The 278,339-nt window shown below is 40.7% G+C and overlaps 2 protein-coding genes, 2 non-coding genes and 1 pseudogene across 8 annotated transcripts; 1 reads left to right on the top strand and 4 right to left on the bottom strand.

Moving 5' to 3' along the window:
- Positions 1 to 5,152: 5,152 nt before the first annotated feature.
- On the bottom strand, positions 5,153 to 11,843 carry GPHB5 (glycoprotein hormone subunit beta 5). Its single transcript, XM_066277582.1, has 3 exons — positions 11,786 to 11,843; positions 9,787 to 9,991; positions 5,153 to 5,341 (listed from the first exon to the last, which is right to left on the bottom strand). The coding sequence occupies exons 2-3, from the start codon at positions 9,988 to 9,990 to the stop codon at positions 5,153 to 5,155; spliced, it is 393 nt and encodes a 130-aa protein (XP_066133679.1). The 5' UTR covers position 9,991; positions 11,786 to 11,843.
- A 68,251-nt stretch (positions 11,844 to 80,094) lies between these two features.
- PPP2R5E (protein phosphatase 2 regulatory subunit B'epsilon) lies at positions 80,095 to 248,120 on the bottom strand. 5 transcript variants are annotated; one of them, XM_066277869.1, is made up of 14 exons: positions 247,548 to 248,120; positions 244,867 to 245,030; positions 159,820 to 160,016; positions 133,932 to 134,033; positions 125,550 to 125,642; positions 101,463 to 101,593; positions 101,281 to 101,340; positions 100,176 to 100,284; positions 97,907 to 97,960; positions 97,760 to 97,810; positions 95,698 to 95,817; positions 91,145 to 91,272; positions 89,125 to 89,211; positions 80,095 to 83,224 (listed from the first exon to the last, which is right to left on the bottom strand). In XM_066277869.1, exons 2-14 carry the CDS (start codon positions 245,021 to 245,023, stop codon positions 83,125 to 83,127), a joined length of 1,389 nt encoding a protein of 462 aa, XP_066133966.1. In that variant the 5' UTR covers positions 245,024 to 245,030; positions 247,548 to 248,120; the 3' UTR covers positions 80,095 to 83,124. The 5 variants fall into 5 exon arrangements, with proteins under 5 accessions (XP_066133966.1, XP_066133965.1, XP_066133964.1 ...); XM_066277868.1 differs by having other exon boundaries at positions 89,110 to 89,211; positions 244,867 to 245,027; positions 247,548 to 248,119; XM_066277867.1 differs by having other exon boundaries at positions 89,110 to 89,211; positions 247,548 to 248,118.
- On the bottom strand, positions 198,242 to 198,366 carry LOC136337050 (small nucleolar RNA SNORA63). Its single transcript, XR_010731766.1, has one exon. It is a non-coding gene; the product is annotated as a small nucleolar RNA SNORA63 (small nucleolar RNA).
- On the top strand, positions 244,305 to 244,380 carry TRNAI-GAU (transfer RNA isoleucine (anticodon GAU)). The gene has a single exon. It is a non-coding gene; the product is annotated as a tRNA-Ile (tRNA).
- Positions 248,121 to 266,767: 18,647 nt separating the features above from the next.
- On the bottom strand, positions 266,768 to 267,819 carry LOC136334977 (transcriptional repressor protein YY1 pseudogene; annotated as a pseudogene).
- Positions 267,820 to 278,339: the final 10,520 nt, after the last annotated feature.

Raw genomic sequence — 278,339 nt, 5'->3', positions numbered from 1 at the left:
GCTGTGGAGAAAAAGGAACCCTCATTCACTGTTGGTGGGACTGTAAAGTAGTACAACCATTATGGAGGAAAGTATGGTGGTTCCTCAAAAAACTGCAAATAGAACTACCTTATGACCCAGCAATCCCTCTACTGGGTATATACCCCAAAACCTCAGAAACATTGATACGTGAAGACACATGTAGCCCCATGTTCATTGCAGCACTGTTCACAGTGGCCAAGACATGGAAACAACCAAAAAACCCTTCAATAGAAGACTGGATAAAGAAGATGTGGCACATATACACTATGGAATACTACTCAGCCATAAGAAATGATGACATCAGATCATTTACAGCAAAATGGTGGGATCTTGATAACATTATAAGGAGTGAAATAAGTAAATCAGAAAAAAACAAGAACTACATGATTCCATACATTGGTGGAACATAAAAATGAGACTAAGAGACATGGACAAGAGTGTGGTGGTTACCAAGGGTGGGGGGGGAGGGAGGACATGGGAGGGAGGGAGGGAGAGAGTTAGGGGGAGGGGGAGGGGCACAGAGAACTAGATAGAGGGTGACGGAGGACAATCTGACTTTGGGCGAGGGGTTTGCAACATAATTTGATGACAAAATAACCTAGACATGTTTTCTTTGAATATATGTACCCTGATTTATTAATGTCATCCCATTACCATTAATAAAAATTTATTTAAAAAAAAAAAAAAGATTTGTCTGCGAGCCAGATGCAGCCATCAAAAGAGCCACATCTAGCTCGCGAGCCATAGGTTCCTGACCCCTGTCCTAGAGGTTGTACAAGAAACTAGAAAAGAATTGTAATCTCCATCAAGTGACTCAGGTCTTCACTGAGAGACCTCCAGAAGAAACTGCAAGCACGCTAATCAATGGTGAGAGAGAGTCTGGCATCAATAAATGTAAAGACTTCTCCAGGCAGGGATGACTTGGAAGGAGCACTCCAAAAAGGCATCGTGCTCCCATGGAAAGTTTGGTTCCGGGTCAGAGAAACCTGGCGCGTGTTGTCCATCAGCTGTCTATACTGGGGCAAGTTACCTGGCCTTTCTGAGCTTCGGTTTCATCATCTGAAGAATGGTAATAGCAATGCCTGTGAGTGTGATTGACACAAGAATTACAAAAAATTAATGCAAAAGGTCTTGCTTATAGTCAGAAATCCATAAAAGGTTGCAATGTTTATATCTTTGTTTCCCAAAGACAGTGCCTTGCACAATTAGAGTTAGTAAATATTGTGGAAGTGAGGGGAAGAGAGAAATGTGAGAAGATCCAAGTTTAGCACTGGCAGGGATAGTCTCCTCCTTTTAATGAGTAACTTTTCTGACTATAATTTGTATTTATTGTAGAAGTGTTTTTAATACCATGGACTAGGAACAGCCCCACAGACCCTGCAGATCAGAGTGGTCTGGTTGCCAAGCGAGTTCTCTGGTCTCGTGCAATAAGTCCACTCTAGAAGACCCACTTTTCTGAGCCTTTTGCCCTCAAATACTCTGCCAAGACAGTTCTTGCATCTTCTCTTCATTACCATAAGCTACTGTTTTCTCTGAGCTTTAAGGAGTTATCCAACAGCACCTAGGGACAAGATCCTTGTAAGGCTGTTAGGTCCTGAGTCATGGAAGAATGTCCCCATGTGAATAAAGTCTTATATTCTGTCACCTGCCCCTCTCTCGCCTGGTCTGACACCTGCAGACCCTTTCCCAAGCTCATTCTACTGATCCCTGTCTACACTCGTCAAGTTGTGAGGCAGCTTCAATGGAGAATCTCTTTCCTCCCACCGCAGAAAAAGCCAGGCCCCACCCCGGTCATCCTGAGACTTGACCCTAATTGTTGGCAGTGTTTGAGGAGGCAAGTGGTCCATTGGCTGGGGCCTCTCCTGGGACGGGGCCTCAGCCTGGTCTCCAAGCAACGGATGTTGATCTTCTCCCATGAGGAGGAGCGGCCCCTTCTGTGAGGGAACCTCAACCTCATCCACTCGTTGTCCCCTTTCCAGGTCTATGTGTCCCACTCCCGCCCCATGAAGCCCTTAACTTACAGACATGAGATGGCTAGCGTGGTGGGTCCAGCTTTCTCAACAATGCAGCGGCTCTCCCGGCCAGGCCCGAGTCCCAGCACCACCGGCCCTCCAGCATCAGGAGCAGAGAACCTCTCCAGTTCAGCTCTCACAACGCGTACCAGGCCCACAGTGCTCTGGGTGCTCCTAACCAACTAACCCCACAGTTGGTGATCACCGTAATTCCCACACCTGTCAAATGCTGTCGATATTGTATTAGCCAGTACTTGAGTTTCCATGTGTATCCCATCCTAATTCATCGCAGGGAAGTCTTTAGTCATTGTGATGCTACTGCGTGCCTTATTGCTCCCACAGTACCACCTGGGGCAGGCCAGCCAAGCTTGCCGAAAGAGGACTACCCTGGATTTCAACCATTTGTCCCTCAGATCCACTCTCTACCCTCTGCACTCTGCTTCCCAGGAGGCCAACATGTATGGACTGAATCAACGGGCTCCCTCACTCTCTGCCTTCCCATTTGATTCGGCAGAAGATGCAGGCACAGGAGCAGAGTGAGGTGGGGGGTATTTGCCAACCTCCATCCCCACCAGGGCTCAGCTGGTGATGGCTACATCTTCCTATGTATCCCTCTCCTACCGTTCTCTGTGGGACCTGATGATCACTTCCTCTTCTCCATCCTTCAGCCTACGGTTGCCCGTTGCTTCTAAACAAGAGTTTAGAAGTGTTTCATAGCCTTGTTGGTTGCCCTAACTCTGCTCAAACTCTCCTCAGTAGCCACTGCATGTATCATTTGTTTCTGGTCAGGACCCTTACTGATGCTGCAGTCTTTTCTCACATTCTAGCAAGCCCTGACTACCTCTTGCTTTTCTCCCTAAATTTCCTTAAGAAGCAGCTCTTTCAAAAAAAATCCTGAGGGATCCTGACCAGGCAGTAGTGCATGAATAGAGTGTCGGACTGGAACACAGAGGACCCAGGTTCAAAACCCCGAGGTAGCTGGCTTGAGTGTGGGCTCATCTGGTTTGAGCAAAGCTCACCAGCTTGAGCCCAAGGTCGCTGGCTTGAGCAAGGAGTCACTCGGTCTGCTGTGGCCCCCCAGTCAAGGCACATATGAGAAATCAATCAATGAGCAACTAAGGTGCAGCAACAAAGAATTGATGCTTCTCATCTCTCTCTCTTCCTGTCTGTCCCTATCTGTCCCTCTGTCTCTAACACACACACAAAAAAAAAATCCTGAGGGAAGTTCTTAGGAATGGGTTGAAAACACTAGAATGGTGCCACCCAGTATTATTCTCAATCATCGCTCACTGTCCCAACACAAGCCCCAAGCACTTAACTATGGTAGAGGTGACTTTCTCGCCTACCAAAACAGACTGCACTGAACAGGAGGGTGGGTTTTATTCATGTTTTCTGTTTCCAGATGTCCACCTCAGCATCCCCAGTCCTTGCCTCACTGATCCCTCTCTCCTCTCTCTCTCTCTCTCTCTTTTTTTAATTTCAGAGAGAGAGTCAGAGGGAGGGATAGATAGGGACAGACAGACAGGAAGGGAGAGAGATGAGAAGCATCAATCATCAGTTTTTCGTTGCAACACCTTAGTTGTTCATTGATTGCTTTCTCACATGTGACTTGACTGTGGGCTTTCAGCAGAGCAAGTAACCCCTTGCTCGAGCCAGCGACCTTGGGTCCAAGCTGGTGAGCTTTGCTCAAACGAGGTGAGCCCGCGCTCAAGCTGGCGACCTCGGGGTCTCAAACCTGGGTCTTCCACATCCCAGTCTGACACTCTATCCACTGCGCCACCACCTGGTCAGGCCCTCTCTCCTCTCTTAAGGAGGACTCCTGGCTCCCAGATGTGATACATCAGGGGTAGGAACGCAGATGGAGCCACTTTGGGGGTCTCATGATGCCCAGCCAGCTCTGCATGTCCCTTACTGAACATGACACCCTAAATTAACGTGTACATAAAAATAACCTCATGCTTCATTTTAAAGAGGGTTTGTAACTGTTATTCCAAGGGCATTAAAGACTATTTTTTCAAAAGACCAAAGACATGCTTTATTGGCATTAATAAGATTCTCCCAGCGTATTGTGGAAAAGGAACATGGTTAATATCAACCCTCAAATGTCAGAATTAAAGACACTTGCACAGCATTAGAGTTTTTGTGTGAGTCACAGAGAATCAGCAGCTATAAGGTTTCAGGGAGGGCAAAAGCGAGACAATCACAGACCTTCCTCTGAGCCAGCAATGCAGCCTTCCCCCTGACAAACATGTAAAATTTCTGAGTTTAAAAAATTCCAATTTCAACTTAAAATAGTCTGAATGGGAAAGCCTATTTGAGATTCATCATTTTGGGTGTAGCTTCAGGTAAGCGTCACATGAGTCTAAACACATGAGTTTAATTTTGTTAGCTAAGTATAGATGTAAGTTAAGTGCTGTAGTTACATATGTTTTTGAAATTTTTATTGAGAAGGGACCTCTTTATTAAGAATCAGATGGGAATACAGCTTGGGAAAAGAATCACCCAGATCCAGACTCCTTTCAATTTGAGCTACCATTTCCTTACTTTTCTGTCATCTGAGCAGTCTCTATTTCCTGTGCACATAATCGCTCAGGTAAAAGAAGGGAGCACTTTCTCTAAGGAAGCCTGCAGCTGGATTTGAGGTGGGAGTGTGAGGACTAAAGCATTGGTTTTATTGATTTCTGCCCCACCAAATCTAGTTGGTGACCAGTGGTTAAGGAGGACATGAGAATTTCATGTCCTCATAGCCTCATTCCTTAATAACACCCAATGCATTTAAACCATCGGCGTATTAGAAATCCCAACTGGAGGACAATGGTACTTGCACAAATTATGTTCTGAGCTTCAAGGTAAAGAAGAATTAATTTTCAAATGTGTGAGCCAGAGAAATTGTTTTTAGCAAAGGCACAAGTATCAATTTTGCATTATTAACATAAGAACGTTGCCTCGGGGCCTTATGCCAGGGCTGGACCTAAGAGGGACAGGTATACCTCTTCTACACGTGTGGTCCGAATTAAACAGTCCTTGAATGCAGGGGGTAATAGCTGCTTGTGCTGCCCGTGCCGGTGGGTCTGTGAGGCTCATGGGCTGCCATCTGCGTTCCGCAGGCCACGCCGGCTTCAGATGGTCTCGCACTCGGTGGTGGCGGTGGAGCAGGCCCCGCAGTCGCAGCGGACAGCCACGGGGTAGGTGTAGAAAGGGTCGACTCCGGGGGCACAGCTGGGCAGCTTGATGGTCACCTGTTTGGTCTCGTTGTAGGTACAGACTCGATGGTGGGCTTCGATGTAGGGGGGCTCCAGAATGGGCTTCTGTCCCCACAGGTAGAAAACAGGAAACCCGTTAGAACAGCAATTTTCAACCAGAGTGCCACAGCACGCTGGTGTGCTGCAAGAATGTTTAAAACATGCAGTACCTGACTATTTCGTCGGGGGCACTGACCTCTTCTCCCTTAGATTGTCAAATTAAAAAAAAAATGACAACAGCCAACACAATAGCCTTTTGGTGTGAATGAATCAAAATTATATCTTTTTCTGACAGATGGGCAAAAAACATATTTTTTTGGTATGCCACAGAATTTTAGCAATCAGTTTATGTGTGCCATGAGATGGAAAAGGTTGAAAATCGCGGCATTAGAACATAAGTGTCCTGCTTCATTTTCTTGCTATCGTTTATTGCTATCAGAAATCAATTTGTTATTCATTTGTTTACTTGTTCATCTGTCCCCCCTCTAATAAAAAGCAAATTCCTGAAAGCAGGAAGCTGATTTTGTTTACCATATTCCAAGCTCTTAGAAGAGCCCATGGCACACAGTAAGAGCTCAATAAATACTTAGCAGACGAGGCCCTGGCCGGTTGGCTCAGCAGTAGAGCGTCGGCCTGGCGTGCCGGGGACCCGGGTTCAATTCCTGGCCAGGGCACATAGGAGAAGCACCCATTTGCTTCTCCACCCCCCCCCCTTCCTCTCTGTCTCTCTCTTCCCCTCCCGCAACCAAGGCTCCATTGGAGCAAAGATGGCCCGGGCACTGGGGATGGCTCCTTGGCCTCTGCCCCAGGCGCTAGAGTGGCTCTGGTCGCGGCAGAGCGACGCCCCGGAGGGGCAGAGCATCGCCCCCTGGTGGGCAGAGCGTCGCCCCTGGTGGGCGTGCCGGGTGGATCCCGGTCGGGCGCATGCGGGAGTCTGTCTGACTGTCTCTCCCCGTTTCCAGCTTCAGAAAAATACCAAAAAAAAAAAACTTAGCAGATGAATAATCTGGATCATTGCAAAGCTTTCTAACTGGTCTCCTCTCCTCTACCATTACCCCTACAGTCCATTTACCACAGGGCAGCCCCCGACCCCGTGAATCTCATAAACGAAGTCAGATCGCATCCCCCTCTGCTCAAAGTCCCCGTGATTTCCCAAGCCACTCAGTGAAAGCGAAAGCCCTTACGACCACCTAAAAACCCTGCACCATCTTCGCTGCAGCGTCACCCTCTTATCCGTCTCCCGCGACCCCATCTTGCTGGCTCCCCGACTCTGCTCCAGCCACAGCAGTCTCCAGACTGTCCTCAGTCCCACCAGGACTCGTGCACCCCAGGCCTTCGCCCTTGCTGTTCATGCTGGCCAACTGCTCTTCTCCCTTGCGATTCACTCCTACACCAGCCAGAGGTTTTGACAAGGACAGTACAGAAAAGCTGAATTTATTTTTTTTATTTTTTTATTTTTTATTTTATTTTTTTTCTGAAGCCGGAAACGGGGAGAGACAGACAGACTCCCGCATGCGCCCGACCGGGATCCACCCGGCACGCCCACCAGAGGCGATGCTCTGCCCCTCCGGGGCGTCGCTCTGTTGCGACCAGAGCCACTCTAGCACCTGGGGCAGAAGACGAGGAGCCATCCCCAGCGCCGGGCCATCTTTTGCTCCAATGGAGCCTTGGCTGCGGGAGGGGAAGAGAGAGACAGAGAGGAAGGAGAGGGGGAGGGGTGGAGAAGCAGATGGGCGCTTCTCCTGTGTGCCCTGGCCGGAAATCGAACCTGGGACTTCTGCACGCCAGGCCGACGCTCTACCACTGAGCCAACCGGCCAGGGCCAGAAAAGCTGAATTTGACATCAACTGCTTCTCCTACTTCTCCGGTAGCACTTTACCCTTCCCCAGTTTTCTTCACGTCCTCCTTCCCTCAGTCATCTGTAATTCATATTTGACTTTCAAATAAACAACAAATTATTTTAGTATAAGTTTGTCCTGGCTCTGGCTGGTTGGCTCAGTGGTAGAGTGTCAGCCCAGCTTGTGGATGTCCCAGGTTTGATTCTGGGTCAGGGTGCACAGGAGAGGTAACCATCTGCTTCTTCACCCCTCCCCCTCTGCTTTCTCTCTCTTTCTATCTTCCCCTCCTGCAGTCATGGCTCAATTGGTTCAAGCACATCGGCCTGGGCTCTGAGGATGGCTTCATGGAGCCTCTTTGCCTCAGGCTCTAAAAATAGCTCAGTTGTGAGCATGGCCCTAGACTGGCAAATCATCAACCCCAGACAGGGTTGCTGAATTGATCCCGGTCCAGGCACATGCAAGAGTCTGTCTATCTCCCTTCCTCTCACTTAGAAAAGAAGAAACAAAACTTTTTTATTAAAAAAGAAAAATGTTGACATTTATGTTCAGTGCATCATGGTTTTGTTCTGTTTTGTTTTATTCTGTTTCAGGGTTTTTTGTTTTGTTTTGCTAAATCTGAGAACCCTAAATGTAGCCATGAGCAAAGGCTGTTTTCAGCAACAGTTCGACCTTCAACGTAAATGCAACCACATTCTCATCATGAGCATCCTATTTTCAGATGTCCTCCCCAGTTAAGTTACCAAAAATAAGTGCTTTATATCTCAGAGACTTTCAGATTGCTGGGAAAATAAATATCATTCCTTTATTTATTTTCTATAAGTAACCTCCTTTTCACAGCACAATAAAGGCATAAATAAAAGCTAGCTAACAACAAGGAGAATCTTGTTCTCTGATGGTCTTGCTGCTTCCTTTTCTCCAGTGAGAACACAGTCCCCGACCTCCTACCAGTGACCATGATCCAATTAAAGATATTCATCGGTTAATAAGGAGAAGAGAAGATAGACTTAAAGGATATGGTGGTTTGAGACTTGAGCCCAGAAAGAGGTCCAAACAGCCCCAAAATGCACTTCAAGCAGGAGAAGGCACCACCAGGCCAAGCCCTGAATATGAGAAGGTGACAAAATTCCCTCTGAGTATGACCGATGTCAAGTCACAGCCACAGAATCTTTAGCAACTAAATTTTTATTTGGCTACTAGGTCTCAAGCCCCCTACATGATGCAAAAATAAAGTTAATTTAGTGGATGGTTTCTTTTAATTTGGAGGTTTCATCAGCATAACCCAGTTTTATTCATGGGGTCATAATTGTATCTAAGTGACAGCAGATTGCTCTCTATGTCCCTAAATCTACAGAAGGATATTTATTTTTCCTAACGGCAGTGTCCTTGCACGGTGCTCAAGGGCTTCTAAGTTGCTGCCAATTAAGCTAGAGGATAAACATCACAAGTCCAGGTAGAGGTCAGCCCCATAAAACTCAATAGGCATTTACAAATGCCAGATTCATGCATGATTTTGACAAGCGCTGGAAAAGGTGCAAGAATTTATCTTTGCCCTGCAAAAAAACTCCAAATCCAGAGTAGCATGGTGGGCGAGGAAGGAAGACACAAGGGAGAGCAGAGTTTCGGGCTGACCAGGAGGTCAGAAAACCCTTGGGAATGGAGTCAACTCTGGAGACAGGGCTCAAAGAATAAATTTGATCGTGACAGGTGGATATGAGAAAGGATACGGAAAGAAGCAAAAGTGAGATTTCATGAAGGGCGTTTAATAAAAGCTTTAGAATCCATCTGACAAGGCCAGAGCTCGGAATATGTAGAGTCGCTGAGAAAACAGGCAGACGTCATACCGCCGAGGACCTTGAGAGCTGGTTATTGAATCTGCAGAAGTGGGTGCTCAGAAAAGATTTTTGAGCCGGGAACAAGATCAGGGCTGGCACTTCATTAGTAACCAGTTCAGACCTCAGTGGGTAGAGTCAGCAGTCACTTGTGTTGTGATCTGATGGGGTGTTGAAGGGCCCTCTTTCTTCTCGCCCAGGAAACACATCCTTAGCACAGCCCGATAAGGGTTCTAATTTTGAGATTTTTATTCCCATTTTATATGCAATATCTCTGAAAAGGCTGGCTATAATTCAATGTAAAGGGAATTGATCGGTCAGTTATCATCGCTGAGGCCCCCAGGAATTGGGGGTTGGCGCAGGGCTGTGGGAGAGGCACTGAAGGAGGGGCTGAGACGTCACCCTCATCTGTGACACAGCTCAGGGCCTCTCTCTTGGCTGGCTTTGTCACAGGTGAAAGGACACAGGGAAGAACTTTGGTTACATGCTTGAACCAAGAATATATTCCCACCTTTCCACTGTGAGAATAAATATGACTCTGCTATCACTTATCCCTTGAATTCCTCCACATCATCTGTAAAATGGGTAGAATAATAGCACAACCTAAGAGATGAATCCCAAACACACAGCTACTGTGCAGGTAAAATTTTATCAATGCATCAACAGAGGGGCAAGATTATGTTTCTTTCAGATGTTTTTTGGAGTCTGCCAAATAATTGTTTGTTTTCATCTGCAGGAAAAGGCAGATGCCCTGGCTTTACCTCATTTCATCAAAAAATTTTAGGAATCAGGCCAAGTGGATGGCCCCGAAGGCATCGCCACCAGGGCCTGTGTTGGGACTCACCTCCCAGGTTTCACAGCGGCCCCAGCAGGCATCAGTGGTGATCCGAAGGCCTCTGCAGCCCGGCTTCTTGGCCAGGAAGGTAAACTCCCTCACGGCACAGCCCACAAAGGTGCGCAGGTTCCCGCTGGAGGCGCTCAGAACGCAGCCACAGCCGGCCAGGAGCAGGAGAGCCATGGGGCCAAGCAGGAGGTGTGCCAGCTTCATGCTGCTCTTCCAGAGAGGGAAGGAAAGAGCGTTTACTCCCAGATCCAGCTGCCCTCCCGCGGAGCCACCAACAAGGCTGCTGTCAAAGGGACCTTGCTCTTAGTATGATATTTCAGAAGAAATAAGCCAAGAAATTGCAGATGCCCACAAACTCCAACTCAGGTGCCCAACGTTTCCTCTAACTGACCCCAGTATGGATCCCATGGACCCACTGTGCTCACTGGACCCCCAACCCTCCAACAGCATCCTCAGGCTTTTCCTGATCGTGACCCAACTGCCAGACTAGACTCGGGTGTTATAAAAGCCACTTGGCTTTTTCCAGTGGTCTCTTCAAGATAAACACAAAATAAGAGTCACACCAAAAGTAATGCATAGCCTAGTATAATACATGAATGCACACAAGTTATTTTTATTCAGATCCACTGTATTTGGTACCATGTTACATGTTTGCTCAAAATTATATTTTCAGTGTTGTGAATGGGGAGTCAATATGGGGAGATAGACAAATAATCATTGCGCTTGACTGGTGGTGGTGCAGTGTATAGAGTGTTGACCTGGGACACTGAGGTCTCAGGTTCGAAATCCCGAGGTTGCCAGCTTGAGCATGAGCTCATCAGGTTGAGCACACAATCACCAGCTTGAGCGTGGGATCATAGACATGACCCCATGGTCGCTGGCTTGAAGCCCAAGGTTGCTGGCTTAAACCAAGGTCTCTGGCTTGAGCAAGGGGTCCCTGGCTCAACTTGAGCTCCCTCCCCCATCAAGGCATATATGAGAAGCATTCAAAAACAACTAAAGTGCTGCAAGAGTTGATGCTTCTCATCTTTCTCCCTCCCCCCTCTCTCTTTCTCTCTCTCTCTCTCATAAAATAAATAAATAATAATAATAATAATAACTGTATGCCTGTCTGAATTGTTACTAACCCAACCCTCTACAAAGCATGGATATGCTCAAGATATTATGAAACCTGGCACCTGACTTGTTGGCCATTCATAAAAATGTATCCTACTCACTACAAAATGCCTGTGCTCTGTGACTCTGCTGTAATGGCACCTAGCTGTGACTCGATTTAAATCCAAATAATAAAAAACACCGGCAGTGTTTAAAATATAATTCTAATCTATTGTTTTTTTGGGGAGGGGGGGTATTTTTGTTTGTTTGTGTGTGTATGTTTGCTTTTAGTGAGAGTAGGGGAGATAGAGAGACAGACATAGTCCCAACCAGGATCCACCTGGCAGCCCCCTGCTGGGGCTGATGCTCTGCCCATCTGGGGTCATGCTCGCAACTGAGCTATTTTTAGCACCTGAGGAGGTGACTCCATGTAGCCATCCTCAGTGCCCAGGGCCAATGCACTTGAGCCCATTGAGCCATGGCTGCAGTGGGGGGGGGGGGGGTGAGAATGGGAAAGGGGAGGTGGGGAGAAGCAAATGGTCACTTCTCTTGTGTGCCCTGACCTGGAATCGAAACTGGGACTTCCATACACCAGGCCAACGCTCTGCTGCTGAGCCAACTGGCCAGGGCCAATCCCAATCTATGTTAACGTCTATACTCTCTGGGTCTGAGTCATTTCCTCCTCTTTTTTAGGAGCCAGAATCACTCCCTTCATGCTCAACCCACCAGACAGGACATACCTGGATGTTAAAGTGAGGGTGGACATCGCATTTAGGGGACACATCAATCATTAGCGCTTCAAACAGACTGAATCCCAGCTCCTACTTCTGATCTGTCACCTTCCCAGAAGTCTTAGGACTTCCCCTCAGGAGCAATAAGGTTACAAATATGGAGACACACCTACCTGATCTTGTCAGAAAGAACTCTTCTTGTAGAGCTCACACTTGCACCCAAGGTCTCAGCAAGCCACGAGGAGTGGTAGACGTTCGTGCTGGTAAATGTCTCTACCCTCTGTTTCTGGGCTGCTTGACTGCTCAAATATATAAGAAAGGTCTTGTCAATCAACACAAAAGAGACAGATCCTTACAGGAACTACTGAACACTTCAAAGGCCTGGGATATAAAGCAGGTCTCTATTTTCCAAAACTGATTAACTTAAAGGGTGTTGTTTTGTTTCTTAACATCACCTACTGAAACAAAAAGTTACCTTGGTAGGTGACATAATCTTAGGGAAACAGTCAAAGGCAGTTCACCTGGGTCTCGGGAGAACAAATGCATTGGGGCAGGATGGATTAAACTTTCCTTCGTGGTAACCACAACTTTCCTTCGAAACAGGAGTCAGTCACTAGAAGCTCATGGCAAACTCCCTTAACTCACAACACGTCTCAATACCTTGAAAGTAACAAAACAGTAATGCTTCCTGGAAAGAACATGGGATCACTAAATGAAAGGATGAAAATCACTGTGAGAAGAACCATTTTGAAAGTCTTAAAATTAGTTAAGGATTAGATAATATTCATGGCACTTGAAAATGAATCAGATAGGAAAAAAATACCAAGATGTTCAAAGTGATTTGTCTCCAGCATGGGAATTAATGATGACATTTCATGTCTTCTATGTAGTTTTCAACATTTTTCACATTTTCTATATTGAGCAGGCTTTTGTAATAAGAAGTCAATTTATATTGATACTTTAAAAAATAGAATAAAGCAAGAAATATGTTTGTGCTATGTGTAATGATATGATTTCTGATTCTTCAAAGTCTAAACTAAGAGTTAAATAGTATTCTTTATGAGTGTGGGACAGAGCTTGAATTCTAATCTGCAATAGCATCATACAAATGGATTGAAAACCTCATGTTCACAGCATTATTCTGGGTGCTCCACAAAATCAATGGAGCAGATATCAGCCTTGCCCTTTAGAGTTTGCATATCATTACAAATAATGACATAGCCAGAGACATTTAAGATGCACATTAAATGGATAAATTATAATGAATACAGAACTTTAAATATTCTCATTTTCTGCAAAAAAAAAAAATAGGTGTTCTTAAAATAAACATGCTACTTATTAAAGGTTTGATCTTTTTTCAAAACATATAACAACCCTCAGTGAATCCATCACTATATCATCAATACACCTGTTTCTAGAGTCAGCTTATTATAGGGTTTTATAGAAAATTGAACGAGGCTTGGAATGAAAGACTTTCTCCAGCCCTTCGGCCTGTGAGTAGCGTGGCCAGCACTGGGGGCCGATGGGGACAGACTGCTTACCTGGTGTGATCTCCCCAACTTGCTGGGTCTAGAGCCAGCCAATCGGCAGTGAGCTGCCATCCTCAGGTGGGTTTCTGAAGAAAAGTGTTTATGCCTCTTAGATGAGACCTGAAATGTGTAGATCTGTGTCTGCATTGTCACAAGGCAAAGAAAGATAGCCAAGAGTACCATTCTTCTACAATCCCTAAACTTCTTGTAATGCTGTATGCATCGTACCTACCCCCCCCCATCAGCATTAACCTGATAACAATGACAATTTATAGTCACACCTATGTCCAGGCTCCATGGACTCTAATGTGCTTTTACATGTATTATCTCTAAATCTTACAACAATCCTATAAATCAATGATGATTTTCTTTTCTTTCCACTGAGAGAAATGGAGATTTCCAGTTTTTGTTTTGTGATCCGCGTTTGGTGACACTGGGAATGGCAGATAGTTTTGTTTCATCCCTAAAACCAACTGCAGTTGATTGGAGGTGCTGTCAGGAGCACTGTGTCAAAGAGGCGTCTGAATCCACTCCCAGTGCGGAGGACAGTGGCCCGCCAGCTTCGTCGGGGGTGTGGGAAAGGGGAGCAGTGCGTGGGTGCCAGTCCTTCCACCAGGCCACGCCACTTGCCTCTCTACAGGCAGAGTGAGACGTTGCTGTGTGAGTCAAAGGTTACCTGAGGCCCCGATGCCTGTAGAATCCCTTGTCACCATAGTCCGGACATCCGCCACTTTCCCTTCCATCTCCACTGACATTCCTACCACTCAAGTCACTCTCTTCATGAAATGAAGATGTGGGCAATGTCTCCAAGCACAGGCCCTGGGGAATCTCCTCTCACCTTGTTCCATTATCATCTTCACATAGATCCATTGTCACTTTGGAGGATGAGTCACAAGATACAGGTGCACTCGGCATAAGGAGAGGAAAGAAGGGGCATGGTTGAGCAATCGTCTTGAGGTCTGAAGGAGCAAATGAGCTCAGAGCCAGAGCCTCAGTGAGAGGATAGGCCCCCGAGGCCTGGTCAGGGAGGGCAGCCCAGAGGGAGGGCTGGGCCATGCATGCTGCGTGCTGGAGATGGGACACAGCGAGAGCCTGGAACTCTTCCCCCCTCCCCCCACCCCCGCCACTCGGCTGTGCTGATTCTCCTGCCACAACTTCCTCTGCGACTCCCGTGAGAAAGTCACTTCTCTCGGCCTCAGTTTCCTCATCAGTGACATGATGGATTGGACCATGTGGTCACAAGGTCTTTCCTAGCACCAGAATCTAAAGGTTTGCAAACTATTTAATGAACATAACAAGCTAAGGGATAGTCAGATGGACAGTCCGAAGGTTCATATTACCATCAAGCCAGCCTGATTTGTGTTCCAATCTCAACTCTGACCCTTGCCAACTTGTGATCTTGGATGAGTCTCATAACCTCCTGAGTCTCAGCTTCCCACAAAACTGAAAATGCCTCCTTCACAGTGTTCATGAAAGGATTCTATGAAATAACGTCCATAAATTGCTCATCTTGTTGTAAGGTACCAAAAAGCTGAAAATTGATATTGATATTCTGGGACGAAAGGTCAGGCTTTCCTATCAGGCTTTCCTGTCCCGTCCCTCCTTTAGGGAGGGGAGGGAGAAGAATGTAGAAGTTTCCAGCTTGCAAGAACAACGAGTCATTCAGTTTTAAATCTAAAATAAAGGTTAACCAAGAGACTTCTTCTCTTTCAATAGGAGGCAGCATTTACATACCACCTTGCATTGATTGTAGTTCCTCCCCTTCCTGGAATCTTGAGGGTAAAACACCTCTAGGCTAGTGAGGGAAGATGAACCCTGAAAGATTTATAAACATCTTTAATTGTGTTACCTTAAAAGTCTTAATGTTTCTGTGTATCCCCTAAACAAATGTTGCCAGCTTGTACCGTGAAGTCATGCTCTCCCCGGGCCCATGTGTAATCAAGGGTATATAGCAGCCCCTGAACTATTTTTGGGACTACGATTTGGGCCTGATGCCCCGTGTCAGCCATATGCAGCTGGCATACTTAATAAATCTCCTCCTCTAATAAAACTCTTCAAAATTCATCTGGACTGGGTGTCTCCATGTGAACTCGATGAAATGAGGTACAGTGCCTTTCAGAATCTGGGGTGCAGTACTTTATAACAATCTCAGTGCTTGATACATGATAAACAGTCAACAAAGGCAGTTTCTCTTTTTCCTTCCTTCATCACTGTGTGTACCTTCAAGAAATAAAAAAGCTGCCAATAAAAAATTATGTCACACTACTAAATATTAGGCATATCCTGACTTCAAAGGTATTAAACGTGGAGTGTCTCAGAATAGAGGAAGCAAAGTCACTGGGGGCAATGAGAGCTTTCCAACATTCTGAGACCAGAGGACATAGGTGGGCCTCCATCGAAGCCAACCTGTGGGGCTTTGATCTGCCACTGCAATGTTTTGCAGTAGGAAAAACAGTCTGAGGTGTTTGATTTAATTTTTAGGTTCCAAATCACATTTTAGAGATAATAAGGTTTACCATAGTTCCAAAATTCAACATATATATTACTAGAACTTTATGACTACTTCGAAACCATTTCAGTTCTGACCAATAACAGAGTCAAACTAACGGAGCCAGCCAGCACATCCTGAGTGCCCTCTCTGGTCCACAGGCACCAAGTCAGGACCCATAGCACTAAGCTATCTGCTGCCCCCCTTACTGTGATCTCCTGAGAGCTGAGAAAAGATGTGTGTCCTTTTGAATGCTTTCCCCATTGTGCTCTCAGAATATACATGGCTCTGATTACAGGTCAAAGTTATCAGCATTATGCTTCTTGTGGATGAGTAAAAAAGCCACAAATGAAGCTATGTGTCTCAAGGAAGTAATAAAATTAATGATTTTCTGCAAATAGATACAAGAAAGGTCAGCCTCGGATTTTACAAAGTTGTATGTTGCTTGTAGTATCCCTTATTGATGGGGGTGGGGGGAATCAGGGATTACAAATGAAAATGAATAGTGAAGTCTTGGAAGAAGTTAATTTTACTGAAAAGTCATTTCTTCCTTTCAAAGCACTGGGTATTTGTGGGACATCTCCTCTTTCTTGACTTAAAGGGATAACATTTGCCCTAGATGATAGTACAGTTGCTATGGTGACTTTTTTTTTTTAACGAGACTAAAAATAATGAAGCCTGTGTCTGATTTACTAGGACAACTCAAGCCTTTCTCCACAACTATCTGAAAGAAGTATCTGTCAATTGTCACAGATTTATTTCAGATTAAGGGCACAGGGTTTAGGCACTGAAGTGGAATGTTTTTATTTCCGCCTGACTCTTCCACTTTTGAATGTTATAACTTTGCAGGGCATGGCAGACACATGCCTAATAGAGAGGAACAGAGAGGAGCTTAATGAGTCACAAAGAAGCATTCTTTATTTCAAGTGCATCCTGTATTCACATTGGAATGAGTCCACAAAGCCGCTGGATCCCCAAATCCTTCATTTGTAATTCCCCCAGCAGTGGGATAGACAAGGCCAAGGTTGTTGTTAGCTAAGCTCTGAAGCAACAGCACTTCATTTGTTAGTTAATGGCTTTGTTCTAGAAAAACATTCCTAGGATCATGGCCCCAGCGTGCGTGCGTCTGCGTGTGCTCTCGCTTGTGCTTGAATGAAAGAGCAAGATGATGGGAGGGGGAGAGTAGGAAAGTAAAGCTGTTCTACTCTCCAGTGTACTTATTACATAATTTAACACATACTTATTCAGCAACCGTTGTGTACCAAGGCACCATCTAGCACTGGAGTCACTAGATTTATTTTAAAAAATTAAAAGATGTTATAGGGAGGAATGGGTGTAGGGTAGCTAACAACTGATGGCAATAATAGATATCTTTCGTTTTCGTTCTTCCCTTTCTTTTCTTTGTCTCTTCTTTCTTCTTTTTGTCCTTCCATGTTTTATTGAGTGTTGCCATATGTCAGATACATGCTAAGAACACGTGATGCCAATGTGAATAGAGGCAAGAACCTACCCTCAAAGAGTCAAGTCTAGGCCCTGGCCGGTTGGCTCAGCGGTAGAGCGTTGGCCTGGCATGCTGGGGACCCGGGTTCGATTCCTGGCCAGGGCACATAGGAGAAGCGCCCATTTGCATCCCCACCCACCCCCCTCCTTCCTCTCTGTCTCTCTCTTCCCCTCCCGCAGCCAAGGCTCCATTGGAGCAAAGATGGCCCGGGCACTGGGGATGGCTCCTTGGCCTCTGCCCCAGGCGCTAGAGTGGCTCTGGTCGCGGCAGAGCGACGCCCCGGAGGGGCAGAGCATCGCCCCCTGGTGGGCAGAGTGTCTCCCCTGGTGGGTGTGCCGTGTGGATCCCGGTCGGGCGCATGCGGGAATCTGTCTGACTATCTCTCCCCGTTTCCAGCTTCAGAAAAATACAAAAAAAAAAAAAAAAAAAGAGTCAAGTCTATTGAGGAAGATTAATAAACCAGCATGCGTATGACCCAGAAATTGTACTATTAGGCATTTATCCCAGGGAAATGGAAAGGTGTGTTCACACAAGAACCTGTACACAAATGCTCATGGCAGCCTTATTCATAATAGCTCCAAACTGGAAGCAACTCACCCATCCTTCAACAGGTGGATGATTCAAAGAACAGTGCACATCCATGACGCGGAATACTACTCAGCAGTAGAAAGCAGCCAACACACACTGACGTGGATGAATCTCCAGAGAATCACGCCGAGTGAGAAAGGCCAGTCTCAAAAGTTACATTCTGTATTATCCCATGTATGTAAATTTTTGAAATGACATAGTTATAGAAATGGAGAACAGACTAGCAGTTGCCTGGGGTTGAGGAGCATCGGGGGTAGAAGGAAGCGGGTGAGGTTATAAAAGGGCAACATAAAGGATTTTTGTGATGATGGAACTGTTCTGTCTCTTGACTGTGGTGATAGATACATGAACAAAACATCATAAAATGGCATGGAAGCAAAATACACACACAAATATAAGTAAAACTGGATAAATCTAAATAAGATGGGTGATTATATCAACATCAATACCCCGGTTGTGATAGTGCACTATAGTTATAAGTATAAAACAATCATTGAGGGAAACTGGATAAAGGTACATGGATGTCTCTATATTATATCTTACAACTGTATACAAATCTACAATTATCTCAAAATGAAAAGTTTGATTAAAAAATAAATCAAGGAGGATGACGTCAGAGTAATGGTGGGGTAGGAAGCGATACCGATAAATCTCCCCCAAAACTCAACAAGATATTCAACCAGAAACAGAAAAACCTATACTTGGAGCTTCCAGATGCTTCGCAATACACCCAAAGGTATGATTGAGTGAAAAATTGGCTAAATATATAACCAAATCCCGAAGGAAATAGGGAGTAAGAAATGCTCCGCCTTCCTCACTAACCTAAACAGGGCGGCTTTCTCTGGTAACTGTGAATATAGAAACTGAGGCGGGCAAAGGGGGTGAATAGATCCAGGCCGCCGCGGCACAAACGGCCGAACCAGGCTGTGGCACACAGATCCAAGCCGAGGAAAATCTGATCCTGTGGCAACCCCGGCAATACAAGCTAACACTCGCGCCAAACCCAAACAAAGAAAGACAAGCGGAGCGGCCATTTTACCCGGTCTCCTGGTCGGTGCGCAGTTAGTGGGCGAGAATTTCTTCCTAGGCCCCGAGAGTGGGTGCCCGTGTTGCCCCACGGAGAGGCAGGGTCAGAGGCCTTTCTGTGGGCCGAGGACAGAGTCTCTGGGCAGCCCCAGCGCCCTGGGAAAGCCACGCACGGGAGGGAGTGAGAACTAATTCCAAAGGTGGAGATTTTCCGTGCTGGTGAGGGTTTCACTCAGGGAACCGCGGCCGGCCTCATATCCTGGTGTGCGCGCGCAGATAAGGAGTGAGTGATTCCTCCGAGTGCCTCGGCAGTGCGCGCCGTGTTATCGCAGAGAGGGGCAGAGTCAGGGGCCTTTGTGTGGGCCAAAGCGGAATCTCGAGCCGCCCCAGCGCCTTGCAAAAGCCGCACACGGGGACGGAGCGAGACTCAATTCCAACACTGCAACTTTTCCCTGCGGTTGGGGGCTTCACTCAGAGCGTGAGACTGCTGGCTGGATATCCTGGTCGCAGACAGTAAGTGAGAGTTTCCTCCAAGCGCCCCCCAGAAGTGGGCGCCCGCTTGTGTTACCGGACAGAGTGGCAGAGCCAGTGGTCTTTGAGTGGGCGGAAAGCCCGCCTGATTATGCTAGCAGCTCTGACTGACTGAGCCTTACCCAGAGCCCTGTGCTGAGTGGAAATAGAGTGGGGAGTTGCCAGCTCTTTGAGCCTCTTACTATCCAGGCAGAGGCAGCAGCAACCACATAGCTGGATTATCAGGCTACTAATTGAGGAAGGAAAGACTAGGAGAAAGGCTCCAGGAACACGGACTCTCTCACTGTCGGAGCCTATAAATGCTAATGAGCCTCGACTGCCAACGAGACTGAAGCACAATACATGACATTGTCATAGAGACTTATCAACTGCAAGCCTCTACCTGAGCGTGCCAAAGGGGCAGAACCCGGGGTACAGAGTCACCGACCAGGAAGAGGGAGAGAAAAGAAAAAGCAAGAAGATAACCTCTCAAAAATCAAGAATAATCTGCAGACTTTATAACCTATTACATTTTATTATATTTGTTCGTTTGTTTCTCTTATCTTCATTCTTGATACTTTTTTTTCCTCCTCCAATTTGGCCGATTAACTTTCTACTGGTCTTACTCTCTCCTCTCCTTGAACTACACTACCCATAAGTGTTACATCTCCCATTATCTTTTCTCTTCTCTTCCTTTCTCTCTATGAGGGTTGCACTCCAAAACCCTTAACTCTCTCTCTCTCCTTTTTCTTTTTTCTTCTTTTAGTGGTTCCCTCTTTTTTTTCTCTCTCTCTCTTTCTTTTCTCCCTCTATATTAGTTTCTTCCTTTCTCCTTTACATCTCCTCTCATTCAAACCTCAATAACAAACAAATTATCTTATCTGGGACTCAAACCTATGTTTGTGGCATTTTGGGGGGTTTTTACTTCACCTTTTTAACTCACTAGCAGTGCTCCCATCCCTGGCTCTCCATATTATCTAGTTCTTGTTCCACTAAATACAATAGTAAGTTTTTCATTTGTCCCCCCATTTTTCCGTTTTCCTCTTATTCCTCTCATCATAACTCTTAGACAACCAACACCTAAAAGCAAATCATTTTATTCTTGACCCAAATTTTTTCCTTATTTGCTTTTTGTGGGTCCATACGCTCTTTTTTTTTTTTTTCTTTTTTGCCCCTTTATTACTTTTCCCCAATTCAGGCCCTCCATCACAGGCATTGTTTGTTATAACTCACAGTCCACCACAAGATTTTCTCAACAAAGAGGGGAGAGGAGAGGAGAGGAAAAAAGGAGGGGGGGAATAATTTCCTTTTTTAAAAAATTTTTATTTTATTTTATTTTTCTTTATTTCATTATTAATTTTTTTAAAAAAAACAACTCTTTTCGATTTTTTATTTTTTTTTATTTTTTTTAACTTTTTATTCTTTATTAAATCTCATTAATACTATCAACAAAACCACCCTCAGATGCCATTAAGGAAGAGAAAATCAAATATCATGGATACAAAAGAAAGAGAGGTAACACAGCTAGATGAGGAAAAATCTATGGAGAAAAAATTTAATATATTGGAAACCTTGGAGCTAAATGACAGAGAATTCAAGATAGAAATACTAAAAATCCTCCGAGATATACAAGAAAACACAGAAAGGCAATATAGGGAGATCAGAAAACAACTCAATGAACACAAAGAATATATGTCCAAGGAAATTGAAACTATAAAAACAAATCAAACAGAGATGAAAAACTCAATTCACGAGCTGAAAAACGAAGTAACAAGCTTAGCTAATAGAACAGGTCAGATAGAAGAGAGGATTAGTGAAATAGAAGACAAGCAACTTGAGGAACAACAGAGAGAAGAAGAAAGAGACTCAAAAATTTAAAAAAATGAGATAGCCCTACAAGAATTATCTGACTCCATCAAAAAGAATAACATAAGAATAATAGGTATATCAGAGGGAGAAGAGAGAGAAAATGGAATGGAGAACATACTCAAACAAATAATAGATGAGAACTTCCCAAGCCTGTGGAAAGAACTAAAGCCTCAAGTTCAAGAAGCAAACAGAACTCCAAGTTTTCTTAACCCCAACAAACCTACTCCAAGGCATATCATAATGAAATTGACACAAACCAACAGCAAAGAAAAAATTCTCAAGGCAGCCAGGGAAAAGAAGAATACAACATATAAAGGAAGGCCCATTAGATTATCATCAGATTTCTCAGCAGAAACTCTACAAGCTAGAAGAGAGTGGACCCCAATATTTAAAGTCCTGAAAGAGAGGAACTCTCAGCCACGAATACTATACCCATCAAAGCTATCCTTCAAATACGAAGGAGAAATAAAAACATTCACAGATACAGAAAAGATGAGGGAATTTATCATCAGAAAACCCCCACTCCAGGAATTACTAAAGGGGGTTCTCCAATCAGATACAAAGAACAAAAAAAAACAGAGCCACAAGTAAAAGCTCCAAGAAGAACACAATAAAACCAAATTTAAACTGTGACAACAACAAAAAGAAAGAGGGGGAGAAGATGGAGATTAACAGTAGCAAAGGACGATGGAGTGCAAAAGTACTCACAAAATAGTTCGCTACAATGAACAGGGTAGGGACCCTTTTCATTACTCAAAGGTAACCACCATTGAAAAAACCACCACAGAAGCACATGAGATAAAAAAGATAGCAACAGAGGAAAGCTGTATGGAATACAACCAAATAAAAACAAAAGATAGAAAAACGAAAGAGAAGGATCAAACAAGACACAAAACTAACAGAAAGCAAGATATAAAATGGCAATAGGGAACTCACAAGTATCAATAATTACACTAAATGTAAACGGATTAAACTCACCAATAAAAAGGCACAGAGTAGCAGAATGGATTAAAAAAGAAAATCCAACTGTATGCTGCCTACAGGAAACTCATCTAAGTAACAAGGATAAAAACAAATTCAAAGTGAAAGGCTGGAAAACAATACTCCAAGCAAATAACATCCAAAAAAAAGCAGGTGTAGCAATACTCATATCGGATAATGCTGACTACAAGACAGGAAAAGTACTCAGAGACAAAAATGGCCATTTCATAATGGCTAAGGGGACACTGAATCAAGAAGACATAACAATTCTTAATATATATGCACCAAACCAAGGAGCACCAAAATATATAAGACAGCTACTTATTGACCTTAAAACAAAAACTGACAAAAATACAATCATACTTGGAGACCTCAATACACCGCTGACGGCTCTAGATCGGTCATCCAAACAGAGAATCAACAAAGACATAGTGGCCTTAAACAAAACACTAGAGCACCTGGGTATGATAGACATCTACAGGACACTTCATCCCAAAGTGACTGAGTATACATTTTTCTCCAGTGTACATGGATCATTCTCAAGAATTGACCATATGTTGGGCCACAAAAACAACATCAGCAAATTCAGAAAAATTGAAGTTGTACCAAGCATATTTTCTGATCATAAAGCCTTGAAACTGGAATTCAAAAGAGGAAAAAAATCCCACAAAAATGTGGAAACTAAACAACATACTTTTAAAAAATGAATGGGTCAAAGAAGAAATAAGTGCAGAGATCAAAAGATATATACAGACTAATGAAAATGACAATACGACATATCAGAATCTATGGGATGGAGCAAAAGCAGTGATAAGAGGGAAGTTCATATCGCTTCAGGCATATATGAACAAACAAGAGAGAGCCCAAGTGAACCACTTAACTTCCCACCTTAAGGAACTAGAAAAAGAAGAACAAAGACAACCCAAAACCAGCCGAAGAAAGGAAATAATAAAAATCAGAGCAGAAATAAATGAATTAGAGAACAGAAAAACTATAGAAAAAATTAATAGAACAAGGAGCTGGTTCTTTGAAAAGATCAACAAAATTGACAAACCCTTGGCAAGACTTACCAAGGAAAAAAGAGAAAGAACTCATATAAACAAAATCCAAAATGAAAGAGGAGAAATCACCACGGACACTGTAGATATACAAAGAATTATTGTAGAATACTATGAAAAACTTTATGCCACTAAATTCAACAACCTAGAAGAAATGGATAAATTCCTAGAAAAATACAACCTTCCTAGACTGAGTCAAGAAGAAGCAGAAAGCCTAAACAGACCTATCAGTAGAGAAGAAATAGAAAAAACCATTAAAAACCTCCCCAAAAATAAAAGTCCTGGCCCTGACGGCTATACCAGCGAATTTTATCAAACATTCAAAGAAGACTTGGTTCCTATTCTACTCAAAGTCTTCCAAAAAATTGAAGAAGAAGCAATACTTCCAAACACATTTTATGAGGCCAACATAACCCTCATACCAAAACCAGGCAAGGATGGCACAAAAAAAGAAAACTACAGACCAATATATCTAATGAATACAGATGCTAAAATACTAAACAAAATACTAGCAAATCGAATACAACAACATATTAAAAAAATAATACATCATGATCAAGTGGGATTCATCCCAGAATCTCAAGGATGGTTCAACATACGTAAAACGGTTAATGTAATACACCATATCAACAAAACAAAGAACAAAAACCACATGATCTTATCAATAGACGCAGAAAAGGCTTTTGATAAAATACAACACAATTTTATGTTTAAGACTCTCAACAAAATGGGTATAGAAGGAAAATATCTCAACATGATAAAGGCCATATATGATAAACCATCAGCTAACATCATATTAAATGGCACTAAACTGAAGGCTTTCCCCCTTAAATCAGGAACAAGACAGGGTTGTCCACTGTCTCCACTCTTATTTAATGTGGTACTAGAGGTTCTAGCCAGAGCAATCAGACAAGACAAAGAAATAAAAGGCATCCATATCAGAAAAGAAGAAGTAAAGGTATCACTTTTTGCAGATGATATGATCCTATACATCGAAAACCCCAAAGAATCCACAAAAAGACTGCTAGAAACAATAAGCCAATACAGTAAAGTCGCAGGATACAAAATTAACATACAGAAGTCAATAGCCTTTCTATATGCAAACAATGAAACAACTGAGAAGGAACTCAAAAGAATAATCCCCTTCACGATTGCAACAAAAAAAATAAAATACTTAGGAATAAACATAACAAAGAATGTAAAGGACTTATATAATGAAAACTATAAACCATTGTTAAGGGAAATCGAAAAAGATATAATGAGATGGAAGAATATACCTTGTTCTTGGCTAGGAAGAATAAATATAATCAAGATGGCTATATTACCCAAAGCAATATACAAATTTAATGCAATTCCCATCAAACTCCCAATGACGTTTTTTAAAGAAATAGAGCAAAAAATCATCAGATTTATATGGAACTATAAAAAACCCCGAATAGCCAAAGCAATCCTAAAGAAAAAGAATGAAGCTGGGAGCATAACAATACCTGACTTCAAACTCTATTATAGGGCCACGACAATCAAAACAGCATGGTATTGGCAGAAAAATAGACACTCAGACCAATGGAACAGAATAGAAAGTCCAGAAATAAAACCACATATATATAGTCAAATAATTTTTGATAAAGGGGCCAAGAACACACAATGGAGAAAAGAAAGCCTCTTCAATAAATGGTGCTGGGAAAACTGGAAAGCCACATGCAAAAGAATGAAACTGGACTACAGTCTCTCTCCCTGTACAAAAATTAACTCAAAATGGATCAAAGATCTAAACATAAGACCTGAAACAATTAAGTACATAGAAGAAGACATAGGTACTCAACTCATGGACCTGGGTTTTAAAGAGCATTTTATGAATTTGACTCCAATGGCAAGAGAAGTGAAGGCAAAAATTAATGAATGGGACTACATCAGACTAAGAAGTTTTTGCTCAGCAAGAGAAACTGATAACAAAATAAACAGAAAGCCAACTAAATGGGAAATGATATTTTCAAACAACAGCTCAGATAAGGGCCTAATATCCAAAATATACAAAGAACTCATAAAACTCAACAACAAACAAACAAACAATCCAATACAAAAATGGGAAGAGGATATGAATAGACACTTCTCCCAGGAAGAAATACAAATGGCCAACAGATATATGAAAAGATGCTCATCTTCTTTAGCTATTAGAGAAATGCAAATCAAAACAGCAATGAGATACCACCTCACACCTGTTCGATTAGCTGTTATTAGCAAGTCAGGTAATAGCAAATGTTGGAGAGGCTGTGGAGAAAAAGGAACCCTCATACACTGTTGGTGGGAATGTAAAGTAGTACAACCATTATGGAAGAAAGTATGGTGGTTCCTCAAAAAACTGCAAATAGAACTACCTTATGACCCAGCAATCCCTCTACTGGGTATATATCCCCAAAACTCAGAAACATTGATACGTAAAGACACATGCAGCCCCATGTTCATTGCAGCATTGTTCACAGTGGCCAGGACATGGAAACAACCAAAAAGCCCATCAATAGATGACTGGATAAAGAAGATGTGGCACATATACACTATGGAATACTACTCAGCCATAAGAAATGATGACATCGGAACATTTACAGCAAAATGGTGGGATCTTGATAACATGATACGAAGCGAAATAAGTAAATCAGAAAAAAACAGGAACTGTATTATTCCATACGTAGGTGGGACATAATACTGAAACTAAGAGACATTGACAAGAGTGTGGTGGTTACGAGGGGGAGGGGGGAATGGGAGAGGGATAGGGGGTGGGGAGGGGCACAAAGAAAACAAGATAGAAGGTGACAGAGGACAATCTGACTTTGGGTGGTGGGTATGCAACATAATTGAACGACAAGATAACCTGGACTTGTTATCTTTGAATATATGTATCCTGATTTATTGATGTCACCCCATTAAAAAAATAAAATTATAAAAAAAAAAAAAAGAAAAAAGAATTTCATGATGAATAAAACTTGAGTTCAATAAAAAAAAAAAAAATAAATAAATATGGTTATAAAAAAGAAAAAAATAAATAAAAATAAATCAAAAAGGGGCCAACAACACACAATGAAGAAAAGAAAGCCTCTCAATAAATGATGCTGGGAAAACTGGAAAGCCACATGCAAAAGAATAAAATTCAAGTACAGTTTGTCTCCTTGTACTAAAATTAATTCAAAATGGATCAAAGACCTAAATATAAGACCTGAAACAATAAGTTACATAGAAGAAAATATAGGTACTGAACTCATGGACCTTGGTTACAAAGAGCACTTTATGAATTTGACTCCAAAGGCAAGGGAAGTGAAGGCAAAGATGAATGGGACTACATCAGACTAAGAAGTTTTTGCTCAGCAAGAGAAACTGATAACAAAACAAACCAGACAGCCAACTAAATGGGAGATGATATTTTCAAACAACAGCACAGAAAAGGGCCTAATATCCAAAATATACAAAGAACTCATAAAACTCAACAACAAACAAACAATCCAATAAAAAAAAATGGGAAGAGGATATGAACAGACACTTCTCCCAGGAAGAAATACAAATGGCCAACAGATATATGGAAGATGCTCATCTTCATTAGCTATTAGAGAAATGCAAATCAAAATGGCAATGAGATACCATCTCACACCTGTTAGATTAGCTATTATCAACAAGACAGGTAATAACAAGTGTTGGAGAGGCTATGCAGAAAAAGGAACCCTCATACACTGTTGGTGGGAATGTAGAGTAGTACAACCATTATGGAAGAAAGTATGGTGGTTCCTCAAAAAACTGAAAATAGAAATACCATATGACCTGGCTATCCCTCTATTGGGAATATACCCCTATAACTCAAAAACACTGGTACGTAAAGACACATGCAGCCCCATGTTCAATGCAGCATTGTTCACAGTGGCCAATGGAAACAACTAAAAAGCCCTTCAATAGATGATTAAATAAAGAAGATGTGGTATATATATATACTATGGATACTATTCAGCCATAAGAAATGATGACAGAATCATTTACGACAACATGGATGGACCTTGATAACATTATATGGAGTGAAATAAGTAAATCAGAAAAAACTAAGAACTGTATGATTTCATACATAGGTAGGATACAAAAAAGAGACTCATGGACATGGACAAGAGTGTGGTGGTTACCAGGAGGAGGGGAAGAGAAGAGAAGGAGGGGGTGGGAGGAGGGGAGGGGCACAAAGAAAACCAAATAGAAGGTGACAGAAGACAATTTGACTTTGAGTGATGGGTATACAACATAATCAAATGTCAAAATGACCTGGAGCTGTTTTCTCTGAATCTATATATGTACCCTAATTAATCAATGTCACCCCGTTAAAATTAATTATCTAAATAAAATATTTTTTAATTTTTTTTAAATCAACATTTTATTTAGGGGGTGAGTAACATGGATAAAGGTGGTCCAAAGGTTCAGACTTACAGTTATAAGATAAATAAGTCCAGGGGATATCATCTGTAGCATGTTGACTATGTTAATACTGTATAGTATATCTCTGAAAGTTGCTAATAGAGTAGATCTTAAAAGTTTTCAACACACACACGCAAAATCTTGTAACTATGTGTGGTGAAGGATAGTAACTAAACTTAATTTGGTAATTATTTTACAGCATATACATATAACAAATCATTATGTATTATAACTAAAACTAGTACAATATAATATGTCAATTATATCTCAATTTTCTAATATTGTTTTATTGATTTGAGAGAGAAAGAGAAACATCGATTTGTTGTTCCACTTATATTTGCACTCATTGGTTGATTCCTGTATGTGCTTTGACTGGGGATTCCATCTGATTGAACTATAGTACCTGGCCAGGACGTATATCTCAATTTTTAAATGATAAAAAAAATAATTATTATGTATTAAGAAAACCAAGATACATTTATTTTTAAGCATTACTGTTGAGAAACTAAATTTAAACAACTAGAAGCTTAAAAATAAATAAATCAACATAACATTAAATGGATAAACACTATGATGAAATGAAGGTAGGATGCTATGAGAGTTTAGACAATGGGAGATTGTCAGGAGGGACTTCCTAGAGAGGTAACTTCCATGGGTTGGGAGAGAATTCATTCCAGGCAGAAGAATCCACACTCTACCACTGGAATTCAGAGCAGAACATTTGTCTTGTTCACCCCAACTTCCTCAATGCTTAGAACACTGCCGGGACCACAGATAATTATCAGAAACTGTTGAATGAGTGACTAAAGACATGGAAGAGGATGTGGTGAGTTTGGGAAGCTCAAGGAGTCATGGTGGTTGAGCACAGAGTGTGTTCAAGAAGAGAGACTGGGATGAGGATGGTAACGGCAGATGGCTGTGGGATGGGTACGCAGAAGTTCTGGCAATCTTTATTCTAACGTAAAGTAGGAGTCAAGTTTGTTTAGAAAGACCCTGTGGGCAGCGTGAGGAGATAGAATGGAGCAAAGACACAGCTAGGGAGGTTGCTATGGCAGTGGCACTTTGCTTACAACCTCAGGTCTTGGAAGCCCTTCAGGATAAGCCCTACGTCCAAAACACAGGTGTCCAGTAAAAATGAAATTCAAGTCACATACGCAATTTTCAATTTTCTAGTAGCCACATTAAGAAAGCAGAAGGAAACATGTGAGATTAATTTTAATCATTAATCCTAGTGTAATAAATGCTAGAAATAAAACAGATTATATTTAACCCAATATTATCTAAACTGTTTGTATTTCAACAGGTAATCAATTTAAAAGATTATTAATAAAATATTTTATATCCTTTTTACATTCTCTTATTACACTAAGTCTTTGGGTCTGACCTGTATTGGTAACAGATATAATTGACAACCCATCTCAATTCAAACCAGCCACACTCCGAATGTTCAAGAGCGACAGGCGGTGGTGGCCATGTCTGACGGTGCAGGTCTAATGCATGGATGGTCCTGACCAGTGGAAAGGAGGAATTATTTAAACTCCTTTTAGCCCTTTTTCATGTGGCATGCCAATTAATTCTTTCAACAACATCCTATGAAGTATTATTTCCTACCTTTTATGATGAGGAAACTGAGACCCAAAAAGTTAAAAAATGGACTAATCAGGATGAAGGTAGGATTCCAAAAGACTGATTTCTTACTGTGTTCGCCTGCTATAGCCATTTGTACGCTCTTGCAGTGAGAAACCTTGGTTTAAAAGGAAGGAATCATTAGATTAAACTCATAGACTCCCTCTTGCCAGCTGAGCCCATGCAGCTGCTGCATTTGAAGTTTCAAAGCAAGAGCATACAAATGCTTATTTATCCTGAACCTGATTTCTGGTCTGCTGAGCCTAATTATGTTATCTGAGGGTCTCAATCTTTAGAAATATGCGGTTTGCCTGACTGAATCACAGCCTCTTACTTAATGTCACTGAAGGGCCTGCATCAAAATAAAGCCCAGGAAGAAATTTCTCCAAAGGAGAGATAGCCTTGACCTTTAGTGAACAATGAAGCTAGGGCAGTAATCAGGTCCAGAGAAGAGAAACTAATATAATCAAGGGGAAGGCAAATGTCATCATAAAGGATAGGCTGACCTAAGTCCTACTTCTCTCTGTAGTTGTGGCCCCTGGGGCCTGGGTATCTCTTGGGTCCCAGTGCCTCTTGGAATCACTGACCCACTTTCGCAAAATGCTGGTCAAGAATTAAAGATGTAGTTTGAGACTTCAGAGCTGAGAAAAGTAAAAGTCTGAAAACCATGATTCTGAGTCAACAAGCCATGCGTAGAAAGTAAATTAAGCCAAGAGCATAGAGCTGAAATAGTCTGAATATTACCATAACATCTAGTGGATTCCTCCCTGTCTACAAGACGTCCTCACTTGGATGTCACAGAAACACCCCAATTTTATATCTCAAACAAAATTCATTATCCTTCTCTCCAGGCTCCTCCCCACCCCCTTCACCTAGCATGCCCACCTCTGAATGAAACCTGTGGGACTCATTCAAGGCACCTCCCTGTCTACCTCCACCTCCCCCCTACAATTCTGTCACTTCTATCTCCCAAATACATCATGATTCAGTCTCCTCATTCAGGAAGATCCTTCTTACGTACGCCTCAGACTCCTCCTCCTCTGTTCACGGTAGCTGGAACGGTCCTTTGTGAATGCTAGTCTAACCCTGATTTGTATGTTCTAGTTGAAACTGGGCACTGCTCCTCAAGGCACCCGCGATAAAATATAAACTCCTGGCCCTGGCCAGTTGGCTCAGTGGTAGAGCGTCGGCCTGGCGTGCAGAAGTCCCAGGTTCGATTCCCGGCCAGGGTACGCAGGAGAGGCGCCCACCTGCTTCTCCACCCCTCCCCCTCTCCTTCCTCTCTGTCTCTCTCTTCCCCTCCCGCAGCAAGTCTCCATTGGAGCAAAGATGGCCTGGGCACTGGGAATGGCTCCTTGGCCTCTGCCCCAGGCGCTAGAGTGGTTCTGGTCGTGACAGAGCGATGCCCCGGAGGGCAGAACGTCGCCCCCTGGTAGCTGGTTGGTTCAATGGTAGAGTGTCAGCCTGGCATATGAATGTTCGAGGCTCAATTCCTGGTCAGGGCACACAGGAGAAGCAACCATCTGCTTCTCCACCCTCCCGGATCTCCCTCTTCTCTCTCTCTTCCCCTCCCACAGCCAGTGGAACGATTGTTTCAAATGCATAGGCCTGAGCACTGAGGATGGCTCCATGGAGCCTCTGCCTCAGGTGTTAAAAATAGCTTGGTGAGTGACGTCACAGAAATGGCACCGTGAGCAGCGCGTCCGACAGCTCTCCCCTAAATCACAACAAATTTATCAACTAGAAACAGAAAAATTTATCCTCGGAGCATTCCGGAGTTCCACACAAACTGATAGCGAAAGGACTGTTATCACTTGAATCTGAGAGACGAGGGTGTGGAGGAATCTACCGCAGCGACGTTCATTCAAGCCGCGAGGAAGTGCGCCTGTGGTGAGTCAGCCCACATTTGGGAGCCGTGAGCCGCCGCTGCGAGCCGCCGCGAGCCGCCGCGCGCGCGCCCGGTCCAGTTGGGCACCGCTAACGTTCCCAGCGGCCCGCACACAGCGAGTGAGAGTCGCCAGCCACCGGTGCCCGGAGCACCCCATTCGCGCGCGTGCCCTGGGCATTCCACGCGCCCAGAGCGCCCTACTGGCCCGCACACCCAGGTGCTCCATTATCCTGCGCCTGGTGCGATCCAGCCGCCAGCGGCAGGGCGAGCGGGAGAGGCACCAGGGTGGTCTTCCCTACTTGGGAGATTCTCTCCATGGGCGGGGCACCTCACCCAGCCATTCAAGCTAACCATCAAGCGTTGGGGGAGGGGCGCGCGCAGGCAGCCTAAAATACCTTCGGAAGCACAGCTGCGACCCAATCACTGCAATTAGCTTAACCCATGAAATCTGCGCACCCTCGGTTCTAATTGATAAGATCTCTCTCAGTTCAGCGATCCAAGACAAGAGGCGTGATATTTTTTAGTGCCTCTCGCTAAAGGGGCAGGGGCAACTTCTGATTGATAGAGCCTCCATATTCAGGGATAAATGCTAACAAGAAGGACTTGGCAGATAATAAGATCTATACTACACTAGTTGCAAGCAGAGACTAGTGCCTCTTCTTCCCTGCAAAAACAGGCTACAAAGTGTGGAAAGCCTGGGTTGAAAGGTCCAACTAAATGATAGGCGCTGAACAGTCACCTTGACAACAATTGACTCCCACCCCCGCCTGATTAAACTGGAGGCCCTGACTGTCAGAGCCTTTCCCAAAGCCTTGCACTGAGTGGGGATAGAGTGGGGATTTCCCAGCTCTTTGAGCCTCTTACTCCCCAGGCAGAAGCAGTTGCAGCCTTATAGCTGGATCACCAGGCTGCTAATTCAGAAAGGGGGGACTAGGAGAGAGAATCCAGGAAAGCAAACTCTCTCATCGTTGGACCCTGCAAACGCCAACAAGCCGTGACTACCAGCAAGACTAAAGCCAATTATATGACATTGCCCTAGAATCCCATCAACTGCAATCCCTACCTAAGTGTGACACAGGGGCAGAGCCTGGGGTACAGAGTCACCGACCAGGAAGAGGGAGAGAAAAGAAAAAGGAAGAAGTTAACCTCTCAAAATCAAGAAAAATCCACAGACTTTACAACTTGATCCACTAATTTTTTTGTTGTTGTTGTTTGTTTCTTCTGTCTTATTGCCTTTATTTCCTCCACATCGGTCCTTCTATTCTCATCTCAAGGGGCCCATCTTATGCTTCCCCTTTCTTGAACTACACTACCCATGAGTGTTGCATTTTATTTCTCTTCTTCATCCTCACCCTCCTTTAAGGTTATACTCCAAAACACTTAACTCTCACTCTCTCCTCTTTTGTTTTTTGTTTTTTGTTTTTGTCTTGCTTTATTTTGTTTTTTTCTCTTCCTATTTTATTTCTTCCTTCATTTTTCTCTTTTTCTTATTTTTTCCTTTCTATTTGTTTTTTCTTTTCTCATTTTACTTTCCTCCCATATAATCCTCAATCACGAACAAATTAGTTAATTTGGGACTCAAGGCTTTTTTTTGGCTTTATTTCTCTTTTTTGCTTTTGTTTTTATTTTTTTTCTTGTTTGTTTATTTTTGTGGCATTTTGGGTCCTCCCAACCCAAGGTCTCCATTGTATTTAATCTTCGTTCCACTTAATACAACAGATTTTTACTTATTATTTTTATTTTTTTTCTTCTTTATTGTTCTTTTTTGTTCCTTTTTTCTGGTTCCCTCTTATCCCTCTCATTATTTCTCTTAGTTGACCATCACTTACAAGCAAATTATCTTATGCTTGTCTAAGATTTTCTTCCTTTTTTTTTTTTTTTCCTTTTTTTTTTTGCATTTAGTAGGTCCCTACTCCCTTTTTTTGCCCCTTGAACTCTTCACCCCAAATCAGGCCCTCCATTATAGGCACGATATTTCCCTGAGGAGGGAAGAGGAGGGAAAGAGAAGAAAGAAAAAAGGGGGAAATAATAAATTATTACTGTTTTTTTTGGGGGGGGGGGTTACCTTTTTTTTTTATTTTTTTTAATTTTTTTTATTTTTTATTTTTTTTACTTTTTACTCATTATTAATTCTAATTAGTGCTATCAACAAGACCACCCTCAGATGCCGATAAGAAAGAGGAAATCGAATATTATGGATACAAAAGAAAGAGAGGTAACACAAATAGATGTGGAAAAATCTATGGAGAAAAGACTTAACATATTGGAAGCCTTGGAGCTAAATGACAGAGAATTTAAAATAGAAATCTTAAAAATACTCAGAGATATAAAAGAAAACACAGAAAGGCAATATAGGGAGATCAGAAAACAACTCAATGAACACAAAGAATATATTACCAAGGAAATTGAAACTATAAAAACAAATCAAACAGAAATGAAAAACTCAATTCACGAGCTGAAAAACAAGGTAACAAGCTTAGCTAACAGAACAGCCCAGATTGAAGATAGGATTAGTGAAATAGAAGACAAACAACTTGAGGCACAACAGAGAGAAGAAGAAAGAGACTCAAAAATAATAAAAAACGAGAAAGCCCTACAGGAATTGTCTGACTCCATCAGAAAGAATAACATAAGAATAATAGGTATATCAGAGGGAGAAGAGAAAGAAAATGGAATGGAGAATATACTCAAACAAATAATAGACTAGAACTTCCCAAGCCTGTGGAAAGAACTAAAGCCTCAAATTCAAGAAGCAAACAGAACACCGAGTTTTCTTAACCCCAACAAACCCACTCCAAGGCACATCATAATAAAGATGACACAAACCAATGACAAAGAAAAAATTCTCAAGGCAGCCAGGGAAAAGAAGAATACAACATATAAAGGAAGGCCTATTAGATTATCATTAGATTTCTCAGCAGAAACTCTGCAAGCTAGAAGAGAGTGGACCCCAATATTTAAAGCCCTGAAAGAGAGGAACTTTCAGCCAAGAATACTATACCCATCAAAGCTATCCTTCAAGTATGAAGGAGATATAAAAACATTCACAAATACAGAAAAGATGAGAGAATTTATCAACAGAAAGCCCCCACTCCAGGAAATACTAAAGGGGGTTTTCCAACCAGATTCAAAGAACAAAAGAAAACAACACCACAAGTAACAGCTCCACCAAGAACACAATAAAACCAAACTTAAACTGTGACAACAAAGGAAAAAAAGGGGGGAGAGGATGGAGATTAACAGTAGCAAAGGACAATGAAGTGCAGAAATACTTATAAGATAGGGTACTACAATGAATATGGTAGGTACCCTTTTCATTACTTAATGGTAACCACCCTTGAAAAAACCACCACAAAAACACTTGACTTAAAAAAGGTAGCAACAGAGGAAAGAAGTATGGAACACGAACAAACAAAAACAAATGATAGAAAAACAAAAGAGAAGAATCAAACTAGATACAAAACTAACAGAAAGCAATTTATAAAATGGCAGTAGGGAACCCACAAGTGTCAATAATTACACTAAATGTAAATGGATTAAACTTACCAATAAAAAGACACAGAGTAGCAGAATGGATTAAAAAAGAAAATCCAACTATATGCTGCCTACAAGAAACACATCTAAGCAACAAGGATAAAAACAAATTCAAAGTGAAAGGCTGGAAAACAATACTCCAAGCAAACAACACCCAAAAAAAAGCAGGCGTAGCAATACTCATATCTAATAATGCTGACTACAAGACAGAAAAAGTACTCAGAGACAAAAATGGTCATTTCATAATGATTAAGGGGAAGTTGAATCAAGAAGACATAACAATCCTTAATATATATGCACCAAACCAAGGAGCACCAAAATATATAAGACAGCTACTTATTGACCTTAAAACAAAAACTAACAAAAATACAATCATACTTGGAGACCTCAATACACCGCTGACGGCTCTAGATCGGTCATCCAAACAGAGAATCAACAAAGACATAGTGGCCTTAAACAAAATACTAGAACACCTTTATGATCAGATATTTTCTGATCATAAAGCCTTGAAACTAGAATTCAACTGCAAAAAAGAGGGGGAAAAACCCACAAAAATGTGGAAACTAAACAACATACTTCTAAAAAATGAATGGGTCAAAGAAGAAATAAGCACAGAGATCAAAAGATATATACAGACAAATGAAAATGAAAATACGACATATCAGAATCTCTGGGATGCAGCAAAAGCAGTAATAAGAGGAAAGCTCATATCACTTCAGGCCTATATGAACAAACAAGAGAGAGCCGAAGTAAACCACTTAACTTCACACCTTAAGGAACTAGAAAAAGAAGAACAAAGACAACCCAAAACCAGCCGAAGAAAGGAGATAATAAAAATCAGAGCAGAAATAAATGAAATAGAGAACAGAAAAACTATAGAAAAAATCAATAAAACAAGGAGCTGGTTCTTTGAAAAGATCAACAAAATTGACAAACCCTTGGCAAGACTTACCAAGGAAAAAAGGCACAGGACTCAAATAAATAAAATCCAAAATGAAAGAGGAGAGATCACCACAGACATCATAGATATACAAAGAATTATTGTAGAATACTATGAAAAATTATATGCCACCAAATACAATAATCTAGAAGAAATGGATAAATTCCTAGAACAATACAACCTTCCTAGACTGAGTCATGAAGAGGCAGAAAGCCTAAACAGACCAATCAGCAGGGAGGAAATAGAAAAAACTATTAAAAACCTCCCCAAAAATAAAAGTCCAGGCCCAGACAGTTATACTAATGAATTCTATCAAACATTCAAAGAAGACTTGGTTCCTATTCTACTCAAAGTCTTCCAAAAAATTGAAGAAGAAGCAATACTTCCAAACACATTTTATGAGGCCAACATAACCCTCATACCAAAACCTGGCAAGGATGGCACAAAGAAAGAAAACAACAGACCAATATCTCTAATGAATACAGATGCTAAAATACTAAACAAAATACTGGCAAACCGAATACAACAACATATTAAAAAAATAATACATCATGATCAAGTGGGATTCATCCCAGAATCTCAAGGATGGTTCAACATACGCAAAACGGTTAACGTAATACACCATATCAACAAAACAAAGAACAAAAACCACATGATCTTATCAATAGATGCAGAAAAGGCTTTTGATAAAATACAACACAATTTTATGTTTAAGACTCTCAACAAAATGGGTATAGAAGGAAAATATCTCAACATGATAAAGGCCATATATGATAAACCATCAGCCAACATCCTATTAAATGGCATAAAACTGAGGACTTTCTACCTTAAATCAGGAACAAGACAGGGTTGTCCACTCTCTCCACTCTTATTTAACGTGGTGCTAGAAGTTCTGGCCAGAGCAATCAGACAAGACAAAGAAATAAAAGGCATCCATATCGGAAAAGAAGAAGTAAAGGTATCACTTTTTGCTGATGATATGATCCTATACATCGAAAACCCGAAGGACTCCACAAAAAGATTATTAGAAACAATAAACCAATACAGTAAGGTCGCAGGATACAAAATTAACATACAAAAGTCCATAGCCTTTCTATATGCCAACAATGAAATATTAGAAAACGAACTCAAAAAAATAATCCCCTTCACGATTGCAACAAAAAAAATAAAATACCTAGGAATAAACATAACAAAGAACGTAAAGGACCTATATAATGAAAATTACAAAGCATTGTTAAGGGAAATCGAAAAAGATACAATGAGATGGAAAAATATTCCTTGTTCTTGGATAGGAAGAATAAATATAATCAAAATGGCCATATTACCCAAAGCAATATACAAATTTAATGCAATTCCCATCAAAATCCCTATGAGATTTTTTAAAGAAATGGAACAAAAAATCATCAGATTTATATGGAACTATAAAAAACCACGAATAGCCAAAACAATCCTAAGGAAAAAGAATGAAGCTGGGGGCATTACAATACCTGACTTTAAACTATATTATAGGGCCACGATAATCAAAACAGTATGGTATTGGCAGAAAAATAGACACTCAGACCAATGGAACAGAATAGAAAGCCCAGAAATAAAACCACATATATATGGTCAAATAATCTTTGATAAAGGGGCCAACAACACACAATGGAGAAAAGAAAGCCTCTTCAACAAATGGTGCTGGGAAAACTGGAAAGCCACATGCAAAAGAATGAAACTCGACTACAGCCTGTCCCCGTGTACTAAAATTAATTCAAAATGGATCAAAGATCTAAATATAAGACCTGAAACAATAAAGTACATAGAAGAAGACATAGGTACTAAAATCATGGACCTGGGTTTTAAAGAACATTTTATGAACTTGACTCCAATGGCAAGAGAAGTGAAGGCAAAGATAAATGAATGGGACTACATCAGAATAAAAAGTTTTTGCTCAGCAAGAGAAACTGATATAAAAATAGACAGCCAACTAAATGGGAAATGATATTTTCAAACAACAGCTCTGATAAGGGCCTAATATCCAAAATTTACAAAGAACTCATAAAACTCAACAACAAACAAACAAACAATCCAATTAAAAAATGGAAAGAGGACATGAACAGACACTTCTCCCAGGTAGAGATACAAATGGCCAACAGATATATGAAAAGATGTTCAGCTTCATTAGTTATTAGAGAAATGCAAATCAAAACTACAATGAGATACCACCTCACTCCTGTTAGATTAGCTATTATCAACAAGACGGGTAATAGCAAATGTTGGAGAGGCTGTGGAGAAAAAGGAACCCTCATTCACTGTTGGTGGGACTGTAAAGTAGTACAACCATTATGGAGGAAAGTATGGTGGTTCCTCAAAAAACTGAAAATAGAACTACCTTATGACCCAGCAATCCCTCTACTGGGTATATACCCCAAAACCTCAGAAACATTGATACGTGAAGACACATGTAGCCCCATGTTCATTGCAGCACTGTTCACAGTGGCCAAGACATGGAAACAACCAAAAAGCCCTTCAATAGAAGACTGGATAAAGAAGATGTGGCACATATACACTATGGAATACTACTCAGCCATAAGAAATGATGACATCAGATCATTTACAGCAAAATGGTGGGATCTTGATAACATTATAAGGAGTGAAATAAGTAAATCAGAAAAAAACAAGAACTACATGATTCCATACATTGGTGGAACATAAAAATGAGACTAAGAGATATGGACAAGATTGTGGTGGTTACCAAGGGTGGGGGGAGGGAGGACATGGGAGGGAGGGAGGGAGAGAGTTAGGGGGAGGGGGAGGGGCACAGAGAACTAGATAGAGGGTGGCGGAGGACAATCTGACTTTGGGCGAGGGGTTTGCAACATAATTTGATGACAAAATAACCTAGACATGTTTTCTTTGAATATATGTACCCTGATTTATTAATGTCATCCCATTACCATTAATAAAAATTTATTATTAAAAAAAAAAATAGCTTGGTTACGAGCATGACCTCAGATAGACAAAGCATGAGCCCCAGATGGGGGTTGCCAGTTGGATCCCAGTTGGGGTGCATGTGGGAGTCTGTCTCTCTATCTCCCCTCCTCTCACTTGGAAAAAAAAGGGAAAAAAAATAAAAATAAACTTTGGCAAAAGTATCCAGAAGAGCAAATAGTCAATTCAGTAAGACTTGCCTTCCCAAATCTAGGTGAAAACCCAGTGAGTCTGTGCAGGCATCGTCATGAAATGCCTCAAGCTTCATGTTAGTGCAGCGTGGGGCCCATACATGGGGGCGTGGACTAACCCAGGCAGGAAGCAGTCCCGGAAACACTAGGCCCAAGGAGCAGGGTCATTCCCCGTTTCTTCTTTCCCATCACAGGACACTAAGCCTAATGGCTTCCGCCCGCCACCGATTTGAACAGACTCCTCCGTGTAAGTGGTGAGGCAGGGCACATCTGCTTCTTGGCACTGCCTTGGCACACTGGTCTGGTCGGGTTTTATGACTAACTTCAATTACGTGGATGGAGGAAAAACATTTTCCCTCTTTGCAGCTCAAAATATCTCATCAAAGAAATGTGGAGAGTATGGAAATCAGATTTGATTGGCAGACAGCTATTCACTTTGATCACTTCTGTTATTCTGTAGCTCTCTTTGGAAAAAGAAATTTGGGCTTTTCTGGCAACCGGGTGGGTAATGACATAAGTTTTGTTTTTATTTTTTTTTTGTTTTGAGAGAGAGAGAGAGCAGCATCAACTCGTTGTTCTAATTAGTTGTTTCATTTAGTTGCGCACTCATTGATTGCTTCTTGAAGTACATTGCCCTGACCTAGAATTAAACCAGCAACTTCAGCATGCAGGGATGATGCTCTATCCACTGAGCAACCCAGCCATGGTCATGACATAATTTTAATAATCCTTTCCCCTTGGGGTCAAAAGTGAAGAAGAAAAATTCATAATGAAATTGCTGTGCCTCAGAGATGTATCACTAGATTCATATTTTTGTATTGTTCACATTCAGAAATCTGGAAACAAGATGCACGATGCATATTTCAGGCCTACCAAACTCTGTTTGACGCTCTGCTTTCTAAAGTGCCTTGTAGATCCACGAGGCCTACAGCAGACTGAGCCAAAGGAGTGATGCTTTACAAGTGCTATCAGAATACACACACACACACACACACACACACTCGATCCAACTGTTTTGCACATAACACTATGGGCTCAATTTTTCAATTTAAACAATTACAAGATGCAAGAGCCTTTCATTTTTAGATATCAGTCTAATCCTCTCCTCCCCATGTTATGACCAGGGTTGGTCATAACTTCACTATAGCGAGCAAGAGAAAAAAGTCTGGACGGGACACTCAGGCCTCTGTCTCTCTACTCCACACTCTTGCCCTCTTAGCTGATTGATTGATGAAATTGATAAATAAACATGGTGACTCAACATCTCAGAAGGTCAGAATTCAGGTAGATTAAATCAGTTAGGATGGACTGGACTGCAAATAACAAGTGTGACCCATTGTAGGTGGCATGAATGTGCTTACGCTTAAGTGACAGGAAGCCCTGAGCCAGGGAGATCCAGCATTGGCATGGCTCTGCCAGTGTCACCAAGGACCCAGGTGCTTCCTATTTTTCTGAACCGCCATCCTCAGCATGTCGGCATATGTCCCTTCATGACCTTCCCAGCTCCAAGCTTAGTGCCCTTCAGCAACAGTGCCCAAAGTAAAAGAGAGAAAGATGAGAAAAGTATCTTGCCACAAGCATTATCACTTAAGAGAGATAAAAGGTCTTCCAGAAGTTTCCTGCCCATTTCCTCTTTCATCACAATGGCCAGAACCCTAGCTGTAAGGAAGGCTTGAAATGTGAGCCCCAAGCATTTGCAGCATACAATGGAAGACCAGCTCTGCTGGCAAGGGAGAAAGGCAAGGACTAGCCATAGAGTCAAACGTGTTGGTTCAATGCAAACCAAAAAGCCATTTGACTCTAGAGCAAGTAGAGCTCTCTAATTTAACTTCAGTAAGAAAGCCAATATTTTTACCTCCTGCTGTCAGATTTCCGTGTGTTATTTTTCTGCTAGTTCCCAGCTCAGAGCAAGAAAAAGGTCATGATTACTTATCACCCCCAAACATTAACAACTACCTCCTGGAGCATTGTTGGCTATAGGAAAATCTATCACTGTCACCCTTTGGACCTCAGTGCCTTTATCTGGAAAGCTAGAAGGTTGGCTGAGAGCATTTTCAAAGCCTCCTTCCAGCCCTGACAGTCTGTGGTTCTATGACATTCAAATGCCTCGAAGCGGTGAATCAAATCACAGCAGCCTAAGCAATGTTATGAAGAAAGAAATTTGACTCACATTGACTCACGCTGGCCTTAGGAAATCAAAACTGGTATATGACCACCTAGCATATGATGAAATAATGATGAACTTTGAAGCTAGTGTCAGATTAATAAAAATAGGAACTTGTGAACATGTGAACACGCCCCAGGCATGTCATTGAGGGTAGCCATGTAATAATAGGCTTACGAAAGTTTAGGAAAATTGCTGTTTCCTTGAAATTGAATTCTGTAAAACAAGGAGAATGACAAGACACTAATAATTCCTAATGTCTACAAGGTACAGCTCAAACATGTATAAGCTTGATATAGCTTATAAATATCCTCCCCAGTCAAGCATCAGTGCACACCTACACATACTGAATAATAATAGTAATAATAATAATAACAGCTAATATTTTTGTCTTTCTCTGTGACTAATTCATACCAAGCACTTTACATTTCATTGTCTATTTTCACCCTCAGAACAAGAATATTGTTATGATTATCTTCATTTTACCTATGGAGAAACTGAGGTTAAGAGATTTACCCAAGGTCTTACATCGAAAGCTGGTGGAGCCAGCATTTGACTTAGGCGGTCTGTATCCAGAGCCCATGCCTTTAGTCACTATGTTACATTTCTCTGACAGTATTTAAAAAATATTTTTATATTTTTATATTTCTATTTCTATATTTTTTATTCTATTTCTATCCACAGGGCCATTTTTTCTTCTATGTCCTAGTATTGTATCTGACAAGTAATAGACACTGAATAAATACTAAATGGATGGATGGATGGGTGGACGGATGAATGAATGAATGAATGAATGAGTGACTTCCTGTACAGATTTCTCACTGGCCTGCATGCTCTATTATACCACCGTCCCCTAGATTATACTACTCCTGCTCCTCCATCAGAGATGTGCTCAGATGCCAGACCCTTGCTGTGTTCTTCCCATTCATCTTCCAAAGAGAAAAACAGGTCACGTGGAAAACAAGCCATGTAAAAAGGAACTAGAATCGGAATGACATAGGATTGGTTTATTAGTCCAGGTCAAATAACAACAGCTCCCAATCTCAGTGACTACACACAATAAAATCTCACAGAAGAAGCAGAGAGACAGGCTCTACAATCAGTAAGGGACGGAGCATCCATCTTGTGGTGCTGCCATCCTCAAGGTGTGGGTTTAAAACAGCCATGGAAGGTAAGAGAGAGCCCGGAGGACTGAGGAAGTCTGAAGGGGTTGCATCATTTCCACCCCCATCCACTGGCCACACCTTGGTCTGACAACCCTGACCTCACTGCAAATGAGGCTGAGGTTCGAGGTTGCCCTGCATACCTAAGCAGGTGAAATAAGCTGGTGAACATAGACCGTTGTTTCCATCACAGCTTCTTCACAGGAATATGGAACAATGCCTTCAAAACTCTAATTAAAATTACTTTCATCTTGGGAAATTCTATACTCAGACAACTTTTCAATCAAGCATGAGAGCAGAATAAAGAAATATTTAGACATGCATGATCTCAGGAGGCTATCAAGGAATGTTAACAAGGAAGAAAAGGAAAAAGAAAACATTAAATCCAGGAATCAGGGCCTGACCTGTGGTGGCACAGTGGATAAAGCGTCGACCTGGAAATGCTGAGGTCGCCGGTTCAAAACCCTGGGCATGCCTGGTCAAGGCACATATGGGACTTGATGCTTCCAGCTCCTCCCCCCTACTCTCTCTCTCTGTCTCTCTATCCCTCTCTGTCTCTCTCTCTCTCTTTTCTCTAAAAATGAATAAATAATAAATAAATAAATATATATCCAGGAATCAGGAATCCAACCCAAGAGAGTGTGGAAGAGAAGTCCAGAAAAAATAGCAGCATAGGCCCTGGCCGGTTGGCTCAGCGGTGGAGCGTCGGCCTGGAGTGCAGGGGACTCGGGTTTGATTCCTGGCCAGGGCACATGGGAGAGGCACTTGTTTGCTTCTCCACCCTCCCCCCTTCCTCTCTGTCTCTCTCTTCCCCTCCCGCAGCCAGGGCTCCGTTGGGGCAGGGATGGCCCGGGCACTGGGGATGGCTCCTTGGCCTCTGCCCCGGGTGCTGGAGTGGCTCTGGTCACCGCGGAGTAACGCCCCGGAGGGGCGGGGCGTCGCCCCTGGTGGGCGTGCTGGTGGATCCTGGTGGGGCGTATGCGGGAGTCTGTCTGACTGTCTCTCCCCGTTTCCAGCTTCAGAAAAATACAAAAAAAAAAAAAAAAAAAAAGAAAAAAATAGCAATATAGAAGGCCCAGACTGGAGCAGAAGAGACAGGAAACTGTATGTGATAGACGTGGAGGAGGGAGGGGGCTGGAGATATGTGTGCTCTATCACAGTGGTCCCCAACCTTTTTTGGGCCACAGACCAGTTTAATGTCAGAAAATATTTTCATGGATTGGCCTTTAGGGTGGGACGGATAAATGTATCACATGACCGAGACAAGTATCAAGAGTGAGTCTTAGATGGATGTAACAGAGGAAATCTGGTCATTTTTAAAAAATAAAACATCGTTCAGACTTAAATATAAATAAAACGGAAATAATGTAAGTTATTTATTCTTTTTCTGCGAACCGGTACCAAATGGCCCACAGACCGGTACCGGTCCACGACCCGAGGGTTGGGGACCACTGCTCTATCATACCACAATGCCAGCTTATACAGCCCCTCCTCTGCCTTAATTCAAAGTCAGTAAAGATAGTCTGAAATGTATAAATCTAGAAATAGCAGTATAGGCATATGAATTGGAAATGGAGACATAAATTACAGAAGAAACTGCTATAAAAAAGTTGAAAATGGTTGTCGCAGGAGAGCTGAGCTTGCAGTGGAGTGGAAAACACCATTTTTTTCTTACAGCCCTCAGTGTACTATTTGACTTTTTAACCATGAACTGCATTTTGCTAAAAATTTTACTATTTGTTTGTTTTTTTCAATAAAGAGGAGAGAGGGAGAAAGAAATTTTCATCAACTTTTCTTTCATCCTGCACGAAGTTCCCCGCTAGGATCTTATGATGGCCTCAGAGTATCAAGGAGGGAAGACTGGACAGGGCAAATGTGCACAGATGTAGCACATCCTTTGAATCCAAAGCAGAGTATCTTCTCTTTCATTTCTCTTGCAATCAATTCTTATTAAAAATACTGGTCATTGGCTTCACATTCCTGAATAGTTTCAAGGGAAAAAGAGGAGGGGGCTAAGAACGACAGATGGGACCATAAACAGAGCCCCTGAAATATCACCGGTGACGACCACGACGTTCAGTCTCTCCTCCATCTTGCCAGAAAGAAAGGTGAAATAAGACATTTTAGACACTTATGAAATCAGTACGCTCTGTATCCTCCTTATCTACTGGCTTCATAAACCTCTCAAAAAATTTTTTTTTAGTTTGGCCTGATATTTTTGTGAGCTTGTGCTGATCACCTGGAAGTAAAATGCTTGTACACCTATCAAGCTTACCTAATTTCAATAACTCACTCTTTTTCTTAATTTAAGCAATATTTGCTGATCTCTTCACCCTTTTGTTGTCTTCCTTGTTTCCAAAAGATCACTAGCAATGGTTCTGCTCTCAGTTCTCTAAGATCTATTAGAATGTCATTTACTTGGCCCTAAATACTTGACCACATGTTTCTTAATTTTGTAATGTCAGTTGCCTCTTCAACAACATTTATCCTGCATTTACCAACTGAGCACTATTTTAGGCATTGGGGATCGAGATGAAAAACATATTAACAGTTCTTGCCATTAGTCTAGAGCAGTGGTCGGCAAACTCATTAGTCAACAGAGTCAAATATCAACAGTACAATGATTGAAATTTCTTTTGAGAACCAAATTTTTTTAAACTTAAACTATATAGGTAAGGTACATTCCTTATCGAGGTAGCGCCCGCACGTGGTATTTTGTGGAAGAGCCACACTCAAGGGGCCAAAGAGCCACATGTGGCTCGCGAGTTGCAGTTTGCTGACCAGGGGTCCAGAGGAATGGACTGAAAACTAAGTCAATAATTTCAACAGTGGTAAGGGCTATGGATAGAAATGCACAGGGACTCCAGAATAGGAGAGAACCTTAACCCAACCTGAAGGAGAAAGGGAAGGCTTCCTGGGACGGTCGTCTGAGCATGTGAAGGACTTAGGACCAAACATGTAAAGAGAAAGGTAAAAAAAAGGGCGCTCTTGGTAGAGGAAAGAGCATGAAAACGCTCAGAAGTGAAAAAGAACTCAGAAGGATCAGGAAATAGAAAGTCGTTTGGGCATAGGGACAAGTGACAAGGAGATGGAGGGCATGTCCAGAGGGGAGCAAGGGCCAAGTTTTGCTAGGGAGACACCAGAGGATATTTTCAGAGAGATATGATCAGACAGGAGTGGGAAATACATCCTTCTGACTCAGATAACTGAAGTGTATGTTGTAGGGGAGGGAGGGTGAGACTGGAGAAAGGAGACTCCTACCACATATGAGACCATTGAGATAAAGAGGGGAGAAATCCTGAGAGTGGGGACTAAGATAATGGAGGTGTGGATAAAAGAGAAGAGAGAGCAATTAAGTTCTATTTTGGAGGTTACCACACAGGACCCAGTTATAAAGAATGGAGGGGAGGCATCTCAGATAGCCCAAGTGTCCAGCTTTGTTGACTCAGTAGATCGTGCTACCATTGGCCAGCAGGGGAATCTGTGGCCATAGGTTTGCAGGCAAGTGAGTTCACTTTGTGTTGACTTTAAACTATCTGCCAGATATTTGAGTAGAAACATCTGCTCACAAGTGAACACATGTGTCTGCAGTCCAGACAATGATCAGGGCAACGAAGAAGGCAATTGAGTCATCTGCACACAAGGGTAGTGGAACCCTTGCAGATGAACAAGATCTCCCAGGAAACATGTGTATAGAGAAAAGGGGCAAGAAGGCAAATAAGAAGCCTTAGCTCATTTGAACCAAAGTATTTATCTCCTCAGGGTTCCCACAGCAACTCGACCTAACAGCCATCATTTTTATGTCCATGTGCTTTTCCCCTCCTCTTTATTAGATACAACTAAGTGGAAGATAAAGGCAAAATCTTATTTGAATCAGTATCCCCAGGATCAAAAACACAACTAAGAATATTCTACATGTTTATTAAATAATGATTGATACTCATTTGCAAAAAAAGGCAAAAAACATAGCAAGTCTGATGGGCTTCAGATTCAGGAAAGCATCAGGCTTTAACATATCACCTTGAGATGAATTTTTTTTTTTTTTTTGTATTTTTCCAAAGCTGGAAATGGGAAGGCAGTCAGACGGACTCCCGCATGCGCCTGACCGGGATCCACTTGGCATGCCCACCAGGGGGTGATGCTCTGCCCATCTGGGGCATTGCTCTGCTGGAACCAGAGTCATTCTAGTGCCTGAGGCAGAGGCCATGGAGCCATCTTCAGCGCCTGGGCAAACTTTGCTCCAATGGAGCCTCGGCTGTGGGAGGGGAAGAGAGAGACAGAGAGAAAAGAGAGGGGGAGGGGTGGAGAAGCAGATGGGCGCTTCTGTGTGCCCTGGCCGGGAATCAAAACCGGGACTCCTGCACGCCAGGCCGACGCTCTACCACTGAGCCAACCAGCCAGGGCCCTTGAGATGAATTTTAATCTAAGAATACATCCCTTCTCTCTGCCCCTCACTCTCTTTACTCACTTAAGAGCAGGAGTCCAGTTTCTAGACTTTATCATTTGTTTCCTTTTATCACCATGAAAACAAGAGTACGTTATTTTTCTGAATTGCCTGGGGCTCATTAGTTAAACTAAATTCAAAAGCCGTAGAAATTGTGTCAGTTGGCATCTAATGTCCAGTTAATCCTGCCCTGTGCCTCTGATAAGGGGGTGAGATCAGGCTCCTTCCTGGAGACGCCACCCCTGTGGCAATCCCAGCTCGAGGAAAAGTGGGCATGGTTATCCTACGTGAGGCTTTGTACTCAGAACCTCTCCCTGGGGACAGTTTACTGACATTGGAAATTCGTCATGGTTACAAAGTACTTTGATTTCACAAAAAGAAGAGGTCTTCTCTGCTGAGGTGGCAAATGGTGTTTTGTTTTTTCTAAATTTAACTAGGTAAGAACCACACGTTCAGTGACAAAGAGCCAAGATTTTTTTTCTCCCCTCCCTACGCCAGCACCAGCTTACTCCAGAGATAGTGATGGGCGTTTATATTCACCGAACTTGAGCATTTGAGAGGAAGTGACATGGAAGGTGTTCTGTCTTTGAAAGGAGGCCCCCAGATGCAGGCTCTTACTCCATCTGCCTGGAGAAGTCCTCATGTTCCCAACCATTGTATCTTACTTGGTAACTAACTAAGCAAATACAGTTGAGACTCTGGGTTTGGCATATTGTAAGAGCTCAATCAATGTTAATTAAAAAGCAAATCAAATAAAGACAAAAAGTTGACAAAGCCTAAGTTCTGAGTTTTGACTTCAGTTAGTACAATGTATCCAAGAGCTGGGGCCAGGGTCCCAGACAGACCTCAGGACCAACGCTTCCTGCACTCAAGAAACAACAACTGAGTCAGCTCCAGGGTCATGGGCAGCACGTAGTGGGAAGTTCTCTCCTCGTTGCCCCACCCTGAGATGCTAGACTGGGTGTTTGTGGTGCCATTTCATACCTAATGACAGAAAAAATATATAAATAACACACAAAACTGACAAAAATGCGCAAATAATGTACCCATGTTCTGAAGACCTGCTATCTGGTACAAACCTTTTGTAAAATAATTTGCCCACATGTCTCAAAAGTCATAGAAAGGTTTCTATCCTTCTATGCCTGGGAATTTATGCTAAAGCAAAAATATCTAAAATGAGAATACAACTTAGGCAAAATGCCTTTTGAAGCATTATTTTACAGAAATCGCAACAAGGAAACACCTTAATTATGCAAGGATAGGAAATTATTAAATTATGCTTCATCCACACAATGAAATAGTATATATTTATCAATTGAAATTATTATAAAAACTATAGCTTGTGGAAAAGCATTTGAAATAACTTTAAAGGAAAAATCAGGATGTAAATTACACATAATAAATGATATAACTACATGTATTTAACAATTATGCAAGCATATGGACTAAAACTAGAAAGTCACATGAAAAATAATTTTTTAAAAATATTTATTTATTTATTTATTTATTGTGGCAGAAACAGAGAGAGTCAGATAGGGACAGACAGACAAGAAGGAAGAGAGATGAGAAGCATCAATTCTTCGTTGTGGCTCCTTAGTCGTTCATTGATTGATTTCTCATATGTGCCTTGACCCAGGGGGCTACAGCAGACGGAGTGCCCCCTTGCTCGAGCCAGCGACCTTGTGCTCAAGCTGGTGAACTTTTGCTCAAACCAGATGAGCTCGCACTCAAACTGGTGACCTCGGGGTTTCAAACCTGGGTCCTCCACATCCCAGTCTGACACTTTATCCACTGCGCCACCGCTTGGTCAGGCTGAAAAATAATTTTTAAGGTGAATATATTGTGTTAACCATAAAAAACTGAATTGTTTTAAATCTCCGAGGAAAGAAATTCTGACATTATTTAAACTCAGAGAGAGAAGAAAAATGCCCCAATTCTTTTTATAAAGACACGAATACTAAAGCCAGAACAAGAGAGCACCAGAAGAGAAAGATAGCATCTTATTTCCCTTATGAATACTGACATAAAAATGATAAACAAAATATTAGCAAATTGAATCCAGCACTATATGAAACAAATTATATACTGTGGCCAAGTTGGGTTTATTCCAGAAATGCAAGGATGATTCAGTAACAGGAAATCTGTTCACATAATTCTCTGTATTACTAGATCAAAGGAAGAAAAATACATGATGTCATCTCAACAGAGGCTACAAAAGCTTGTGACAAAATAAATACTATAGTTATTTCTGATTTACAATAACATTTAAATTATTAGTGAAATAGGAAAAATAAGTACTTTCTCAATATTATATTCTATCCATGAGTATGTATGTATAGTTATCTGGATTTTTGTTACTCAAAACTATAAAAATGCAGCAACAGTTAATTGACCTGATGAATTCCTTGGAGATTAAGTGGGTGTAATAACATTCAAAGGTTTATAGGCAGACTAGCCACCAGAGAGTACTATGGTTCTTGTAGACTGTATCTTCAGGCTCAAGGTACCTTACCTCTGTACCCATTAGGTTGCTCTGAGCTGCAAAGAACTCCCATTCTCAGTATTCTCCAATAGTTTCCCATCACATAGACAGGCGATTCCACTTCTTATTGTAGCCTCTAGGAACCCACTGGTCTCACCACTGCCTCACTCTTACCACAATCTCCATTTCACTCAGCTGTGCCAGCCTCCTGTTTTTCTCTAAAAACACACCAAGCATATTTCTGCCTCAGGACCTTTGAACTTGCTTTTCCCTCTGCCTGGAAAGTTTTTCCCTCAAATATTTTAATGTCTCACTCCCTCACTTTATTCATTTCCCTGACCACATTGCTTCAAATAGCACTCCTCTCAGGCATACAACCCCCCATCAACACCCTCTCCCTCCTTACCCTACTTGATTACCTGACATCATTTTATGTATTCATGTAGGTATTGTCTTCTCTGCTTCTCGACAGTATGTTTTATGAGGGTAGCCACTTGGTATTGTTCACTGATGTATAGCCAGTACCTAGGACAGCGCCTGGCACGTAACAGTTGGTGAGTAGTTATTTGTTAAATATGTTGTTGAAACCAGAGAAAACCTGCCTAACATAGATTTAAACAATTAAGAGATTTATTATCTCACATACCTAAATCCCCAAGGTGGGACAGGTTCCAGGAAAAAGTAAGGCTTCTTTCTCTGCAATTCTCTCTGTTCTTCCCTCTTTAGCATGCCAGCATTGTCCTCATGAGAAGGCTGTTCTCATGGTCACAAGGTGGCTGCAGCAGTAACCGCAACAATGCACTTTCTCATTTCTGTACATTGGAGTGAGCAAGATTCTCCCCTCATGTTAGTCATAATTCTCTGAGGTTGACATATAAAATTAATCATCACACTCTCTATCGTGGAATAAAAGTCATTCCCTTCAGCCTGATTGAGCCCCATTTGTTCATGTGCCTACCCTGTAGCAGTCATTGGAAAGGACAATTGAATTCCATGGTTGGGCTCCATGAGTCAGGACCCACCATCAGAAAGGTTGGAGTCAGCCTCTGTGGCGTCTCATGGGTTCACGAGGAAGAGCAAGAGGATGCATGTTCTGGATAGACACCAACCATGATCACTATAATCTCTGATTCAGAAGAACTCGTGAAGCCCAGGGAACTCTTTCTGGTAGAGTAACCAATTTCTTGGGATCCTGAAGCAAAATTATTTCCTTGAGATGTTTCTTGAGTTAAATATAATTCTTATATCCTAGAGCTGCCTCAAAACTCTTCCTCCTAGAGCACCTGAGCCCCAGGAGAAAGGAAATGAAAATAGCCCTGCAAAGTACATTTCACCAGAGAGCATTTTTTTCAAATCAGTATCAAAACACGAAGCATCTACAGTATTCCGCAACAGAAACTAAAGGTCATTAAATTCATATTTAAGCAACATGAACAGAGGCAGCAATTCGGCACAGGAGAAAAGATTTTGGGCTTTCCGGTCAAGGTGATAGCATAGGTTAATGCATCCTACCACAACCACATCAAAATTGCAACTAAACTAGAGAAGAACCATCATTCAGCACTGCCTGAAATCTAGCTACACAGAAGTCCTACAACTAGGGATTTAAAGAAGCCACATTGAGACTGGTAGGAGGGGCAGAGAGGTAGACAGGGCTGGCCTGGACCTCTGGCTAAGTGGCCCAAGGTTAAACACTAGCAGCAGTCAGCCTTGGTTCACAGCTTGGCCTCTCCTGGGTACCTCCAAGTCCACCACAAGTAGCAGCCATCTGCAGAGCACTTTGTAGCTCATGCCAGGTAACCCTGGGCAGAACGCCAGTGGTGGTTGACCTTGGCTTGCACTCCCTGAGAGACCCCAGAGCCCCGCTGAAGTAAGTTCTGCTCCATGTCCTGCACAGCTGATTCTTCATGGATGTCACACTCGGCCCGTGCAGCCAATGGTCCTTGGGTAAATCCCTTCTATTGACATGCTAACAGCAATCAAGGCCCAACTATAATAGGAGGTATGCACAGCCTACATGGGGGGAGGAGGTGCACAGCTGGAGTGCCCAGCTCAAATGCACAGGGAGGCTGTGCCACTGGGCCCTGCAGGACACCCCCCACACTGGGCCACTCTACCGAGCCCAGGAGACGCAGCAGCTCTACCTAATACATAAGAACAAACACAGGGAGGCTGTGCCACTGGGCCCTGCAGGACATCCCCCACACTGGGCCACTTCACCAAGCCCAGGAGATGCAGCAGCTCTACCTAATACATAAGAACAAACACAGGGAGGCTGTGCCACTGGGCCCTGCAGGACATCCCCCACACTGGGCCACTCTACCGAGCCCAGGAGACGCAGCAGCTCTACCGAATACATAAGAACAAACACAGGGAGGCTGTGCCACTGGGCCCTGCAGGACATCCCCCACACTGGGCCACTCTCCCGAGCCCAGGAGACGCAGCAGCTCTACCTAGTACATAAGAACAAACACAGGGAGGCTGTGCCAGCCACTGGGCCCTGCAGGACACCCCCCACACTGGGCCACTCTACCGAGCCCAGGAGACGCAGCAGCTCTACCTAATACATAAGAACAAACACAGGGAGACTGTGCCTCTGGGCCCTGCAGGACATCCCCCACACTGGGCCACTCCACCAAGCCCAGGAGACGCAGCAGCTCTACCGAATACATAAGAACAAACACAGGGAGGCTGTGCCACTGGGCCCTGCAGGACATCCCCCACACTGGGCCACTCCACCAAGCCCAGGAGACGCAGCAGCTCTACCGAATACATAAGAACAAACACAGGGAGGCTGTGCCACTGGGCCCTGCAGGACATCCCCCACACTGGGCCACTTCACCAAGCCCAGGAGATGCAGCAGCTCTACCGAATACATAAGAACAAATGCAGGGAGGCTGTGCCACTGGGCCCTGCAGGACATCCCCTACACTGGGCCACTCTCCCGAGCCCAGGAGACGCCGCAGCTCTACCTAGTACATAAGGACAAACACAAGGAGGCTGCCAAAATGAGGAAACAAAGAAACATGTCCCAAATGAAAGAAAAGAACAAAACTCCAGAAAAAGAACTAAACGAAATGGAGATAAGTAATCTACTAGATACAGAGTTCAAAACAATGGTTATAAGGACACTCAATGAATTTAGGGGGAGAGTAGAGGAACTTAGAGCTCCAACAGCATAAAAAGGGACATGGGAACCATAAACAAAGAACCAGTCAGAAATGAAGGATACACTAACTGAAACGAAGAATAATCTACAGGAAATCAGTAGTAGAGTAGATGAAGCTGAGAATCAAATCAGCGATTTGGAAAATAAGGAAGCAAAGCACCCAACCAGAACAGCAAAGAGGAAAAAGAATCCAAAAAAATGAGGATAATGTAAGGAGCCTTTGGGACAGCTTCAAGCATATCAACATTTGTATTATGGGGATGTAGGAAAGAGAAGAGAGAGCAAGAAATTGAAAACCTATTTGAAGAAATAATGATAGAAAGATTCCCTAACCTGGTGAAGGAAATAGACATACAAATCCAGGAAGTGCAGAGTTTCAAACAAGATGAGTCCAAAGAGACCCTCACAAAGATGCATTATGGTTAAAATACAAAAGGTTAAAGACGAAGAGAGAATCTTAAAAAGAACAAGAGAAAAGTAGTTAGTTTCCTACAAGGGAGCTCTCATAAGACTGTCAGCTGATTTCTCAACAGAAACATTTCAGGCCAGAAGGGATTTGCAAGAAATATTCAAAATGATGAAAAGCAAGGACCTCCAACCTAGATTACTCTACCCAGCAATGCTATCATTTAGAATTGAAGGACAGATAAAGAGCTTCCTTGACAAGAAAAAGCTAAAGGAGTTCATCACCACCAAACCACTATTACATGAAATGTTAAAGGGTATTGAAAAATAAGGAGGAGGAAGAGGAGGGGGAAGAGATAAAAAACATAAATAATAAAATGGCAGTAAATACAATGAAAAAAAGAAAGAAAATATTTTGTTAGCAAAATAAACTAGACTGTAACTTACTGAGAACATATTATCAGCCAGACAACCTAAACTGTTAAACAAATAGTTTGACTAAAAATTTGCTCAAGCTTGCATTAAAGCGATTTGCTAGGAAATAAGGCCACAAGGAGGCTTAGAAAACAACCTGAAGTATTGTCTGCCCTTTGAACAATGCTACAATAACCTATTTCATCTGCTGCAAAAGAACAAACTGACTTCTAATATATCATCCCTGAAAGATACTTGATTTATTTATTTTTTTACATTGTGACTCCTTTACTGAGATATTTTAAATCCCATAATTAACTTTTAAAATTAGCTGTTCAGGTGTCAGGTACTATGCTAAGACATTTTGGATTCTTTCACATGCCTTTAAAAAGCTGCTTTTCTCAACATTAGCTACATCACCTCTGTGAGAAGTTGGCCCTTCCCCACCCCCAATACTGGAAGCTGCCCACAATGCACAGAAAAGACAAGCCTTTTGTTTCTGTCATCAAAAGATACAGCTTTGAGGAGAACTTTCTTGCATCTTTCTAATTGTCCTGCAAGGGTGACTTTCTAAAGGGCTTCTGGTGCTCACATGACACAGCCCCAACATTATCCAGCATTTATAAACCCATTCATGAGAAACATCTCCTGATTCTGCAATGAATGAGTGGGAATGGTAAAAGATTTGAAGATGCAAAATATTGCATTACTAACCAGGAAAGCAGCTACAAGTGGCCCCAGAACACACAACCAGCAAGAGACAGATTTCGACACCAACTCCAGGATGCCAGCTTCAGCCCAGGGTTCCTGCCACGACAGCAGTGCTCTGGTGGGAGGTTCCCCATCACCAGGTGGCCAAGCCCCTTTCTGGCATGTCCTTCTGCACACACAGTGGGCTCCTGCTTGTGTGCTATAGGAAAGCACACATTCGCCTCTGAGTTCTCCTTCTTCCAAAGTGAAGGCTAGTGGAGGGTCATATATCCATAAGGATATATAGATAGCTGAAACAAAGTTGCTTAAAAGAATCACAGCCATTCCCAGTTCCGAACCTGAGAGAACTTTCTCCAAGCATGTGATATAATGAACAGTGGACTCACACCATATTCATAGAAAGTACAAAAGTGAGTATTTAGGCTGTGTCTCATGTTGTTTCTTTCCTTTTATTGTGGTAAGAACTCCTAACATGAGATCTACCTTCTCAACAAACTCTTAAGTGTACAATACAGTATTAGCTATAGGCATGTTTCACAGCAGGCCTCTAGAACTTACGCATCTTGCATAACTGAAAATTTATACCATTGAACGATGACTCCCCTTTTCCCTCCGCCTCTATCCCCTGGCAACTTTTGCTTCTGTGAATTTGACTATTTTAGATATATCACATAAATGGAATATCATGTAGTGTTTGTCCTTCTGTGTTTGGCTTCTTTCACGTAGTATAATGTCCTCTGGGTTCATCCATATTGTTGCATATAGCAGAATTTCCTTCTTTTTCAAGACTGAATAATATTCCATTATATGAGTATATTGTGTATACCATACTCCCTGTCTATGTATTTGTTGATGGACATTTAAGTTGTTTCTATGTCTTAGGTGTTGTGAATGTTGCAATAAATGTGGGATCTTGATCTCAGTTATTTTGAATATAGACCCAGAAGTGGAATTGCTGGATCATATGACAATTCTATTTTTAATTTGGGGGGGAAATCCATACTGTTTTTCACAGTAGCTGCACCATTTTACCTTCTCACCAACAGTGTGCCAGAGTTCTAATTTCTCCACATCCTTGCCAACATTTATCTTTTATTTCTTTGATAACAGTCATCCTAACAGGTGTCAGATGATATCTCATGGTGGTTTTCCCTTGCATTTCTCTGATGATTAGTGATGTTGAGCACCTTTTTATGGGCTTGTTGGCCATTTGTATGTCTTCTTTGGAGAAAAATCTCTAGTCAAGTTCTTTGCCTATTTTTTAATTGAGTTATTGGGGTTTTTTGCTGTTGAGTTATAGGCATTTCCTATATTTTTTAAATATTAACCTTTAATAGAAATAGAGTTTGCAAATATTTTTCTCTCATCCTGTAGGTTGCCTTTTCATTTATTGATGGTTATTTTGCTGTGCTGTGCAGAAGTTTTTTAGTTTGATGTGGTCCTACCTGTTAATTTTTGGTTTTGTTCCCTGAGCTTTGGTATCATACCCAAGAAATCATTGCCAAGATCAGCATCAAAAAGCTTTTCTCCTATGTTTTCTTCTAGGAGCTATATAGTTTCAGGTTTTACATTTAAAACTTTAAGCCATTTTGAGTTGACTTTTGTATGTGACATAAAATAAGGATCCGATTTCATTTTTTAGCATGTGGATATCTAATTTTCCCAACGCCATTTGTTGACAAAAACATTCTTTCCCCATGGTGTAGTCTCGACTCCATTATCAAAGGTCAGTTGACTACACATGTGCATGTTTATTTCTGGTCTCTTTACTCTGTTCTGTTGGTCTATGTTTCTATTTTTATACCAGTGTCATACTGTTTTGATTACAGTAGCTTTAGAATATATCAAGTTATTTCTTACTGAAGTGACATGGTACCAAAGCAGGGCTCAGTAAAAGAGTGGATGAGTTGACCGGAGGGGAACTAACAAGAAGTTCTGAAGAAATATGTTTACAGATGGTTTTCTCTCAAAATAGAAACCAAGCCAGAAAGAAGAAAGAAGTGGTCCCGGGGCCCATAGAAGATGAGCAAGGGTTTAAAACAGTCACTAAGGAGAATGGAGCCAGAGAGATTTAATCTAAGTAAACAGACAGCCAGGCTGCAGAAAGGACTAAGATGCATCTGGAACTCCACAATTTGCAAAGGAACCAGCCTCAAGGTCAGCATGACCTTATTCAGCAGCGATCAGCAACCCAGGTCAGCTAAACTGCAGAGAGTTGAATTGAGGTAAGTTTAGGAGGTTTCCAGGACAGCTGAAAGGGAAGGGTTTTGAGAGTGTTGTCAATAAAGTGTGTGAGGAAATAAAGCAGAATTCTGAACTAGATGGATAAAGGAGTAAGGACAAGGGAAAGATGACAGGCCATGGGGTCCTTGCAGCAAGAGCCATCTCACACTTGTCTTTGAATCCCAGCATCACCGACATAGCAGATGCTTAGAACATATTGCAGCTAAGATGAATGAATGAAACAGATGAATGGATTCATATATAACCAGGAGTGTACTCACTGAAAAAGAATGAGAAAGAGAGAAACTTACACATATAAGCTAGGAAACCAGGGTCATCATTAGACAAAATTCACTGTTATAATTAATCCTTGTTACCTCAGTCAAATTCTTCTTTGCTTCCCTTGCAGTAACCTTTAAGATCTAAGAACTTGCACTCTCAAGTTCCTGGGAGAATTCTGGGAAAGAATTTCCTCTGTGATGGAAAAAGACCTAAAAGAGAAACTTTTCTTCCTTCTGGATGCAGTAGCATGAGGACGTGATGCCTGGAGCTGCGGCAGCCATCTTGCAAGAAGGAGGAAGCAAGCCTGCAAACGAAAGCCAGTGCAATGAGGGCAACACTGATGAGATGGAAGTCCTTGGGCTTCATTTTTCCACTAAATTAAGCAACCTTCAGACTTCTTATTATCTGAATTTACAAATATTTTCATTATTACAGCCACTGTTAGTTTGATTTTCTGCTAGTTGTAACCCCATCCCATCTGATGATACCATAAGAACAACAGAGTGGAATCCCTCACTGGCATACTGTAATTCATACCAGGCTGCTATAAAGGGGAGGTAGAATTGGACTCATTTAAACTGAAATACTCATGTATTTAGGTCAGGAAGTTCAGAAGCATGATTACTTGGGTTGGTTCATGAGTATATTGTTTACAATATTTCTGGCCAGCTAATATAGGAGAGACTGATAGAAACATAGATAAAATCTATACCTCATTTTAGCCTATAATTTGAGCCCCACTTCCTCTCAATTAATGAAACTAATCCACATACAATGTTTTACAATTTATGTTTGTTGATCTTATTTTGTACCAAGCACTATGTTGAGCACTTTGTACATATCATCCCTTTTAATTCTCAGAACAATCCTATGAAATAGAAAATGTTATTATTCTTATTTTACAACTGAGGAAAGTCAAGCTGAAAGTAACCATCAGAATTTGAACTTGCTGTAAATTTCTTCTCTGTTATCATTTTCATTTTTTAGTGTAAATGTTAATGAGTGAGGAAATGCACAAATGTCAGTAAGAAAAAGTGGCAGAATAGCAAGAGACTCCAATAATCCACTGTTAGAATAAACCTAGTCAGGGGTTAGGAAAAAAATATATAACTTGTTTAGAACTTAACAATAAAATAATATGGAAAAAGATCAACTTCTACATAAGTTTCTTAAATTCTATTATTCAGTTTCTCACTAGGAGGCTATAACTGGGGTTCCATCTCACCTTTCCTGTGGCTAAATACTGTTTAAAAAAGATACCTACATTAATGAACCATTCTCCATCCATTCCCCAAGTTAAAGAATTGATCTTCTTCCAAGTCATGTTTATAAACTGTCAATCAGGAGTCATCAGTGGTAATAAAATCATCACCACTAAAATATAAAACTTTTAAAATGCATCTGTAAAAAGAAACCACAGGTGATGGCGTCAGAGTAATGGCGGGGTAGGAAGCGATACTGATAAATCTCCCCCAAAACTCAACAAGATCTTCAACCAGAAACAGAAAAACCTATCCTTGGAGCCTCCAGATGTTTCGCAATACACCTGAAGGTATGATCAAGCAAAAAATTGGCTAAATATATAACCAAACCCCGAAGGAAATAGGGAGTAAGAAATGCTCCGCCTTCCTCACTAACCTAACCAGGGCGGCTTTCACTGGAAACTGAGAATATAGAAACTAAGGCGGGCAAAGGGGTGAATAGATCCAGGCCGCGGCACAAACGGCTGAACCAGGCTGTGGCACGGAGATCCAAGCCAAGGAAAAACTGTTCCTGTGACAACCCGGGCAATACAGCTAACACTCGCGCCAAACCCAGACAAAGAAAGACAAGCGGGGCAGCCATTTTACCTAATCTCCTGATCGGCGCACAGATAGTGGGAGAGAGATTTCTTCCAAAGCCCCGGGAGTGTGCGCCCGTGTTGTCCCACAGAGAGGCAGTCAGAGGCATTTGTGTGGGCCGAAAGCGGAATCTCGGGCCGCCCCAGCGCCCTGGGGGAGCCGCGCACAGGAAGGGAGCGAGAACTAATTCCAACGCTGGAACTTTCCGTGCGGAGGGGTTTCACTCAGAGGGTGAGGCGGCTGGTCTGATATCCAGGTCGGCGCGCCCAGATAGTGGGAGAGAGATTCCTTCCAAAGCCCCGGGAGTGTGTGCCCGTGTTGTCCCACAGAGAGGCAGTCAGAGGCATTTGTGTGGGCCGAAAGCGGAATCTCGGGCCACCCCAGCACCCTGGGGGAGCCGCACACAGGAAGGGAGCGAGAACTAATTCCAACGCTGGAACTTTTCCATGTGGAAGGGGTTTCACTCAGAGGGTGAGGCGGCTGGTCTGATATCCTGGTTGGCGTGCACGGAGAGTGGTCAAGAAACTCCTCCCAGTACCTCAGGAGTGGGAGCCCATGTTATCCCACAGAGGGGCAGAGTCAGGGGCCTTTGTGTGGGCCGAAAGCGGAATCTCAGGCCACCCAAGCACCTTGAAAAAGCCGCACACGGGGACGGAGCGAGAGCCAATTCCAACGCTGGAACTTTTCAGTGCGGGCGGGGGGTTTCACTCAGTGGGCGAGAATTCCTGCCTGACATTCCTGGTCTGTGCGCGCAGATACTGAGCAAGAGTTTACTCCAAGCACCCCGGGAGTGGGTGCCCGCCCGTGTTACCGGAAAGAGTGGCAGAGCCAGAGGTCTTTCAGTGGGCGGAAGCCCCGCCTGATTATGCTAGCAGCTCTGACTGACTGAGCCTTACCCAGAGCCCTGTGCTGAGTGGGAATAGAGTGGGGAGTTGCCAGCTCTTTGAGCCTCTTACTATCCAGGCAGAGGCAGCAGCAACCCCATAGCTGGATTATCAGGCTACTAATTGAGGAAGGAAAGACTAGGAGAGAGGCTCCAGGAATACAGACTCTCTCACTGTCGGAGCCTATAAATGCTAATGAGCCTCAACTGCCAACGAGACTGAAGCACAATACATGATATCGCCATAGAGACTTATCAACTGCAAACCTCTACCTGAGCCAAAGGGGCAGAACCCGGGGTACAGAGTCACCGACCAGGAAGAGGGAGAGAAAAGAAAAAGCAAGAAGATAACCTCTCAAAATCAAGAATAATCCGCAGACTTTATAACCTATCCCATTTTATTATATTTGTCCATTTGTTTCTCTTATCTTCATCCTTGATTTTTTTTTCCTCCTCCAATTTGGTCGTTTAACTCTCTACCAGTCTTACTCTCTCCTCTCCTTGAACTACACTACCCATAAGTGTTACATCTCCCATTATCTTTTTTTTCCTCTTCCTTTCTCTCTATGAGGGTTGCACTCCAAAACCCTTAACTCTCTCTCTCTCCTTTTTCTTTTTTCTTCTTTTAGTGGTTCCCTCTTTTTCTCTCTCTCTCTCTCTCTCTTTCTTTTCTCCCTCTATATTAGTTTCTTCCTTTCTCCTTTACATCTCCTCTCATTCAAACCTCAATAACGAACAAATTATCTTATCTGGGACTCAAACTTATGTTTGTGGCATTTTGGGGGGATTTTAACCTCACCTTTTTAACTCACTAGCTGTGCTCCCATCCCTGGCTCTCCATTTTATCAAGCTCTTGTTCCACTAAATACAATAGTAATTTTTTTATTTGTCCCCCCATTTTCCTGTTTCCCTCTTATTCCTCTCATCATAACTCTTAGTCAACCAACACCTAAACGCAAATCATTTTATTCTTGATCCAAATTTTTTCATTATTTGCTTTTTGTGGGTCCATACCCCCCCTTTTTTATTTTTATTTTTTATTTATTTTTTTTTCTTGCCCCTTTCTTACTTTTCCCCAATTCAGGCCCTCCATTACAGGCATTGTTTGTTCTATTAAATACAATATAATTCACAGTTCACCACAAAATTTTCTCAAGAAAGAGGGGAGAGAAGAGGAGAGGAAAAAAGGAGGAGGGGAATAATTTCCTTTTTTTTAATTTTTATTTTATTTTTCTTTATTTCATTATTAATTTAAAAAAAACAACTTTTTTCGATTTTTTATTTTTTTAACTTTTTATTCTTTATTAAATCTCATTAATACTATCAACAAAACAACCCTCAGATGCCATTAAGAAAGAGAAAATTGAATATCATGGATACAAAAGAAAGAGAGGTAACACAGATAGATGAGGAAAAATCTATGGAGAAAAAATTTAATATATTGGAAAACTTGGAGCTAAATGACAGAGAATTCAAGATAGAAATCCTAAAAATACTCAGAGATATACAAGAAAACACAGAAAGGCAATTTAGGGAGCTCAGAAAACAACTCAATGAACACAAAGAATATATGTCCAAGGAAATTGAAACTATAAAAACAAATCAAACAGAGATGAAAAACTCAATTCACGAGCTGAAAAACGAGGTAACAAGCTTAGCTAATAGAACAGGCCAGATAGAAGAGAGGATTAGTGAAATAGAAGACAAGCAACTTGAGGAACAACAGAGAGAAGAAGAAAGAGACTCAAAAATTTAAAAAAATGAGATAGCCCTACAAGAATTATCTGACTCCATCAGAAAGAATAACATAAGAATAATAGGTATATCAGAGGGAGAAGAGAGAGAAAATGGAATGGAGAACATACTCAAACAAATAATAGATGAGAACTTCCCAAGCCTGTGGAAAGAACTAAAGCCTCAAATTCATGAAGCAAACAGAACTCCGAGTTTTCTTAACCCCAACAAACCTACTCCAAGGCACATCATAATGAAATTGGCACAAACCAACGGCAAAGAAAAAATTCTCAAGGCAGCCAGGGAAAAGAAGAATACAACATATAAAGGAAGGCCCATTAGATTATCATCAGATTTCTCAGCAGAAACTCTACAAGCTAGAAGAGAGTGGACCCCAATATTTAAAGTCCTGAAAGAGAGGAACTTTCAGCCACGAATACTATACCCATCAAAGCTATCCTTCAAATATGAAGGAGAGGCCTGACCTGTGGTGGAGCAGTGGATAAAGCGTCGACCTGGAAATGCTGAGGTCGCCAGTTTGAAACCCTGGGCTTGCCTGGTCAAGGCACATATGGGAGTTGATGCTTCCAGCTCCTCCCCCCTTCTCTCTCTCTGTCTCTCCTCTCTCTCTCTCTCTCTCTCTCTCTCTGTCTCTGTCTCTCCCTCTCCTCTCTAAAATGAATAAATAAAAAAAATTTAAAAAATTAAAATTATTAAAAAAAATATGAAGGAGAAATAAAAACATTCACAGATACAGAAAAGATGAGGAAATTTATCATCAGAAAACCCCCACTCCAGGAATTACTAAAGGGGGTTCTCCAATCAGATACAAAGAACAAAAAAAAAATAAAGCCACAAGTAAAAGCTCCAAGAAGAACACAATAAAACCAAATTTAAACTGTGACAACAACAAAAAGAAAGGGGGGAGAGGATGGAGATTAACAGTAGCAAAGGATGATGGAATGCAAAAGTACTCACAAAATAGTGCGCTACAATGAACAGGGTAGGAACCCTTTTCATTTCTTAAAGGTAACCACCATTGAAAAAACCACCACAGAAGCACATGAGACAAAAAAGATAGCAACAGAGGAAAGATGTATGGAATACAACCAAATAAAAACAAAAGATAGAAAAACGAAAGAGAAGGATCAAACAAGACACAAAACTAACAGAAAGCAATCTATAAAATGGCAATAGGGAACTCACAAGTGTCAATAATTACACTAAATGTAAACATTAAACTCACCAATAAAAAGATACTGAGTAGCAGAATGGATTAAAAAAGAAAATCCAACTGTATGCTGCCTACAGGAAACTCATCTAAGTAACAAGGATAAAAACAAATTCAAAGTGAAAGGCTGGAAAACAATACTCCAAGCAAATAACATCCAAAAAAAAAGCAGGCGTAGCAATACTCATATCTGATAACGCTGACTACAAGACAACAAAAGTACTCAGAGACAAAAATGGCCATTTCATAATGGCTAAGGGGACACTGAATCAAGAAGACATAACAATTCTTGATATATATGCACCAAACCAAGGAGCACCAATTGACCATAAAACAAAAACTGACAAAAATACAATCATACTTGAAGACCTCAATACACCACTGACGGCTCTAGATCGGTCATCCAAACAGAGAATCAACAAAGATATAGTGACCTTAAACAAAACACTAGAGCACTTGGATATGATAGACATCTACAGGACATTTCATCCCAAAGTGATTGAGTATACATTTTTCTCCAGTGTACATGGATCATTCTCAAGAATTGACCATATGTTGGGCCACAAAAACAACATCAGCAAATTCAGAAAAATCGAAGTCGTACCAAGCATATTTTCTGATCATAAAGCCTTGAAACTAGAATTCAACTGCAAAAAAGAGAAAAAAAATCTCACAAAAATGTGGAAACTAAACAACATACTTTTAAAAAATGAATGGGTCAAAGAAGAAATAAGTGAAGAGATCAAAAGATATATACAGACTAATGAAAATGACAATACAACATATCAGAATCTATGAGATGCAGCAAAAGCAGTGATAAGAGGGAAGTTCATATCACTTCAGGCATATATGAACAAACAAGAGAGAGCCCAAGTGAACCACTTAACTTCACACCTTAAGGAACTAGAAAAAGAAGAACAAAGACAACCCAAAACCAGCCTAAGAAAGGAGATAATAAAAATCAGAGCAGAAATAAATGAAATAGAGAACAGTAAAACTATAGAAAAAATTAATAGAACAAAGAGCTGGTTCTTTGAAAAGATCAACAAAATTGACAAACCCTTGGCAAGAATTACCAAGGAAAAAAGAGAAAGAACTCATATAAACAAAATCCAAAATGAAAGAGGAGAAATCACCACAGACACCGTAGATATACAAAGAATTATTGTAGAATACTATGAAAAACTTTATGCCACTAAATTCAACAATCTAGAAGAAAAGGATAAATTCCTAGAACAATACAACCTTCCTAGACTGAGTCAAGAAGAAGCAGAAAGCTTAAACAGACCTATTAGTAGAGAAGAAATAGAAAAAAACATTAAAAACCTCCCCAAAAATAAAAGTCCAGGCCCTGACGGCTATACCAGTGAATTTTATCAAACATTCAAAGAAGACTTGGTTCCTATTCTACTCAAAGTCTTCCAAAAAATTGAAGAAAAAGCAATACTTCCAAACATATTTTATGAGGCCAACATAACCCTCATACCAAAACCAGGCAAGGATGGCACAAAAAAAGAAAACTACAGACCAATATCTCTAATGAATACAGATGCTAAAATACTAAACAAAATACTAGCAAATCGAATACAACAACATATTAAAAAAATAATACATCATGATCAAGTGGGATTCATCCCAGAATCTCAAGGATGGTTCAACATACGTAAAACGGTTAAAGTAATAAACCATATCAACAAAACAAAGAACAAAAACCACATGATCTTATCAAGACGCAGAAAAGGCTTTTGATAAAATACAACACAATTTTATGTTTAAGACTCTCAACAAAATGGGTATAGAAGGAAAATATCTCAACATGATAAAGGCCATATATGATAAGCCATCAGCTAACATCATATTAAATGGCACTAAACTGAAGAATTTCCCCCTTAAATCAGGAACAAGACAGGGTTGTCCACTCTTCCACTCTTATTTAATGTGGTACTAGAGGTTCTAGCCAGAGCAATCAGACAAGACAAAGAAATAAAAGGCATCCATATCAGAAAAGAAGAAGTAAAGGTATCACTTTTTGCAGATGATATGATCCTATACATCGAAAACCCCAAAGAATCCACAAAAAGACTACTAGATAATCCACAATAAGCCAATACAGTAAGGTCGCAGGATACAAAATTAACATACAGAAGTCAATAGCCTTTCTATATGCCAACAATGAAACAACTGAGAACGAACTCAAAAGAATAATCCCCTTCACAATTGCAACAAAAAAATAAAATACTTAGGAATAACATAACAAAGAATGTAAAGGACTTATATAATGAAAACTATAAACCATTGTTTAGAGAAATCGAAAAAGATATAATGAGATGGAAGAATATTCCTCGTTCTTGGTTAGGAAGAATAAATATAATCAAGATGGCCATATTACCCAAAGCAATATACAAATTTAATACAATTCCCATCAAAATTCCAATGACATTTTTTAAAGAAATAGAGCAAAAAATCATCAGATTTATATGGAACTATAAAAAACCCCGAATAGCCAAAGCAATCCTAAAGAAAAAGAATGAAGCTGGGGGCATTACAATACCTGACTTCAAACTATATTATAGGGCCATGACAATCAAAACAGCATGGTATTGGCAGAAAAGTAGACACTCAGACCAATGGAACAGAATAGAAAGTCCAGAAATAAAACCACATATATATAGTCAAATAATTTTTGATAAAGGAGCCAAGAACACACAATGGAGAAAAGAAAGCCTCTTCAATAAATGGTGCTGGGAACACTGGAAGGCCACATGCAGAAGAATGAAACTGGATTACAGTTTGTCCCCCTGTACTAAAATTAACTCAAAATGGATCAAAGATCTAAACATAAGACCTGAAACAATTAAGTGCATAGAAGAAGACATAGGTACTAAACTCATGGACCTGGGTTTTAAAGAGCATTTTATGAATTTGACTCCAATGGCAAGAGAAGTGAAGGCAAAAATTAATGAATGGGACTACATCAAACTAAGAAGTTTTTGCTCAGCAAGAGAAACTGATAACAAAATAATCAGAAAGCCAACTAAATGGGAAATGATATTTTCAAACAACAGCTCAGATAAGGGCCTAATATCCAAAATATACAAAGAACTCATAAAACTCAACGACAAACAAACAAACAATTCAATAAAAAAATGGGAAGAGGACATGAACAGACACTTCTCCCAGGAGGAAGTACAAATGGCCAACAGATATATGAAAAGATGCTCATTTTCTTTAATTATTAGAGAAATGCAAATCAAAACTGCAATGAGATACCACCTCACACCTGTTAGATTAGCTATTATTAACAAGACAGGTAATAGCAAATGTTGGAGAGGCTGTGGAGAAAAAGGAACCCTCATACACTGTTGGTGGGAATGTAAAGTAGTACAACCATTATGGAAGAAAGTATGGTGGTTCCTCAAAAAACTGAAAATAGAACTACCTTATGACCCAGCAATCCCTCTACTAGGTATATACCCCAAAAATTCAGAAACATTGATACATAAAGACACATGCAGCCCCATGTTCATTGCAGCATTGTTCACAGTGGCCAGGACATGGAAACAACCAAAAAGCCCATCAATAGATGACTGGATAAAGAAGATGTGGCACATATACACTATGGAATACTACTCAGCCATAAGAAATGATGACATCGGATCATTTACAGCAAAATAGTGGGATCTGGATAACATTATACGGAGTGAAATAAGTAAATCAGAAAAAAACAGGAACTGCATTATTCCATACGTAGATGGGACATAAAAGTGAGACTAAGAGACATTGATAAGAGTGTGGTGGTTACGGGGGGAGGGAGAAAAGGGAGAGGGAAAGGGGGAGGGGGAGGGGCACAAAGAAAACTAGATAGAAGGTGACAGAGGACAATCTGACTTTGGGTGATGGGTATGCAACATAATTGAAAGACAAGATAACCTGGACTTGTTGATCTTTGAATATATGTATCCTGATTTATTGATGTCACCCCATTAAAAAAATAAAATTATTAAAAAAAAAAAAGAAACCACAAAGACAACAAAGAGACACGTTTGTTTACTTCAGAACGACATAGTAACTCTGCTATTTAATCAACTTTCCAACTAAACCAGGATTTCTATTCTCCATAACCATGACATTTGATCAAAGGAAAATACTAGAAAGCCTTTGTGTGGCTTATTTCTCCACCCCCTTTTCCCTGGTAATTAAGCCAAACACAAATTTCATTATCTGGTTTCTAGTCACATTAATGAGCCATTCTTTTCCAAAATCTCAGACATCAGAGTCAAGGATTGTTCAGAGGGGTTGTAGGTAAATAAGAAAGAAAAAGAAAGAAAGAAAATGGTAGTTAATGGCAACGGTTTTTAGGGAGGAAAAAAAGAAAAGCGTGCAAGTAAGGATTTTTCAATGCACTAAGTGAATTCTGTAATCTCTCCTCTTAGAAACTTGTCACTCAAATTCACTAAGGTTCCAAGACAGCCTTAGGATAGGATAACATGGTGTCACAGCAAGTTTCCCAGCTCTCCACACAGAAAATGCTGTAGCAGGTTTCATCACTTTTTCTGTTTATAAATGCAACAACAACCATTACTTAGGGGTTACCACTTGGATTTGTTCTCTTTATGGGGCATGAAGAATGATATTTAAAATACTCTTTATATGACATTTTCATTTGATGATGAGAAACAATGCTATAGGACTGCACACATCACACAGGAATGTGTTCACAAATGTGTTCTCCAGAGAGAAATAGAACACCCGGATAAAGTCAACATATTTAAGTCTATTTATACATTTACTTGAAAAGTAATAAAGACCACTGAGAGATAAGTGGAATCATGCCATGCATTTTACATACATCTTTTTATATACATATTTTACAGGAGAAAAGAATAATACAGTACCAAGTGATTTAAAAATTTTTAATATCTCAATCATTATATATATTACTTACATATTAGTTTGTGCTTCAGTTCAACTGAGAATTTTGAAATTGAAGTCTTTGTCACATGAAATCATTGAGCATAAGAATAATGTTGGATGTGCACATGATTAAACATATTGGTCTCAGGATCCCTTTATTCTCTTAAAAATTGCTGAGTACTCACAAGAGCTTTTTTAAAAATATTTTAAATTGGTTTCTAGAGACACTGAGAGAGAAGAGGAGAGAAAGAGAGAGAGAGGCATCCCATCCATTTGTTGTTTCAGTTAGTTGTACATGCATTGGTTGATTCTTGTATATGCCTTGACCGGGCTCAAACCCACAACCTTGGTGTACTGGGACAATATTCTAACCAACTGAGCTAACCAACCAGGGACTCCAAGAGCTTTTGTTTTTAATGTAGGTTTTACCCATAGATATTTACCATAGTTGAAATTAAAACAAAAAACATTTTAATATTACCTATTAATTTTAAAATAACAATAACAAACCCATTACATATTAACATAACACATTTTTGTAAAAAATTATGTTTTCAAAAAAAAAAAAATGTAAAAGAAAGTGTTCTGTTTTACACATTTACAAATTCCTTACTATCGGCATATAGAAACATCTGGGTTCTCACAGGTTTCTTCATAGTCATTCTGTCATGATATGTAATGTGAGTGATACATATAAAGAACATCTTGCCTCATAGTGATACATAGTGGGAAACAAGAGGAATATATTACTACTTTTAAAAAAATTTTATTTAGAAAATTAAATTTAACAGGATGACATTGATCAATAAGAGTACATAGGTTTCAGGTAAACATATCTATAGCATTTGAATGGTTGATTACCTTGTATACCCATCACCCAAAGTCTAATTATCCTCTGTCACCATATATCTGTCCCTTTTAGACCCTTCCTTCTACTCCCTTTACCCCCACACCCCACTCCCTCTGGTAACCACTTCACTTTTATCTATGAGTCTGTTTTATATCCCACCCATGTGTGAAATCATATAGTTCTTAGCTTTTTCTGATTCAGATAATGTATATTCTTTGATACTAAACCAAAATTCAGCAGTTTCTAAAAGATTGATTGTAATGTGGAATTTAAAATCATATCATTGAACTTTTTACGAGCAGCATTAAAAGCCATTGGTCTATCTCGAATTTGGAATGTATTGTTTACCCGTACATAATATTTGTAATGTCCTACGTTGATCATTTAGAAAACTTTATGTACTGGGCAAATCATCTAAGTGGTCACACATTTCATCATACAATATCAAACAGTCACATCCATTAGTATCATCAGCACGCTTTTCAGAAAAGACTACCTTTTTGGAAGCCTGCAGGCTCATGGAAGTGGATACAAGTTTTTCAGAAATTTTAATTTCCAACTTTATCTTAGCAACAAATACCATCAGTTACTGTCCTTGAACTGACAGGTTCCTTTGGTTCACCTTCTAGAAAATACCTGCCAAACATCCAATTCTAAGTCACCACAGTCTGTCCGTCAATCAGTGCTTTCGAGTAAGAACAATGTCCCTTGGAAAACGATCAGCAACAGCTCAGTGCACTCACACCAGTGCTCCATGCATACTTCCCATATCATCCTCACACCAGCACTAAAATGTTTCGATCTTAGTGAAATTAATCACATATACTGCTTAAACCAGGGCATTCTTGCTTGAAACGAGCTTTTTGTTTTTCACTGAGAATGTGTGGTGGTGAAAATTTTGGTTCGGTGCCACTGTCTTTAACTCACACACCTTCCTCTTCCATTGAGCTTACACCGCCGGGGGAGACACCAACGTGGCAAAGAGCCAAGGCGCCTTCATATTTCCCTGTAAATAGTATCTACCTTGCACACGCCTAAAAAAGTCTCAGTGTTCAAAGATCACACTTTGAGAGGCACTGCGCTCCAAAAAAGATAGACTAAACTTTAACTAGAAGGGCTGGGGAAGAAAAACAGCAGAGAGAAAATTTGATTTTTGGTTCATTCATTTCTAGAATTCACTATCATTTTCTTTAAAACTTAAATTTATGCATGGTAGAACTAAACCACATAAATCTCAATACATTTTCAATAAGGTAATCAGCAACTTTATTAATGGTCATGAGGTCAGTAACATATTAACTGGCACCAGTGACCAAGATTTCTTCCTGAATCTCAAAATCAAATTCCTATTGTTTTTAGGAAAATCTGTTTTAACTGAAAGGGTGGTTTTGTATTAGACCATAAATCTGTTAACAATGTTAGTGGGTTTTTTTTTTTTTAAGTTTCCAAGTGTTATTGCCTTGCAATATAATCAATTCATGATGATCTGTGATATGGTATTGGGCATTTCAAACAATTTTATTTTACTCTATCAGTACAATGGCAAAAAAAAAATTAGCAGTAAGAAGTTAATAGATAACAATTGTATTCAGTCCTCCCTTTTAAAAAAAAATTTTTTTTATTGCTTTTCAGAGAGAGGAAGGGAGAACGAATTGGCATTTTCTACTTAGAAGAAAATTCTAAGACTGCCTGTTTCTCACATCAACTGAAATTTATTTATTTATTTATTTTTTGTATTTTTCTGAAGTTGGAAATGGGGAGGCAGTCAGACTCCCGCATGCGCCCGACCCAGCATGCCCACCAGGGGGCGATGCTCTGCCCATCTGGGGCGTCTCTCTGTTGCGACCAGAGCCATTCTAGTGCCTGAGGCAGAGGCCATGGAGCCATCCTCAGTGCCTGGGCCAACTCTGCTCCAATGGAGCCTTGGCTGTGGGAGGGGAAGAGAAAGACAGAAAGGAAGGAGAAAGGGAGGGGTGGAGAAGCAGATGGGCGCTTCTCCTGTGTGTCCTGGCCGGGAATCGAACCTGGGACTCCTGCACGCCAGGCCGACGTTCTACCACTGAGCCAATCAGCCAGGGCCTCAACTGAAATTATTGTTACCCATGCAACCCCGCCCCTGGGAATTGTATCCACCCAACAAAGAAAAACAGATAATGAGTTTTAATTAAAGTTGATCAGAAAATTGGCAAAGGTTTTTTGGGTAATTACAAGGCAAAGCCACCCCTGATTGAGGGGACTTTCCTAATAGACAAGTAAAAATGAATTTTTCAAAAAGTAACATTTACATGACAGTGAAGAAGAGGATCCTGGCTAGAACTGAGGAATATACTGACCTAGATGAAATGGAAACACCTCTAAGAACGGATGTTACTCATGCAGTAGCAATTTCCTAGGCAGAAGAATGGTTCAGTTGGTCAACTGAGATGTAAAGATGCTAAGATATAAGGACATGTCCATGGCATTGCTGAGATCATGCTGAATAAAGCTCATGTGATAGATACCAAGTTAGACAGGCATGATCCTTAAGGCACTCAAATGACTATAGACTTTTCATTCTGATATTTGCTACAGAGAAACATTCCAGATTAGCAGAAACCAAGCATGAATGCAAGCAGCACTCTTGAGCTATGGGAGGCCCTTTGCTGTGATCCCAAGACTCACCTTCAGGGTACATCTCCAGAATTGGACACAGGTCAAGGAATCTCATTGCCAACTGGGCTTGTTAGAGCAGACACAGTTGCTAGGAGGACTTTGTAGCCTGAAGGCTCTTTCTCATGTGTCAGAACACTTGGGTACCCTGGCTGCCACCGCAGGGGACAGCCATCATAGGATTTGCTCATCCTGCTCAAAGGTCAGACTGCTGGAGGAAACATGTGGGCAGTGGGCCAATGGCTTGCTGGAGAATCCACATTTTCAGATGGGTTGGAGATCACAAAGCACAACCCATTACCAAATGTTTCATTCCTAACACCCTTCTAAGCCACTCTCACCCAGTTGTGTCTTTCTTGACATTCCTATCTCCCAGAAACCTCAAGCCCAGAATCTACACTCAGTGGCTTGACTTCAAGGGAATTTGCTCTACTCACTCATCAGGAAGACTTTGTACAGCATGTGCAAAGGTCCTGAGGCAGGCCAAGGAATAGGATGGTAGCCAGTAGAGTTAGGATCAATGATTAAAGGAGGGGAATAAGGAGGGGAATAGAAGGAGAGAAGGTTAGAGAATTGGGTAGTGCCAGATAACTTATAGACCATGGTTGGGAGTCTAGTTTTTATTCCTAGTGTATCAAGTTGTCACAAAAACATTTAGAAAGGCGAATAACATGACCTTACATTCAGAGCAATCTACAGTCTTTCCTTTAGTTTTTCTTCCACTTGTCTGAGTCAGTGATGAGTCATTGGATGGGAACAAAACCTGAATTTCCTGGAAAAATCATAGCAGCATCTTCACATTTATTCCCTTACTTGCTCCTAGTCCTGTTTCTTCTAGATCCGGAACCTGAAGTCTTTTACTGCCTTCCCAGGTGTTACTGGGTGCAACCATGTAGTTGGCAGGATGTAGGTCACTGTGGCATCCTCACAGGGGGTCATGCTCAGGCAATCCTGATTGATCCTGCAAGGAGCAAAGACAATTACGGGGAGATGCAGCTAACTCTGGCCGTCAGGTGCATACAGGAGCATCTAACCGCTTGTCACTAGGTGGTGACAGAGCAGAACACTGTCTCTCCCAAACTGTCTTCTACTTCTAACTTTGGTTTCTTCCTTTCATCTTTAAAAAGCAGTCAGTAAAAATGCAGTGAACTATTCGTATACAACGTGGGCACTTTTCTGCAAGGATATTGTACTTCAATAAACAGTGACAGTGAAAGGATACATGCAATTTCATGATGAACATAAAGTCTCCAAAACTTATGTGTTTTTTACTGATGAGCTGTTAAAAGGATTCTCTCCAGGACTTCCCCTCTCTCTTCCACTGCTGTAACTGAGCTAACTGTTCACACAGTGCTTTATAGACCTTCCGAGTTCTGATAACTCATCAAATTACTAAGAAGAGTACAGGACTACACCCCCTCACGGGTGCCTTTGGCCTCAGAAGCTCTTCCCCCTTCCTGACTGCCTCCCGCTCCCTAGCTCCTGGCTCGCTGGACCTCCCCTCACTGGCAGTGGGCTTTCTAAAGAGAGTGCTGTCCCAGGGTTCTAACAAAGAAATCGGCCTGCCTTTGAGATCCTACAAGCTCAATTTGTTCAATCATAACCACTTGGCACTTCAGACTGCACATTCTGTGAACTTGCTATTGTCTGAGACACTCCAGGTGCTGAAGTGCAGTGGGGAGCAGCGATAATATCCTTTTTGTGTCAGTGAAATCGCCTGTCAACACTTAGCTAGTTAAAGCCATCTGACGTTCACATTTCCTCATTCAAACAAACTGGAAGTGATCTGTGCCAGCTTCCTCTCTCATTGGGACATAGCATGCGTGGTACTGGTCAACTTCTGGCCCCCTACACTCTCAAAAGCTCAAGAAAATAGTTATGTATTTGGGGGCCTATGAGCTCAACATGTTACCTCCTAAGGCTTGACCCGAATCTGCTTTGTCCTGATATTGCAATCACTCTGGCCTCAAAGAAAGCCCCTTTTATACCTACAGGCAAGTCTCAATCTGCTGCTGAGGTTGTCTAAGGTCTATTACACTTGAAAAGAGAATGCACACTATTTATTTGACCTATTTTTCAGACACTGAGACTTTGGTAAATGATAGCTATGCTTTCTTTGCGTATCACTCTTCCCTTCAGCTAATTTTAACTCCGTGATCTGTTAGTAGTTGCTTCCTCATTTCCAACTGTTTATATTGCTATTCCTCTGCTGCTATGCGAAACAACTTGGCAGTTTCTCAAGATGTCCTATTGCCATAGGACCCAACGATTCTATCTACTGTATATACCAAAAGAGCTGAAAACAGGTACTTAAACAAAAACTCACAATGAATGTTCATAGCAGCACTATTCACAATAGCCATAAGGTGGGTTTAACAAACTAAATATACATCAACTGATGAATGGATAAACAAAATGTAGCATATCATACAATGGAATATTATGCAGCCACAAGAGTGAAGAAGGCACTCTCCCTCTCAGAAGCACACCCATGCCTTTCCCTTCCCCTCTTCTTCCCCTCAGGTATGTTACCTTTGTCCTTCTCTCTCCTAGGCCCTAAGGGCCCTTTTTTCCTTTCATTCTTCTTTTTCCAAATGAGAGGAGGGTAGAGAGAGAGACATGCACCCTGACCAGGATCCACTGGCAACCCCCATCTGAGGCCCATGCTCTGCCCATCTGGGGCTATGCTTGCAACCGAGTGAAGGCTCCGTGGAGCCTTCCTCAGCACTTGGGACCGATGTGCTTGAACCAATTGAACCATGGCTGTGGGAGAAGAAGAGAGAGGGGGAGGGGGAAGGGTGGTGAAGCAGACAGTTGCTTCTCCTGTGTGCCTTGACTGGGGTATCAAACCTGGGACATCCACATGCCAGGCCAATTCTCTACCACTGAGCCAACTGGCCAGGGCCCCAAGGGCCCATCTTTTGCCTCTGTAACTTGTTTCCTGAGCTCACACACTTTACCCAACTCACTTCTACTATCTCTGTGACTTTCAAAATAAACTTACTCTTATAATTTGAAAAAGAAAAAGTGAAATAGTAATAATACATGCTACAACATGAACTTCAAAAACTTAATGCTAAGTAAAAGAAGCCAGAACCAAAAGATTATGTATTGTTTGATTCCATTCATATAAATATCCAGAATAGGTAAACCCATAAAGACATAAAGCTGATTAGTTGTTGCCAGGGGTTGGGGAAGGAGGATTGGGGAATAACTCAGTGGGTCTGGGGTTTCCTTCTGGGGTGATGAAAGTATTTTGGAACAAGATAGAAATGAAGGCGCATTTAATGTCACTGAATTATATACTTTAGAATGGTTGATTGCATGAGAATTATATCTCAATACAAAGACAATTTTGTTAAAATTGAACTGTTCCTTGAGAGTAATCATGCAAAGTAAGCATAACTGTCATTTACAAAAGTCTTGCCTGACCAGGTGGTGGTGCAGTGAATAGAGTATCGGACTGGGATGCGGAAGGATCCAGGTTCGAGACCCCGAGGTCGCCAGCTAGAGTACGGGCTCATCTGGTTTGAGCAAAAGCTCACCAGCTTGAACTCAAGGTCGCTGGCTCAAGCAAGGGGTTACTCGGTCTGCTGAAGACCCGCAGTCAAGGCATATATGAGAAAGCAATCAATGAACAACTAAGGTGTCACAATGAAAAACTGATGATTGATGCTTCTCATCTCTCTCCATTCCTGTCTGTCCTTACCTATCCTTCTCTCTGACTCTGTCTCTGTTAAAAATAAAAAATATTTAAAAAGTCTCAAAATAAGACAGTAATTCAAAGATCAATAATAAAAAAGCAAAACTGTTTTTACTTGTAGATGATTATTCACATAGAAAATTCTAAACAATTTATAAAACAACTAATTGAACTATTAAGTGCTTTTAGCAAGGTTTAAGGATGCCAGTTAATGTACAAAAACCAATTGCTTTTCTATACCAACAGCAAACAATTGAAAAATGACATTAAAAAACAATTTTATTTATAACTTCAAAAATCATAAAATTTTAGTAATAAATTTAACAAAATATGAGTAAGACCTCTATGTGAAATATATTACTGAAATTCAATACTACATAAGTCCATAACTATACCATGTTCATGGATTATAAGACCCAATATTATAAAGATGTCAATTTTTCTCAAAAAAATTCAGATTCAATGTTAACTCCAATCATAATTCCACGAGTTTTTTCTTAGAAACTGATGTGCTTCTAAGTTTTTCATATATTATTTGAAAATACAAAGGACCTATAATATGCAATCTTGAAAAATAAATTAGAAAAAAGGACTCAGACAACTTGATTAAAGACTATTTTAAAGCCACAGTAATCGTGACAGCATGGTTCTTGCATAAAGATCAAGTCAATCATTGAAGCAGAATAGAGAAGCCAGGTATAGAACCAAACTTTAGTGGTAGCTTTATTTTTGACAAAGATACCAAAGCAATTCTTTGGAGAAACTTTTCAAAAATTGCTGCTGCAATAACTTGACATCCATATAGGGGAAAAAATAAATGTAGATTCCTATCTTAGAGCTTATGCAAGAGAAAATAATGCAAGGTGAATAATGGACCTAAACATAAAAGCAAAAACTATAAAGCTCATAGAGAGAAAACATAGAGTATAATTTGGCTGGAGGGGTGGGGTGGGTGGAAGGGGAGGAAGCAGAGAGAAATAAATGTTTAATCAGATTTTATCAAAATTTAAAACTTCTGCTCATCAGACAAGAAGAAAATATTACAAAACATATATCACTGGCCCTGGCTGGTTGGCTCAGTGGTAGAGCGTCGGCCTGGCGTGCAGAGGTCCCGGGTTCGATTCCCAGCCAGGACACACAGGAGAAGCACCCATCTGCTTCTCCACCCCTCCCCCTCTCCTTCCTCTCTGTCTCTCTCTTCCCCTCCCGCAGCCGAGGCTCCATTGGAGCAAAGATGGCCCGGGCGCTGGGGATGGCTCCTTGGCCACTGCCCCAGGCACTGGAGTGACTCTGGTCGCAACAGAGCGACACCCTGGAGGGGCAGAGCATCGCCCCCTGGTGGGTAGAGTGTTGCCCCCTGGTGGGCGTGCCAGGTGGATCCTGGTCGGGCACATGCGGGAGTCTGTTTTTGTATTTTGAAAAATACAAAAACAAAAACAAAAACAAAACACCATATCAAACAAAGAATTATTATTCAGGATATATAAAGAGCTCCTACAATTCAATAATAAAAAGTCAAGAACACAATAAAGTAAAATGGGCAAATGATCTGAACAGACATTTCATAAAAGGTATATAAATCTCCAAAAACTTGTTCAATTAGTCTTCAAGAGGATACATATTAAAGCCACATATATGATACCACTATAAACACTCACCAGAACAACTAAAATGATAAAGGATATCATTTTTGACAAGAATGTGAAGCAACTGGAATTTTCATACATTGCTGGTTAGTGTGAAATGTTATATCCACTGTAGAAAATAATTTAGTAGGCATTTTTCTTACTCGTGTGGTAAAACACGTGTTATTGAATTTATCACTCAACCATTTTCAAGTGTCCAAGTCAGTGGTATTAAATACATTCACACTGCTGTGCAACTATGCAACCATCCATACTCATCACTCTTGTACCTTATAACATGGAAATGCTGTACCTATTAAATAGTAACTCCCCATCCTCTCCTCCCAGCTCCTGGCAAACACCATTACACATTCTGTCTTTATGATTTTGACTACCCTTAGATACCTCATATAAGTGGAGTTATATAGTATTTGTCCTTTTGTGACTGGCTTATTTTACTTAGCGTAATGTCCTCAAGGTTCATCCATGGTGGAACATATTTCAGCTTCATTCTTTTTTGAGGCTGAATAATATTCCATTGCACATTTGTTTATCCATTCATTGAATGCACTTGTGCATTGCTCCCATGTTTTAGCATAATGATGCTATGAACATGGGTGTCCAAAATACCCCTTGGGGACCTTGCTTTCACTTCTTTGGGGTATATACCCAGAAGTAAAATTGCTGGATATGATGGTTTTATTTTCAATTTTTTGAGGAACTGCCATACAGTTCTCCAGTGGTGGTACCATTTTACATTCCTACCAACAGTGCACAGGGGTTTCAGTTTATCCACATAATCACCAGCACTTGTTGTTTTCTGTATTTTTAAGTGGGATGAGTTGGGATAGAGGACTTGAAGGATGATACACAAGCTTGGGGAGCTCCAGAAGAATGGATAGTGAGTGGAAATGCAAGGATGAATGAAATAAGGTTCTTTCTTGCAAAAAGAGTAAATTTCGGTCTTTCAAGTTATGGGGAATAAAATTTGACGTTATGTTCTCAGAAGCAGCCATCCTACTGCACAGTGATCACTGTTCATAGAAAACTGGAGTCAGAATCTTGGTTCATTATTTGGTAAAACCTCAGTTGTCTTATTCTCACCCATAAAATGGGGATGATAACTTTTATCCCAGGATTGTTGTGAAAACTTAATGGATAAAAAATTCTTAGCACAATACAATGCATATTTGATAAGAGATAGCTTTTATAATTATTCATTTATATTTAAGTCACCACTGTAAATAATAGCTAATAAAATAAGCACTTATTTCATGTAATAATATTAATTGCAGGATACTGTGTGCCAGGCTTTGTTGTTTTACATACATTATCTAATGGAACATAACACTATAACTACCATTTTACCTGCATTTTACAAATTAAACTAAGGCTTAGGTCAAGAACCTTTCCCAAAGTCACATAGCTGATAAATAGCAGGTCCCAAGTGACCCCAAGGGTCTCTGCTTTCCAAGCCGATGGCCTTCACCTTGGGTGACTCTGGCTAAAGACACCTTACCTGAAGAGCTTTAGCAAGGATGAATGGGGATGTGGCTGATGTCCATTGTGGTTCTAGGCCTCGAATCATCTCTGGTATCCACCAAGTTTGACTCCAAACTATATAATTCAGACTATGATTTTAAAAAGGGTGAACTAAGTAAAATGAGTAGAAAGAAAATCTGAAAATCAGAGAATGGGAAGAATATGGACAGAGCCAATCAATAAACACTGGTCTGATCAAACAATGAAAACACGTCTTGTGGTGGACTTTTAGGTATGGGGAGCAGCATGCAGCTATCCAACTTTCTAAAAATCTGCCTTTTCAAGAATTATACAATGCACATGTATCATTAAAAAACCAAATTTTAATTCCCCTTGCTATTCCATAGTTTAGTCTGTTTTAAAAACTCTAATGTGAACTTGATCTGGGAAATGGGAATTGGGCTGTGCATTTACTTTGCCTCTATTATCATAAATATGTACAGGCAAGAGGCAACATTAGGATTCACTATTCCATTGAAATAAACTCCAATTTCTCTGAACCCTAAAATTCTTTGTTACAAGTTTCTTCTCCCATAATTTACCAAGAGGGTGATTCTCAGATGTTACCAACGGTTAAGCTTTGAAATACAAAACTGCTGAGTTTACAAATATTTTTCCCTCCCAACTCAGTTTAACATGAAACATTAGTTAACTCTACACAGTTCAAAGTCTAATGTGATTTAATTACCTACCTATATTGAATGTGTTTGCCAAGAAAGTATCCTATAGTTGATGAAAAACAACATTGTTCTCGTCACATTTTACAGTGAGATCTGTGCCCCCTCCACTTGAATCTCAGAAGGCCTTGTGACTACCTGACCAATGAAATATGACAGAAGTGATGGCATGACAGTTTCTGGGCCCAGGCCTCAAAGAATTAGCAGCTTCCACTTCCTGTCTCTCAGCAATCATTCTGAGAACCCAGCTGTCATGCTGTGAGGAAGCCCGAGGAAGCCCCATGAGGATGTCGTGAACCAAGGCTGAACCCCAGGCCACCAGCCAGCACCAATCTTCTAGCCACGTGAGTGGGCCATGCTGGAGGTGAGTTCTCCTGCCCTATTCAACCCAAGATGACACTGGCGAAGCAGAGATAAGACGATCTTACCAACTCCTGCCCAAACTGCATACTGGTGAACAAAAAAATAACATGGGTTATGGCACTAAGGTTTGGAGTAGTTCGTTACACAGAATTAGACACTGGACCACTCCTGATTTTCTGTATGTGAAAGCGTGAACATACCAACCCCATGTACTCGCTTCAGCAGCACATACACTAAACATACAAACCCCACTGTCTCACAGGTAAGTTGATCAAATTGATTATTTGTATGGTTCAAAAGGCCACAGAGGTCAGAAACAAACACAGTCAGGCGCCTTGAAACTCTTCACTGCTGCTTTATTAGGATGCACCCACAGTACAGAACCTCTCACGTCTGTGAAAGGGGAGGGTTACATTTCTCTTTGGGAGCACCTTCACTTTTATTTCCATTACCCCTCTGACGAAAGTAAATCATTTTCAAAGAAAGGCGTTTAAAATTCCAAGCGTTTAAGACTCAGCTTGCATTTTGTTCTGTTTGAAAGGGAAGTAGCATATTTGAGCCAGAGCTGGAAGGTTGTTTTGTGGCATTTTAACTTTGATGTGGATAAGAAGTCTTCACCGTCTGATTGAACCAGTCCATAATTTTCATATGCAACTTTTCATATCAAAAATGTTTCATCTACTCACAAACAGACGCTGTTTAAAAACACACATGCACACGCACACACACACGCACACACACAACTCAATTTAAAACCAGCCATGAACCACAGCATTTCTAACAGGGAAATTAAACTTTTGCTGCCCTCTCCTGCTAAAACAATGAAATACTAAAATATCAAAAGGTTTATGAAGCTGACGCGAAATCCTCAAACCAAAAGCAATGGACATGTCTTTCTGATATACCTCAATCAAAAATCAGACAACAAGCAGAAAATGTATTGGTAATATTTATATTTGAAAGTTCCCCACTGATACATGAGGTTTGGATTACAACTTATTTACAATAAGTGATGTCTAAAAAAGTAAAGAAAGAGAAGGGAAGGAAGCAAAAGAAGGGAGAAAAGGAGTGAGGGAGGGAGGGCGGGGAGAAAAGGAAACCTATATTCACAGACATAACGTGGGATGTTGGTTCCGAGACACACTACTGCCACCACCGTGCACAAGGCGCAGCGCAAATGAACATTCCACTAGTTTGAAATTTCTCAACTTTCTCTCAAGATGCACAACTCTTGTAGATTTTCAAAATTAAATACTGAGAAATATAAAATGCATTGTCAATATGCCTACTATAAAAATCCTTTGTGGCTCATTCCGTAACTCCGCTCAGACAAAGCAGCAGAGCCAGCATATAAAAATAAAAATATTGATGTGCAAATAAAACACCACGATCGTGTCTGCTGCCACCTTTTTGTTGTAGGTGACCATCACTTTGTGATAACATTGGTAATAGCATCAAAAGAGAGAATCTTTTCATTTCCTGGGCCAGGTCAGTGCATCCAATTACAGGGGGGGAAAAAAACAGAACAGAGGGAGGGAAAACAAAAACAAAATTCCGAACACTTAAAAATGCCAACATCATCCATACATTTCCCCTTTCCCACCCCCCAACCCCCACAAAAAAATAAAAAAGCTTTTAAAGCTCTAAATATACTTTTTTTTTTCTTTCCATAGTGTGATTGAGCCTAGGTCTATACGTTTAAGTATAGCAGGTGCAATTACAAGCAATTCCTGGCTCTGCACCCTGGACCGTCCCACGCATAGGAGGAGGTACAAAATAAATTAAACCCTTCCATTTAGGCAAGCAAGCCCAAGATGAAGGAGCATGACCCTGCTTGTGAGTATCCAGCGGCATCAAGGGTATTATTTATGTCTTACTTTTTTTATTATTTTATTTTATTTTATTAAAAAAACAATCAGATGTTAGGGAGAGCAAAATATAATAAAATTTAAATGGACAAAAACTAAACATTGAAGGAAAACCGGGGACACCTGCACAATGAGAAAAGGAATGCATGCTTGATTCAAAGGATGAGATGGGTCAATTCACTCACATGGTTTTTCTAGGCCCACAGCCTAAGGCCTCAGCATCACTCTAAACCACAGGGTTTTTGTTTTTTCTTCCAAAGACACTCTTAATCCTACCCCTGAAACCAATATGGTAGGGATAAGTTTGGAGTGATCATCACTCACTAACTACAATATTTGCTATTTAAAAAATAGATTTATATATAGTTCTGGAAATTATGAAGCCAACAAAGTATAAACACAAAGATGCACTTGTCACAATGAGCTCAAGTCGCAGCAACAGGAGAAATGTGGGAAAGGACAGAGAGGGAGGGCTGCTGCAAATGCAGCAAGTACGTCCTTAAATATGTCACATAGTGCAACAGTCAGGTTACCTCAGCCATTCTGTGTCACCAGACATGTGACAAATGTCACGTTGTCACTCCCAATGAAAAAAGAAAAGGACAGCATTTCTTCTCAGAAGTTGCCCTATGAATTTCAGACATATAATTGCTCCTTTAAAATAGGTCTGAAATTTGGCTTTATTCTCCTCAGTTTGGAATGATCAACATGTAAATTGACATCAAAGATATCAGTGGAGTTCTCACCTTAACACTGAAGACAGTAAGGTGCAAATAAGGAACTGGTCTTTTTCATTTCAAATGACTGCATTTCATTCTAATGGGCAGGGATATTATCATAAACCCGTGATTTTAATGTCTACTATCTAAAAAAGTTGACTTAATGGCAAAGTAAAGTTTATACGGTCAAAACTAAATGTAATTCAGGGTCAAACTAATGGGCTAAAATTGGAGATGATTTGTTACGTACTATTTTGTCTTTAGTACCTGAACTTGCACCTTTGCTCCAGCACTTTGAAAGGAAGCTGTTTCCTCCTTAGCAGCCTCTGCTGATTTTACATCGACTCCCCATGAATGTTCTTTAAAAAAAAAAAAACCTATGAATTCCATTAAACCATGTGTTTGGTGTTGCATGTGACTCCTTTACTGCTGTTTCTCTTTCAGAATTAACACGCCAAGTTTTGTTTCTGTTTTACAAAGTGGTTGAGATGACAATATCCATCTTTAGCTGACTTTTATGCACAAACTCTGACCTGATAATCCTGGAACACTTAAATAGGGGAGCAAAGTCAGTGGCCTTTTTTTTTCCTTTTTCTTGGAAACAATACAACTGCATTTTCTACTTTGTACTTAAATGGAAGAAAATATACAAGCCCAAATTCATATTATATTTCTACTAAGAGCAACAACAGTTCATATGTTCATGTTTGCTGCTATCACAATTCAACACATGAACACGAAGCCAGCTGTACATGTGAATACTGCTGGAAGTGATGGTTTAGGATTATCAACTCACTGCTACCATATCCACAAGCAAAAGCATCCTGGAATAAGCCCCCACAAGTCTTTCAGTACAGAATGATGCAACCACAATCGGTAAGCACACACTCTATACAAGTTTTGTCAGTACTTTTATCTCCCCAAGATGTTGAGTCCTCTTTTAAATACAAAGCAGAGAGCCAATATGATATATCTATAATACAGCCCTAGATTTTGTTTTGTTTTTTTGTTTTGTTTTTCTTAAACAATTTGGTCACAATGCACCTTTGATATAAAAGCATTTTTAAACTTTATTATTAATACTCAGGACATTAGGAATTTCCAGATTTTTTTCAGTAGCATTTGTAGAACCACTTTTGGTAACAAATACAGTAGTTAGGAATATGCATCCAATTCAGAATGCATAATAATGTTTATCCTGAATCCTTTCCGGCTAAAAACAGGGCTGGCGCTGTGATGAGATATAGAAGGAGAATCTACAAAAAACACTGTAACATGTTTGTTTTTCCCAGAGGCTACATCCTCTTTTGCTGGAATACTTTATAAATACATATTAAAAAGTAAGGCAACAACTCCAAACAGTCCAAGCTGTTTGCTCAACTCTATTCCCAATTAGATTCGCAATCCTGGCGATCAATTTCATGGTTGTACTGTTTAGTGTCTGTCTTTCTGATTTCAAAATGGTCCAAAAGGATGTTTTCTGACGTTTCTAAAACATCTCTGGTATGTGTGTTCAATGATGTATGCAACTAATACTGATCAGGTACTGAAGCCTATGATGTCCCAGTGCCTGTTTTCAAAGGATTCAAGACATTGATTTGGATTCATCATAAACTCCTGTATGAATCCAAAATTCCCTTCCCTACTATGTTTATCACCTCTTCTCTTTTACTCCTAATTTTAAAACTAAAGGAGTACCAGGCCTACCTGGATACTGGAAAGATTTCACTCCAGTAAACAAACCTTTTATCAGGGACCTTTATAATTCATGGCCCCATTCCGTGTGGACATTCAACTCATGAAGATGTGCAAAAGGAAAAGATGTCAAATTACAGTCAAGTTATCCAGAAGAGGATGTTATACAAACTTATACGGAAATGACAGTCTTTCTTCCCCTTCCTTTACTATAAATACATTTAACAGCTTAGCAGAAAGACAAGCTAAATTTAAGATTGTTCACATTTGAAAATTGTTTCATACTCTCTGCTAATGATAAATAAGGAACTCCTGACAATGGAATTTTAACAGCAATTTCATTAACAGATCTCTGACGACTGCTCTTTTTTTGTTTTGTTTTTTTTAGGGTTAGAACAATGATTATGTTTGCAAAGTTCTGAAAGTCCATCTACTGTCCAAACTTTGGATTGAAGTCCTTATTTTTTTTTCCTTTACTTAGAGACAGGTATATACAGTGCTGTTGTAATAATGAAACGAATGTGAAATCTACTGTAAAGTTGCACAATACAGAAAACTGTTGCTCCATCTCCTACTACATAAATGTGTGACTCCACAGGTTAGTGATGCGTTGTCATGGTTTCTGTTAGGTTGGAATTATCCCATCACGTCTGAGACCTCTCTTCAACTCCAGATCCTCCAGTTTTTTCCAAAGTTCTTCCCGCTCTTTTTCTTTCTTTTTCTCGCTGGGGAGGAAACAGACACAAGGTAAACACCTGGGAAGGCCTGGAGAGGTTATTCATCAGAACTGCCCCGTGACACACTTTCCCCAGGTATGTTTTAAAAGGTCTTTGAAAAGTTTGGCATTAAGCTTGTGGATGTTTTTTCTTTTTGATTTTTCTCACTCTTGTTCTTTTTTTTTTTTTGGCACTTACATAGACATAAAGTTGTATTAACGAACAGAGCAGGAGATTTTACATTAATATTCCTTTATATTTAACACAGAATATTAACTTCAAAATTACTGAGAAACAAAAATAGGGATCATTTATATGTAACTGTTATTGTAAAACCGAGGGCAGGCACATTAGTGACTTTCACTTGGGGTCTAGTTAAAATCTGATTATTTTCTTTGTCTCCAAATAGTTTCTCGAAGGGGATGCTCAAGATGACACTAATGCAGAGAAGTTGCAGGTCAAAAAACTATACTTCCTCTTTGTGAATATCTATTTTTCCTACACTATGTATATTTAAGCTCTTTAGCAGCATCTTGTTTGTACACGTATTAATAAATCACAAAATCTGAATTTTACTAATTAAAATTATTAATTATTAGCTTATTTTATATTTATATATATATATAATAACATGAAATATTCTTTCTTCTGTGATTTCAATTTTAATGATCTGGATGGAACTTTGTTGATATCATTATATATTAAAAATTTAAAGTTCCAAGCTTTCAAATTTGGTTTGATAGCAATTTGACTAGTGCCCTCCAGACTTCTGGGGAAATTGGTAAAATCTACCAAAACTCTGGATGTCTAAAATAGGGTTAAAAACTTTAATTTTGCCAAACATATTTTTAGATTACCATGTTTTTATAAAAAAAAAAAAATGTTAATTCTAATATCTCCAAAGTCAGAAATACATAATCCAGAAATACATGACTATACTGTAAATTAAATAAATTCACACATATTAAAAATAATTCACTGCACTGTCCCTAGCTTTCCATGTTGTGATGAACCAATAAACAAAACCACACCCAAATGACTTCTGTATATCCACATTCAGATAATTCCTGAAAAAACGGCTCTGTCATCTCAGGCATGGGTGATATGGTCCTCGTACTGCTTTACCTAGCAAGGATTTAATATCAGTTACGGTACATTTACTCAGGGAAATCCACATAAGTTAAGTGAAATTTGTATATAATTCCAATACCTCATAATGTTTTTTTCTTCTTAAGAGAGAGAGAAAGAGACAGAGAGAGAGAGAGACAGAGAGACAGAGACAGACAGGAAGGGAGAAAGATGAGAAGCATCAACTTATAGTTGTGTCACTTTAGTTGTTCATTGATTACTTCTCATACATGACGGCAGTGGGGAAGAGGAGGGTGGCCTCTAGCCAAGCCAGTGATCCCTTGTTCAAGCCAGTGACCCCTTGTTCAAGCCAGCGATCATGGGATCATTCATATCTATGATCGCATGCTCAAACCAGTGACCCCGCGATCAAGCTGGTGAGCCTGTGCTCTAAAGCTGGCAACTTCGTTTTTAAACCTGAAACTTCAGAGTCCCAAGTCAATGCTCTATCCACTGTGCCACCACTGGTCAGGCCAATGCCTCAAATATATATGTATTAATTTTGAAATTTCATTTATTAAATTTAGAGAGAGGAAAGGGAGAGAGAGAAAGGATGGGGGTGGGTGGGAAACATCCCCTTGCTTCTCATATGTGCCTTGACCAGACAAACCCGGGTCTTAAACTGGCGACCTCAGCATTCCAGGTTGACACTTTATCCACCACACCACCACAGGTCACCTCATATTTTTTATATCATCACCAATTTTTTAAAGTTATATTGATATCTATAGCAACAGAAATTAATGTTCATTTCCCCAAAAAATTCTCTAGAAATAGTTAACTTTATATTCTCATCTCGCCAGTCTTAAGAGAATACTTAATTATATAATTGATGTTATCACTCATAATACTGTTATTTTAAGGCTTGTTTACTATAATTAGTTTCAGCTATCTCAAATATAATCCATACAATTTCTTTTTTTTAATTCAGGGAGAAGAGAGGAGGCAGAGACAGACTACCACATACACCCTGACCAGGTCCACTAGGCAAGCCCACTAGGAAGCAATGCTCTGCCCATCTGGGGCCTTGCTCTGTTGCTTAGCAACTGAGCTCTTCTCAGTGCCTGAGGCAGAGGCCATGGAGCCATCCTCAGCATCCTCAGTGCCTGGGGGGAGGGGGGGAGAGAGACGAGATAGGGAGGGGTGGAGAAGCAGATGGGTGCTTCTCCTGTGTGCCATGACCAGGAATCCAACCTGGGACATCTACACTGGGCCAATGCTCTACCACTGAGGCAACCAGCCAGGGCCTGCACAGTATGAATTTCAATGGACATATAGTTTTTCAAACAATTACCAACTGGGTAACTTTGACCCTGAAAAAGTATATTTATAGGGCAATAGGGGCAAGATGAGATAATCTACCAATCATTAAGCATTCTAGATTCTTATAAAAGCAAGCTTTTTGGTAAATTATCACTTCTGGTTTCTCAGTACAGTTTAAGGATAATAATAAATCTAAATAAATATTATAACACTGATTTAAATACATTTAAGTCAATTCTGTAGATCCTACTGAGTTTCAGAGTATATGATCTTTTTATCTGGAGGAAGAGGGAGAAGAAACAAGGCAAGCACTTAGTGAATTTATTCAACTAAAAAACTGTTCAAACATACATTAGGTTCATACAGCCCCAATTCACAGTTTAAATTAAGGTCCGACATCATTAAAATACTCATTATCTTATTATTGAAGTGTTTCACTCATGTCTTGGATCATAAGTTTTATGACATTTAATGCAATCTGTCCTGTGGGACTTCTTCTCCAGATGAACTCTATGCTGTGTTATCATACATATTTTATGCTGACTTCATCTTCAAAAATTCTAAATATTTCTGATACAGTTAGTGTCACCCCAATTCTTTCCCACTTATTTTCATCTGTCTGTAGCTGGGAATTTAAAAACTTAACTATGTTATCAAGCTAGGGATACTGTCAAATTCTCTCCCAATTTCAATTTTACTTAGCATTAATGTTGGCATGTGTATCTAACAGTGTTACTTATTTCACCCACCATTTCAGATTCATAATACTTAAAGTTTTATCTGAACTGAAACAATTGCTAATGTCTTGTCATTCGGAAGTAAAATCCTTCATTTAGTTCCTCTCAGATAGTATCAAACAGTCTCTTTATTCTCCTTTCCTATGTCTGCATCTACAGAGAAACCCACATTCCCATCTCTTCTGGATAACCTTCCATTGCTCATTGGACAATACATTACCCTTGCTTTAAAAAAAAAATCTGTCTCTCATTAATAAAGTTCACTCAGTATAAGTCACTTTAATATATCAGATCATCAAAATCAACTTCACTGTGTCTATTCCTGGTTCCCTTGGTTAATTCTTATTCTTATCTTTTTCAAGAGTTTGGTCTAGTTCCTCCGTCGGCAAACTGTGGCTCACAAACCACAGGTGGTTCTTTGGCCCCTTGACTGTTTAGTTTAGCAAAAGCAAGCTTAAGAGTATCCTATTAATAACAATGTGCCTACCTAAATATTTTAACTTTAAAAAATTTGGCTCTCAAAAGAAATTTCTATCATTGTACTGTTGATATTTGGCTCTGTTGACTAATGAGTTTGCCAGCCAGTGGTAGTTTACGTAATAATGATCAGAAAACAGTTTTATTATTGAAGTTCAATATATATGAATTAATTTACTTCAATCAAAGTCAATATTTTAGAAATAAGGTCTTTAATACTATTAATGGGATTCTACAGATTCCATTAATTATTCAACTAGGATAGTGGTCAGCAAACTCATTAGTCAACAGAGCCAAATATCAACAGTACAATGATTGAAATTTCTTTTGAGAGCCAAAATTTAAATTTAAACTATATAGGTAGGTACACTGTTATCAACTTAATTAGGATACTCCTAAGCTGGCCTTTGCACCCGTACTCTAACTTTAGTTTCTACAAAGGAACATTATGGATATATAACACATTTTAATGGTACATCACAGTATGAAAATGTATCCTTTATCTCCTTTAACTAATATTCTAAAAATATTTTAAGTTTGGAATAAGTTATTATAAATTCAATGATTTGCAAAAACTGTAACTATGACAAATTAAAAGTTCTACAAATTACAAATATGACACAACATATCCATAATTGCTATTTATTTTACTAGTATAAAAAAAATTAAAAAACTCAGCCTCTTCTATCTATAGTTAAATACTTGCCAAATTCCATAATTAAGCTGCTTTTCAATATATCACATCCCAGTCATTATTTTATTTTAGATTTTATTTTTATTTATTGATTTTAGTGAGAGAGGAAGGGGGAGAGAGAGAGAGAGAGAGAAAGAGAGAGAGGGAGACAGGAACACTGATCTGCTCCTGTATGTGCCCTGACTGGGGATTGAACTGGCAACCTCTGCACTTCAGGACAATGCTCCAAACAATCAAGTTATCTGGCCAAGGCCATACTGGTAAATTTTTTTTAAATGACTGTAATGGTCTTTTGTCTCCTGCTACCAAACCTTTCCCCTCATTGCTCTTTCTTTATCAGTAAAATACAAGTAACACACTCAAAATCAGGCAAAGTAAAGAAGCAAGGGAATCACAGATAGCTTTGCTCAAGAGATTCTGCAAGGTCTTGGGTCTGAACACTCACACACACCTTGGGGTCCTCTAAGGTCCACGGTTTTATAGTATACAAAGTGGAGTTTGTTTCTGTATGACCAATACCAAAAACCAAAGGTCCTACTACTAACAAACTCTCCAGACTTCCCTCAGTCTCTCCAAGTACATCAATGCCATAGTCTGAATCTTTGTGTTCTCTCCCCCAAATTCTTATGCCGAAACCCTAACCTCCAACAGTGATGATAAAGGAGGTAAAGCCCTTTGGGAGGTGATTATGTCTTGAGAATGGGCCCCTCGTGAATGGGATTAGAGCTCTTATAAAGGATCCCACAGAAATCCCTTGACCTTTCTACCAAGTGAGGACAAGTGAGAAGGTATCAGCTGTGAACCAGAGGGCTGTCGTTCAACCATGCTAGCACCATGTTCTTGGACTTCTAACCTCCAGAACTATGAGCAATAAATTTCTGTTGTTTATAAGCCACTCATGAAGTATTTTGTTATTGCAGCCTGAGTGGACAAAGACATCTTTTATAAAGTTGGACATACTGAACAAGAAATAACAAAAATTGAAGAATAACATAAATAATATCAAGAAAGGGTTTACTCGGCCACAAGTATTTATTACAAAGAATATAACTGGTTTAGCTCCCTTTTGGTCTTAAACACTTCAAGATTTGTATAATACCAAACTCTCCATGTTCTTTTCACAGCTCTTTAAATTATAATGCATTTTCTGGGTCTGAGAAGAGTCAGTAAGTTCTGGGCCAAAGAGCTAAACAAAATGGTGCCTCATCCCCCCTGCCTCCAGAGTGTAGTGAAGTACACGATCAGCCCAATTATAGTTCAAGTAAGTTCAGAATGGGAATGAACCCAGGTGGCAACCTACCTGATGGTCTCCTTAAGTGGGCCTGAAATACCACCTTTGTGCCAAGCTCCTAACCCCGAGGCAGAAGAGAAACATTATAGAAGGGAAGCAGGAAAGCAGTCTTTTTCCAAATGACACCTTGGTACCCAGTGGTACACTACTAAAGACACAGCTAACAGGCATGCAAAAATGAACAAGTTAAATAAATAAAACTGTGCTGCTTAGGACTTCGGTGCAATTAGGTAACTTCTGCAAGGAGCAAGAGAAGAACTCAAAAGTTTTATGCACAGCTGACAAAAAAGCTTTAAAAAGTTACCGCTGACGATCTGACTTGTATGTGGCTGTCAGCTCATCAAACATGGTGCTGTTCATTTCCATAAATGCCTTCAACACGTTGTAGACTAGCGCAACGATAGCCCTGGGAAACAGAGAGCAGAGAACCTGTTGGTTATCGTACTGATGGGATGAATAGAAAGCACAAGCTTGGAGGGAGCTCCCCGTATTGCACACGACCTCCTCCCTTCTTTATTTAGGTGGAACAACTAGGAATGACCAATGGCTCATTTCCACAAGAGTTACACTCTTTATGGTTCAAGGCAAGACATCTTTCTTAAGGGAATGCAGGATTAAAAACAAAAACCTCTATTTTGCCCTTCTAACCAATGGTACCCAGACAGACAGACTTGCCAGTTTGGGTACTTGCTAACTTCATTTAATAAAAAGGCGAGCATAAAAATAAAGCAACTTCACCCTAAAAAGGAGCACCTGTGGTAGAACTAACCTTAGAGACCTGAATTTGCATAGACAATTTTATTTTTAAAGTGATAATATACATAGTTCATCTAAATCAAAAGCTGTTCTCATGGAAACAATATACATTACTCATATTCAAAGATACAATGCTCAACCCTTGTCAATTTGGCAGTTTAATAAGAGCTATGTTTCTAGTTGTGCTTTACATCTGTCCATGCATGCCCGCTCAGTTCCCTCACTGATGCGATGCAGTGCCCGTGAGGGGACTGGCAGGCTGGTGACGGCTCTATTGGCTGGAGAAACTACAGCTAAGCAGCCAGAACAGTGGGCTGGCTAATCGAGGGGAAGAATAAGCTCTTGGGCAATGTGAAGACTGTCCCATAATGGGCTTTACAGCTTCACACTAGAGTCTGCACTGCCCTCTGCAAAAATACACAACAGTACTTTCATTTGCAACAACATTCTACCAATACCTCTACAAAAGACACCAGTAAAAGGCCATATGTTCAATAAACCATGTGTTTAATGTTTCTAAAACATTTATAAGAAAGTGTACTTGCTGTGCTGTTTCTTCCCTGTGCCTGTTATTAAAAGGAAAACTCACGCTCCCTTCTGTTTCGGGGAATGACCCCCCCACACACACAAACGACAGGCAATAACAGAGAAGGGCCATGTGCAGCACACTGAGCGGTTACCACACTTGCCAAACACACTCTCAGGTGCTCAAGAGATTATCTGAGTAAAGAGACTTAATTGTTTACCACCTCTTTCTTTTTATAAGTTTTGTTAATAAAATTGGCCAATTTAAAAAAAGAAAAATGTTAAAACTTCTCTTAGAAGGTTGTAAACTTTTCTTTCCTAGACAACATATATAATGCCTGAGTTGGTGTGTCAGAAATGGATCTTGCTAAAATGCAGATCAATTCCGCCACACCACTCCTTACACTCTAGGATTTTCATACCATCCTCTTGGTGAAGCCCCGCCCCTTTTCTAACCTCTTCTTCCAGCAAGCTCCCCAAATGCCTTACCCCTAGCAAATTCACAGGTCTCAGAACCTGACAGGCACTTTTTACATTCTTGTTCCTTTTCATGTGACAGACAGACCTAGCTCTGAAAGGGCTTCCCCCATCCTAACCAGCTGCTAAATTCCCTAAAGATTCAACTGTCACATCTCCACCCCACTGTGTCCACTGATGCGCTGTGTCCACAAACCTCTCCTCTCGCGCCAGGGCATCCCAAGTCATTCACAGACAGGTCAGGAGCCCTCAAGTAAACTGGTAGTTAACAGAACACACTTGAAACACTACTTTATAAAGTACCCATTTACTTGTGGGTCTTGCCAACCAGTCAGTGAATTTGTAAATGTAGGGATTTTATCTTTCTTTATCTATCTTAGCAACAAGCACAGCAACTGGTACATAGCAAGCACTTGAGATATTTTATAAAGCAAAAGAGAAGGAGGGAGGGAGGGAGGGAGGAAGGGAGGAGAGGAGAGGGAGGGATGAAGGGAAGGGGAGGGAGGGGAGGGGAGAAAAAGGAGGGGAAGAAGAGGAATGGAGGAAGAGGAGGGGAGAGAGGAAGGAAACTGAACACCTACGGATTCCAATGTTCTTTTGAAATCCTATAAAGACTGGAAAACATGATGGGAAGGATGACATTAGAGTTTTCTTCTATCAAACTCATGATGTATTCATTATTCCAATAGTACAGTGCCCTTTCTGCCACCTTTGAGAAAAGAAAAATAAAACGTTAAGAGAAAAAAGACAAAGATGAAACAAAATCATAAATCTCCACACAAGATATTTTAAGACTATGTCTATATCACTCAATCAAATGGAAAATTAAATATTAATCGCACTCTACATTTTTGTGGATTTAAAGTCTTTCAGAAAGTTCCAAAGTGGTTCATCGATTTGGGGAAGGAGAAGAAGTTCTGCTTCCTATTTCTATCCTTTCAGAAGGCCCGCCCCATCTGCCCCCACACCCTTTCTGCACAGCTTCCAAGCTCCAGGCACCTCCACTCCCCACGCCCTGCTGCTTCCCCGCCGCTCAACCCTCCCGCTCACCTGTCACCCACTCAGCCCAGGGCTGGTGTTCAGTCAGCAGCTGCTGAGACGAACCCAGCTGCCACCCCTGCAGAGCAGCCACCTTTCTAAGCACCTCCTACGGCAGGCGCTGTGGCAGTGTGGCAGGTGGAACGTGCCATCCTTACCACGCCTGAGGAGCAAGTACTGCTGTACTTGTACAGAGAAGGACACTGAGGCTCAGAGATATTGGCAACCCAGCCAAGGTCACATCCCTAGGAAATGGTAAGAGCTAGGACTTGAGTGTAGCACCCGGCTTCTTCCCAGAGTTCATTTTGGGCTCCCTTCCTTTGGACTAAATGAGCCAGGAGAAAGTCACTCTGCTTCTGGACTCAGGGACACGGCTGTATGTGCACCTGCTGCTGTCTCAGGTCCCTTTTCTCTGACTACCACACTGACAACTGGCTCTCTAAATTCAATACAACACCTCAAAAAATCATCTTAAATCTCTAAAAAGTAACTTAAAACAATAAAAATCAAAATAAGCCAAAATCTCCCCAAAATATTTTTTTAATCTCTAAAAAAGGTAGTTGTATGGGGAAAGGGAAAAGACTGGCTTCTTTCATTTAATTATATTAAGAAGTTATGTTTTAGTTTAATAAAATTTAATCTTAAATTAATTTGAATTTGATTTAATAAAAACATACAAGATACACCCACCAATAGACTAAAAAATCAGAACCTTTCCATTTACATTACTCAATTTATTTCAAAAAAATCCTGGGACTTGAGAGGCACTAGACCCCGAGAGTGCAAAGAGAACAATGATAAATGCTACATCTATTTCTTTATTTCTCTAGTGTTGGAGGAAGAGGCAGAAAGAACCAGCCCTACTCCCCAGGAAGAGCGCCGGGATGATAACACGGGAGGCAGTATCTGAGCTGTGTTCTGAAGGATGAAAGAAGGCTGGGCATCCCAGGCTGGGGGAACTGCGGGAAGGGGGACGGACGCACCAGGGACAGTGTGTCTGAAACCTGTGAGGCATGCGGTGAGTCTCAGACAAGAACACTAGGCAAGAAAAGGGAGGGGAGAAGGGGAGGAACTGGGAGAGGCGGCTCTGAAAGTTATAACTAAAAGGAGGACCTTTCAAAGAGACCACAGGAGGACATCATAACAAAGGAGGGATCTCGGCTTTCCTCCATCCAGTAAATGAGTCTAAAATGTACCTGCCACTTAATGCTAACAAGTGTCCTCATCTCCATCTATCTACATGTCAATATGTAAATCACTTAACAGAAAAAAAGTATCCAGTAAAGTTTCTTAAAGAGAAAGGTGTTATTTACACAAAGTTAAATTAACATGTCTGACACTAGAACAGAGTTACTACCTTCCTAGAACCCACTGTCCTACACACACACACACACACACACACACACACACGATGGCAGTGTCTCTAGCTGGGAGCCTTCTGACCCCAGTGCCACACCTGCAGCAAGAAGTAATCAGCATCTGGCTACGCAGGGTCGTACTGGCTTAACGAGGAAATAAAGGACCCCTTTTCTTTCCTTTCTTCTCAGTTTTACCCCTGTCAAATAATGTGAAATTCTTTCTGTTTCTGCTATGGACTGAACTGTGTCATTTCCCCAGTCCCCACCAATTCCTATGTTGAAGCCCTAACCCCTGCTGTGAGTGTATTTGAAGAGAGAAAGTATTAAGGTTAAGCGAGGTCATAGGGTAAGGTCCTAATTTGACAGGCTTGGCAGCCTTATAGGAAAAGAGGGGTCACCTCTCTTTCCACATGCACACAGCAAGGAAAGGCATGTGGGACAAAGCAGAAGGCGGCCATCTGCAAGACAGAAAAAAAGCCCCACCAGCAGGCCATGCTGACCTCAGACTTCCAGCCCACAGAACAGTGAGAAATGAACTTTTCTGTTGTTTAAGCTACACAATCTGTGGTACTGTATTATGAAATCTGCTATGGTCTAATATCTGTGCTTCCTAAATCTCATATGTTGATATTCTAACCCCCAAAGATGATGGTACTAGTAGGTGGGACCTTTGGAAGGGATGTACTACTAAAATCATAAGAGTGCCTTTTCAAGAAGTTCCAGAGAGATTCCCAGCCCCTCTTGCCATGTAAGGATACAAGAAGTCTGTGATCCAGAAGACAGCCCTTACCTGACCATGCTGGCACCTTGCGCTCAGACTTATAGCCTCCAGAACTATAATAAATTTCTGTTGCTCATAAGCCACCCAATCTGTGGTGTTTTGTTAAGAGTCGTCCAACTAAGCCACCACAGCTAACACACTGTGTCCTCCGGGGTGCTGAGTATCATTTCAGCCTCTCTGTGACACTCATTTTAAAAGATCCCTGCTCCTTAGCCCCCACTACTCCAAACAGCCTCATGAAAACTGAAAAATAAGGTAAACAACCCAGATGTGTGAGCACCACAGGTCACATGTAATATGCAAAACATTTACACAGTATCCTGAGGTGTTTAATCTACATTCATAGGTTATATCATCTCAATGTTAATGGTTCATGTAATAGTTTCTACTCATTTGGGGGTGGGGGGAGCTTTGTGTACAATCACAAGATTGTCATAAGATCACTGACGTGACATACTAAGATATCTTTAGACAGCAGCCTGTGTCTCTAACTATGCAGCATAATGACAGAGTGGAAAAAGTCCATCATGCCCACTAGAGCACTGCAGTTCCGTGCTGCCAACAACCTGAGCAATCTCTTCAACTCGGCAGGAAGCAATTCCCCAGATCACCCTCTGCTCTCCTGCCTGGGTTCCTCATCACCGCAGCAAGGGCCCCACTGAGAAAGGGTTGCCAGGTTCACCTGCCCTGTGTTCTCCCCAAGTGGCCACAAGGAGGCAGAGCAGTGCCACAGGAAGGACAAGAAGCTATATCCATGACTTGACTCCCTATGAACTTGGGACCTTGAGCAAATCATTCTCTGAGCCTCATTTTTTAATCTAACAAATGGGGGTGGGGGAGTTCATAGAATAAATTGAAATTTAGAAATAATGATGTAAAGTATCTAGCACAGTATAGAATATTAGTGTTCTTTTTCTTTCTATTTTTTACAGGGACAGAGAGAGAGTCAGAGAGAGGGATAGATAGGGACAGACAGACAGGAACGGAGAGAGATGAGAAGCATCAATCATCAGGTTTTTGTTGCAACACCTTAGTTGTTCATTGATTGCTTTCTCATATGTGCTTTGACTGCGGGTCTTCAGCAGACTGAGTAACCCCTTACTCGAGCTAGTGACCTCGGGTTCAAGCTGGTGAGCTTTTTGCCCAAGCCAGGTGAGCCTACGCTCAAGCTGGCAACCTTGGGGTCTCAAACCTGGGTCTTCTGCATCCCAGTCTGACACTCTATCCACTGCGCCACCGCCTGGTCAGGCCATGTTCTTATCTCATAAGCTTTATTTAGCATTCCCTCTCTCACACACACTACAGAACCCTACCAGTCCACCTCTTATGTAGCTACTTCATTTGAGACAAATTATTTTACCACTTTGAGCTTCAGTGTTCACATCTGTAAAAATCACAAGCCCCTCTAGAAAGTAGTCAAGAGAACTAAAGTTACTGAGCAGAAAGCACCATTGCAGTGGCTGGCATATAGCAGGTGCTTGTTAAAATCATTATGTGAAAAAATAGCAAATATGTAACAACAGGTAAATAGTGTCTGTAATATATGTTTCAATACAAATAAAATTTTACCACCTGACCAGGTGGTGGCGCAGTGGATAGAGCGTCGGACTGGGATGCGGAGGACCCAGGTTCGAGACCCCGAGGTCACCAGCTTGAACACAGGCTCATCTGGTTTGAGCAAAGCTCACCAGCTTGGACCCAAGGTCACTGGCTCAAGCAAGGGGTCACTCCGTCTGCTGTAGCCCCCTGGTCAAGGCACATATGAGAAAGCAATCAATGAACAACTAAGGTGTCGTAACGAAAAACTGATGATTGATGCTTCTCAACTCTGTCCGTTCCTGTCTGTCTGTCCCTATCTATCCCTCTCTTTGACTCTGTCTCTGTAAAAAAAAAAAAAATTACCAAAATGATATGTGCTGCATAGTTCACACTGACACATGCCCTCCTTACTACTAACCTGAAAATGGGGGCTGGATACACACTTGGCAATTTGTTTAAACAAAGGTTCTTGAATTTTAACAAATTGTGAAGGTTCAATCACATCCAGGATTTCTTCCAGTTCCCCAAGGAACATAACCTGTAAACACATGCAAAGCAGAAAACATCAGGCCCTTCATTGAAAATCCACAGAATGATGAGGCTCAATGAGCGCTCCCACTGTTTTCAGAAAACTTTACACACAAAATAAAACATGAACCAATCAGGTATTAACTCATGTGAGACTTTCATTTCAGAAGGAATTCACCAGAGGATACTTGTCAAGTTCCTATGCTCTCTGGAAAATCTTTTGGAAAACTATTTTTGGAAGAGTTACAAAGTGTTACATCTATCACACAGAACCATGGCACTTAACTAATGCAGCAGGGCCCCAGAAACAGGACTGTCCACAGGGGGCTATCCTCTCCACTGCTACCCACCCCGCTGTCTCCTCCTCTCACCCCCAGTTTTCACACAATAGGGAGGCGGCATCCTGCATGCATAGACACAGGTCCACAGTGGCACAGGACAGATAGGTACCAGGTGACATTGAGAGACACAAATCAGATTCACCCACACAGGTTATGTTTTCAACCCTCCAGAACTGTGGTTTTCAACCTTTTTACACTTGGGAACCAGTGAAAATAGGAGAATTATTTTGGGGATTGCTAAGGCAGAAATCACTCTGAGCATAAGTGAATTGTACTAAGATCATTGGGTTGATAATCTTCATACATTGAATGATGGTTAACTCTTTTGCCACTGGCACAAAATTTCTGGCAGACCGCTACCAGTCTGTGGACCAGCAGTTGAAAAATGCTGCTTTAGAACACACTGACCCAATTTCCACACTTACATACATACACACACACACATGCACACAATAACTTCACTATCAAACAGTGAATCTCGGACATCAGTACCATGTGCCTTGATAAACTGCTTTTAGATCACAAAATCATCTCAGCCCCGTGTGCCTCAATAAACTGCTTTTAAATCACAAAATGGAGTCAAACTAATAGTATAGTCAACTGTTTTAAATATAATGGAAAACTGACAGAAATAAAAACCAGTCACCTATTTAGGCATGACAAACTAAATACCTTAGCAAAATTAAGTATACAATTAAAATATGAAAAATGAGTTTTCATATCTTAAGCTACAACAGGGTAGCAATATATAACTTTTAATTTTACCTAACAGGTATTAAGAAATTAGATGATTCTGAAATTGTATCAAGCAGGGTTTTGGAGAATTAAAACTGATTTGGAAAAGCAGAGTGTTTCTGTTTAAAGCAAGATTTAGTATACACTTGCCATTTGTCAAGATATATAAATTCTCCCCAAAATTTTCCAAAAAGTAAAACTAACAGCTGACCTTTTTCCTGGGCTATTTTTACATGGTTTCTAACCTTTCAGAAGAGTGGGGGCAGATCTGGTACCCAACTAGGCTCACCTCCAAACCAAGAGACTCACTGCCCCACAACCTCACATGGCACGTGCCCAATTAGGTCTTGGCAAAAGTTCAAATCACTGTAGGTCAGAAGTTTTCAGGGCCACTTGTAAACAGTTGAAACTAAAAGTTTGTAATATATTTTACAATTCTATATAGTAAGATCTTATCTACACTGTGATTTTAAAGTGAGTGTTTGGGCAGATTACTCTAGCATCTATCTGTAGTGAGAGCAAAACCTCCACACTATGAAGGTGGTCACGAGGAAGGTGACATTGAGAGAGCTAGACATTTAGACACATGACTTGGGCTTCCGTGGGGTTGAGCAGCACTGCGGTAAAAGTTCAGGGTTCACGTATCAGGGAGGCGGGTTCCTGCCTGACCAGCTAGATACTCAGTGAACTCAGGAGAATACTTAACTTCTCTAGGCATCAATTTCATAACCAGTAAAATGAGAATATTTACAGTCTTGCCTTACAGAGCTCAATGAGGATTTAATGAAAGAATGCATTTTATACATGATTAGCTTGGTGCCTGGCACACACCCAAGTATTTAGAAAGCTATTAACACACTGACATTAAGCACTTACCTCTTTCTGACTACATGTTTTGGGCCAAAACTTCATTAATCCCCTAATAACCTAAAATGAAAAGGAGGAAAAAAAAATGGCACTTAATTTTCATGTATGCTCCATGAAAAGTGGCCCATAATTTGAAATGATGGAGAACTGACTTACTGGCTCTGTGAGTGAAGGGTCCTTCTCCAGAAACTGGACTATGCAGTATGCCAGCTGGAGGACAGAAACGTGGGAGACTGGGTTGGAAAGCCTATCTACTAAAGAGTCCTAAGGTGCATTATTAAAACTTCCTACAAAGTTTACAGACTCTAGTTTTAGTAACTTCATGGCCAATCCATTTTAAAAATAAAAAATACATAAAGCAAATAAAAAGCAACATTTCCAAAGTCAAAGACTAACACTTTAATAAAGCTCCAGCAGAGTTTTTCTTAAAAAGAATATTGGGACATGAAGTAGCCAGCTAATGGAAAGCAGAGGTGAAATAATACGTTGGATATATACTGAAAGTATCTCATCTACATCACGTTTGAGCTACATCTATCTCATGGGCTTCCTGTCCCTCTTTGCTAACCTCAATGGTACTGGTTTTCCTGTGGGTCAGAAAAGTCCTCTATGACAAGCAGATCTTTCTAAAAACATTACTGACTGCCAGAAATGGCATGTGCAAACTAAAGCAGTTTCAGGAAGACAGAAAAGGTTCTACCTGTCCATTAGAACCTGGAGAAATGTGAGAATGACATCTGATGCTAACTCATCTGGGTAAAAATTCTTTTAAATGATCACGAAATATGATATCCTGTTTCAAAAACTAGAGGCAAGATTTCTAAAAGGCTCGTAAAGATTCTTGGACAAGAAATCCACTCTTGTGAAACCATATTTCGAGGTTGTTCTAAATTAGAAGCATATGGACTAATTTTTCCTTGAAATACAGAATTTTACATTTAAAGAGGAACACCACTCAGAAAAAAATGTGTTACTTTTTTTTTTTTTTTGTATTTTTCTGAAGCTGGAAACGGGGAGAGACAGTCAGACAGACTCCCACATGCGCCCGACCGGGATCCACCTGGCACGCCCACCAGGGGCAACACTCTGCCCACCAGGGGGCGATGCTCTGCCTCTCTGGGGCGTCGCTATGCCGCAACCAGAGCCACTCTAGCGCCTGGGGCAGAGGCCAAGGAGCCATCCCCAGCGCCCGGGCCATCTTTGCTCCAATGGAGCCTCAGCTGCGGGAGGGGAAGAGAGAGACAGAGAGGAAGGAGGGGGAGGGGTGGAGAAGCAAATGGGTGCTTCTCCTATGTGCCCTGGCCGGGAATCGAACCCGGGTCCCCCGCACGCCAGGCCGACGCTCTACCGCTGAGCCAACCGGCCAGGGCCTGTGTTACATTTTTAAACAAACTCAAAACATTCCCATCAGGAGAGGGGAGAGTCGGAGGTTTGAATACTAGATTTAAAGTGCCGCTCGGTCATGTGCCTACACCCTAGTGACAACGTTTACCATCCAAGGCTGTGGCACCTGGGAATCAGAGTGGAAACAAAACGGTATGTTTTTTAAAGTAAGGAGGCTAAAAATAAAAAGATGAAAAAATACTGATTTGTATACTTGTGTGAGCATTTATTTGTGTGTAGAATATGAGAAAGAAATGGTGAATGAACTAGAAGAGGGAGCAGAGGGCAACTGATAGACTATTACAAAATAAGACTGAGCCTGACCAGGTGGTGGCGCAGTGGATAGAGCGTCGGACTGGGATGCGGAAGGGCCCAGGTTTGAGACCCCGAGGTCGCCAGCTTGAGCGCGGGCTCATCTGGCTTGAGCAAAAAAGCTCACCAGCTTGGACTCAAGGTTGCTGGTTCCAGCAAGGGGTTACTCGGTCTGCTGAAGGCCCGCGGTCAAGGCACATATGAGAAAGCAGTCAATGAACAACTAAGAAGTCGCAACGCGCAACGAAAAACGAATGATTGATGCTTCTCATCTCTCTCCGTTCCTGTCTGTCTGTCCCTGTCTATCTCTGCCTCTGTAAAATAAATAAATAAATAAATAAATAAATAAACAAAATAAGACTGAGACAAAATACTCAAGAACATTCAAAAATGATTACACGTGTCCAAAGATCTAAATCTAAAAGCTCATGTATGTATTTGTATTATTTATCATATGCAGCATGTTCAATATATAATTTTGTGAACTGGGCAAGTCATCTAAATTCTCTGAAAAGTGAGACTAAATACATGCTGCTTCCACTTGAAAAATATTCCCATGAGAATCCTATGCATTGAAAAAAATATATATATATATGTGAAAAAAATACATACACATTTCAATCTTTAACAAGTCTTTAAAAAAAATAAAATTAAGTAAATATCAAAATCAAAGAAACATTGGGTTTGCAAACTTTACTTTGCTTCCAAAAGTACTTGTACAAAATTCTACCTGGGCATGGAAGAGTGATAAGCTCCTGACAGTGTGTAAAGGGATCAACACTTTCACCAGAAACTGTTTGTGTTCTGCCTTAAGTGGTAAAGCAAAGCCATTGATAATACTAGGAAAAAGAAAAGAGACATGAATTAGCAACATTACCACAACAAGCTAAACTAAGGCAAACTGTTCTTGTGAGGTCAAGTTAAGTCTTAATCAGTTTGATTGGTCCTCAGCAACCCAAAACCCATCCCAGTGATGTTCAAGATTTCTTAGTTATTTCAAAGAATATATTTAAGTAGAAAGGAAATTTAAGAGAAGAAAATCTGCTACTGATCTCCCAGCACAGGCTCCTGTGCTCTTGAACCTAGCTGGGTGGTCCCAAAATCCTTTATATCAACAACTCTTTATTCTTTCTCCCTCTTTTCCTTTCCTAAGTAATTGCCTGCCTTGCTCACTCATGACCCTTTTCCATTTCCAGACATCATTCCTTCCTGTCTCTGACCTCTCTGCTCAGACCAAGAATACCCTAGAGCCCAGCCTCCGGAAGTAGCAGAGAAAGAACCATGTGGCTCCACCTTCCCTTTCTCCTCATATTAGGAGGAGAGACTAAGTCATCATATCATCCAGTTACATTAGTCTCTCTTGAGTGTAGAAATCTATAAAGCAGCTGTCTCTTTCCAATTCACTTCACTAGGCCAAGAACAGCTGTTCAAGAACTACACCTGGGTACTCACTTCCTTTAAAAATGGCAATCTTCCCAATTTATCAAAAACTTGCTTTTAAAAGACCTGGCAAAGGACAGGTAACCTAGAAACTAACAAGAATAAGACGTTTTGGAGTAACCGGCCTGACTGCAATTAGATGTGCTGTCTCTGTAATGAAGAATAAACTGTTGGCTCTTTCAGTCATCCCGGTAGAATTAACAACGCATAACTGTGGAACAATGGGAACAAGAAATCTTGTTTCGGAGACTCGGTTAGGAAACATGCTATCGCACAAATGAGAGTATCCGATGTACACACACAAGAGACCTAGGTCAACATTTCCCAGTGCCACCTGAACCTATTTACAGAACGATAGCCACCAGAGATTCGCAATGCCATCGAAATGCGCTTACCTTCCTAATATTTCCAGCAGTTCAGCTACACCATTGAAGTGTTCTGTTTCATAAACAAACCTTTAGGTGAGAAAGAGCAAGAGAATAAGCTCAGTACACTATGTTCAAATATTTGCGGTTTACTAAATGCTTCTATAAAACCACCAACTTTGCTTCTCCTTCTTCCCCCTCCCTCCACTTACCTTAGAAAAATATTGTTAATCTGTTTTCGGATAAATGCTCTAAGACCAAGAAACTTGCCATAAATTCTGTGTAAGACTGTTTTTAAGTAGTCCCGCTCCCGAGGGTCTTCGCTGTCAAATAGCTCCAAAAGCTGTTGTGAATGAAAGAGTGCAGTTGTTAAAAGCGGTTTCAGGAAAGAATTTAGGAACTCTGCCACTCATTATTTAAAAAACCCTTCCTTCCTCAAAAATGTATTGAATATCTATTATGTGCCAGGCACAGTGCTAGCCTTTGGGGACACAGTAATAAATAAGTCAGATAAGCGGCTTATATTCTAGTGAAGAGATACGCAATAATTATCATAACAATAATAATACATAACATATATACAGCACTTAGTATGATCATCAGGCGTTTTCTTTTTTTTTTTTTCTGAAGCTGGAAACAGGGAGAGACAGTCAGACAGACTCCCGCATGCGCCCGACCGGGATCCACCCGGCACACCCACCAGGGGCGCCGCTCTGCCCACCAGGGGGCGATGCTCTGCCCATCCTGGGCGTCGCCATGTTGCGACCAGAGCCACTCTAGCGCCTGGGGCAGAGGCCACAGAGCCATCCCCAGTGCCCGGGCCATCTTTGCTCCAATGGAGCCTTGGCTGCGGGAGGGGAAGAGAGAGACAGAGAGGAAAAGCGCGGCGGAGGGGTGGAGAAGCAAATGGGCGCTTCTCCTGTGTGCCCTGGCCGGGAATCGAACCCGGGTCCTCCGCACGCTAGGCCGACGCTCTACCGCTGAGCCAACCGGCCAGGGCTCATCAGGCGTTTTCTAAGCAATCTACTTATATGTATTATTACTGCTTATGAGGTAGTTTCAACCCATTTTACAGATGCAGAAATTGGGGCACAGAAATGGTAAGTAAACTTGACCACGATCTCAAAACTAGTAAGTGGTAGGGCTGAGATTTGAAGCCCTACAGCTCATTATCTCAATCACTTTGATACTATAACATACGCTACCTACTGAGCTTATGTTCCAGATCTACAGTTAGGATAAGTCTGCAGTCTACCAGAGCATACAAGTAAATGAAACAACCTAAACCAAAGCAAACATCAACAAGTCCCCAAAGACACAGGTAATGTTTCTTTCTAGATCTTCATTCTTGTTACATGGGTAAATAAATAAATTTTGTTCTTTATGAACATTAATGTTAATAGCAGCATTATTCATAATAGCTAAAAAGTGGGAAGAGCCCAAATGTCAATCATCTGATGCACGAATAAGCAAAATGTGCTACAGTGAAATATTATTTGGCCATAAAAAGGAATGAAGTATGATATATGTTACCATGTGGATAAATCTTTCAAACATCATACAAAGTCAAAAAAGCCAGTCACTAAAGTCCACATACGAGTATGAAATTAATAAACTGTATGAAATATATAAAGATTCCATTTATATGAAATACATAGAATAAGCACATATCAGAAAGAGTTAAAGCAGAATGAGGAGAGAGGGCTAATGAGTATAGTGTTTCTCTGGAGGACAATAAAAATGTTCTGCAATTATGGAGTAGTGATGGTTACACAACTCTGTTGATACACTAAAAAACAATGAATTGTAAATTTTAAAAGGGTAAATTTCCTGGTATGTAAATTATATCTCAATAAAGCTGCTATTTTTCCCCCTTAAACGACAGTGGGCAGGTTCCTCCAGCTGAGGAATAAACTTAGAGACTAGTTTAAATTTTACTGAGTTCTTCATATATTCATTATCATGGCAATAAAACAAAACTCACAGTTCTAATGTTAACTTTACAGCAAAACATTTCAAGAGTATACAGCCAGCATACAAATAAATGCAGACTACCCTAATTACCAAAAAGCTATCTACATACTAAAGCATGATTTCAGGTGACTAAAACATGAGACTAAAATTAACAGCAGAATATTATACTCTGTGAGCTATATTCAAATAAATTATCTAATTTTGTTTGGTGCTCTTCTTTGAATAAAAGGTAGAGTTCTAGACTAAAAAAAAAAAAAAAATAGCCCTACAAATAATGAGAGGAAGCACAAACTGAACAGTAGTCTTCAAAAGTGGGCAATGAGACAATTCAAATTTTTTGCTACAAAATGTCATCACCTATCCATCCATCCATTCATTCAAAAAATGAGTATTTCAAATAAATGTGGCTGAAGACACAATCTACTTTCCGAAAGCCTAGTCTAATGAGGGATGGTGGTAAATAAACAGCAAGGTAGGTGGCTCAGAACGCTATATAAATACATAAAGATCTATCTACTCTATTTGGGAGAAGGGGAAAGCTTCTAGAGGAAGTGACACGCAGGCTGACCTATGAAGAAATTAGGAGTTAGGGATGGTAGAAGTGTTCATGGCAGATTCAGTACCACATACCTTCACCAGCAGCTTATGTGAAAAAAATATGCTGTTAAAATACCTGCCATATCTCTATCCACCCGGCCATGCAGTCAATCAATCAATCAATCTGTCTATCTATCTATCTATCAATCAATGAGAGGGACTGTCCTCATTGCTAGGCACACATATACTAGTGAAAAAATTGGAGCCCACAGGAAAAGCAATGAGCAGGTCAACAATACATTTCCACAGGAAACAGTCTAAAAAAGAAAGAAGTGACTCTATAGGTAAAAAAGACCAAATGACTCATTATCTCTTATCTACTGCATGCACAAAATGACAAAATATTTCTAACCTACCCATCCTATTCCTTGATAATGAAATAATTACCCTTTTGAGTTCTATTTTTTCCTTGGTTTCTATTTTTAAGTGCGATAAAGGGCTTAATGAGTAATTTACAGCACAGGGTTAGAGAGAGTGCATTGTTAGCAAAACCTCAATCAACTATGCTTATATAGTGTTAATCTTAAGAGTTTAATGAAAACATAATTAAACAAAAATTACTGAACTTATGTCTTCATTAGGCTCTTTAAAAAAATACATTACCAGGCACCTAACTTGAGTCATTTACAAAGCCACAAACATTATGTATATCATGTTCAGTAGGAATATAAGTTACTTTTCTGTTGTTCTATGATGATTTCATGACGCATGAGACAAAGGAAACTGTGTAATAGTGCACAGGACAAAAGGGGGGGGAGGATGAGCTGCTTTTCAAAATGAAATAACACGTGTGTGCAGTTAGTCGCAGATATACCCCAAACACCTCCCACAAAAAAGGCAATAAAAAACATAATCTAACCCTGGCCAGTAGGCTCAGCAGTAGAGTGTCAGCCCAGTGCATGCATGTCCTGGGTTCAATTCCCAGTCAGGGCACACAGGAAAAGCAACCATCTACTTCTCCACTCCTCCCACCGCCCTCTTCCCTGCCTGCCTGCAGCCATGGCTCAACTGGTTCAAACGCATCAGCCCCAGGCACCGAGAATGGCTCAGTGGAGCCTCTACCTCAGGCACTAAAAATCACTTGGTTGCAAGCATGGCCCCAGATGGGAAGAGCATCAGTCCCAGACTGGGACTGCCAGGTGGATTCTGGATGGAGCATATACGGGAGTCTGTCTACCTCCCCTCCTCTCACTTGGAAAAGAGAAAGAAGAAGAAAAGAACCCATAATCCAGTGTCTGCATATACCTCGGTGAAATGTGTCCCCTACACTATAACATGCAGCCTGACTCCAATGAATCAGAACAACTCAATATGAAATAGCCAACCAATGAGAAAGCACAGTGGAGACAAGGGGTCAAAATGCTGCACACTATAAGATTCTAGCAATCAAGATCCCTGTGGAAATTCAGTATAAACTTTTAAAGGGGTCATACAAATATGAACAACTCGACCAAGTCACAAGCTTTTATTTTCTTCCTAATTTCAGTTATTCTTCTCACAAACTAGAAGTCCATTCTTTTCTCCCTCAAGCATGCACTTTATCTGATTTAAGAAAACCTGTGATTTAAATCTTTAAGACAACCAATTTGGTCAGCATTTCAAGAAAGAGCTGCTGTGCTACATAACTTACATCTACTTAGTGGATGCAGGATACATGACTATGACCAGCTACAGAATCTACAGGCCCCAATGAAAAATGAAAATGTAGTGCTTCTTGTTCAAAAACTATTAAGAATTTCAAGTCGGCAACAGCAAAGTGTTAAACCCAGTGCAAGACCTCCCTAGGCCCAGGCCTGTGCCACTCCCCCGCTGCACACCCATGCCGCTGAACGTGGCTCTCAGAGCAGTGAGCCAGCGGTGGGACTCAGCCGGTTTGCACCGGTTCGGCAGAACTGATTACTCATTTTTGGTTGAGTTTGGTGAACCAGTTGTTAAAATGGCACTTGTAATCAGGGTCTTTCTAAGGTGGGTACTTGGGCAGCCGTCCAATGTGGAAATCACAAATTCACATTCCTTACTTGTGTGTGTGTGTGTGTGTGTGTCTGTGTGATACAGGGACAGAGAGAAGGGAGAGAGTTGAGAATCATCAATTCTTTATTGCGGCACCTTAGCTGTTCATTGAGTGCTTTCTCATATGTGCCTTGACTGGGGGGCTACAGCAGACCAAGTGACCCCTTGCTCAAGCCAGCAACCTTGGGCTCAAGCTGGTGAGCCTTGATCAAACCAGATGAGCCTGAGCTCAAGCTGGCGAACTCAAGTTTTCGAATCTGGGTCCTCCGTATCCCAGTCCAATGCTCTATCCACCGCACCACCACCTGGTCAGGCTCCTTACTCTTTTTTAACATTCATCTGAGCAAAACCATATTCTAAGCACCCATCCCATAGTAATGTTCAGTCCATCCACTCGTGAAAAAATTACAAGTAAGGAATCAAATCAAGAAGCAAATGGAGCCTGACCAGGTGGTGGGGCAGTGGATAGAGCATTGGACTGGGATGTGGAAGGACCCAGGTTCGAGACCCCAAGGTCGCCACCTTGAGCGTGAGCTTATCTGGTTTGAGCAAAAGCTCACTAGCTTGGGCTCAAGGTCACTGGCTCGAGCAAGGGGTTACTCCATCTGCTGAAGGTCCGCAGTCAAGGCACATATGAGAAAGCAATCAATGAACAACTAAGGTGTCGCAATGCGCAACGTAAAACTAATGATTGATGCTTCTCATCCCTCCATTCCTGTCTATCCCTCTCTCTGACTCTCTCTCTGTCTCTATTTAAAAAAAAAAAGGCAAATGGATATATCTTAAATAACAGTGTTATTTTTTTTGTAAGGTATTTAATATTTTTTCATTAATATTTTAAAACTCTTTCTTATAACAATCTAGATTTGTGTACCTCTTTTATTATTCTTATTTAAGCATTAAATGCATGAAATAATAAACTACCTTTCAGTATATCATTTTTTTATACTTAAAATGGTCATTAGGGCAGAGAACCAGTTATTAAATTATTTAAATCCCACCAATGAATAAAGCCCTTTTTCAAGGTCTAAGTTACAGGTAGAGAGGGTGGAATGAGGTGATTTATTGTTAATTGGTAATGGCTATCTGATGAAATTCCTAGTATTTGTACTAGAAATTTATTTGCAGAAATAAATTCTCTCAAGTTTTATCATTTTTGCTACAGACTGAGAGAGAAATGTAAACATTTTAACATACTCAAGAAACTTCTTCAGAAAATTGTTCTCTGTATTAGAGTTGAGATTCAAGGCCTCACGGAATTTATTCCAGTTTAGAACTTAAATTTTTTAACTAGCTGTCATGTCCAATTTGTCTTGAGACTTTAAAAACACAACAAAAGGTCACTTTTAAGGACAGACTGAATGATTTGCATAATTTGCATAATAAATAAGGCACCTTTCTGCTAAGATAACTGCAAATGTGATGTACAAATTTCTAAATAGCATTCTCCAGCAGTACATATGTTTATAGGGATACTTGAATAGTATGTCTCTTAGCAACCACCAACTGCTTTTCAGATTTGCAAAGCGGTTAAAGCAGTCTTTAGAAATATGCTGCTACACTGTTGCCACAATAATCCACCCAATGAAATAATTTAAGGTTTGGCAATTCATTTTTGTCTAAAGGGGAAATAATCAAGATATCGTTTTCCCAACCATTCTAACTCAGATGGAAATTACTTTTATTAGGAATAGACAAAGTTGTTCCATAAGCCCAGGAAAGCCTACAAACTTATAGCTATAGAAGGCAGTTACCAAGTTAGCTAAAATCAACATTACCATAGATACAAGTACACTACGTAATCAACTGACTATCTTTGATAAATCTGACAGCTTTCTTGTGTAAAGGATTATATTAAGTATATAAGAAATGCTAAAGGTTATGTAAATCTAGATTTAATAAAAATTACAACAAAATTTAAGCAAGGCAATCATTCCTTTCTTTTTTTTAATTGGCTTTTTTTGTGTGTGTGTGACAGAGACAGAGAGGGACAGAGAGAGGGACAGAGAGAGATAGACAGACAGGAAGGAAGAGACATGAGAAACATCTATTCTTTGTTGTGGCTCCTTGGTTGTTCATTGATTGCTTTCTCATATGTGCCTTGACCAGGGGGCTACAGCAGACCGAGTAACCTCTTGCTAAAGCCAGTGACCTTGGGCCCATGCTGGTGAGCCTTGCTCAAACCAGAGACCTCAGGGTCTCGAAGCTGGGTCCTCTGTGTCCCAATCTGATGCTCTATCCACTGCGCCACCGCCTAGTCAGGCAAGGCAGTCATTCTTAAATTTAAAAAAAACATGCCTGACCTATAGTGGCGCAGTGGATAAAGCGTCGACCTGGAAATGCTGAGGTCGCCGGTTCAAAACCCTGGGCTTGCCTGGTCAAGGCACATATGGGAGTTGATGTTTCCAGCTCCTCCCCCCTTCTCTCTCTCTGTCTCTCTTTCCTCTCTAAATGAATAAATAAAATAATAATAAAAAATTTAAAAAAAATTTAAAAACAGCAAACTGTTCAAAGTTATAAGTCACAGCTTTGTTGGACCCATACAAAAATCTGGATTTTCAGCTTATCTTGAAAAATTAGACGATCTAGCACTACTTGGCCCATTACCTACCAGCCAACACTTAGCAGCCGCAGGTCGGCAGTAGAGTCTAAGTCCCCGAAGTCACCACTGTTTCCATGACTCCTTTCTGTCATACTCAGACTACTTCATTATGTACCCCTTGTCTGGCCTCTGTAAAGATTTGAATGTGCTATCCCTGGTTCTCCCATATTAAAAGGTACATGCTCCTGACAGTAATCAACATTCACTTTCAACACTGATTGGAAGAAATCAGTGCCTAACTGGAAATGATGAGAATCCAAGGACAGAAGAGACCATACTTAACATCTTTTAAAAGTCCCAACAGCCTGACCGCCAGGCAGTGGTGCAGTGGATAGAGCGTCGGACTGGGATGCGGAGGACCCAGGTTCGAGACCCCGAGGTTGCCAGCTTGCGCACGGACTCATCTGGTTTGAGCAAAGCTCACCAGCGTGGACCCAAGGTCGCTGGCTCAAGCAAGAAGTTACTTGGTCTGCTGTAGCCCCATGGTCAAGGCACATATGAGAAAGCAATCAATGAACAACTTAAGTGCCACAATGAAAAACTGATGATTGATGCTTCTCATCTTTTCCCGTTCCTGTCTGTTTGTCCCTATCTATCCCTCTCTCTGACTCTCTCTCTCTCTCTCTGTAAAAAATAAATTTAAAAAAAAAGAAAGAAAAAAAAAAGTTCCAACAGCCTGGGAAAAACCATCAAAATAAAGTCCAAAGAGATTTTTTATTTTTAGAATGGTAAAAGTCGGATTTCAAAAAACCCATAACACACTTGGTAAGGCATGGTACATTAACACCATATGACTTCATGGAGTGAGGCTATTCAAGAAAATATGATGAAAGATGGTCCTCAAAACAAGAACTGATGATTCCAATAAAAACAGTAGTGACAGCAGCAGCATAACATTTACTGAACACTTAGTATGCACCAGGAATTGTTCTATGTGCTTATGTATTCACTTAGGAAATTTCCACAACATCCTTTCCACATAATTACTATTACACTGTGAATATTCTGCATCTGCTTTCCAGAGTAGATGAAGCATAGAGTAGTTATATAACTTGCCCAAGTTCACACACTAAAAAATGGCAGAGCCTGAATTCAAACCAGTTCGTACACTTAACCACTAACCTATACTGCTTCCTGATAAGGAATAAAAATGGAAGGTATTGAAAAAGGTTCTTGTAGCAACAAGGAAGTTTTCTATCAAGCTTCAGATTTTCAAAAGGTACATACAGATGATAGGAAGGGAAACGCAACAAACGTTAAGTGTAAAAGAATGGCGCAGTCTTATAAAAATAGTCTTAGGAAAGCTAATACACAAAATCAGCTAAGGTTTGGTCATGGCCGAGTAGCTCAGTGGATAAAATGTCGAACTGGCACACAAGAGGTCACAGGTTCAAACCTGGTCAGGGCACATAGGAGAAGCAATCCTTAAATATATAACTAAATGGACCAATTAAGAAGAATGAGTTAATGGTTCTCTTTTTCCATCACCCCACTCCCTTTCTCTCTCTTTTTCTCTTGAATCAATGGAAATTTTTTTTTTAATCAGCTGAGGTTTATGAAAATGCAAGGCAACAAAATGAGAATGTACTTATAACTGAAATATTTTTACTATTCTTACTGATTATAACATATATGTTCATTATTTTTAATGCAAAAAAAACAGAAATACAAAAATTAGGAAGTTAAGATCATTACACACAATCACATCCTATCAGACAATTAACAATTTCAAATATCTCCTTTAAAAATATTTAGTGCATATACAAATAATCTTGTCCCATAAAATAACAGACTCAGGCTCAAAAAACCATACTGTTCCATAATGTACATGTTTCACTTAAAAACAGATCAAGCATAGTTCTGCACATTCTTTTTTACAAACTCATGATTATTTCACTATATAAATGTCCACAGTTTATTCAACCAAGTCCCAACTACAGAACTTCTAAATTGTTTCCAATTTTCTAAGTATTATTAACAATGATGGATTCGATATTCTTGTACATATATCTGTGTGTATGTATCTGATTATTTCTCATGAACTTAGTCAAAATTTAAGTTGATAGAAAACTATCAGATTTCCTCTTTTGAGGATTATGCCAATTTAATGTATGTATGTATATGTATATCCATCCACCAATCTACCCATTTTCTTATGAGGTTTATGGCATATTAAGAAGGGTTTTTTTGGCCTGACCTGTGGTGGCGCAGTGGATAAAACGTCGACCTAGAAATGCTGAGGTCGCCGGTCCAAAACCCTGGGCTTGCCTGGTCAAGGCACATATGGAAGTTGATGCTTCCAGCTCCTCCCCCCCTTCTCTCTCACTGTCTCTCCTCTCTCTCTCTCTGTCTCTCCCTCTCCTCTCTAAAATGAATTTTAAAAAAACTAAGCTTTAAAAAAAAAAAAAAAAAAAAAAGGTTTTTTTACCCAAGCCTCTAGTCTATTTCATTCTCCCCTATACCACACTTTAAAATGAGTGTACTTAAAAAAAAAAAGACTTTATTCATTGATTTTAGAGAGAGGAGAGAGCGAGAGAAAGGTGAAGGGGAGGAGCGGGAAGTATCAACTCATAGTTGCTTCTCATCTGTGCCTTGACTGGGCAAGCCAGGGTTTCGAACCCACAACTTCAGCATTCCAGGTCGACATTCTATCCACTACACCACCACAGGTAATGCATAAATGTACTTTTACAGTATGTTTTAATAGCTAACATCATTAGTTTTCTTTTTCAAAAATTTCCTTTATTTCACAAAATTTTCATTTGAAATTTTCAAATAAACCACTGAAAATTCAATTGGAATTGTGCTAAATGTATAAATTACTTGGAGGCTCTATAAATATCTTTATGATGGCAAGTCTTCTCATCTAGGAATATGTGACATTTCTATATTTATTCATGTCTTCTTTGCAAAATTTTATTATGTTTCACATAAACTTTTAAATTTGTTTCAAAGGATAGATATTTTTTAAAATATCAAGCCTGACCAGGCAGTGGCACAGTGGATAGAACATCAGCCTGGGATACTGAAGACCCAGGTTCGAAACTTCAAGGTTGCTGGCTTGAGCGCAGGCTCATCCGGCTTGAGCACAGGCTCACCAGCTTGAGTAAGGGGATGCTGGCTTGAGCATGAGATCATGACTCTATGGCTGCTGGCTTGAGCCCAAACGTTGTTGGCTTGAAGCCTAAGGTCACTGGCTTGAGCAAGGGGTCACTGGCTTGGCTGAAGCCCTCCAGTCAAGGCACATGTGAGAAAGCAATCAATGAACAACTAAGGTGCCACAACTATGAGTTGATGCTTCTCATCTCTCTCCCTGTCTTAACAAAACAAACAAAAACAAAACAACAAAAAAAAAGGTCTGACCTGCAGTAGCATAGTATAGAGCGTCAACCTGGAATGCTGAGGTCGTTGGTTTGAGACACCAGGCTTGGTAGGTCATGGCACATATGAGAAGCAACTCTAAGTTGATGCTTCCCATCCCTCCCTTCCTCCTGCCTTTCTCTCTCTCTCCTCTCTCTAAAATCAATAAATAAAACCTTTAAAAATATACATATCAGAGTAAAAAAAAATATATTCTATTCTTATGGGAAGATAATGAGGATTATATACTATGCCAATGCAAAATACCAGAATTTTTATAAATCATATCCTTTTATCATCATACCAAGCCTACTTATAACTAGTAAGAGAGGTGACTGTTATTGCCATTTTATAAAAGAAAACACTGAGGTTCAGAATAGTCAATAATCCACTCATGTTTTCAGTACCTGTTTAAAATTTAAGATATGGATCTTGTCTCCATCCAAAATGCCAACTGAATTCACAGCTGTCCATTTTGGGGTCTTTCCCTATTTTACTTAACAATGACTCATTTATCCTGTTATCCCCATGTCACAAATGAGAAATCTCAAGATTGGACATTAAGTAGATAAACTTATTTAAAATTCACATTGCAAATAGGTAGAAAAGCCAGGGTTTGAAAAGAGTTTCTTCTTACTCCTTAGCTCATATTCTCAGCTCCTACAATATACCTAGAGTCCATAGGGAAATCAGAATTCAAATCCACAGCTTCCAAACTTTCTACAATGTCATGTTAAAATAGCTTAATTCTTATTTTGCTTTTGTCTTTACTGACAGGGGAATGAGAGTCAGAATGGGAAATAAAGAAAAGCTAGTGGCTATAGAAAATAAGTTTAAATCTGTGGGTAGAATAAATTAAGTCTAACATTTTAAAAGTGTTGAGACTGAGCATCAATCTCAACACAGTGGACAGAGCATCGACCAGGAACGTTGAGGTCACAAGTTTGAAACCCCAATGTCATGGGCTTGAGTGCAGGATCGATAACACGATCCTAAGGTCACCAGCTTGAGCCCAAAGGTATCTATCTGACTTGAAGCCCAAGGTCACCAGCTTGGGCCCTAAGTCCAATCCCTAGTCAAGGCACATATGAGAAGCAATCAATGCACAACTAAAGTGAAGCAACTATGAGCTGATGCTTCTCACTCTCTCCCTCCCTCTCTTTCCCCCCTCTTGTCTCACTGTTCTAACAAACAAACAAACAAACAAAGTGATACACTGAGATCAACAAAACTCTTTTTGAGATCTTTGAGATTTCACAAAGGGTAAGAAATCTGTCCATAGAAAAGGAATGAAGTAAATGTCATCACAGGGTGGAACCTCACTGACAGTAATGCCTCAAGCTCCTAAAGGCCCATCTATTTCCAGCAGGTCCTAAATCAGGACCAAGCCTCCGAAGAAGGGGGCTCAGAAGAAGAAGGCAGAGAATTAAAGCCCCATTTCTAAAAGGTGCTGGGGTCCCAGGTGATTCATCAGTGTAAGAAAAGAGACAAGAGGCCAACTATACAGGTTACAACATAAATGAATAGGATATTCTAGAAAATGGCTTATCCCCAACATGAGAGTTAATACACTGGTTAGTCATACATATTCAAGTACCAGTCAGTGGTGCCATTGAATCTGCCAACAACCTGTTTATCCCTTTTATGACTGATTTAGGAACTGGGGTGAGCCCTGGTCTACAGATCCAGAAAAGGGAATGTAAAGAAACAAAAGTAGTAAAAATGAGGCAGGGGCTGAAAACGTCTAGTATAAATGAATGGACTTCACTAATTTTACTTTGTGTCTTGTCTCTGGCAAAACTTGGGGACAAACGATCATCCCATGGTTTGCAAGTCCTTAAAGCAATTTCACCAGTACATAGCAGAAGGCCCCGGAAGTTCATTGATGCCCCAAGGCAGATGAACAGCATTCATCATGATGGAGTCCCGAGGCCTATAGACGAGAATGCTCTAAACACACAGCATCTGACAAAGTCTTCACACTCTCCTCATGAACAAAATTTAAACTGAAGGAAGGCTGTGACATTAGGGTAAATTCCTAACTGGTTTAAGTAAGGATGAAATTTAAAGACTGTTGATTAATGAATCTGTACTATAATAAAGGGAAGGTGGTAAAGGCATGACACAGATCCCTATCCTCAATCCTAGCTAGTTTAGTAATTTTAATGAATGAATTCAATGAGGCCAATAGCCAGCATATTTAACATCATAGATGTGATTAAGATGGAGATGTGCCTGACCGGTGGTGGTGCAGTGGACAGAGCGACAACCTGGGACACTGAGGTTCCACATTTGAAACCCCAAAGTCACAGGCTTGAGCGTGAGCTCATTCATCTTGAGTGCAGAATCATTAACATAATCCTATGGTCGTTGGCTTGAGCCCAAAGGTTATGAGCTTAAAGCCCAAGGTCACACAGACCTGAAGATGGCAGCGAAGTAGGCAGATGCACAGATTCCCAGCTCACACCACCAAACTGGATTACAAATTAATTTAGGAACAATCAGCGTGAAAAACCAACTCTGGACTGCAAGACCAGCTCTCAAAAACCAAGGAACAAAGAAGAAGCCACACTGAGCCTGGTAGGGAGCGCCGAGGAGTGGTGAGTCTCCCCTGCTTACAGGAACAAAGGGAGTGTGAGGCTGAGAGCCCAGAAGGGCTCTCATTCCAAGAAAAAGAGTAGTAAATATTGCTCACAGCCACTTGCCTGGGGACCTGGGAATGAGGTGTGTTGAAAGGGCTGGCTTATCTTCCAAAAAGAAAGGGGAAAGAGAGTGACAGACAGTGAGGGGCAGAAGAATGCATGGGAGAACCTGAGAAGCTGACTCATCCAGTGCTAGAGGCGGCCATAGCTGGGGGAGGAGTTGATCCTTCCACATAACACAAGACTAAAGTGCTTCTGGATCATACATCTTCATACATCTCTCCAGCTCCAATCAGCACAACAAGACATAGCTGAAAACAAGAAGTGGGGAGGAGGGGCAATAACTCAGGTCTCCATGGAGATCTGAGATACACCTCCCCCTACTGAAGCAGAGAAAGTACCCACCCCCAGAGAGAGTAACTGGCAGATCAGGCCTTCAGAGCCTCAGGTTACAACCACCACATTCCTGGATAAAGTTTCAAATGAGCCCCCTGCTGAGATCAGTAAACAAGACTACAACTGAGAAGAAAACAAACAAATCAAGAATTCAAAGCAGCCCAAATCTGAAAGTGGATTACAAATAACAGCTGATGCCAACCCAAGAAGACCTAGAAATAACACAACTGAAAATTAGAGGCAGACAACATGAAACCTAGACTCAACCAGCCCTACAAACAACACATCCAAACACAGAGACATAATGAGAAGACAGAGAAGTGTAATCCAAATGAAACCATAAGAGAAATCTCCAGAAAAAGAACTGAGTGATATGGAAATAACCAAACTGCCAGATGCAGAGTTTAGAATAATGATTGTTAAAATGCTTAGGGATCTTAGAACAACAATGGATGGTCATTATGAACACCTAAATAAAGAGATAGCAAGTATGAAAAAGGACATTGAAATATTAAAAAAGAATCAGTCAGAGGTGACAAATACAGTATCAGAAATGAAGACCACCATGGAAGGAATTAAAAGCAGGATGGATGAAGGTGAGGATCAAATCAGCAAGTTGGAGGACAAGATGAACAAAGGCATGAAAGCAGAGCATAAAAAAAAAGAGACTCAAAAAGTCTGAAGAAACTCTGAGAAAGCTCTGTGACAACATGAAGAGAAATAACATCTGCATCATAGGGGTTCCTAAATAAAGAACAAGGGATAGAAACTTTATTCCAGGGGTCCCCAAACTACAGCCCGCAGGCCGCATGTGGCCTCCTGAGACCATTTATCTGGCCCCCGCTGCACTTCCGGAAAGGGCACCTTTTTCACTGGTGGTCAGTGAGCAGAATATAGTTCCCATTGAAGTACTGGTCAGTTTGTTGATTTAAATTTGTTCTTTATTTTAAATATTATATTTGTTCCCGTTTTGTTTTTTTACTTTAAAATAAGACATGTGCAGTGTGCATAGGGATTTGTTCATAGTTGTTTCGTTTTTTTTGGTCTGGCCTTCCAACGGTCTGAGGGACAGTGAACTGGCCCCCTGTGTAAAAAGTTTGAGGACCCCGGCTTTCTTCAATCAAATCATAACTGAAAAACTTCCCCAAAATGATGCAAGGAAGGGTCTCACAAGTTCAAGAAGCATAGAGAACTCCATTAAAGAGAAACCCCAAAAGACCTACACCAAGACACATCATAATTAAAATACCAAAGTTAAGCGATAAAGAGAAAATATTAAAAGCTGCTAAAGAAAGGAAGGCTATCACCTACAAAGGAGCCCCCATAAGGATGACATCCGACTTCTCAACAGAAACACTTGAGGCCAGAAGGAAATGGCAAGAAATATTCAAAGTAATGCAGAACAAGAGCCTACAACCAAGTACTTTTTCCAGCAAGGCTATCATTTAAAATTGAAGGAGAAATAAAAAGCTTCCCAGGCAAAAAAAAACCTCAAGGAATTCATTACAACCACACCAATGCTGCAGGAAATGTTAAGGGGTCTGTTGTAAACAGATCAAAGTGGGAAAAGAATATAGCGAAACAGGAATACAGCTTTAAAGAATAAAATGGCAATAAACAACTACATATTAACAATAACTTTAAATGTAAATGGATTAAATGATCCAATCAAAAGACATAAGGTAGCTGCTTGGATAAGAAAACAGGGCCCGTACATATGCTGTCTACAAAAGACACATCTTAAAACAAAAGATGCACATACACTGAAGGTACAAGGATGGAAAAAAAATATTTCATGCAAATGGAAATGAAAAAAAAGCTGGGGTAGCAATACTTGTATCAGTATTGCTGATATAAGTACAAAATGGACTTTAAAACAAAGACTATAATAAGAGATAAAGAAGGTCACTACATAATGATAAAAGAGAGCAATCCAACAGGAAGATATAACCATCATAAATATCTATGCACCTAATATAGGAGCACCTAAATATATAAAGCAGACTTTGATGGATTTAAAAGGCGGTATCGGCCCTGGCCAGTTGGCTCAGTGGTAGAGCGTCAGCCTGGCGTGTAGAAGTCCCGGATTCGATTCCCGGCCAGGGCACACAGAAGAAGCGCCCATTTGCTTCTCCACCACCCCCCTCTCCTTCATCTCTGTCTCTCTCTTCCCCTCCCGCAGCCGAGGCTCCATTATATATAAAAGGTGGTATCAACAGCAATACTATAATAGGAGATTTCAATACCCCACTAACATCACTAGATAGATCCTCAAGAAAGAAAATTAACAAAGAATCAGCAGACTTAAAGGACTAGATCAACTTGACTTAATAGATATCTTTAGAACCTTTCACCCTAGGACAGCAGAATATACATTCTTTTCAAGTATATTCATGAATATTCTTTTCATGTACATTCTCTAAGATAGACCACATGTTAGGTCACAAAAGCAGTCTCAACAAATTTAAGAAGATTGAAATCATATCAAGCATTTTCTCTGATCACAATGGCATGAAACTAGAAATCAACCACAACAGAAAAACTCAAAAATACTCAAACACATGGAAACTAAATAGCATGTTATTAAATAACAAATGGGTTAACAATGAAATCAAAGAAGAAATTAAAAAATTCCTAGAAACAATTGATAATGAGCAAACAACAACTCAAAATTTATGGGACACAGCAAAAGCAGTCCTGAGAAGGAAGTTCATAGCACTATAGGCATTCCTTAAGAAGCTTGAAAAAGCGCAAATAAACATCCTAACCCTTCATTTAAAAGAACTAGAAAAAGAACAGCAAGTAAGGCCCAGAGGTAGTAGAAGGAAGGAAATAATAAAGATCAGAGTGGAAATAAATGACATAGAAGCTAAAGAAATACAGAGGATCAATAAAACCAAAGATTTTATTATTCTTTGAAAGGGTAAACAAGATCGATGAACCTTTAACAAGACTCACCAAGAAAAGAAGAGAGAGGACTCAAATAAATAAAATTAGAAATGAGAGTGGAGAAATAACAACTACACAACAGAAATACAAAATAATGTAAGAAAATACTATGAAGAACTGTATGCCAAAAAATTAAACAACCTAGGTGAAATGGACAAATTCCTTGAAACATATAATCTTCCAAAAATCAATCTGGAAGAATCAGAAAACCTAAACAGACCGATTACAACAAAAGAGATCAAAACAGTTATCAAAAAGCTCCAAAAAAACAAAACTCCTGGGCCCGATGGCTTCACTGGTGAATTCTACCAAATATTCAAAGAACTAACTCCTATCCTTCTCAAGCTATTTCAAAAAATTCAGGAGGAAGGAACATTTCCAAGTTCCTTTTATGAGGTGAGCATAATTCTGATTCCAAAACCAGGCAAAGACAACACAAAGAAAGAAAATTATAGGCCAATATCCCTAATGAATTTAGATGCTAAAATCCTCAACAAAATATTAGCGAACCATGAATCCAGCAATACATGAAAAAAATCATACATCATGATCAAGTGGAATTTATTTTGGGGAGGCAAGGATGGTACAACATTTGTAAATCAATTTATGTGATTTACCACATAAACAAATAAACAAAAGGAAGGAGAAAAACCACATAATTTCAATAGATGCAGAAAAAGCATTTGATAAAATCCAGCACCCATTTATGATCAAAACTCTTAACAAAGTGGGAATACAGGGAACATACCTCAACATGATAAAGGCCATCTATGACAAACCCACAGCCAACATTATAATTAATGGACAAAAATTAAAAGCAATTCCCCTAAAACGGGTTGGGAACCTATGGCTCGCGAGCCAGATGTGGCTCTTTTGGTGGCTGCATCTGGCTCGCAGACAAATCTTTAATAAAAATAATAATAACGTTAAAAATATAAAACATTATCATGTATTACAATCCATTCATTTCTTACAGCTCATATTCATGGTTGCAGGTGGCTGGAGCCAATAACAGCTGTCCTCTGGGACAACACCAAATTTTTACTGGATAATGCATAACGTACATGGGTCGTTGTACGGCTCTCATGAAATTACATTTTAAAATATGTGGTATTCATGGCTCTCTCAGCCAAAAAGGTTCCCGACCCCTGCCCTAAAATCAGGAACAAGGCAAGGGTGCACCCTTTCACCACTCTTATTCAACATAGTACTGGAAGTTCTAGTTATAGCAATCAGACAAGAAGAAATAATAGGCATCCAAATTGGCAAAGAAGAAGTAAAACTATCATTATTTGCAGATGATATGATACTGTATATAGAAAACCCTAAAGTCTCAGTCAAAAAACTACTGAACCTAATAAACGAATTCAGCAAGCTGGCAGGATATAAAATTAATACACAGAAATCAGAGGCATTTTTATACACGAATAATGAACTCTCAGAAAGAGAAATTAAGGAAACAATCCCCTTCACTACTGCAACAAAAAAAAATAAAGTACTTAGGAGTAAATTTAACCAAGGAAGTTAAAGACTTGTACTCAGAAAATTATAAAACATTGGTAAAAGAAATCAAGGAAGACACAAACAAGTGGAAGCATATACCATGCTCATGGTTAGGAAGAATAAACATAATTAAAATGTCTATATTACCCAAAGCAATTTATAAATTCAATGCAATACCGATTAAAATACTAATGACATACTTCAAAGATATAGTACACATATTCCAAAAATTTATATGGAACCAAAACAGACCACGAATAGCATCAGCAATCTTGAAAAAGAAGAATAAAGTGGGAGGTATCACACTTCCTGATATCAAGTTATACTACAAGGCCACTGTACTCAAAACAGCTTGGTACTGGCATAAGAACAGGCATATAGATCGATGGAACAGAACAGAGAACCCAGAAATAAACCCACATCTTTATGGACAACTGATATTTGACAAAGGAAGTAAAGACAGTGGAGTACAAACAGTCTCTTTAACAAATGGTGTTAGAAAAATTGGACAGCTACCTGCAAAAAATGAAACTAGACCACCAACTTACACCATGCACAAAAATAAACTCAAAATGGATAAAGGACTTAAATGTAAGTCGTGAAACCATAAGTATCCTAGAAGAAAACTTAAGCAGTAAGCTCACTGACATCTATTGCAGCAATATCTTTGCTGAATTATCTCCACAGGCAAATGAAATAAAAGGATAAACAAATGGGACTATATCAAACTAAAAAGCTTTTGCACAGCTAAAGACAATATGTTAATCGTTTGTTACAGCTTGTATATGAATTTTTCATATGATTTTTGGAAAGCTAAAGACAGTATGAACAGAATAAAAAGACAAACCACACAATGGGAGAACATATTCGACAATATATCTGATAAGGGATTAATAACCAAAATTTATAAAGAACTTGTAAAACTCAATACCAGGAAGACAAACAATCCAATCAAAAAATGGGCACAAGAAATGAATAGACACTTCTCCGAAGAGGACATACAGAGATGGCCAATAGGCATATGAAAAAATGCTCAACATCACTAATCATTAGAGAAATGCAAATTAAAACCACAATGAGATACCACCTCACACCAGTCAGAATGGTGCTCATTGACAAAACAACACACAATGGGTGCTGGCGAGGATGTGGAGAAAGGGAAACCCTCCTGCACTGCTGGTGGGAATGCAGACTGGTGCAGCCACTGTGGAAAACAGTATGGAGATTCCTCAAAAAATGGAACTGCCCTTTGACTCAGCCATCCCACTTACAGAAATATATCCGAAGGACACATCACCAACTGAAAAAAAAAAAAAAAGCGCCCCCATGTTTATGGCAGCATTGCTTACAATAGCAAAGATCTGGAAACAGCCCAAGTGTCCATCAGTGGACGAGTGGATTAAAAAGCTGTGGCTCAGTGGTAGAGCATCGGCCTGGCGTGCAAGAGTCCTGGGTTCGATTCCTGGCCAGGGCACACAGGAGAAGCGCCCATCTGCTTCTCTACCCCTCCGCCGCTCCTTCCTTTCTGTCTCTCTCTTCCCCTCCCGCAGCCGAGGCTCCACTGGAGCAAAGTTTGCCCGGGTGCTGAGGATGGCTCCATGGCCTCTGTCCCAGGTGCTAGAATGGCTCTGGTTGCAACAGAGCAATGCCCCAAATGGGCAGAGCATCGCCCCTGGTAGGCATGCCGGGTGGATCCTGGTCGGGTGCATGCGGGAGTCTGTCTGACTGCCTCCGGTTTCCAACTTCAGGAAAAAAAAAAAAAAAAAAAAAAGCTGTGGTACATATATACTATGGAATACTATGGAGCTATAAAAAAGAAGGGAATATTACCTTTTGCAACAATGTGGAGGGACCTGGAAACTATTATGTTGAGTGAAATAAGCCAGGCAGAGAAAGAAAAATATCATATGACCTCACTCATTTGAGGAATCCAAGGAATAATGAGAACTGAGGAACGGAATTGAGATAGAGGGGAGATCAAAGGGACCAGAGGAAAAGAGGACAGAGGGAAAGGGGAAGATAGAATGGGATAAACCTGAAGGGAAGGGGGGAAGGCGCTGTATGGAGGGGGGCAAGGGAGATGTTGGGAATAGGAGGGAGGGGGATGCATTCGGGGTGACCCTAGAATCTATATAAACACAATTAATAAAATAAAATAAATAAATAAACAAAAATTTTTTTAAAAAAGCCCAAGGTCACTGACTTGAGCAGGGGTCACTGGCTTGGCTGGAGCCCCCTCCCCCCCATGAAGGCACATATGAGAACGTGCTCAATGAACAACTAAGGTGCCACAACTACAAGTTGATGCTTGTCATCTGTCTCCCTTTCTGTCTTCCTGTCTGTGCATCTCTCTCTTGTTTAACTCTGAGTAGTGAGTTTTTTTCATGCTTGCTGATCCCTGGGAGTGAGTTCTTTTTCAAAAAGTGAATTTAGTTCCAGTTCCAGTTTAATTAACTTAAAACCATGTTTGTTTGATAAACAATTTATTGAAACAAGAACATACAATTGCCTTTTTTTGGGGGGGGGTTCTGAAACTGGAAACGGGGAGGCAGTCAGACAGACCCCCGCATGTGCCCGACCGGGATCCACCCGGCATGACCACCAGGGGGCGATGCTCTGCCTATCCGGGGCGTCGCTCTGTCGCAACCAGAGCCACTCTAGCGCCTGGGGCAGAGGCCAAGGAGCCATCTCCAGCGCCTGGGCCATCTTTTGCTCCAATGGAGCCTCGGCTGCGGGAGGGGAAGAGAGAGACAGAGAGGAAGGAGAGGGGGAGGGGAGGAGAAGCAGATGGGCGCCTCTCCTGTGTGCCCTGGCCGGGAATCGAACCCGGGACTTCCGCACGCCAGGCCGATGCTCTACCACTGAGCCAACCGGCCAGGGCCTTACAATTGTCTTTTTTTAATGTTGCCTTACACATTTTTAAAATAAAAATTTTTGTATGACATTCTCTGGATGGTCAGGAGGCACTATGTATGACATACATGAATGTTTGTACTACTCAAAGAGTTAAAAAAATAAGAGGGAGACACAGTCAATAAGGTAGATGACAGATTCAAGATCCAGAAAGACTTCAAAAAGCTGAGGAAAAATAATATTCTACAGGAATATATATCAGATCCTACACCTAGACCAAAAAAAATGAATGAGAAAACAAGGGAAACCATGGCTTCACAACAGCATGCATAAAGCTAAATTAGAAGGCAGCTAAAACCACAAGCATAATGTAAGTTAGTGGTGTGGAACAGTAAGAAGAGCTAGTAAGACTTCTTCCTTAAGAACCCAACTTGAAGCTGTGCTGGACTGAGCAAGTTCGGAAACAGATGTCTCCCTGAAGACAAACGGACACATGTTGAAAACTTCAAAAATTGACAAATGAAACAGTGTTGACAGAACTAAGGACTCAGGCTACAGCAGAGAATGCATATTGACAGCTGGTAGGCAGTATCTAGAGAGCAGATGGGCTTAGTTCATCCTGATCAGGGTATTAGAACTACCAAAAATTTCCCATGAAAATCTGGATTTGTTTTTCTTGGGGGAAAGAAAGTCTGGCTGTACCTGAAGGAAGGTTGGTAGTCAAGCTCCCTCAGTGATGGCTGGTCTACCTCCTACTGTCTGACACCTGGATACCAGGCCTACCATAAATGAGCCTGCAAGCATTCGAGTTGCCGCTGCTACTCCAGAGAAAAAGAGCCAACGGGTAAACACAAAGCTGTGCCCCAATACCTGAAAGGTTATATATGGGCTAGTGACACAATGAAGGACTATTCCAGGGAAATACGACCAGGGGCACAAGGTATAGGAAGGCTCAACATAGAAAATCTTCTTCTCCTACAAATGGAACAGGCTGCCTGTGTATGTGGCCTCTCCTTGCTGAAAAAGGGTAAATTGAGGTCACCCCTGATCAGGGTTTCAAAGAAGGCTGGTTAAAGAACTAGAATGGACCACTTAAAACATCCCTTTCAAGCCTGGGTTTCTCTAAGCTTTATGACTGTCAGAGCCCATCTACCATGGAGAGCACACTGCACTGGGCCAGCAATCTTTTCATGTAAGGAAAGCACTGGCTTCACAGTACGATTGTAGAATTTACTGTTTCCATGTCAACTAAACACAGGCTTTGCTGAAAAATCATTAGCTGGTCCTCTCAGGAAGTTTAATTTAGAGTAAATATAAGAAAACCTGATTATTTCATTACTATTGAGAAGTAAGGGCTACTCCTGCCTTTAAGTCATTCCAAGTTATCATGTTTGGAATTACAAGGAGGTATCATGGCATACTGAGCAGAAAACCAGAAGAGAAGGTGTGCTTGGGAAAACTCCATCTTCCCAGTTACAACTGAATTTCAGATAAACAACAAAATTTTCTACTGTAAGTCTGTCCAAAATATTACACAGGATATACTTATATTAAAAATAATTCATTGGGGCCTGATCAGGTGGTGGCACAGTGGAGAGAGCATTGGACTGGGTTGCAGAGGACCTAGGTTTGAAACCTCGAGGTCACTGGCTTTCTGAAGCCCAAGGTCACTGGTTTGAGTCCAAGGTCACGGGCCTGAGCAAAGGGTCACTCGCTCTGCTGTAGCCCCCCCCCGTCAAGGTATTGAACAACTGAAGTGCCACAATGAAGAATTAATGCTATCTGTCCTTATCTGTCCCTCTCTCTGACTCTCTCTGTCAATAATAATTATTATTATTATAAATGCATTGGTGAAAACTTTATCTTTCTAGACTTCAGTTCACTCATCTTTGAAATGGGCATAAAACTTAGCCACATCAACTCTAGATTGCCGTACAAATCAAAAGAAATAATGTATGTAAAGGTGCTCTGACAACTATACAGGTTTATATAAATGCATGGACTTTACAATACAAACACAGACCTGGAATGTGTTGCATTCATTTTATCTGATATGCATTTTGCCTTCTTGGTATAAGAATCTGAATCAGTCTATCCATTTACACAGTGACCCATGTATTCATCTATTTACCTGCTTCTCTACGTACTTCTCAAATCTCAGTTTTCCAAAGCCTCCCATGTTAGGGAGTGAGGCATGATTTCCCAGTGTGGTATCAATGTATGCTAAATGTGCGCTATAGCTCAGTGATCTACCCACGTAACCAGAGGGAAAGGGGTATATAGGTGCAAATGAGCCCCCGGGGGAACTCCTTTCCACCTCTTAGCTGACAACTGCATTAGGGTTTAATTCCCCTCAGCCACATTACTGGGGAGCTAATGGACCCTCCATGACCCTCAGCTCCTTGGAACAAGCCTGCTTCTGACATTCTACTTCACGGAACCATATGAAATTGCTGTGTTTTGAATGTCAAAACCAATCAAAATATCAGCTACAGCCCAACCTTATATATCCAGAATTCTATATGTATTCATTTAATTAGGGAGGCAGAAAGAAGTCCTCACGAAGGTTATCAAACTTTATCCAGGTAAGGCACAGGGAAGATCAATTTTCTGCCAAATTAACGGTTTAAATCTGACATTCTCACTGGAACACTTGGCTCACTTAAATAGATATTTGTTCTTTTCTATTCCAGATGCCCCATGTCTTACTTAGAAAGGAGCTGCCACAGTCCACACACCAATTGGCTCAAGTACCCATTTTTATACATGAATGTCAATAAGAGAAGGAGCTGTTACCTAAAAAATCAGTGCCATGAAAGTACCCAAGAGCCAGGTACAAAGGAAGATGTGATCTATAGTTTTAAAATGTAAAATGAAAAGTCAAGGAAAATACGTATGCTGATAAATTCCAAACAGATAGGTGAGACTCAATCCCTTCAGGGAAATTTTAAAGTGTTGAGTTGTGCTGCTCCTAGCTATGAAAGTTCACTAGTATTCTGACTTTGATTATTTATTAAAGGTTACTCTGAACCATGCCTACTCAGTTTTAACAGATCTATCTGCACAATAGTTCCTTAAGACTCCTTATGCAAATACTAGTTTACAAACTAGGTAAAGATTCATGCAAACTAGGGTTATATAAATAAAATTCCTTTATAATTAAATTTTAGGAAGACTGCAGGGATTTAGTATTAACATTCCTTGTTATTTAAAATGTAATTAATTTTCAGCACAATAAATTAAAGAGGTAGCCATTACTTTTAGTGGGAATTATGGAAACTTACTTGTATATTCATATATTTGTTTATAAAGTAATATAACTATCATTGCTAGATTTTGCAAACATCAAGAAAAATGAGGTAAAATGTTATCAATTGAATAACAAATACGTGCAATCACAAGAATGAGCTTACCTGTAATACAAATTTCTGATCTATGTATTTTTTGGCAATGCTGGGTTGGAATTCTTGGCTTTCCAAAAATCGTATGAAAAATTCATATACAAGCTGTAACAAACAATTAAATTCAAATTATTATTCACTGAGCACAGTATCAAAAACCATGAAAAGCCTGTGATGCTAAAACTGACAGGTCTTAAATGCTAACTGAAACTAGTATAATATAATACATCAACTATACTTTAATATTTTTACAAGTCTATAAAAGAAAATATGACATGTCTTAGAAAACTGGGTTTTAACATAAATCAATTAGCTACACTAGCCTTTCACTGTGGCTCACAGTTGCTGTTTTTTTTTTAACTTTTTAAATTAAATATTGGAAAATACAGCCAAACACTGTATTTTCAAACAAATAAAGACTCCTGTAATCTTGCCATTCCGAGACAACCATTAAGATTTTAATGTATAAACCTCCCAAATTTTCTTTATAGTTCTACAACACACCAATGTATTGTAAACATATTTTATATAGTTCTGTAAACTACTTTTACTATCTAAACCAGTATTTTTCAACAGTTTTGTTGCAGCACACTGGTATGTTGCAAGAATTTTTAAAACATGCAATACCTATTTAGTCAGGGGCACTGACCTCTTTTTCCTTAGATTGTCAAATAAAAATAAATAAATAAATAAATAAATAAGCCAGCACAACAATAGCTATTTGGTATGAATGCCTTGTCTTGAACCATAAAAATATAGGTCTTAAAAATAGAGTTGGATCTTATTAGTCATGTTGCATAATAAGGTTGCATCTGATTGGTTAATTCTTGGTACCAGAAATCCTTATATACAAGTATAGGTTCCTGATTTTTTTCAAAGTCACTTCGGAACAAAAAAGGGGAGGTGATTACTATTTTTTTCCTGTAAATCAATCAAAATTATACATTTTATCAGACTTGCAGAAATATATATTTTCTTGTGCCACGGAATATTAGTAATTATTTTATGTGTGCCATGAGATGAAAAAGGTTGAAAATTGCTGATCTAAACAATATATTATGAACAATTTATGTTAACAATATCTAAGCCATTTTTCTTAGTAGCTACAAGTAGTCCATTATAATCTATGCTCGGACATTTAAACAGTTTTAAATTACTTCTCTATCAAATTATGCCACAAGTACATCATATAGTATACATCAGTATGCACTTGCTCAACTATTTTATGAGGAAATACTTCTAGAAGTGGAATTGCTAGAGGAAAAGATATTCAAACATTCCAGAATTCTGAATAATCATTGACAAATTTCCTTTCAGAAAGTTTACAGCAATTTATACTCCTCTAAGCAACATGCGATGGCGGAATATTCTCACCTGCAAAGAGTAAGAATATTCTCAACTGAAGTGTCAACCTTGAATAACTGTTCTGATAAACAGTAGGGGATCACTGTTTATGTTCTTCGCATAATAAATCTATGTTAAAGTATACACAAGATCCTAGTATAATACACAACTGTATATTAACCCAGAACTTGTAAGAGACAGACACTTAGGTTAGAAGTCTAGGCTCTTTCCCTTACTAACTGTGTAACCCTAGGTAAATAAATTTCTCTAAATTCTTTCTTCAACTGTAAAGTGAGGTTGACAATCCCTAAGATTAAATGTGAAATACATACAAAGCCCTCTGCACAGAGACTCACATCACCATTGTTACTATTGCCTAAAACAGCATTCTCAAAATTTTTAGACTCACTTAACATTTAAAAATGATTCAAGACTCAAAAAAGCTTTTGTTTATATATAATATAGTATATTTAGATGATTATAGTATATATATTTAAAAATAAAAACAGAACTTTACATATGTATTTATTATTTCATTTTAAAACAATAAAACACATTACATGTTAACATAAATCATATTTTTATAAAAATAACTTTATTTGTCCAAAATATCATTGAGAAGGGAGGCACTGCTTTTTCTTTTTGCAAATCTCTTTATTCAATCTGTATTCAATCTGTTTAGGTTGAAGCATACAAAGAAAGTCAATCCTCATACCAATCTAGCCATATGAAAAAAGGAACATATTTTCTGTCTTTTCACATAATTGAGGATAGTCTTCTTTGATACCACACTACAACTCCACAAACAGTTCTTTCTTAAAGATGAGCTGCAATGCAGATTGTGAAACCACATCAATGAATTTTTCATACTCTGTCACACTCAATTCTAATAGTCTATCTTGCATTTTCAATGAATCCTTACTCGTGTGGTTTCCTACTATCATTTATTGGCCAACTGGAAAATATTGGTTCACTGTATTATATAGGATCTTTAAATGTTGACACAATTCATTAGTCACATTCCTTAGTATGTCCAATTTTATCAAAAAAATCTAAGCTTTTGGAATCTGTAAAGATCAAGGTGACAGATACAAAATAGATAAGTTTCTCACATTTTAATTCTAAATTTTGCTTGAATGTACTGATTTTATTAGTGGTAATAATTGTTTTCTTTGTCCATTTCAGAAAAAATAAACCCCAAATACCCAAGTTGGAATAATCCTGCTTTGTCAGGCACTCCTTTAGGTAAAAATGATATTTCATGAGAAAACAGTTTAGTCTGCAGCTCAAAGCACTCACAAGTGCTTCTGCACAGATATCCTCATATTTCTGTGATCAGCAGCTGGGCTTTATACTTCCCATTTCTTCATAAAGAATATTTTTAAAATGTGTATTCAGCCTGACCAGGCGGTGGCGCAGTGGATAGAGAGAGCATCGAACTGGGATGCAGAGGACCCAGGTTCAAGACTCCAAGGTCTCCGGCTTGAGCGCGGGCTCATTTGGTTTGAGCAAAAGCCCGCCAGCTTGAACCCAAGGTCGCTGGCTCCAGCAAGGGGTTACTCGGTCTGCTGGAGGCCCACAGTCAAGGCACATATGAGAAAGCAATCAATGAACAACTAAGTGTTGCAGCACGCAATGAAAAACTAATGATTGATGCTTCTCATCTCTCTCCGTTCCTGTCTGTCTGTCCCTGTCTATCCCTCTCTCTGACTCACTGTCTCTGTTAAAAAAAAAAAAAAAAAAGGTATTCAATGATCAAAATTCAATAAAATTAATAATTTTTGCTGCTTCTTCAAGGACATTCCTAACTAAAACTGCTCTTCTTTAAAATTGCAAGTATGTGGCAGAGAAGAGTAAGTCTGCTAGGCCAATTTGACACAACCTCCTTGATTTGTGCTAAGGCAACAGCAATTGCAACCACTGTCACTTTTACAACTATTAGTGAAAATGTCAACAGTGAAAAGAACAAGTAAATGGAGTATTATTATAAAACTAGTTTTGACATTGCAGGTCACTGAAAATCAGGTCTCAGGTCCTCCCAGGGGTCTGCAGATACCACTAACCCAAATGTATCATATGGCCTTCTAACTTCAGACACAAATTTAACACTTAAATTAAGGATTCACATTAGCATTTTACTTCTTTATAAAACTCTGTGTGTGTGTGTGTGTGTGTATGTGTATCACATAGACACAGACAAGATAGCAATAGACAGAGGGAAAGGGGGGTGGAAGACAGAAAGAGACTTGGCTTGGGGTGGAGGGTGCATGATGTGGTGTGCAGGTGGTGTTATATTGAATTGTACACTTGAAACCTGTATGGTTTTGCAAACCAATGTCATCCCAATACATTCCACTAAAATAAGTAAGTAAACAAATAGAATTATGTTTTTTCTCTTTATACTTGCTGAATTCAGAAAAGCTCCTCTCCCAATAACCTGAAGAATGCTGTCAAGTTGTACACATTGTTCTCTTAGTCATAATAACACCCGAGTCCCAACACTACCTAGAAGAATTGTTCTTTTTTCAATACACTAACCTTTCAAATCTTAGTTTTACAAACAGAACATAAGCCTTATTCAAGTAGTCCATAAAAGGGGGTTCCATCTCTCTTCTGACCCCCCAGAGTGGAGAGATTCTCACCTTCCAGACCTGACTTGTAGGCTGGCTGGTCTCGCCAGTGGGGCTAGCAACGTGCTCTCTCCCCTCTAGTCCCTTGAAAGCAGTTATGGTTTTAAATGGTTTGGTGAGAACACTTCATACACACTTATTAATAAGCATAAATGGTTTCTATACTTAAGAGACAGATAGATTTTACCTCAGAATCAAAAATCTCCCAGGAGTTTCTAAAGGGAAAGGCTGGCGACTTGGGGAGGATCAATTACTTTTTAAGGTCACATAAAAGAATTCTCTAAGGAACATGAATAAAGAGACTGGAGCATTCTGCTTTTGGTCTCAAGTATAAAGCACTAAAAACAATCCCTTAATTGTAAATTTTTAAATCATATTCTACTGGAAATATAGACCCAAGTTCAGAAAATACACAAAGAATATCCATGGTAACCATGTGTCACCAGGTTAAAAGATACCAATACAGATGATAGAAAAGATCAAATAACACATACAGTAGACCCCCTGACATATTTGAACGAATATTTGTGGATTGTATGTATTTCTTTTTCTATTTTTAAATATCCCCAAAGATCCATGATTTGTTATAATGAGTAGTTTTGTCTTTTGCCACAAATCTAAATGAAAGAAGAGGAAGGCAGGAGCAGGCAATTAGCTGGGCAGTGAGGCTGGCCATTCACCCAACAACCACATCTCAAAAAGCAGCAGAAGTGCATTGAGATGTGCTGGCTGGGTGATCATTTTAACGCTTGCCTCCTTGTGAATGTGGTCCAAACAAGGCAGTGCAAGCTAATGCTGAAGCTAAGAAAAAGTGAAAAGGTCAAAGAAAGTGCTATGTTTTGGCATAAAAAATGAGTTGTTTGATCAATTAAAAAGTAAAATGTTGAATATGGTGATGAACCACTGTGACATGAATGACCTACCCATCATGAACAGAAAAGGAAGTTTCTTAATTGTTCAATGAGTGCTCCTGTCAGTACTAAAACCATCTCTTAGTGAAAATGGAGAGGTGGACTAATTGTAGAGTCAGAACATACAGAGGAAACACAGGACTCTTGACCCAAAAGGAGTGTGTACAAAGACCTGCACAGAGCAATAAATGGTGAGGGCAACAGTGTGCCTACTGAATTAGTCTTTACTATAAATGAAGATTGGTTTACAGATTTTAAGAATAGGTTTCCTTTACCTCAGTGGTCCCCAACCCTGGAGTACCAGTCCGCAGAGAAAGAATAACTTACATTATTTCCGTTTTATTTATGTTTAAGTGTGAACAATGTTTTATTTTTAAAAAATGACCAGATTCCCTCTGTTACATCCATCTAAGACTCACTTTTGACACTTGTCTCGGTCATGTGATACATTTATCTGTCCCACCCTAAAGGCCGGTCCGTGAAAATATTTGCTGACATTAAACCGGTCCGTGGCCCGAAAAAGGTTGGGGACCACTGCTTTACCTGACCCAGCATTAGTCGAATTTCCCCAAGCTAAAGAAGGGATTAGAGGAGTATAGGCTTAAACAGAATGTCAACACAGATAAAACCAGCCTTTCTGAATATAATTTGTGACTTTATTTCCAAAAGTCTCATCATCACACCTCACTATTGCTTTAGTTTTAGAGTTTAAGGTGAATTAATAGTTAATGTTCCTGTAGTAATGATATAGTATAAGCTAGAGATATTTGGTGACAGAATTTAGTTTAGTATCTTTAAAAATTAAAGTTGGTCCTGTATTTTACAGAGTCATTAAGCTTAGGAAAGATTAACTGAAATATTGAGGTAAATTTTACTGTACTTTAGGGGAAACATATCTACGATGATCGTAATTTTTAGAGTATTCAAAAAGCTCTTGCTACTGGCAACAGTGGTCTACTGTCTCAGCCTTAAAGACACCTCTTTCCCTGTCTTTTCTACCATAAGATATGGAACTTTCCTGAAAAGATTATCTTTTGTTTGTTCTGTTTTTAATTTTCTTTCCAGACTACAATGCTATTCTGTAAACTGCTGCCAAGAATTAAGAATAAGACATACCCTGGCTAAGTAGTTCAATGGATAAAGCATCATCCTGGTGCATCGAGGTAGTGAGTTCTATCTCTGATCAGGGCATGTATAAGAAGCAATTAGTGTACAACTAAATGGAACAACTGGATGCTTTTTTTCTCTCTCACCCCACCCCCATCCTTTCCCCTCTTTCTCTATTAATGGAAATAAAATAAAAAGAATAAGACATAAGGCCCTGGCCAGGAAGCTCAGCTCATTAAAGCATCGTCCCAACACAGCAAGGTTGCAGTTTCTTCTCCGGGTCAGAGCACATATAAGAATCAACCAATGAATGCATAAATAAGTAGAAAAACAAATAGAAGTTTCACTTTCTCTCTCTAAAATCAATAAATAAATTAAAAAAATTTAAAAAGAAGATAGGAGCCTGACCAGATGGCGGCATAGTGGATAGAGTATCGGACTAGGATACGGACCACCCAGGTTCGAGACCCCAAGGTCGCCAGTTTGAGCGCAGGCTCATCTGGTCTGAGCAAAGCTCACCAGCTTGGACTCAAGGTCACTGGCTCAAGCAAGGGGTTACTTGGTCTGCTGAAGGCCTGCGGCCAGGGCACATATGAGAAAGCAATCAGTGAACTACGGGGTTGCAACAAAAAACTAATGATTATAAAGCGTCGACCTGGAAATGCTGAGGTTGCCGGTTCAAAACCCTGGGCTTGCCTGGTCAAGGCACATATGGGAGTTGATACTTCCAGCTCCTCCCCCCTTCTCTCTCTGTTTCTCTCTCCTCTCTCTCCCTCTCTGTCTCTCTCCTCTTTAAAAATGAATTAAAAAAAAAATTGAAATTATAAAAAAAAAAAAAAACTAATGATTGATGCTTCTCATCTCTCTCCGTTCCTGTCTATCTGTCCCTATCTATCCCTCTCTCTGACTCTTTAAAAAAAAAAAAAAAAAGGAAGATAGGAGCCTGACCAGGCCGTGGTGCAGTGGATAGAGCATTGGACTGGGGCATGGAGGACCCAGGTTCGAAACCCCAAGGAGAAGAAGGAAGAAGGATAAAGAAGAAGGAGAAGGAGGAGGAGGAGGAGGAGGAGGGGGAGGGGGAGGGGGAGGAGAAGAAGGAGGAGGAGGAGGAGGAAGAAGGAAGAAGAAGAAGAGTAATTCTTTGGGGTTTTTTTTTGTCATAATCTCGGATATACCATGAAAAGCACAAATAGTTTGCATATTTCTTAGATTATAAATAATATGTCTGGTACCTTAAAAAAAGATCAAGCATCTAAGATAGTAAATGAAGTGTGGTGTGTTAATTAATTAACTCGATCTCCGCGTTAGTCGTAGAAACAGATATGTATAACATGCCTGGGAAGAGTTGAGAACAAAGCCCTGGAAAACCCTGTACATAACCAGAAAATGTCTATCTGTAGTAACCTGGAGTTAGCAGAGCAGGACAGGAAATGCTGCAAGTTTATGTCAAAAATTCTGAAGTGGAGAAAAAAATAAAACCCTTAGAATGTTTCTAGGTCTTATCTCCCTGCTGCACAGTTTTCGGCGCTTCAGAAAGTCAACTAGTAACCACGAGCACAGCTGCAAAGATGCAGTGGCTTCCGCCTCGGGTGAAGATGTGCAAGGTCATATTCCTGTTCTTCCATCCTTTCCCTCCCGGCTAGTTCTCGGAGGACTAGACTCCGAGGACAGTCCGACTCAGTGAAGATGACTTCGGGGTTTGTTACATAAAATTTCCTTTGTTCTATTCTTTTGAGAAATGTTGGCCTAGAGAAGACAGCCAGGAGAGAAGATGGAAAATGGCCAGTGTGAATAAGTAAATGCACCACAGATGAGCCTGGTGCTGGGAAAGGAGGCGAAGGGGTGGTCCTGATCTGTCCCGGCTCGTGAGCACAACTGGAAAACATGGCCTTCTCGGGCTGTCACACAAGCTCTCCCTCAGCTGTTGCTCTTCTTTACAACACTCTGAAATAGCTACTGCACTTTGTGTTTGCCTTCCAGGCTAAAGAAACACATTTGTGGTTATCATGAAGACAGGCATACAAGTCCCCAGGCTACCAACTGCTGAAAATGAGATATGTACTCTGTGACCTAATCACATCTAACTAATATTAATGTGAAAATACTCTGTTCTTGTTTGAGGTTCCAGCGGGCAGGCTCACAGAAGAACTCTAAGTAAGAACTGCCGCTGGACTTGTGGCATGGGAGGGGCTACACTCAAGCATTACATGGACGTTATTATTTTATTCTTTTGGCATCCTAATTATCAAGAAGCAGAAGAAACATAAAGGGCATTCTCTAGCTTCCCATTAATGTACTGTAATTTGATTTCTTAGTGAACAAAGGCCTTTAAGAAATTCCCATGCTAATCAGCTAATAAGTTAATGGATCTTTCCTTTATAACAAATGGTAGTTCAAAGTACCTGTAAGTGCGGCCACGATGCCTCAAGGGTAGGTTCATCTTCTTCTGGATCAAATTCATTGCTGTCACTAGGAGGGAGCGTTCTGAATATATTGCAGGAAACCTAAAAATAAAATAAACAAGCATCAGGGTTAGGTGGAAGCACCTCTGGGCAGCCTCACACAAGGTCTTTCCAGCCAGCCAAAGGGAACCCAGATGACAGACGACAGGAGCGCCACTGACCTGGACCAGGGACCTCTTTCTATAGGCTTTCAGGTCGGGACCACCTCTAGGCAAAGCTGGAGAGCTGCAAGCAGCACCTCTACCCTGGTGAACAGTACTCCTTAACCTTATATGGCCGTTCCCACCCCAAGTCCCCATGGCTGCGCACCTTCCATCAAAGCCTGCTTTGGTTATTCACGAGTCAAGCAGGGTGCTAAATAACCAACTTTCACTAAGTCATAAATAACTGCTAACGGGCTTCTTGTATTTCTCTTCTCAGGCTTATTCACCATTTGCAAATTTATAGTCAAATGGTGAAATTTCAGGCATTCACAAAAAGTCCAGCACAGAAGATATTTTTGAACTTTCTAACATGCTTAAAATCATAGCCAATCTGTTCTCAGTTGGTTTACAAAATAATAACAATGCCCGGGGTAAGATACAAACCTCTATAAGCCAAGGCATTCCTTCACCCTAGTTGCTCAAAGAATGGCCATGAGTTTGTAACCACTGAAACTGGGTGATAATGGTCCATTATACGATTTCTGTACATATTCCAAGACTGCTATAGTAAAATGCTTATTTGGAAGTGCTGCTGCTACTATTCTCAGGGTTTCTTTTCTGTTTCTATTCTGCTTGTCCTACTCACTCAACTATCTTTTCCTAAGTATCCTAAGTTATCTCCAAGCATATCCTCAGCTCTGAAGAACAGAATAGGGGAAGAAAACTGAGGTGGGGTGGGGGTGCTAGTATATGTGTAGAAAGCAAAAAGGAAAAGCAAGGAGATACTGTACCAGACACCTCTGCTGAACTTTCTATATAATGCAGAAAATATAAAATATTATGCTTTAAAATTCTGATCTGAATGAAAGAGGGAAGAAGAAAGGCTTTAGGGGGTACATATAATCTAAATGTGCTTATTCATTCAAAGAGTATTTATTAAGTGCCCATTATGTATGTGCACCCATTGTTCCAGACACTAGGGAAATGGCAGTGAGCAAAGCGGATAACAATCTGTGGCCTCATGGAGCTTAGATTCTAATTAAAGTCAGATTATCTAATTTCCTAGCTATGGAAACTGAGCCCAGATGTGTAAGCATTGAAAAGATCTGACTTTATTTTAAGTACATAGGAAGCCACTAGTGGATCTTAAACAGTTGCATGTTTTGATTTTTGCTTTATAAAAAAAAAATGACTCTGGTCACTATGTATAGAACAGACAGGAAGGGGACAAGTCAGAAGCCTGTGAAAGTAGTAAGAGATGATGGTTTGAACTAGGACAGTGACAGAGAAGATGGACAAAAATAGAGCAATTTAATATATATACTACTGACTTGCATATATGGGGTGAGGGAAAGGAAAGAATCAAGAATGACTCAGGTTTAATGCTGTTTACCCAAGATGGAGATAGTTCAGAAAGAAAAAAGGTTTTGGTGGGGAGACCAGAGATCCAGTGAAGAGTATATTAAAGGAGCAATATCTAGGAGGCAATCAGACATACAAATCTGGGCCTCAAAGCTGAGCAGGTCAAGACGGGAGACATAAGGCCTGGTCGGCATATACACAACGGTGACAAACAAGACTAATGGGACACCTTGGAATGGAGCAGAGAGGGAAAGGATTTTTAGACATCCAACATTTAGAAATCAGACAGAAAAAGAACAGCCACAGAAGACGTAGGAGGCAGATGAAAAGAAGTAAAGTTGGGGGTCTCAGCAGCTAAGAAAAAATGTCTTAAGAAAGAAGTTAACAGCAGCAAACGCTATTCTGAGATCAAGATGAGCACAGAGCAGGATCTATTGGATTTGGCAGCCCTAAAGACTGGGTACTACTATTATCCCCAGTTTACCATTGAGAAAACAAGCACAGGTGTTAAGATCTAAGGTTACAGTTAGGAACCAGCAGTTACAACTGAACCAGGCTGTCATGCTCCACCGTGTATTCTACTTTAGTTTAGATGACCGGAAAAAATTATATTAGAACGTTGACTAATGACAGTATGTACAGTTCTACTATTTTATTTCTGTGCCTTCCAATGATTATTAGAAATTATATATACAAAGAAACTAGTGACTTTTCAGATAACCAACAACCTGACTTCTCTTCAGTCAGTCATACTACAATCGCAGGGCAATGTTCTTTTAATTTCTTGTTTTTGAATCTTCCTTAAACTATATATGTATTTCAAAAACTGAATAGGGTTTTCATTCTAACTGAGTCATTTATATTTACTGTACCCTATAACAAGTTTTCTTCCTCTCCTGAAATGTGAAAGTAAACCATAAAAAGAAAAAGAAAATGGCTTCCATATGGTAAAATCTGGATAAAAAGAAACTTCTACTCCTCTGTACTCTTGGACATATAAACTCTTACAGTCCCCACCATACGGTACAGCAATTGCTTATTCACACATTTGTTTCCATCTCCCAACTAATTAAGATATTCATGTCATATTCACATTTATTTCCTCTAGCAAAATCGAAGCATCCCATAAATAGTCACAAAATAAGTGCTTTATTGAGTTTACTGCTAAACATTCACCAGACGAGTAATAAGGAAGCAAAGATCTGTTGAGCTGGACACAATCAAGAGCTGACTCAGCTGGATAAGTAGTTCTCTAGAACATTTGCAAAGAATGTCAAAGCGTATCATCAGGTGGCATGGAAATGGCTAAGTCTTTGACCCAGTTTTTCACATAATAGGTGCTTAATAAAAATGTCATGAATGAATGATCATTGCTCACATCCTAGAGAATCTATCCTAAGAAAATAATTCAAGAAGAGATTGAAAAATAAACTATTTAAAATGCTCATCTACAACATTCTTCAAAAAGTATATTGGGCCCTGGTCAGGCAGCTCAGAGTATTGCAGCGATATGCCAAGGTTGTGGGTTCAATCCCTAGTCAGGACATATACAAAAATCAACCAATGAATGCATAAGTTAGTGAAACAACAAATCAATGTTTTGCTGTTTTGCTCTTTTCCTCTCTCCCCCTTCCTCTTTCTCTAAAATCAATCAATAAAAAAATTTTTCAAGCATAAAATTGGTAATAAGTTTTATGTCCATCATCAAAGAGATACATCACCTTAGTGGAATATTGTGCAACATTAAAGATGATGGCTATATGAAAGCACAGAGAAATATTTATATAGATTTAGGTAAAAAGACAATTGAAAATGGTGTGGCTATAACTATAGAGATAAGAATGGATATGAGTAACTTAAGGGAAATTTTTAAAAAGCTGTATTAAAGCAAGAAGAATACGGATGATAGTTGCTATTTTCCTCTTGGGATACACCAATAAGTCCTAAATCTATAAAAAGCATAAGTGAAAGACATATAATATGTAAGTTATGTCTTTAATTTTAAGATGAAAATGAGCTCTTGAATTTGTTTGAACAAGATTATTACTGTCAGGAGAGAGTTAAAAATCAGAGCCTCCCATAATACCTTAAGAGTCTAGCTCAAACTTGAATCACTGAAGGACTGAATGAATGAATCAGTTTAACTGCACAGTTTAGTTCCAAAACCATGAGTTTAAAACTGGGTTATCCATGGATGGGCTTGGAGGGGTTCTCTAAATCCCCTAATTTTCCTGCAACATTTTGTATGTGTGAGTCCAATTTGGGAAAAGCTCCAGCTGCTTTCATTAGATTTTCAAGACCTCCTAGCTCTACAAATGGTTAAAAACCACTGTTCAAAATGATAAATTTGCTTCCATTAAATCTGTTATCACTAGCAGCCATTTCTGATTTATAGCCAGGGCTAGAGACTTAAATAGATAGTATCATTAAATAGGTAATGGCAGTTGTATGCTTATGAAAATACATTATGACCACAGGAGCCACCCACATCACTCCCTACCATGAAGCAGTTTTGTAAAGAGTCTAAGACACGAAGTTAAAATGCATCCAGGTATTTCTAAAATCACAAACTGTTTCTCTAATATGTTTAAATATATGAGGCTCTAACCCTAAACCTTCTCTTTTATTCATTCAGGAGCAGACTATCAAAAATGAACAAAAGAAAAAATTTAACTCTATTAGAAGGATTTATTTTCAACTATTTATTTTAATCTACACTGGTGTCAATGCAAAGGAAAAAGTTTAAGAAATAAGAGTCTTTGAGGTAGTCTAGTTCATTTGCATACTAAAGACATTATAATAAACACTGAAGGCTGGAATCAAACTGAAGGCTTGGAGGCACAGGACTGACCTCCAAAAAGTGACTGTAGGGACAGAAAGCAAGGCTAAGGGAATGGCAGGAACAGGTATTAAATTCAGATAGAAAACCCAGGATTAGGGGTTCCACTATGCAGCATCCAGAATCAGATCACGTCAGAGACTACTTCATCCAGCATCTTCATCACACAGATAAGCAAAGTGAGGTTCAAAGGGCTGATGGCTTGTTCAGTCACACAGAACTACACAGGCTTGTTCTCTGGCACACCCCCAACCCAACCCGTGAAGACCATGTACAGACCAGACTTCCTTCTATCTCTGTTTTTTCCTCTAATTTAACATTCTCCAACCCATTTCTTTTTATGTTTTTTTTGTATTTTTCTGAAGCTGGAAACGGGGGAGAGAGTCAGACTCCCGCATGCGCCCAACCGGGATCCACCCGGCATGCCCACCAGGGGGCGACGCTCTGCCCACCAGGGGGCGATGCTCTGCCCCTCAGGGGCGTCGCTCTGTTGCGACCAGAGCCACTCTAGCACCTGGGGCAGAGGCCAAGGAGCCATCCCCAGCACCCGGGCCATCTTTGCTCCAATGGAGCCTTGCTGCAGGAGGGGGAGAGAGAGACAGAGAGGAAGGAGAGGGGGAGGGGTGGAGAAGCAGATGGGCGCTTCTCCTGTGTGCCCTGGCCGGGAATCGAACCCGGGACTTCTACACGCCAGGCCGACGCTCTACCACTGAGCCAACCAGCCAGGGCCATCTTTGTATGATTTTTATTACTCTTTAGTTTCTCACCTCTCCTTTGCTGTTATCTTTAGGTTCTTGGCCTGCTAGTGGCCCTTAATGGCACCCATGGACATTGTTTACCTTCCTGAGAGCATTCGGGTATAAGCTGATCACCTTGCTCAGCATTAACAGGGAAATAAAACAGTCTCTTCATTCCTGCTGTCTGGTTCAGAGCCTCATTAACAAACATCTTAATTATAATAGTTTCCTCTCTGGAGTTCCTATTCCTCGAATCCTTTCTTCTTATTTTCCCCATAGATCTTGAGCCCCTTGCATACTCCTTAATAATTTCTGAATGCCTAGCACCTAATACACAATAAATGGAAATAATTGGGATTGCCAGATAAATCTGAATTTCACATAAACAAATAATTTTTAACTCAAGTATGTCCCAAAATTCAAACATAACTAGATGCCCTCTGTTTTTATTTGCTAAATCTGACAACCCTAAAAGAACACTGATACTAATGAAAAACATCTCCTGGTGAGAACTCAGCAGCGCTCCCTGCAGCACAAAGGGAGGGAGAGGGACCTCACAGCTGCTTGCCTCCACAGCAAGGCAAGGCCTGCTCTCTTACTTTCCAGTTCTTACAGTTTCCTGCTAATTACTGTTAACTATGGTGCCGAGAAATAAGAGTGGAAGTAAGTCTTGGCCAAATGTGAAAGAAGGGACTAAAACGTTTCCCAGTGCATGAACCAACATGCAAAAAAGAAAGATGTGTTTTGGTTTATTTTCATCAGGTTTGAGTAAACAAAAAACTTTTACTTTTGATTTGAATATCCAAATACAACTCTTCTTATTTTTAAATAGTCAATCGAATTACTACAGAAACCAACAATTCGCTGTCCTTAATCCCTTTATCTCCATAGAACTACGTACTAATTTTACACCAAGATGTTGATGCCATTTTGTTGTTGTTGTTAAGAAAAATGACTGACAAATTAAAAAAGAACTGAATGTGGCTAGAACCTAGTAGCTACTCATAAATATCTACCAAGATTAACACTGAACAAAACAGAGTAATGACAACACAGTGAGTTATAAAAAAGAAACAAACTATTAAATGAATAGTTCCAATATCTGTTAGTTATATATTTGCTAGTACTATTATTATTTAAGGCTTAGGTAAACCAGGCATGTATTGTGATTGGGAGACCGCAATAGAACAAGGCAAATTAAATCAACTTCTCTGTGCTTTGCAATCATATTTTCTACATGATTAAGTGTCATCTTTCTGGGATAAAAGCAGATGAACTAGACCTTTTATGTGAAATTAATGTCATTACAATTATGTAACACTGTAAGAAAACTGCCAATACAAATACAAGGGCATCAAAGATATAAAATCAATTTTCTTAAGATTACATCTAAAAGAAAATTTTTCTAACCAAAAAAGAACTAAATGAATGATGTTAGAGAACATTCAAGAAAATTGAAAAGCGTCTTTATTCCTTTTGCACTATCTGTATTAAGACCTCATGCAAGTAACAATTTCACCAATATCCTCCAGTGGCAATGTTGAAGCTAGGTCATTAAGCATTATTCTCATGGTATTCAGTGTTAGCCCAACAAACATGTCTGAATAGAAATAGTAAAACTAAATCTGGAAAAGAAAATCTCAGAAAAGTTAATTAACATTTACTGTGGATACAATTTTTTAAAACTATTAAATGCAAAACAAAAAATGTGAACATAAGTAAAACTTACTTTAAAGCTATAAATCAGACATTTGAAGAGAGACTATTTTCAAACATACTAGAATTTGTATTAAATATTAAAACTCCAACAAGAACTAAAATCCTGCCTGACCCGTGGTGGTGCAGTGGATAAAGCGTTGACCTGGAAATGCTGAGGTCGCTGGTTCGAAATCCTGGGCTTGCCTGGTCAAGGCACATACGGGAGGTGATGCTTCCAGCTCCTCCCCACCTTTTCTTTCTCTCTCTCTCTCTCCTCTCTCTCTCCCTCTCTGTCTCTTTCTCTCCCTTTCTCTCTCCTCTCTAAAATGAATTTAAAAAATTAAAAAGTTTAAAAAAAAGAACTAAAATCCTAACAAAATTCGTCTAGATACTTTGTTTTATAACAAAGTCATAAATAGGCCCTGGCCGGTTGGCTCAGCGGTAGAGCGTCGGCCTAGCGTGCGGAGGACCCGGGTTCGATTCCCGGCCAGGGCACACAGGAGAAGCGCCCATTTGCTTCTCCACCCCTCCGCCGCGCTTTCCTCCCTGTCTCTCTCTTCCCCTCCCGCAGCCAAGGCTCCATTGGAGCAAAGATGGCCCGGGCGCTGGGGATGGCTCTGTGGCCTCTACCTCAGGTGCTAGAGTGGCTCTGATCGCAACATGGCGACGCCCAGGATGGGCAGAGCATCGCCCCCTGGTGGGCAGAGCGTCGCCCCTGGTGGGCGTGCCGGTTGGATCCCGGTCGGGCGCATGCGGGAGTCTGTCTGACTGTCTTTCCCTGTTTCCAGCTTCAGAAAAATGAAAAAAAAAAACAAAAAAAAAAACAAAGTCATAAATAATAAACTATGTACACATAATATCAAGCTACTTTTGGTAACAGCAAATTTAAGAATTCTTAACAGTCTCAATGATAAAAAAGAACTTTCTAAACCTCTCAGCCCCATGTAAATTATAGATTATTGATAAATAAAAATAAGGAAAAAGTCCCAAAGCCCCTGTAATTATGCTCAAGAGACTTAGAATCAGAGCAAATATCTTTTAAGCTAATGCTCTGAATAGGGAACAAATGGCAAAATTTTTAAACTTTCAATTAGGACTTAATGTAATTTACTCAAAATTTGTTTAATCAGTAATTTGTTTCTAAAGCCAAAATATGTCTTTTAATTACCACAATAAATCTACTGTAGTTTCCACTTCACACGAGGCATATAGTCTCTTTTTATTCCTCACCATCTATGTGAATAAACATGCCTGTTTAAAAGTTAACTGAACTTCTATAGAGATGTTGACCTGAAACCTATGTACTCTTATTGATCAATGTCACCCCATTAAATTTAATTTCTAAATAAAAAAATGTTATCTGAACTTGTGAAACCATTAAGATCCCTTATTCTAACATAAAGGCCTTACTGTAAAGAGCAGAAATGTAGAGATCAATATAACTTCCTAATTATAAGCCATTCACTACTAACTTTATTCTCTAAGATGATAAATACATAACTGTCAGTGCTATGTAATATTAACAACACAATTCAAATTTTCAGACAAGACTTTCTAGAAGTTATTACTCAAACATATTCACTTGAGTTGAATATGATTCCTTGAGACAAACAATCTTCACAATGCCCTTGTTTGCCACAAGTGCAGGTATCAGCAACACTACACGGACCAAACCACTGTAATGCACATGTGTGTTCAAGCACTCCAGCAAGGCTGTCCCCTTTTATAATAAAACCACCTTTGAGAGAAAATATTCACCAAACCAGAACCAAAGACTGAGTGCATTGTTCACACGTGACTAAGAAACACGCATTTGTGACAGTTGTGAGATTTGCTTCATAACATCTGGAAATCTAGAAGAGGATTTAAAATATTTCTGAAGTTGATGACTACGTTATTGTTACACATTCATTGTTATACTTTAAATTTGTATTAGCAGAGCTTTCTAGAACATAGCACCTATACTATTAAAGCTGATTTCTGAAATGAGACAGAAGAAACATCTTAAAAAATGGGAACAGATGCTTAACAATCAGTGGAAGAAAGGGAATAACAAGGCAACAAAAAGGAAGTTTGAAATTGATATTGCCCAGTTTGAATTTTTAAGTATGCAGCAAAATGCAAACAAGACTAAAGTGACAGAAACCCGAGCATGCGCTACGTTCCTAACTCACAAGGATGTCATCATTTTTACTTATATTTCCTTTATCAAGTATTTCTTTCAAAATCTACTAGGTATAAACAGTACTCACATTTATATGCACTTTAAAAAATCTGTTTGCATTATTGGCTGCTGCTGCTGGGAGCAGTATTTAGCTAATAATTTGATCAATTGGTATAACTTGATTTAACATATAATGATTGTTTTGAAATAATCTGATCTCTTCAGCATTCAGCATTTAGAAGGATCAGAGCATTGACAACTGAATGGAAGAAAGGACTCTATTCATGAGAGATCAAGAGCAGTCAACAGATTTTGAACACAGATCAAAAATCAAATCTAAATACACGATATAGTTTTGAGAAATACATCAACATTTAGTTATAAAGAAGCAAGAGGAAAAAAGTGTATGAAGATAAGGACTCTTGTTCCATTCTCTTTGACTTATGGCAAGCCCATCAGGTGACAGAGATGCCACAAAGGCAGGAAAGAAATGGGGTAGGGGGAGCAAGGGAAAGAGGAAAACATTTTAATTGAGCCCCTTCCATGCACGTTTATATCAAGTTCAAAACATGCAAAACCAATTGATAGTACTGATAACAACTGATAGCAAGGACAGTATCAGGAGAGAGGAATCGACCCAGAAAATCTGTGCTCTTACAATGCCACATCCAGTCACATTTAAAACGGAACTGTGTGTGAAAGGGTGGCACTGAGAAGGTTTGCCTGTGCTGAGACCAGGTGGGCTATTATTCCTCACCACCCTCTTACCATCGCCCTTTCACCTTCTAAAACTGTCCTTTAATTGGTGCCTTTAGGTCTTTTCCCCTCCAGAGAAGAATCGTCCATCTCCAGACTACAGGCAAGGGATCTGGGAGCTGAAGGGAAGAGAGGGTGTTCTTTACCCGACTGCTTTCAATGTACCCACTACTTTCAGAAAGGTGTCCACTGCTCTCAGCTGCGCCTAATGTCCTTGAGTCCAGACTCCCTCCAGTTTAGCCTCTCCAGAGAGTAAACTTTCAGTTTTTTGTTGGGATTGGGGAGGAGCAGTCACCTGGCAGCTGGTTGGGGGGAGCAGGGTATGATCAGGAGTTCCAGCTACTTCTTATACAAACCTTCAGCAAGTCTCCTATTTTTGCCCCCAAGAACCCTTATTTGTAAAGGCATATGTCTGACCTTCTTGCAGTTAATGGGGTGTGAGTTGGCCACTTCCGGACTTTCCTTGCTGATGCTTAGGGTTCAGCTTTCTCTGATAGGCCAAGATAGAGACCACCAGCTTACTGGCTTTCTAGTTTCCAAAATGGAAACTAGACACTGAGATCTCTGCATTTTGCTTTGGTCTTGTGAGTTTTATTTCTTTTCAGTAATTTTTGTGTGATTTTCAGAGGTAAAGGTAGTAAACCTATACATATTTACTCAAAAGTTAGTAGTTATTTCCTATTACATTATTTCTTCTATACAGTAAGTTCTCTTAATTCAAATAATTTCATTATCTTATGTAAATATATCAATCCTGTTTTAGTGAGAAAGACTCCAGTAGAACCAGAAGAAAAGCAAATAGCAGGTGCTCTAACCTTAGCCTAGGCAAGATTAGAGACCCCACATTGGTGTTCTTTCTCAGAATTAGCAGCAACTACATTAGGTCTTAGTGTGAAACAAAACAGAAAATAAAGCACATTCTCAGAGGCAGATTAAGGTCAGGTGAGGGCTCAGGCGCAGAAGAAAATATTGGGCCCCTTACATTAGAAAAAAGTGTCAAGTTGGGGTTTCATGGGCCCTTCTTCACAAGTCAGGGCCCAGGGCGTGCTCTCAGTGCACCCGCTGTTAAATCTGCCTCTGCACATTCTGGATCTTGGGATACTGTATACAGAAGTCAAACGAATGTCTCAAAGTCATCACTTTACCCAATGAACACGTAAACAAATCTCAAAATAACAAATCAGCCCTAGAACTCAAGGAAGAGCGAGGCTGAATCCTTAGCATGACGCTCTCCTCTCAATTCTGTCACCTTTTCTACTATGACTTCTGTTTCCAGGCCACATAAATGTCTTAGTTCGATTATTTCTAGTTACATACAGAGCAGTTCTGACATCTCACTAGATCTCAGATTCACTCTAGTCAAAACCAATCTCATCCTCTTTGACCTCCATGTCCCCCTAAAAGAGAATTCTATTCTCACCTTCCCAAGTCTGTCTAACCTTCTGGGGTTTTCTTTGACTCTTCCTATCCTACATCTGTTTTATGTTATGCACTTCATCACCAAGACTTATTATTTACTCCTTCACAATGTCTCTTTGGTGCAAATGGTGGTGTTAATTTTAATATTGGAAATTTGGAAACAGTTTAAATGTCCCAAAATGGGCAAACAGTTAAATAAATAATGGTATAGTCACATAGTGGCATATTAGGCAGCCACAAGAATGATGTTCTAAAAAGATATTTGCCCTGGCCGGTTGGCTCAGCGGTAGAGCGTCGGCCTAGCGTGCGGAGGACCCGGGTTCGATTCCCGGCCAGGGCACACAGGAGAAGCGCCCATTTGCTTCTCCACCCTTCCGCCGCGCTTTCCTCTCTGTCTCTCTCTTCCCCTCCCGCAGCTAAGGCTCCATTGGAGCAAAGATGGCCCGGGCGCTGGGGATGTCTCTGTGGCCTCTGCCTCAGGCGCTAGAGTGGCTCTGGTCGCAACATGGCAACGCCCCAGAGGGGCAGAGCATCGCCCCCTGGTGGGCAGAACGTCGCCCCATGGTGGGCGTGCCGGGTGGATCCCGGTTGGGCGCATGCGGGAGTCTGTCTGACTGTCTCTCCCCGTTTCCAGCTTCAGAAAAATGAAAAAAATAATAATAATAATAAAAAAATAAAATAAAATTAAAAAAAAATAAAAAGATATTTAACAACATGCCTGAACCGTGGTGGGGCAATGGATAGAGTGTCGACCCAGGATGAGTTCCCAGGTTCAAAACCCTGAGGTCACTGACTTGAACATGATATCATCAACATGATCTCAAAGTTGCCGGTCTTTTCAAGGGATCACTAGCTTGGCCAGAATCCCCACCCACCCACCCCCATCCCCGATAAAGATAAGAAGCAGTCAATGAACAACTAAAGTAATGCAACTATAAGTTGATGCTTCTCATCTCGTTCCCTTCCTATCTGTGGTGTGTGTGTCTCTCGCTCTAAAATTAGAAATAAAAAAGTGATATTTAACAACATGAAATCATGCTTATATCATAATACTAAGAAAATAATTTTGAAAGAATCCAAAATTATACTGTATGTATATATATATAAATTATACTACATATATATATGTGTACCTGGTCCTTAACCGCCCACTAGTGGGCGTTCCAGTTTTCACAGTGGGTGGTAGCGGAGCAACCAAAGTATAAATAAAAAGATAGATTTAACTACAGTAAGTTGTTTCATAAAGATTTATTCTGCCAAACAGCGAAAATCTGACATAAAGTACTTGATAAGTAATTATTATTATATGCTTTAACTTGCTATACATCTGCTTTATAAATTTTATAAAGTTACTTCCCTACTTTATAAATCACCATTACTGTGGAACTGGTGGGCGGTTAGAAAATTTTACTACTAACAGAGATACAAAAGTGAGCGGTAGGTATAAAAAGGTTGACTACCCCTGGTATATACTACATATGCTACATATAGTATATATACTAGCTACAGTATATAGTATAGATATAAATTACTATATATAGTAAGATTAGAAAATACTTTTAACCCAAAACAAAATAGGAAAGGGTTGCAAGGGAATTTTCTTGGGTGATACAATGTTCTAGATCTAGGGTTTGGTTTAATGAGTATATAGAATTGTTAAATTCATAGAACATTCACTGCCTAAGGCTTGTTCTTAAAATTATATTGCATGTTAAGTATATCTAATTTATTTTAATTTAAGGGGGAAATCTCATAAAAAACAAAACAGGAGAAAACTGGTCAATATGTGAACAATGATTGAACTTAAATAATAAATCTACAAATAGTAATCGACTTACAACCTATGCAACTTACGACCATTTGACTTTACAACCACAATTGCTAGCCACGACTGCTCCGCATCTGGCAGCGCAAGGAGTTCCGGCAGCACTACCATCTCTGCGTGCACCATTTCAACTGTTATCCCAGACTCGGTACAGCAATTTGTGTTTTGTGTCTTGGATATTTTTCATCAAACCCTTCCCAAGATGTTACCAAGAGGAAATTGTCTTTGCAAATATTAAACCAGTTGTACTGGTAATGCAGTGTTTTACTTAAACATGACAAATGTAAAAATAAGAAACAAAATGGTGTAGAGATGATACAAATGGCATAAAATGAACAAATAAAATTATGATATATAATAATAATGAAAGAAAATTATGATCAAATATGACTTAAAAATTTTTATAACATCATTTCACAGTACTGTACATATAGCCTACTCAACTTATGACCAAATCGTGTTACGACCGGTCTGTTGGAACCAATCAAGCACTAGCTGTATAGGTATTGGCCCTGGCTGGTTAGCTCAGCTGGTTAGAGCACTGTACCAATACACAAAGGTTATGGGTTTGATCCCCAGTCGGCACAAATTGATGTTTCTGTCTCCCTTCTTCTCTCTCTAAAATCAATAAATAACAAATTAAAAATAAATAAATAAAACTACAGGTATTTTTCCCTTTGTTTTCCTTTTTTATTCTTTTCTTTAATAAACACTTAAATATTCTCCATTTCCTCTTCCTTTGCCACCACCTGACAAGATCAGGACAACAGCCCTCTGCAGTCAGCCACCCTGGGTTAAATGTGCCAACCTATATCCCCTTTAAGGAGCTGGCAGGAGGGTACAAATTTTCTTTGTGGGGCTAAAGAAAGAAAAAGAAGAATATCATTTGAATTTCACCTCTTGTTCAAAAACCTTAGCAACTTCCTGCTTGCTGTCTACAAGACTGTCTAACTTCTCCTTAGCTTGCTAAGACCTCTGGAATCTGGACCCATCCCTGCCTCCCTACCTATTACCCACAAATTCCAACCACGAACCCTCCACTCCATTAGGCTCCTATTTCCAGATTAAACTTGGCTGAAAATAGTAGGCAATTTTTTACCTGCTGAAACGGTGACAGTAATGTTAAATTAATTCTCCCCAGAGTCTGTTATCCTCACACAAAACCATCACAGGGAAGTATTTCTCACACAGAAACAACTATATTGTACTGTCTCCAAAATTGGAAATGTAGCAGTGAATCCAAAAGTGAAGACTGTTGATATTAAATCTTGAAATCCAAGAATAGAGGTGTAAACACTGCCATCGTCATGGTGCTTACTGGGTACAAATCCAGAGCAGGCCCTCGCCCTGCTGGCGTCCTCAGTCAAGCACAGCCCCACGCACAGGCTAGCCTGTAGCACTAGGTTTTTACTTCCTTTCACTGTGCAGGGACTGCAGGTCCTAAAATCCAGAAAGGTACAAAAACTGGTCAAGTAAGAGATTTCTGTAAGAACCAAGGGGTACAAGTTGATAAAACAGTGACAGTACAGGGCTTTTTTGAGAACAGATATATTCTAATATCTGCTTTAACTACTTCATGGCTCAAGGTCAGCTAATACTGAAAGAAAACTCTTGAATTCTGAATTAAAACACTTGAGGCTCCTGGTACACATTTGTGGCTATTCAATACATGTTCTTACTTGTAATCACTAAAAATAAACAGGAAATACTGCAAAAATTGTCCCTGTCCCTTGTTCTGTGTGTGTCTGTCTGTTTCTGTGACCCCCCATTAGTAAAACAAAGTCTTGAGCTAGAGGATGGGTGATGAAAACAAACAAGCCCGAAGGGAACTACATCTCACCACGGAGCATCAGTGCTCCTCACTGGCTAGTGCTGCTTGGCTAGTGCTGCTCACTCATCACTCACGGTTGAGTAATACAGGCCCCTCTAGGAGAGGGCAGGACAGACAGCCCTCCTTCCTGGGCCTCACTGAGACATGCCAGTCTCGCCTCATCTTAAGGGGCAAAGCAGGAGTGTGGATTAAGTTCTGCAGAAAGAAACCAACCCTGTTTGCTTCCATTTTAAATGTGCATTCAAAGATCACTGCCTTCCTATTAGTATTTTATGCCTCGACTAACTACTCCTACCTACTTCTCAGAATAGGGCATAACAGACTCCTCATGTAGTACCTAAGGCCAGTACAAATATAAAACTTAATTTTCCAGGCCTTCTCTATTGTCTAAACTTAACAAATTTTCTAACTTTCCTAAGAGAAAAAGCCAACAGTGCCACAAAAGGAAGAGGCCTACAGTATTCCAGAGTGTTCTACCTTTTCTCACACTTAACTTCCTCAGGAAGGGAAACTTCACAGCACTTCAGAGCAGCCCATTTAGTGCCTAACCCTATCAGTCTAGCCCCTCCTCCGTTTGTCCCCTACAGTTCTGAAAGGTCAGGAAACATCATATTCTCCAATATAGCTTGCTTATTTGTTTTATTTTAAAACAAACTCATTCTCCAACTTACCAAGAAGTTAGAACCAGTCCTGTCTGTACTCAGAAGCACCCTCTCCTCTCCGTGCCTCCCTGCTCCTGGCAGCGTTGGCCTCACCCAGACCGCACGCTGCCTCAGGCTCCGGTCTCTCCAGTCTGCTTCTCCGCTGCTCAGCCCACCCCCGCCTCTCTATCCATCATTGTAAAGGCATTCTTACTCTAAAAGTCCTTTATTTTATCCTCACTTTCCAGAGGCACCTTCCTCCACAGAAGTCACTGTATAGCACATGTCTTGTTTTCATCTACAGATCAAATTTGGCTTTTCACATTGGTCAGTAGCCAACTACCTCCAGAAAATGACCTGTCCATTGTTTTCTTGCCAAATTCTTGCCTCAAGCATTACTGTCTCTGAGAATTACACATTGAGGACACGTGTTCTTCTCTTTTTTACACTGGTGTAACCAGCTTTTTCTTCTGAGAGAATAAACCAATAAATAAATCCCTCTCTCTCATTTCCGTCTTTCTTCAGTACAGAGATGGCTGAACCATATGAACTAGCACCAAGTGCTAGAATTATCCAAGACCCACTTGCAAATACCTTAGGCAATATTTCCCAGTTGTTTTTACCCATTTTCTTGATAGATTTTTTTCACCCAGATATTGCTTATAACTATAACCGTATTTTCAGTTTCAAGGTTAAACTAAAAAGTAGGAGCAAAAGGAAACCAGAACTTGAATGCAGTACTGAAACTTATTCTGCAAAATTCTGTTGCCAGGATGGAACAGAGACGGGACATAGAAGTATTCTCTTTTCAGTGAAATAACAGTATTGGGTACATCTGTGCTAGACAAGTCATAGCTGCCAAACAACTTTAAGTATCTTGAAAACTCTGAACAATCTGTAAAGCCGTAAGCCAGAAGGACGACAGCTTATAAATGAAGCAAATAGCGATCATGAGTCGTCAGTTGCTTCCTAAGTAAAAACAGCTCCTTATCATATTTAAATAAAAACTAAACATATTAAAATCCCTGTCAGATTCCTTGAGAGAATGTTTGCAAGGGAGAAATGGTAAATTACTAATATAGTGTGGACATGAATATGCAAGTACAGTAGGAAAATTTTTATTTAGGTTCACTAAGGGCAGCATATATACACATGTAACATAATTACACAGACACATGCACATTTATAGGGTCCTCCAGAAAAAATAATAGATGTGAAAATAAAATTACCCAGACAGAACTGAAGATTAAAACAAACAGTCAGAAAAAAATATGGAAGGTCACCTTGAAGAGACAAAAAGCTTTCAGGCTAGTAAAATTGACTAATCTACCTAAAGAAAAAGGTAAGCCCTGGCCGGCTGGCACAGTGCTAGAGTGTTGGCCAGGCATGTAGATGTCCCAGATTCAATTCCTAGTCAGGGCACAAGGAGAAGTACCCATTTGCTTCTCTGCCCCTCCCCCCCCTCACTTCTCACTTCTCTCTCTCTCTCTCTCTCTCTCTCTCTCTCTCTCTCTCTCTTCCCCTCCTGTAGCCGTGGCTTGATCGGAGCAAGTTGGCCCTCAGCACAGAGGATGGCTCCACGGCCTCTGCCTCAGGCGCTAAGAAGAGTTCGGTTGCTGAGCAACAAAGCAATGCCCCAGATGGACAAGGTATTGCCCCCTAGTAGGCTTGCCAGGTGGATCCTGGTCAGGGCGCATGCAGGAGTCTCTCTCTGCCACCCATCCTCTCACTGAATTAAAAAAAAAAAAAAAAAAGGTAAGACTATCAGAAGCAGTAGAGGTGGTATCATGAATAATAATAATAATAATAATAATAATGACATCACAACAACCTTACAAAGTGACAGTGGGGTAACAAGCTTACAAGGGTTAAGACCATCTAAGATCACAGTTAAGTAAGTAGCAGCACTGGGCCCAGGTCTGTCTGTCTATACTACTGACCGAGGAAGGACAACAAAAAGAAAAAATGGACTGTACACACGTACTTCTAAGACTGGGGTCCATCATGGAGGGGGAGGCATGTTCAAATCTTCTGACTCCCTTGCTGCAAATTCAGGCTAACCAAGCAACTTAAGGCTGCCTTTGGCTGCTGGGGGAACATTAAATCTGAAGAGTCAGACAAAGCAACCCCAGCACCTGTGGTAAAATCAAGCTTAAACCATTTTGAAGTCCGATATGTTTGAGATTTAATCAAAAGCTTTGTTGTTCTACCACAAAAATACACAAAACACACAAAATTTTGCAGTGAACATTAGAGGGTCCACTGACCAATGAAACCAATCTGTGGATACCCTAAGATGCTAAATTAATATTGTTAAATGAGCACTAACTAAAGAAGCACAATGTGGTAGCTGAAAATGGTAATTAAGGAAAGGATGTCATGCCTGCCAGTTTCTCTACCCTCTGGTAAATCACAATGGTAACAATCTGCTCCTAACCTGGAGCAGTGAATTCTTCCTGATCTCACTCTTAAAATGTCCTTTGGTAATCTTCATTATCATAACCTTCAATTCTTTTCTAAGTACCAAGAAATTCTTTACTTTCTAATTTAATTCTCAGATCCTAGCTTTTGTAAACTTCCCCTACCCTCAAAGCTTACAGAAACTTCAGTTCCTAAATGCCTTTACCAAATAGATACTACTCCACGTTCTTCCATTAATTTATATTTCCAGTGGTGTAAGCAGCCTACCTCCACAACACCACAGCCCTCCACTCTGACAGATCTTATCTCCTTCAGGTCTGAAGAGGCACCTCCCAGGCAAATTCTGGCCAGGATGTATATTTATATTCCTTATCAGATGCAGGAAGATGAAAAATGGAAATTTCATCTTTCCCCCTGGTAGTTATTGTTCCCAATGCTCCTTTCAGATAGTTGTTATTTTACAAAAATAAACTCTCTGTCCTTCAGCCAATACAGTATGCAGTGAAGAAAGTACTTCTGTGTAGGCAGACTAAGACCTTTAATTGCAACTTCATAATTTTCTATACAACCATATTATTCTACTAAGAGGCTAAACAGAGCTGTGATTTCCAGTTAAATTAAAGAATGTATAAAAGATTAAGCACTTAGCCTGACCAGGCAGTGGCACAGTGGATAGAGCGTCGGACTGGAATGCCAAGGACCCAGGTTTGAGACCCTGAGGTCACCAGCTTGAGCGCAGGCTCATCTGGTTTGAGCAAAGCTCACCAGCTTGGACCCAAGGTCACTGGCTCGAGCAAGGGGTTACTCGGTCTGCTGAAGGCCAGCAGTCAAGGCACATGAGAAAGCAATCAATGAACAACTAAGGCAGGGGTCCCCCAAACTACAGCCGCGGGCCACATGCGGCCCCGAGGCCATTTATCCAGTCCCCGCCGCACTTCCGGAAGGGGCACCTCTTTCATTGGTGGTCAGTGAGAGGAGCACAGGATGCGGATGCACAGGATCCTGGAGTACTGTATGTGGTGGTACCACAAAGCACAGCGTCGCTCACGTACAAGTACTACTTTCGTTTTGTTTTTTTACTTTAAAATAAGATATGTGCAGTGTGCATAGGGATTTGTTCATAGTTTTTTTAATAGTCCGGCCCTCCAGCGGTCTGAGGGACAGTGAACTGGCCCCCTGTGTAAAAAGTTTGGGGATCCCTGAACTAAGGTGTCGCAACGCCCAACGAAAAACTGATTGATGCTTCTCATCTCTCCGTTCCTGTCTGTCTGTCCCTGTCTATCCCTCTCTCTGACTCTCTGTCTCTGTAAAAAGAAAAAAAAGATTAAGCTCTTAGATAACCAAATGACAAGGTATAATTAGAAAGTGGGAACAACAAAATTAATGGTGGTTAAGAAGCAACAAAAAGGACTCAAGGAAAGACTTCAATAGAAAAGACAAAAATGTACTCAAATATTTTATCTTAAAAGTATTTAACTTTGGCCTGGCCTGTGGTGGCGCAGTGGATAAAGCATCAACCTGGAAACGCTGAGGTTGCTGGTTCAAAGGCCTGGGCTTCCCTGGTCAAGGCACATATGAGAGTTGATGCTTCCTGCTTTTCCCCCTTCTCTCTCTCTCTCTCTCTAAAAAAATTAATAAATAAAAATCTAAAAAAAAAAAAAGTATTTAACTTTGGAAAATCACCTATGGTTTGAGGTATATAGAGATTTAACCACAGATTAAGAGTGGGGCTGCTTGGGGCCCTGGCTGGTTGGCTCAGTGGTAGAGCATCAGCCCAGCCTGTAGAAGTCCCAGGTTCAATTCCCGGCCAGGGCACACAGGAGAAGCGCCCATCTGCTTCTTCACCCCTCCCCCTCTCCTTCCTCTCTGTCTCTTTCTTCCCTTCTCGCAGCCAAGGCTCCACTGGAGCAAAGTTGGCCCGGGCGCCCGGGCGCTGAGGATGGCTCCATGGCCTCTGCCTCAGATGCTAGAATGGTTCTGGTTGCAAAGAAGCAACACCCCAGATGGGCAGAACATTGCCCCCTATTGGGCATGCCAGGTGGATCCCATTCGGGTGCATGCAGGAGTCTGTCTCTCTGTCTCCCACCTCTCACTTCAGAAAAATACAAAAAAAAAAAGAGTGGGGCTGCCTGACCTGTCATGATGCAGTGGGTAAAGGGTCGGCCTGGAATGCCGAGTTTGCTGGTTAAAATCCCTGGGCTTGCCTGGTCAAGGCACATACAGGAAGCAACTAATACGAGTTGATGCTTCCCACTTCTCCCCCCACTTTCTCTTTCTCCTTCTTCTCTCAAAATCAATAAATAAAAGCTAAAACAAACAAACAAACAACAACAACAAAAAAAAAAAACAAGAGTGGGGCTGACTTTGAAACCAAGAAAAATCAAGTTACAAAAACTTAGTAACAGCAACGACCAGTGCAACAAGGTATACTTTCTGCAGGAGAGAAGAGATAGGGTTCTACTCTAATCAAGACTGTACACCAAGATTCTACCACTGTAGGTGCAATCATCTCAACACCTTCAGATTTCATGCACCCCTCAACCCTCTGGCTCCCACCAGTACCACTGCACTCATGTATAACAATCCCTGGTGCACCAGGAGTTCCGTCACTGTTTCCTATCTCCCCTGCCCAGCTTCCATGCTGATGACTAGTCATCTCTATCTCCAGCTTTCTACATCCAGGTCTCCCAAAACCTCAGTTACATCAAAAAATCAACTCCTCAGCCTCCACCCAAAACCTGCTCTCCTCCCTCCTGCTGTACCCTTCTCAAATAGCAGCACCACAAACTACCAAAACTGTCCTACATACCTTCCCCTCTCTCACTCCAAACATCCATGCAAATGCTAAGGGGCTTCCATTTTGCCTCCTAAGTGAATCTCTAATGCCATCCTTTTCCTCTCCTTCTCTACATGCACACCTGTGCTTGGTTTAGGCCCTCCACAACTACCCAAATACAGCAGTCCCCTAAGAGATGCCTCTCTGCTTCCATTTCAGCCTCTCCAATCTATCTGGCATGCTATCATTGCAAAATAAATCTGTGTCACACAACTGCAGCCTTAAACTTCTCAAGGGTTATCCATTGTCCATGAAGTTCTTTCAGGATCTGGTTAGCATTTACATCTTAAATTGACACCATTCACCTCCTCCCATTCACACACACACACACACACACACTCACTTACTCTGTCTCTCTGTCTCTCTCTCCTGGAACAACAGCACTATTTGTGTTTCTCTGACTATAAATCGTAAGGTTGGGGAATTCTTTTGTATCATGTAATTCTCTTTTTCAGTTCAACACTATTTCAGCCTCCTGAAAAATATACATTCACCTTTAATACACCACTGAGGCTTCACTCACTTTAAAGCCTTCTTTTACCACTCCTACCTACCCACGCTAACCACCTGTCTTGCTATTCCATCCTTGCCTTGTATTAATGCATTTATGACATGATATAATTATTTGTTCACATAAGTATCCTCTCTACCTGACTGTGAGTTTGTTAACAGAGCAGGGCCCTGCCTTTTCTTTTAACATCAAAATGTAAAAGTGTGGTTCTAAGTCATTCAGTAAACATTACCTAGAGTTAACCGAAATAATGGCTGCACTAACTCAATTTCAGCTCACAATTGAACTATCACCAAGAGACATTTTGAAAAGAAAGACGTGCCAATATAAAGAATACAAAAGACAGAGAGTTTGAGTCTGGTTTAAAAAAAAAATTTAACAAAAGATTACTGAGAGAGTCAGAAATTCTAAGAAATCTTTCAAATGGATGCATGGCAACAGAGCCAACAGGAAACATGAGCACAACGTGGTAAGATGACTGCTCAAGGACAGAAGTCTGACCTTGAGAAGATACAAAGCTGAATGTGCCAAAGCCAAAGGAACTACAAGTCCCAATTCTCATTTTCCATCAGCTAGGACACCAAGAGAAATACATAAAACAAACCACTCACCTAAAGCAACTACTTTGGCCAATGGTTTGTAAACTTTAAGAATGGCAGACCCCATTCTAAAGTTCATAGGCTCTGTTAACCAAGAGCTGGTCGTTTCCAAAACTTGAAGGATGCGAGACAGAATCATCAGTCCCTCCATTTACAATAGGAGAAATTCGGGCTTAAAGCAGAAATTACTTACCCAAGATATCACCACTAGTCAAGTGAATGATGAGAAATGAGTGACTTCCACATTCTCTTTCTGGGGCTCTTTCCACTACCCCACACTACTTACTCTTCAGGTAAGTACTATATTGTTTTGTCTGAACAAAGTTGTTTTTCTTTCTTAATTCTAGCAGCCTGTAGGTGATATCCAGACTTCATGTAAAGGCTATAAATGGCTGCCACCACTAACAGATTACTTTTATCTGCCACTCTTCTCTTCCCCTAACAGAAATAGCAATTCTCAAAGTACAGATCCCACTAGATTGGATCCAAAGCTTTTGGAAATAATGCTGACACTATAACATGCTGTCACAGTCATTACCCATTCTGGTGTCTAAAACCTAGCTATCGCTTCATTGATATTTCATTAAGAGCACTAGACATGTCCTCCACTAAGCCTAATGAAGCAGTTTCAATTACAGTAATTAGAAAGAGGAACAGGTGGGGAGAGTGACTGTTCAACAGGCAGGACCATTTGGAATTACAGAATTTGAGAACTACTAAAGCAATGCCATACAACAGGTCTAGCTGATAGAGCATCATCAGTCCACAGCCAGGGACTCTGGGTTCTACCAGTCAGTATCAAATCAAGTGTCTAATAACAAAATCATCAAAACATCATAATTCTATTGACTGAATGTCTGCTGTGTCTTAGGGACTGTTCTAAGTGCTTTACCCTCATCATCGCAAATCCTCACAAAACACCCAAAAGGGAGGTAAGAAACATAAGGAAGGCGAGCAAGAGCAACTCCAGAATTTCTATATAAAAGGGTGGTAAGATGAAAGGGAGTAAAGGATACCAAGTGGGGACTTGGTTCCAATCCTCTTTACAGAGTGGTAAGTACCCTGCTTACTAGGTTGTATATATATTTGAGATGGTTGAGCATCTTGATGTACAAACAAAATCACAACAATTCTACTGAGTTGGACTATTTATGTAGCAGGGTAAGCAGGACCACCGCCCCCTTCCCCTCAATTCCATGTACCACTTGGCACCACATGAAAACCAAGGGTCCAAAGCTGGAGGACTCTATCCAAGGTGAGGAAGCAAGTGTGGCCCAGGGCTGGCACTTGAACCACGTCTGTGTGCTTCCAAAGTTCTTTCTACTCTCCAACACTACCTCCTTCTCTGTGAATACACCCATTGCCTAAGAACCACACAAAGTTAGTAGTTAGCAATTTCACAAATCATGAGATAGGAAAAATAAATTATACCTGTGAGAACCATAAAGTTAATGTAGAAAGTTAATTTTCTAATGCCCTGGAATGCCATGCATGCTACAGATTCAATACCTCCTAAGGTAGGGATCAAGAATATTTTAAACACACATCTAATAAAAATATATTTTAAAAAAATTTTGGCAATAGTGAAAGAGGGGTAGAAGGAAAGAAGAGAATATGGTCTCCTTTAAGAGAGCAAAGCTGGTTTAGGACCAAGCTATTTCATAAGAATGAAAGAATTTTTGGATTATGCCAAATACTGGGTTTAAAAACTGAGTAGAATCCAATGACATTCAGTATCTTAATTGTGATTCAAATACCTGAAATGCTCACATTTTAAGAGGGTTCATTTACTCATTCAATCAACTTCAGGTAGGCCTGAGTTAGGAGGCGTTAGGAGGCCACAGTGATGGGCAAGACACACTTCTTGCCCAGAAGTGCTTAGTGTCTAATTAGAAAAATCAGAGAAATAAGTGAAAAGATTTTTTTAAGCAAGGGAGAGAGAGAGGGAGAGAGAGAGACAGGAAGGGAGAAAGATCAGAAGCTTCAACTCATAGTTGCAGCACTTTAGTTGTTCATTGATTGCTTTCTCATATGTGCACTGACCAGGGGGCTCCAGCTGAGCCAGTGCCCCCTTCCTCAAGCCAGCGACCATGGAATCATGTTGATGATCGAACCTGGGACCTCAGTGTCCCAGGTCAACACTGTATCCACTGCGCCACCACTGGTCAGGAAGTAAAAAAATTAAAAAAAAAAAGAAAAAGAAAAAAGAAAACAACAAATAAACTAATTTACTGGAGAAACAACCGAGACCAAAAGGGTAGGTTGCCAAGAAGAAACCTCGGGCCTTTTTCAGGAGACAGTGGTAGCACTTTCAGCCAGGTCCTGAAAGGAAAGGAAGAATCAGAGTTGGTGGTGGGGGGGGGGGGGGGGGGGGCACGGCGGTGAGCGGAGGCAGGGAATACATGAAGGCCCAGAAACAGGAAAAAAGAAAGACTCTTTTTTTAAAATTCAGCAAATATACAGATGTTCTCACACAAGGGCAAACTGAGATGCATAAAAGGACATTCATAGGATACTGGTTAAATAAATTATAGCACATCCACACAATGATATTATGGAGCTGTAAGACTGAATGAGGCAGCTTTATAGGTACTGATATACATTATATAGTAAGCATAAGCGTAAAAAGCAGGTTACAGAGAGTGTGTATACAATTTTATGTTTACAAAAAACAATATTTATACATATATGCTTGTATGTACTGACATTTTCATAAACAACCCCATAGAAAGGTATAAAAGGAAGTTATAAACGGTGGATAAGTGTTGGCTGAGGTCACAGGTAGGTTAAAACCAAAGGACTATCCTCTGCAGAAGGCAGGAGGACTAGAGAACACCCTAAGTATCAGGTTAAGAGATGACATGCAAACTCTAGAGCAGGGTTTCTCAACAGCAGCACTGATGACACTGGGGGCCAGGTGATTCTTTGTCGTGGGGGCTGTCCTGCGCATCATAAGATATGCAGCAACATCTCTGGCCTCCCTCCATTGGTAGTACATATGGTAGTACATACACCCATCCAGCCCTGGTTGTCACTACCAACAATGTCTCTACACATTGCTAGAGCAGAGCCCTGGGAAGCAAAATCGCCCCTGGTTGAGAACCACTGCTCAAGAGCCACATGTTAATAATCTACAAAACATTCTAGTACTATACTCCTGCCAATTAACAGTGAATGCAATCAATATACATGCAAATATGGATCTGAGGAATATACTGAATGTTGATTTGAAATGGCTTTCACACATCATTAGTTTCTCATGTTATGAAAATATGCACTACGCTTTTTTACCAATTAGTAGACCAGCCCTTTCTCCACCCCTATTCCACCCACATAGCATGCACTGTATAAATCCCAGATCTTCTAGGATGCCAAGGAAGGCAACCCTCCCACAGAAACTGAAGAGAAAACCATATTTTGACTCAGCTTTTGAAAAACTAACATAATTATTGATACAATAAGAACATAATTATTTGCCTTATGCTAATGTTTCTTCTCTTAACTACTAATGACCACACAAAGTGCAAGACACTGTCCAAAAATAATGAACAAGATCAACTCTGATTTCAAGATTATAAAGAGAATGATTAGCTTATGAAGCCAAGAGAGGCTTAACTTGTCTATAAATCACATTTTATTAAGCATAAAGCCATTTCTAATATACCACAATGAATAAGGAAGGGGGGGAAATCAAGACATCCAACAGGCTTGAATATTTTTCAAACAGAGATCTAAAGCTTTTGTTGATTCTCCTGTGTCTGTTCTTTCCCAGTGCTAGAAATCCAATAAGACCCTGGCAATCTTGGCTTCATAGTCTGAAGTCATTGATTCCTCCAATACTGTTGTAGGTGAAAAGTTCTGGATTTCATTCTCATAAAATAATGCTCTTCAAATTCTAGTACTGTGCCACTACTTGTGCTCAGCTCTCAGAAGGTTGGCTCTCTTTTGTGGAGGTGACCTCCAGTGACCTGACTGCAACAAATACACCTGTGAGTCGCTATGGAAGGTGCTTAAAAGTGTCCGCGGCGGAAAAAAAAGAAACTCACCATTCTAACTACTTCAGGGTAAGTCTGCTCTGTCAAACAGCCTCTGCTTATTGTAATGTAGTCCACCAGTTCATTAAGAGTGGAGCGCTTGTATTCTTTCATTTTAAGATCAGATAGCGTGTCCATGAAGTCAAAAATGACACAGCACTGCTGAAGTTTCTTTAGGAACAGTTCAGGCTGCTCTGAGGATGGAACGTCTAAGAAAAAAAAAGGAAATGGTGTAAGTCTGTCATCAATTTCTAGGTAACAGGAATTCTCTGTGAAAGTTATTTCAAAAGCAAGCTCAAAAAAATAAGAATGCACATGACAACAGTGTTTTGTTTTGGTTTTATAACAGTTATACACCGGCAGGAGGGGAAACCATATACACTACTTCCAAGAACTTGTCGTTGAAAAACTACAAGATACCAACACAACTGACAGCGTTTGTTATTCCACACCAAAGGCTGACCAAAATCCCAAGAGCCATTAGAGTTGAAGCAAAGTTTAACCAGAAACACTCCCATGTCAATATCCTTAAAGCCATAAACACTGAAAAAGGTCAAATTTCCCATTATAAGGTAAAAGCCAGAAGTTTTCACAGTTGTTTAAATTAGCTTTAGTAAAAAAATTTCAAAGGAACAATGTCAGTCAATTCATTTTAATTTTATGCTGACATCCTTGGTATTTAAAGCAACTGCTGTGTGTGTGTGTTTATATTTTTTGTTTTGTTTTGGCTTGATATCTATGAAATTTCTTTATCACAGAAACTTGAAAAGTTAACAAAATGAAGTAATGCCAGCTCTCTCAAAAGAGCATGTCAGTACTGGGACAGGAAAAACAGTCTCTACTTAAATCTAAGCTCTCCTTTATGACCCGTCTTTTTCCCTTAGGCTGGGAAAAAAACCACTAATATCTGTATTAATATGTTCTCAGAATAGAGAATACACATCTATTCTTTTCCTACAAACAGCAGACCAGACAATTGGTTTTATCTCATGTCTAAAAAGTAACTATAAATTTTAGGTTAAAATTCCCCAGCTAGAATGAAAACCTGAGGTATAGTCAAGCTTTTTATTCTTTTCCAAGTGAGAGGAGGGGAGATGAAGAGACAGACTCCCATATGTGCCCCGACTGGGATCCACCCAGGCACCCCCACCCCCGGTCTGGGGCTGATGCTCTGCCCATTTTGGTCCATGCTCACAATCGAACTATTTTTAGCACCTGAGGCAGAAGCTCCATGGAGCCATCCTCAGTGCCCAGGGCCAATGATTTAAACCAATCGATCCATGGCTGTGGGGAAAAAAAGGGAGAGTGAGCTAGATAGGAGTAGGAGGAAGGGAAAGGGGAGGGGTGGAGAACCAGATGGTCGCTTTTCCTGTGTACCCTGACTGGGAATCAAACCCAGGACATCCACACACCAGGCCAACACTCTACCACTGAGCAAACTGGCCAGGGCCTATAGTGAACTTGAAACACACCACGTAAGTTGTAGACAGCCATTCCATTCCTATCTTCTTTCCACTATTTTATTCCCCCAAAATGGAGTTTCCCTTAAAAGGCAATAAAATTATGACCAGCGCAAGCTCTGCTGCCTTCATCCAAGGTAATGAAATCATTAACACTCTTAGAGGTAAGCAAGTAGCACTATATTATTATTTCCTATTTTCCAAAAAGAAAATCAGAGATATCACTGAGGTCTCAAAATGAGTAAGTTATGGAGCTGGGCAGAGAGCCCATGCCTCCAATCACACTTCCCATATTCCCTCCATACTACTCATGAAGGACCTTGACAATATTTGGCCAGTCACTTGCAAATCCCTGTTCTCAGCCTCCTAATAAATGTTTTACAGCACCTTCAAAGCATGGGCCACCTGCTCCCTGGAGGGTAAGTACAACAGCTACAGCACCCACCTTACAGCTACTAGCTGCCCCAGCAGAAGGGAGTGAGGGCCAGGCTCCTCTTCACAGGATCATGTGACTCCTTTCCAAAACCCCCTTCCCCTCCTCACATCCTACAACCCAAGGACTAGCCCAAGTACACAGGACCTTATGAATAATTTCCCCAAAACAATGCCTACTGACATTGACTTTAGGGTGCACCTAAGTGAGAGTGGATAGAACACCTAAAAACACAGCATTTAAAGACCAGATATAAGAGACCAAGAGGTCAGTCAATATTTTTGAAGGTAGTACCACTGTTTCTTCCAGCAAAAAGAAGTTATAAATTTAGAAGTGATTCTTAACCAATGAGTTTCCCCTCCCACTACCACACCACAGGCTCCCAAAGGCCCAATGTATCTTAAAGTCAAAGACTTTGGAATTTGAGTCAAGCAGTGAAATATTTCTTATTCTATGCCCTTTGATCACTTCCAAAACATCTACAATTAGACTGTAAGAACTAACTTTAGTCAGATCAAACTTTCTCTTTATTATCCTTTAAACAAAAACTAAACAAGGCTGCTTATGAACATGACTATATTCCCTTAGCCAATGATTAACTACATGCACAACCATTACGGTTAATTACTAAAGTTGTGTAAGTTCTAAATCAGACCCCATACTTTGAAGCTAAAAGGAAGTTTTGATGCTGTATAGGGAACAAGAAAAGCTTATTAATGTAACACTGAAGTTAAAATCTTCAGGAGAAATTTTAATCCTATTTTTAATACAGGAACTTTAATAAAGCTTAAAAACCAGACCATTCACTCCATAACTCAGCACATATGAATTATAAAAGCATCTATAAATGATAACCTTTTCTCCAAAAAACAAACCATATTTAAGCAGTGACAACAATGAATTAATCTTTGTGGTCACTGCAATAATACTCAAGAGATTCATATATTTGGTTATTTTTAAAATTCAGACAGTTAACATTTAGTCCTATTTTTTTTATATTAGGCCAGCGGTTCTCAAACTTTTTGAAGTCGAGGCACATTTAAAATCCTACAAATAATTGTAGGTGCACTATATACAAATTTCTGAGAAATATGTTATAATAATTAAGTCAAATATTAAAAATATATATATAAAGTCCAAGCATACTTTTAAGGTAATTAAACAAAATATGACAAAATTAAATTTATTCTAACATTAAAAAAACTTTTATGTTAATTTTTTTGAGTTATGCTTTTCAGAATTCATAAAAAAGAGGGGTTAAAAATAAAAAAAGACAACAAAAGTGGTTTTTTTTTTAACAGAGACTGAAAGAGAGTCAGAGAGAGGGATAGATAGGAACGGAGAGAGATGAGAAGCAAGCATCAATCATTAGTGTTTCATTGTGCATTGCGACACCTTAGTTGTTCATTGATTGCTTTCTCATATGTGCCTTGACCATGGGCTACAGCAGACCAAGTAACCCCTTGCTCAAGCCAGCAACCTTGGGTCCAAGCTGGTGAGCTTTGCTCAAACCAGATGAGCCCACGCTCAAGCTGGCAACCTCAGGGTCTCAAACCTGGATCCTCCGCATCCCAGTCCTACGCTCTATACACTACGCCACCGCCTGGTCAGGCAAAAAAAGTTATCTTTTTATATACAGTGGTACCTTGAGATACAAACAGACCAACATACAAATTTTTTAAGATACGAGCTGCGACTCCGTTCATATTTTTGTTCGAGATCTGAGCAAAATTCCAAGATACGAGTCGTGATTTGGGAAGCTGCTGCTAGTTGGCATGTTGGCACCTGGGTCCAGTATCGGCAGTTTGATATACGAGTTGATTGACTTACGAGCTCAGTTACAGAACGCATTAAAACTCATATCTCAAGGTACCACTGTATATAAATACATTCTTAGTAAGATTTAGTAAATTCGGCAGGTCCCGGCGCAAATGTGTTTTTTCATTCTTGTATTTATGAGAAACATGAGCCTGATGTGTCCTAGTGATTTCTTCAATGTTTGGGCATACATTTGAAAGGCAAACTCTCATTTCCTCATCAATACATTGAAGAATTCCTCTCTTTTTACTCTTAATTGTGTTGAGTGCAAAAAACCCCCACCATACATATCATCTTAACTTTACATCAAACAAAGGATAGAAGAAACTTGCCTCCAGTCTTTCCGGGGAACATGGGGGTAGTGTAAACAATCCAGCACCACAGCTTAACAGCCTTTTACAACCTAATCAGGCAAGTGAGGAGGGGGGTTGGGCAGACTGTCAGCTTACAGCTAATTCCCCACATCTCTGTCCCCCAAAAATCTAAACTCCAAAAACCTTGTTGGGTTTTTTGGTCCCCAACAGGCACATATTTCTCTGGAATACCATAGGGCGCACCTGGAAATCTTCTAGGGCACCATCAGTGCGCCCTGGCACACACTTTGAGAACCACTACGTTAGGCAGTTGAAATTTACTCTTTATTTATCCAAAGTAATGAATGTTATAGACAAATGTGAAGCAGTCTATCCACTACCTAGTGAACAATGATAATACCTTATATTTTCTGACTTCTATTGGGTACAAATATTAGGTCCTATTCCAAGCACTTTCACATATTACTGTATTGCCCCATGTACAAGATGCACCTTTTCCTGAAAAATTTGGGGTCTAAAAACTGGGTGCATCTTATACAGTGGTTGTATATTTTTTTTACTTGCATTTTCTGTTTTTTCATGCTTGTTTTCGCATTCATTGTTGAAGACAGTGGTTCGTCATCAGACACAGATGAGGACAAGCTAATAGATGGGAGTTTTGACGGTGATAAGGAGTTGTATGAATTTCATGATGAATAAAACTTGGGTTCAATAACTTTATGTAATACATTCTTTCAAATTTTGGGCCCCAAAATTAAGGTGGGTCTTATATATGGGATCATCTTATACATGGGGAAATAAAGTATATCTTACTTAATCCCAACAGCATCCCAGTGAAGTCAGTACTACTTCCAATTCAATAGATAAGAAAATTAAGACACAGAGAGATTCAGTGATTAGCCCAGAGTCATAGAGCTAATGAGCAGTGGAGACAGGATTCAAACTCAGGCAGACTGGCTCCAGTACCTGGACTCTTCACCACCTGGCAACATTCAAACCCAGTCAAGGGCAAGAATAATACCATAAGCCATAGAACAGGGTATGTATGCGCAAACAGAAAAGGAAGAATGCAGAAGGAAGAAACAAATTAATCTCCAGTATGCCCCATTCATAAAGGATCATACTGAACGCCCCCCTCTCTCCCCTCTAGCCCATTCCCTAGACACTAACACATATACCAGTAAGTACTGGTTCATCCTTTATCACAGACTAAATTCTTCTAAAGTGATTTTCTCTCCTTCAGTTAAACAACTTAAAGAATTAAGACAACCAAAAGAAAAAGAAAAGGAGAGATTTCTTTAAAGAGCCAATGGCAACATACTTTAAAAATTCTCTCAGATGTGCTAAAGCAGGGGTCCCAAACTTGCGGCCCGCCGAACAATTTTGTGCGGCCCGCAGACTAATCCACGAAGTTCAAAATATTTTGGATAAAATTAAGTAAGCCTAGGGGCCTACTTGTATTTTTCATTTCTCTAGCATCCTAGCTAGATATTAGCTTAGTTAACAGCAGTTGTGATGCGAACTACAGTTTCTGGTCGTTTTGTGACACTGAGTAAACTGCATGTACGATTGTGCTTGTTGTACTGATTTTTTTTTGTTTTCAACTGCAGTGAGAAAAGTGTTGCGTAACAGTTGCCTTTTGTAGACCTAGTGCGGCCCGCGGAACGGCTGTGATCTTGCTCTGCGGCCCACATGTTGAGTTGAGTTTGAGACCCCTGTGCTAAAGGATGCCCTAATTAAGTTAATCAGTCCAAGCGAAGGGCTCTTCCTATAATGTTTGGCCCTTGAACTGCCCCACACAGCCATGCTGCTTCCAACCTCCTTACCCTCCTCCCTAGTTCTGGTGGCATTCGAAAAAGCAGGATGTGAAAAGGTGTGACAGGCCAGGATCAGAGAAGGGACAAATACTCTCTGAACAGTTCAGAAGACTTCAATGATAAAAGCTTAATGTCGCCTGACCTGTGGTGGCGCAGTGGATAAAGCGTCGACCTGGAAATGCTGAGGTCACCGGTTCGAAGCCCTGGGCTTGCCTGGTCAAGGCACATGTGGGAATTGATGCTTCCTGCTCCTCCCCCTTCTCTCTCTCTGTCTCTCTCTCCTCTCTCTCCCTCTCTGTCTCTCTCTCCTCTCTAAAAATGAATAAATAAAATAAAATTAAATTTTAAAAAATTATACTTTAAAAAAAAAAAAAAAAAAAAGCTTAATGTCCATGGAATCAGTTCCAGAGGCAAATACAAATATCCTTTTATTAAAAGAAACATTTATTAAAACGTGTCAGGTACTATATCATAAAGAAAAAATTTTCATAAATGACAAAAAGAAGAAATCAGACAGGCAGTACATTTTTACCACAATGAATAACACCAGACTTTAACTACTCAAAGCTACCCACCTCCCAAATCCAAACCACCTGAAAATCTAAAAACTTCTAAAGTAACTTAAAGGGGGGAAAAGTATAGACATTTAAAACTAAATGTAAATTAGAAAAAGTAAAGGTCATCTCAGGATCCCAAAGCAGACCAGGCAGTAGATCGGGGGTCCCCAAACTTTTTACACAGGGGGCCAGTTCACTGTCCCTCAGGCCATTGGAGGGCCGGACTATAAAAAAAAAACTATGGCCTGACCTGTGGTGGCACAGTGGATAAAGCGTCGACCTGGAAATGCTGAGGTCGCCGGTCCGAAACCCTGGGCTTGCCTGGTCAAGGCACATATGGGAGTTGATGCTTCCAGCTCCTCCCCCCCTTCTCTCTCTCTGTCTCTCCTCTCTGTCTCTTTCTCTCCTCTCTAAAATGAATAAATAAAAAATTAAAAAACAAAAAAAACAAGTACCATTAAAAAAAACTATGAACAAATCCCTATGCACACTGCACATACCTTATTTTAAAGTAAAAAACAAAACGGGAACAACAAATACAATATTTAAAATAAAGAACAAGTAAATTTAAATCAACAAACTGACCAGTATTTCTTTTTTTTTTTTTTTTTTTTTTTTTTCATTTTTTCTGAAGCTGGAAACAGGGAGAGACAGTCAGACAGACTCCCGCATGCGCCCGACCGGGATCCACCTGGCACGCCCACCAGGGGCGACGCTCTGCCCACCAGGGGGCGATGCTCTGCCCATCCTGGACGTCGCCATGTTGCGACCAGAGCCACTCTAGCGCCTGGGGCAGAGACCACAGAGCCATCCCCAGCGCCCGGGCCATCTTTGCTCCAATGGAGCCTTGGCTGCGGGAGAGGAAGAGAGAGACAGAGAGGGAAAGCGCGGCGGAGGGGTGGAGAAGCAAATGGGCGCTTCTCCTGTGTGCCCTGGCCGGGAATCGAACCCGGGTCCTCCGCACGCTAGGCCGACGCTCTACCGCTGAGCCAACCGGCCAGGGCTCTGACCAGTATTTCAATGGGAACTATGCTCCTCTCACTGACCACCAATGAAAGAGGTTCCCCTTCCGGAAGTGCTGCGAGGGCCGGATAAATGGCCTCAGGGGGCCGCATGTGGCCCGCTGGCCGTAGTTTGGGGACCCCTGCAGTAGATGCTCATGTTGTCTCTCTTCCAACAGAAACCTCTGGTCTCCATGGGCTATTCCTGACTCTGGGATGGGGATCCCATAGAATCATAACCATAAATAATGAGAAATCAATAAGTGGTTATGTAATACCATGAAGGTTGTTAGCACAACAATCCATCCATCCAATGTGAGAATGTTTAAAGAATAACTAATCCAATTATTGCAGTTCAATAAGATCCCATGGGGTCTGATTCCACTGCTCTGAAACAACCTTTAAAATTAAGCTGATTTTCAAAAAATGCTTTTCACCCCAGAAAAGAATGTAGTGGCCAGCAAAGTGGTAGGTAAATCCACTTGGCTGTTATATTTCTCACTGTATTGTCCATCTCTTTTCCTTTTTAACATTAGTCATTTCCTCCCACATTTTCTATTACCATCTCTCAGCATCTTCCGATCAACTTCTATCAATCAGCTAGAGAAAATAACTACTCCCACCTCTAAGGTGTTCATATTTTAAAATTTACAAGTGCCACAAGTAATGGAAAAATGGACACAGAATTCAAAAGTAGAAGGAGGATACAAGTTTACTTAGGTGATAAAGATTTTCCTTCTGTCTAAAAAATAGTCAACAGAACTATAAATATGCTTTTTAACCTCCCCTCACCCTAAATATGATTCTGAGGGCTGACTGCTTGTTGTCTGTCTGTTTATAATTGGCTGAAGAAGCTCATTCTTCCCTACTCAACAGTTTCCAGTATTCCATCCCATTAATATTTGGGGCATAGGATAATGGATCCGATATCAGCCCACCTTTCCCAGGGGCCTGACTCAGTCAGGACTTCGCAAAAGCAAAAGGTAGCAAAGGGAGAAGAAACAAAACATGAGCCTGAAGTCCCTTGCATTTGGTGCTCTGGGACTCCAGTCAACTGAAGTTGTTGAAAATCAGAATGTTAAATTCACTTCTGAATATGCCAATCAAGTAAATAAAGAAGGTCCCCATCATTGTATTTATTAGCCATAATATCAGAGGAAGAAGGCAGAATGGTTTTAAAGGGGGGAAAAAAAGATGTGGGCTGCTACCTTATTTATACATAGACTGTTAAAAATGTATGTGGAAATACAGTGACTATTCCTTAAAAATGGTTTGCACTGGTAGCTAACCAGTATTATTTGATCTCCTAATAAATAAAATTTATAACCAGTTATCTCAATTCAAAAGATCTGAAATATAATTTAAAAACTTCTAAATTAACAATGCTTTTCACTAGAAAATGCCCTAGAATATAAGCCCCCTACTTCCATTTCTCCAACTCACAAAAAACAGAAGTACCAATACAGACTGAGCATGTAAATGTGGTCTTTGATCCCCTCCACCTCAACCGTTACAACTTTCCCTAAGTTGTACAAATCCCCATCCAAGCAAGTTATCACTCTCTCACACAACACCTCCAAAACTTCAGTCAGTGAGAATTTTATTTGCATAAGGCTTAGAGCCTGTATTTATAGAAGACTAGTCCCATCATACTAGGGAGAGCTTAGCACTAAAATATTAAGTTGACTTGGCCTTGAAGGACTGAAGCATGGCAAGTTAGCACATATGGTAAAATGCCTAAGTAACTGTCCATGTTGTCTGTCCAAACCCTTGCCACCACTTTATTTCTAACACAAATACAGGTGGCAGTTCTTGTTTGTAACACATACCTAAAAAGAATCCTATTTTACTATGGAACTATACTTCTATTACAAGGGTCGGGAACCTTTTTGGCTGAGAGAGCCATGAACGCCACATATTTTAAAATATAATTCTGTGAGCACCATACAACGACCCATGTACGTTATGCATTATAAAAATAAAATTTTAATAAAAATAAAAATTTGGTGTTGTCCCGGAGGATAGCTGTGATTGGCTCCAGCCACCTGCAACCATGAACATGAGCGGTAAGAAATCAATGGATAGTAATACATGAGAATGTTTTATATTTTTAACGTTATTATTTTTTTTTATTAAAGATTTGTCTGCAAGCCAGATGCAGCCATCAAAAGAGCCACATCTGGCTCACGAGCCATAGGTTCCCAACCCCTGTTCTATTAGGATTTGCCTTTGACATCCAAAAGAATCATATATAACCAACAATATTTCATCAAAACAAGGAGACATTTATAAATCTTTAAAATAAATCAAATAATAAAATTGGGCTTCATGTCCTATGAACTAACTATACCAAAGTGTAACATGATTACACAGATACTTCCATGTAAATAAGAAAGTAAGAAACTAACATGTTAGCTAAAGTAAGTACAATATTATGTATATACTATACTTGACCATCATAATTACTTTATTACTGCATTCAAAAAAGTGGGTTCAAAACATTTGTTGCTGTTGGTGGTGGTGGTGGTGGTAGTGGTAGTAATGGGGATGTTTCAAGTGATATCAAAGTATGGCCACAGTTGAAAACTAGTTTTTAAAGTTATAACTTAAAAAGCCTTGTGGCGTAGGGGATGGAGCTTAGATCTAGGATGCTGAGGACCCAGGTTCGAAGCCCAGAGGTCGCTGGTTTGAGTGTGGGCTCACCACCTTAAGCACAGGACCACAGACATGACTCCATGTTTGCTGGCTAGAACAAGGGGTCACTGCTCGCCTACAGCCACCCACCCCCGGCCAAGGCACATATGAGAAAGCAATCAATGAACATCTAAGGTGCCTCAATGAAGAACTGATGCTTCTCATCTCTCTCCCTTCCCGTCTGTCTGTCCCTGCCTCTCTTTCTCTCACTAAAAATAAAATAATTTTAAAAATCCTTTTTTCATCTCCTTTACCTTCTTTCTCTCTCAGTTCATTTAAAGTTAACGGTGAAAACTTTCCATTTCCAAGCCAAAGAAGGTCCCTGGAAACCTCTACAAGAATGAAAGCATTCCTTCTTGGCCTCAACTATAAATAAATGAATGTAGAAATGGCTGCCTTTAGAACTCTTTCCAATTAGGAAAATCGAAAACCGCTTTCCTGATTATTAGTATGCACTGCTTTTAAAGGTTCAAAATGTGTCTCGTAGAATGGCTATACAGAAAAAATAATAACAAGAATGAGACTAAGGTATATTAATTAAACAAAAAACTGAAAGGCAGAAAGTCCAGAACTGGTATTTCACGATAAAACTAACGACAATGATAATGAACATTTGCTGTTGCAAAGCACTGTATTAAGCTCCTGGCATACATTATGCCCTTTAGTCCTCAGAATACCTTATGAGTGACTATTATTAATATCCCAGTTTTTCAGATGAAAAAATCTGGGGCCCAGAACAGCTAAATCACTGGCCCAACATCTCCCACTAGTAAGGACTGTAGCTGTTATTCAAGCACAGGTTTTACTCCAGAGCCCACACCAATAACAACAATCATAACTGTGATAAATAACAGCAGCTAACAGCTGCCGCCACCACTGAAGATAGCTATAAACTGTCATGGTTAGCTACTTAAGAAAAGTTGAAACCTATAAAGAAAATTCTGATTGACTTCTATAAAAGTAATTAAATGTTTTAAAAACTTAAACTGCATAAAATCAGCCTTAAATAAATGAGTGCTAGTAGGTGGGTAAATTACAATTTTACATAAAAACAGTATAGTAATATTAATTATTCTTTCTAGCTAGGACAATCATGTGTTTATTATTGTTCTTTCATGGAGTTCTCCAGTTTGCCTTTTCCAAAAGCTGACAAACACGTGCTCCCCAATTTATAACCTAAACCCAAAGGTCACAACTAATGCAGGCTAGTGGCCTCAGCAACAAATTACAGGATGCAGGGTTTTCACGGTGTTTTTGACACTACGTTCCAATCAGAATAAATACAGAGAAACACACACATGACACACAGATACAAAACCTCTAATAAATATTTCTGTCTCCAACCCTTCATTAGTGTCTTTTATGTTTTATCTTCTAAGGCCAAGGTAGTCACTGAAATTTGTCAGGATAAGAAATAAAACATTTAAAATTGATCCAATTCCTAATTACAGGTGTTACTTTCCTGACAGCAAGCTCACCTACACAGGACAGAAGCCACTGAGACCTCTGACTAACACTGTCAATCTCTCTAATACTAATTCATTACCTAAGGGCTCACCTCCAGAGATGGAGACACCAGGAGTATGGGGACTACCCCTTTTGTATTCAAATACCCTCTTAATACAATTAATTCCTGAAGCATACTGGACTATACCTTACCCAAAAAAAGAAGGCTGCAGGAATTATGCAGTGGTCTAAAGCAGTGGTCCCCAACCTTTACTGGGCCAGACTGTTTTTTTTTTTTTTTTTTTTTAAATAAATTTTTATTAATGGTAATGGGATGACATTAATAAATCAGGGTACATATATTCAAAGAAAACATGTCTAGGTTATTTTGTCATCAAATTATGTTGCAAACCCCTCGCCCAAAGTCAGATTGACTGGTTTAAAGTCAGAAAATATTTTCACAGACCGGCCTTTAGGGTGAGCCAGTTGGCTCAGTGGTAGAACGTCGGCCTGGCATGCAGAAGTCCCGGGTTCGATTTCCGGCCAGGGCACACAGGAGAAGCGCCCATCTGCTTCTCTACCCCTCCCCCTCTCCTTCCTCTCTGTCTCTCTCTTCCCCTCCCGCAGCCGAGGCTCCATTGGAGCAAAGATGGCCCGGGCGCTGGGGATGGCTCCTTGGCCTCTGCCCCAGGCGCTGGAGTGGCTCTGGTCGCGGCAGAGCGACGCCCCAGAGGGGCAGAGCATCGCCCCCTGGTGGGCGTGCCGGGTGGATCCCGGTCGGGCGCATGCGGGAGTCTGTCTCTCCCCGTTTCTAGCTTCAGAAAAATACAAAAAAAAAAAAAAGAGTCTTAGACAGATGTAACAGAGGGAATCTGGTCATTTTTAAAAAATAAAACATCGTTCAGACTTAAATATAAATAAAACGGAAATAATATAAGTTATTTATTCTTTCTCTGTGGACTGGTACCAAATGGCCCACGGACCGGCACTGGTCCGCGGCCCAGCGGTTGGGGACCACTGGTCTAAAGTATCTCTGTCAGTGGTTCCCTCTTTTGAGGATTTCACATACCTTATCTACACAATTTTAAAATTACAAAAGAGTACCTGACCTGTGGTGGCGCAGTGGATAGAGAGCACTGACCTGAATTGCTGAGGTCACCAGTTTAAAACCCTGGGCTTGCCAGGTCAAGGCACATACAACAAGCAAGCAATGAACAACTAAAGTGATGCAACTATGAGTTGATACTTTTGCTGCATCCCCCTTTCTCTCTCCTCTCTCTGTAAAATCAAAATCTTTAAAAAGAAATAAAATTGCCAAAAAAAGAACAGATCACCTTTATTTCTTCAGGGAAAGGCATTAAAATAATAACTAACCACCATTAATTTTCACTGTAATTTCATTAAAAGAAAGGACAATCTCAGAATAAAAGATAACCTTTCCTTTAAAAAGCAGGCCTGGCAATCCTACATACACTCAGTGGATCCTCTCCCTCTGTATTCCTTCTGTTCTGCTCATTTTTCACTTTGCTCGGTACCAGTAACATCCTTTCTGCCAGCCTGTATTTAAGAATTTCTGAGCCATAGCACTTCCTTGTTTCAACATTTTTCTAGTAGCATAAGAAATAAGAGTTCTAGCTATAATGACAATACTGATTTCAGCTGTATTTAGAAGGCAGTTAAAACTGAGGAAACAATCATATACCCGCAACAGTACAGGAACACCTCACTTTACAGCAGCTGTGTGTAGACCCTAGAAATTCTATTACATCAACATTTCCATAAAACTTTACACAATCCTCAATTCAAAGACTTGCCACATTATATTTTGGCTTTTTTTTTTAATAATGAAGAATCATATTGATTTTTTTTTAGATTATATTTATTCATTTTAGAAAGGAGAGAAAGAGAGAGAGAAGAGGGGAGGAGCAAGAAGCATCAACTCCGATATGGGCCTTGACCAGGCAAGCCCCGGGTTTTGAACCGGCGACCTCAGCGTTCGGATCAACATTTTATCCACTGCGCCACCGCAGGTCAGGTCATATTTGGGCATTTTCTAAAACCAGAGAACCATATGTTTCGTTCATCTCTTAATGTCTAGCCCCTAGAGAAGTTTCTAGAATATGGCTGGTATATAATAAAAGTGGGTTGAGTCAGTAAATTCTATATATTGGATATTATTTCCATGTTTTCAATTTGTAAACCAAAACTTTATTGCCTGAAAATAAAATTATAGTGAAAAATAGAAGGGCTTATTATCACATATTTAATATATTGTTTCCTAATATTTTAATAATACCAAGTCACAAAATGCAAATTTAAAAATTAGGATGGGCCCTGGCCGGTTGGCTCAGCGGTAGAGCGTCGGCCTGGCGTGTGGAGGACCCGGGTTCAATTCCCGGCCAGGGCACACAGGAGAAGCGCCCATTTGCTTCTCCACCCCTCCGCCACGCTTTCCTCTCTGTCTCTCTCTTCCCCTCCTGCAGCCGGGGCTCCACTGGAGCGGGGATGGCCCGGGCGCTGGGGATGGCTCTGTGGCCTCTGCCCCAGGCGCTAGATTGGCTCTGGTCGCAACATGGCGACGCCTAGGATGGGCAGAGCATCGCCCCCTGGTGGGCAGAGCGTCGCCCCATGGTGGGCGTGCCGGGTGGATCCCGGTCGGGCGCATGCGGGAGTCTGTCTGACTGTCTCTCCCTGTTTCCAGCTTCAGAAAAATAAAAAAATAAAATAAAATAAAATAAAAATAAAAAAATTAGGATGGACTAAGTAAAATAAATCAAGGAAAGACAAGTACTGTATAATATCACTTATATGTAGAATCTGAAAAGGCCCAAGTCATAGAAACAGAGACTCATGGTCACCAGGGCTGTGGGTTGGAGGAATGGGGAGACGTGGTCAAAGAGTAGAAACTTCTACTTACAAGAGTAGTAAGTTCTGGGGATCTAAGGCACAGCATGGTGATTATGGTTAACAATTCTGTATTATATATTTGAAAGTTACTAAGCAAGTAGACCTTAAATTTTCTCACCACAAAGAAAGGAATGGTAATCATGTGACCAGATAGAAGTGTTAACTAAAGCTATAATAATCATTTTGTAATACCTAAGTGTACCAAATCAATACATTGTATACCTTAAACTTACACAATTTTTTTTTGTTGGTTTTTTTTTTGTATTTTTCCAAAGCTGGAAACGGGGAGGCAGTCAGACAGACTCCCGCATGCACCCCACCAGGATCCACCTGGCATGCCCACCAGGGGGCAATGCTCTGCCCATCTGGGGCATTGCTCTGTTGCAACCAGAGCCATTCTAGCGCCTGAGGCAGAGGCCATGGTACCATCCTCAGCGCTTAGGCCAACTTTGCTCCAATGGAGCCTCGGCTGCGGGAGGGGGAGAGAGAGAGACAGAGAGGAAGAGGAGGGGGAAGGGTGGAGAAGCAAATGGGTGCTTATCCTGTGTGCCCTGGTCGGGAATCGAACCCGGGACTCCTGCACGCCAGGCCGACGCTCTACCACTGAGCCAACCGGCCAGGGCTAACTTACACAATGTTATATGTCAATTATATCTCAGAAAAAGCTGGCAATAAATAAATGTAAATAGGATGATTTTTAATAATATATACATTTACTAATATAAAAAGAAAAAAGGCAAGCTTACGTGACAAAAACCTAACTAAAAAAAATGCACACTGGCCCTGGCCGGTTGGCTCAGTGGTAGAGCGTCGGCCTGGCGTGCAGAAGTCCCAGGTTCGATTCTCGGCCAGGGCACACAGGAGAAGCACCCATCTGCTTCTTCACCCCTCCCCCTCTCCTTCCTCTCTGTTTCTCTCTTCCCCTCCTGCAGCCAAGGCTCCACTGGAGCAAGATGGCCCGGGCTCTGGGGATGGCTCCTTGGCCTCTGCCCCAGGCACTAGAGTGGCTCTGGTCGCAACAGAGCGACCCCCTGGTGGGCAGAGCGTTGCCCCCTGGTGGGCGTGCCGGGTGGATCCCGTTTGGGCGCATGCAGGAGTCTGTCTGACTGTCTCTCCCCGTTTCCGGCTTCAGAAAAATACAGAAAAGGGAGGAAAAAAAATGCACACTTCCTTAGCCCCCTACTAATATTCAATAAGATAATGCCTCATTTTCTAACACTTCATAAAAAAAGTCTCGCTGACTTTTAAAAATAAAAGAATGGTTTATATTCAAGGATATAAGAAAAATATTTTTTAAATATTCAAAATTAAGATGAATATACAGTATGAATAAAGAAGTATAATTTGGAAATGCCCTCCAAACCAAAAATAACCTAATAATTTTGTCAAGTTTACAACTAACAAATGAAAAGTGGGAAGGTCTAGTTAGTACAAAGCACACGGGCTTTGCACTCCCTCACTTATTCATTCATTCACCAAATATTCATTTAATACCTACTGAGGTCCAGGCGTTGCTGGGATACCACAAAGAGAAAAGGAGCCAAAATCCCTTCTCTCACAAAGCTTTACATTCTAGCAGGAAGATACAAATAACAGCAACCTAAAAATAATAAATAAATGCATTATATGGTATGTGGGATGGGAGAAACAGTATGCAGGGCGAGGAGCACAAGACATTCTGGGGTTGGAGGATACAACTATAAATGGAGTACTCAACTGGAAGCTAGCATTTTAGCTAGTATATACTTTTAGGAGGCGAGGTAGGCAGTCAAAGGGTGTGTGGGGTAAAAAAAAAAAAAGCAGAGAAGACAGCGAAAGCAAAGGAACTTGGAAAGGAGGGAGCGTGCTGGTGAATTAGCAAACACGGCTAAAGCCAGGGTAGAAAATGAGAGATGGTCCAGAAGAGTCAGGAACTAGTAGCTCAGGAAAAATCATGTTGGGCCTCATGAAATACCTAAGAACTTTAGCCCTGACTATGGTTCTGAACTACAATCGCAACATTACTGTTTACTAGGAGACAGTAAACAGGCACTTACTTCTCTGAACATTAGTTAGGTTCCTTATCTGGAAAATTAGAGAAAAGGGACTTGAACGGGTTGAGAGAGGATTAAATGAACACCATTCGTACAGTGGAAAGTGCTTTTCACAGAAAGTTATCCTTCATCTGACAAATACCTATCAAGTATCTACAGCATACAGTATAAGAGCAATCCCCAATTTTAGAACTGTTATTAAAACTATTTTCTGTGTGGAAATGTTTATATTATTGTTGGCATAGCTTCAAAAATTTTAAAAGCATTTTTGTTGAAATTTTATTTTAATATCAAACCTCAATTAAACAAAGGTCTCTATTTAGAACATTCAAAAAACCATAACTTGTCTTCTCTTCTATACTTGTCTTTTAAGACAAAAAGCAAATCATAACCTCATAAAAAGGAATTAATAGAACAAACTTCCAGGATGTGCCTAAGAGTCAGCATTGTTGAAGGCCAATTTTCAGCAGCATTCAAAATTATGAGCAACAAAAATCTTAGAAAAAAACACTATCTTTACTTAGGCCATGATTATAAGGTAAAGAAATAAATTAATAGAATTACAGATTTTCCACAAGCACCTATCCTTTGGTTGACCCACCCCCCAAAAAAATTGCAATAAAAGAACACATTATTTTCAAGTATTTCAGTTAATTGAAGGTTCCTCTCTCCTCAAGAGATTTCTTCTACAGGGGATAAAAATGGCCTATCTACTTTCCATTTGAGGATTAACATCAATGCAAATAAGTTCAGAATGGGATGAACCTGCAGTTCTTACAACAGTATGACATGAGGTTTAAAAAACCAGGTACCACATTAATATCAATTAAGCCCAATGTCTGTTATTTTACAGCTTGCAGTTGACACCAAAGACATCATTAAGCTTAAAAAAAAAAAAAAGATTTAGAGAAAAGCAATGCAATGTTGCAATGCCAGCTTAGAGATGCTATTTCTGAACCTCAGTTGAGAGTTTTAAATATGAGATCTTAAGCTCCTGAGAGTGACACAGGACTGAGTGACCACAGTGGAATGGCCTCTAATCCCAAGAGTAATAAAGAGTGTACATTTATAATTAAGGTCATAACCTAGGCAATAAAGCTCAGTGATAGCATGTAGCACACCCATTAATTGTGAAACTTGTTGGAACATCATACCAAATATATTAATACAAACTAAATATAAATCTAAGGCTATAAGGGTTGAGAAAATCCAAAATTCAAATTTTAAACACCATACTAAGAAAAATTAAATCCTTTTAAAACCTTATTTCCTGGTGTGTATAAAAACAGTACTATCAAGCATAAAATAACAGAGAGAAACTTAACTTTATTTATTTTAATAATTTCTATTTCAATTGATTGATTAGAGAGAGAAACACTGATTTGTCATTCCACTTATTTACGCATTCATTGGTTGATTTTTATGTATACCATAACCAGGGATCGAACCCGCAACCTTGGTGTATCAGGACAACACTTAACAATGGAGCCACCTGGCAAGGGCACTTTATGTAATTATATATGTATGTATATGGGTATGTATAATTCTGGATGTAGAAATCCAAAATTAAAACTTAGAAAAAAAGTAATACAAAGAGTTTTTAGAAGACAAATGATGTATCTGGAAAGCTTAACACTTTAGTATATGTGCTGCCGAAGCGAGCACTGGAAAGCTTAACACTTTATAGCAAAGAAGCGTTTTAAAACACAGAGGATGAGGATACCAGTTTGAGCCAGGATGTTTACAACTGATTTTACTACTGATTTCCTACCACAAACGTCTGTGTCCAAGGGTAGGAAAAGTCACTGAAACCTAAAGATAAGCATGCTAATAATGCAATTCTAAGCACAAGTCTTTTTTCAGGATCTAGATATAATTCAGCATTCTATGCCCAAAGAGGTACCCTATGGCTTAAACATGCCCCTGGGTAGTACAAACGTTTTTCTTCAGTTATACTAAAAGTGACTTTCCCTTTCAGAAAACGTGTTGCCGGTATATAACTGTATCTTCCATTTAAGAAGCCAGACCAAATATGTGAAATAAGATTTGGTGTTAACAAGAGTAACAAAATTAAAGCTAACTGAGCAACTCATTCTACCATCTCAAAGTCTGTCAGCTGTAATTCGGGAGAAACCACAGAAATGCTTATGATGCCAAATTAATTCAATTTCTTTCAGCACAATTGATAACTTGAAATAAATGTAAACCCATTCTGCATTCTTCCAGATGGCTGAGGTTGTCCTTTGGGACAACCACACCCAGATTTTGAAGTAGGGGTTCTGGTTCTTTTCTTTTTTGCTTTTAGAGAGGGAAAGGAAAGGAGAAACATCCATGTGTTGTTCCACCTATTTATGTATTCATTGGTTGACTCTTGTACGTGCCCTGACTGGCAAATGAAGCTACAAACTTAGCGTATCAAGATGACACTCTAGCCAACTGAGCTACCCGGTCCGGGCAAGGGGCTCCTGGTTCTAATCAGATTCCACCATGGACCAGCTGGGCAATTTTGGGGAAGTGTGGTGTAGCACTTAAGACAATGGGCTACAGACTGCTTGCATTTTAAGCCTGGCTTTGCCACTTCATAGCTGGGAAGCCATAGGTGAATCTGTGCCTCAGTTTCCTCATATGCAAATGAAGGCATAATAATAGTTCCTACCTGATACAGTTGACTTAAGAATTAAGTGAATGGGTAAAAATAAAAATACATAGAACACGGACCAATTTAGGTGCTCAATAAACTTCAGTTGCTAAGTTATTAAAAGAGCATTGCTGCCTGACCAGGCGGTGGCGCAGTGGATAAAGTGTCAGACTGGGATGCAGAGGACCCAAGTTCAAGACCCCGAGGTCGCCAGCTTGCGCGCAGGCTCATCTGGTTTGAGCAAAAAGCCCACCAGCTTGAGCCCAAGGTCGCTGGCTCCAGCAAGGGGTTACTCGGTCTGCTGAAGGCCCGCGGTCAAGGCACATATGAGAAAGCAATCAATGAACAACTAAGGTGTTGCAACGCGCAATGAAAAACTAATAATTGATGCTTCTCATCTCTCTCCATTCCTGTCTGTCTGTCCCTGTCTATCCCTCTCTCTGACTCACTCTCTGCCTCTGTAAAAAATAATAAATAAAATTAAATTTAAAAAAAGAAAGAAAAAGAGCATTGCTGAGCCTTAGTATCCTTTGCAAAATGAGCGTAAGAATAAAGCTCTGTCAGTGCTAGCTCCAGAATTAAATAAGATAATACATAAAATGTTTCATATAATGCCTGGCACATGGAAAATCTTCGATAAATGCCAGCTTTAAAAATAACTCCTTGACAGCCCTGGCCGGTTAGCTCAGCGGTAGAGCGTCGGCCTAGCGTGCGGAGGACCCGGGTTCGATTCCCGGCCAGGGCACACAGGAAAAGCGCCCATTTGCTTCTCCACCCCTCCGCCGCGCTTTCCTCTCTGTCTCTCTCTTCCCTTCCCGCAGCCAAGGCTCCATTGGAGCAAAGATGGCCCGGGCGCTGGGGATGGCTCTGTGGCCTCTGCCTCAGGCGCTAGAGTGGCTCTGGTCGCAATATGGCGACGCCCAGGATGGGCAGAGCGTCGCCCCCTGGTGGGCAGAGCATCGTCCATGGTGGGCGTGCCGGGTGGATCCCGGTCGGGCGCATGCGGGAGTCTGTCTGACTGTCTCTCCCTGTTTCCAGCTTCAGAAAAGTGCAAAAAAAAAAAAACTACTTAACAGATGAACATAAATGGCTGACATGTAGAGGGTTTGTTCCCTCCCCTTTTTTGTGTGTCCAGTTGTGTGAGCCATATTTAAAGAAAATAATATTGAGCTTGACCTACTAATATCCAGTGAGATTACTCAAAATAAAAACGTAATTTGATCAGAGGGAAGGTGAAGATGCTGACTCAATTCAATATGTGAAGTGATTCAGCTGTCAGGACATGCATCAGCAAAGTGTCGAAATCCTGGAGCATGAATAGAGCATTTGGATGAATGAATGACAGGCTAACAGAGCATTTGGGATAGAAAAGCAAAAATTTATAAAGAGTTCAACAACCTGAAAGAGCACTGCCAAGACCAGGACACCCCTGGTTCTCTTACATCCCAAAATTCCCTCCAGATACAATCCAGTTTATGCTAAATTTGCAAAGGAAAGAAAAACAAGCAATGTCTGACAACTCTATCTAAATTCCGAATTAATATTACTATTCAGATGTTAATACTTATAAATACTAGCTAAATGTAATAATAGTAGTTTGTATTTGAAGAGTTCTTTACAATAACATATTCGTATCAATATTATTGACCTCCCACTAAAATAGCATTAAGTACTGAACCACTTCAAAGTATTTTGTGAATCTTTCTTCTTTTCCACACGCCCTATAAAAGATCTAAGGTCTTAACTAAAATTCTGCGAGCTTTTTATAGCCTCCTATTAGGTCTCCTACTAGGCTAAGTCTGGAAGGAATATGATAGGTAGTTTCAACCTTCCCAGAACAAACCCGGATCTACTTAGAATCTATGTTTATTAATCAATCATTTATTCATTCATTCCAAAAATATTTACAGAACACATTTAACATGCCAGGCACTAGTCTAGGTCCTAAGTATACATTTCTGAGAAAAAATCGAACAAGATCTTAGCTTTCATGAAGCTTCTAGATCAAAAGGGAAGAAAACCTAATTAAATGGTCATATAAATAAAAAGTAAAACAGGTTGCTCCATGAAAAAAAGGTACAAGGTACTATATAAGATCGTATACTGCAGAGAAAGAAAAAGAAATATACTTGTCCTCGAAAACTTGACAGTCTGGTAAGAAGCAAGATTAATATATATAAGATAGGATTTTACAGATGAGAGCTGAGGCTGCGAGATATTCAGTTCTATTAGTATGAGTCAATAACCCGGATGTAGAAACAGCTTAGCACAACAAGAAGGTACAATTTTACAGAAAAATAGAATATATTTGATATTAAGTTGGACAGAGACATGTAGCAGTAGAAATGTGGAGGTCAGAGCAATGAATGTCTTCCTCATCCTCTACCCCCCTTTTTACAGCTAACCTCCAACCCTCCAGGGAACAAAAATCAGCCTTTCCTCTGAAAAGTAGTTAATTTCCCTGGCTGCTAAAGGGTTAACGGGTTTACCATAAAGAAACATATTTTTACTTGCAAAGCCTTCATAGAAACACTAACAAAATAGCTTCATTTTTAACAATTTCAGACATAAAATGGGCAAATGATTTGGAGCCCCTCGCATTTATTCTACTTTCATAAGGATCCGGAGGCATGCTTTCTCAACCTATCTTGGTCAGGGGCACATCTTGATAAAAATAGAAAACGTCGTATTCTGAAGTTTTTTGTTTTTTTTTTTAATTTATTTATTTTTTTCTGAAGCTGGAAACGGGGAGAGACAGTCAGACAGACTCCCGCATGCGCCCGACCGGGATCCACCCGGCACGCCCACCAGGGGCGCCGCTCTGCCCACCAGGGGGCGATGCTCTGCCCCTCCGGGGTGTCGCTGTGCCGCGACCAGAGCCACTCTAGCACCTGGGGCAGAGGCCAAGGAGCCATCCCCAGTGCCCGGGCCATCTTTGCTCCAATGGAGCCTTGGCTGCGGGAGGGGAAGAGAGAGACAGAGAGGAAGGAGGGGGTTGGGGGTGGAGAAGCAAATGGGCGCTTCTCCTATGTGCCCTGGCCAGGAATCGAACCCGGGTCCCCCGCATGCCAGGCCGACGCTCTACCGCTGAGCCAACTGGCCAGGGCCCATATTCTGAAGTTTTAACAATTTGCATTGCTTGCTTGTATCGTTAGTGCACTAGGTATCACAAAATTGATCAAGCAATAGTTTCTCAACCACCTCAAAGTCCAAAGACTTAATTGTTACCAAGCATGCAAATGACAATGTCTCTTTGGAAAGGGCCAAGTGCAGCAAGCTCAGGAGAGTCCTTTTAAATGACATTCTAGATCGGTGGTCCCCAACCTTTTTTGGGCCATGGACCGGTTTAATGTCAGAAAATATTTTCACAGACCGGCCTTTAGGGTGGGACGGATACATGTATCACGTGACCGAGACAAGCGTCAAGAGTGAGTCTTAGATGGATGTAACAGAGGGAATCTGGTAATTTTTTTAAAATAAAACATCGCTTAGACTTAAATATAAATAAAATGGAAATAATCTAAGTTATTTATTCTTTCTCTGTGGACTGGTACCAAATGGCCCACGGACTGGTACCGGTACCGGTCCGTGGCCCGGAGGTTGGGGACCACTGCTCTAGATCTCAGAAATTCTCAATTACATAAATCTGAAAAAATATGCAACAGACTCCGTGGGACTGGAGAGCACACATATAATGTGTATGTTTCAAACTTCAGATGAAACCCGATGCTTTATCTATAGATTGCTCATATTCAGATGGTCCGGGAAACCTCATTCACACAACCCTTACTAGAGTAGTTTTCATAATCTATCCTCTACTGAAAATACCATGATCTCTTTCAGACAGTCTGCCCTTTTAGGATCTATAACACAAGGAATAAGTAAATCAAAATAAACAAGAGTCACCAAGGTCAGATTAGGTATGAAAAAAACATATAAATTTGAAGAGCCATTTCTTCTTTCACAATAAAGTTCTTTATGAAAATCCTGAATGAATCATCCTTTCCCAATCATATCATGTATATATAATAATAGTAAAAACTTAGTAAGCACTTACTCTGAGACAGTCACTGTCCTAATGAGTTAATATTTATTAACTCCTTCGGTCCTCTCCACAATGCTGTGTAGTATTATTATCCTATTTTACATATAAAAAATTGAGTCTCAGAGCCATTTAGTAACTTGCTCTTGACTGCACAGCTAGAAAGGGGCTTAGCTGAGCTTCAAACACAAGCAATCTGGTACCTGTATATATTTATACATTATCACCTCTGCTAAAGGGTAACATGAGTTCGCTTATCACTACATTTGTTTTTTATCTAATATCTACAACATACACTAGGGACCACCTGGAAGCATTAATCTTCCTAATAGATTCTTGAACATAGAGACTAAGGCAAACATGAGTTCAGTCACCTCCTTCCACCTTGTGCCACGCAAAATGCAACTCTCCAGGGGTGATACAGATTCTCTAGCTGGCTAGTTATTTCTGTTAATATGTATACAAACCCTTTATGATGGTGTTAAGTGTCTCTGATGATTCCAAGCCTTCTCTGGCCTTCCAACATTCTCCTCTGCACCTAAGCTACCTTACTTTAAAGAATTCAACATTCTATTTGGATTTCATTTTTTTTTTTTTTTTGTATTTTTCTGAAGCTGGGAACAGGAGAGACAGTCAGACAGACTCCCGCATGAGCCCGACCGGGATCCACCCGGCACGCCCACCAGGGGCGAAGCTCTGCCCACCAGGGGGCGATGCTCTGCCACGACCAGAGCCACTCTAGCACCTGGGGCAGAGGCCAAGGAGCCATCTCCAGCGCCCGGGCCGTTTTTGCTCCAATGGAGCCTTGGCTGCGGGAGGGGAAGAGAGAGACAGAGAGGAAGGAGGGGGGGTGGAGAAGCAAATGGGTGCTTCTCCTATGTGCCCTGGCCGGGAATCGAACCCAGGTCCCCGCACGCCAGGCCGATGCTCTACCGCTGAGCAAACCGGCCAGGGCCGATTTCATTTGTTTTTATAGGGAAATGAAGTCACAGATTTAGCCATTTCCTTTTGTTCTCGAACACCTGACATTTGTTGTTCCCTGTATGGTTGTTTGTTTTTAACTTATTGATTTTAGAGAGAGGAGAGAGAGAAATACAGGGGTGAAGGGAAGAGTGGGAGGTGCTTCTTATATGTATCCTGACCAGGCAAGTCCAGGGTTTCAAACTGGCAACCTCAACATTCCAGGTTGACGCTCTATCCAATGCACTACCACAGGTCAGGCCCCTATGTGTTTTTGATGAGTCAGATCAAGTGTTCAACCCTGTGTTATCACTGGCACAGCCTAAGTTTAAGAGGACATCCGGTATGTTGAACTGCTCCCAAAAGGGAACTTAGAGAAGTATGAACAGGATAAGAAATAAACCAAAAAAGTAATAAAACATTTTAGGCAGAAAGAGCATGGAGGTAAGAGTGAGTGAGTTATAGGGGAAGTATGAGAAGACACGCATGGCGGGGCAGAAGAGATGGGCCACTGGGAGGAGCAGGAAACCAGAGTGAAGAATTAGAGCTGGGGCCATAAAGGAATGCAGGGTAATCTGGGTTTCATGTCACTGACAACAGAGATACTCTGGCCAGGATCAAGCATAAAGAGTTTGTGTTTCTAGAGAGGTTTGGATAGGACACTGTCAACCAAAACAATGTCACCAAAACCAAACATGAAACACTACAGGGCCTATAATAAGCAGATGGCAGTAGAAGAAGTAAAGAAAAAGATGTCTGAGACACACTTAGAAGATGAGAACAAAGAGATTTTTTTGTCATACTAAGATATAATGGAAAGGAAAGTCAAGATTCCTAATGTTTCCAGGTTGGAACAATGATGATACTGCTGGTAAAAATGGAATCACCAGACACAGAAGTTAGTTTATCAAAGGAGCTCATGCATTTTAGTGTTGGGGACAATGGACTGAGAGTTAACTCCAGAGCACTAAGAGAGGAGAGGTTCAAATCAGTACTGGAAACATGAGGCTAAATGAGAGAATACATTCCAGTTTTCCCAGCAAGGTGAGCGTCAGAGGAATAGATAAGTTCAACTGAGAGCAAATGGAGAGGAACAGAGGTTGAAAATGAAAACATGGGGCAGCTGGTTGTAAGATCAAGAAAATTCAAAAATTAGGTAAACGCTCCGGTTAGGAACAGAGAACCCACAAGATGAAGTGTCACCAAAAACAAGAAGTTACGTTTCTAAACCACTTTAATGCTAACAGTTGATAATAGATATATAAGGGGGGGGGGGGGGTCTAAGAGATGCCTACGTAAATCAGAGACGTGGGTGACTGGGACAAAGCTACTATTTGTTTTGGTGTGGTTTTTATTAAAGTAAGAAGAGTATTAGGGAAAAGGGACAGGTGAAGGGGAAAAAAATCAAGTCCATTCGAGTTTTTAGAAACTCAAGAGCTTCAATCCACATGCATTTGATTTTAAGTATTAAGATTAAATTTTAATTAGTAATGTCAGGAAAATTGGGTTTAAAAATGCCAAGGTGAAGGGAGAATAGCAAAGGTGAGAGTAAGGAATCTGGATTTCTTTCCAGACGCACTGAGCAATCAGGGCAATTTTAGAGCCGGAATGCAGACACAGCATAGGATTTGTATTTTTAAAGAGACTACTCTTTAAATACAATATTTAAATATTTGTATTTTGAAAAGACATACCACTATGAGTGAAATGAATGAAAAAGAAGCAGAAGAAGTAGGGAAACCAGTCAGCAGACCACTACTATGTAGGACACTGCTGCTAAGTAGTCATGATAATGACTAGAGACAAAGAGGACAAATATATTGGGGTGAAATCTAAAGTACTTGCTGGCAGAAAGTATTCTGGGGGAAGGTGCTCAGGTCAATAGAAAGTGAGAAACAGGGAAGAAACAAAGATGACTACCAGCTGTCTGGTTTGAACATCTAGATGAACAGAGGAATCATTAAGTAAGGAAGAGAAAAAATAGATTGATGGGGGAAATCAGGACAAAATGTTAAGTTGAAGATGTTTGGGAGACATGCCTGGAGATGTCCAGTCAGCAGCTATATATATAAGACCAACGTCTGAAGTAAGGTCAGGGCTGGAGATAGAAATATGGGAGAAAACAGAATATAAATGCTCTTAAAGGTAATGGGATAAATGAGACCACCTATGGCAAGAGTCCAGAAAGTGAAACACAGGGGCCCTGAAAAAATCCAATACATAAAAGTTGAGTAAAGGAGGAAGACCCAGCAAAGAGAATAAAAACAGCCAGAGGTAAGAAGAAAATCTGAGTAGTGTCACAGAAGCCAAAGAGGAATATGTTTTCACATAGAGAATGTAAACAAGTATCAAATGCTGCTGATATATGTGTCCCACAGACTTGGAGGTGACCCTGATGAATAATTTCAGTAAAACAATAAGGCAAAACCACATAACAGAAAGGATTAATTTATGGAATCCGTTGAAATGACTCATGTCTTCAGGTTCTCTTCCTGTTTTCAACTGCTCTGTATAGTTCAAATGTAAAGGCTCTGATTGGGCCCTGGTAGGCCTGGCATGTGGATGTCCTGGGTCTGCTTCTCCACCCTCCTCCTCTCACTTCTCTCTCTCTCTTTCTCTCTTTCTATCTCTCTCTCTCTCTCTCTCTCACCCTCCTTCCCTCCCTCCCTCTCCTTCTCCTTCAGCCACTGCCCGATTGGATCAAATTGCCCCAGGCACTGAGGATAGCTCCATGGCCTACACCTCAGGTGCTAGGAAGAGCTCAGTTGTAGAGCAACAGAGCAATGACCCAGATGGGCAGAGCATCGCCCCTTAGTGGGCTTGCCAGGTGAATCTCGGTCAGATGCATGTGGGAGTCTGTCTCTGCCTCCCCTCTTCTCATTGAAAAAAGAAAAAAAAAGGCTCTGAGCCCTGGCCGGCTGGCTCAGTGGTAGAGTGTCAGCCTGGCGTGTGGAAGTTCGGGGTTCGATTCCCAACCAGGGCACATTGGAGAAGAGTGCATCTGCTTCTCCATCCTATGTCCTCTCCTTTCTCTCTATTTCTCTCCTCCTGCAGCCAAGGCTCCATTGGAGCAAAACTGGCCCGGGCACTGAGGATGGCTCCATGGCCTCCGCCTCAGGTGCTAGAATAGCTCCAGTTGCAATGGAGCAATGCCCCAGATGGGCAGAGCATCGCCCCCTGGTGGACATGCCAGGTGGATCCCAGTCGAGCACATGAGGGTGTCTGTCTCTCTGCCTCCCCACTTCTCACTTCAGAAAAATACAAAAAAATAAATAAGAAGGCTCTGATTGGTACATTAAGTCACTCTCATCTCTGTGGGGTAGAGCCTTTAATGCAGATTACTGTCTAGGCTAAAGGCCTTCCTATTGATTAGATGGTCTTGGGTCAGGTGGCCATTCAGTCTGGTCAACTGAGACCAGAGCATAAGGTTTCACATGAGCCTGACCAGGCGGTAGCACAGTGGGTAGAGCATCGAACCGGGACACGGAGGACCCAGGTTCAAAACTCTGAGGTCGCCAGCTTGAGTGCAGGCTCATCTGGCTTGAGCATGGGCTCACCGGCTTGAGCGCAGGGTCGCTGGCTTGAGTGTAGGATCATAGACATGACCCCATGGTCGCTGGCTTGAGCCCAAAGGTCACTGACTTAAGCCCAATGTCACTGGCTTAAGCAAGGGTCACTCGCTCCACTGTAGCCCCCTGATCAAGGCACATATGAGAAAGCAATCAACGAACAACTAAGATGCTGCAACAAAGAATTGATGCTTCTCATCTCTCTCCCTTCCTGCCTGTCTGTCTGTCCCTAACTGTCCCTCTCTCTGACTCTCTGTCTAAACAAAACAAAAAGGTTTCACAAGATATACATTAGAAGGAGGTCTGTGAATATAAGGGGTATGCTAAGTCTTGGCCAGTCTCTAATGTACTTTACCAAGAATACTCTTATTAATGAATATCTGGGGAGGCTTACAAATTATAAGCAATTTATTTTTTCTTAACTTGGGATAGGTATCCAGATGTTCAAAATATCACTTATCTTTTTATCTTATAATTAGTTTATGAACATGATTTACATTCTTAGATAATGCAATAAAGACAGTGCTTGTTTTAAGAGGAAAAACTACAACAGCAAAGAAATACTTATGAGTATCACAGTATCTAATACATTTTAAAATTATTAAATTAATAAAAATGCAAATGTTTTTTAAACTTTTATGATAAAATGTTATACAATGCAAGAAAGGACACGCAGTTTTTAATAGCATGCATTCATTCCCTTTTTATAAAACAAAATAAAATTTCCATCCAAAAACATTCAGGCCCTATAATTTTATCCCACAAGAAAGCCAAGCTAAAATGAAAAAAACAAAAACAAAACAAAAATACCCAAAGGGAAGTTTACAGTGGAAACTATGATACATACTTAATTACAACATCATGAAAAACACTGTTATCATATGCATATGTCCATATAGCCAGATACAAATACATCTCATCTTCACTTCAATTTAGTCAAAAAAATGAAGGATTATGATACTTACCACTGATGAACCTAAACAAAAAATTAAACCCATAAACAAAAACTGGAGCCAGAACACTCCCCAAACAACGCCCTTGCATTTGAAAGTAGAACTGATGCTAATTTATATTTGTATAGCATGGAAAAGTTTTTCAAGGCATTTTCAAAATTCACTATTCACTTAATGATCCTAACAAAACTATGAGCTAGGCTGGCTAGATTTGATATTCATCTCGCAATTGAGGAAACTAAGTTGCACCACAGAGTCAAAAGTTGCTCAAATTTATACACATAGTAAGTAACATGCCATATTCAAATCTATGTCTTGTAGGTTACAAGAAGCCTGCTGCTCCTTCCACTGAAGTTTATATTCTATAGCCTTCAACGAACAGGTTTTCAAATCCCTGCTAGAGTTAATTCAAACACCACACTCTGACTTCAAAAACAGACTCAACTATTCACTCAAGTAATATAAATATTAGTTATGCTATGATTATCAGTTCTAAGGCATTCAATGTCTTACTATACTGGTCTGTTACTAGAAAGCCATTTTGACAGTTCATTCATTATGTTAGTGTATTATTTTTCTTAATGAGTACACAGAACTCATTATAGACTACTGGTGGCCACTGTGTTTTTATCCTTTCTTAGAAATTCCACTGATTTCAATCCCATTAATAATTAGTAGTCATAGAGTAATCTATAAATTACTTATTCATGACATCCATGAATAAGATAATTTATTTAGTACAAACCTCACTAAATAAAAAGCTACTTTATTATACCTACCCAGTATTCACTAACAGCTGAAAATCAAAGAACAAGTTGATTATTTAGAAGACTATAAAATATTAGAGTTTGTTTGTTGTATGACTTTAATACACACAACAAAAGAACTCGATACATCTCATTTTAAAATGCTTATTTGCAAGCACCAAATCTTCCCACCAATACCCATTTAATTCAATGGGTTGCTCTCAGGAGAAGCCGTTATGATGTTCACAGTATCTACTAAATACTTGGATCTCAACCACAAACCATCAGTGTGCATCATTTCATAAAAAAAAAAAAAAAACATTCTCATTTAGAAATTAAGACAGCATATAAGAATACTACTACTTCACATTTGCCTCAGCCAAAATCAATTCACCATTAAAAAGCAAATATGCAATGCAGTATATTAAATAATATGAATAACTACTATTTACTGAGCATTCAATACATTCAAGGAACTAACTTCCAATCTGCTTGAACTATAACAACAAAATATAATAATGGCAGCATTTACTGAGTCTGTATAAGTGAGACAGGCAATGTTCTATGTGGTTTACAGAAATTATCTCACAACCCCACACTTCATAAATGGAGAAACTAACATAAACAGAGACTAAATATTTTGCCCAAGGTCACATTGGCAGTTAGGGAGAAACCCAGCAACAGAGCCCTTGCTTGCTCTTCATCACATGTGGGTGAAATGGGCTAATTTAGCCTGTGGCACAGTGGATAAAGTGTAGTGGATGCTGAGGATCCTGAGTGCGGGCTCATCTGGCTTGAGCGTGGGCTCACCAGCTTGCGCATGGGATCCTAGACTACGACCTCCATGGTCGCTGGCTTGAGGCCCAAGGTCGCTGGCTTGAGCAAGGGATCATTGGCTTGGCTGGAGCACAGCCCCCAAATCCCCACTCCCCACCCCCATTCAAGGCACATATGAGAAAGCAATCAATGAACAACTAAGGTGCCGCAATGAAGTGATGCTTCTCATCTCTCTCCCTTTTTCTCTCTCTCTCTCTCATAAGAAAAAGAAAAAAAAAAGGGCACACATGTAAGTAAACACTCAAAATAATGCCTGACACATGATAAACACTCCATAATACTAGTAATTATTACCAAGATAATTCAATCCCCACAACAATCAAGTAAAAAAAAGGAAATGGGGGGGGGGGGGTGAGGAAATCAAAAGGAAACTGGGAAGAAGCAGGAACTAGGGTCAAAAGAAAAAGAAAGTTAAAGCTTTCAGAAAGAATGGTCAATCTAGAAGAAGGCTGCTCAGAGGTTTATTTTATAATCTTTGTGATAAAATGTCTTTTCCTATCTCACTGATTTCTTCGTGTAAGAAATAAAATGCAGTGACAGAGAATGTTGATGAGAAGGGGAGAAGAAAGAATAAGAAAAAATAGGGAAAGAGAAGTTAGACATATCATCTGAAAAATTAACTGTCAAGTAAGTACAAATCCCCACTGTAAGGCAAGCCCTTTCAAAGAGAAGTATAAATGTCAGGGAGCCCTAAGGTTAAGTTTCTCCCCTATCCACTACCAGATCCTATTGAACAAAACATTTATCACACATATACACTGGAGTTCAACATCCAAAAATTTATAGGAGAAATAATAAGTTCTGGTTGATATTGTTCTTAAGCAAAATGCAGGCAAACAATTCAATGTGATTTAGCTTTGGGATACTTAAATATTCTCTTGAGGCTGTTTTCCCACTTTAAATATGGAAATAACAACAACAACAAAAACATAGCTCAGTTTCCTTTCATACTTGGTTCACTTAATACTTAGTCACCCGTTGAAACTACAAATAAAGAAACTAAAGAGGAGCAAACTGAATAAAGGTTTTTATGATGCAGATACCTATCCCATAGAATTGAACACCAAGACTACTGATTTCAAATAACTTGTTCTACACCAAATGACAACTTTTGATCCTCAGCAATCTAATATCCAGCATCCAACCTTCTTTTTTAAAAAAATGAGGAAATTGTAATCCAAAGAGGTCTGTTCAACAAGGAAGCAGAAAGGTGCCATGGAAAGAGAGCACATGCTGGAATCAGGCATACTTGGAGCAGATTCCCAGTTCTATCACTGACTAAAGGTTGCTTCAGTTTCCTCATCCAGTGGAAGCAAGATACCACTCTCTAGCAAATGGTGGTTAGAAATAATAAAAACAGAGTGTAAAACACTTGGCAAGGAAAATGCTCTCAGTAAGTATTAGCTAATTGTATTAATGGTAGATCAGTAGGAGACAATTGTCATTATTTATGAAAACAACCTTCCAGGCTTGATAAGGACTGTATCTGCCTTAGGCAGACAGTACAAGGCCTGGCACAGAGTAACCTTATATAATGGAGGCAGGGAAGAAAAATGACACAATAGTGGAACTGATATTCAACAAGGTTCTCAAAAATTCCTTCCATTATAACAACCAAGATATGAAAGCAACATAGGTGGCCACTGATAGATAAATGGATAAAGAACATGTAAGATATATATTAGAATATTATGTAACAATAAAAAGAATGAAATCTTGTCATTTGTGACAACATGGAGGGTACTATTCTAAGTGAAGTAAGTCATGAGAGAGAGACAAATACTATGATTTCTCTTATATGTAGAATCTAAAAACAAAACAAAAACAGACTCATATAAACAGAGGCTTAAAGGGATGGCTACCAGAAGGGAAGTGCAGGGGATGAGAGACAGGGAATAGGGAATATAATCAACAATATCGTGGTAAGTTTATACATTGATGATTACTAGAATTAGTGGGTGATCACATTGTAAGCTATAAAAATGTTGAATCACTATACAGTCGTCCCTCGCCATATCGCAGTTCACTTTTTACAGTCTCACTGTATCGCAGATTTTTATATTGTATATATCTAATTTTGTATTGTGGATTTTTCGCTATATTGCGGGATTTTGCAGTATATAGGTATTTTTATACATTTATTTTTTAATTATTTTTGTGGTAAAATAAGCAAAGTAAGTGTGGGAAAGGTTTATAAGAGTGTGGGGAGGGTTTACAAAGCCTTAACATATATATAAATAAAATAAATATAAGGTCGCTACTTTGCGGATTTTCGCCTATCGCAGGGGATTCTGGAACCTAACCCCCTTGATAGACGAGGAACTACTGTATTGTATTTATACATCTGAAACGAGTATAACCTATAAGATTGCATACTCACTATACTTAAATTTAAAAAAACAAACATTTTTTAAATTCCTTCTAGAAGGCATTTATGCCATATGTACAACAAAATATGTCCTATTTCATTGTTGTTTTCAAAATCAATTTAGGGAGTTATAACACCATATTTTTAAAAATGAAGTAGAATAATAGAACATCATAGAAACCATTGTACCTATCATACTGAATAAGTTCTACTTCCTTTAACTTTTATATTGGTTACATGTGCACTTCTACATTGTGTGTGTGTGTGTGTATTGGACTCAGGATATAAAATAAATTCTTCACTGCAAATAGCAAAAAAAAAAAAAAAAATTGAAATAATACCATCTTAGAAAATTTTCCAGGAGAGCTCTACTTTTATGTGATCTTATAGTTTTCAATAAATGTACAATGAAGAATATTAACCAAATGGGATCTGAATTTTATATTTATATGTTTCAAAAACCATGAAAACAAATCTTTGCCAGACCCTAAGTTCATTTATTAGTTTAGAAAATACAAACATGGCAACAACTTGAAAAACGAATACCTTAAAACATCCATCCAGACTGCATCAAGGAAGTCAGCCTATAAAACTCAGACAAAACTAAAATCCTATGCCTCAGTAGTTCTAAACCACGGCAGCTTTTTCCATCCAATGCAAGACATAAAAATTATTGTACATTATTATTTTTTATTTGATATCCCTTGATCACTTACACAGATTTATTTTTTTTTTATTTGTTCATTTTTAGAGAGAGAGAGAGAGAGAAAGAGAGAGAAAGAAGTGAGGAGGAGCTGGAAGCATTAACTCCCATATGTGCCTTGACCAGGCAAGCCCAGGGTTTTGAACCAGCGACCTCAGCATTCCACGTCGACATTTTACCCACAGTGCCACCAGAGGTCGGGCAAATTACGTTATTATTAATTGAAGATCATTGCTGAGCATCTTAATTCATTTGTGAGTTACCACAAAATAATACTGATATTTCTGAGGTTCTAGATCCCTGATGGCTAACCTTTATAGAAACCATCCACTCTTGCAGTGCTGATCAACCTGGACCCTCCCGTCCACTAGTGGGCAGTATCCGAGCAACCAAACGGCGCCGAGATTGGCCCACCATGAAAGCTGGACCACCCACTAGTGGGTAGGAGGGACCAGGTTGACCAGCACTGCAAAAGTGGGCAGTTTTTATAAAAAGGTTCTCCACGGTTCTAGATAGGCTGAAGTATCAAAGAAAATTGTACCATGGGCAAAGATCACTACTGAGCTCTCCAAAAAGAAAATTCAGAGGCTTGTTCTATATATCACAAAGCCAGAGTTTTGTGGTTTATGGCATATGATACCTAAATAGGCAAAAATATATTAAATGCTTAATATCCTGTTAAACTGAAAATTGTTAAAGTAACACATGTAACTAGAAAGCCAGGAAACTCTGGGTGACAAGAGCCAATCTGGCTAGGGCAGCACTCTGAGAACCAGTCTAAGATATGGAGCATGCACTGAAAATCCATGAGAACCTGACTTATCATGATAGCAGCTTAATCATGTCACTTCTCTAGATCACAATCTCCTCATTAAAGAAAATATTAAGAAGAGAATCTGTCTCCAGCCCATTATTCCCATACACACAAAGACAAAAACACAACAGATACACACTCTGAGCTCTTTAGAAGATTAGCTTCTCGCTAAAGTCAACTTGTCAAGTACTACTCAGGTGCAGCTCCACCTGTCTGGCCCAACACCCCTTCTGTTCACTCAGCACCTGGCTAAAACTGACCGGTTTGTTGCCCACACTCAGGGATAAAGAGCCGAACAGAGCCGATCAAAATGTAACTTCTGTCTTTGGAATAATAAAGGTAAAAAGAGGCTGCATATTTAACACATAGCATACACTGACAGCAAATGAAAATTCTTTCTGACCAATCTCTAAAAAGATAGTGTTTGAAGATTAAAAAGCTTGAAAAAATCCTCTTTGACGCATCAGGCTCTGTTCCTAACAATTAGTGAAAAGAAACTGGTTTGGAGGGAAAACAAATACCTACATTTCAATATTGCTAGGTTGAATCATAAGACACTATCACTTTTTATAGGCCAAAAATAGTCAAATATTGGCAATGCCTTTTGTTCAACCTAAAAGAATGCCTTATTTTGTTAATAGCACTAAGACTAATGGTGTTAATGACATCAAAGGACAATGGTATCAAACCAAAATACACATATGGAAACATTTTCCAGAGACTTTTTGCTTTCTCTTGTTTTACTTTTGTAATGTAAATATTAAAATATCCTCAAAAATAGAAAGAACAGTATAAGACAGAGACAGAGACAGAGACAGAGAAGCATTCATTTGTTGTTCCTCTTAGTTATGCACTGATTGGTTGCTTCCCCTGTGCCCTGACTGGGGGATCAAACCCAATGCCTTGTCGTTTCTGAGTGATGCTCTAACCAACTGAGTAACCAGCTGGGCTCAAACATTCTCTTAATGTCAATATTGACGACATCCTGGAAATTACATGCTATGCAATTATCTAAACATACAAGAAAAACTTTCAGAATAATATAAAACCTCATTCAAGTTTATATGACCAAAAATGTTTGAAAACTGCCATGGGGCTTGAGTGATTTTGGACTCTATATTATAAATGGTACTATGGAAGCATGAGCTTTAATGAAATATTTTCTTAGTTGTTCGGTCATTAAGTTTTGGCTTATTTAAGACAGTGGGCATGAAACAAATCTAGCTGACTAGGAGATCTGAAACTAATAGAGTAAACCAGCTCTTTACAAAAGGTCATATTTATTCCAATGCATAAAATACCTAAAAAGTATTTAATTATATTGTTTTATAAGTACCAGACAGGGCATAGGCTATATCCCTCAGAAAGTCTAACAGAATAAACTGTTTGTTCATTAAGAGCTTCATTCATCCAATGCCTGCTGTTAGCTAGGCCCTGGAATACAAGTACTCATTCCTTCCACAAAGATTTCAGAGCATTTTCTATGTATCAGACACCATTCTAGACCCAGATGATATGCAGTGAACAAAAGAGAGAGATCCTTGCCTGGTAGAATTTACGTTTTAGCATGGGAGCACAGATAACATTATATATAAGAACATCATATAAAGTATGTTAAAGGGGGACAGGTGCAACAGAAGAAAATAAAAAGCAGAAAGGGAAATAGAGGGGGGCAGGGTTACAATTCTAAACAGGGTGAGCTCACAGACTTGTGGAAAAGACAGACATTTACCTAGTTACATCAGTGCAGTAAGTACAACATGCGATCTGATCAAGGCTCCATGGGAATAAGGAGGAGCCGGCACTTAATTGTGCCTCCCAGAGGAAGTGCTATCTGAGTCACTGTTGAGAGAGCAAGAGAAGTTGGCCAGAAGCACCAGGGAAGTAAGAGCTCTGCATGCCCAGAAAAGAGCATGTGTGAGGCACTGAGAGGAACAGCCCAGAGCACTTGCCGCAGGCAGCTCCCTGTGGCTACAACTTAGTGTATGAGGGGGAGGAAGCAGCCAAGAAAGAGAGGCAGGCAGGGGTCAGATCTGAGGGCTTCCATTTGGGGAGGAAAGATAGGCGGGGCTGGGAACCAATCAGCCTTCTATCACAGAGCTGTGATACAGAAAGTTTACATGGGCAGCTCTAAAAGGTGGCTTTGCAAGGGGCCAGGCAAGAAATGACAGAGCAGAGCAGTGATGGAGAAAGAAGACAGGACAGACTCAAAAAGCTATACTGAACAGCTGGAGGCACAAAGACTCCAAGCCCAACCAGATCAGCTTGACCCACAAAGGAGATGGTGGTGCCACTCCCTAAAATGGGGAAACTCGAAAGGAGATCCTAGGGAGATGTGGGCTGTTGAATTTGAAGTGCCTGAGGCAAGGGACCAAGGAGTAACTAGAAATGCAGGTCTGGACTGGAGAAAGCTCTAGCCTGGATAAATAGAAATACAGACAAGAGTCTGAGAGGGGCTGCTGAAGGCATCAGAATGGATCTCGCTTTCTCTCTCCCTCTCTCTCTCTGTCTCTCTCTAAACATTTCCACCAGGAAGCAATTTATCTACATAGTGCTCTTAAGTGGAAACATTTGCACAAATGATAGGTTCTTTAACAAATCCCCAAAGAAACACTCTTTTCTGGAATATGTTACACACTCACACCCATACACAAAGATCTATTATGTACATATGCCAATATTCTTATTTTGACATGTATATTAAATTACACACTGCAAATTCTCATGAAAAAGTACTTACCAATGCCATAGTCTTCTAAAGTATATCTATCAGAATGTAAGACGGCAGAAAACATGACATCCACAGTACTCCACCATTTCCCTCCCCACCTATTTTCTTTCCTAGCCTACTTCGGCTTTCCAGCCTCCTCCTTCCCTACCATCCCAATAAACTCTAAGCCCAGCCAAACTGTTACCTATGTGTGGTTTAACTAAAGACCCAAGAAAACCTTCATTCCATCATCTCACCCACCCTCCCCACCTCATCTCACCAAATCAAATACCTTGCCCCTTCTCCTTCCAGTCTCCATCTCCCTCCATCCTTAAGAGGTCCCTCTCAAATGTTACTTCTTTCATGAAGCCTTGCCTGGTGATTCCCTCAGCCCGCTGTGATCTCTCTCTCCTGTGAACTGCAAGGGTCCCTATCTTATACCTCTCTGATTGTACTTAACCAGATTACATGATGTAATAATATCTGTCCTCTTGGAATTATGTTTAATTATATTTGTGTCCCTGTAGCACCTCTGAGACCTGCACATAACATGAACAGAGCCGAGCTATTTCAAAGTCATGTGTGTCCATAACAAATAATGTATTTTAAATACAGCTGCCCATAAAGCTAGCCTGTATCCAGGCCCTTTAAGAAGCCAGTTTCTACCTTAGAAATAATCAGAGGAAGTTATTTGTCCAGAAAAGTAATACAGAACCAGTATCCTAGTATTATAACATCATGGCCTCAGTTTCCATAATGAAACCAACTAAACATATTACTTGAAAGTGAAAATAAATATTAGCTCAAATTGTTTAAATATTTAAAAAAATTTTTTTAAAAGTGTTACATTCCACTAGGAAATCAGATTTGGAATTACAACACTTTATCTTGCCTCTCTTTTACATTCCTATGTTTGGTCTTTTGCCAGAGCAACAGATGTGTTTTCTTCTTCAGCTTGGTCATTTGGGGAAGAAAAGGAGCTTGAAAATGGTTAAAAAGCAAAAGTGCAGGCAGTGTACATGGATCAATGGCTGGGCTGACGAGGTGGGCATTTAGAAATCAATCCAAAGCTTTCGGAAAAGAATTTCAGAGAGTCCTATAAAAGCCTCAGAGGAATATCTAGGCTTTGAGGGTCTAACCATAATTTTAATCGTTTCTGCTTCACAAATTGGTCACTCAACTTTCAAAACATCTTTAAACCCAGTAATAAACTCAACCGCATTCTCCGTACATATTGACTATGTCAAAGATCCCCCCACCTCCACCCTAAACCTCTTCACTTTTGTGTATTACTGGTAGTTTTGGGATTTTGGCTTTGTACATATATTTATTCTGTAAGGGTGTTTTTTTTTTATTTGGGGGGATTATTTGATTATAAAAATAGTATCAGCTGACTACAGAATATTTGGAAAGTAAAAAATGAGCATAAAATATTGTTGATTCACTTTTAAAGTGTCACTGCTATATTTGTCTCAAAACTCAATTTTGTTTACTAAAGTTAAGTTGACATTCAACTTACACCAATCTCCAATTTGTAAAGTCTTACTAAAGGTAGAGCCCACTTGCTTCTTCATGGATTTTTTTTTTCTTCTTCTTCTTTATTTTTCTTTTCACATGTATGAGACCAAGCGTACCTGGCTGCTAAAGAGTATAGCAGACAGGTATAGTTAAGAAACAACTTTATTTTGAGCAGGGTGAACGACAACACAGCTATATTGGATTTCTATAGCTCCCCACTCAATGTTAGTCACCAACAACAAAACTCTTAATTTCAATTATCTACTAGTTTCCTAAGGTTCAGAATATTTCTACCAGAGTACGCTAAAATTTAATGTGAATAAAAATCACCCCCACATACATATACCTTGAATGATACTTTTCTCAGCTATCTGCCAGTTTTTAAAGAATATACAGCACTGGAAAATTGGTATATGCACACTCACAAAAACAATAATGTTCAGGCCAATTTGTGACATCAAATACAATGCTGAAACATTACATATTTTGAGTATCTCAAACGAGCAGTTGAGGTTACTAATTATAAAATCTTTTTTTCTTAAAGTATATGCTAGTATATTAATATCTTCATCTGCATGTCCTTTAACAGGTAGTAAAATTCTTGCAGAATAGAAACAGACCAATTAAGATTATGCTGTCCAGGAGGTACGGAAATGGGGAGATGCTCATCAAACAAAACAAGCATTCAGCTGTAAAGCAAGTGAGTTCCAGAGATCTAATATTATAGTTAAAAATAATGCGCTGTATACTTGGATTTTGCTGAGAACAGATCTCAAGTATTCTCGATACACAAAAATAATGTCAACTATGTGAGGTGATGAGTATTTTAATTAGCCTGGTTATGGTAATTTCACAATGCATATATATTTCAAAATATCACATTGTACATTTTAGATATATATAATTTTATTTGTCAATCATACTTCAGTAAAGCTGGAGAAAAAAAGGACTGTGCTATACAAGCTGTCCAATATGGTAGCCACTAGTCCATATGTGGCTATTGAGCATTTGAAATATGACTAATCCTAAGTGAGATATTATAAATATACAATACACATGGAAATTCAGAGACTTCTTATGAAAAATGTAAAATACCTCATTTTTTGTTACATATTAAAATGATATTTTAGACAGACTGCATGAAAGGAAAATATTATTAAAATTAAGTTCATCTGTTTCTTTTTACTTTTTTAAATCAAGCTACTAGAAAATTTAAAATTACATATGTGGTTCACATCATATTTTTATTGGGGAGCACAAAACTAGGACAATGAAAGAAACAAAGGGGAAAGAGAAAGACAAACACAAAGGGGAAAACCTCCCTCTCCCTGGGACCTAGAATAGCCCAGAACCTTTCTACTCTGTGGTCTTAAGAGAAACCCAATCATTCACTGTTACTCAATATACAAAAACTTACATCTTACTACTCTGAACATATAGCTTAAATAAATTCCACTGAACTTTTATAGCTTGATATACACGTTACATGCTTAGCCTAAACCTAAACGGAAAGAAAGAAAAAATATATACCTTATTTTCCAATGGGAGAACTTCCTTCTTACTCAAAAGGAAACATATCTCATGAAACTTTCTGTCCCAAAAAGCTGTTCTTTCCTGTTAAGGACCCAAAAATTCCTATCTGTTTTTCTCTTACAAAAGGGTTGATAATATAAGAAATGTGGCCAAATATAAAGGTGCACTTTAGAAAGGCTTCCACTCAACAAGCAGTATTCTATATTATTATGGCTCTGAGACCTCTTGTGGAGATTTTTAAAGGGTCACAACAGGTTTAAATTAACCCAATGGAAAGAATCTGGCATTTTAAAAAGGATCTGATGACTCAAAACATTCTTTTGGACTCTCCCAGCCTCTTCACTGAAACGAATTCAAGGGAGTCAGACCAGTTAGTTTTCTTTTAGGCTAGCCCAGGTCAAGCACAAACTTGAAATGTGAACTAAGGATAATTACTCTACGCTCACCTTGTTAACCAGGTGTTTTGTTTGTGTTTGCTGGTTTTTTGTTGTTGTTTGGCTGAGAGTTTGCTTCAATTCTCCATCTGAGTGGAAAGGTCTTTACTAGTAAAATAATAACAGCCAATTCTTCCAGGACAGAAATTACCAAAATCCTTAACAGAACTCAGAAGTTGAGTCTTTATCTAATCCTGACTGCCTCTTATCTCTGAGCAAGTAAGAAAAAAGCTAGAAATTCTAACAACCAAGTCCCCAAAGGAAGCAAAAGGCAGCCAGTTACCTGATATACTAAAGACAGACCTAGCATGTAGCTGCAGGAAATGGGGCAGAATTGGTTTAATTAAAGGAATCAGATTCATGTAGAGTTGAGTTTCCCAGCCTCAACTCTATTAATATTTTGGGCCAGAAAATTCTTTATTGTGAACAATGTTCTGTAAATTGTAGGATACTTAGCAGCATCCTTGGCCTCTCTAACCCACTAGATGTCAGGAGTAACCTCTTCCCTAACCTCTCCACCAAAGTTGTGGTAACCAAAAGGTCTCCAGACATTGCCAAGTGTCTCTTGGAGGACAAAAACGCCCCTAGTTGAGAATCACTGATACAAAGCAAAAGCACCTGAAAAGGTTCACCGCAGCAGCCAAATCAAATGCATTTGACTACATCCAGGGTGGCAAGTTGCACTCAAGTGGTTGGCCCTACACATGTGGTAAGAAGTATTTCTGACAGTTTCTGATAATACTACCAAACATGAAAAGTAATGATATAATAAAGTACTCTAGGGATATGAATCAGCCAAGCAAGGTTCACATGTCACAAAGTATTTCAAATATGGTGAAAGTGAGACTTCCTGCCTTAGTAATTAATTTAGTTTGCAAACATCTTTCTTTATCAGATTAACCAATAAAGATGGTCAACTATTCAGAAGACATATACTCCAACTTCTAAACTCACATTTGTTTGTGTTTTTTTACAGTTTTAAAATAAAAATAAGTTACTACTTTCTGAACTACATAAATAGGAAAAATTAACAGGCCTGAGAAACACTCAGGGACCGTGGGAAAACAGGTATTCTAAGAAACGCTTGGCAGGAATGTAAATTGCTACTTGTATAGCAATTTGGCAGCATCTACCACTTTTCACTTTTTCATTCAAAATTCCACTTCTAGGAATCTATCCTACAGTTATAGTCACCTATGCACAGGAGAGACACGTAGTAAGCAGTTCCCACAGCACTGTTTACAACAGCAGTGAATTGGAAATACCACAAATGTTATCAATAAGGACACTGTTTAAAGAAATTACTGTATATTCACATCTTGGAAGCCTGTCCAGCCATTTCAGGCATCACAAACACTCAACAAGCAGCTGTTTTTTTCCCCCATTGATCTGAGAGAGAGAGAGAAAGCATCAACATCAACTCAGTGTTCCATTTAATTGTTCCATTTAGTTGTGTACTCACTGACTGCTTTTTTAAAGTGACCTGACCCAAAATCGAACCCGTGGCTTTGGTGTGCCAGGATAACACGTTATCCACTGAGTCACCAGCCAGGGCCTGCCTAGCCATTTTAAGAAATGCACAGCCTGAACAGGCGGTGGCACAGTGGATAGAGCGTCGGACTGGGATGCAGAGGACCCAGGTTCAAGACCCTGAGGTTGCCAGCTTGAGCGCGGGCTCATCTGGTTTGAGCAAAGCTCACCAGCTTGGACCCAAGGTCGCTGGCTAAAGCAAGGGATTACTCGGTCTGCTGAAGGCCCGCGGTCAAGGCACATGTGAGAAAGCAATCAATGAACAACTAAGGTGTCGCAATGTGAAACGAAAAACTAATGATTGATGCTTCTCATATCTCCGTTCCTGTCTATTCTTCTCTCTGACTCTCTCTCTCTGTAAAAAAAAAAAAAAAAAAAAAAAGAGAGAGAGAGAGAGAGAAAGAAATGCAACAATGTGACAAACTTTTAAGTGGTAAATAAATGCATACATATGCATATATATAAAAAGTGGTTAATAAATGCATATATATGTATTTATTTACATATACATATATAGAGAGAGTAGGGTCCCATTTTTTAAAAAATAAACATGTATATACATAGGTAGATGTAGACAAAGAAAAAGGAATATACACTAATCTGTTTTCATTTCTTCAGCAAGTATTTTTTTAAGCCATTAACAATAATTTTCAAGAAACATTTAAAATTAGACTTATGCTGTCTTTATTTTTCTAACTTAAGGCTTAAAAACTTTCTTTTGCAAATGTCACTTTTCCTATAAATCAAGCTTTGTGGATAATTCTGTGTCACACACTGGGGTTCACCACTTGTCCACCAACATTACACTGACAATGCTGAACCTTCAAGCAAGTTATATAAGGCGAAAACAACTTCAAAGAGTTAGAAACTTCACTCAACTACCCCCTTGAGCCATAACCAATTACCAACTAAGAAGGTATCCAGAGAAGTAGTTTAATTTAATAGAATGTTCATTTTAATAAATGCTTAAGCAGAATCTGTTCATATGCAATCAAATTTAAATAATTTTAATTTTCTCTCCTACCTAAATCCTGAACGAATAGCCAAAGAATCAAACGTCTGAAAGACTGACAGACCTGACAATTAATAAAAATTAAAATCCCAATTCCAGATTTTAAATAGCAAACTATTTCATCTGGGTGCACAGTGAAAAAGGCACTTGTCCCAGAAAATTTTCTGGTTCCAAAATAAACGAACAGACACACTTCAAAACAAAATGTCAGGCACTCACCATAATAGCTATGGCCTTTAAACCACCAGAGCATCCCTCTTTCTGCCCTGGCTCTAGACAGTTTAACTACTTCTAAATGGAACGCTCTAAATTGCTAAAAAATAAACTATATCTATTGCTTCCTGCTTAAGTTTTCCCATTTATCTGTGGCATTTTAACTTGATTCAGGCACTTATCACAAATATACAACCCCCATATGATACCATTTCTAAACATTTTACATAGAGCTGCACATAAATATTTGAGTGTGATAGTATTTCCTTCCTTTTGAAAGAACAATATGACAAAATAACCTTGCATGCCTTCATTCAATTAGAACCTTGGATGTGAAGACTGGCTCCATGGGATTTTATATAACTTGGCTCCACATCTAAAGGCCATAAGCCCTTTCTTTCTTGATCAGCACCATCTCTGGATAAACCACACCTCTTCCCCCTCCAAAAGTAGCTAACAGTATACAGGCTAAGTAAGCGGGTATAAGCATATGAACTTATTCAAAGTTTACCCAGAAACTGGAAAGTAAGTCAGTGATCACTGTAAGCTGTCACAGAACACTGCTCCTTTCATGGCCGGAAACACACTCATCTTAGTGGCATCACCTAGTATCACTTCTTCATTGTCAGGGGGGTTTTGTTTTTTTTTTGTCATAAATATCAAGAAATCTCATTTTCTTAATTGCCCTAGAAGATAATACATCTGAGGAACTTTTGGCAATACTAAATTCAAGTTATATAATTTGTTGTATTTTTGGTACAATGCTAATTTAGTCAACAAAATCATCTTATCAGAAATGAAGTTATTACCTTTTCCTTATAAATAAGATAGCTTTAATATTAAAAATCAGCCATGTTTTTTCGCCTGACCAGGCAGTGGCACAGTGGATGGAGCATCGAACTGGGATGTGGAGGACCCAGGTTCGAAACCCCGAGGTCACCAGCTTGAGTGTGGACTCATCTGGTTTGAGCAAGGCTCACCAGCTTTAGCCCAGGGTCACTGTCTTAAGCATGGATGGGGTTACTCTGTCTGCTGTAGCCCTAAGGTCAAGGCACATATGAGAAAGCAATCAATGAACACCTAGGGTGCAGCAACAAGGAGTTGATGCTTCTCATCTCTCTCTTACTGTCTGTCTGTCCCTTTCTGTCCCTCTGTCTCTGTCACAGAAAAAAAAAAAGTATGGTGAACTTCCAGGAAATGTTTACTGACTCCATCTCCATCAACCTAATCAGGAAAAAACTGAAGAAACTCCTTTGCTATCCATGTACAAAAAAGGAGGGGAAAAAAATCTCCAAGGAACTCATAAAGCAGGGGTCGGGAACCTTTTTGGCTGAGAGAGCCATGAATGCCACATATTTTAAAATGTAATTCCATGAGAGCCTGACCTGTGGTGGCGCAGTGGATAAAGCGTCGACCTGGAAATGCTGAGGTCGCCGGTTCAAAACCCTGGGCTTGCCTGGTCAAGGCGCATATGGGAGTTGATGCTTCCAGCTCCTCCCTCCTGTCTCTCTCTCTCTGTCTCTCTCTCTCCTCCCCCCTCTCTCCTCTCTAAAATGAATAAATAAAAAAAAAATTTAAAAAAAAAAATGTAATTCCATGAAAGCCATACAATGACCCGTGTACATTAGGCATTATCCAATAAAAATTTGGTGTTGTCCCAGAGGACAGCTGTGACTGGCTTCAGCCACCCACAACCGTGAACATGAGCGGTAGGAAATGAATGGATTGTAATACATGAGAATGTTTTATATTTTTAACGTTATTTTTTTATTAAAAATTTGTCTGTGAGCCAGATGCAGCCATCAAAAGAGCCACGTCTGGCTCACGAGCCATAGGTTCCCGACCCCTATAAAGCATTCTCAATCAACTACTCTTCAAAAGAACACCAGGGAATAATTTTTTTTTTAATCAGCCATGTTTTGAGGGGTTTTCTTGAATGTTTCTCATTGTGTCTTGAGACCCAATACTCTAAATCCTTTAAAGAGACAAACACATGTTATTTATTAAATGAAAACACAAAGTTTGTTTAAATTTCTTAAGTTTAACTGAAAATAGAAACTACTTAATACACACATACCGTACTGCTAAACACATGCATATCAGTTGGATACTGTGATCATTTCACTAACTTCTTGACATGGTTTTAAAGAATAATGTTTTCCAAGCTTCAGATATATAAATTTGGGAGGTTTTAATGTACTCTTGAATCTGTATGGCCTGTGGTGGCACAGTGGATAGAGCATTGACCTGGAACACTGAGGTCGCCAGCTCAAAAAGGCACAAACAAGAAGCAAGCAATGGACAACTAAAGTGAAGCAACTATGATTTGCTATTTCTCACTACCCCACACCCCACTCCCCTCTCTGTAAAATCAATAAATAAAATCTTGAAAAATTAGATAAAATAAAGTACTCTTGGATCTTTATATGCTAGTAACTGTATCATTGATATCATTAAAAAAACACATGACAGCCTGACCAGGTGGTGGCGCAGTGAATAGAGCATTGGACTGGGATGCCAAGGACCCAGGTTCGAGACCCCAAGGTCGCCAGCTTGAGCACGAGCTCATCTGGTTTGAGCAAAGCTCACCAGCTTGGACCCAAGGTCACTGGCTCGAGCAAGGGGTCACTCGGTCTGCTGAAGGCCCACTGTCAAGGCACATATGAGAAAGCAATCAATGAACAACTACGGTGTCGCAACAAAGAACTAATGATTGATGCTTCTCATCTCTCTCCGTTCCTGTCTGTCTGTCCCTATCTATCCCTCTCTCTGACTCTCTATCTGTAAAAAAAATAAATTAAAAAAAATACATGACAAATGATTTTTATGAATTCAGTACACGATTTTAAATAAATCTGGGCTTTAGTTATCATAAACACACATATATTTGAAAAACACCTCTATATTTATGCCCAAGGCCTATTATTTATTAAGTCTACAGTTTAGAGATTCATATAGATGACTGACTTCTTACAATAACTTCATATACATCTCCAGCTTTTGGAGCCCACATTTAGGAACCACTGGCAAAGAACATGAAATATAAAACTGCCTAGTTACAAACAGAACGGCTCTTTAAATATGTGAAATCTTAGATGAAAATTTGTGTCTGATACCAATCTGTTTTTCCCTTATAAAAGTAAAATTCCAGATTTAAAATCAAAATTAGGCACAAAAATCATTTATATACAAAAATGTATTTCATAGGCAATGTTTAAGAAATGCAGTTACTCTAAAAAAGGCTGGGGACACACCAGAACACAGAACATACGAACTTCCATTTCCACCACCACAGAGAAGGCTGGTTTTAGTCCTGAGCTCCACTGCCCAACCCCAGGCACAGGAACTAAAACCTTTTAAGATTTTGAAGGTATTACAGGTCGGAGCTGCCGGCAAAAGAGATGACTACATGCAGCAGAAATGCAAAAATAGCAATCATAAAATAGCCACCTCATTGTGGAACTAGAAGGGGTGGGGTAGGAATGATAAGAATGAAAAAAGAACAGTAAAATCACAAATTTACAGATTTCTCTTCTATATCTTTCCCTCGCTAATGCACAGAGAATTAATTGATCAACGTTTGGTAGTATCCTATTTGCTGTTATGAGAAACAAACCAAATACTTTTTGCTCTGGGTCAACCCCAAGAGACCATATATTCTGGTCTCACTGTCTCATTTTACAGATGAGGAAACTGCAGCCCAAAGAACATAAGTGGCATTCTCCAGACCTTGTTCAGCTGACTGGTAGCAAGAACTTCTGGTTCCTAGCTCAGCATCTCCAGTGTCTTATCTAGTATTTCACAATCCCACTCATGTGTCCTATCAAGATTTGATTCCCATTTATATTGAAAATTATTTTAACAATGATAACGATTTCAAACAGATATTTCTCACGCTTCATTCCACTATCCTACAGATCACTTAAACTGAGCCTCAGAATTTTCCCATCTATGAAGGTGGTGGCGGTACATGTTTTGGGCACTGTGAATCATTCTTGTAGGAACACATCTCCTCTTTGACCTTGGAAGTCTATGAGAAATGTGTTCTAAAAACTTAGCTTCAAGCCCTGGCCGGTTGGCTCAGTGGTAGAGCGTCGGCCTGGCGTGCAGGAGTCCCGGGTTCGATTCCAGGCCAGGGCACACAGGAGAAGCGCCCATCTGCTTCTCCACCCCTCCCCCTCTCCTTCCTGTCTGTCTCTCTCTTCCCCTCCCGCAGCCAAGGCTCCAATGGAGCAAAGTTGGCCTGGGCGCTGAGGATGGCTCTGTAGCCTCTGTCTCAGGCACTAGAATGGCTCTGGTTGCAACACAGCAATGCCCCAGATGGGGAGAGCATCTCCCCCTGGTGGGCGTGCCGGGTGGATCCCGGTCGGGCACATGCGGGAGTCTGTCTGACTGCCTCCCCGTTTCCAGCTTCAGAAAAATACAAAAAACACAAAAAAAAAAAAAAAAAAAAAACTTAGCTTCAGCCCTGGCCAAGACTGCTCAGTTGGTCAGAGCATCATCCCGAAGCACAGAGGGCACCAGTTCGATCCCGGTCAGGACAGAGACAGAAACAGATTAATATTCCTATCTCTTCCTACCTCTCTGTTTCTCTTCCTCTCTTTAAAATCAATTTTTTTAAAAAAAAATAGTTTCAAATGCAACATTCAAGAACCAAACTTACTCTGGTGAAAGTACAACTTGAGTTTCAGAATCCAATGCCCTAGATTTACTTTAAATCAGATGGGTGTACCATCTCTCATTCAAATAAATACACCAAGCTGCCAAATGAAGATGTGTAATTGCACTGCCAAATGGTGCCTTTCATCACCAACTAAGTCTTTACGATAGAAATATATACTTTACAAAGACTAAATTCTAAACTCAGGACTTAGGAGTTCAGAATTCACACAATATTCAAACTGACTTGAATAATTTTTACATACTTAAAAAGTTAGCTGTTCTATGTCAACATAGAAACAATAAATACCAATATGGAAAACTACAAAATAAATTCATTAGAAATATGACAGATCCTAGCATAATAACACAGCTAAATTTATAGAGTACTTATTGGAAACAGATACAGTTTAAGTGCTTTCCACACATTAACTTATTTAATTCTTACAAGCCCATATATAGATACTATTATTATCCCCCCCCCCACGTCATAAACTAGGAAACCAAGGCAGACACAAATTAAAGGGCAAATCACGGTCACACTCTTATAAGGAAAGAGAGAGGATTTAAACCCAGGCAGGGTAGCTCCAGAGGCTGCAGAGAAAATACTAACAAGATACAGAGTTGTTGGAAATTACACTGAAATGTGCAGACTAGGCAAATCCAGCGAGACAAAAAGCAGATTGGTGATTGCCAGGGGCTGGGGGGAGGGGTAGTGAGAGGAACGGGAGTGACTATGAATGGGTATGGGGTTTCTTTTTAGGTGATAAAAATGTTCTAAAGTTAGACTATGGACATGGTTACATAAACCTGTGAATATACTAACAACTAATGAATTGTACCTTTTAAATAGATGAACTGCATGGTAAGCAATGTATATCTCAATAAAGCTATTTTTAAAAAAGATAGTTGTGAGATATATTCAAAACTGAACCACACTCGGGGGGAAAATGGAGATGATGGTTATGTAAACTGCTAATATTAGGGGAAGCAGTTTGAAGTCTAATGACTATTTTTGCAACTTTAAGCCTACAATTATTTTTTAAGTTTTTTTTTTCTTTTAAAGTAACCATAAACGCAACATGAGGTAGAGGGTACTACTGGCTTTAGAGGCAGGAAGTGCTGACCCTGCCTCTAACCATCTGAAGTTTCCCTTGCGTTCTCAGGGTGATAATACTCATTATCCTCACTCCCTCACTTGTCATGAGGACCAATGAAACATGATGTAATGAAAACACTTCTAAGATAATCAAATATTATTCATAGGAAGGATAAATGTTACCAGATTGAGATTTTATTAAACCAAAATTAGCAGTAGACTATCATATATCAGAAGGTACTTGAAAGCTCGTGAAATACCATAATAGTAATAATAATAAATAGCTAATTCTTAGAGAGCACTCACTGTGTGCCATAATGCTCGTAGCACCAATTTGTTTGCTTACTTAATTCTCACTGCAACCTTATAAAATAAATACTATTATTATTAGCCCCATTGGAGAAAACCTGCGACTGAGACACTTGCCAAAGGGCACGCTGCTAAGTGGCTAAGCTGTGTAGTATGATCTTACACAGTCTGGCTCCAGAGTCCTGATCTTAATCCCCTGTAGATACTGCTCCTAAACATGATTTTTTTTTTCTGAGAGCTATTCATTCACCACTCATCCCACTTATCTGATGCATTCACATAGGCCCTATACAAGGCAAAGAAGATACACAGTCATGGCCCTTAGGGAGCTTACCTTGTAGTGAGGACACCATGCAAATAAACCACAAATACCATTGTGCGAAGGGTGCTATAAGAGTGCTGGGGATGCTGTGAGCAGACAGAGGAGGGGCACCTCCCTGAGGTCAGGGAAGTCACAGGCCTCCTGCAGGTGACACCTGAGCTCCACCTTGCTGGAGCAGTAAAAGTTCACCAAAAAGAAAAGGAGAAGGAAGAAGAAAACCAAATAATAGCAGGATGACCATGGAGCAAGAACTAGAAACAGCAGAGATACATCCAGAGCACAGACAGAAGAATGAGTACTGAACAGGAGGAAGAACACAGTCTGCACTGAAATGAGAGAGAACATAATTGGATACATAAAAGACAAGAGATGGGACAGGAAGTTGAGGAAGTTCAAGATGATTCATGCCTGTTGGTCATCACAAAGAGGCATATTCATGGTAGGGCGTGGACAGGAAGTGGGGAATGAAACAGGGTGGGCAGGAAGTGGAAAATAAAGTAGGGTGAGAAACTGGTTATCACATTTATCCATCAAATTAATCTTTTGTGTTTAGGTTTAGACCCATTTTATAAATGAGTTAACTAACTCAAAGGGGTCAGGATCTCCCTACAGGTAAGACACAGGTATAAAGCATCAAATCTCCAAAGCCTATTCTCTCCCACTACACCATACCCCTTCTATGAACACAAGGAATCCTTACTGGCACTAGCCAGCAGGGACTTGGATTCTTTCTGCCCAGAAGACTGGAAAGATAAAGAATTAGAGAAATGTGAACATCATATATCATTATTCAGAGAAACTACATGTACACTCTCCACCCCCAAACTACAAGAAAAAATGTGCTGGCTCAGTTTTCAGTATTTAAAAAAAAAAAAAAAAAAGAGTCAGTCTGACCTGTGGTGGTGCAGTGGATAAAGCGTCAACCTAGAATATTGAAGTCGCCAGTTCGGAACCCTGGGCTTGCCTGGTCAAAGCACACATAACAAGTAAGCAATGAACAACTAAAGCGAAGCAACTATGAATTGGTACTTCTCACCACCCAGCCTTCACTCTATGTAAAGTCATTAAAATAAAATAAGTCAGCCCTGGCCGGTTGGTCAGTGGTAGAGCGTCGGCCTAGCATGCGGAGAACCCGGGTTCGATTCCCGGCCAGGGCACACAGGAGAAGCGCCCATTTGCTTCTCCACCCTCCGCTGCGCCTTCCTCTCTGTCTTTCTCTTCCCCTCCCGCAGCCAAGGCTCCATTGGAGCAAAGATGGCCCGGGCACTGGGGATGGCTCTGTGGCCTCTGCCTCAGGCGCTAGAGTGGCTCTGGTCGCAACATGGCAACACCCAGGATGGGCAGAGCATCGCCCCATGGTGGGCGTGCCAGGTGGATCCCGGTCGGGCGCTTGCGGGAGTCTGTCTGACTGTCTCTCCCTGTTTCCAGCTTCAGAAAAATGCAAAAAAAAAATTTAAATAAATAAATAAATAAATAAATAAATAAATAAAATAAGTCAATGTTTCCCAAAATGGAGACAAAAGAGTATTGAGGCAGAAGCATATACTACTACCTAATATTCTAGGCAAATACTGCTTTATATTCTTTACATTTCAGTGTTGCGATTGAACGAGCACTGATCAGACTAGATGTATTGCTGATTAAATAAACTAATAACTCAAGTTGACCTGACAAAAAGGCAAATTAATATAAATTATCCATAGTGATGACTGTTAAAACTTTTACCAGACTAGTTAACAAAACTGGAATAAGATAGAATTAACTCCTTCCAAAAATTTTTTTACTTCCAAATAAATTCAGAATTATTTTCAAGACCATGAACCCATACAAACATAGCTACTGTCACCACCACCCCACCACCCCACTGGGGGGGGGGGGGCGCGTGGAGCTTGAAGAATTCACACCAAAACATCTGAAATGGTGATCATCTCTGGAGCTGAGAGTAAAGATGACCTTTACCTCCTTCCGTTATATTTGTTTTTATTTTCTACAATAATACATACGTATATGATTTGTAACTCTAAAAAAGTACTCTTTTCTAGAAAAAGACCAAAAATACATATGAACAACCTGTATCTTTCTTTCCTTTTATTTTTTGGCAACACTCAGAAAAATTCAAGGCTTCTAACTAAAATCCTTACATCAAAATCTCCTTTAGCCTGACCAGGTGGTAGCGCAGTAGATAGAACGTTGGACTGGGATGCGGAGGACCCAAGTTTGAAACCCCGAGGTCACCAGCTTGAGCACAGGCTCATCTGGTTTGAGCAAAGCTCACCAGCTTGGACCCAAGGTTGCTGGTTTGAGCAAGGAGTTACTCGGTCTGCTGAAGGCCCGCGGTCAAGGTACATCTGAGAAAGCAATCAATGAACAACTAAGGTGTCACAACGAAAAACTCATAATTGATGGTTCTCATCTCTCTCCATTCCTGTGTGTCTGTTCCTATCTATCCCTCTCTCTGACTCTGTCTCTGTAAAAAAAAAAAAAAATCTCCTTTAATAACAGTATATTCCATAAGACAACATTCAATCAATATATTTTAACGACTGTTAAAATATTACTTGTCACAAACTTATTAAATTATAATATAAATCTAGGGTCTCAAACTCACGGCCCACCGAACAATTTTGTGCGGCCCACAGACTAATCCACGGGCTTACTTAATTTTATCCAAAATATTTTGAACTTCGTGGATTAGTCTGCGGGCCGCACAAAATTGTTCGGCGGGCTGCATGCGGCCTGAGGGCCGCGAGTTTGAGACCCCTGATAAATGAAGCACTGGTAGAAAAGAACTCTAAAAATAATTTTTTAAAAATATTCATCAATTAATACTGTGGCTAGTTATCCTTAAGTCATTTCTATTAGTATAGTATTTTTTTAAATAAATGATAAAATAGTACCACCACATTTCTCTATGTATAAAATTGATTTTGAAAATATGAGAAGAAATAAATTGAATATAAATAGCTACTGGGTACTATGGAGAACACAAAAACCTAAATTATTCCTACTTCCAATGCACTTAAAACCTTATTGAGAAAAAAGGATTATTTTCTACATTAAAAGACAGAGGGCCAGGCCCTGGTCAGTTGGCTCAGTGATAAAGCATTGACCCAGCATGTGAATGTCAATTCGATTCCCAGTCAGGGCACAGAGAAGTGACTATCTGCTTCTCTACCCCTCCCCCTCCCCCTTCTCTCTCTCTCTTAATTTCTATCTCTCTCTCTCTTTCCCTCCCACAGCCATGGCTTGATTGATTTGAGCACGTTGGCCCCTGGATGCTGAGGATGGCTCCATGGAGCCTCCACCTCAGGGGCTAATAATAGCTCAGTTGCAAGCATGGCCCCAGATGGGCAGAGCATTTGCCCCAGCCGAGGGTTGCCAGGTGGGTCCCGGTCAGGTGTATATGGAAGTCTGTCTGTCTCACCTCCTCTCACTTGGAAATAAAGAGAGAGAGGGCCAGCACATAACATTATGCAGTGTACAACCTGTGAAGCCAAACATGGGAGCCCTTCAAGGTAAGGCAGGCCAATATATGGCAATGGTCCAAAGAGCAATATGGACCATAAATTAAGAATTATATATTCCATACACCACAAGAGCCCAACAGGGACAGTGTATGAGTAAAACCAGCTCAATGAAAATAAGGTAGCAGCATAAATGTAAAATTAAACAACAAATGAACATGTCCAGAAATAAGGAGTAACAGGAATGGGTGAGACCTGCGAACTATAAAGTAAAAATACTGGTAATTAGCTCTCAAGTTATCATAAGAGAATAATGGGCTAGTTTGTTAGAAATTAAATTTTTCGGAGTAGCTCCTAATACTGATGATTTTTTTAAAAACTATCACATATACAGAGGCGTAAACTTTAGAGGAATGTACCCCTCTCAGGAAGCCCATCCCTTGAGCTGATCCCTAAGGCGACAGGACATTCATTTCCATCTTGGGGGGAATGAATAGAGCATAGGCACTGAGACCATTCAAGAACACAGGGTGTGGGGCAGCAGGCTGGGAACAGGCCAGATGGCTTGTGTTGGGGAATGCTAAGAAAAGAGGTTAGGAAGAAACATTGTGAAGCGTCCAATTCAATGTCCCGTCTGTGCTCACAGCATCCAAACCATCTGGCCAGCACATCCCCAGGTGAGATCTACGGATCAGACCACTGGGGAGTACAGATGAGAATCAACAACTTGACCAATTCCACCATTGATTCTTATGCACACTGAAGTTTGAAAACAAGTAACTGGAGCAAGGAGGTAACAATGAAAGTAGTAAGGGCAAAAAACAGTACATTCACAACATATTTTAAACACTGGAAGGGAAACAACTGTTTTAAAAGACGTTCCTTTTTTTTTTTAAGATTTTATTTACTGATTTTTACTAAGCAGGGGAAGAAGGGGCAATGAGAAGTATCAACTCATAGTTGCTTCACTTTAGTTTTCATTGCTTGCTTATCGTATATGCCTTGACCAGGCAAGCCCAGGACTTCGAAATGGTGACCTCCGAGTTCCAGGTCGGCACTCTATCCACTGAGCCACCGCAGGCCAGGCAAAAAGGATGTTCTGCTTTAATACTCCCTACTACTATCTTTCCCAAAAATGTTTTATTTTTTATTTTAGAGAAAGAGAGGAAGGAGGGGGAAGAGAAAGAAAGAAAGAGAAACATTAATTTGTTATTCCACTTATTTATGCATTCACTGGTTGCTTCTGGAAGAAATCTTATGGCATTATTTAAATTTTGTAATCTGGTAACTCCCAAAGAAGTTTCCAAAGATACCAAAGGCAGTTTTACACCTCTAAGGTTAAAAAGACAAACTCAGACCTGACCACGTGGTAACACAGTGGATAGAGCATTGACCTGGGATGCTGAGGACCCCAGGTTTGTAACTCCAAGAACACCAGCTTAAGCAGAGGCTCACCAGCTTAGCACGGGGTCGCCGGCTTGAGCATGGGATCACAGACATGACCCCATGGTTGCTGGCTTGAGCCTAAAGGTCACTAGCTTAAGCAAGCAGTCACTGGCTCAGCTGGAGTCCCCACCACCCTAGTCAAGGCACATATGAGAAAGCCATCACTGAACAACTAAAGTGCTGCAACTATGAGTTGATGCTTCTCATCTCTCTCCCTTCCTGTCTAGCTGTCCCTGTCTCTCTCTTTATCTGTCTCTCTCTCAATTAAAATAAAAAAGATAGCCTAACCTGTGGTGGTGCAGTGGATAAAGCATCGACCTGGAAATGCTGAGGTCGCTGGTTCGAAACCCTGGGCTTGCCTGGTCAAGGCACATATGGGAGTTGATGCTTCCAGCTCCTCCCCCCTTCTCTCTCTCTGTCTCTCCTCTCTAAAATGAATAAATAAAATAAATTTAAAAAAAAAAAAAAAAAAAGATAAACTCAGTAGTAACTACTTTAAAAATGAGGAAATCCACATAAACAGTGGGTATTATAGAATAGTACTAATAAAAATCCGTTCACATGCTCAACTCTCTGCCATTCACTCTGTTCTCCACCCTCCTTTCCTACACTTAAAGACCAGGCAAGGAAAGTTGTGTTCTCAGACCCAGCCTGTCTCCAGTCTCTGTCAAAATTTGGACTGCAACCTGAAGAATACTTTTTTCTAAGTCTTCAACTCCTCATGAGCTCTGCACACACTCTACAATCCTAAATCTAATTCACGAAAGCCAAGTACACCACAATCTAAACCAGACACATCCCCTCTTTCACTTCAGACTTCTCCAGAGAAATCCATCCACTCACAGGCAACATTTACTGACCACCTCATACTATACACGTGCCAGAAACTCAGCTGGGAACATAGTGGACATAGCATCTGCCTCCCTAGGTATACTGGGTGAGAGAGAAAGATACTACAAATATATTACAAAACAGTGTGGGCATAATATAATAGATATAAAAATGTACACTCTCTAGGAATCCAAGAGAGGAAATAATAACTTGGTACAAAAAGCTTGGCAAGGCTTTCAAGAAAAGATAATGTTTCTTTCATTCGTTCATTCATTCATTTAACAAATTATTTATTGAACATGCACTACATGCCAGGCACCTACCCAAACATAACAATGAACATTGGCCTTAGATTCTGAAATGCTATATAGGGAGTTTACTACATAAAGAGTAGGCATGGGGGAAACACTTATCCAAAAAAAAAAAAAAAAAAGACATGCAGAGTAATGAAGCAGGCAAAGGGTATGACAAATTAAGATGAAGGTAACATATTCCAGAGGTTTAGACATTGGTGAGATATTCAGCATGTCTAGAGAAGACATTGCCAAACAAATAGAGCAGGCCAGCTTGTGGTAGAGCTTTAAATGCCAAACTTAAGTGTTTAGAGTTTATCCTTGTGGACAATGGGAAACTGATGAACATTTGTGAAAAGGGAAGTGACACCATCAGCTTGGATTTTTAGATCTCTTTGCGGAAGATGGACTGGTGTAGGCAGGACAAACAGACAGTGACTTGCCCATTATCAACCAGTTCATCAGTGAAAAAAATTAACTCAAACCCTGGTTCTCTTGTTCCTAGCTCAAAATTCTGCAAAATAGCTAGGGATTAAAAAAAAAACAGTAAGAAAAGGACAGGCAATAAAAGAAAAAAGGATAAACAGAATTGTATTAAGATCAAAAACTTTTCTGCTTTAAAGGACACTATCAAGAAAGTGAAAAGACAACCCACTGAATGGGAGAAAATATTTATAAACCATACATCTGATAAGACACTTGTACTCAGAATACAACTCGCCTGACCAGGCGGTGGCGCAGTGGATAGAGCATCAACCTGGGATGCTGAGGTCCCAGGTTTGAAACCCCAATGTTGCCAGCTTGAGCATGGGCTCATCCAGCTTGAGTACAGGTCGCCAACTTGAGCACAGGATCACAGACATAACACCATGGTCATTGGCTTGAGCAAGAGGTCACTGGATTGGCTGGAGACCCCTACCCTATCAAGACACGTATGAAAAAGCAATCACTGAACAACTGAAGTGATGCAACTATGACTTGATGCTTCTCATCTCTCTCCCTTCCTGTCTGTCCCTGTCTCTCTCTTGCTTAAAAAAAGAAAAAGGAATATAAAAAGAACTCTTGAAACTCAACAAAAAGACAATCTAAAAATAGGCAAATGATCTGAATAGACATTTCTCCAAAGAAGATACACAAATGGCCAATAAGCACATGCAAAGATGTTCAATACCATGAGCCATCAAAGAAAGGCACAAATCACACCCAATCAATTGGTTATAATCAAAAGGACAAAAAAGTAACAAGTGCTGGCAAGAATGTAGAGAAATTGGATCCTTTATACATCTCTAGTGAAAAAGCAAAATGGTGTAGCTGCTTTGGAAAACAGTTTGGCAATTCCTCATAAAGTTAAATGTAGAGTTACTGCGGCCCAGCAATTCCATTCCTAAAGTATTTAACCAAGGAAACTTAGAACATGCACATACGAAAAAAAAAAAAAAGTAGCATTATTCATAATGATGAAAAAGTAGAAACAACCCAAATGTTCATCAAATAATGAATGGATAAATAAAATGTGTTACAATGGAATATTATTCAACCATGAAAAGGAATGAAGCACTGATAAATGCCATGACACTGATGAATCTTGAAAACATTACAGAAAGTGAAAGAAGTCACAAAGGACCACATATTGTATGATTCCAATGGCATAAAAGTTCCAGAAAGGCAAATCTTTAGAGACAGAAAGTAGATTAATGGTTGCTTAGGGCAAAGGGTGGCAGAGGTGGGAGCAGAGAAATGAGGAATGACCCATATTGGGTAGTTTCTTTTAGAAGGAACCAAATGTTCTAAAATTAGCGATAATGGTTGCACAACTGTGAATATACTAAACAATGAGCTGAATACTATAAATGAGACAACTAAATGGTATATAAATTATATCTCAATACATTGTTTAAAAAAAGCAGTAAGAAAGAGACTGGATATTTTAGGCCACAGTACAAGAAAGAAAAGATGGGGAAGTGAGCACTAAAGGACTGGCAACTAAAGAGCTTTCAGAAACTACCAGAATGGCCTGACCAGGCGGTGGCGCAGTGGATAGAGCGTCTGACTGGGAGGCGGAAGACCCAGGATCAAGACCCTGAGGTCGCCAGCTTGAGCGCAGGCTCATCTGGTTTAAGGAAAGCTCACCAGCTTGGACCCAAGATTGCTGGCTTGAGCAAGGGGTCACTCGGTCTGCTAAAGGCCCATGGTCAAGGCACTTCAATGAACAACTAAGGTGTTGCAACGAAAAACTGATGATTGATGCTTCTGATCTCTCTCCATTCCTGTCTGTCTGTCCCTATTTATCCCTCTCTCTGACTCTCTTTCTGTCACTGTAAAAAAAAAACCAAAACTATCAGAATGTCTTACAGAAAGGATCTGGGCCTACAATGCCAGAAGAAGAGCAATGAGGGGGCCTATCTATCTGCCTGGCTGCCCGCTGTGTATAGGAAGCCACTTCTAAAGCCCTCTGTCCTGGCAGTCCAAATGCCCTACTTGGTACTAGACCGAACCAAGGAAAGCAGCATAAGTGCCATCCAGAAGACACACGATAAACATGACACAACTCTCCAGAGCCATTAACTTTAATAAAAACATCAATTTTTAGACTAACAAGAAGACATTATGAAATTAAAAAAGAAAAATTAAAAAAGACTTCGATGGAACTCCAGGACTTTGCCTGACCAGGTGGTGGCGCAGTGAACAGAGCATCAGGGATGCAGAGGACACAGGTTCAAAACCCCAAGGTCGCAGGCTTGAGCACAGGGTCACTTGGCTTGAGCGTGGGATCATAGACATGACTTCATGGTCGCTGGCTTGAGCCCAAAGGTCACTGGCTTGAAGTCCAAGGTCGCTGGCTTGAGCCCAATGTCGCTGGCTTGGGCAAGGGGTTACTGGCTCAGCTGGAGGCCCTCCGTCCATTAAGTAAGGCGTGTATGAGAAGCAACCAATGAACAACTAAGGTGCCACAACTACAAGTTGATGCTCCTCATCTCTCTCCCTTACTGCTTGTCTGGCAATCTGTCTGTCTCTTCCTCTGTCAAAAAAGAAATTGATTCAAAAAAAAAAAAAAAAAGAAATTGATTCCTTCGATTCTTTGAATTTTCCTTCAAATCCTGGGTCAAATAACTGCTACAGAGACCTTTCTGCTAAAACTCTTAGCTTATTCTGTAGGCCTGCTGTGAACTGTAAATATTCCCACACAGATCATTATGCCCCAGTTATATCTTAGTCTGTCACATGCACTATAATTTAAAAATCATACAATTGCTCTTCTTTTAAAAATGAGTGTAGCGAGAGAAAGGCTGAGAAAGCAAGAAAAACATCAATATGTTGCTCCACTTATTTTTGCATTCATTGGTTGATTCATATATATGCCCTGACGGTAGGTCGAACCCACAACCTTGGCATATCAGGATGACGTTCTAACCGAGACACCCAGCCAGAACTGCCCTTATTTTTAAAAATTCTGTGATTCAGAGGTTTCACTAAGCCAAAATGCCCTTCCTACTGCTCATTCCCATCCCATCTCATTATTCCAAATTAGAAGTTTGACTATATGTTACAAACACATACATGCAAAAGGTTAACTCTTGTGGAGTGACAGAATTCAGACTCAGAGCCTCAGAAGCAGCTATAAGAAAGTCATTTGAGAGACAAATTATACTTGAAGGACAGCACTCTAAGCCTGGGTTAGCTAAAGCTCAGAGGAAGCTGGCCCAGTGGGGCCTGAGAAATACAGGACATAGATCTAAAAGAAAAAGAAAAAAAAAAGAGGATCAGGGGACTGAAGTAATTTCAAGAGTACAAGGAGAAAGTAGTAACACCAGAACTACCTGAGCTTCTAGCCAACTACCTGAGCTTTTTGCCACTCTCTGCAAAAGCACATGCGTATGAATATGTATGCATTTTTGTAAACCATCAGCATATAATGGAATGATTATATTTCTAAATCCAAAAAGATAGGCATTTAAAAAGAAAATGGTCCAACCATCATCAGCTTAAAATTTCTTAAATGTTTTTAAGAGGAACCAGATGAACACTGCATTCATTATCACTAGTCCAGCTAGCTGAGCATCAGGCAAGGGGAAGCGACAGGCTGCCTCTAACCCAGAAATGATGAGACACAGGCCTTACCAGCTCTGGGAAAGAGCCTCCTCTAAAACCAGGTGATGAATTTCACTTAACAGTTACTCCACTGAGGCTTAAGGAATATCTACCCTGCACCAGGCACTGTTCTAGCAACTAGGGATAAACCCTCAAAGTCGCTGTCCTCATGGAGTTTACAGTCTAACAGGAGAAAACAAAATAAACAAGTGTCAGGTGGTGATAAGTGGTATGGAGTAAAACAGAACAAACCAGCAACTGGTAGGAATGAACACTATTTTATGTAGGGATATCAGTGAAGACCTCTCTCAGAAGATGAAATAGAGAGACTTAGAAGAAGTGGAGGGAGCCATGCTGAGTATCTGACAAGAAAACAGCAAAGGCAAAGCCCTGAGGCAGGAGCACATTTCATATATTTGAGAAACAGCAAGGACAGAAGTGTAGCTGGAACAGGATGTGTTAGCAGGGGAGTGATATGAGGTGAGAGAAAGGGCCACACCAAGTAAAGTCTTATAGCCTCAGGAAGGATTTTAAACTTTATTGTGAATGAGATCAGAAGCCATTGGAAGGTTCTGAACAGAGAAGGGACAAGATCTGACCATTTTTAAAAGTTTGCTCTGGCAACTGCATATTGATTGAACAGGAGGCGAGGGTGGCAGCAGGGAACCTGTTAGGAGCAATTACAATATAATTGTGGTTTGGACTAGGAGGTAGCAGAGGAGGTAGTGAGAAGTGGTTGGATTCTAGATACATTTCAAAATAGAGATAATATTCATTGAACCGATTCTTGGGAATCCTCAGAATATTTGTGGCAAATTGAAAAATGGCCACAAATCCTTTCCCTCCTTGTATCCCCGCCACTGCAGTATAATTTTAGAGCCCCTCTAACAAAGAGGTGGAATCTTTCTCCACCCTTAAAATTTCAGCTGGCCTTGAAATGTGCTTTGATCAGTGGGAAAATAGCAAACATAACATAAGCAGAGATTTGAAAAGTACTTAAGCATTTGCACTTGTCCTCTCTTGCTGTTCTCGAGAACCCCACCTCTAAGACTAACCTGCTGGATAAGACATACACAGCCCAAACCCCCCTGTAGCCACAGCCACCACATACATGAAAGAGACTCAACTGCCAGCTGACTGCCTGTGCAGGAGTAAGCCCAGAGGGGCTCAGGACCCTCACACAGCTGAAACCAGCCTAAAGTGTCCAACCACAGAAAGGTGAACTAAATAAATGGCTGTTGTATTTAAGCCACCAAGTTTTAGAGTGGTTTCTTAAGCAGCAAAAGCTGATTTCAGTATCTTTTTATGCCTCAAATCAAATGCTAAACATTAAGCTCTCTTGGTTTCTTTAAAGGCATTATACCGAAACAAATTTCAATTCTAAAGTAAATTGATAGAGAATGGGCATGATGTTGCTGAGCTGATTAGAAAAGGAGAGAGCACAAGTCACAAATTACAATGCAGCTCATTAAAGTGTGGTATGACAGCGACGGAGCTGAGTTCTTTATGCAATGAAATATTAAGATAAGGATCTCAGAAAACAGGGAGAATAAATGATTTCACACCAACAGAAATTCTCTTTTCAATGCCCCACATACCTTTTCAGAAAATTACTAAGTACTTTACCCTCCTATTGAACATTAAAAATAATGCTTTTTTAAGGTGATCGAGATAGAAGAGCAATTAAAGCTCTTTCCTTATAGAAGAAACCAATTACATTAGAGATCACAAGCTGGGCTTCTCTTCCTTGGCTGATAAGACAGATGAGTAGATGGGCAGACGGATGATGGGTGGATAAAAGGACAAACACACACATCAAATAACACCTTATAATCCTGACTGCTAGTTTGGTTATTTTTAGAATAAGCATTTATGCTATATGGAAAAACTCATATATTTCCTCACGTTACAATTAATTATACAAAGGTTTAAGTATGATGATCAGCAATGAATGTTCAGTGGATCGTTTTATTCCCAGTAGTTTTCTTACTTTCTATTAGTTTGGAAAACAAACACATGACTATCTGTCTGTTTTACACTCAATTCTTTTTTCAATGTCAAGGTAGAAAGTAAAACCCTCCCTTCCTATTCCCCACAGATAACCACTGTTCACAGCTTTTTTGTATCTCCTTCTAGACTATTTCTCTCTTAAAACTTATGTTTGACACTACAATTTTAAAAACTTTAACATTTATAATTCTTTCCAGCTATCCTATAAATTAAGTAGAATCCTCCCTGTATTTGTGTTGTTATCAGAGCTTTCCAAACTCTAAAAAACTCTAACATTAATATTTATTATATGCTGACTGGCTGGATTTATGAAACAGCTCATCCATTATCACAAAAAAAGAAAAAACAACTAAACAACAATGAATGACTCCAGTCTCCTTCAAAAAAAAAGGAAACCCAAGTATCTAATGGATGGAGAAAAATTACCTTTTTTGGAACTGAAACAGAAATTGTTTGGATGGTTCAATGAAAGCACTCACTACAGTTTATGGGCCTAAGTTTATATTTGACATGTGGAATGAGTTTTAGAGAAGAAGAAGAAAATTCCTGGAGACAGATCCTGATTATCTATGTTTCTGAGGATACAATCACCAAAGAAAGGCCCCCTAGGGTCATGCACTGGTCTATTCAGAATATACATTGCATCTCCTTCAAGTACAAAGGACAAGGACAGATAGTTTTATCATTATGTAGAGCAAAATGAAGAGCCCCGGACACATGTTTTTAGTAAAAGAATATCCTCCCAAATACTGTATACAGATTTTCAAAAACATGAACCACTGTGTTTCTCCTGTTACTTAGAAATTTAGCAAACCACATAAAATCTTTGCACCTCTTAATTATACTCAATAATGAAGGGATAGAAACTTGAATAATCTAAAATTCACTTCCTCATGAGTATTAAAAATGTACGAACTGGGGGGGGGGGCACTCCTACAACAGTAATCAGAAACTTTTCCTTTTTAATTACGACTGCCTAAGGCCCGAATTAAAATGAGCTTTTTAAATATCCTAAACACACAATAAACAAAAGTAAAGACAGGCTGGGTGAAGAGAAAATTCCATCTAAGAGGAAAGAGAAACTACACAGAGGAGCAGGGTAGTAACTGTGAGAGCATTCATCTTTCATTAATCATGACCAGCCAGAACCAGTGCTGCTGAGCTGACAGAAATCCCTATAAGGAACCAGGGGCCGGTCCAGAAAGAAAGGGCTAGAAAATTACACTCTCCCACAGCTCACTCCTCCACTCACACTCTACCCACAAATCTGCCCAGAGGAGACCGTGCAGAGGCAATGCTTTTCAGGTCCTGGGTTCTTTGAAAAGTTTTCTATGGTGTATTCCAAGGAGAGCAGCAAACTGTCAGGTTAGTACCAGCAGCAATTCTTGTGAATCAGCAAATCTCTGTCTGCTCTAAACCCAAGATGTGACTGGAAACTGAGTTGTTTTTGTTGTCAAGGCTGCTACCTGAAATTCATTTAATGTTTGTTACACTATTTCTGCTCTTCAAAGCTGATCAAATAAATACTATCTAATAAAGACCCCACTAGGCCTGACCTGTGGTGGTGCAGTGGATAAAGCATTGACCTGGAAATGCTGAGGTCGCCAGTTCGAAACCCTGGGCTTGCCTGGTCAAGGCACATACGGGAGTTGATGCTTCCAGCTCCTCCCCCCCTTCTCTCTCTCTGTCTCTCCTCTCTCTCTCTCTCTCTCTCTGTCTCTCCCTCTCCTCTCTCAAATGAATAAATTTTTTTAAAAAATTTTTTTAAAAGACCCCACTAAATTTTGGTATCTGAACAACCGCCATATTCATTCATTCATCCATTCATTCATCCATTCATTCATTCATCCATCCATTCATTCATTCATTCATTCAATAAACACTCATTGCATGTCTCCTTACACACCAGACACTGCCAGATCTCAATCAGAGCTGAAATGATGGAGGATAAAACCAGAAAAGGAAACGTCAAAGCACTCAACAATCTTCGATAATTATAAGCCGTTAGATTCATAGTCTATGTTGTGTCCAAAACAGTACCTTTTTGGCTCATCACAGCACGCCAAAAACTCTCACCATTTTAAAAAACTTCCATAAAAGAATATTTAAGATAACAACTGGAAAAGAAAAAAGAATGAGTAAGAAGTGATTTTTTGAGTCAGCACCATTTTATATACATGAAGAATTCCCTTCCTAGCTGAAAGGATGGTTTCACTCAACAAGTACTCACTGAGCAGTGAAGATGTGCAGGGGGCACTATCCTAGACAATGGGAACACAATCATGAATGGATACTGTGTTCCCTAACCTCCAAGATGGATATATCAGAACTGTCAATTACCAAGTGCCTACCCTGTATCAGCACTGGTCTAGGCATTTCACATACTAATCCTGCAAGGCAGATGATACTGTCACTACTTTACAAATGAGCAAAATGAGGCTCTAAGAAGGTCATTTGCCCAAGGTCATCCAACATGCAGGGCAAACTGGCTGGAATTGTAAGACTGGCTGGTTGGCTCACAAACCTATCCTCTTTCCATAACTCTACCCAATGGACATGCAACATCTTTGTATCTTCAGCATCAGTCTATCTAGCTATCACTTTATTCCTGATCTGGCCATAGCTCTACATGCCCTAAGCAAACTAACCTGCAAACCAACTAAGGAAGAAAAAATACAGAAAGGAAAAAACCAAATGTCAAAAATTCTTTTTCTAAAAAAAAAGTTGTTTAACAACTATAGAGGACAGTCTCTCACTTCAGGAAAGCTGAAGTCAACAGTACATATACCCATAGTGCCCTGCCTTGACCGAGGCTCTCTTAAGACTGGAACCTTTATTTTAAATCTTTAAAATAAAAAGTAAAATCTCAAGGCAGAACAGACACATCAGCATCTACCAGCTCAAGAAGGTAACTTGGAGAGAGACTTCTGATTGACACAGCAATTCAACCACACTTACTAAACTCTGAACTGACAGTTATGTATTTCCTAAAACCTTGGTTTCCCTCATTCTATACCTACTTCAAATTATTTTTATTAATGTTTATTTTATTGATTCCAGAGAGAGGAAAGGAGAGAGGAGAGAGAGACATGATCTGCTCCTGCATGTGCACTGACCAGGGATCAAACCCACAGCCTCTGTGCTTTGAGAATGCTCTAACCAACCAAGCAATATGGCCAGGACTACCTACTTATATGTAAGTGTTGCTTTTTGAATATTTTCATTCACATTTATTTTATTTAAACTCATTACAAAAGGAAAATATCCACTGGGATTGAGTACATTTCCTGTCTTAATAAAAACTGAAGACCTATCAATGACAACAATCAGTATCTTGAGATAAGTATGAGAAATGAACGGTGTAGAAATTATACTAATAACTTCCCAAGAAGGAGAAAAAGGAAAAATAACTTTCTAGGTCTGCATAAAGACTAAATACAGGTTTCACTGCTAATCAAAATTATAGATGCTCAACAAATCCATCTTGATCCAGTACTATAAATATACAAGTTTCCTGTAACAATAACACCCTCTATTTCTACTTTATGTCAAAATGATGGTCACAACACACTAATATTATGTTATGTTAATAATTTCAGTTCATAAAAATAGCTTTAGGTAAAAACTCATAGATGTAGCAAGTGTCTACGATATTCATATTCTAAGCCACTTGCTCCAAAGATACTTTGGCAAAACTCTTAGCAACATATTTACATTTTTTTAAAAAACGTTTTCAATGCTCCCACTTAATGAAAGAGGCTAGGTTAACAGCTATTTCCTATCTGTCCAGGTAACATTCACCAACCTCTCAGCAACCAACAATAGTCCCTCCCGATGTTTCACAGTGACAATGTTCAGTGTCATCACACACATCCAACTCCCCAATGCCCCACAAAACACCACACATACCAGCTGGGAAGACAGGTGAACACAATGCTTTAACATCTGTCATAAAGCAAAGCTGCTCACACATGGCTAGACTAGCCCTCTGATCTGGTAATATAATGACTTTGACAGCTTCCAAATGTTACTTCACTCAAAAATACTTTATAATTGCTTTTTGAAGTTCATAAGCAAATGCAATATACAGTGGTATATTGTTTTATTTAAACAGTTTAGTCTATGGATAGGCTTAACGGGCTTCAAATAAACAGCCACTTCTCTAAAACATAAAATACAGAAATAAGTCATCTTTAAAAGACCGATTTGAAACCGAAGTCTTAAAACACAGATTATAAGTAGTTTTTATAAACAAATAATAACACCAACAATGATGGCAAAGTCAGCTAACATATAGCACCATGATCTTTATTAACTTAATCAATATTGAAATCATCCTATGTAGATTTTTTGTTGTTGTTATATTTTTCTGAAGTGAGAAGTGGGGAGGCAGACAGACTCCTGCATGCATCTGACTGGGATCCACCCGGCATGCCCACCAAGGGGCAATGCTCTGCCCATCTGGGGTGTTGCTCCCTTGTGGCCAGAGCCATTCTAGCGCCTGAGGAGGAGGCCATGGAGCCATCCTCAGCACCCAGGCCAACTTTGCTCCAATGAAGACTTGGCTGCGGGAGGGGAAGAGAGAGAGAGAGACAAAGGAAAGGGGGAAGGGTAGAGAAGCAGATGGGCGCTTCTCCTGTGTGCCCTGGCCAGGAATCGAACCTGGGACTCCTGTACGCCAGGCAGACGCTCTACCACTGAGCCAACCAGCCAGGGCCCTATGGAGAAATTTTTTATCTCTCATCTTTTTCAAATGAGTCAAGCAAAATTTCATGATTATCTCACCAAGAAAAAGGAAAATAACTGCTCAATTAGCCTTGTATTTATGAAGAGAATTGAGTACCAATCATTAACTATGATACCCTAATATGAAGAAATTATTCTCTCTTGCCTGACCAGGCAGTGGCGCAGTGGATAGAGTTTAGAACTGGGACGCAGAGGACCCAGGTTCGAAACCCTGAGGTTGCTGGCTTGAGCACAGGCTCAACTGGCTTGAGCGAGTGAGGGCTCATCAGCTTGAGTGCAAGGTCGCTCGCTTGAACGTAGGATCATAGACGTGACCCCATGATCACTGGTTTAAGTCCAAAGGTCACTGACTTGAAGCTCAAGGGTACTGGTTTGAGCAAGGGGTCACTTGCTCTGCTGCAGTCCCCCTGCCCCAGTCAAGGCACATACGAGAAAGCAATCAATGAACAACTAAGGTGCCGTGCCGCAACGAAGAACTGATGCTTCTCATCTTTCTCCCTTCTTATCTGTCCCTCTTTCTGTCTCTCTCTGTTCCTGTCACACACAAAAAAAAATTATTCTCTCAAAAAAGTATAGAATTATAAACAGCACTGTCTAAAAAAGGGGGGGGGGGTATTTTTCTAAGAAATATAGTGCAGTGCCCTGCTTACATTAGCATGCAAAAGAAAAATAATGTTCATTAAGTAAAACCTTAAGAAAATATAATTTCACCAATACTATGTTAATATTATATACATATTTGCACTCACAGGATTGTACATTGCTTGTCTGATCATAAAATGATTCCAAAATGATTCTGAAATTCATTTTTGTACCATTGAGGTATAACAGTGGTCATTTAAGTACTGACTGTCAAAACCACCAAACTCTACAGTCCTTTTATTTGTATTGTTGGACTCTCCGCAGGTCAGAGCCTGAGATAACCACAGATGATGCCTTCCCTTTTCTACAGACCATCTCAACTCCAGCTCTCCTTCAAGCACTGGTACTGGGAAGCACTCAGTCAGCTCAACTTTCATCACCCACAGAATGCAGCACAGATAACACAAAATAATTTAAATCATAATAGCTCGAGAAAATTTAAAATTAGCAAGTGACAAAGAGGTAGATTCAATTTTTAACTTTGTTCAATTTGTCAAATTTAAAACATTCAATTATTTATTTTTCCAATCTTCACAGTAACTATAACACCACCAATGTATTGTTGCTTGCTTATATGCTCATATAATTAACTTCAATTGGTGCTGACAATAATTCTAGCTCTAATCTTCTAAACTTTTATTCTCTTAATGAATTAAGTCCATTGTATTATGCCCCCCCCCACTATTCCAAGCTGCAGTTCAAAAAACAGTGAATTAAAACAAACGAAAACTTAAGATCATGAACTTCAATAACACAGGGTCAACCTATAGAGTATATAGCTGGCGATGGATTTTACTTAGTTATAAAAGGATATTCTGTACATTTCGTGTTTCTAGTCTAAAAGTAAATTGGTAATTCTTTTTAAAAGCAAGCAATGATTAAGTGATTTGTTTTCAAAGAAACCTCAGTATCATCAAATGACAAGCCCGATGTTACCATGACAAAAGAACTTTTTCTAATTCCAACTCCAACAATAAGACTATCACAAAGTAATTATAATGCTATTAATCATCACATAGAACAAACACATTTTTAAAGTGTAACACAAGAATATATAAACATGAGGGGGAAACATCATTCCTCATGACTGGATAAGGAGTTTATGAGTGATTTATATAATCTATGGTTGTATATTTACAGAAAAACACAAGGACAGGATCAAGGACAAATTTTAACCCAGCCTGAATGATTTGGTCCTGACAACCTAAATAGCTCCATCAGTCTCTGACCTCCAGCTACAATGGCCTTTAGAGAAAAGAATCTCATCAACCTTCATGTGTTGCTCATGACTGTGCTCCCAGGGCAGTTCCTGGTGCATCATACTGCTCAGAAAGTTGATGAATGAATGAATGGATTAAATTACACAGTCCACAGAACAATTACAAAATAAGAATTTAAGGCCTGTCGAAGAGACTATTTAGTGAGGCTATATATGCAGACTCTTTTCATAGCTGTTTGCTTCATATATACTTTGAAAAGTATCTGCATGTAATTTATTTCATTCAAGCGTCACCATAATTCAAGGGTATGAGTACAGGGTCTACCACTCCTAAGCCCAATAGCACCTAAATATACACCATTGCTAGAATACCCCACTAAACCCCTGGTCTGCAAACTGCGGCTCGCAAGCCACATGCGGCTCTTTGGCCCCTTGAGTGTGGCTCTTCCACAAAATACCACGTGCAGGCGCTACCTCGATAAGGAGTGTACCTACTTATATAGCTAAAGTTTAAAAAATTTGGCTCTCAAAAGAAATTTCAATCACTGTACTGTTGATATTTGGCTCTGTTGACTAATGAGTTTGCCAAACTAAACCAAAAAGCCTAAATCAATTTTACCATTAGTTGAAATGCCTTTTACAATGTTAAGATATAAATCTAGCCCTGGCCAGATAGCTCAATTGAGTAGAGAATCATCCCATATGGCAAGGTTGCAAGTTTGATCCCTGATCAGGGCACACACAAGAATCAACCAATGAATGCATAAATAAGAGAAACATCAAATTAATCTCTCTCTCTCTCTCTCTCACCAATAAATAAAACTTTTAAAGATATAAATCTAAATACAAAATATAGCTCTATCCAAAATCTTTAAGAAATAATTAAATCTAGATAAAACAGAAAGCTTTCTCAGCAGCCAAAGTTCATGTCAAAGTTCCTCGTAACTTAAACTTGACTGACAGGTCTCTATATCCAGCCACAGACAAGTAAATTTCAGAAGTTTTAGAATTTCATCTTAATAATTTTTTTTTTTTTTTTTTTGCATTTTTGCATTTTTCTGAAGCTGGAAACAGGGAGAGATAGTCAGACAGACTCCTGCATGCGCCCGACCAGGATCTACCCGGCACGCCCACCATGGGGCTACGCTCTGCCCACCAGGGGGCGATGCTCTGCCCATCCTGGGCATCGCCATGTTGCGACCAGAGCCACTCTAGCACCTGAGGCAGAGGCCACAGAGCCATCCCCAGCGCCCGGGCCATCTTTGCTCCAATGGAGCCTTGGCTGCGGGAGGGGAAGAAAGAGACAGAGAGGAAGGCATGGCGGAGGGGTGGAGAAGCAAATGGGCGCTTCTCCTGTGTGCCCTGGCCGGGAATCGAACCCGGGTCCTCCACACGCTAGGCCGATGCTCTACCGCTGAGCCAACCGGCCAGAGCCATCTTAATGATTTTTGATTAAAATAACTTTAAGCTTTCTTGTAGTAAAAGGAGTATATCTACTATTAAAACCACCAGACTGTTGTATCAGTTGTAGATGGAGATCAAATGAAGATGGAAGTGCCCTGGCCAGATAGCTTGGTTGGTTAGCATCGTCCCAAATCTCAGACGTTACCAGTTCAATCCCAGTCAGGGCACATATAGAAACACACTAATGTTCCCCTCTCTGTGTCTCTCTCCCCCTTTCTCCCTCTAAAAAAAAAAAAATCAATAAAGTAAACATTTTATTAAAATGTAGAGGGAAGCATAGAAGGACAAGGCAGAATAGACAGCCTTGAAATATCCTTTTACTTTTAACAAGTCCCTTGTATTCATCTTTCAAGTCATTTTGGCTTTTGCTCACAAATTGGAGAAAAATACCAATTCTTCTCATGCATTACTATGTTTCTGGAAAATTAGCTTGATGAGACAAAAGCTGAAGTAGCCTCCTGACTCTCAAAAAAAAAAAAACTCATTTAGGCTACAAAAGTTCTTGATTCTAAAATACTCATTCAAAAAAAGTGTTCTATGCCTATACTGGAATACACACAATAGCTGTGATTTCCAATCTGCTAATATGATAGCTCCTGAAGCCTGAACCCATTCTGAAGTCTGAGTTTATTTTCTTAGAAGATGTGGCAGAGGGTTATCCCCTTCTAGGGGTGCTCTGGTAAAAATATAGTTCAAACCTGACCAGTGAGGGACACTGAGGTCCCAGGTTCAAAAACTGAGGTTAACAGCTTGAGTGCGGAGTCACTAGCTTGAGCGTGGGATCATCCACAGGACCCTATGGTTGCTGGCCTGAGCCCCAAGTTGGCTGGCCTGAACAAGGGGTCAATAGCTTAGCTGGAGCTTCCCCATCAAGGCATATATGAGAAGCAATCAATGAACAACTAAAGTGCCATAACTACAAGTTGATGCTTCTCATCTCTTGCCCTTTCTATCTCTCAAAAAAAAAAAAAAAGGATAATTCAAAAGTCTGTATCAGTGGTAGTCAACCTGGTCCCTACTGCCCACTAGTGGGCGTTCCAGCTTTCATGATGGGCTGTAGCAGAGCAACCAAAGTATAAATAAAAAGATAGATTTAACTATAGTAAGTTGTTTTATAAAGACTTATTCTGGCCCTGGCCGGTTGGTTCAGTGGTAGAGCGTCAGCCTGACGTGCAGAAGTCCCGGGTTCGATTCCCAGCCAGGGCACACAGGAGAAGCGCCCATCTGCTTCTCCACCCCTCCCCCTCTCCTTCCTCTCTGTCTCTTTCTTCCCCTCCCGCAGCAGAGGCTCCACTGGAGCAAAGATGGCCCGGGCACTGGGGATGGCTCCTCAGCCTCTGCCTCAGGCGCTGGAGTGGCTCTGGTCGCAAGAGAGCGACCCCCCGGAGGGGCAGAGTGTCGCCCCCTGGTGGGCGTGCCGGGTAGATCCTGGTCGGGCGCAAGCAGGAGTCTGTCTGACTGTCTCTCCCCGTTTCCTGCTTCAGAAAATACAGAAAAGAAAAAAAAAGACTTATTCTGCCAAACTTGGTGAAAATCCGACATAAAGTACTTGGTAAGTAATTATTTTTTTTTTTTTAGTAATTATTATTACATGCTTTAACTTGCTGTAACTCTGCTTTATAAATTTTATAAAGTAAAGTTACTTCCCTACTTTATAAATCACCATTACTGTGGAACCGGTGGCTGTTAGAAAATTTTACTACTAACAGAGATACAAAAGTGGGCAGTAGGTATAAAAAGGTTAACTACCCCTGGCCTATATCTTCCTTATTAGAAGACAGAACTTTTTCTGGTATGATGCCAAATCCTAATATTCTTCACATTCTTTCTAATGTTTTACTTTGAACAGTTTTCCAAGTACAAGCAACCATGAATTAATTAAATGTGCCATTACCATAAAATGAAAGTCCTTCATGGTGCCCTACATAAACGGATGAACTTTTACCAGATCTCTTCCCTTACAACACTACGTAGTCTGACACAAGATCCAGGACCAGAGGAGTGACTCAAAGAAAGATCAACAACAAATAGAATGTTTGGGGAAGGAATATTTTATTAAGCAATCAACCATATATTAGGCAGTTTACCCACCTGATCTCATGCCTCATAACCACCTTGGGAAGTAGTAGTCCCATTTTTTTTTAATTTTTTTTATAAAGATTTTATTTATTCATTATAGAGAGGGGAGAGAGAGAGAGAGAGAAGAGGGGAGGAGCAGAAAGCATCAACTCCCATATGTGCCTTGACCAGGCAAGCCCAGGGTTTTGAACCGGCAACCTCAGCATTTCCAGGTTGACACTTTATCCACTGTGCCACCACAGGTCAGGCAGTATTAGTCCCATTTTACAGAAGTGAAAACTGAAGCTCCAAAGAGGTTCACAAAAGCTAGAATGATCACCTATACTTCAAACCATACCCGCTCCTATAATAAGCAATTTCCCAAAGATGAAAAGATGAATGATAAAGGACACCACAGCCAGAATGCTACCAGTTTACCAAACCCTGACCACCCTGTGGTTGACATGCCTTTACTGGGACAGCATCTGAGTCCTATAGGAGTCCAGAGAGGCAGCCTCCCACCGCCCCCCTTGTGAGGCACCATCTACCCTTCCTGCCTGCCTCCTGGCTGCACCGCTTGGCCCTTCCAAGGAGCCCAGTCGTAAGCCCACTGTTCTTCCAGGAATCCTGCCCATCATCACCTACCTAGAGCTTCCCACAGTGCTGCTGCCCACCCACCTACTCCCCCACTTCTTTTCTCAGCTTCTCCTTCCCATACTTCAGTATCCTAATAATTTTCAGGTTCCCTCAAAAGGTAGTAAGATGACTCACTCAGTCAATCATCCCAGCACAGCATGAGCAAGATGGCAATTAGCTCCAACGCTCACCTGTCTTCATCTACTGCTACTGCACAGAGTAGGGAAGGCACCGTCTTCGCAGCCAGATGGGCCTGTGGTCCAGACCTGGCTCTCTCGGCAGGAGTGGGCAAGTTACTCGGCTCAGTTAACAGCAAACATCCTTGCTCTGGGAGGTGCTGGGAAGCTTCAATGAGACACCATGTACTCGCCTGGCACACAGCAGAACAGACACTGCTTCTCTTCTCCTTCTAAACTATTCATTCTCCAGCAAAGATAAGTTAACTTTCTCCTCCCAACTTCTTCCAGGTCCCCAGCTATCCCAGGAAAAACACTTTTTCATAGTACACTCAATTTTACCATTGGTAGTCCTATTCACCGAGCTTAATTTTCCAAATCATCACGCTGTAGCCATGTAATAATTTCTACTTTCCAACACCTTTTAAAATTCTGTTTGATATCAAAAAGAATTAGAAATCAGGAGAGACATGCAGAAGAAACCTCTTGTCATGAGCTCTCCTTTGTACAGAAAGGTATTATATGACAAATTCTCTCTTTCTGCTCTGAGTGAGGAAACTGACACCTACTATCCAAAGCAGCAGTCCCTAGTCTTTGGAAAAACTCTTCTAAGAATCTGATGAAAGCTCTAAAGCCTTTGCCCAGCAAAATGTCAGTCTGCACAAAGACACAAAATACTGCCTGGAATTTCAAGAGGGTCAAGGGCTCTCTGAAACCCACCCACCTCGACAAAGAGCCATCTATGATACTCCTTAAACTGGCAAAATCCTCAATTCAGATTTTGTTCTGTATAGTGCAATAAATTCAAACGCCTGGACAAAAACCTCAAGAAGGTAAAGAAAGATTTCGCATTCACTTCTTCACATCTCTGGCTCAAAACAAAATGCTACAAAACTAACAGGGCTCAAAACCTAAAGAGGAGGTTTACTCTTAGAGGCAAAAACTCAAAACAAAGATGTGCTCAGGGCTGGGCATGTTTCAGGGAATGATCAAGGGAAAGGGAAATAAAAAAATAAAGTTATTAGAACTCTATACGTTTTATTTTGCAATATCATACTTTTTAACATCCTATGTCCATGTGTGTTCTTAATGGGCATTACATATTTGTATAATAGCACATGTTTAAAATGTATAAACAGATACATGTTAATTTTACTGAAAGGAGTAAGCAATTACAAAAGAAAGGTTTAGACATCCTGTGCCAGTAAACAACTTCCAATTAAGTTATTTAACAAAAATTTTACCTGGTAACTCTCCAGAAATGTAATTTCCCTTGCAAATAATTACAATAGCCAACTTTAATTCTTATTCCTGAAATCAGAAGTCAGTTTGAAACTGATATTGACTAAATAGTAATGCTGAGATTGTTCCTTCCGTAAGAACTAGTTCTTCTTTCTGCTTTAAAAGTCTAACCCTATTTGACATAATCAAATGTCAAAATAACCTGGAGGCCCTGGCCGGTTGGCTCAGTGGTAGAGCGTCGGCCTGGCGTGCGGGGGACCCGGGTTCGATTCCCAGCCAGGGCACATAGGAGAAGCGCCCATTTGCTTCTCCACCCCCCCCCCTTCCTCTCTGTTTCTCTCTTCCCCTCCCGCAGCCAAGGCTCCATTGGAGCAAAGATGGCCCAGGCGCTGGGGATGGCTCCTTGGCCTCTGCCCCAGGCGCTAGAGTGGCTCTGGTCGAGGCAGAGTGACGCCCCGGAGGGGCAGAGCATCGCCCCTGGTGGGCGTGCCAGGTGGATTCCAGTCGGGCGCATGCGGGAGTCTGTCTGACTGTCTCTCCCCGTTTCCAGCTTCAGAAAAATACAAAAAAAAAATAATAATAATAACCTGGAGATGTTTTCTCTGAACCTATGTACCCTGATTGATCAATGTCACCCCATTAAAATTAATTAAAAAATAAAAAGTCTAGCACTCACAGCTATACATACTCCATACTGCCCCTCCTTAAATGGAAATAATCCATGTAATACATTAAAGAAATAAAAAACACTGATAAGCATTTTCCATTACTGTACAGTTCTTCCTACACTTATAATAATTATATCCTTCAACTCCTACAATATACCAAGCACTGAGCTAAATGTTTTACCCACTTGAAGACACCTAGTCTGACTCTATGAGCTAGGTTCTAATACTCTTTTAATTTGGAAGGTTAAAAAAATACATTGCTGAAAAGTCACATAGATGTAAGTGATCCCAGAATTGAAGCCCCCCTGTGTGTGACCCCCAGACCTCTATTCTTACCTCAAGAAGGCCACCTGCCTCCCTTAGGTAATTTATGTTATATATATAAGGTCTACCGGAAAGTTGTCCGTTTCTATCACAAGTTTCGACACGTAAGACATGTTTATTTGGCGCATGTGTGCCTATTTTTATCACTTAATGTATACATATTGACGTAGCAAATTAACTAAAACAAAGTTGATTCACATTAGTCTTATGTGTGAAGCGATAATGTACCCATGGCTACTGATAAAGTTCATTTACGCCACTGTAATTTTTACGAATTTCAACAAGGAAGAAATGCTACAGAAGCATGTTTGTCGCATCCACCATATTCCCCGGACTTAGCACCCTCCGACTATCATTTGTTTTTGTCCTTACAAAATTTTTTGAAGGGCAAAAAATTCAAAAATGAAAAAGATATCAAACAAGCACTGGTTCAATTTTTCACATCAAAAGATAAAACATTTTTCAAAAATGGGATATACAAATTGCCCTCACGCTGGCAAGAAATCATTAATAATAATGGCAATTATATTATTTAATAAAGTTTATTGATGGTAAGAAAAATTTGTATTTTGTTTTATTCCAAAAACAGACAAAGCCTGACCAGGCGGTGGCGCAGTGGATAGAATGTCAGACTGAGATGCCAAGGACACAGGTTCGAGACCCCGAGCTCGCCAGCTTGAGTGCGGGCTCATCTGGTTTGAGCAAAAGCTCACCAGCTTGACCCAAGGTGTCTGGCTCAAGCAAGGGTTACTCGGTCTGCTGAAGGCCCGTGGTCAAGGCACATATAAGAAAGCAATCAATGAACAACTAAGATGTCGCAATGCGCAACGAAAAACGAATGATTGATGCTTCTCATCTCTCCATTCCTGTCTGTCTGTCCCTGTTTATCCCTCTCTCTGACTCTTTGTCTCTGTAAAAAAAAAAAAAAAAAAAAGGATAGAACTTTCTGGTAGACCTTATATATTAGGTATATATTATTACATATTAGGTAACAATATAGTAATATATTTTTCAATTAATATGTTCCTATGTTTAATTTCTACTGTAACCCAAAAATAAGATTTCTATTTGGTTTTTATAAAATCTTCAAATACAAAAGATAGAAAAAATATATATATTTTTTTAAATAATGAAAGAGAATGTCATCACTGGCAAACAAATCAAAGAACCTTAGTTAGCCTCTTTATTTTTTAATGGCCCTAAGTGTTTTAATTGGTAATTTTGTTACCAGACAGGGACAGAGCCCAGAGCCGGTCTATCTCAGGCTGGCCTACAGGGTGCGGGTTCTTGACCTCATGCAGGAAAGATTTCACACACGAGTTCAAGTATTTTGAGAGTATGTTCCTCAAAGCTGGGGACAGCACAAGGAGGGCTTTAGGAGGAGCAAATGGAGAACCTAGGCAGGGCTGCTTCAGCTCTCTAGAAATGTCACAGGAAAAAAGTGAGCCTAGGCAGGGCTACTTTGGCTCACTGAGAAGTCAGAGGAAAGGGGATCCGGGAGATAGGTTCAGGGGGTCAGCCCAGGAGGAGCTGCCGGTTGCGAGTTTAATGGAGTCCCTTAGAGCTTAGGAGATGCACGCCTGTGGGGGGAAAAGAAGGGGAAGGGAGAGGCGTGGGCATGCTCCTGGGAGGGAGAGCACACTTAGTTAAGCCCTTTTGGCTCAGTGGTAGAGCGTCGGCCTGGCGTTCAGGAGTCCCGGGTTCGATTCCCGACCAGGGCACACAGGAGAAACGCCCATCTGCTTCTCCACCACCCCCCCCTCTCCTCCTTCCTCTCTGTCTCTCTCTTCCCCTCCCGCAGCCAAGGCTCCATTGGAGCAAAGTTGGCCTGGGCGCTGAGGTTGGCTCTGTGGCCTCTGCCTCAGGCGCTAGAATGGCTCTGATTGTGGCAGAGAGACGCCCCAGATGGGCAGAGCATTGCCCCCTGGTGGGCATGCCGGGTGGATCCCGGAAGGGCGCATGCAGGAGTCTGTCTGACTGCCTCCCCGTTTCCAGCTTCAGAAGAATACAAAAAAAAAAAAGAAGCCCTTTTGAAATAGAGAGACTTTACTGTTCTTTTTCAAGCATTACAAAATCTACTTGGTATTAAAATCTAACATTATTATAAAATAAAAGATTTGACAAGAGAAAATTAGATCATAAAACCTAGCTCTAAAAGTCCATTATAAATTTGAGATATGCTAGTTTCTCAAACTACATTAAAAAAAAAAGGTCTGGTCATCTGATCAATGCATAATTCAGTCCCCAAACACCAGCACAAAAAAGGGATTCACTGTATTTAACATCTTTTTATTATTATTACTGTTAGAAAGAGAGGAAGGGGGCCTGACCTGTGGTGGTGCAGTGGATAAAGCGTCAACCTGGAAACACCGAGGTTGCCAGTTTGAAACCCTGGGCCTGCCTGGTCAAGGCACATATGGGAGTTGATGTTTCCTGCTCCTCCCCCCTTCTCTCTCTCCCTATCTCTCTCTCCTCTCCAAAATGAATAAATAAAAATTTACAAAAAGAAAAAAGAGAGGAAGGGGGACAAAGAAAGAGAGAAAGAGAAACATCAATTTGTTGTTCCCCTTTACTTAGGAATTAGTCAATTGTTAAGACATGCCCTGGCATACGAGGATGACGCTCTAACCCAGTTGTTTTCAACAGCCAGTTTGCAAGAGTTAACTGGCACAAAATTTCTGGTGAACTAGCACTGGTTCACAGACCAGAAGTTGTTCTAACCAGCTGAGCTACCCAGCCAGGGCTCTACTTAACACCTTAAACTTTGTAAAATGCAAATGATGAATTCTCTAAGTAAAAGGAATCACTCAGTCTGTCATCCATGAAATCCACTCCATTCTCTCTCAAGACATGACTTCAATTTTCAACTTGAACCATGCAGAATCACCAGAGCAAAAAAACACTCTCAGGATTTTAAGCAAACACTCAGCAATTTGATCCCTTTATAAATAAAACGTCTTCATTAAACAAATTTATAATTTTGTGTATTACAAGTTAAAATAAAATTTGCATGACCCGGATTTGGGGAAATTTTGTTTTTAAAGTTTAGGAAGGAAAAAGAAATGTCTGCTACAATTACTAATAATCAACAATGTTCATTCATTTACTAACAAATACTTACTGAATGTCAACTATGTCCTAAGCACTGATTTAGGACCTAGAGATAAGATAAGCAAGGTTCCTACACCAAGTAAAATTATATTCTAATACAGAAGAGAGACAACATACAACTGAATAAACAAAGACTAAATAATTTCAAATTATAAATACGATGTAACAGCCTGACCTGTGGTGGCACAGTGGATAAAGTGTCGACCTGGAATGCTGAGGTTGCTGGTTCAAAACCCCAGGCTTGCCCAGACAAGGCACAAATGAGAAGAAACTACTATCAGTTCATGCTTCCCACTCCTCCCCACCCTTTCTCTCTCTCCTCTCTCTAAAATCAATAAATAAAATCTTTAAAAAAAAAAAAAAAAGAAAAGAAAAGAAAGAAACGTCAGGGAAAGATGTTGTAGGTACGTAAAGACTACCTCACATTCTGAAATTCATTTGGTGCCTCAGGACTTTTATGCCCTGGCTGGATTATACCCTGGAGAGGCCCAATTTATAATGAATTCTGTTGTTTACAACTTATAGTATTTACTGGTAAGTGTCCAATGTATATGTGTACACACACAACTAACATGATACTTAGAAAATAATAACAGCAATAATTCCTAAATTTTTACTCTAAGCCAAAAGCTCGTAACTATAGGGAGGAAGCAGGAATGGTAGGGCTAAATCTTTGAGAATCTGATAAAAGCAATAAACTCTGTCCTCTAGAAAAACTGCACATACATGCAACCATTACATATACTACTAGGAGCTTCTTTTTTATTAATTCTTTTAAATTGATATTTTAGAAAGATAGAAAGGGGGAGGGAGAGTGAGAGAGGGAAGAAGGGAAACATCAGTCTGTTTCAGTATGTGTCCTGACCAGGGATTGAACCCACACGGTTCCATATCAGGACGATGCTCCAACCAACCCATCTATCTGGCCAAAGCTATTAGAAGATTCTTAAAATCCTGAAGCTCACAAGGTTGCTGGCTCGAGCAAGGGGTTACTCGGTCTGCTGAAGGCCCGCGGTCAAGGCACATTTGAGAAAGCAATCAATGAACAACTAAGGTGTCGCAACAAAAAACTGATGATTGATGCTTCTCATCTCTCTCTGTTCTTGTCTGTCTGTCCCTGTCTATCCCTCTCTCTGACTCTCTCTGTCTGTGTAAAAAAAAAAGAAAGAAAAATCCTGAAGCTCAGTCATGATGCACACACATCCTATCCCCAAACAGAAATCCATGAACCCTAGGTTAAAAACTAAGCAGTGATTATCATACTCAGATAGTATGGGATATAAATGCAAGCTGCTACCCTACTTTTAAGTGATTAATAAATCAGAAACACTAACTCTCAATTTCTTTTGGCCCACTTAAGACTCTGAATGGGAACTATTTCCATTCTACAGAAACAAACTATTAGGATATATAAAGAAAAAATATTCCCTCCTAAAAGTGAATAAAATACCTCTTAACTACAAATAAGTATAATCTTTCACACATGAAAATGGTATAATCTAACACTTAATGTTCTTACCACGTCTTCCCCAAAAGAAAAACATTACCACAGTTTCAAAGACTGCAATGCTAGAAGTTACCATTTATTAACTTACCTGTGGTTCAGAAGAAAATTTATGATTAATTTTTAAAACAACCCCCCTCCAACCCCCCCCCCAGTCTCTCTCTCCTTCTACCTTTCACTACAATTTAGTTGTCTAAATAACATACATCATTAATTTAAGGTACAAACTAGATCAATGGTTCTTAACCTTTTTGATTCAGACACCTCTTTGAGAATCTGAACACTGGCATGGTCTTCTCCCATTTAAAAATGGACATACACATACAAAGTGTACAGATAATTTCAGGCTGCTCCAACGCATTTCAGATTCAATCAATGGGTAAGAATGTCTATACCCCCTGGTCGGCAAACCGCGGCTCGCGAGCCACATGCAGCTCTTTGGCCCCTTGAATGTGCTCTTCCACAAAATACCATGTGTGGGCGCTACCACAATAAGGAATGTACCTACCTATATAGTTTAAGTTTAAAAAATTTGGCTCTCAAAAGAAATTTCAATCGTATTGTTGATATTTGGCTCTGTTGACTAATGAGTTTGCCAATCACTGGTCTATATCATCTATACAAGAATATTAAGAATGGCTGCTTCCAGGAAGGGGAACTAGGAGAACCAAGTTGAAAGATTTTTTTCATTAAACATCCTTTTGTACCTTTTGAAATTTGAACCATACAACTGTATTAACTTTAAGAAATGAATAAATAAGCCCTGGCCGGTTGGCTCAGTGGTAGAGTGTCGGCCTGGCGTGCAGAAGTCCCGGTTCGATTCCCGGCCAGGGCACACAGGAGAAGCGCCCATCTGCTTCTCCACCCCTCCCCCTCTCCTTCCTCTCTGTCTCTCTCTTCCCCTCCCGCAGCCGAAGCTCCATTGGAGCAAAGATGGCCGGAGTGCTGGGGATGGCTCCTTGGCCTCTGCCCCAGGCGCTAGAGTGGCTCTGGTCGCAGCAGAGCAACGCCCGGAGGGGCAGAGCATCGCCCCCTGGTGGGCGTGCTGGGTGGATCCCAGTCGGGCACATGCGGGAGTCTGTCTGACTGTCTCTCCCCGTTTCCAGCTTCAGAAAAGTACAAAAAAAAAAAAAGAAATGAATAAATTTTTTTAAAAATTTGGCCCTGGCCAGTTTGCTCAATGGTAGAGCATCAGCCCGGCCTGTGGACATCCCAGGTTCGATTCCCAGTCAGGGCACACAGAAAAGGCAACCATCTACTTTTCCATCCCTCCTCCTCTCGTTTCTTTCTCTTTCTCTCTCTCTTCTCCTCCTGCAGCCATGACTCTACTGGAGAGAGTTGGCCCTGAGCACTGAAGATGGCTCACTGCTTCCACTTCAGGCACTAAGAAGAGCTCAACTGCTGAGCAACTGAGCAATGCCCCAGATGGGCAAAGCATCACCGCTTAAGTGGGCTTGCTGGGTGGAACCCGGTCGAGGCACATGTAGGAGTCTGTCTCTCTGCCTCCCCTCCTCTCACTGAATAAAAATAAATAATAAATAAAAATTACAGCCCTGGCCAGAGAGCTCGGTTGGTTGGAGCATCATCCTAAAGCACAGAGGTTGCCGGTTCAATGCCCAGTCAGGGCACATACAGGAACAGACTGATGTTCCTTCCTGTCTCTCCCTCTTTCCCTTGCTCACTAAAAACAGTAACCAAAATATTTTATAAATAAATAAATAAATACACTAAAAAAATGTGGCAAGATAGCAATGAAGTTGGTGAAACTCTCCAAAGATGTTTAAAAATAACTAATCTATAAAGCATTGTACCGAAGCACAGAGATTGCCGGTTCAATCCCTGGCCAGGGCACATACAGGAACAAATCAATGTTCCTGTCTCTCTCTCCCTCTCTCTTACTTTCTCCCTTCCTCTCTCTCTAAAAGTTAATAAATAATTTTACAAATTAAGTAAATAAATAATCTACTAAATTCAATACTTTTGCAAACTGTTTCTTTGGGGTTTTTGGTTGCAAAAGGTTTGTGACTGCAAAACTATGTTCTAGTTTTATAATTTTCAGAGATATTTCCAATTTAAACTTTTTTCTAAAACATAAGTCATATAATAATTCCACATTGTTCATATTATAACTTCTGAAATTCCAGTTGAATAATAGCTAGCATTTATTGAATATGGCACTAACACATTTACTTAAAGCAATACATAGAAAATTAAATCTATAGCTACCCTTTGGCATGTATATATAATTTATTCTATTTTCTCCTAAAGAAATAAGAGAAAAAGAAAAAAATTTCTCCTATATTTTCTTTATATTACATAAATTACTTCCTAAACTTGGTGAAAAGGCAAAACACAAAAGGTCAATTTTTAAGGAAAACAAAGGTCATTTAACAAACTCTTTACACTCACTATGACAATCAATAGCAATTACACATTTTTTAAGTCTACATCTGATAGTTCTTGTTATGCTCTAGATATTAAAATCTTATGAATGCTTTCCAGAACATTTTCCCAGAATAGGCTTACTACACAAGAATTACTTTTAGTCTACCCAGAATTAAGTTCATGCAGACATCTAGCATTATACAGTCCTGTTGCTCTTTGGAAGGTAAAGTTCTTGGAAATTTGACCATACTGCCAAACTTTACTTAAAAAATGAGAAAAGGATATACAAATGGCCAACAAGCACAGGAAAAGATGCTTATCACAAACCATTAGGGAAATGCAGATCAAAACCACAATGAATTTCCACTTCACACACATTATGATAGCTATTAAAAAAATCTGAAAATTCGCCTGACCTGTGGTGGCGTAGTGGATAAGGCATCAACCTGGAAATGCTGAGGTCGCCGGTTCGAGACCCTGGGCTTGCCTGGTCAAGGCACATGTGGGGGTTGGTGCTTCCGGCTCCTCCCCCCTGTCTCTCTCTCTGTCTCTCTCTCTGTCTCTCTCTCTCTCCCTCTCCCTCTCTCCTCTCTAAAATGAATAAATAAAATAAAATTAAAATTAAAAAAAAATTCATTTAAAAAAAAAAATCTGAAAATAACAAATGCTGGTGAGGATGTAGAGAAATTGGGTTGCTGGTGGGAACATGAAATGATGTAGAGCTTTGAAAAACAGTATGGTGCATCTTCAAAAAACATTAAACATTTCATCCAGCAATTCCACTTGGTGTACACCCCAAAAAAGTGAAAGAAGGGACTCAAACAGATACTTGTAGTATACTTATGTTCAGAGTGGCATTCTTCACAATAACAAAAAGGTGGAAGCAACCAAGTGTCCACTGACATGGGGATAAATAGTATATATATTCATCTTAAAAAAGAAGAAAATGTTGACACATGCTACAGCATAGATGAACCTTGAGGACATTATGCTAAGTGAACTAAGCCAGTCACAAGAAGACAAATATTGTAGGATTTCACTTACATGAGGTACCTAGAGTAGTCAAACTCATAGAGACATCAAGTATAGTGGTGGTTGCCAAGGGTTAGGCATAGGGAGAATGGAGAGTTAATGTTTAACGTATACAGTTTCAGTTGGGAAGATAAAAATGTTCTGAAGATGGGAAGTAGTGATGGATGCACAGCAATGTACTTAATGCTCACTTTTAAAATGGTTAAAATGGTTAATTTTATGTTATGTATAGTTTACAATAAAGAGATAAAAGACAACAAAATATTAAAATATATACCAAATTCTTCTCACACGTGCCTCTTTCACTACCCACAAATCCAATACCCTGGCTATGAGTGGTAGTTAAGTTCTAATAAAAATGTTTACCACGTGCCCCAAGAAATTAATACAACAAGTTTAAAGTTCTTTCTAATCCTAAAATGTTTAATTTGCTTCCTCAGAATAAAGTCCTTTGCCAGATATAAATAATAGCTCTTACATATCTAGTTCAAATTAAATAAGTTTCTAAAGAATCCAATATGCTGTCAAACTTTGTATTTCAAGCATGATTATTTTCATCCCTAGTTTTTCCTTCAGTTTTCTTTCAAAACCTCATAGACTATTTTCATTTTTACCAGCAAAATCTTTAGCCAGAACCCTCTCTCTCCCCCAACTTAGAAGAGCTTGTCTTTACTAACTGGTAGACATAACATCTTTATAGTAATCAGTATTCATTTAGCTTCCACCAATTTCAAGTATAAACATTGCAATATCATTTATAAATCTCCCACCCTTTAAAAAAAACTGGTCAGCCCTGGCTGGGTAGTTCAGGTGTTAGAGCGTCATTCCAATGAACCAAGGTTGTGGGTTCAATACCTAGACCAAGCACATACAAGAATCAACCAACAAATGCATGAATAGGTGGAACAACAAATCAATGTTTCTCTCTTTCTCTCTAAGAATCAATAGGAAAAAAAATTTTTAAACATACAAAATAATAATAAAAAATATTGTTCACAAGGGAAAAATACAAGCTTGAAATCTCCTAGGCTAAATTTTAACGATCCTCTACAATCACCAGTGTTTCTTACAATAACTTTTGATTTCACTAACTGTTACAGAAACTAGCAAAGGTTGATTCTGATAGTTTCCATGCTATCAATGCTATGTTCAAACAATCCCTGTTCATAAACATAAAGTGGACAGATGAAAATTTAAAGGAACAAAAAGTATCATTACACCTAAACAAAAGTTGAAAGATCTGATTTAGAAAAAAGAGATTCATATTAAAAATTAGTCCTAGTCCTTAATTCATTCCAATGGAAAAAGAATAGTATTATTAAACAAGTATGATCATCATATACATTTTCTATTTGTACTATCTGAAAACAGAAATGCATGTAATCAATTACTGACCATTTTTTTCTTGATTTTTAAAAATGAATTCTCTCAAACAGTATTTTTTATATATAAGTTAATGGTACCATCTCCCCTACAAGGTCTACTTTCTGTAACTAAGACTGCACAATTTGTAACTGTCACTGCATACAACATGTACATCTAAATGTCAACAGAAGAAAATACAAAAAATACAGACCCAACAGCTTAAAGTTTCTATGGCATTCAGTATTCCTACTTATCAATGTGAGAGATCCTCCTGATAATAAGTTTCTTTTCATTTATGCACAGCTATTTATATGAAATTGGGCCCTTCAAAAAGGAGAAAGGGGCCTTGGCCGGTTGGCTCAGCGGTAGAGCGTCGGCCTGATGTGCGGGGGACCCGGGTTCGATTCCCGGCCAGGGCACATAAGAGAAGCGTCCATTTGCTTCTCCGCCCCCTCTTCCTCTCTGTCTCTCTCTTCCCCTCCCGCAGCCAAGGCTCCATTGGAGCAAAGATGGCCTGGGCGCTGGGGATGGCTCCTTGGCCGCTGCCCCAGGCGCTAGAGTGGCTCTGGTGGAGGCAGAGCGACGCCCCGGAGGGGCAGAGCATCGCCCCCTGGTGGGCAGAGCCTCGCCCCTGGTGGGCGTGCCGGGTGGATCCTGGTCGGGCACATGCGGGAGTCTGTCTGACTGTCTCCCCGTTTCCAGCTTCAGAAAAATACAAAAAAAAAAAAAAAAGATGAAAGGGTATATCTGGTCACACACCAGTAACTTCAACAAGTCTGAACTCTCCTGTCCCTCCATTGTAACACAAAATTTTTAACAAATATAAAACTGTTCAAAAAGGAAATTATATACAGATACAAAAAGATCAATTGAAAAGGAATCCATCACCTGGTCATGAGCCTTACCTTTCAGCAGTGGCAGAGGTGTTAATTCAATAGGCTTGCCTTGAGACCTAAACTGTGAGGAGCTTTGTGACCTCTTCTGTCTGGCTTTTCTGACGGACTTCCGAGAAAATCCGTCTACTTTATCCACTGATGGAGGAGTAGTTGGTGCTGAGGACATATCCCTACTGAAGAGAAAGAGGTATCATAAACATATTCCCAAGGCAGAAGCATACATGTGAGTTACACAAATTCCAAAATTCCTATATATAATATTCATGAAAATGGGAATATGTGATAAAAAAAAAAAGCAAATAAAATCAATCAAAAGAAGTTTAAGAAACTCATGATCAGCCCTGGTTTGTTCAGTGGATAGAGCATCTGCCTGGCATGTGGATGTCCAGGATTCAGTCCCCAGTCAGGACACACATGAGAAGCGACCATCTGCTTCTCCTCCCCTCCCTCTCCCCCTTCTCTCTTTCTCTTCCTCTCTTGCAACCAGTGACTCGACTGGTTCAAGCAGCAGCCTGGGAGCTGAGGATAGCTCAGCTGATTCAAGCATTGGCCCCAGACTGGGGGGTTACCAGGTGGATCCCAGTTGGCGCACATGCAAGAGTCTGTCTCACTATCTCCCCTCCTCTCACTTTAAAAAAGAAAAAGTCATGTTCAAGGAAAAAACATAAAAATTTGGTGAAAAAACAGAATATAATTACTATATAATACTGCAAATCTAATTTATTATCTTGTTCCCATTACGATAAGCATTAAAGGTGCTCATTTAGACTTGAAGAACTCTATGCTATCTACTCATTTTCTAACTATAAAGCTGTTCTCATCTTGAGATTCCTGAAGTAATGTTGAAGCTATTCTGCAGCTGGAAAACTTCCTTTGATACATTTTCCCCAAGATATTTAATATTATGAATGGGCTTACAGTTGAAACCCTTATTGCCCTTCAAGAATCCACACCAATGTATCACAACAAGTGAAATTTACAATTACTGAAACTATCTAGGCATGACTTTTAATGCAATGTGCTTGCTATGTTAGCTATGATAAACTACACCACACAGCAAATGAGAACAGGCTAGATGACTTTAAACAGAACACATAAAAGGCATAATTAAAATCATTTCAAAGACGTCTTCTTTTTGAATGAAGCCATCTTAAATTATTAAAGCTTAATAAACAAAACTATGATGAAATGTGAACCAAAGCTGAAATGAAAGCTTACATTCACAGCCTACTTTGACAACCAAGTTGAGGTCCCTTGAAGTTCATCATCAAATATTAATTTTCATTCCATCAAACTGATGAAACCGAACAGTTCTTTTGGATTTTTTAATCCTGTCAAACTATTAAAATGAAGGCTATTTCCTAAAAGTAACAAGCATTAAGCTCAATTTCACTCACCAATTCAAACAGATGCCATCAGTTTCATGGTATTGGAGCTCCATGTAAGATTAATGGCAGACTCAAATAGAAATAATGCATATGGGGAAAATGCTGAAATGCAATTACTCACCTGTCATTCCAAACAGAAGACAAGTGTTTTTTAACCTCTAAATAAACGTGTAAGGTAATGTCTTCCTGAGCTTGTAAGAATAAAAAGTTACCTCGATTACCTGGATTCTGACAAAGTAAAAATAACAAAAAACGTTTAAAAAAAAAAAAAACCATGATGTTGAGGGTTGTAATTCTGAAATCTTGTTTGGTTCTTTTAAAAAAGAAAAAGTTTTTTTAGAAATCTACTTTATTTAGTCTTAAATAAAATGTGAAAGATTCTAAACGGAATTGCAAACTATGAATGACTACAGAAGGAATATCACTTTCAAATGATCATGAAGACTTCATCCGCAAAAGGCTCCACATCACATTTGCACGTTGTAAATTTAGGGGCCGATTTTCCAATCTGATGTGTGAATTATTTAGATTTCATTTAACTGTAGCAACCCAAGATTTCAGTAAATCCAGTTACTCCATCACTCTTTTTGTCTCTTCTGTATGGCTTCTTGATAGCAAATTTTTAAAAAATCGTTTGCCCCTATGCCCGCGGCCAAGAATAAATAAACGTCAAGGATCTCAACCCTAATACGCTGCAGAACTGAACGTGCAGTAGCAGCGGGTCGGCGCAAAGCCCGGGGAAACAGGTTTCGCCCTGGACCAAGGCGCCCGAAGCCTTTATCATCCTCTAAGCACCAGGTACCAGGCATTTCCAAGGCTCAAGATAATCCAAAGGGTGTACTGAGGTGGAGGAGAAAGACAGGGAAGGGGTTCGTCTGCAGGGGATGGCTCATATACTCCCTTTGCTCCTATCCACCCCCACCCCAAGCCCTGAGATAAGCTGCTACAGAATCTTCCGCACACCAATCCCCCGTTTCCCCCCCGCTGGGTCAGTGGATAAGGGGTTCAAGAATACGCCTCCAATGCCGGAAGGTGGAGAAAAAGGGGGAAGAGGGGAGGCGGGAGAGTGAATGAGAGGCATCATCAGAACCATTTGCAGGTAAATCAGACAAGTGGGACGGGCTCTCCCTCTCCCTCTCCCTCTCCCTCTCCCTCTTCCTCTCCCGCACCCCACCCCATCCCACTGCACTCCTCGCCAGCCCCGGCCAGGCCTTCCCGAGGCCGGTGCCCTGCAGGTTCTCCAGGAAGACGGGGAGGAAGAACGGAAGCGGGCGAACAGCGGAGCTGGAGGGACGAAGTTACCTTGAAGCTTCTGGTGAAGAATCCGAAGATGATCTGTGGTTTTGAGGGGCGGGAGACCGGCAAGAGGGCCGCAGCGGGGGCGGATGGCGGGACCGGGACTTGCAGGCGGAGGTCCGGACAGCGGCAGGGAGCCCGGGGCGACGGCAGTCCGGCGCAGAGTCCCTCCGGTTCCGCGACGGCGGCGCCTCTAGGCCTCACGGCCAGACCTGAACCTCAGCGCTCCGGCGGTGGCGGCCTCACGATCCTCCCCCGCGGGCCCGTCCCATCAAATCGGCACCGAACCCGTTGCGGCTCTGCCGGTGGCTCCTCGCTCACATTCCCGGCGGGCGGCGCTTCAGCTCGTTGCCCCGGACTTGGCGGCGGCGGCGACGACGTGGGGAGGGGGGGAAGGGAGGGAGGAGGACTGAATCCGCAGCGGCAGCAGAAGGAAGGAAAGGGAGGAACCGCTGAAGCTGGAGCCGCCGCTGCCAGAGTCGCCGTTCAGTACCCGCGGTGGGTCCCCGTCAATGCCCCTTTCTCTCTCCTATTGTCAATATCACCGGGCGGCTGAGTCCATGGCACACGCGCAACCGAACCTTCTGGCCAGTAGCGCCCGCCCCCGGCGCCCACTCAATGGAGGCTTCAAACGGGAAGTGAAACGTCATTGGCCGGTGTCCGCCTTCACTCCTGTGCCAGCAAGTTCGGCTGAGAGCCGATCAGGGATTGGCGGCGGGGGGGCGGAGAAACAGGAGGGTGGGAAGAGAAGAGACCGAGGATTGGGCGGAGGAGAGAGGGACCCGGATGCAGCTGCGATCTCCGGCGGCGCGGCTGCCGCTTCCGCCAGGCGACTGGGTAGCTCGAAGAGGATAGTCACAGCAGCTGCTAGGCCTGAGAGGAGCCCCAGAGACTCGAGAGGTGTGCGACCGACAGATCAATGGGATGGGTTCCGCGCAATGCGAGACCTCTGGGCAGCGGCCGTCTTCAACCAGAGGATTCCAAGGGCTACGATCGGCTAAGGGTGGGGAAGCCGCCAGGGCCTGGATCGCGCCCCGTCCTACAGCTAGGGTGGCCCTTCTGAGCTCGAGGAGCCCCACTCAAGACGGAAACGAGCGCTGCGTAGACAGAAATACGGTCCCCCACTCGCGCCTATGCCGATGTAAAAGGGCCTCCTGCAGCCCGCTGTGAAACTCCGGGCAGTCGCTCTCCGCTGAACCTGTGGGAAACCTCGCACCGAAATCTAAACCCCTGGGGCCTGGCCAAGGGTTGAGTATCGCTTCCAATTCTCTCTCACCTCGTCTCCTTTTCCCTAAACCTGTCTTGAAGATCAGATCCCTGAAGCTCCTGCAAGCCTTGGTTGAGGGCGGCTCAATGGGGCTTATACAGGTGGGAACGATGTCTCTGCGCTCCGCAATCACTTATTGAGATGCAGGGCACCAACCCTCCGGCTGCGCCGAGCTCAGAGAAACCCTGCTCCAAACTGTAGGAGCTTGGGAGCTTTTCATTGGCCGGGTGGACCAACTGAAGAAAAAAAAAAGAAAAAAACACAGAACAAAACAACTCAGAGTTTGTGGAGAAGCCTTGACTTAACTGTAGCTAGAACAAGTGATAAAATATATAGAGATGTGTTGGCATCCTTGGTGGGCCCTAGGCCAAATGGTGCAAATCCAGAGAATACTCTTGGACACTCACCCTATTTGAATACATTTTACATACCTCTTTTGCAGGGGCAAGAAAAAGGAAGAACAAGATTCTTTATTTTTTATTTTATTTATTGATTTTTAGAGAGAGAGAAGGGGGAGGAGCAGGAAGCATCAACTCTCATATGTGCCTTGACCAGGCAAGCCCAGGGTTTCCAACCAGCAACCTCAGCGTTCCAGGTCAACGCTTTATCCCACTGTGCCACCACAGGTCAGGCAAGATTATTTTTTTATTATTCATTTTAGAGAGAAGAGACAGAAAGGGGGAGAAGCAGAAAAGCATCAACTCCCATATGTGCCTTGAGCAGGCAAGCCTGGGGTTTTGAACCAGCGACTTCGGCATTCAGGTCAATGCTTTACCCATTGCACCACTACAGGTCAGGCTTAGAACAAAGTTCTTAATGCCAACTACTATGTCAGGGGGCTGATTGTTAAAAACTTGGTAAATGGAGGAAAAAAAGAAAATAATTCATAATCCCTCAAACACTGTTGGCATTTTGATGTATTTCCCTCCAGTATTTTTTATAATAGTATGTGTGTCATTCTGTAGCCTAGTTTCTCTCAGCATTATATCATGTTTCTGTACAGTTAGAAAATAGAACTATATATAAATAAAGCTATATATACCATATGTGCCAATGATGACCAAAAAATACATTGTGTTTTTCTTGTTTGTGTTAACCATCAAGTATTGCAAATTTCTATACTTATTCCCAGAAATACCTCCTGAGTGGGAAAAAGAAAATAAAATTGTGCCATGAAAGATACTCCTGTTTTGCAGTGAAATAGAAAACAAGAAAAGATGGCTCTGATAGCAAGTCCCCCTACTGACTCCAGATGATTGGCCCCTTTTAATAGTGCCCATTTTAGATCTAATAAAGTTCATCACCATGAGGCCCTGTAAAACTGGTTGTTAGCTTTAAGAAACTTAAATTTCCACATCTCAATTTCTTTTACCAGTCTGTATGAAAATGTCACTGTCCCAGCCACCAAGATTTTGCTAGCTCAATCTCTGACTGAGGATAAACACGGAATTAGAAACCAAAGGAGATTTTAAAGCCAACTAAATTTCCCTTGGCAACAGTTGAACTGTCAAAGAGTAGTGCACGTTTGAAATGCTCACAGCTGTTGCTTAGAACATAACACATTTTGTAGAGTGGGAATTTTGCTTGCAAATTATGGATCTCTATAATGACAATTCATTTCAAAATTGTTTCGCTTTCTATAAAATGGCGAAGTAATTAAAATGAGCAGGTCTTTTTTAAATCAAAACATCTTTGCCTATATGAGAAACTGTTCCCTGAACCAGTCATTCCTATAGAAGGTCCATGCATCCAAGGGGTGTGTGTACAGTAGGGATAGCACAAGGCAATTCATTTGGGACGTAAAAGAAAATATGAGGACATCTGTATGTGCTTAATTCAAATCAGAAAAGAAAAATATTAAGCCCTGGCCAGGTAATTCAGAGCATCATCCCAATATACCAAGGTTGCAAGTTCTATCCCTGGTCAGGAAACATACCAGAAGCAATCAATGAATGCATAATTAAGTGGAACAACAAATAAATGCTTCTCTCGCTGTGTCTCTATAAAGTCAATAAAGAAAATCAACCAATGAATGCATAAATACGTGAAAAAAATCAATGTTTGTTTCTCTAATAAAATTAATTTTAAAAAAAAGAATAATAAAGCATTAAGCTCAACTAATATTATACAGGAGTATACAACCCTGCAATTTATCCATTCCATGGTCTCTTGGCCTAGAATAGCATAGGAGATGTCCTCAAGGAAAAGTGGGAGTTACCCATTTCCAGGGGTTGATTGTGGTGGTCCCTCCCACCCAGGGAGTTTCTGCCAACACATAGTGATATAGTGACAACTGGCCGTGTAGCTCAGTTGGTCAGAATGTCATCCCCATATATCAGGGTTGTGAATTCGACCTACGTTAGGGCACATACCAGAGTCAACCCATGAATGCATAAATAAGTGGAACAACAAATCGATGTTTCTTTCATTCTCCCATCCCCCCCTCTCTAAAATCAATAAATAAAATAATTTTAATACTTTTAAAAAAGAAAAAGTTATTTTTTTAAAAAGAGAAGATAGCCTGACCAGGCGGTGGTGCAGTGGATAGAGCGTTGGACTGGGATGCAGAGGACCTCGGTTCGAGACCCCAAGGTCGCCTGCTTGAGCATGGGCTCATCTGGTTTGAGCAAAAGCCCACCAGCTTGAACCCAAGGTTGCTGGCTCCAGCAAGGGGTTACTCGGTCTGCTGAAGGCCCACGGTCAAGGCACATATGAGAAAGCAATCAATGAACAATAAGGTGTCACAACGCGCAATGAAGAACTGATGATTGATGTTTCTCATCTCTCCATTCCTGTCTGTCTGTCCCCGTCTGTCCCTCTCTCTGACTCTCTGTCTCTGTAAAAAATAAATAAATAATAATAAAAAAATAAAAATAAAAAAGAGAAGATAGACAAGTGACTTTACCAGAGTCCTCTGCAAGGAAATCACAGAAAAACAAGCAAATGACAGAACTGATACTTCTCAGATCTTTAGCAGCCACATTTCAAAGTTCAATAACAATCTAATAAATCCAACCAAGTTTTGATTTTAAAATATTAAATTCATCATGAAGATTATTTGAAATGTAAATTTATACTTTCTATCATTAACAATGAACTTCAACCTAAGCATATTTTGTATTTGAGATACAAGCTAGTGATGGTAGCATATGTAAATACTTTATAAATAAATATATGCATGGTATATTTGGTTAAGAATTGCTCCCCAAGAATATAGTATACTAATAAAAATGAATGATTAAAAAAAAAGGTGTAGAGACTGCTATTGTAGATAATACAAAATGAAATAGATTATAGCCATCTGGGGAGCCATTATCAAATGACAAAACACTGTACATTGCAATCTGATGAAAGCACTTACTTTCTAGATAGCAAGGCTGAGCTTATCAGTAATCTACTGGCGGGCTAGCCACAGGATAAGACTAGAAGACATAGATGATCAAATGGTGGCTGACTGTTGAGCTAAAGAAGGGCTAAGATAATAAGCAGAAGCATCAAACCAGTTTTCAAGCAGCAGAGGAAGAAAAGATCTACGCTGGTAAAACATGATCATCAGAGGTAGACTAGCCCAATTTGTGTGTGGGAGGTGGAGGATACATGAAGCTGGGTTTGGGCTGAGAAGGAAGAACTGAAAAAATCTAAGGTGAGAGCTACTCCTTTAGGTGAAACAATAAAAGGAGTATGCAGAATAGCTAGTATAGACAAGGGACTTCTTTGAGCCACATGTACCAACACAGGAAACACCCTCAGCAGTAACATTTTCTTGGGTCATAATTTAAATAGTACAGTTACATTTTCAGATGTGCCTCAAGGGTTGTAGGTTACTCATGGCTTTCCATGTGAGTAATGTATACAATTACTGCTTGAAATTTAAAATGTTTAGGTGCTCTAGCTCCCTACCAAGCAGTGAGAGGACCTAGGTGTTCCTGATGGATCAAGACAGGAAAAGGGGCCCTATGTCATGGATGGGGAAGAAAAATTGAAAAACAATCAGACAAAAACAGGAAGGAGAAAGCCAGCTTCAAGTACACTTTATTCTATACAGGATAAAGCACAAAATAATGTACCACAAATAATAATCTTCCCTGTAAAAGACTCAAATTACACAGTTAAATAGACTAAAGATATAACTAATTATAAGCATAATGATGAGAACACAGACTCTAGATTCAGATATATCCAGTGGTGGGATTCAAACAACTTAACAACCAGTTCTCTGCCCTAGTGACCGTTTTAAGTATAAAAAAACGATATACCAAAAGGTAGTTTATTATTTCATGCATTTAATACATAAATAAGAACAATAAAAGAGGTACACAAAACTAAATTATGTTATAAGAAAGAGTTTTAAAATACTAATGAAAAAATATTAAATAATACCTGACAACACAGGCCCAGGAATGCAGGTAGCCGTGAAGCTGAAAGAAGCAGGAAATGGCTTCTCCACTGTCCAGGAGGAATGCAGCCCTGACAGCCCGTTTGGATGTCCGTCTTCAGAACTGCCATGGGTAGAAGACTACCGCGTAGCAGTAATTGTTGAATTGAAACCTTTCAAGTAGAAGAAGAAATCTGGAGAGATTCTGTAACTACATATCCCCAAACCCATTCAGGACCCACCAACCCCACCTAGCGCGACCAGGACTGGGATGCAAGCTTCCTCCAGCCCAGTGCCCAGCAGAGGAGCTGATGCCCCTGGAGGAAACTGAGCTTACAGACCAAAAAACAAGGTGTTTGAAGAGGACAACTGTTTCAAAAGAAAGGCAACACATTCTATCAGCAGCAGAAATATTAGAACTGAATGACCAAGAATTTTTAAATTGGGTTACTAACTATACTGAAAGAAATATACCAATTTGAAACAAGAACAAGAAAACACAGGAACAAGCCAACCAATAATATTAGGTATCAAAAATACAATAGTTTATATAAAGAACCCAATGTGCCCTGGCTGGTTGGCTCAGTGGTAGAGCGTCGGCCTGGCGTGCAGGAGTCCCGGGTTCGATTCCCAGCCAGGGCACACAGAAGAAGCACCCATCTGCTTCTCCACCCCTCCCCCTCTCCTTCCCTCTCTGTCTCTCTCTTCCTCTCCCACAGCCAAGGCTCCATTGGAGCAAAGTTGGCCTGGGCGCTGAGGATGGCTCCGTGACCTCTGCCTCAGGCGCTAGAATGGCCCTGGTTGCAACAGAGCAACACCTCAGATGGGCAGAGCATCGCCCCCTGGTGGGCATGCTGGGTGGATCCCGGTTGGGCGCATGCGGGAGTCTGTCTGCCTCCCCGTTTCCAACTTCAGAAAAATACAAAAAAAAAAAAAAAAAAAAAGAACCCAATGTAAGGTGTAAACAGCAGAATGGAACAAACTTGAATATTAGATGAGATTAAGAAAATCTCCCAGAGAGAAGAAAAATACAAATAGATTTTTTAAATAGCTAAGCCAAAGAAAAAGAAAAAACATATGCACAATTACCCAGAAATGAAAGGAGATAATATCATTGTGGTAGTGGCTGTGGTGAGGAAGACCAAAAAAAAGGAGAGTTTCCAAATAGAAATATAGAAAAAGCAGGACAAATTGAAATAATGGTCATGAGAAATATGTCTGAATATAGAAATAAGAAAACACACACAAAAACACACACACACACACACAAAAGAAATAAGAAAACAATGATTAGTTCTAGAGGAAATAAAGACCATAAAAGAATCCTTCATGTACATTATATGTACGCTAGATGGCCCTAAATAGTATTCACAGTCATACTAATGCAAGGGCGAATGTTTTCCTGACCAAAATTACACTGCAGATACCTGAGGAAGAGGGCACCTGAGGAAGATGGGGACAAAGAGAGGGATTTGTGTGTGCCGCAGGGACAAGGGAGGCAAGAGAACAAAATTCTTATCTTCTGGTGGGAATCAAGAGCTAATTCGTAAAACAGAAAAATTAAAAGGTGCTGAACTAGAATATTATTTAGAGACAGAGTAAAATGGCAAGATAATCTGCCATAAATGAGGAGACAGTAGTTACTTTAAGGAAGTCAATATAGGAGTACAGAACTGCTTACAGAAAGAACTCTTTGACTCTTTAAACTATGTGATGTGCCCTGGCCGGTTGGCTCAGCGGTAGAGCGTCGGCCTAGCGTGCGGAGGACCCGGGTTCGATTCCCGGCCAGGGCACACAGGAGAAGCGCCCATTTGCTTCTCCACCCCTCCGCCGCACTTTCCTCTCTGTCTCTCTCTTCCCCTCCCGCAGCCAAGGCTCCATTGGAGCAAAGATGGCCCGGGCGCTGGGGATGGCTCTGTGGCCTCTACCCCAGGCGCTAGAGTGGCTCTGGTCGCAACATGGCGACGCCCAGGATGGGCAGAGCATCGCCCCCTGGTGGGCAGAGCATTGCCCCTGGTGGGCGTGCCGGGTGGATCCCGGTCGGGCGCATGCGGGAGTCTGTCTGACTGTCTCTCCCTGTTTCCAGCTTCAGAAAAATGAAAAAAAAGAAAAAAAAGAAAAAAATAAAATAAACTATGTGATGTGTAGCTTTTATTAAAATAAATACTTTTTAAAAATACCTGACAAAAACCAATAAAACTGTTATTTAAGATATTTCCACATTGCTTCTTGATTGGCGTCCTCACTTGCAATTTTTTTCACCTATGGACAGAATGAACATTACTATGGGCCAGGGGTCAGGAACCTATGGCTCGCAAGCCAGATGTGGCTCTTTTGATGGCTGCAGCTGACTCGCAGACAAATCTTTAATAAAAATAATAATAACGTTAAAAATATAAAACATTCTCATGTACTATAATCCACTCATTTCTTACCGCTCATGTACATGGTTGCGGATGGCTACAGCCAATCACAGCTGTCCTCCAGGACAACTCCAAATTTTTATTGGATAATGCGTAGTGTACACAGGTTGTTGTATGGCTCTCACGGAATTACATTTTAAAATATGTGGTGTTCATGGCTCTCTCAGCCAAAAAGTTTCCCAACCCCTGCTATGGGCACTTAGAATACACTGTTGCGCAGATAAATGTTAAAAAAAAAGAATAAGGAGTGTAAATTTGTGATTTCCACATTGGGCAGCTGCCCAGGTGCCCACCTTAAAGAGAACCCTGATTATAAGTGCCATTTTAGCAACTGGTTTGCTGAACTCAACTGAAAATTCAGTATCGGTTCTGCCAAACCAGTACGAACCAGCTGAATCCCACCACTGGATATATCCAATATGGAATCCCACTCTGCCAATCAGGAGCCGAGGCAAAATTACACACCCTTCACACTTTATTTTTCTGGCCTATGGATAAGCAAACTAGCACTTCCTAACTCATAGGATTGAATTCAGTATAAATGAGGTTATGCTTTACTACAGTGCCTGGCACATGTGAACGGCTCAATAAATGTTAGTTATTACCCTAATCACCCAATTTTTTCATATTCTAATAGTTTTATCCAGCTAGAAGCTTTTCTTTAAGAAGTTTCTACCCCCTTTTTAATTCTGGCACACCCCACTATGTCAGGAAGAAAACAAGAAGCAAGGAGGCATGCCTTTTAGTCCCCTTCCACACTAAATTGTAGAATTGTGTGGGATCACTCATTAGCAATAACAGAGACTTGCATTTTACACTAGACACATACTTCAGAAAGTTAAGAAAATAGTCATTTAATTTAACATCATTTCAGAACTTTATCTTAATTTCTACTTTATATTCCTTTAAAAGAGGCTCAAACTGTTTTTGCTCTAAGTTTACCTATTTCTCTTCCTCACTGTAATTTCCAGAATTGAGGTCAGACTGAGGCCCTGGTTTCTGGTCCTAGCCCCACCTTTAGTAATAGCCTGGTCTTGGTGTGGTGGATATCTGCTTTGCACCCATCCCCACTTTTTCTCTGAGGACCACACCCCTCACTTCATGTGATCCAGGCGGGACTAGAAACCATGCTTCTTCTCTTTTCTGTCACCTAGAACAGTGATTTTCAACCTTTTTTGAGCTGCGGCACATTTTTTACATTTACAAAATCCTGGGGCACACCATCTACCAAAATGACACAAAATGACACTCTAACACAGTACATATTATACATATAGTTAATAATATAGTTTCTAAATGTATTTATACTCACTTAGTGTGAAACCTGGGCCTGTTTCAATGAACACAAAAGGGATATCCTGGCAGGAATGGTAGAAAGACACATACGAAGCTCTTCCTAAACAGTTCTCAGTCTCTCTCTGTTTTTAGTTTTTACTGCAGTTAAGCTTGAGCTCACATAGATATGTGGTTGAAAATGGGAGCAATGTCAAAATAGCTTTGTTGGCCAGAATGGGGAACTCCTTAGCAACAGATAACCAAAAACTGTCCAAAGGAAGATCAGCAAACTTTAGCTTTAAAGTTAGATAACATTGTGACACATTGTGATGCATTGTATATCACCCTCTGCGGGTGCCTCTTTTAAAAAGAAAAAGGTCAAATATCTATATACACCATCAGGATAGACATAACCAGCTGAAGCTGAGGCTTCATCTAATGGTGGCAATATTTACCTCCAGTCCTGACCAGGATTAGAAATCAGGACCATGGGGAGGAGTAACAGCTTCAACTACTTGCCACGGCCACACAATGACAAGTGCACAGCAGCCTGAGCGGGGACCTTCCTGGATGTGGATGAGAGGTGGCCTACTATTGGTTCATCGCTAGTGGTCGGGATGAATCCTAGAAGGTGATTGGTCAGTAAGCGTTCCCTGTGCCTCCACTCTTCCTGTCGCTGATAGCTGGAGGGATTGTGAGGGGAATGTTTATGATCGGATGGAGGCGGCTGGCGGCAGGCCGGATAAATAGCCTCCGCGGGCTGTATCCGACACGCGGGTCGTAATTTGGGGACCCGTGTTTAATTTCCCCACGGCACACCTGACCATGTCTCACAGCACACTGGTTGAAAAACACTGACCTAGAAAGATGAGAATAAGACCCAGGGGGATCAATGGGATCTTCCCCAAGACACACTCTGGACTGCTGGGAGCGAGATGCCTCTCTTCCTTTTAGATCATAAACCATAGAAAAGACGTAAGCTACTTCTGATCACCTCCCTCTCTCTTCTTCATCCTTGAGGAAGCCAATGCTGTGGAAGAAACTTTGGCAAAAAGCCAAATTTTAACAACACGATTGGAGCTGCTGGATTCAGTTATGTCTGAAGCTAGTTTTAGGCATATGAGCCAGTAAGTTCCCTTTTAGTTTAAGCTACTTTGGAGTTAAATTTCTATAACTTACACCCAAAAGAATCCTGACTCATACAGGAAGTCACTTAACCTTTCCAAGCCTCAGTTTGCTCTCAGTCTCTGAATGTGGGATTTCCTAAGGGTTGAACTAAATGAAATATTTAAATGAAATCTAATGTTTGTTGTTTATTTGTTTTGTTTTGTTTTGGGTTTTTTGTTTTGTTTTGTTTTTTGCGGCAGAGACAGAGAGTCAGAGAGAGGGACAGACAGACAGGAAGGGAAAGAGATGAGAAACATCAATTCTTTGTTGTGGCTCCTTAGTTGTTCATTGATTGCTTACTCATATGTGCCTTGACTGGGGGGCTACAGCAGACCGAGTGACCCCTTGCTCGAGCCAGCGACCTTGGGCTCAAGCTGGTGAGCCTTGCTCAAACCAGATGAGCCCGCGTTCAAGCTGGCGACCTCGGGGTCTCGAACCTGGGTCCTCCACATCCCAGTCCGACGCTCCATCCACCGTGCCACCGCCTGGTCAGGCAGATGAAATCTAATGTTAATAAGCACAAAAGAAATTATTCAGCCTGACCTGTGGTGGTGCAGTGGATAAAGCGTCAACCTGGAAATGCTGAGGTTGCCTGTTCGAAACCCTGGGCTTGCCTGGTCAAGGCACATAAGGAGTTGATGCTTCCTGCTCCTCCCCCCTTCTCTCTCTCTGTCTCTCTCTCTTTCTTCTCTCTCTCTGTCTCTCTCTCCTTCTCTCCTTTCTAAATGAATAAATAAAATTAAAAAAATAAAGAAAGAAAGAAATTATTCAAAGTGGCCCTGCTGGAAATTCTTTCCTAATGTGATTCATCAAATCTAATTCATTTGTTGTTGTTTTTTAAAACTTATCAATTCCTTTTTTTTTTTTTTTTTGTGACAGAGACAGAGAAAGGGACAGATAGGGACAGACAGGAAGGGAGAGAGGTGAGAAGCATCGATTCTTTGTTGCAGCACCTTAGTTGTTCATTGATTGCTTTCTCATATGTGCCTTGACTGGGGTAGTGGGGGCTACAGCAGAGCAAGTGACCCCTTGCTCAAGCCAGTGACCTTTAGGCTCAAGCCAGTGACCATGGGGTCATGTCTATGATCCCATGCTCAAGCCAGCGACCCTGTGCTCAAGCTGGTGAGCCCACACTCAAGCCAGTGACCTTAGGGTTTCAAACCTGGGTCCTCCGTGCTCCAGTCCGACACTCTTTCCACTGCACCACTGCCTGGTCAGGCAAGACTCATCAATTCTTAAAAATTACACCTACATGAGGAAGGATAGTGCATTGACTTACCAAACATGAAAAAACCTTTTTTCTTAGTGTTAAGCCTAATCCGGAGGGACTCGAAACATTGAAAACACGAACAAAATCCGTCGATTACACACCAGAGCTTTATTGTCTAGCTTGGCCAAGCGGCGGCAACTCTAACAGAAATCTGAGGGAGAGCGCGCTGGCCCTTTGTTCTACTTAGTTTTTATAGTTTTGTAAGTGGGAAGTACAGAAGCAAAAATTGTAATTAGGAGCCCTTTACCACTATTGGTTATAGTCATATGCCCTTTAACATGATAGGACCATGTTCAATTTGCAAGCCATACATCATTTTGGAGAAAACAAAATTTACAAGTCAACACAATGATAGAAAGATGTCTGTTTACATATTAGGAGACATTCCTATATTTTCTAATGTTTATTTGCCACCTCTCTGTCCAGAGTCACACATATTAACTATATGCATTCATATGGGAGAGGTAGTTTCTGTGGGGACAAATGCCCGCAAATGGCTCATTATTATAAGAAAAGTTTTATTTTGGCTTTTTTCTTCCTGCACCTGGCTAGCCATTCACCCCTTTCCCCACAGGTGAGGTAGAATGTCAAGGAATCCATGTTTTCCTTCCCTTTGCATTTACAATACAATGCCAAGGGCCATCCTGGTTTTATGCCAATCACACAGTACAGAGATTGTTCACAAAATTCCTCTGCACACCTTAACCCAAATTAATAAAATGTTCTTTAAGTCTCTTAAAATATTAATATCGATTCTGTAGCTTTTGGTACTTTACAATACCTGCGGGTGAGGAGGCGCAGTGAGTCCTCAGGGCTCCTCATTAGCAAACTGCAGCTTTTCAAGAGCTTATTTTTACTGTGATCCTTAACACACCAAGGCCATATTTTAGATACTGCAGCCTATGGTTCAATGTTGCATCTAGGTTCTTATCTATCATAGAGGAAGCACATTGTTTTTAAGATAAATCTAAAATTGGGTAAAACCTATAAAGTAGGGTAAATCACTGCTAAAATCTTCTAAAGGGGCAAAACAACCCAAGAAGGGTGAAAACTTAAATCTGAGCACACTGTTATTAAAATAAACTAAGAAGGACAATGTACACAAACTTTTATGGGATGGGAAATAATAATTGCAAACAGGTAAATAGCAATTCACTTCAGTTTTTAAAATATTTTTACTGATTGATTTTAGGAAGAGAGGAAGGGGGAGAGAGAGAGATAGAAACATTGTATATACCCTGACCGGGGATCAAACCAGCAACCCTTGCGTACCAGGATGACACTGTAACCAACTGAGCTATCCAGTCGGGGCTAGTTCACTTTTTTTTTTTAAGATTTTATTTATTCATTTTAGAGAGGAGAGAGAGAGAGAGAGAGAAAGGGGGAAGGAGCAGGAAGCATCAACTCCCATATGTGCCTTGTCTAGGCAAGCCCAGGGTTTTGAACTGGCAACCTCAGCATTCCAGGTTGACACTTTATCCACTGCGCCACCACAGGTCAGGCACTAGTTCACTTTTATATGTACTATTTAATTTGAACCTTAGCTCTGTAGATACATATTATTTCCATTTTCTAAATAAGAAATGTGAGGATTAAAGAAGTTGTCCAGTGTCACATGGCTAGTAACTAGTAGAACCATAATTTAAACGCAGTTCTTCCAAGGGCCAAATTACCTCTATTTGTAAATAATTCTTGTTAATGATAAGTAATTGAATATAAAACTACTATTTTCTCCATCTTACAGAAGGAAGATTAATAAGATACAGAGTTTAAATGTCTAATACCATATCATAAAGAAAATAGAGGAAGGGCTAAGTGTCCAACATCATCATGAACTCCCCATTAATTGAACACTATGAGCCAGGTACTGTGACAGCCATTTTGCATGTATTATCTTGTTTAATCTTCAAAATAACCCACTGATGTTGGTACTCTTATCCTGTTTTACAGATGTAGAAACTCAGATACAAAAAAGCTTTAGTTTCTTTTCCAAGGTCATACAGCAAATCTATGGTAGAACTTGGGCAGGAAGTAAGACTAGAGGTTAGGCACTATAACTCTAACTATTATACTGCGTAATCCTCCAGAAATCCTCTCTACAGTCTGGTTTGTAGTGCTGTGTAGAATATACAGAGAACACAAATTGCCCAACCTGTGGTGGTGCAGTGGATAAAGCATCAACCTGGAATGTTGAAGTCACTGGTTCAAAACCCTGGGCTTGTCTGGTTAAGGCACATATGGGAGCTGATGCTTCCTGCGCCAACCCCCTTCTCTCTCTCTCTCTCTCTCACTCTTCTCTAAAATGAAAATAAAAGAAGGAGGAGGAGGAGGAAACATAAATCTTTTCAGTTCATTTCCTTTGATATTTAAATCTCTTTCCAAAATAACAAAGAAGCCCCATTTTGTCTTTGGTGACTTTCTGCTCTTCCTGGATGAGTTAGGTTGCAGTGTAGATCCAAATCAACCTTCTTCTTAATGAAGAGATGTTTTGGGGGTGGAGGGAGAATTTTATGTTTAAAGAGCTTTGAAAACAAGGATAACAGCAACAGTCACCCCAGTATTTGAAAACATTCTGACTGATCATATTGCTAAATCAAGAAAGCTTATAATCTCAGATTTGGAAGGTTAATGACCCAGTTAAAAAACCAGTTGTCAACTAGAACAAAGTTGTTGTTTTTTTTAATTTAGAAAATTAAATTTGCCTGACCTGAGGTGGTGCAGTGGATAAAGCCTTGACCTAGAATGCTGAGGTCGCCGGTTCAAAACCCTGAGCTTGCCTGGTCAAGGCACATATGGGAGTTGATGCTTCCTGCTCCTCCCTCCCCCTTCTCTCTCTCTTTCACTCTCTCTCCTCTCTAAAAATTAATAAAAAGTAAAAAAAAAAAAGAAAATTAAATTTAATGGGATGACATTGATCAATAAGAGTACATAGGTGTCAGGTAAACATTTCTATAGCATTTGAACTGTTGACTGTGTTATGTAGGGAACAAAGTATGAAAAAATATTTTAGAAAAAGAAGTGCTGAAGAGACTCATTCAAAGTAAATTATTCTAGCTGTCTTGATCTTTTAGAGAAAAGATAGTTATAATTAACTAAAAATCACAAGCTTCATAGTCAAACTGGCAAGTGCTCAACTTCAAGAGAAATCACTGGATGGAGACTAAATAGACTTATTGCAATCATTTCACCAACATATACAGACATTGAATCATTATGTTGTGTTATCCATGGGAGTCCAAAAGACCAGAGTATCAGGCTTTATTGAAAGGAAGAAAGGAACCCTGCCGGGCACTTCTCCAGGGGAGAAGAGCACCTGTTACAGACTAGGGGTGAATTATATATATAGTGTTTGGAAGAGCCTGAGGGGATACTGAGGCAAAAGTTCTGGTATGTCCGGAATGCTCCTCCTGGGGCAGCTTGCCAGCTTCTTGGAATTCCTCTGTCTCAGGGGCAATAGTCCAGTAAGGGTGAGGTCTGACAGATAAGCGGAACATCAAGAGGGCAGTTTGGAATTCACGAATCTATCATGTTGTACACCTGAAACTAATATAATGTTATATATCAATTTATATCTCAAATAAAGATAAAATAACTTTTTATTTAAAAAGAGAAATCGAGCCCTGGCCGGATGGCTCAGTGGTAGAGCGTCAGCCTGGCGTGCAGGAGTCCCGGGTTCGATTCCTGGCCAGGGCACACAGGAGAAGCACCCATCTGCTTCTCCACCCCCCTCCTTCCTCTCTGTCTCTCTCCTCCCCTCCCACAGCCAAGGCTCCATTGGAGCAAAGTTGGCCCGGGTGCTGAGGATGGCTCTGTGGCCTCTGCCTCAGGCGCTAGAATGTCTCTGGTTGCAGCAGAGTGATGCCCCAGATGGGCGGAGCATCGCCCCCTGGTGGGCGTGCCGGGTGGATCCCGGTCGGCGCATGCGGGAGTCTGTCAAACTGCCTTCCCTGTTTCCAACTTCAGAAAAATACAAAAAAAAAAAAAAAGTTTAAAAAGAGAAATCAGTATTATGATTGTTGGTACATTTCAATAAGCCTTCCAGATGCTTAATATGAGGACTGGCCTACCCAAATATTTTTTAAATTTTATTTATTTATTTTTCACAGAGACAGAGAGTGAGTCCGAGAGAGGGATAGATAGGGACACACAGACAGGAACGGAGAGAGATGAGAAGGATCAATCATTAATTTTTCATTGTGCGTTGCGACACCTTAGTTGTTCACTGATTGCTTTCTCACATGTGCCTTGACCGCGGGCCTTCAGCAGACTGAGCAACCCCTTGCTGGAGCCAGCGACCTTGGATCCAGGCTGGTGAGCCTTGCTCAAACCAGATGAGCCCGCACTCAAGCTGGCGACCTTGGGGTCTTGAACCTGGGTCCTTCTGCATCCCAGTCTGATGTTCTATCCACTGCGCCACCGCCTGGTCAGGCCAAATTTTCATTTTACTTAATCATTCCTGCACGTATTAATTCCAAACATTTATGTACCTACTCTGTGCTCTGGGGAAATGCAAACTGTATAAGACATAATTACTATCACTCTAGTGTATTACAAGATGTTATGATCAGGGCTAATTATTATAGGAGCCCAGAACCCAGTGTAATTAATACCTTGTGACCAGGAGGGTAAAATGGAAGAAGTAGGTAGGGAAACAAGGAAAAAAGAGGAAGTGATATTTAAGCTGAACCTTGTTACACTCAGCACTCTCATCACTCCTGGCTTGGCACCCTGGATGTTTGTTTTTTGTTGGTTGGTTGGTTGGTTGAAGGTATTTTTACTATGGGCCAGGAACTATCCAAAGTAAGTCACATAGATTATTTTCATTTTACTTGTAAGTGTTCAACCAGTATTAAATGCTTCCTTCTGTTCTTTCTTGTCTTCCTTGATAGACCTTCGGTGTTGAAAACCAGGATTCTCCCTCTCTGTGTGCTGGGGTACTGAGGTAAGGGCAGAACTGGGGTTCACTCTCTTGATAAAGGCAGCAGGAGCTTTACCAGGCACTTACAGGAGCCGGTGCAAACACAGGGGAGAAACAGTTATTAGAATTCTGGGCAGGGATGCACTGAGACTCAGCAAGCAAGGACTAGCAGCAGGACAGGAAAGCCCTCAGGTCTTTCTTTGTCTCTGGCCCTTGCTGTGATTGTGTTCCATTTTTTCTCATGCTAAAGAAGGGCTTTCTCTGAGGGTCAAGCTACCAGGCATAATATGGCAGATCACGCTCTCACTCTCCCATTGTTTCCATTGACAAGTGCAGCCTGACCGGAGGCTCGAACCCCTGAAAAGGGGGCCCTGGCCCAGCGTGGATAAGGTATGCCTGCCTGGTCCAATCAACTGTGGTCAGGGTATCAGAGTCGTTTGCACAAAATGAATGTTGGGGGCTCTTTGCTATTTCTGTAAGGTATCCCCCTCCCCCCCCCCCAGAAAGAAGGAAGGGGCCGGAGCCATGAAGTGTAGAATAATAAAAGGCTTTATTGAGTCCAGAGTGCATCTCACCCAACGAGGTTCCCTGGCCCCGAGGAAAGATGGAAGCCAAGGAAGTCGCAAGGATTAAACCGTATGAGGGATATTTAAAGGGTCCCTAGGGTAGGCGAGCTAATATGACGTGGTGAAATCTCACTGGCTGGCAGACGGTCGCTTTTTCCAAAGGACTCCTGGAAAGTTTTTTTTTGGCGCACTTGGTTGTGGGCAGTCCTAGCCAAAGTTCATGGGTCTGGGTTCTCCACATGACCATCCCCCATTATCCACCGACTTTACATTCTGACCTTTTGTGTTAAATAGAATAGGTGCGCCGCCTGACCAGGTGGTGGCGCAGTGCATAGAGCATTGGACTGGGATGCAGAGGACTCAGGTTTGAGACCCCAAGGTCACCAGCTTGAGCGCAGGCTCATCTGGTTTGAGCAAAAGCCTACCAGCTTGAGCCCAAGGTCGCTGGCTCCAGCAAGGGGTTACTCGGTCTGCTGAAGGCCCGCAGTCAAGGCACATATGAGGCACATATGAGGCATCAATCAATGAACAACTAAGGTGTCGCAATGCGCAATGAAAAACTAGTGATTGATGCTTCTCATCTCTCCGTTCCTGTCTGTCTGTCCCTGTCTATCCCTCTCTCTGAATCACTCTCAGTCTAAAAAAAAAACCACAAAAACCTGACTTTTAGAATAGGTGCGCCATTTATTCGTCTGGCTACTTCCTGCTGATTAGGGGCATTGTGGGGAGGGGAGATTGGCCGGTGGTGGTTTTAAGGGGTGTCAGGAGAAACATCTGTTTGGCAGTGACTGGAGAAACTTCGTGGATGTGGTCCTGTAAGAATTTTAAAAAGAAAGAGAGGAGTAATAGGGGGATTTGTAGGGTCCAGCCTTTCAGTGAGCTGGAGATGGATGGAGTTCAGTGGTTTCCACTGCCAGTGGTCCTGCATGGAGGCAAGCTTGAGGCAAAACTGCATGTCAGGAGTGGTGTAAAAAGGGGAAAGGAAGGGGTCCCATCCATTCCCATAACCGAGACCCGTAAGGGAATTAGAGGTCCAGAATGTGATGGCAAAACAGAGAAGGTAGCCCCCGTGTCCACAAGAAATGAGATGGACTTACCCACTCGTTGCAGCATACCCTGGGTTTTCCGAGTCCAGGCCGTATCCTAGGAGTTTGAGCAATGCACCCACCTGGCTGGATTGGCCTCCCATTCGGGTGACTTGTCCTCCAGGTAGAGGCGCTGAGGAAAAGCCTGTTGCCCAAAGGGGCAATTGCTCTTCCAGTGACCGGACTGCTTGCAGTCAGGGCAGGGCTCAGAGGCAGCTGCGAGCAGGGGCCCTGCCGGGACCGATGCTCCTGCTTGCCACACTTAAAGCAAGCTGCTGGTGGGATTCCTCTTTACAGTCCAGACTTGGGCCAGGCACTTCCTGTGCCTCGTGTCTGTTGCTGTGACAGCCTCAGGGCTGTCACAAGAGCCTGGGTTTGGAGCGTTACCTTCTGCTGCGTGCGGGCCTGGCGAACAGCCTTGGCCTGTGTCTTTTTTTTTTTTTTAAAGCTTAACAACATTATGCATTTATTATATTTTATAGAGCCATGTTACACATACTTGATGCTTCAAACTGAGTTAGTGTTAAATGTTGTTCTGGATGCAAAGCCATCTCGATGCGGATGCCTTAAAAGCAATAATAATACTTCTGCATCAATGACCTATGAGCTAAGGAAAAATCAAGGACAATTCCAGAAATGGCATAGAACATTTAAGAAAAAGATGCACATGAGACACAACGCTAAGTCCTTAAACCAGGGCCTACAGAAGTTACCAGAAAGTGAACAGAAACAGAATTGTTCTATGAAAATGACTTGACCAATCACGACCTGTACATAATAGAGCCTAAGAACAGTTACCGATGCTGTAGAAAAAGGTTTGGTATTGACGCCCTTTTCCCCTCCACAGTACACGCAGACACTGCGTGCCCCCAGATAGAGAGGCCGATGGAAAACAGCACAGCGACCGGCCCTCCCTGCGACACCCCAAGGCTGTTTCCTGTGGCGTCCGGTGTCTTGAATGAAAAGCAGTCAATCCGATCCAACTTGCCACTTTGTGAAGAAACAATCATTGTGCTTTCAGATGCACACAGTGGCACGGCTCACCCTCTGCAGACTCCCACACTGGCTGGAAATGTGGAGGCCGGGTAACCAGCCTGTGGGAATTTTGACTTGCCTGCTGACCCAACAGCCAAGTCCAATGTTTCCTTCCTAGCAAATTCTGCCAGCTGTTTGGGATCTGAGAGGTCAGTGCCCGGTATCCCTCCAGGGGGAAGCTTCTTTCCTGTCATATACTCGGAATAATCAGGAGGCGAGTTCTCTCCAATTATCTGTTCTTCAACCACCGTCTCATGGTCAATATCTTTTTTTTCATCTGAGGACCACATGGTGACCAAGAACTCGCCCTCCAGGGTCTTAATCTGCACCTGCTTCTGCTCCCACTTCTTGTTGCCTGCGTCCACGCCGCCCGCCGCCCCAGCCCCGCCGTCGAGGTAGCCCTTCTTGCCGCTCTTCTTGCTGCTGCCGCTCTCGCCGCCCGCCGCCACGGTGACCAGCGTCTGCTCGATGTAGTTGTCGCCGCCGCCTGCCGGCGCGGGCACCGGGGTGAGGATCTGGTCCTCGAAGCCGTCCTCGGCTCGCAGCCCGTCCGAGTCGTCGCCGCCCACCACCTCCTGGCGCGTCTGCACCAGGATCACCTCCTGGTGGTGGTGCACCTGGGTCGGGTCGTCGGTGACGAGCGGCTGCAGCACGATCATGGGCGGTGGTGGTGGTGGTGGTGATGGTGACCCGCGTGCCCGTGGCCGCCCCCCCCCCCCGGCTGTGGTCCCCGCCGGCGTCCTCATCGTCGTCGTCCTCCTCCTCTTCCTCGCCCACCACTGTGGTCTCGATGGTTTCCACCGGGATGGTCTCCACCTCGATCTACTGCAGCTCCACGATCTTGGCCAGCATCTCCAAGCTGTCCGTGGCGATGTACAGGGTGTCGCCGGAGGCCATGGCTAAGGGCTCCACCTCCACGGCCGAAGCGTCCTCGGCTCTGGGGCTGTGGGGAAGGAAGGCAGAGGGACCAGCCTTGGCCTGTTTCTACTAGTTGGGATTGTTAAAAACTTTAAATGCCGGCCCAGCGGTAGAGCGTCGGCCTGGCGTGCGGGGGACCTGGGTTCGATTCCCGGCCAGGGCACATAGGAGAAGCGCCCATTTGCTTCTACACCCCCCCCCCTTCCTCTCTGTCTCTCTCTTCCCCTCCCGCAGCCAAGGCTCCATTGGAGCAAAGATGGCCCGGGCGCTGGGGATGGCTCCTTGGCCTCTGCCCCAGGAGCTAGAGTGGCTCTGGTGGCGGCACAGCAACGCCCCTGGTGGGCGTGCCAGGTGGATCCCGGTTGGGGGCATGCGGGAGTCTGTCTGACTATCTCTCCCCATTTCCAGCTTCAGAAAAATACAACAACAGAAAAAACTTTAAATGCTATGTTCACAGGTCCCGGATAGGGGTTTGGGGGTTGAGAATAAGAGGAGGGGGGCTCATCTGGCAGGAAATGCTGAAGCCAAAGGCAGGACAGGGCCAAAACTTCCTGCAAGAAAATTGGGGTTGGGCCTTGGGGTCCTGCAAACTGGAGTAAGAGCCAATAGTAGGCAGAGAAAGGCCTGACGGAGGAGGGGCTTAAGAACACAGTGGAGAAGGGAGGGGCCCCTGGCCAGCAGGGGAGGAGAAAGAGAGAATGGTAGTGGTGAATAAGAAACAGGATTTTGCCAAGGGAGGGGACGGAGCTCTTAGAGGGAAGAGACCCAAGCGAAAGAGGTCCGTAGCGGGACTAGAGAGAAGTCCCGAGAGAGAGAGAGAGAGAGAGAGAGAGGCGCCCCCCCAGGGGGTCAGGCAGGAGGGGGAGAGAGTTGGGAGTCCACGGAGAAGGAAAGACCAGGAGTGGAGGTTTTAGGTGAGGTTTCTCTGGCCAGAAAAAGGGCCTGCGTGGTGGAACAGGCGGCACAGAGATTAAGGACGGGCACACAAATAACTGGAAGCCGTGAATGTAAGGGATCTCCAATCAGTTCCCAGTGTTTTTGGCAATAGTTAAATTGGTGAGGGTGTTAACACCGAAAGTCCCTTCAGGAGGCTAATTTAGTGGGTTCGGTGGCCTGGCCATAGCAGAGAAGAACAGTTTCTTCTTCTTTAGAGATGGAGATTCCTGTGCCCTCACGGCTGCCCTCAGTCCTCAGAGTGGTCAGAGTTGAGAACTGGCATCCCAAAACTCAAGCTCTGGCCATGAACAGATAAGGTAAAGTGAATGTGCTTGGGACGTCTCCATGGGCACATGCACTTGGAACAGAAAGAGGTCCCTGACGTAGGTACGGTTTCTGGACAGGGAGTCTCGGCAGAAAGAACTCAAGGGTGGTTGGAGGCAGGGGACTTACCACACCATGCCCCGAAGTGGGCGGAAGGTCGGATCCTGGTTCTTTCTCGAAGGGGAAGGGAAGAGGAGCGGTCCTTGTGGACTTCAACTCCTCCCAGGTGTTGGCACCAAAATGTAAGGTATTTTTCCCCGCTGAGAAAGAGAAAGAAGGAGCTGGAGCCACGAAGTGTGGAATAATAAAAGGCTTTATTGAGTACAGAGTGCGCATCCCACCCGACGAGGTTCCCTGGCCCCAAGGAAGATGGAGGCCAAGGAAGTCGCAAGGATTAAACCATGTGAGAAATATTTAAAGGGTCCTTAGGGTGGTTGAGTTAATATGACGTGGTGAAATCTCACTGGCTGGCAGACGGTTGTTTTTTTTTCAAAGGACTCCTGGGAAGTTTCTTTTGGCACGCTTGGTTGTGGGCGGTCCTAGCCAAAGTTTGCGGGTCTGGGTTCCCCACGTGACCATCCCCCATTATCCACCAACCTTACAGTTTCCATGTTCGGTGGGGAAGAAAAAGAAGAGGAGTAGTTGCCCCCAAAATACACACAGTGATTCTCTACTTAGATCTTTGATTACTTCCTCAAATTTAATTTATAATAACAAAATTAATAGACAAAAGGTATGAACGTTTTTTAAGTCCTTGATTAAGTTCTGCCACATTGCCAACACTATGACTCCCTTTCTCACCTTTTCTACACCAATAGGTCAAAAAATTCAAAGTAGCCTGGACTGTGGCCTGACCTGTGGTGGCACAGTGGATAAAGCGTCGACCTGGAAATGCTGAGGTCGCCGGTTCGAAACCCTGGGCTTGCCTGGTCAAGGCACATATGGGAGTTGATGCTTCCTGCTCCTCCCCTCTCTCTCTCTCTCTCTCTCTCTCCTCTAAAATGAATAAAAAAAAAAAAAAGAAAGAAAGAAAAGTAGCCTGGACTGTGGTGGCGCAGTGGAAAGAGCATTGACCCAGAATGCTGAGGTTGCTGGTTCAAAACCCTGGACTTGCCTGGTCAAGGCACATACAAAAGCAATCCATGAACAACTAAAATGAAGCAACTATGATCTCCCTCCCTCCCTCTCTCTCTCTCTCTTCTTCCCTCTCTGTCTAAAATCAATAAATAAAATCTTTTTAAAAAATTAAAGTAATTATAACTTTCATCTCTTTGATCACAAAGTGAGAATATTTAAAAGATTATCCATGTAATATTCAATAGTCATGTAGATTTCTTTTTTCTGCAAATGGTCTATTAGTATACGTTGCTTATTATTCCATTACAGTTTTAGTGCTTTCACGATTGACTGATACAAAGTTGTTGGTTTTTTTTTAAAGCTTCTAGAGAGTGAAGTTTTTTTTCTTTTTTTTACAGAGACAGAGAGAGAGTCAGAGAGAGGGATAGATAGGGACAGACAGACAGGAATGGAGAGATGAGAAGCATCAATCATCAGTTTTTCGTTGCGACATATTAGTTGTTCATTGATTGCTTTCTCATATGTGCCTTGACCGTGAGCCTTCAGCAGATAGAGTAACCCCTTGCTCGAGCCAGCGACCTTGGGTCCAGATGAGCCCATGCACAAGTTGGCGACTTCGGGGTCTCGAACCTGGGTCCTCCTCATTTCAATCCGACACTCTATCCACTGCGCCACCGCCTGCTCAGGCTGATACAAGCTTTTATATAATGACTTTACGTAGAGTAGCATACCATCTTCCTTGGGGCTTATTTCATTGCCAAGCTTAAATTCTTAGAAAGTCTTTCTCTTAAAAATTCTTCCCCCTGGCCTGACCAGGCAGTGGCGTAGCAGATAGAGCGTTGGACTGGGATGCGGAAGACCCAGGTTCGAGACCTTGAGCTCGCCAGCTTGAGCACGGGCTCATCTGGTTTGAGCAAAAGCCCACCAGCTTGGACCCAAGGTCGCTGGCTTGAGCAAGGGGTTACTCGGTCTGCTGAAAGCCCACGGTCAAGGCATATATGAGAAAGCAATCAATGAACAACTAAGATGTCAGAACGAAAAACTGATGATTGATGCTTCTCATCTCTCTGCGTTCCTGTCTGTCCCTATCCATCCCTCTCTCTGACTCTGTAAAAGATAAATAAATAAATAAATAAAATCTTTAAAAAAAAAATTCTTCCCCCTGGCCTGACCTGTGGTGGCACAGTGGATAAAGCGTCGACCTGGAACACTGAGGTCGCCGGTTCAGGACCCTGGGCTTGCCTGGTCAAGGCAATATGGGAGTTGATGCTTCCTGCTCCTCCCCCTTCTCTCTCTCTTTTTCTCTATCTCTAAAAATAAATAAATAAAATAAAATAAAAAGAATTTTAAAAATTCCTCCCCCTGGAAATGTTACAAACAAAAGTAATCGTAAGGTTTACCAAGTATGGTCACTGAAGAATTTTAATAACAAAGAAATAGAAACAACCTAAATATGTATCAGTTGAGGGAGAGTTAAATAAATTATGGCACAGAAATAAATTTTTTTAAAGAAAATAAATAAATAAATTACAGTACATTCACACTATGGAATAATATGCAGCCATTAAATAAAAGGAAGAGGCCTGACTTGTGGTGGCACAGTGGATAAAGCATCGACCTGGAAATGCTGAGGTCGCCGGTTCGAAAACCTGGGCTTGCCTGGTCAAGGCACATATGGGAGTTGATGCTTCCAGCTCCTCCTCCCTTCTCTCTCTCTGTCTCTCTCTCCTCTCCCTCTCTGTCTCTCTCTCCTCTCTAAAAATGAATAAATAAAATAAAATAAATTAAAAAATAAATAAATAAAAGGAAGAATATAGGTACTCATTTGGCAAGATGTCTATGATATCATGTGGAACAAAGCAAGAATTAACCCTGGCCGGTACTCAGTTGGTTAGAGCATCATTCCGTATGCCAAGGTTGAGGGTTTGATTCCCAGTCAGGGCACATACCAGAATCATCCAATGAATTCATGAATAAGTAGAACAATGAATTGACGTTTCCCTCTCTCTCCCTTCTCTCTCTAAAATCAATTTTTAAAAAGCCAGAATTATAGAATTAAAGGTAAAGTAGCACCCTAATTACCTCAGGAAACACCTGGTATATGAAATATACAGATATCTAAAAAAGGTAAATGTCTTGAAAAGGTCTGAGAGAATATGCTTGGAACTGTTAACAGAACAGTAAAATACTTTTGGGCATGGGTCAGAAGTGAGTGGTAAAAATTAACTTATACCGTTAGATATTGTTTTAATGTATTATAAGGAAATTGCACTACCTTTAAATTTTATTTCACCAAAACATTTTAGACTTACAAAGCACCACAAAGAATAACATAACCAATACCCACGTGTCTACCACACAGCTCTAGAATACCAACACAGTGGAAGCCTCTTGTGGAAGCTTCTCCCACCACATCCCTTTTTTCTCAGAGGCTACCATGCCCTTGAATTTGGTGCTTTTTATTTCCACGATGCCATACTTCTACTAAATGTGTTCATATTCCTAAGCAGCATGTAGTTATTTTTTTTTCATATTTTAGAATAGTATACATATATTGGTATTATACTATATGTATGCTCTGTAACTTAATTTTGTATGAAACGTGATGTGCTCTTAATTTAAACATGTTGATACAGATACTTTACATCATTTCCTTCCACTGCTATACAGCATTCCATTTATAAATGTTCAAACAAAACAGAAAGAGACTCATAAATACAGAGAACAGACTGATGGTTACCAAAGGGGAGGGGGTTTGGGAGACTGGGTGAAAAAAGTGAAGGGACTGAAAACTACAGATTGGTAGTCACAAAATAGTCATGGGGATAGTATGGGCAAGAGTCGCCGCCATCGTGGCCATTCACATGCAGGTTCCCATTGGATTTGGGCAGACGGTAAAGAAACAGTGGAGCCGGTAGATGGTGGGCCATTCTGTTTACTGGTGTCTCACCAAGACAGGCAAGCCACAAGAAAGCCAAGGGAAAATCAAAAACCTGCTTTTCCCGTAGAGGGCAAGGGATCAGGGAGGAGAAAGAAATCCTATGGCACCTCTCAGTGGTGGGGGCAGAATCTCTCTTTCAGCAAAACATTAGCAAGACAATTGTCCTTCCCAAGTGGGAAGGTAATCTGCAATTTCTGACAAAGTATACCTGGTGCTGCCCAGCCCCCAATGCAAACTATAAGCGAGCAAACATAAAAATCATATTTTACAAACTTATTTGACCAACAAGGATGTAAAGTGAGGAGTCACTGTGCCACCTCACCCGCAAGTGTTGTAAAGTACCAAAAGCTACAGAATCGATATTAATATTTTAAGAGGCTTGAAGAACATTTTATTAATTTGGGTTAAAGTGTGCAGAGAACTTTTGAGAATAATCTCTGTACTGTGTGATTGGCATAAAACCAGGATGGCCCTTGGCATTGTATTGTAAATGCAAAGGGAAGGAAAACATGGATCCCCAGACATTCCACCACACCTGTGGGGAAAGGGGTGAATGGCTAGCCAGGTGCAGGAAGAGAAAAGCCAAAATAAACCTTTTCTTATAGTAATAAGCCATTTGCGGGCATTTGTCCCCACGGAAACTACCTCTCCTACGTAAATGCACGTGGTTAATACGTGTGACTCTGGACAGAGAGATGGCGGATAAACACTAGAATAATATGTAAAGAGACATCTTTCTATCATTGTGTTGACTTGTAAATTTTGTTTTCTCCAAAATGAGGTATGGCTTACAAATTGAACATGGTCCTATCATGTTAAAGGACATATGACTATAACCAATAGTGATAAAGGGCACCTAATTGCAATTTTTGCTTCTGTACTTCCCACTTACAAACCTATAAAAACTAAGTAGAACAAAGGGCCGGTGCGCTGTCCCTCAGATTTCTGTCAGAGCTGCCGCCACTTGGCCAAGCTAGACAATAAAGCTTTGATGTGCAATAGACAGATTTTGTTCGTGTCTTCAACATGTCATTTCCTTCCGGACTAGGCTTAACATAAAGTACAGTATAGAAAATACAGTCAATAATGCTGTAATAACTATGTATGCTGCCAGGTGAGTACTGAAAATATCAAGGGGAACACTTTGTAAATTACATGAATAGCTAACCACTATGCTGTGCACCTGAAACTAATACAAAATAATATTGAATGTATATTTTAATTGTAAAAAATGTTCTGCAGTTTATTCATCCACTTGTGTTGTGATTTTGGGTTATTTCCAGCGTTTCACTGTTTTGAACAGTGATGCTGTGAACATTCCTGGGCACATCTCCTTGTGTACTCAACTTGTTTCTCAAGTTCATATTTGAATCTGGAAGTAGAATGAGGTCATAGGGTAGAGTTTCTTCTACTTCACAAGATGGGGCAAACTGCTTTCCTAATTGATTGCACCAATTAACAATCCCAGCAGCGGTACACAGGAGATTCTGCTGCTCTCAAAATTCCTTAACCCATTCAGAAAGCAAGCATTGGCCTGACCTGTGGTGGCGCAGTGGATAAAACGTCGACCTGGAAATGCTGAGGTCGCCGGTTCGAAACCCTGGGCTTGCCTGGTCAAGGCACATATGGGAGTTGATGCTTCCAGCTCCTCCCCCCTTCTCTCTCTCTCTGTCTCTCTCTCTCTCCCTCTCTCTGTCCTCTCTAAAAATGAATTTAAAAAAAATTAAAAAAAAAAAGAAAGCAAGCATTTATCTAGCTTCTCTTCTATTTTTGTTTTATTTTTCTCTTACACTCTACTCTTCAATCAAACTTGAATTAATTTTAATTTTGGTATATGGTATGAGATTGATATTTTTAATAAATAACCCATTTCCCCCAACATTCTTTATTGACAAGGCAAGTCCTCTTTAATTATGCTTTTAAATCTTCGTCTTAGTTATTGTCACCTGATGATTTGTCTTGTTGAATTTCAGCATCATTTTGTAGAGGTCTCCTAAACAACCCATTGAGATGTTATTGTAATTGCATTAGGTCCATGAATTATTTTGGTCTAAAACCCACATTCGGCCCTGGCCGGGCAGCTCAGTTGGTTAGAGCATCATTTCAACATGCCAAGGTTGTGGGTTCGATCCCTGGTTAGAGCACATTCAAGAATCAACCAATGACGACATGAATAAGTGGAGGAACAAATTGATGTTTCCCTCTCCCTCTCCCTCCCTCTCTCTCTCTCTCTCTCTCTCTCTCTCAAAATCAATCAATAAGCCCTGGCCGGTTGGCTCAGCGGTAGAGCGTCGGCCTGGCGTGCGGGGGACCCAGGTTCGATTCCCGGCCAGGGCACATAGGAGAAGCGCCCATTTGCTTCTCCACCCCCGCCCCCTCCTTCCTCTCTGTCTCTCTCTTCCCCTCCCGCAGCTGAGGCTCCATTGGAGCAAAGATGACCCGGGCGCTGGGGATGGCTCCTTGGCCTCTGCCCCAGGCACTAAAGTGGCTCTGGTCGCGGCAGAGCGACACCCCGGAGGGGCAGAGCATCGCCCCCTGGTGGGCAGAGCGTTGCCCCTGGTGGGTGTGCCGGCTGGATCCCGGTCGGGCGCATGCGGGAGTCTGTCTGACTGTCTCTCCCCGTTTCCAGCTTCGGAAAAATACAAAAAATAAAAATAAAAAAAGAAAAAAAAATCAATCAATAAAAAACATTTTTAAAATAAAGCCCGCATTCAACAGCTCATTCCTCTACCCTCAAACCAAAATGACTAAACTTCTCACTGTATATAATCCAACTCCCCAAGAGTGCTATCGAAGTCCCCCCATTTATCTGCACCCCATAACCTTTCAAACTCATCATTTCAAGCCAAACAGTCCTTGTCCTCTGAACTGTCCTCATTTATTTTTTCCTACAAATTTTGCTCATGAGGTTTCCTTCCATCAGGAATGCCAACACTTCCTTCTACTCCCTTTGTTTTGTTTATTCAACCCTTTCCTTCCTTCAAGGGCCAGCTGGGGTCCAAGCTAAGCCAAAGATTTGATCCTAGTCAGGATTCAGCCTACCAACTTGCATTGCTATTCAATTTTCTCAAATGTCTGTGTATAATCTTTCCAATTCAGTGACTGAGTTAACTAAAATAAGAAAATTAAGACAAGTAGAACTTGCCTGGTAAGAAGTCAGTGAAAATAGCTGCTCATAAGAGGATCCACAATCAGGTTAGGCATTCCACTTCTAACATCCGCAACCATAAATTAGGAAAAATAGCAGTAAAAATAGAAGAGAGAAGCCAGAGCTGGTGCCTCAACACGCTGCATGACAGATCTGGGCAGAGGCAACACTGGTGAAGCCAGATAACAAAGAAATCCATCATCATCACCATCAAAATGCCTTACATTTGAATAGTGCTTTAGGCTCTGCCAATTTAGACTTCATTTAAACTTTGCAAAATTCTTTGAAGTCAGTGACATGATCTCCATTTTACCAGTGAGGACACTGACATTTAGAGGTTAAATGCAAGCCCAAGTTCACATGAGGAGCTGGCAGTGCTAAGATTGCAACCCCAGACTTCTAATTGACCCGAATTCACTGCTCATTCCATCATATCCACAGTGGCTTCCAGGTCAACAGTGTTAACTTTAAATGTTTTTTAGCCTGACCAGGCGGTGGTGCAGTGGATAAAGCATCAGACTGGGACACAGGGGACCCAGGTTTGAGACCCCGAGGTCACCAGCTTAAGCAAAGCTCACCAGCTTGGACCCAAGGTCGCTGGCTTGAGCAAGGGTTACTCGGTCTGCTGTAGCCCCACAGTCAAGGCACATATGATAAAGCAATCAATGAAAAACTAAGGTATCACAACAAAAAACTGATGATTGATGCTTCTCATCATCTCTCTTGTTCTTGTCTGTTTGTCCCTATCTGTCCCTCTCTGACTCTCTCTCTTTGTCTCAGTAAAAAAAAAAAAGTATTTATTTATTTGTTTATTTATATTAAGTGAGAGGCAGGGAGGCAGACAAACAGACTCCTGCATGTGCCCTTAATGAGATCCATCTTGCAAGCTCCCTACAGGTGATGCTCTGCCCACTGGAGCCACTGCTTCATCACTCAGGCAACCGAGCTATTTTAGAGCCTGAGGCAAGGCCATGGAACCATCCTCACCACCCAGGGCCAACTTGCTCCAACCACTTGAGCCATGGCTGTTGAGGATGGAAGAGAGAGAGAAAGAAGGGTTAGGGGGAGGGATGGAGAAGCAGATGGTCGCTTCACCTGTATTCCCAGACTGGGAATCAAACCCGGGACTTCCAAAGGCAGGGCCGACCCTTTACGGCTGAGCCAGTGGGTCAGGGCCAGGCTTTATTTTTAACTGCAGCACAAAACACACAATACTAAATTTTCCCTCTTAAATTAAAAACTTTAAATGTACAGTTCAATAATTAACTAGATTCACATTGTTCTGCCACAGATCTCGAGAATGTTTTCATCTTAAAAACTGAAACTCTATAGTCCATTTCTCTCTCCCCACTTTCTCCAGCCCCTGGCAACAATCTTTTACTTTCTGATGCCATGACTTTGACTACTTTAGATATTATATACAAGTAGGATCATACAGTATTTGTCTTTTTGTGACTAGCTTATTTTACTCAGCATAATATGCTTAAGGTTCAACCATGTGGTAGCATACGACAGGATTTCCTTCTTTTTTAAGGCATATTGTGTGTGTGTGTGTGTGTGTGTGTGTGTATATCACATGTTCCTTATCCATTCATCTGCGCATAGACATTTGGGCTGCTTCTACCTCTTGACAGTTGAGTAATGCTGCACTGAACATGGCTGTGCAAACAGCTCTTTGAGACCCTGCTTTCTTTTTTTTTTTTTTTACATTTCTTTTTTTTTTATAATTTTATTTTTTTAATGGGGTGACATCAATAAATCAGGATACATATATTCAAAGATAACATGTCCAGGTTATCTTGTCATTCAATTATGTTGCATACCCATCACCCAAAGTCAGATTGTCCTCTGTCACCTTCTATCTAGTTTTCTTTGTGCCCCTCCCTCTCCCCTTTCCCTTTCCCTTTCCCTCTCCCCCCTCCCCCTGTAACCACCACACTCTTATCAATGTCTCTTAGTCTCACTTTTATATCCCACCTACGTATGGAACAATGCAGTTCCTGGTTTTTTCTGATTTACTTATTTCACTTCGTATAATGTTATCAAGATCCCACCATTTTGCTGTAAATGATC

The sequence above is a fragment of the Saccopteryx bilineata genome, chromosome 4, assembly GCF_036850765.1.
Source record: "Saccopteryx bilineata isolate mSacBil1 chromosome 4, mSacBil1_pri_phased_curated, whole genome shotgun sequence".
In the NCBI taxonomy this organism is placed as follows: Eukaryota; Metazoa; Chordata; class Mammalia; order Chiroptera; family Emballonuridae; genus Saccopteryx; species Saccopteryx bilineata.
This window is presented reverse-complemented; position numbering and strand designations above follow the sequence as displayed.

Bases quoted from the DNA above. Each gene is read 5' to 3' on its own strand.
- PPP2R5E (XM_066277868.1), bottom strand. From the start codon at position 245,023: ATGTCCTCAGCACCAACTACTCCTCCATCAGTGGATAAAGTAGACGGA. The intron at 101,594-125,549 runs GTAAGCTCATTC...CATTCACAACAG, and splicing joins ATCAGAAATTTGTATTACAG to CTTTTGGAGCTATTTGACAG. The intron at 100,285-101,280 runs GTAAGCGCATTT...TCTTTTTCCTAG, and splicing joins CTGCTGGAAATATTAGGAAG to TATTATCAATGGCTTTGCTT.
- GPHB5 (XM_066277582.1), bottom strand. From the start codon at position 9,990: ATGAAGCTGGCACACCTCCTGCTTGGCCCCATGGCTCTCCTGCTCCTG. The intron at 5,342-9,786 runs GTGAGTCCCAAC...CTGTGGGGACAG, and splicing joins GCCGCTGTGAAACCTGGGAG to AAGCCCATTCTGGAGCCCCC.